Here is a 288,358-nt window from a genome sequence, read left to right on the forward strand (position 1 = left end):
GAAATCTTTTACCTGAAGTTTTGTGTGGGGGAGAGTGTGTGGGGTTGTTTTAGGAATGATGTGCTCTTTGCTACATTACACAGATCATTTTTTGTCATTGTTTCTTTTGATAAATAAGAATAGAAAGTTATTTTATGAGCATTCTGGTACAACATTAAAAGTCAGGTTATAATCTGGCTTTAGATTCCACTGTTCCAAGTGAATGAGCATGGAGAGTCATCTGAATAGAATGCTAAAGGTCTCATGCTAGACAATAGACTGAAGATTTAAGTCAACTTTGATGCTCTATTCAGTGACCCGCATTGGCCTGTTCCTGTCTTTCTACACAGGCAGAGAAAGTATATGACCATCTCAGAACATTTCCCATTTCTGAATAGATTGTTTACATGAACCTCCAAGGTGTGGTTTATGGATATTTTCTGTTAATCCTGGGGACAATATAGAAGATAAGATGTTGGGAGTAGAGGGAAGAGTTGTCTTACCAGGGTTAGTTGTAGAACTCAATAAAGAATTGGATATTTAGAATTGATCATCAAGGTATTTTAAACCAAGAACAAAGAGCTAGGGACAGAGATTACAAAGCCCATCCTGGGTTTTTTTTTTTTACTATAGTGTCCAAGAAGAATTTTGCTTTAAAGTCTGGATCAGAGAGCTTAATTTAATTGGCATTGTATCCATTGGAAAAGATCCTAGAAATAGTAAGTGTGCTGCAAGTTTTTATCTGTGTCTTTACCCTAACCTGAGGATAGCTCCAACCCAGTTAATTACCTGCCAGTTCAATTGTTGGTGCTATACTTAAAACTTTATGTTTGATATCAATAGATTTGAGAACTTTTTCAATGAATGTGGACAACACTACATAGAGTTTGGATCTGTGACTTAGTATCTGGCACATCAAATTACATTTTTCAGCTTCATTATATATTCATAAAAATAAGACTTTTGATGACTGTATTTCACACTAAATAGACATAGCACATCAGTTTACCAATGTCCAAACTCTTTTGTTATAATATACTCTGTAAATATATATAATATATATATATTATATATATTATAATATATATAAATATATATAAATATAAATATATATAAAATATATATATAAATATATATATATATATATTCCATACATTTCTGATTATTTTTAAGATAAAAAATTAGACTTGAGCCAGTGTGTAGAATTTTGTTTCAATAATTTGTATGTTAATTTATTTTTCAAAATTGATATTGGAATGTACAGACAGATTTCCACCCAGGTTTTTCAGTTAGCAAACATGGGCATTATTTCATGTCATTAAATATTCATTGAAAACATGATGAGTTTCTTAGTGGCCACATGATAACTTACCTTTTGAATATGCTATCATTTAACCCTTCCCTATCTTAGTCATTCTCCTATTGTTAAAGAATCAAGTAGTTTCTCCTTTTTGTTGTTAGAAATAATGTCACACATATGTGAACATCCTCATGCATATATTCAATTAACAAAACAGAATGAGATAATGAACTCCCACACATCCATCATTTATCCCCAACATGGTCAATCTTATTTTGCTTATAACCCCCAATCTTAGCTCCCTAGTAGATTACTGTGAAGCAAAGAGCCTAGGCCCAAGAGGAAAATGGTCATTTAAGGCAGGTAACATAGACTTTTTATGTGGGACCTGCCTGACATTCCTTATTCAATTATTTATTAGAAAAAATGTTATAGGCGAGGTGCTGGTGGCTCATACCTATAATCCTAACTACTCAGGAGGTTGACATCTGAGGATCATGGTTCAAAACCAGCAGGAAAATCTGTGAGACTCTTATCTTCAATTAACCACCAGAAAATCAAAAGTGGTGCTGTGGCTCAAGTGGTATAGTGCTAGCCTTGAGCTGAAGAGCTCTGAGACAGCACCCAGGCCCAGAGGTCAAGCCCCACAACCAAAAACAACAACAAAAAAGTTATAGAATTCACAAGAAGTAAATAACATTGTTAAAAGTGTGTTTTTTATACAGATACAATATAATTAATTTCATGCCTGATTGTCAGAGAGGAAAAATATCATCACTAGATATTCTGGCCACCTTTTTGAAATGGAAGATCTGCCTTTTCTAGATAAATTCCCATTATCCTCTGAATCCTCATAAGTAGTAAAAAAAAAAAACCCAGTGTCAAAAATAAAGGATTTAATACTGTATACACTATATAAAAATTTCTAAACCTCATTTTATGCTTTTAGTGCTGGCAGAAGAGAGTGAGGGATGGATCTCAAGAAGAGAGAAATTGTTCAATGTGAGCCTCTAGCAATGTAGTAACAGGCTATTCTGGGTGTGGGAATACGTACCCACTTTGAGCTGTCTGAAGGAGACAGACACTATAAACGCATCCCTAAGATATTTAGATTAGACACTCCCCTTTCATATAATCCAGCTGAATTACCTCTTCACAGAAAGATGCCAGTTCTTCCTTCAGCCACACACTCTAGCTTCTTTATAGAAATCCTTTCCATCACTTTTGTTAGTCAGAAAGTATATGCTGATTCCTGAGGGTGGATCCACTAAGATATTAACCAATTGGTTCTTGAAGCCTTCCATTCACCATAATATGACAACAAAATTACTTTTTCCAAACATAGGACAAACATTTCCTTAGTTTTACTTTTTGCTTTATTTTTCTTGCTGAGAATTGAACCCAGGGTCCTCTTGTGTATGTGGAGCGAGTGCTTCACTACTGAGCTACTTCCTCCACAAAATCCTAGCCTTATTCTAGAATCCATCCACAGGCTTCCTCTTGTTAGCTTAAGCTCTTTGGCCTCTTTAGGAAAGACTTCTTTTCGTGTGTGTGTGTGTGTGTGTGTGTGTGTGTGTGTGTGTTTAGTACCTTGAAAGTTTTTTTCTTATTTAATTCTCTTATTATTCTTGTTTTTTTGGTCAGTCGTGGGGCTTGAACTCTGGGCTTGGGTGCTATCCCTGCGCTCTTCAGCTCAAGGTGAGTGCTCTATCACTTGAGCTGCAACCACTTCAGGTTTTCTAGTGGTTTATTGGAGATAAGAATCTCACGGACTTTCCTGTCCAGGCTGGCTTTGAACCACGATCCTCAGATCTCAGCCTCCTGAGTAGCTAGGATTACAGGCATGTGTCACTGGTGCCTGGCTACATTCTTGTTTTTCAACAATTTTATTTTCTTGACTTTGCCACATCTTTAGTCTGTTGCCTAAGATTTTATTTGATTACATCTTATTTATTAATGTCTCTCCTATATCTTCATAAAAAAACAAAAAATACTTCCAAGGTTGCATATTCACCCCTAAGATGATTGCCTTGCTTTTATGTCAGTGGAATGCCAGCCCAACTAGATAAACACTGTGTTATATCTCCTTTCAAAAAAAAATCACAATCTCTAATTAGGGAAGCTAACTTTTGATAAACTGTACTTTGATGCCCCAGCCTACTGTAGAAGCAGATTACATGCAAGATCATGGTTTTGGATTAATTGCTAGAAGATGGGATAGAGTGAGAGATTTGTAAAAGACAGAGATGAAGAGATGGCAGTCAGAGAACTGTCCTGAATTTACAGAGTAATCAGGCTGTTATCGCAGCTTGTATTTTTCTCTCAATTTCTATTAATATTTCCAGGGAGGGATAAAAAGAGAATGTGAATGAGACCTAAAAGAAGAGAGCTAGAATGTATGTGAAACAACTTACACTAAGTACATCAGAAACATAAGCAATTATAGGAATATTTCTTAATGAGAAATAACCTAAGGTATGTCAAGGTGAGAACGGTTTAGCAACTTGAAATTTGGTTTCCAGGAAGATAAAGGAAAAGTTCATTCTGTTTAAACTCAGGATAAAGAAAGGATTGCATTAAGAAGTGCTTAATAACAAGTATTACAAAAAAGGAGGACATAAATATACCAAATATCTGATGTTTTGTTGTTACATTTAATTATATGACCTCTTTAAACAAAGCATTATTAGTGTTTGTGTTTGCCTATTTTAACAAAGAGTTTACTTTCACATAAAAACAAACATAATTATAGAGCCAGGTGCTGGTGACTCACACCTATAATCCTAGCTAGCTACTCAGGAGGCTGAGATCTGAGGATCCAAGTTCAAACCAGCATAGGCAGGAAAGTCCATGAGACTCTAATCTCCAATTAACTAGCAGAAAACCAGAAGTGGAGCTGTGGCTCAAAGTGGTAGAGTGCTACTCTTGAGCAAAGATGTTAAGGCCAGAGCTCAGGCCCTGAGTTCAAGCCTCATGACCACCAAAGAGGGAAAAAAGCATACTTATAGACAAAATAAATAAATATTTCTTATTTAATAATGCTTGTGGAAAATCATTTGGGAGCACAGCAAAGCCATAACTTTCAATACCAACAACACTATGACAGCTAATACCATTTATAATTTACATGCTTATAGGATAAGCTCTGGTAATATTTATAGGCTAAGCTCTAATCCTCTCATGACTAACCCACAAAACACAAATTTATCAGATTATTGTAAATGTCTGGTCTCCTAGGACATATCTTTTTTCTAACAATCATCAACAAATATTTTAAGTGATATGATTCAATCCTTATAATGTGCTTAAGTAATAAATACATAATGCCTTTGATATGTTATTAAATGGTTTTTATTTTGCTGTGGTTCATGAAAAGTCTTTCTTGTTGCATTTTCTCCTTCAGTGTAGCAATAGCATTTATTGGTCAGTAAGTAAAAACAGTGTAGAATAATGCAATGTTCAGATTCAAGGAAGTTTGTGAAGTCCAGAACTGAGAAAATAGAATAGCCTGAAAGCCAAAAATTCTCTGAGAATAGGTTTGGGGAATATGCCTGAAAATATGGGCTTGTGAATCAAGTGCAATCTTTTGACTTTATATGTTTAGAGAATTTCTAACATGAAATGTAACAAAGACCCTTGTTCAATATGGTTCCTGCTGGTAGAGTAGCAATGGCTAAGGGAGATGACCATGGTTCATAGGATTCTGCTCACTTTTGATGTAAGGTAAAGTAAAAAACAAAAATAAGAGCAAGGTGATTAGTTGACATGAGGGGGGAAAAAACCCAAAGTGATCAGAAATTGTGGGCCAAGATAGGATCTTGGATGTTCGCAGGGGATATAGTGACAACAAAGATCAACACTCAAGGACAAGAGGGACAAGCAACACCTGAGCAGAATCCAGTGGGTTTATGGGATGCTGGAGAGAGCATTCCATGTGAGAACCACATATCAGCATCCTGGAATCCAGAACATTTCCATAGAAGGGAAGGCAGAGTAGAATGAATAGACGAATTTAAGCATAAAAAGAAGAAGAATGTGCTTTAATCTTTATTAGCATACATTAATCACAAAAAGGGCTTTCATGGTGTTATTTCAATACATGAATATAATGTGCTTTGATCAAACTCATTCCCATATTAAACCTTCTTATCCCTCTCCTTTATTAAAAATACTTGAAATATGTTTCATTATGCTATTTTCATTCAAGCATATAATGTACCCTGATTGTATTCACCCTCCAATCACCCTCTCCTTTCATGCTCTCCCCATTACTAATGGTTTCCCTCACATAGTCCCCTTTTTACATCATTCATGCCTTTTTTTTTAGGTCTAGATTCTGCATATGAGAGGAAACATGATATTTGTTTGTGTTTTGAGTTTGGATTATTTCACTCATAAAGATTATCTCCAGTTTCATAGGTTTTTCTTTAAATACCATAATTTATTTCTTTCTTTTTTTGTACCGGTCCTGAGGCTTGAACTTTATTCAAGACTTGTGCTCTACCACTTGAGACCCAACTTCACTTCTGGCGTTTTTGGTTTTTAATTGCAGATAAGAGTCTCATGGGCTTTCCCACTGGGGCTGGCTTTAAACTGTGATTCTCAGATCTCAGCCTCCTAAGCACCTAGGATTGTAGGTATGAGTCACCTGCATCCAGGTAGTTTCATTCTTTTTTTAATCTGAGTCTGAATAATACTCTGATGTGAATAATACTCCATTGCATATAAAACACCTCTTTTTATTGATCCATTAATAGGTTCCTAGACTGTATGACTTAAGAAAACATTTTGTTCTTTTTTAAAAATCCAGTACACCAAACTATGTCTTTTTATTGAAGAATTGAGACAACTAAATTCAGGGTTATTATTAAAATGTATGTAGTCATTTTATTATTTTTGTACTGTTTGATTCTTTTCTAATCCTCATTTGCCTTCTAATCCTCATAAATTGTGAGAGTTATTCTTTCTCATATTTTTATGGTTATCTTCTTGTGAAGGATTCCATTAAGCATATTCAACATTGCTGACTTAGTGTTCATGAATTCCTTTACTTTATTTATGTTTATTATGCTTTATTTCTCCTTCAGTTATTAAGGATATCTTTGTTGGGTATGGTAATCTAGATTGGCAGTTATTTTCTTTCAGGGCTTGAAGTGTACCATTCCATGCCCTCTTTGCTTTTAGTTTCTGTTGAGAAATCTGCTGTTAGGATGATGAGTTTACTTTTATATGTGATTTGTTACTTATCTCTTGAAGCTTTCAATATTCTTTCTTCTGTATACTCATTGCTTTGGATGTCCTAAAAGTCTCCTATGCCTATTTGTCTATCTCTTTTTCATGACTTGGGAATTTTTCAGCTATTAGTCTTTTGAATATATTTTCTAGGCCTTCAGTGTTCACCTCTTTTTCTTCTATCACCATGATTCATAGGTTTGGTCTATTAATGCTGTCTCAGAGGTCTTGTATGTTCCTTTTGTATTTTTTCATAAATCTGTTTTTATTTTTGCTTCATATTTTGAGTATACTAGGCAAGTGCTCTACCATTGAGCCACATATTCAGGTTCATATTTTCTTATTCTTTTTTCCTTATCATTTTCCAAATGGTGAAATTCATGTATAAACCATGTGCAAACCCGTGATTTTATATCTTTAATGTGATCCAGTCTATTGGCAAAGCTTTCACTTGAAGATTTTTTTTTTTAATTTGACTTATTAAGCCTTACAGTTCCAGAATTGCATTTTGATTTTTTTGATTCCCATAACTTTCATGAATTTTTCTTTTGCATCCTGAATTATTTTTCTCATTAGTTGCTTATTTGATATTCTTAGCATTCATTCAGAAGTTTATTTGCGTACTCTTTAACTCTCTTTAATTTTTTTTATTATTGCCATTATTTGAATTCTTTGCTATCATTGAAGTTCATTATTATGAAACTGATAGATTTTGGAAGAGCCATGTTGCCTTTTATCACATTTTTTTTTTGTCTCTGTGTTGAGATTTGTGCATCTGAGGTTAAGTCATTATTTGGAAACTTAAGTCATCTATATTCTTTAAGTTGAAGTAATTTTTATGTTAAGAAAGAGTTGATTATTACTAGCATTGATATACAGTTTCTTCCTAGTAGACTGGATTATTCTCAATAGCCAAACAGGTTCAGGTCACTGAGCCTGATTACACAATGCCACTTAGAGAGAAGAAAACTAGCTAGATTGTCTTGCAGTTCTTAATGCACAAAGTTGATGATGTCTTTGGGCTGAGGGTTGGGTTTATCTGGTGTTGGTTATCCACTCCAGGGCTGTTTTCATTTTAGCATCTTTCTGTGTCATTGTGTCTTGCATTTCCAAGGGTATGTTTTAAAATGCAGGAACCAAATTACATGCATGATCACAAGATTTGATCTATTATTAGAAACAGGGATCAGATAATTGATCTGATTTAATAATAGTTTTACCTTTGCATATATGAGTTTTGTAACTGAGAAATTCAAATTTTCAATGTAAATAATCCGTGATCACAAATAACATATAACCAGTGACAATATACTTCCTACAAGTATTTCAAAATATAATATCAAAGCTGCAATAAAAGGATTCCAGAAACATGTCTGTAAGCATTATGCCCACCTTTAGTCCTCAACTCCACACAAATCTGGCCCCCTCCCATTCCTGGAGTTCCTGCGATACAGTTGGCCCCTCCTTTTCTCTGACCAAACCCACGTGAACTTCCATCTACCTCACTTCCTATCTCCCAGACTCTGCTGCTACCTAGATAGCGGAGGCTGCCATGCGCTCTCTCTCTGGGGCAAATATGGCTCCTCTAACAAACCTTCTAATATTCTTTCTCCTGTGCCTGTCTGCCTTTGCATGGTCCCCTGGCATGGATGTGGTGGATCTTTTCATTGATCCTTTCAGGGTCTAAGTGAAAGTCACACTTTTTACACCTGACTTTATTTTGCCTCCATAACATTTGGTGTAGCTGCTTCCTCTCAGATCCTTGAAACAATTATTTACCTTGACTGCATCAGTCAGAGATTTTAGTTTTCTTCTTTTTTTTTCTTCTGATGTTACCTATATGTTTACCTTGCAAGTTTGTGTATCTTCTGGTTCTTACACAGGCTCTCTGCCTTACCCACTCTAGTCCTTGGAAATTTCACACATGCTCACAATTCTCACTATCATGTAGGTACTGCTGACCACAAATTTAACTCTCCAGCTCATTTTCCTCCAGAGTTCTAGACACACAAATGCAACTGTCTCTAAGATAATTCTGCATCAGTATCCCATAAACTATTAAAATTAGTATTTTCATAAGCATTTTGCTATGACACAGTATTTGGCACAAATATCATACTCAAATACCTGCTTTAGATATCATAGTGTATTATAATTAACCATTTTTAATCTATCTTTAGCAGACTCTAAATATCCTGCAAGATAGGTCATATGGTTTGAATATTGCTTGTCCCCATCAAAACTCATGTTGAGGCGTGTTCTCCTCTAAGATGGCAGTACTGAGAGGTGAGGTCTAGTGGAACTCCCTGTATTTGGAAATCTAAAGGTATTTGTGTCATGGAGATACAGTTCCATGGATGACTAGTGCTTTTTTGTAAGAACAGTAAGTTATACATTCAGGGGTTAGGCTCCCTTTTATCTTTATAGGTTCCTGCTTGCCTTTCTAGTGTTTGCCATGAATTGACATAGTGCAAGGCCATCCATCACCAAGGGTGGCTTTTTAGCTTCTAGAACTCTGAGCCAAAAATCAGCTTCTTTCTTTTGTAAGTTATCCAGTTTCCAGTATGTTGTTATGTCAATGGATAACAGATTTAAGAAACAGGGTTATTGATATACCTAAAACCCCTTGTTTACCCAGCATCCAGGAGGGTTTCTGTCACTTAGTGTATACTTCAGTAAGTGTCTTTTGAATGAATGAGAATATTGCTTTGGAACTAGAATGAATGAGAATAAGTGTTTGGAATTTAGAGAAGTGAGAGATGATCTTGAATTGGGAGGAATAGATTGTTTATTTGCTTGTGATTTGAGAGTCAGGAATTCAGGAAGGACTTTGATGGCGTGATCATGAGATGCTGACTGGGGCTTTCATCATCTCAAAGCTTGATAATCTCAAGGTGTCTCCTTTTTTGACTGGCAATTATGCAGGAGATCATCTGTGTTGCCCACTATCTATCCGTCTTTGATCTTCTCAGCATGGTAGTCAGGGTATTTAGACTTTTTGCATGGTGCCTAGCCACCCCCTGAGCAAGCGTTCCAAAAAAAAAAAAAAAAATGCAGATGGAAGCTACATAGCCATTTTTGGCAGAACCCTCGAATTCACACAGCAAACCTTCTGCTGCATTCTACTAGTTAAAAGAAAATCCCCAAGGTCCATTCAGATTTAAGAAGATGGGACTTATAGCTCACCTCTCAGTGGAAGGGGATGGCAATTGTAAAACATGTTTTAAAACTGCTGTGCAGAGGACTGGATTTTGGTTACATTCTGTCTATCAGATGTATAAACTTTGAGTAGCATCAGATTTTAATGGGTGGAGATATGGGCTAAACAAGATTTTAGTTGCATAAACACATATGGGAGAGAAGGCTGGAACAGAGTCCAAGTCACAAACAATGAATAATCCAGTTTGGCAAGAATGTTAAGGTTTGTAGTGGGATGCCTGTGAAATGGTCCTGGACAGATGATTCTTAGCCTAATACGTGTTGGCCTAAGAATTTGTGTCTTTCTTATTAGCAATGATTAGCTCTTAACATGTAGGAGAACAACATGATTAAAGCCATATTTCTAGTTGTTGCTATTTGTTTTGTTTTTGAGATGCGGACTCACTATGCAGCCCAGGCTAGACCCAAACTCACTATCCTTCTGTTTCAGCCTTCTAAGTACTGAGATTACAGGTATGAATCAGCACACTCAACTTTCAAAAAAAGTGTTTCTGATAGGTTAAACTTGCTCAGAGTTTCAGGAGAAAGTAGAAGGACTAGACTACAAGCAATATACTCATTTAAAGGGTGTTTTTGGTAATCATAGAGGTTATAGGTCCTTGCCTAACTCAGGGAAGTAGAACTGGACATGGGAAAAGAAGGGATGATTCAAGGGAGTTATGTAAAGGGAAAAAAATTCCTTTCTCTTGGGCAATAGAATTTGGTTCAGATGCTGTGCTGGTGGCATTCTGAAGAATTCTATAGCTCCCAGGGAGCTAGCTCCTGCTTCTTCCTGAGAATATGTAACTCATTGTCATCCAAGCAACTAATATGTAAGATTATGGCTTGAAATTGAGAACTACAATAGTTGGAAGAAGACATCAAGGGGAAACTGCTTTCAAAATTCCTCCCTTGCCCCTTCTCCTGCCACTTAATAAATACCATGTTTTGAATTTATCTATTTGATACCACCATAATTACAAATTTATTTATATTTTTCTATATAAAAACCACCAAAGAAGAAAAAGGTTAACAGTAAAAAAAAAAAACAACATATAGTTGCAGTTGGTACTCTTGGCATTTACCCTACTCAAGGTATTTTCTTCTCTTCCCCTCTTGACAATCCATATTTCCATTGGTAAGAACAGGGCAAGCTATGGAAATCATTCACTGTTTTTATTTATGATCCATTCCATGGCTTTGAAAATTAAGTTGACATCTAGTGTTAGTAGATATTCATTACCTTTCTAAAATGCCATTTAGAAAACTGATTGCTTGGGGACTAGATGGCAAAGAAGGGGACATTTCACACTCAGATGGTTGACCCTGTTCATAAAATGCTACACTTAGAAGTTCTCCTCCACAGACATTTATGATGTATACTATTTCTACCAATGGGCCACGCTGACTCTCCTGGGCTTCTTTGCATCATTCTATTTTAAAGCAATCTTTATCTTCTATCTAGAGTAAAGCTTTTGTGTAAAATATTATGCATGTTGACAGCCAGACATAAATAATAAACCATCTAAAGCAACATTTCAGCTAGCTAACAGAATCTGAAAGGTTTATTTATACTGGAACTAAAAAAAAAATGAAAAGAAGGGAACAAACAACCCAGTAGAAACAGAAAAACAAGAAACTAACTCGCTTTATTCATAAAGAATATTCCATGTATGGGTGCCTGTGAGGCCCAGAAATCACTCAGTCCTAGAAGTTGTGAGCCAAGTCTCCTCTGAGGTGTTTTTCTTTCCCCCAAAGAAGTCATAACAGGAATATATATAGATCTATAATGCCTTTCTGTTGGGGAAATGAAAGTACTTTCAAAACAATCTCATAACATTGTGATGGAGGAAATGATGGCAGATTTTATATTACCCCCATCATACAGGTGATGGAGGCCCTGATAAATGGAGTTGGTGGCAAAGTCACAAATAGATGCTAGGCCCTCTGATGTACAGCTAGGACTTCTGAAGTGAAATGAAAAATATGTTCCCGGTTAGCTCAGCCTTTTCTCATCTTTCACAGAAAACCTTTCTTATCAAGTTTAACCCTTGCTCATTCTCGCACACACATGGGCCTTATATCCCCTGCCCCTAAATGAGAAAGGATTCGACTCAAATTTTTAATTTAAATTTTATAGTACTCCAAATGACATCACAATGAATGCTACCATCAAAAATAAAAAAGATTCAGTTGGATACTCAAACTCACAGATGCAAAAAAATGAAATGCTGGTTTCTATGGGCTTCAGGGAGAGAGAAATGGTGAGGGGATTGCAGTACAATGTACTTAAAGTTTAAGCTATGTAAGATAAACTGGTTCTAGAGAATTGTTATACAGCACTGTGCCTATCATTCATAATGTACTATTCACTGAATGTTTTGTTAAGACAGTGGATCTCATGTTATATGGTTGCTTTTTTACCACACACACACACACACACACACACACACACACACACACACACACACACACACACACACACTGATCTTACTTGGAATGTATCTATACCCAACAACAGATTTATGATTATGAACTGACCTACTACAACTTCGGAGAGTTCAGTGGTTTATTACTGTTTTGGGTGGGGGGATGTACCTCTTTTGAAATCGATGAAAGCTATAGATGATCTTCTAGAAAGATGTATGTCAACATTTACAGGGTGCCTGCATCTTGGAATGAGTCCATGAATGTTAAAATACCCAATATATTAGGAAGAGCATAAACACCAGCCATCTACCTTGCCCTACCTTACCATGTGACTTCCAGAAAAATAACTTAATTTTTCAGTCCCAATTTCCTTATCTACAAAATGAAATTTTTCCTCTGTGAATTGGGGCTATTGAGGAAATTAAATACAAAATGCATACAAAGTGGATCATTCTTCCGCTCTGGGAGATGTTTCATGGAGCAATGACTGCTGTTTGGAGCAGCCATTCTGAAACTGATGTTCAAGTCCACATCAGCCTGATGGCAAAAAACATTATGCCAGAGGGCAAATAGGCACAATTAATGAAGGGATGGAACTTTTTGAAGTCTATCATTCTGGCTAATCCAAATCTTTTGACACTCCTTCTGTATTATGATAGCTCCCCATGGTGTGAATCCCTTCTTCCCAAGATAGAACAAGAATCCCTAGCATTTCTGTTTCCCCTGCCCCCAGGGTGCCATCAGAAGACTTAGTTCTGCTAATCAGATGCACATAGAGATGTAGAGACAGGACTGATTTATGTAAGGAAGCAGCTGGGGTACAGGGCATCCATTCTACAGGCACAGATGGTGGGGAGGCAGCCTGCTTCTGGAATGATCAAGAGAAGCAATTCTTTTCATGCCAGTTCTGCATTGAGGTTCTGAGGATTGTTTCTGCAGGCTCATTCCAGAACCTGTCTCTTCAGTTCTTCCAGACTAAGTGAGAAATCTAATAAGTTTAATAAATTATTTTCTATCTAAGCCCAATAGAATAGATTTCCTAGCTTGGCAACAAGGAGCCTTGACTTTCACAATATTGAAGTATCCCATCATTTCATTTCATCTTCCTGCCCACCATAAGGTTGATGCATTAAATTTTCAACATGGTCAAGTGTAACGAAGAACTCTACTACTCTTATACAGATGGGATTTAAATAAGAATGGCCTTTTTATATGGCCTTTTTATAAATACAGGCACAGATTCTTCTCACCCTGTCTAGAGTCTTGAGTGATATCTTTGGTGTCATGCAGGGAGGTTCTTGTAGCTTTAGTCCAAAGATCACATGTATAACTTCTGCCCTATTCACATCACATGCAAGCCATTCTTATAAGGCTTGTGAAATAGTGGGAGGGAACTTTCATGAGTACAGGAGAATAATCATGGTTTGAATTGGAAGATTTTATTATTTTTTTAAAATGACAGACTTCAAGAATACCTTCAGGGTATCTTACTGCATAAACACATCTTCCCTCCTAAAATATTTTGAGTTCTCTTTATCAACCTAAACAATTTGATCAGGTCCTTCACTAAGGTAACAGTTTTGCAATAACCATAGGCTTTCAGTAAAGCTGTGAAAGTCAATAACAATAGCTTTACCAGTTCATTCAGTGAGTGTTTATCATGACTCTGGAGGACAGGCCTTGTGCTAGGGATTGACACATCAGGAGATGCTCATATGTTGGACTCACTATGTTCTGGTAAGAATGCCATAGTCTTGTTGGAAGACCAACAGAAAATTCCAACATAGTTCCAAGATAATTTAATGCTAGAATCTATTTCTGCCATGATTGGAATATTTTTCTGCTAGTGCACTATTTTTTTAAAATAAGTATTTTAAAATTCAGTCAGAAGAATGTCCTCTTATCCTGAAACATTGTCTCCTAAGGTTTGACAGAATCAGTACCTTGACTGAGGTCAAGAATACATCTTGAAGTTGAGGAGCTTCTGAATTGCATTCAGGTATCTTATTCTCAACTACACTGGTGGCCACTGGAGTCAGGTCAGTGCACATGAATTTCTTAGGGATTCTTGCTAATAAGCTACATTTGTCTGTAGCTAACGCAATCAAAAAGGTTTTATTGGTAGTCGAGCAAATCAAAGGAAAAACTGGAGAAAAAAAGTCTTACAAAAATACCAGAATCGCTGGGCGCTGGTGGCACATGCCTGTAATCCTAGCTACTCAAGAGGCTGAGATCTGAGGATCATAATTCAAAGCCAGCTCAGGCAGGAAAGTCCATGAGACTCTTATCTCCAATTACCCAACAGAAAACTGGAAATGGTGCTGTGGCTCAAAGTGGTAGAGCGCTAGCCTTGAGCAAAAGAGCTCTGGAACAGTGTCCAGGCCCTAAGTTCAAGACCCAGGATTGCACTCCCCCACCTCTCCGCACACAAATACTAGCATCATAGCAGCTCTACATATAGGCAATAAGAGTGAATTGCTAGTCTTGTTCAGACAAGGCTGTCTTATGTTACTCTTCCCCAAACTTGAAGTGTGAAGGTAGTCTACCTTCTAGATTGACAAGGCTATGACTGCCTTTACAAGAAATAGGTTAACTCTTGAAAAATAAATTGGGAATTCTTTGATCAAATGAAGGCAGAATGGCTATAGAATAGCTACTTAATTCCCAAAACATCCACTATTATGTTGATGCTACCATTCCCCTGCACTTACCTTGGGTATTTTCCAGTCTATACCTTGAATAGTAACACTTAACAGTGCTACTTATAGTATTATTCCTGCCCAAGGTAGGCCATTTGATGAATTCAAGATAAGAAACTGTTATTTCCTTGGATAAAGAGAACTGAGAAAGGCAGGAGATGTACTGTTGGGGGCTGGAATGACAGCTTGTCAATGTCAGCTTTCATTAGAAGCATCTAAGGCCTTTTAATTATGTAACTAACGGTAAAGTAACAGATAAGTCATGAAAAGTATTAAAAATTTTCTCAGCATCTCTAAGTATGCTTCCCCTCATATTAACAACCACATTTTCAAGAACACACAATTAACATTGGTTCAATATTCTTAAGGAAACTATAGATTTTATTCAATTGTCTTCCCTGTGTATCTTCTATTATTAGTAGTAGTAGTATTTTGGTTTTTGTTGCTTCTTAGTTTTTATAGTTATTTCTGATACTATCCTCACCTTCTCTGGTCTTTTGAAGAGTAGTGCTTAATAATTCTGTTAGCTTTTCTCACTTTGATCTCATGATTAAGTGAAGTGATGCATTTTTATTATGAACACCACAAAAATGAACACACCTAACATGAGGCTCAGGGTGTTGTCATGTCTTATTCTTAGTAATGATATTTAATGGTTAAGTTTCTGTCTGCTTAGTTCCTCCACTTTAAAGTTGCTCTTTCACTCTGTATTGCTAAGTATCTTAGGGAAATTCTTTGAGTCTATGCAAATCCTTTTCTTCTCAAACTTTTGCCTGATCACTTTAATACTATTGTTGCCATGAAGTTTCTGTAATGGAAATTCTCTATTGCTCTTTCCCTACCTCTATTTATTGTAATTCTATTATGGTAAAGAGGTATTACTGTGTCTTGGGTTATTTTTATTTCATTATTTATTAATGCGTTTGGACTCAGGTATTTATCTTACAATTGTAAAACCAAAGCTGGGTGCTGGTAGCTCATTGTCAATATACCTAACTACTTAGGAAACTAAGACCTAGAGGTTCAAGGCTCAAAGCCAGCTTGGGAAAAATAGTCTGTGAGACTACCTCTATTTAATCAGCAAAATGCTAGACTAAAGGCATGGTTAAAATAGTAGACAATAAGAAAGCCAAAGGAGAGCATAAGGCCCTGAGTTCAAGTCCTGGAACAGACATCAAAAAAACAAAGTTTGTTACTTAAATGATTCTAGCACTTGCCACAAGGGCTCCTGTAGTCTGACAGTTGTTTTCTTGTTAACAAGATCCTACCTGTCTTTAAGCATTTCTTGAACTTAGGTCACCAGGAGTTGTTCTAGTCTTATGTTTTCCCTGCTTCAGCCCTAAAATCAACTACTTCCTGTCCAGCCCACACCAATCAAATCAGAACTAGAGAGTAGGGTCCAGGTAGGATTTTGTAAAGCTTCCAGTTAATTCCAATGTGCAGCTGAGGCTGTGACTCAGAACCATAGGGCAGCATTTCCTACAACTTTCTTGTGCATAAAAAGCCCCTGGGAGTCTTGTTAAGGTTCTGGTTGACTGAGTCTGGGGGCAGGGGCTGAGATTCTGCATACTAACGAGCTTCCATGTCAGCCCTTTGGCGGACCATGAACTCTGGGAGGAAAAGGACTGGAACACCCTATTTCCTGAACTATAAAAGTCATAAAAATTACTCCTAGAATTGCAAGCAGCTTGTGACTGTGAAATGGGCCACTGTTTGCTTCGTTACTACTCAGCATCATTTTATTTTTTTTAATTATTTGGGTTACTGTTGGAAGAACCCATTTTCCATGCATTAGGGACAAAGTTGAAGAGATTACTGAAAATGGAGATGGAAGTATTTGACTCTGAAAGCAAACTTCTACAATGAATGAAATCAGGTGAATGTGTTTGCATGGCTTCTATTTCCTCAACAGGCAAAAAGTACTAAATAAATCTTTTTGAAAAATGAACAGCGATAATAAAATGAAGAGTGATAATAGAAGAACATTTTATGCTGAAAGCATAGGAACAATAACAAAAAAGATCCCAGATGTGAATATCCATCTCCGAAAGACTAATGCAGAAGTTTGGATTCATCTGTGGGAAATAGGTCACAATTTTGAAATGTGTTTGAACCCAATTCTCCAGGGACCATTGTTCTCAGTTTTTCCAGCTGTGTGTAAAAATATGCATCTTCCTGTCCGTCTGCTAAGCTGCCTTTGACTCCTCAATGTAGTTGGTCTCCAGAAGGAACAGGAGGAGCTCCAAAGAGACTCAGACTGAAGCCATCATTTTCATTCTAAACACTTTCTCTGCTCATGCACAATGCCTTTTAAAAATTGCTCTGATTTCCACATTAGGATCAACTTCAGTAATCTTTAGGCTTCGGAATACCTTGATGTTCCGTTTGCATGGTCCTTAAAATTTTTTTGTTTTCAGACCTTTGGGTGGGGCTGTAAGCCTGCATGCTTCTCTCTCCTGGTGACCTGCATTGAGAAACATTGATCCAAGAGATTTCAGTCAGTAATGTCCCTTTTGCTCCCTCAAATGTTTAATTTATTAACTAAGCCATTTCCCAATCTTCTCAACTTTGAGGTCAAATAATCCAACAGCTGTAATTTGCATTATTCTTCTTCTCCCCCCCCCCCCCCCACACACACACATTATCCTTCCAATGCTGTCTTTTCTACTATCATTTAAAAGTTCTACTTATCTTTTGGAACTCTACACTACAAGCTTCCATGAATCTCAGACACCAATAAAAACTTGAGAGCATATGAAGACTTTTCTCCTAGCTAGCTGGTCAGAAACTGCTTTGGTTGGTGTCATATTACAGTCTCAGGTATAAATCAGAAAATCCAATCTAGACCACCTCAACAGCCACCTTTGGTAAACGTTTACTCTGTTTCAAAATTGTATTTCCTCATCACAAAGGAGTAGGCAAATCCATCGTTAAATAAAAAAAATAAAAACTCACCAAGGGAGAATGATATCATTTTTAGAATCCAAAAATATTAACTTTTTTTCAATGCATCAAGTAGTTAGGAACATATTAACTTGTGATTCGGCAAAATGGTTCATTCTGAGTTTATGATGTTCTCGTTTCATATAAGAAAAGAGAATCGATTCCAGTTTTATTATGTCTTAAACCTAATGCTTGGGAGAAAGGTCATGACATTAGGAATAGATGAAGAGGATGATGGCTTGTGCTGGAATACCCTCCCTCTGATGGTCAGAGCTGACATTCACATAGCAGACTGGAAGAGACCATTTGGATCCCATCTTTTAGGAGAGCAGCACAGAGGAAGTGTTTAAGCGCAAAATATAATGAACACTTACAGAGTGCATAGGATGCTTGTACCTGAACCAAATGCAAGAACGCGGAATTAGGCTGACCTGACCCCTCCTGGTTAGTAGTAGGAGCTATGACTATATCTTTCTTTTTCTGGCTTCTGACTACATTGACAACATGCGGTGGGGTGCAGTGGGGGTGAGGTTGGGGGGAGAAACTCATGCTTTCACACTGACCTTCGGTTGGTTCCAAAGTCTCCAACACTGGGGACACTTAGAGAAGGTGTCTTGAATGGGACACTTGTCTGGACATTGAGGAAGGCATGTGTAACTTAATTAATAATACAGAAAAGTTGAGCTGCAGGATTTAGATAAATCCATATTGATCTTAGACTGGTGGCTTGGCTATTCTCTGGGATGTGTCCATTGGTCTAATTGGGACAATTTTAGGGAACCACCCTAACTTTTTGATTATCTGCTATTTACAGTCATCCTGTGAAGGTGATCAGTTCTGTTCCAGGCAGTTTTTCCTCATGGGCAGATGTGGACTTCATCAAGTACAGTTTGATAAGGCAATGAACAGCTTGAACAGCAGGGTGAAATCTGTAGTTTATTCTCAATATAAAAATCTCAGAACACATTGTTTACAAGAAAGGTAAGTATTCTTTCATGAAATGTTACTTGTATTTGCATGCATGTATGAATGTGCATTGAAATATAAATATTATCCTTATTTTGGGTTAATATTTCAAAAAGTCAAGAATTCCTGTATACTACTTGACTTTGACATGTAAAGTTAGAGTGTGAATGCTGTTCAAGTTTAAATTCTTGTTGTAACAGCTGCTAGCTGTGTGACAAATTTCTTCTTCTTCTTCTTCTTCTTCTCCTCCTCCTCCTCCTCCTCTTCCTTCTCCTCCTCCTCCTTCTTCTTCTCCTTCTCCTCCTCCTTCTTCTTCTCCTTCTCCTCCTCCTTCTTCTTCTCCTCCTCCTCCTTCTCCTCCTTCTCCTCCTCCTCCTCCTCTTCCTCCTCCTCCTTCTCCTCTTTCTCCTCCCCCTCCTCTTTCTCCTCCTCCTCCTCCTTCTCCTCCTGCTCCTGCTTCTCCTCCTCCTCCTCCTCCTCCTCCTCTTCTTCTGCTTCTGCTTTTGGTGGGTCATAGGGCTAGGTCTGAGCACTGTCCCTCAACTCTTCAGCTCAAGGCTAGCACTCTACCACTTGAGCCATAGCACCACTTCCAGTTTTCTGGTGGTTAACTGGAGATGAGTCTCATGAACTTTCCTGTCTGGAATGGCTTTGAATCACAATACTCAGATCTCAGCCTCCTGAGTAGCTAGGACTACAGGCATGAGCCACCAGCCCCTGGCAACAAAATTACTTCTTTATGCCATAGTTTTTGTGTGTTTCATAAACATGGCATAAGAATAATAAGAGTAGTTACCTTGTCAAGGTCATATGAGTATTAAGTAGATTAGCATTCATAATGTACTTAAAATCTTGCCTGACATAAAATATAAGGTCATATAGATGTTTGTGAGAAAAATACTATGTTCCAAATATATTTTTTACAAATTGAATCAAGACATCATTCTTTGTTTATGAATATTTGTAATCTAATATGTACATATGTGCATACTTGATTTTGAAATTTTCTGAGTGTTGTTATACTGGAATGCTTTCCAAAGAGCCCCTTGGATCTTGCTTACTAGGTTCAAGCCACTGCTCAACCACCCACTTGCTCTGTGACCTTTGACAAGTTACTTGACTTTTTGGCTTCTCAGTTTCTCCATCTATAAACTGGAACTGACTATGTAGCCCATAGCTTTGTTGCTAGGAATAAGTGAGACCATCTACAGAAGATGCTTTGGGCTTACTCAGTAATAACTATTATCATTCTTACTGCTAGTAATTCAGGCCATGTCCTTCCAGCATCCTTCCTGGTGTATTAAAAGGTAATCCCTTCTCTTCTTTTATGTGAATAGCTTGCTTAAATCACCATTTCAGTTCTCTGTGCAGAATCAACCACATAGGGACTCAGATAAAGACCTATACTACTGATGTGAAAGTCATTGTGAGACCCAGGGGTGGATCCAGACGGCTCCACTGTGCTTTCTCTTCAGCTGAACCCCCAGAGCAACAGCTTAGGCACTTCCAATTGTCCTGCCTCTGCAGGTCTTCCCGTTCCCAGGGATCCTTCTGAAGTGTCACAATGCAAAGCCTGACAGCCAGAGCCCTTGCTTTGCAGTACAACTGGTTATGGCAAGAGGTCACATCATATCACCTGCCCCTTCATCTGCTGGGAGGAAACTGATGAGGACAAAGCTTATTGCCCAATATGATGAAGGGTTTATTGATGTATCACTTGTAAATACTGCAGTAACATAAAGGGCTCATTAACTGAAGGGCTTTCAATGTGAACCATTCAGTTCTTAAGGACCTTTGGCAAAGCTATTTTGACAAAGAGAAATCTTAAGATTCTTCAGCTTGAAAACCTGCCATAGTTTTCCCGTAATTCTCCTGCCTTTTCCTATGGTGCATTGTCTCCAGTAACACTTATCACAGTTTTAAAAAATGAATAATGCTGCTATATTATGGAGTATCAATCTTCTGCTTGACCAGAAGCTCCTGAAGGGCAGGAAATCTCCCTTATTCGTCTTTGTATGCCCTGCAAGCTCCTGACACACATCTCAGTCAATGTCTGTGGAATGGAAACTGGGTGAACTTATACCTCAGGTCACAGTGCTGGAGCTCAGAATGGGAAAGAGCTGAAGGCAAGCGCAGAGAATCATTTATTTCCCGCGGAGTTCTAGCTTTCAACCATATTCAAGTGGCCCCAAAGGTTGCATTCTGCAGCCCCGGGGAGAGTCTTAAGGTGACCCTACTGTGCCTTTGACAAAAAGGTTTCTTTTCCTAGTTCTTCCAGGTGAGGAAAAGGAAACACCAAATCCAGGACCTTGTTGGTTTGCAATCCAGGGTTGGGAGACAGAAACTGTGAAAAGTGAACTCCCATTAGCTCGGGTGCTGGCACACAAGGATTAGAGCTGTTCTAATTTAGCTTGTTCCTAATTAAATAATGTCTTTTTCTCACTCCCTTTCAAAAGGTGCAAACGATTGATTTAGCTTTTTAGTTTAAAACAGAAAGAGACACAAAACAGTCCTTGGGAAAACTCTCCACGTACTCCAAGCCAAGCTCTCTACCCACTCACACGTTACCTATGTTTGCTCTGGTCCTGCCCCTGGCATGACAAATCAATGCCTTCGCTTACCCTAGAGGCAACTAATGAATTAAAACAGAAAAGAGGGGACTGGCGATTGGCTCCGTGTGAATCCACTAACTTTCACCCTTCCCCTCAGCACCGATGGGTGCGTGTGGGTGCGGAGCGAGCGGGTTTCCCCCTTTTCTCTCGAAAACGCTCCAGCTTCTTTGGGTCAGAAACCTCGATTCCACTTTTTCCGGACCAAGTCCAGTTTTCCTCCAAGGTCTCACCGCCCCTGCAATCGTCTCCTTCCAGAGACCCAAAGCCGGCCAGCCACTCCCCGCCTAAGTTCAGAGTCCCACCCTGGACTCGGATGATCCGCCGAGCTCCCAGCCTGGCCTCCTGGATCGTCGCTTGGTCTGGATCCCCGCGCCACTGAGCGCTCCCGCGGGGGCCCAGGGTCCGCGCCCCCGCCCCGCCTCCCCTACCTGACGCCCGCGCGGCCAGGGGCGTCGCAGCCTCCGCCCACCCGCGCCGCCTGCCCTGCCATTGGCTCCCTGGGCTGCCCGTCTCCTCCGCGCCGTCCCGGAGGCAGGTTTTGCCAGAGAAGCTGCAGTCCCGGCGGCTCGGGCGCAGCGCGGGAGCATCGTGGAGCGCGGAGCCCGGACCGGAGTGGGCATGTCCCCGCGCGCGGGAGTCCTCACCAGCCGCCCGGCCCGGGCGGCAGCTAACTTGGCGGAGGGCTGCAGCACCCCTGCTGCGGACATGTAGTCGCCGGAGGGGCTCCCCGCAGCCCGGGAGCGGCGGTACGGTCGAGCCGGAGCCGAGTAGCCCGCGGCTTTCCCGCGGAGGCACGGAGTGTGCATCGCGCCCCGCCGCCCCTCGGGCAGCACTTTGGGCTGGAGAGGAAAATGGGGGAGAAAGTTTCCGCGGCGCCGGAGCCGGTGCCCCGCGGCGGCAGTGGGCATGGCGTGCGGACCCTCGCCCCGGCGGCGGCCGCCGCCGCGTCCTCGCTGGGCGCTTCCTCGGCGGAGTCCTCCTCGGGTTCAGAAACTCTGTCTGAGGAAGGGGAGCCCGGCGGATTCTCCGGCCGACCACAGCCACCGCCGCCGCCGGGCGGCGCCCTCGGGGCCCGGCTGCCCGCCGCCTGGGCTCCTGCGCGCGCGGTGCCGGAGCGCGGAGTCCCTACCCTGCCGCTGCCGCCCCCCGCAGGAGCAGCGCCCGTCGCGCCCCGGGGCGGTGGCAGCGCGTCCCAGGAGGAGCAGGACGAGGAGGTGGGCCCCGCCTTCTTCCTTCGCGCCCCCTCGGGGGTCACCCGGGTTCCCCATCCTGTGCGCGCGCGGTGGGCTTGGAGACGGGCGGGGACCTCCGGCGTGCTGCCCGGAGTGGAGGGTGGCGGGGCATGGACTTCCCCCGTCAGGCGTGTGCACCCGTGCGGCCGTGAAGACGTGCTTTTACCGTGTCAGAGCCGCGAACTCCCCAGTGTCGGTCCGCTTGGGTCGGTCGGCGAACCCGGTGAGATCTGGACACTGGACTGGTCCAGCCCGGGCTTCTGAAGTGGGCGTGGCTAACCTGCCCTTAGCCACGGGTGGAGCGGGAGCGCTGGGGGCGCGGGCTGGGGGACGCAGGTGGGTGTGGAGGCCTGGGAGTTGCAGGATGGAGGTCTCCCAGGCTGCCGCCTTCTTGGGGTTACCAAGCCCGTCGTTTTGGCGGGTGGTTGCGTGGCCCCAACCTCCAAAAGACGACTTCCGCGCGCCCGGGGGCGTGTGTAGCGTCCATCCGCCCCTCCTGACCGCTCTCAGCGGTGACGAGTAGGGAGGGTCCCCCGCCTTGTTCCGATTACTTTGCCAGCCCTACTTTCGGTCGCTTCTTGACTCGCTGAACTTTCATGTCTCCCCTGGCTGCTGCTGCTTTTTCTTTTTGCTTCGGAGGACAGTGAAGGAAACAGGATTGTTTCCTCCGTGTTTTTAAGATTGTTTGCTTTGGATGTTGGGAAGTCATCTTGATGAGGCAGGGCCATAAATAAAACATGACCCTAACACAGCCTCCTTGTGAAATTAATCCCTCAGTGCCAGAGTAGTGTTTTCCTCCTCTCGGATGGGGCTGGCTTTGGTAAGTAATTGCCTTTGTCCCTACAAGAAACAAGCAAAGGCCAGTGCCCCCTACGTCTGGCAGCGTGATACAAGCCCAATAGAGGCAAATTCTAGCCTGGCAGGGAGCCGAGGAACCTTAGATAGGGTTGGCCAAGCCTCTGGCTTTAACCACGGCCCAGTCCTGAATGTCCCTAAAGACCTGCATGGAACCTAGACAGGTTTCTGGAGACCTGCTTTGTGGAATTGTCTGTCGTGAGTTGTGAGGCTTGGAGTGTATGCTTCATTCTCTGTGGTTCAGTTCTGTAAACTAACGTGAAGAATTTCAAAGTAACATTTATTTCCACATTAAAATGACTTTCAGATCAGGAATTTTGGATCCACAGATCATTCCTAGTAGCAGGAGTTTGAGCGCCATGCCCAGCACAAAACCTTGCCCTGGCAAAGAGATGATCCAACCCCCCGTGGTAGCAGCATCCTCAACAGCTTCCTCTCCCTTCAAAGTTACACACAGGGTGTTCGCCTTGTGACATACATCTCAACTTTCAAAGATGAGAGAGCAGGATTACTAAGAACCTGGGAGTATTCCCAGTTCTTTCAAGATTTATCATTAGGTTCTAACAATAATTGTCGCTGTCACTGGTAGAGAAAGCAGTTCAGTTGTTTTCTGTTCAGCTCCCGAGGGTGCACTGAGTGGTGACTGGGTCCTGCAGATGTGGGGGAGGATAGTTGCTAAGTCCTCACTTTTGATCCTGATTTTGTAGCTGATTTATTGCCTCACCTCAGGGTGACAGTGCTTCACTTTCTCAGAAGTGGATATAATGGTAGCTTATTTCCCAGGCTGATGCAGTGAGGATTGGCTGATTGAAACACATTTTATGTTAGAAAGTGGAATGTCTAAGTAACATGGGTTGAAATCTCAGAACTAGATGTAAACAGATACAGTATTGCAGTGTATTGTGCAACTTAACCTGTGGCAGAGGATGCTGGAAATGATCCAGGAGTGAAATCTTGACTTGCCCTGAGAATTTGGATGCAAAAATAAGGCCATGACTTTTTAAAAAGCTTCCTCGTGGTAGAGAAGTTAATCTTGGTGAGGAGAGTGGAAGACCAATTGTGTTTTCTGGTTTTAACCCTGGTGATAGCATGGTCCAATGGCATCGTGGAAATACTTGAGAAGTTAATGAAAGCTCTCTTGTCTTTCTTAGAAGGAACACACATTTTCCTTGCTCACTCATGGACACACCCTTGATTAGAAAGAAGTCTTTGATTTCTGACTAGGTTTGTACTCATGAACCATTCATCTGCTCTACGCCTCAGTTTTCTCCCCTCTTAAGTGGGTATAATAAGAATTGAATCATTAAGATATTTTATACATGCTCTCTAACTTAATCCTAATATAGTAGCTATTGTATAGTATTGATGTTAGCAATGATTAATTTTCAAGTTTATTTCTGATAAAATTGTGTGAAATTGAGGTTCCACCTTGGGCTACCCTATTATTAGTACATTAATTTATATACTATCTGCTTTCAGGAATTTCAGGTTGTATCTGTCCAGTTTATTTCTTTTTATTTTGCATGGCATGGGAAATGGTTTATATTTGTCTCAGGTTGCATTATGGCAAAGTACTGTATGAAGGCACTGAGTAGAAACCACTAAAAGGCTTAAGTACAGTCCATAAAGTGAAAAGAAGTTTATTTCTGTTTAAAATTGTTGGGAGATTCATTATATCCAGCAACTTAGGGCATTGATTTCATAAGCAGCAAAACCCAAGTTTCAAGTGTATTTAATACAATGCTGATTTTGACAACCTTGTTAAAGGTGTTTTGATTGTATCTAGTAATGTCACTGTTTGATCTACTTCTTATTTTATCTTACTGTCAATATTTGTATAAACTTACAAAGTCTAATACACTTAAGTCAGCTCCATAGGCCTTTGGTGTCTGAAGAAGTGTAGTATAACATGACAGTGATGGTAGTTTTAAAATTTTTTAATTCAATTTTTTTCTTTTGCTTTGTGGGGTTTGCCAGGGAATTTGTACTTTACCACTGAATTACTCCTGAATCCCCATATTTTTGGTACTTAATATTAAACACATGTTACAGATGATTGATAGGTGATTTTTTTGTGTGTGTGTTTTGTAAATACTTTATCTGATTTGCCCATCCCCTGATTGCCCCCAAGTTTCTGCGTGTGGGGTCTGTGTGTGCTTGGGAAAGCACACTGCATTTCTGACAGTTAAGGTGATCTAGGTTAGCAGATGTTCCCTGATTCTTGTGAGATTTGCCATGAGGCATTCTGCCCTGTCCCTTCCTGAAGCACCTGTGATGTCCAGTAACATACTCAAGTGCTGTTTGGTGACCACTGCTGGATACTCTCACTGAGAGAAATAACTTTGTCTCTGTATACTTAGTACTTACCTTTAGTAAGCTAGCAGGAGCTTAGTACATGTATGTGGAATGAATTAGAAAAGGCACATCTGAAAATTGTTGCCTTTATGGTTGGAGAATATCTCTGGGTATTTTATTATATTTGTCTGCTGTGAATTATGATGCTCCAATTTCTGGATTTCTCTCTTGTCAAGAAGCAGCTTGTGGCTCACAGCTGAAATGTTAACAGTTTTTTTTTCTTGGTAAATTTAAACAAACTACGATTAGTGAGAATCCACTCAGAATGCCTTTGAAAGGACTGCTATATTACCTGTTATTAAGTCTGCTATGAAGTCTGTCATTAAGAGAATTTGGAACTTTATTGATTCTTAGAATGGCAGAAAAGGGTTCAGGAGTGAGGCTTTCCAATTCCATGAATATGACCCATTTACCTCCCGTGACACTAAGGGACTTTCTCTACTGGCATAAGCTGGGAACACTTTCTCATATTAACAAGAGGCAAAATCAAGGGATGTGTTTACACATGGCACATGAGTAGGAGGAATGCCTCTACCATCATGGCTTGTATTGGGGGCTCCCCATGTGGTATCTGCAGTGGATGAGTTTCTGGTTTTCAGTGTTTAAGAGAATAAATAGTAAAATGCAATCATGAGCCCAGTCAAGCTTTTCATGAGTTAATAATTTTGTTAATCATAGAAGCTGCTTAATTTGAAAAGAGAAGTGCATGAATTTGTTATTTAGTCTGCTTTTCGGACTCACTATATCAGTAAGAGCCAGGAAGTGACAATATCAGCCAGTTCCCTCGTACTGTGTAGTCCAACTCTGAGGCGTCTTACAGGCACAGAGATGAGTTTGAGCTCAGAAGCTTCTCCTCCATGGTAGGCTGTAGACACTAAACACAGTTGTTGAGTAAGTGGTATCAATGGTGGCAACTGGGGGAGCAGGCTGAGAGGGAGTGGGTGACAGCTCTGCTTAACTCTCAGCGTGGGGCCAAGGCCTACCTGGTGGGGGGAGGAATGCTTGAGCTGAGACCTAAAGGAAGGGAAAAGATAAGAGTAAGGCAGCTCCTAGGAGGCCCTGAAGCCAGAGAGTGTTAGGTCTGTGGCCCTGAGAGAAAACCTTTTCTTGAAATGGAGGAGAGGAGAGCAAGCACCCCATGATGTTCAGTAGACAAGCTGAGGTTGGGAGCTCTTTGGGGTTTTACTCTGAAGACCTTGGAAACCATCGAAGAATCTGAAGCAAAGAAGTGCACTCATTAAAGTTGTGTCTTGGGGAGGCAGGCAGCATGAAGCCCGCTTGCAGCAACCCACTGGGATTGCCTGTTGAAATGTTCTAGAGTTGGCATTTATAGCTGCAGATGATAACATCTTGATAAATGGAGTGAGCACAGCTGGGACTTCAAGTACTGAAGGAAAAATCCTTAGGAAATGGAATAGGGAAAATAGATCTATTCCAGAGAACACTTTAGCGTGACTGGGAATACTGCTTTTCCTCTGCTATCATTGTAAGCCTGGAATTTTCTTGAAGGAAAAACTTTTATTAACCTGAACAGAAGGTGAGAAAGCTATGTGGCAAAGGCCCCTTTCCATAGTAAGTTGCAGGACATAGTGACCCTCTGTGAGCTGTGGGGGGTATGGGATGTAATTGTGCCCCCTGTGGACAGGAAGTGGGTGTTTGTGCTCTCAGAACCTGCCAGAGAGGCTCTGCATCTGCCCTTTCCACCTCTGCTCTGAGGTAGTCAAGGAAATGTCAGATATTACCCCTCCTCCCCCCTGTGTTTTACAGCCACTGACAAAGGTTACCCATTCACATACGCTCAGTGGATATACTGTTTGAGTCCATTGTAGGTTTTTGTTTTATTTTGTGCTGGTATGAGGGCTTGAACTCAAGAGCCTCACACCCTCTCACTTGGCTTTTTGATCAAGGATGATATTGTACCACTTCAGCCATGCCTCCACTTCTCCACTTTTTGTTGGCTAACTGAGATAAGAGGCTCATAAACTTTCCTGCCTGGGCTAAGTTTGTGTGATTCTCACATGTTAGCCTCCTGAATACCTAGGTTACAGGAGTGAGTCACCAGTACTGGGCAAGTGTATTGGTCTTGACTCTGTGAGGAAGAGCATAGAAATGAGGTGCAAAGATGACACACAGGAGAACTAATCTTTGTAGGACTTGTATCACAACTAGACGAGTCCATATATGTGTGATGAAGTCACAAACCTAGCTTGGAAGAGCTGATTGTTTGTAAATGAAGATACCCTCTGTCTTCTAGTCATGGTTATATGTTCTATGATTTTATTCAGAAAGGGCTTGTGTTCCCTTTCTTTATCTCTTTAGAGCAAGTGGCCAGTGTTTCACAGATCTGAGGTCAGTGGCTAACCTGTATGCCTGCAAGGGTTTGATCTTGACTCAGCCATTTAGGGGCTGTTATGATTTTGGCTAGGTTATTAACTCTGAGACTGTTCGCTCATCTGTAAAATGGGTATATCAATTTATTGCAGAAGCCATTGTGAAGATTAATGTAATGTTTTATGTACAGTTCCCCCACACAATACCTGGCATAGAGTAAGCATCTCACATTGAGGTGTGCTATGATTACTGAGTGTGGAAAAATTGGTTTAGGTATAATGTTGGTTCCATCATTGCATAGCCAAGAAGAAGCAGGGGCCTTCCCTGATGGGTTCTTCCACCTGTATGTTTTGCACCTAAAAGTTTCCTAACAGTCCCTTTCACTCATGAGTTGGTAGATATGTATTATGGTTATCACTTTCAATTTCATGGACACACCATTCTTTTATGAGATACTGATAGCAAACCTTTATGGTATATGATTCATCAGCTATTCTAATAAGACACCATCTCTCTCTTGCTCGTGGAACTTGCTTGTGGCCATCACTTATTAAATAAGACCCCCAAAGACTATAAACATATCAGTTATGAAGAGTTTTGTCAGAAGTCATCGTATCAGCCCTGTTGTGAGGCTGATGAGATGACTGTGTATGTGAGACTCTTATCTCCAATTAACCAGGAAAAGGCTGAAAGTGGAGCTGTAAGTCAAGTGGTAGAGAGCACCAGGCTTGAGTGAAAAAGTTAAGGGACAATGCTCAGGCCCTGAGTTCAAGCTCCAATTTTGGCTCACATATACAAAAAAGAAATCAGGTACTTCTCTGGAAATCTACTTCATGTCAGCACTGGGGTGAGGAGGAAAGGCAGGTGGTCTGGGGGGCCTGACTTCTCAGAAGTGAAATCTGTAGAAATTCAATTGAACTTTTAAAGAAAACGTCAAGAGCTTGTGTATGCATCTGGGACAGCACAAACATTTTGCTATCTAATAATCTGGGAGACCCTTCGCTATAACTCCAGTGTAGTTAAGTGACTGTAGTTGGCTTTTCTTCCTGATAACTGGGGTTCTGCCCTTGCTCTTGCTCAGGTTGACATTCCCCACAGCTTTGCATCATTTAGTTCAAAGGTTCTTGGTCTCTTTTATGTGTGTCATATTTTGTCTCTGGTTTCCTATCTGCTCTCTTGTGTTAGACTAATGCTAACATAAAATAGAAGATTAAGCAAAAGCTTTTGGTCACATGGCTCTGGGCATTGTTTTAATCTCCTCCTCCTTGCATTCTTTCTGAGCAAACTCATCTGAGCTGGACAATAGTTACCTGTGCTTTTGGGCTTTACAGGGGGGGAAATGTCCTAAAAAGCAAAGTGTACATTAGCACTGTGGTCAGCGGTATGTACACATAGAGTGACGTCGCATTGACTATGCAATGATTTGTGTGAAATTTCTGATGGCTTCTTTAATGTCTCTCAATTTGCAAAAAGCATTCCTTGCTTATTAAGTGATCAGAATTCATAACTATACAAACGTATCTGGAAACCGCCTGTAAATTTGTATCCTAAGCCTGTACTCTTTTGCTAGTCCATCAATTCCCCTCTCAGACACAGTCGATATAATTTTGATTATGGCACTTACTTCCACTGAATCTTTCAGCCCAAATGCTTTGTGATGATCTTAGGGGGTGGGGAGGAGGTGAATGTATAAGGAGGGAAGATGGAGGACCTGGCAATTTGAACTGCTTTTCTTAACTAATTTCATAGGCTATCATGTGGAAAATGAAATTTGAATTTTAATGTTCTGGACCTTGCAATTTAGCAGGGTTTTTGGTGGAAGGAGAGCTCTCAAGTATACCGTTTCTTTTGGATTGATGACTGTGTATTACCAAACTCTCATTAGATGTGGAGTAGGTATTTGGCTCTTTCTTGCCTTAGGACTTGGTCAGCTATTTTCCTAATCAGCTGAGAAGCTAAAGGTGCCATTCCCTTTGGGCTGATGATTTGTGCCTTTCTGTGGTTGTCTAGAAAAAATAGTATTGTATCTTGAACTCCTAGGCTTAACATTTGGCTTTTCAGGCATTTTTAAAATGAGAGATAAGACAAATAGATGAGACTTCAGTAATTCAAGAGGGGGAAGGGGACACCCTTCCCCCTCTTTAATAGTAAGGTAAGTTAAATTGGGTTAGAATCAGCATTTTTAATCCTGTGTTGCTCTGCACTGTCATAAAATATATTCACAAAAAGTCTCAGATTTAAAATGTCTCAGATTTAAAATTATGTTTTAGGGCAATCCTAGACAGCTGAACTCCATTAAAGTATTGAAATGGAATGCAATTGTGGTGAAATCTATTCTGTGTGTAAAGTCTAAGCGATTAATTTCACAACTAGGTTCTTTATGGATGGGTTGGTTCCATAGAAACATGTCTGGCTCCATACACATCCAACACAAGCTCATGAAATTTGCCTTTCCAATCACATAGTTTTAGCTGGAGTGGCTTACTTGAAATAATCTGTACCCTCAGCTGGGCTTTTTGTTTTAACAATGAAGCTCTGAGGATTTCCAGTCATATGCAGCCAGAAGAGGAAAGGAGACTTGCTCCAGCAGAAAGGTTAACTCCAGAAGCTGGAGTCTTGAGAAAGAATCACAGAAAAGTGTTTTAGAAGGAGAACTTCACACACTTCTAATACAGACCAGAAGGTCCCAAGGAGATGTTAGCCTTACCGTCCTGGTGGCCCTTATCAGACTAGAAAGTCAAAGCACCTTGATAAGTCAGAGCAACCCTGGCTTAGAAAAAACTGAGTCTGAGCAGGGGAGAGCTAATGAAAAGGAAAGCAAAATTACTGGACATGTAAGAGAAGGAAGACTAGCTTTTCTTTGCCCCACATTACAGTACCTTGAATTGTTTATCTACTGTTTGAAAAATTGCCTTGGTAAACTTGAATGTACCATTTTATTTCCTTGGAAATTCTTGCTTATTTACCCAGCAGGCATTGACCAACTTTGCCTAATAAGATACCTGCTTTCTTTGTAGATAGGGGAGGGGGTAGCTCCAGAAATGACTGTACACTCTCTTTAACTAACTCAAGGCTAACTTTAACTCAAGGTGATGGGGTAGGGCCTAACCATAATGTTTGGAGGACAAGAGAGATAAGTGGATATGGTAACTTTTTGAATACTCTTGATTTTCTTTATAAAATGCCTTTTTGTTTGTCAAAATCTTATTTTAGAAATTGAAAACATTTCTATCTGGAAAAACTTGGTGTGTGTGTGTGTGTGTGTGTGTGTGTGTGTGTGTGTGTGTGTATGTGTATGTGTGTGTGTGCACATGCATGTGTGTTCATGTATGCATGTGGGCAGCCTGAAGGCAAGGGTTACAATTGAAATAAGTCTGGTCAGGAAGAGGTACACCTGTGGGATAACAACATGGCAATTTTGTAACCTGCTAAAGTCATACTGTTTTATATTCACTTAAAATATTTCTGAATCATCACTTTCTGTGTATTAGATTACCTGTCACTCCTCATTCTAACTCTTCCTGGTTTCTTTTTTGCTTTCCCTTCCTATCCAGAGCTTAGTCATCAGAATTTTAAAAGAACATGAGAAAAACAAACAAACATGACAAAGTAGAAGATTGTTGTAAAACCTTTGTTACATAAAATATTTGGGAAGAGCTGTCTTTGGTTACTGAATTTTATGAGGCATTAAAAACTAATTTGGAGGTTCTTTTTTTTCTTACCTTGTTGGTTGTCCTTTTTCTCTAATGCTATGACATATTTTTCTGCCTTATTATTCTCTGCTGAACAAGCTTCTCTCTCTCTCTCTCTCTCTCTGTACTTCCCTTCCTTCCTCCCCCCCTCCCCCCGCCAGTCTCTCTTCCTCCCCTTTCTCAGTGATTGGACATCTTGTAGTGCTTTGGAGCTCTCACTCTGGGCATCAATTATCTTCAAGAACTATTGAAGATGTGAAAGTATATAAGCAGAGGTAGAAAGTGGGGCTAAAATCACATGTGCTGTTAATAAAAGTAGGCATGTTGAGCTCCCCTTTCTCACTTTTGTAGATAGCAAAATTAGTTCTGGTTTCTGGGGGTTATCCTGTGTTATCTCTGTTCCTATGTTATGCCGGGTATTATATTTATTAATGATATTTATAGAGTGTTTACAGTTTGTGTAGTCCTTTCTCCTACTATTTCATTTGTTTTCTTGTTTCCCCTTTGCACACATTTCTTTTTGTTATGTGGATAAGAGCTTTGTCTCATCCTCCACCACACTGTGAACCCCTGCAATGGAGGCATGTGTGGTCCAGACACCATTCTGAGTATTTTTCATACATTTCTTCATTTAAATGTCTCAAGTCTTGTTGACATTCAGTTGATAATTCATTGCTACCATGCTGTAGCAAAGGGACTGTCACAAGATGGAGGAGAATGAGGGAAGAGACTGTCAGAGAAGCAGGTTAGACCACTGATGAAAACTGTATTTAGAGGCTGAGGTCCTAACCTCTGGATTGTCTCTGCATCCCAGAGCTGTTGTGATGTGGCACATAATCAATCATTGCTGAATGAATGAAGGCTTGGACTTTGAAACAGCACTTGGAGCATGGGCTCCTATGCACTTGGCACCAGAGTTTGGATTATGTGTCTGTCTAGAGAACTTTTGTGAAGGTTGGTGATAGGATTTAAAGCTGTCTTCCTTAAGTTACAGGTCACTCATTAGTGAGATGAATCTCTCAAGGTGACTATAGATCAATTGCCGTTTTTTTTTGTTGGCTTTGGGTAACTGTGTTCCACTAAGATAATTTTTGGCTATTCATTAAAAGCACATAGCAGCAAAGCATAGTCAGCCAGTGTTTAAAGCTATCATTTTAATTTCTGATGAAATATTGACACTAGTTTTGAGATGTTAGCCATGATCCTGGGTTGCCTCCATGCTTCTCAGGATAATGTGGCTCTAAGTAGAAACAGCTGCAAGAATCCTGCCTGTCCTGGGTGCTCCATGTTTGCAAGGAGCTGGGAAGACTGAGCTCTTACCTTAGTTCTTTGCTTAGCGGGTGATTAGCCTCTCTGACCCTCATCTGTGATGGAATCAGAGTCCTTTTTTAGCTTCAGCTCCTCTATTTCTTTGTTTACTTCTTATTATAAGCACATTAACTTAAATATTTAAAGTTTCCATCAGTGTATGGTTTGTTATAGAACTGTTCATTGACTTCCTTCTTTTGACAGGTCGACAATTAGTTATGGTGTTTTTCTGGTTTGTGAATAGACACATATTATCTCCCCTCAACTCTATTAAGTTATAATTGGCAAAACACATGATGTTCTGAAATACATACACACACATAGAGACAGACATAAATTTAGAAGATCTGGGGATTGACTTCAGGGCCTCATATTTGTCAGGTAAACATTCTACCATTTAGCCTGCCTTAGGTCCTTTTTGCTTTGATTTTTTTTTTTTTAGGTAGGGAGCTTTTGCCTTTGGTCTATGTCTTACCACAATCCTCCTACCTTTGCTTCCTGATTAGCTGGAATTAAGGTGTTTGCTACCATACCAAGCTCTGTGATTATATCAAGCTAACTAATTACTCATCACCTCATAAGTTTATTATTATTATCATCATTATTATTGTTGTCAGGAGAAAATTTCAGATATATTTATATATTCTTGACTGGACTTTTTACCAAGACTGGAAGTTTACCATCGATTCTCTCTCTCTCTCTCTGGTTTTGTTGTTTTAAGCATAGAGAGAAAAACATGATTTACCTATATATATTTTACTTTCATTCATTATTTAAAATTATTTGGCATGTTTCTGCAAGTCATTCCGAATAATCAAGAGGGTTCCATTATTCATCTCCCAACCCCTGCAAAGGAGTTTAACTGTAGATACCAAGCTTAGTCCTTGTTTCTTCTGTTGATGGGCCTCCCAGGATTCCATTGGAATCCTCAAACTTCTGCACATTTTTTGAAATATTGAGATTGACACTTTCTCTTTGAGAGTGAAACTTCGGTTTCAGAATAAGTCTTCTTAAAGAAACTGGTTTGGGCAGGGAAAGGGCGGGAAAACATAAGCCCTCTTCTCAATGCAAGATAGCTTTGCAGCCTATGTATTGGGGTCAGATTGTCCTTAGACAGTGCTGTGGCTGTCTGTTGAGTTGCCTTTATTATCAAGTGAAACATCTTGACACAAAAAGTTACTGTTCATGGTGGAATTTCTAGGGTGGCTTTTGGTGCTAGTTCTTGGAGGCTCTTAAAGCAGAATTGGATCTTTTCTCTCCCAGATTTTCCCTGCAGATCATTGGATCAGCGGCAGAATCTGCAAGCTCCTAGCAGAATTTAATTCTTGCTTGGGGTTTATTCCTTTTGGGCTGTATGTCACAAGTCTGTCACCTTTATGTCCTACACAAGCAACTTGTGATTTGTAGAAATCATTCTTCTATTTCGAAGACTAGTGCGATCTCTTGTGTCCTATATTGTTCTAGAACTTTGCTTCCTGGCACTTGAAGTGGTGGGGTTTGTTTGTAAAGTCAAATCAGAATATTTATTTGGCTTGGACTTTGCCTTTTGCTTATGTGGTTACTTTTTTTATTCTTTGACTCAGAGGCTGGCAGCTCTGCCCAAGCCTAAGCCATCAATGGGTTATTTCATAGTTTGTTTGAAAGTTAGTTATGTGGAATTTGGGAATGTACAGTGCCAAAGAGACATAGTTTACATGTGGCCTGATTTCCTGATCTGCCTGCATAGAAGCCTAATTACTCCCCAGAATGTGATGATCAAGTCCTAGAAATGGGGCCACTATGCTAGAAATGGTAAATACAGTAGAATTGAAATATGAACAATCAGAGACTGCTTTTACCCTGGTTTTCCCAGAGAGGTTAAGTGAATTACCACTGGGACAGAGTGGGAACTGGAGTCCAGACCCCTGACTGCCAGGTGCTACTGCCCTGTGGCATGGCTATGATGCCATTGTTTCTAGCAGAGTTCCCTGGGAGATGAGGGTGTTTCTGGCTGCTCTGTAAGGTTGGGCCTGGTGAACAGCTTCTGTGGATCACTAGGTACAAACCGCTCTCAACACCACACACCTGCTCTCACAGGTATTCTGAGATAGGTCACAGGGAACTCATACTTAGTCTCCCACTCCCAGCCATGAGAGAGAGAGAAAAAAAAAGAGAGAGAGAGAGAGAGAGAGAGACAGACAGACAGACAGACAGACAGAGACAGAGAGACAGACACAGAGAGAGACACAGAGAGACACAGAGACAGAGAGACAGAGAGAGAACACTCATTGACCTTGTTTGGCCTTTGGGACACTTTCATAGATGTTCCATATATTGAGAACAAATCATTTTAATCCAATAATTTTTAATAAAACAACTGCTATTACTAGAAATAATTAAAAGTAAAAGGCTTTACGCTGGGCACTAGTGGCTCATGCCTATAATCGTAGCTACTTAGGAGACTGTGGTCTGAGGCAGAAAAGTTTGTGAGACTGTGTCTCTCTAATTAGCCACCAAAAAGCTGTAAGTAGAGCTGTGGTTCAAAGGTAGAGCACTAGCCTTGAGCAAAAAAGCTCAAGGGACAGCCAAGGGACAGCACCCAGGTTTTGAGTGTAAGCCCCAATAGCAGTGCATACATGCACATGTGCGTGCACACACACACACACACGTTTTTATGTATATAATATCTGTCCTAATTTGTGTACTCTCCCTCCCACTCACCAGAAGACATTAAATTTTCTTATGCTTTTTCTTCTAGTTTAACTCAGTGTGATAGGTATCCTGTGTTGCTGAGGCCTTCAATAGTTGTTATATATTCTCATTTCAGATGGACCTATTACTTAAATGTATTTTCAGGGGGCTCTATGTTTGAAACCTAAAGCCACAGTTCACCAAGGATGGTGGCTTCTCTCCAGCACAAGGAAGGATATTTATACTTGTTCTGCCGTGAGCTGCTGTTTTCTTCTCTTCCTTCTCCCTCATCTCTATCCTGTTCTTGTGAGAAAGTGCAACTGAGCTTTGGGATTAATGTAATTTGTCCATCAGAATAGTTTCTAGTCATGTTCCAGGAATGAGCATGTTCCAGCAGTCTCTCTTGTGTCCCTTAGAGATCTGAGGTGATTTAGAGGATGCGGAGACACTTGATAGCTATCAAGTGACTCTACCAAGCAAGCCCAGCTAAGAAACATTGGGGGGGGGTGGCACTTGCTTTGTATTCCCCCCAAATCTGTAACCTGATGGGCACTGTTGTGAGTGGGTTAAGATAGTAGTCTTCAGAATGTTCTTTTGACCCTTACGCACATCTAAGGATGTAACTTGAATTAACTGCTGTGGCTTATTTTTGAGGTTGTGGATGAAAAGGGGAAGATTAGATAAAAAAAATTCTCTGTCTTTGTCTCTAGCTCTGTTTCTGTCTCTCTGTATTTGTGTATTGGTACTGGAGCTTGAACTCAAGGCATCATATTTTCACCTGGCTCTTTGCTCAAGGCTGGCTCTGTACCACTCAAGCTAGAGCTCCATATCCAGCTTTTTGCTAATTAATTGGATATTAAGAGTCTCTTGGGTTTGCTTGCCTGGGCAGGCTTCATATGGTGATCCTCAGATCTCAGCCTCCTGAGTAGCTGTTGAAGAGTTCTCTATAGGTGAGATGTGACACTTCTCAGGCAGCCCCACTCCTGTAAACCCTTGCTGTGGGGTTGGAGCTTGTGTGAAAGCTCAGCTTGTTTTTCAATTCAGGTGGTACTTACTGAATCTTCTATAATGTTTGTAAGGCATCATAGAAGTTAGTGAGTGAGAAAGAGCGAGAGCGAGAGCGAGAGAGAGAGAGAGAGAATGACTTTGGAGACAGCACACAGATGACTTGATTTCATTGTGCACTATCAGCACGTGAGCTGTGTGATTCATACCACAGAAAGAAGCTGGGTGCTCATGCTCATAATCCTAGCTACTCAGGAGGTTGAGATGAGATTCAAAGCCAGCGCAGGCAGGAAGGTTTCTGAAACTCTTATCTGTACTGAACCAGAAAAACTGGAAAAGTGGAGCTATGATTCAGTGGTAGTGAGCTACCTTTTAGTTTAAAAAAAAAAAGCCAAGAAATAATGGCCAGCCCCTTAACTTTAAGCCCTAGTACTGTCACCAAAACAAAACCAGAAAAAATAGGGGGGGGGGTGAGTTTGGAGAGGGAATTATCAGCCTGACAGGACTGATTTGGAAGTAAGCTGTGATGGAGCCTTGAAGATTTTAAGTATTGGGAAGAAGAAGAGGAGATTGTGCCAGATTAAATTATTAGTTTATCAGATTGTTTGCTAGAAGAACTCCATCAAAATAGTTCATAGACAAATTCTAATAATCAGGATGAATACCACAGAAACCTCTTCCAGTGGCTTAGATATTTAGGAAAGTCTATACATTGGATACCTTGGAGAAGTATATGTATATGTATATATATGTATATTAATGAAGGTAATAATACTTAGAAGAAATAGTAATGGACAGGTTGTTTTTTCATGTTTTCTTTGTGTCTGTATATTAGAAAATTAGCCACCAGTTTATTTATGGCTTCATAACTTTCTAATCAAGGGTATTGTGTGTGTGTGTGTGTTTTAGAGATTTATATTTCTCTAGGTAATTAAGTAGTGTTTACAACTAATACTTTTTAAAAATCATTATCATAAGAAACGTTGTTTTTACTTGTTGTGCGTCTAAGATTTAGGGAGAAAGTTTATGGATCAGAATTTGCCAAGGGGTCTACTTTTGAAATATGTATTTGGTCTCACATTCTTCCCATGCTTTGTAAAGACATTTTGGTTCCTCAGTGCTTGAAGTTTGCTCAGATTTTAGTAGTGATGTTTTTGGCTTAGTCAGAATTTCAAACACCACCTTGGTGATTTATTTTACTCTCCATCCTGGCCCCTGATCCTCAACATACACTTGGAAAGGAGAGATTGTCACTCTGTGCGTCATGACAGGAAACAGGCCTGCATCAGAGTGGGCCCCCAGCTGGGTGAGTCCCTGTCTACATACATGGTAGCCCATGGTTGGGGAGATTTCTGAGACATTTAAGCCTTGCCTGAAGTTCCCAGAAGCCATATCTCTCCTGTGATTTTGGCAGCTACTCCAGGCCTCAAGTCTCTAGCTGGTTCCCTAGGCAAGGAGGAAACCTTTTGAGTTCTTCTTTAGCATTCTACAGGAACTGGGGAACATTTCATCTTAAAAGAGTGAGCAAATGTCATGATTTACTAAATAGGAAGCCACATGTGGCATTGTGGCTGCTTCCCAAAGCTACACACAAATACTTTCAGAGCAAGGTGGCCAAGAGGCCTTGTGACTCCATAATGTGAGGGGAATGTAGAGGGAGGGAGATGCTGCCTTTCTCAAGGATCGAGGCCCAAGTAGGGTGATTAGGGCAGTTCTGCTTTGAGAATTGCACTTACTTTTTATGCTACTGGCTCTTTTTTCCTGGCTAGGCACATTTTATTCTTTACCTTTCCCTCAGGGAAAATAATTTAGAAAGCCATGTGAAAGGTCTGCCACTTCTTCAGAGATTCTCTGTCCCAGTTATTTTTTATTGCAACTACAGTGTGTACTCTGGGTGTTTGAAATCTGCCACTACAAGTATGCTGTTAATCTTAACTCAGAGAATAAATATTCACCTTCTCCACCAGACAACCCAGCTTTAAGATGTGGAATGATAGAAACTTTCCTTGCAAGAGTTTATGCTTCTGGAATGCGAGCTCAGCTTGTTGATCCTTGTTAAAATCTTATTGGGGGACTCTAGCATTCTTTCAATCTTGATGAGAGCATTAGGATTCCCAATTTGAGATTAAGTTTTGAAAAAAAAATGTTTTTTTGTTAGTTGTAGAGTTTAAATTCTAGGCTGTGTGTCCGCTAGGCGGTTTGAACCATGCCTTTGGCTCTGAGAAAAGTGACTGAAAGCTTCCTATGTTGCAAAATAGAAGTCCACATGAGGAACTTTGCCCTTCCAATGTTCTCATTTGTTGGACAGTAAGTATTCTCTGTTATTTTAACTGTCAACTTTTTTTTTTTTAACCTATAAGACTTGGTACTTCCTGTGCCCCTAGTAGGAAAAGGCTGATAGACAAGTTTAGGGACTTTAAGATACATACAAGAACCCCTTGTGCTGGGAGATGGTATGGCACTGCTTCTACTAGAGATGTGTTTATTTGCTGTCAACAAAGAAATACACTTTCTAGTGTTTTGATTTGGAGGTACATATGGCAGAATAGTCTTTTCTGAGCTATTAAATCTGTGCCTTTCCTTCTGCGTTTTCTCTTCGCTGGTATTTCAAGCAGGAAATGGGACCTTTGCAATCCCTTGCCTTGGGGATATTTGCCTGGCAGAAAACTGAAACAGTTTAAAGTTGAAGCTCTTCTTGGCTTCTTTGAAAAGTCTGAAGTCTGCAGAGAGGGAATGCTGGGTGTGCTAGAGATTTCCTCTCAACCCGAGTTTGGGGAGGGGGTGGGTTAAGGCAGGTCCTGGTGTATGGGGATTGGGACCCCATGAACCTCTTAGTGGCAACAGGAAGGGAGACAGCACTGGGCTACTGAGTAGGTCACTTTGGATACTTGGGTGTCTTGGTGTGCTAGAGATTCTCATGCTCGTGTGGAATATGGAAGCATAGAAACAGGCTGAATGTATTTCAGGAGCTTTTGGTTGTCTGTGAGGATTTCAATACCAGGCATTATAAATAAAGCCTGGAAGCCAGTCCCTCGGTGTGACTTCCTACCACCGGTGTTAGAATTAATCTGATCAGTAGAAAAGAGTGGTCTTCTTGTACACTTGACTTTGTACCTGCTATACCTATGATCAAAACTCCTAAGATGTCTTGGATGAGATTCTGTAGTCCCACAGACTTAAGATCTTGGTTCACTCCTCTATAATTTTAATTAAAAGTGAGTGTTGAAATGTAAACAAATTGAAGAAGCTCTGAGGGCTCAGCTGCTTCTAATCTCAAAGGCCCTTTCTTCCCTCCATCTTTCTTCAGTGCCTCTCCAGTCTTCTTATACCAGGTGCGCATAACCCACAGATTGAGCGCATTTTCCTAGCAAGCATGAGGCCCTGAGTTCAATATACAGTACTAGGGGTGGGGGAAAGCTGACTTATTAGCTTGAAAGCAGGGGAGATTGGATGAATGTCTTCTAAGGATGCTTTCTAGGGCCTCTTGACAGTGCTGGTGAGAGGAGGAAGTCCATACAGGGTCCCCGTTAAGCTGAAGGGCTTCTATTCTGGATCTTCAAGGCCTGTAGGAAGCTAAGGTTTTTACCTTTTCAAGCTGAGTATGAGCAGCCGGCAGGACCTCTGTCACAGGAGAGAGCATGGGTTCTGCACACTCCATCCTCTCAATAGACACACATTTAAGCATGTTTGCAGAAGCAAATTCTGGACAGGAAGACTGAGACTTCCTTGTGTAAATAGTTGCTAAGTACTGCCCCTTTCTTTCCTTTGCTAATTAATTTCCTTGACAGCATTGCTTGCTGGCAGCTCTTCTCTACAATTGGTTGCTGAATTGCAGTGCTCAATTATCTGTGTAATAACATGCTATAAAAACATATAAAGCCAGGAAAAAATGTGGCTGAGCCTTGAAAATAGACACATTGAACATTCACATCTGGAGTGAAAGGGAAGAACTAAGTCTGTCATTAATGATTTAATTGATTAGATTTCTTCCAGGAAAAGTAGAGGAAAACATTAGAATTGAGTATGAGACATTCTTATTACCTTCAAATATACCAAAAGTAATATCTTATTGAAATATGTAGGTCTTTGGGTGCTGTTAATTGGAAGTAGTTCTGTGTGGCTGTAAAATGTGAAAATGTGAAATGTTTGTGGAAATGTTGGTAATGCATCTATTGAAGTCCTATTATGTACTAGGCACCACACACATTATTTTTGTCCCTTCTAGCAATTAGTTCTCCTCTGACAAGCAGGATGGGATATCTTATCATTTCCCAATTAGGAAAAGTGAAACTCATAGACTCTGTATAATTTGCTCATGGTTTCTATGATTTCAAAATGAGGTCTTTTTTGGTACATTTTTGTTTTTAGTGGCTGGCATAAAGTTATGACCTGGGCACTGTCCCTGAGTTTTCTACCACAACTCCTCTTCTGGCTTTTTGCTGGCTAATTGGAGATAATCATCTTACAGAGTTTCCTGGCTGGGCTGGCTTTGACCCAATCCTCAGATCAGAGCCTTCTGAATAGCTATGGGTGGAAGCTATGCTACTACTGAGGCTACACACAAACCTTTAAAAAGAGAAGAGCTAATTTTTCTTACTTAAAGTTTTCATGGTGGCTTTGCTCATTTATTAATGGTTACTTAAAAATAACATATTGAAATTTGGTAGAACATAATTGCTAAGCACTGAATTCCTCTCTTCAAATATGGGATAGCTTTAAGCCTCTCATCTTTGGGGGCATCTGACATATGCCCTAGATAACTACTGCACACAGCCTTGGCTCTTCCTGGGAGTACGAGCTGACCCTCTTGCCTCAATGCACCCAAACCCACAGAACTGCTGAACGGGAGCTTAACTAAAACACACATGTGGAAAGGCCAATGTTCATTAAGGAAATGAAACTCCTAAGTAAACTCATAAAGACAGTAAGATGATGGTAGGAAAACAGGATTTCAATAAGCCAAATAATTCTCTATGTGCTTGGCAGTGGAGTTGGAGAGGGAGCTCAGTGCTGGCAGTTTCTGGTGTCATCTTTGACTATATTTGCATCACCTATGGCCTTTGGACATCAGGAGTTGGCTAAATGATTCTTCAGTAAAGCCTGCCAAATGGTTCTTCAAGGCGCCAGCATTGTAAGCCCTGGCCTCTCTCTCCTTGGCTGGTAGAGGAAGATCATGTGGCCTGAGCAGTACCTTCCATTAAGCAGAGCTGTGCTAGATGTACTCAGGCATCTTTCCTTCTATCCTCTCCGAGGGGAGTAGGTGGAGGGAAACAGAGCTTTCAGAGAACTCAAGTTCATGACACTGCATCTCTCTGTGACGGACAGGACTTGAACTTGGCAGTTGGCCTTTTACGTTTCTACCTTTATTACATTCAAGATTCCCCTTGAAGCCAGGCGCTGGTGGCTCACTCCTGTAATCCTAGCTACTCAGGAGGCTGAGATCTGAGGATCGCGGTTCAAAGCCAGCCCGGGCAGGAGAGACCGTGGGTGCTGGTAGCTTACTGTAATCTTAAGTACTCAGGAGGCTGAGATTTGAAGATCATGGTTTAAAGCCAGCCTGGGCAGGAAAGTCTGAGACTCTTTATCTCCAAATAACCACCCAAAGGCTGGAAGTGAGGCTGTAGCATAAGCAGTAGAGTGCTAGCCTTAAATGAAAGACTAAGACCTTGAGTTCAAGGCACAGTACTGGCACAAAACAAAAGATTCCATTGACTTTCAAAAAGGACCTCCTCCCAGAGTGTCATACAGAATTTTGGACACTCTGCCTTATTTGTGTTGTTCATGAATATTTCTGTGACTTTCAGAAGTTTCTGTGTGTATATGCGTGTTTCAAAGCATACCTCCTCATAAGTTTAAGTCTCCACTCAAATCAACCTTGGGAGAAAGATTACTGTCTCATTACACAACTCAGCACTTTTTCTGTCTGTGAGGAGTGACAGTCAAGCTGGTTTAAAAAGGCTTCAGATTAACAAGATGCAACTTTTGATGTTTATCCCGATCATTTTGAGAGGATCCTCAAATAGCGAGGGAGCAGACAGCATTAACTTCATTAGGAACAGTACATTTTTCATTTCCTTTAGCAGTCTGACTTGTTAGTGTCCATTAAAAAAAAAGAGATTCTTATCCTTTTTGGCTTAATTTTGCTTGACTGATGGCTATTTAGCAATGTGAGGAGAGAGGAAAGAGAGAAACAAGCCAACCTCATTCTCTTTCAGGGTATTAATGTCTTCTTGTGGTATTCAGGCTGGTAAAATTACCATGTGAAAGAAAGTACAATACTTCTGTGTGTGTGTGTGTGTGTGTGTGTGTGATCATTCCTGGGGCTTGAACTAACTCAGGGCCTGGGAGATGTGCCTACACTTTTCTTTGCAGCTCCACCTTCTGGCTTTTTGCTGGTTAGAGTCTCCTGGACTTTCCTACATAGACTAGCTTTGAACCTCCATCCTCAAACCCCAGCCTTCTGATTGGCTAGGATTACAGGAATGAGTCATTGGTACCCAGTTCAATACTCCTTTTTCATAGCAACATTTAAATGCTGGCCTGTTTTCCAAAGGCAGGGCTTATACCTCTTTTAGAGGATGATAGGGATAGGAAAAGCATGGCAAGGAATTAGCAGGTAGAGCAGAGAACAGCACCTGTCTAGTGTGTTTTGGTTGTCAATTGCTAGTGTGTTGATATAGAAGTACAGGCATGTGAGACTGACTTTTCCAAGTGTATGGGCATCTGGGACTTAGTAAGCTTTCTCCTCCTGAGCCACCCAGTCCTAAAGACAGCAGGGGCTTGCGAGGTGCTGAACTATGCCCATGTCACCCTCAAGTTGGGGAACTGGCCAGTGGGAGCCCCAGGGTGTGTATACCCCACTACACGTCTTATCAGCTTTTCTTTAGGCAGGTTTTTTTGTTTTGTTTTTGCTCCTTGAAACTTCATAAAAATTCATGTTGTAATATCAGTGCCTACAGGATCCTGTAGAATTTTGTTGAGCTGCTTATACCTTTTTTCTCCTAATCAATACATCGTTTTCCTCAGGTACTTGGAGACAGATGTGCACTTGTGAATCTATGGATGTTCATGTATATGCCAAAGTAGGTTTGCTGAGGGGAATGGAATAAACTAATTCCCCCCACCCCCACCAATGGTTCACTATGGCTGTGATATTTCTGGACATTTGCTCAGAAGATTCCATTCTGGAGAATAGTTTAAATTTCATGTACCTAGTGTATGTTTTACCATATAATTATTCAGCATACCTGTTTGTCTTATAACAACAGTGTTTTGCTTACTTGCATATCTGGAAAGAAAAAAAAATTGTTGATCTAATTTTTTTAAACAATACATTCTTTTTAAAACCAAAGCCACATTTTGTTTTGTTAGAAGCACATAGTGTATTTTCTTGAGCCCTTAAAGAAAATAAGAAGGAATATGAGGTTAGCCTGTTATGATATACCAAGAGTTTTAGTATTTTAAGTTGAGTAAAACATTTAACTTCTTTTTTATAGCAGCGCCTTTTTTTAAATTATAAAGGTGATGTACAGATGTGTTACAATTACATAAGTAAAGTAATGAATACCTTTCTTTTTGAATAGTATTAACAGTATTAACCCCTCTCATTTTCTTCCACTCCTCCCCCCCAGTTTTAAAGTTCATTTCCAACATAGTGTCTAGTGAGTATCGCTGTTGCATTGGTTCACCCTTTGTCCCACCATAACTTTTCTCACTTCCTATAGACTGAGCAGAGGGTCAATGTTTAGAAAGTAATTGTTGCCCAACAATTATAGGGTCCCATTGTCAAAATATTCTGTAAACAAATCTTACCTAGTTTGTATATGATGAAACCGAAAGCTTAATGTAATAGCAGGCGGACAGTTGATTATCATTCTAATATTTTTATGAGAAAGCGATTTTACCATATTATGCAGATGTATTTGTGAACGGGAAGAATATATGGACCTCTGCATGTTAAAACCATGAGGAGGGGCTGGGAATGTGGCTTGTGGTAGAGTGCTTGCCTAGCATTCATGAGGCCCTGAGTTCGATTCCTCAGTACCATGTAAACGAGAAAATAATTTTCTTAAAAAAGAGGAACCATGTGGAATTATGCCTGGAAGTTGATATTATAAAAGCTCAGCTTAATGCTGAATTCTAAACACAATTATGCAGCCCTTACCTTTTATTACTGTGAATGAAGAGGTTACGATGGGCTGAAATTAGTCCAGGCACACCATCTGTGATGCTCACAGGTGTGGCAAACAGAAAGTCTTTGGAAAAAAACAGCAGCAACAACAAAACATGACCTTTGATAAAAACAAACCAGTGTTGAACATTTCTGATAGTTGGAAAGAATTTACTGTATGAGCACTAGTCTCACCGAGTGTTAATTATCTGTGACTTGTAACATCATTTCTATACACATCCAAAGAAACTATGCGCTAGTGCTTGTTTCTTACATCACTATTTCTATTCCTTATCTGTCCCTTTTTTCTCTGGTCTCATATCAGGGTAATTCTACTTTTTTCCTATAGTTTTCATCAGAAGTGATAACTGAGTTTGTTAGAATGTTAGTGATCTCAAAAGTGTAGGATGATGACTTCAGTTGGTGCTTAATCAGCCTGAGCAGGTGCATTCTAAGTAAGAGAGATACTGTTTTAATACAGACGTCTCCCCTCATTCAGAGGAATGGAGACATGTATAAGAAATGACACAGCAGTTAAGTCAGAATTGTTTCTAAATAGATTGTTTTTTTTTTTCCCTCTGAGTTCTCTGGGTACCAGCAGCAGAGTTAATAAATTGAAGAGAAATAGAAAGGAGGGTTTGAGGGCAACTGTCTTAATTTTTTTTGTTCTGAGGGTTCAGAAATGTTTAAGAAAAATGAACTCTGGGATTTATATATAGCTTCAGTAGTATTCATTTTGGGAAATGGGATCTGATTCTGGGGACTTCTAATAGGAGGAGATGGTTATATGAATGTGCACAAACCTGAGCTGTTAGGCAGGCTTCACTTAGTGTTTTAACACTGGCTTTATAGTAAGGTTCCAGAGTTTTCCCTGGTCTGCCTTTGTCTTGTGCTGTTGTATGACAAGAAGCAAGAAAATGGCCCAGTGATACGTCTAAACTCAGGGCCTGCAGAGAATGCCGGTGTTCTTCTTGAATGAGTGAAATCTTTCTGCCAGACATATTTCTTACTTTGCATTTTAGTTAATTTGTCTGTGAGAGCAAAGCACAAAATGTTCACAGGAAAGACATTGGTCATATCTACTTATTTTACTTGTGTGGTGGTTACTGTTTGATAATCATTTATTTCCTGGATTTTTATGTTTTCAACATTTTCTCATATATCCCCAACAAAGTTACTGGTGTGTCTGAGACCTGCCAGTTCAACCACACCCTAATGTATTATTTGTCCATTTTCTACTCATAGTACATCTGTACTGAGTACCTACTAAGGTGCCAGGTACTGGGAATACAGATATTAATAAAGTAGGTAAAAGTATCTGATTTTATGGGGAGATAAGGAAGGTATTCTATTAGATGATGGATTAGAGCAGGAGTTAATGAAGTTGTTTTGAAAAAGGGCCAGATAGTAACTATTCTATATTTGTGGGCTAGAGTCTCTACTCTAAAACCTCTGCCATCATGGGGTAAACACAGCCTTGGGGACTACATATGTGAATGAGTATAACTCTGTGTTCCTTGCCTGTGTGACTATTTGCACAGTTGGGTGGTGGGCCAGATTTGGCCACAGTCTGCAGTTTTCAGACCTCTGTGTTGGTGAGCAGAGTAGGAGAAAAGAAAGGGAATATAGAATATGGAGGTCTGTGGGCAGGGAGTGATGCAGTTCTTGACAGCGTAGTCAGGGAAGACTTGCTGAGAAGGGTGATGTATAAATTTTGAAACAAGATGATGTGTTCAGTTTCTCTCTCTCTCTCTCTCTCTCCCTCCCTCCCTCTGTGTGTGTGTGTGTGTGTGTGTGTGTGTGTGTAGAGAAGAATAGTTTAGAGAGTGCAAGAGGCCCTGAGGTGGAAAGTGGCTTGGGAATTTAAGGAATAGTAAGGTGAGGATGGTCAGAGCAGAGTAAGTATGGGGGAGTGGCTGTGATTAGATCAGAGACATAGGTTAGAGATAAGAAGTAAGTTGTCATCTTCTCAAAATCTTTAAAAACACACAGGTAGGAGCACACATGATTTCCCTTTATGAAGTAGGTCAGCATCTGTTACCCAAAACCAGACAAAGAACACCAGAAAACTACAGATCAAAACTCTCAGTGAATGTAGATACGGAGTCTTACAGTATAATATTGACCCACTGAATTCAAGAGCAGATTTTAAGGGTCATGTACTGTATTCAAACAGATTTATTATCCCTGAGATGAAAGAGTGGTTTAACATAACATAGTTTAATCAATATGATATGCTACATGAATGGAATAAAAACAGACCTATAGAATTATCTCAATAGATGAGGAAAATGTATTTGAGATATTTTGACATTACTCCCAGCAAGACAGGTACAGAAGGAACTTTAAGTCAAGAATGGTCATTTGTGAAAACGTCACATATCAGACCTACTGTGATTAAGGTAGAAAAGATTTTCTTCTTAATTTTTGATCAAGGCGTAGATGTCTTTTTCTAGCAGTTCTATTGAGCATATTGGGGCAGAGCTCTCAGGCAAGGAGAAGGCATTCATACTGGAAGGGGAGAGTAAAATTTTCTTTTATCTGCAAATGTCATCATTATATATGTGGAAATTCTGAAGACTGCATACAAAACCTATTGCAACCACAGTGAATCCATTTATTCTAAGATAAGTCACTGGTTTTGTATATTGATTTTGGCATTTATAAATCAACAATGAACTGCTTGCAAGGGAAATTCAGAGAATCCCATTTATGTTAGTAACAAAAACAATGAATACTTAGGAATTGACTTATTAAAGAGGTGAAAGATTTGTACACTAAACAAAACATTGATGAAGGAACTTTACAATGTAAGTAAATGGAAAGATATCTCATACTCATGGATTGGAGGAATTAATTGATGTTATTAAAATGTCCATGCTACCCATAGCAACCCACAATTCAATTCAATTCCTGTCAAAAATATTAATGGCACTTTTTGCAGAAGTAGAAAAGACAATCCTAAAATTCAAATAGGATGTCAAACGACTTAAATAGACAAAGCAGTTTTGAACAAGAAGCAAAAAGTTAGGAATCATACTTTCTGGCTTCAAGTTATAATGCAGTAGCATAATCATGGTACTAACATAAAAATATTCACACAGATCAATAGGTCAGAACAGAGAATCCAGAAATGAATCCACACATTGTGGTCATCTTCAGTTAAAGGGAGCTAATAAATTTTTCACACCAAAAATAGGCAACAAAAGTGAAAATAGACAAATGGGATTATCTCAAACTATAACTTTCTTTACAATGAAGGAAACAACTAAGAAAAACAAAAAGTATAATTAGGAGGCTTGTTATCTAACAAGCAAAGCACATAGAAAGCATTACATAAATCTCTGGTTTCCTCTCCTAACTCTGGCCTTCCAGAGACCACTGTCTCTGGGAGTTTATGGTAGTTTATGGGTTTATAGTAGCTTCTCTTCATTATGTATGTATGCCTGTCTTTCTCAGCACAATAGAATATTGAAATAAGAAATTTAGATTGATACACATTATATTATATCCAGTCTATAAGATGAAGAAGAAAGGGCCCTTTTCCTCATTCTGAAAGTATGTCTTTCTTTAGCTAAGTCAGCAACAGGATGTTTTCCAACAAAATACCATGTATAAATACAATATTCTTCTTTGTGGTACTGTAGCTTAAAATCAGGGGCTCAGAATTAGTAGCTTGGTGTTCAACCCATTGAGCTATGCTTGCAGCCCTGTTTTTTTTGCTCATTAGTTTCAAATTAGGGTCTTCTTGTGAACTTTTTCGTTCAGGCTGTCCTCAACCCATGATTTTTTCATTTTCAGCTTGCTGAATAGTGAGGATTACAAGTGTGAGCCACTGGTGTCTGGCCAATAATACAATATTCTTTTTATGGCAAAACTAGAAATGAGGCAGGGCTATATAACCCTGAAAAAACCCCCAGAATATAGTGAAAATACAAAGTGGGTATTTGATAAGAAGCTTGGAATACATAAGACACTAATAAAACGCAAGACCAAAAATTCAAATAACCCCAAATAACACATTTCAAAAGAAGAAATTAAAATGGCTAACAGGCTTAACCTGTCAATCTTGAAATTTGCTAATTTGGATCTTCAGTCACTTATCAATGAAGTGTAGTAATAATTAGCTAGATTGTGATTATCATTTTGCCACGTGTACATATATTGAAAGCATCGAGTTCTATACCTTAAATACATATATCAACAACATCTAAATAAAGATAATTTTTTAAAAAAAATCACTGGTCCCAAGCATGGATGTTTATCACTGTATTGTTAGGAGAAGATATAGTATTATCTTTTCCTATTATTACCATATTACCATGTGTATAAGAAACCTGTAAAATTGGTGCCAGTAAGCAATTTTGGAGAGTCATGTTTGCTTATAGTGTTCGTTAATGGTCTACCAAAACACCTGAAGATTGTTTCCTTAATGTATTACTATGTTTATGATAATGTACAATAATGGATCTATATGACACATACATTTTTTGTTTCTAAGAGGACAGATGCTTTGTAGGTTAGTACTGAAGATGCCATGCTGTATTATCAAGGGTTGGGCTTGAGGTTTCTACTAGCTATCTAAGTGGAGATGTGAAGAGGAAGTTGGATAAATGAGTTGGGAAGTCAGTGAGGGCTCCTACGACATTGGTTTGGCTGAGAATTTCCCAAAGGTCCATGTGTTATGGACATTTGGTCCCAAGAAGGGGTTATTCATAGGCGGTAGAACCATTAGGAAGTGCAGCCTAGACAAAGAAAGGTCCTTTGGTAATTTGGGGGTATACCCTTGAAAGACACTAGCCTATATCCTTCCCTCATCCCATACCTGGCTCATGGGATAAGCAGTGGACTCCACCTCAGGGTCCTACCATGATGTGCTATCCTGACTAGACTATCTGAGCCACTTGATCTTGGACTGGAAACTCACAAACTGGAAGACAAAATAAGTTAATTTGACTCAGAGTTTTTCTTATAATAACCTGAAGCTGCCTAATACATTAAGGCTAGTCTTCACTGGTAGGTAAAGCTGTGGGACCAACAGAACACCAGAATAGCTTAACTATTACAAGAGAACCAAAAAATAAATACAGAGGACCAAAGTTTGGGACAATTTGGAGTTTATGGGTAAGGGAGATAGGAAGCAACTGACAAGAGATGTGGTTGAATGGCCAAAGACAAAAGAGTGAGAAAAATTGTTTTTGTTCCAAAAGCCCAAGAAAAGATGATGTTTTTGAGGAAAATGATGTGCTGTCCAGCCAAGTCCAGAGTACTTGAGGGTGAAAATAAGAATCCAGTCTTTACTAGCATAGATGTCATCATTGACCTGGGTCAGAATAGCCTACCAGAGATGTGTTCATGAGAAAGAATTTTTAGATCAGTAACTGCAAATAATTAAGCTCAGCAAATACAGCTTGACATCTGTGAGTAGTATTAATGACTGCCAACTTTTTTCTATCCTAACCATTTATCATCATTATTATTGCTTAATATTAAAGAAAAAGACCATTTTCTATAGTAAAATTCAGAGCTTAACCCATTAAAGAAGTTGAAATAAGCTTGGTGTTGGTGGTTCACTCCTGTAATACTGCCTCTGCAAGAGGCCAAGATCTGAGGATGGAAGTCTGAAGTTAGGTGGGGCAGACATATCTGAGAGACTCTTATCTCCAATTGACAGGCAAGAACAAAACAAAACCCCCCAAAACAAAACTGGAAGTGGACTTGTGAATCAAAGCCAACAGAGCTCAAACCCTAGCACAGGCACTTAAAAAAGCAAGTGGAAATAGGAGTATGTATGCTTCCTCTACAGAATTTCCACTGGTCTTTTCCATTTAACTGTATGACTTAGGGTCATGCTGTTGTCAACATGCCAGTTCACACCATGTTCTTTCAGTTTTGCTGGAAGTTTGGACAGATTGATAAACTCTCTTTTCATTTCTTGGGCACAATGCCATTTGTATTTGACCTTCTTACAAAAAGTGGCTTCAGAGCTGTGAAATGAGGGTCCTTGTCAATAGATCAGATACAGAGGAGGAAATCACTGTCCATTTAGCCTAAAACATTAATTGATTACGTACAGTTCTTTCATCTAACATGCTCAGATTTAATTATATCCTGGGGTTTCTAGAGGGAACATTTCTTTACCCTCAGATAAAATGAACAGATCAAGGAATTGGAGCAAAGGGACAATTATAGGTAGAGGAGAAAATAAAAAAAAAATAAGGTGAGGTTAGGGTATAGCAATGTCGGAGGGCGGTTCTATGTAGCTGTTGGAAGAGGGTCAGAACTTCATTCTAAATTTCACACCCATCTAGGAGCCTAGTTTATAGTCAGTTTTTGTTTTTGCCCCTGTGACAGAATTGCCATTTAAGTTGTGTGACTTGGGGTCTTGCTTATTGTCAAAACAAAGTCAGTGGGTTCAGACCATGTTCTTTTAGATTTACTGACAGTTGGTATGGATTTATTAAACAGGTTAACAACTTGAAGGAAGAAGGATTTATTTTGGCTCACGGTTTCAGAGGTTTCAGAGGTTTCAGTTCCTGATCCCTTGGCTCTATTGCTTCTGAGCCCATGGTGAGGCCAAACAAGCTGGTGGGAAGCATGTGGCAGAGCAAAGCCTCCTGGAGGACTGAAGGCAAAGAGAAACAGAAAGCTAGCACTATCAAACTTCTTCCTTTACCTGCCTCTATTCCATCTGGTCAGGCCCCAGCTGTCTACATTGAGGGCAGGTCTTTCTTGGTAGTTTGCTAGTTAATCCTGTTTGGAAACCTCTCCCAGACACATCCAGCGGTCTGCTTAACTAATCTCCCAGGCACTTCTCAGTCCAATCAAGTTGACAGACAAAGTACCATAACCAGGCCCAGAAGAAAACAGGATTATTATGGAATTCATGTTGTTAAGGTAGAAGGAAGCCAGCCACTCAGGAGAGGTAGAGCTACCTTTGTTACTGAGGATGGAAAAAATTTCCCATACCACTGGAAATGTTAGTGATGAACATAAAATGTTCTCAATGATGTCCTTATATTTTTTTCAAATTGCACATGACATTGAGAGGTCATGCTCAAAGTGTGATTACAACTCAAACAATGCTACTATTATGTTTTTCGTTTTGTTTTTCTGGTCTTGGGACTTGAACTCAAGGTCTGAGTGCTATCCTTGAGCTTCTTTTGCTCAAGGCTATCACTCTACCATTTGAGCCATAGCACCACTTTGGTCTTTTTCAGAGTAGTTTATTGGAGATAGAGTCTCATGGATTTTCCTGCCCAGGCTGGCTTCGAACTGTGATCCTCAGATCTGAACCTTCTGATTAGGTAGGATTACACGTGAGCCACTAGTGCCTGGCTTACTATTATTTTTTTGAGAGAAAAATCTGTATAGCAGTTTTGACAGCTGGGTGAGAGTGTGTAGACTGAAGCTTTTTGTAAATGTAGAATTGTGATGGGATTGTCTACCTGTGTGGATGATCATTAACACGTGGGCTGCTTTCTTACTGGAATCCTTTCAGACAGAGGGATTTGTCTGTTGTCAATTTGGGCTTTGACGCTGATGACTTTGTGCTGAAAAGAGCAAAGATAAAGGGTGAAGTTAGCTCTGGGCTGACATGGGAGGGTTTCTGCTTACCCACCAACCTGTGGATTGGCCTTTGTAAGACTCTTCTACAATCCCAGCTGTCTGTGTTCATTTTCGCAAATTACTTAGAGCATTTCATATTTAACATTATGAGCCATTTCCACCTGAGCCCATACATATCTTCCTGAAAGAATTTCAAATAAAGCTCTAGGGTGTTTTACAGTCCATGCAACAGCTGCTGTCTCTGTCTCCCATTTTTGTTTGAGATGTTTTCAGGACAAAAAGACTTGTGTGCTCACACTGCCTTTGGCTGCAGGGCACTGGTGGAAAAAAAAGGAGTAGGAAAGTATAGATTTATATTAAAACAACTTATTGAAAAGCTAGTGTTTATAACTTAATCAGCTGTAAACATTGCCTACCAATAGTTGCTATTCACATTTGAATAGGAATGTATCTTTATTTTATTTCATTTTTTGTCAGTCCTGGGTTTTTTGTCAGTCTGGACCTGGGTTCTGTCCCTGAGCTATTTTATTCAAGGCTAGTGCTCTACCACTTGAGCTACAACTCTGCTTCTGGTTTTTAGATGGTTAATTGGAGATAAGAGTCTCATGGACTTCCTTGCCTGGGCTGACTTCCAGCCACAGTTCTCAGATCATAGCATCCTGGGTAGTTTGGAGTACAGGCATGAGCCACCAGCATGCCTTGTATCTTTTGTTTTTTAACTTGGAAATAGTTGAATTAATTACTTGCAAATAACAAGGAATACTTTGTAAATGGAATAAAGGGTTTAGCTCCTGGTTTAAACTCATTAGTTCTGACTTTTATTGATGAGGAAGGACCTCATGAAGACAGATATTCAACTCTGGTTCTACATTAAAATCACGCTGTAGTCTTGGGGAAAATTCCATAACTTCTCTTTACATTTGCCTTCTGGGATGGAGTTTGAATCATGTCCTAAGTTCCTGACTGGTTCTGATGTGCAGAACTAAGAAAGAGGGCCACTGCTCCAGGATGATGAAAACGCTTGGCTGTCACGATGCAGGATGTCAGACTATTACTCTTAGGTTGTAAAGCATTGATCAAAAGCCTCTAAAATTGCACCCACCACTTTTGCTCACCATCATTATGCTAAGTCTCCATTCTCACACCTGTTTGAGATCAGAGCAGTGACTTACAAATGCAGTAAGGGTAGCCATGAGGTAGGGTTTGGTATTAGCTCAAGTAAGATCTAGACTGAAGTTTATCCCTATTCTCATTTTCAAAGGAGACTTTGTTGGCTACAGTGTGGTATATTCAGAGGAGGATTCCAATGGATGTAACTAATTTGAACATCTGATTGGTAGTTTAACCAAATGAATATCAGGAAGCTGGGACATATACTTGTTTGGAATGGGGAGCATCGAAGGGGCGGGGGAAGATGAATGGAGAGAGGGATAATAAATGAGTGCATTCATTATAATACTCAACATATATATGTGAGAATGGAACTAGGTAAGTTGAGGAGATGGGTGGAGTTGGGAGAAAGGAGGGAGAAAGATGCATCGTACTCACAAACTAACATATTGAAGCTCCTTTATACAACAACTTAAAAATAATAATTTTTTTAAAAGAGATTTTGTTATAGCATAAGCAGCATAAACATAGTTGTGAGGGGAGTTTAACATAGGTGGTAAAACACTTTAGAGTGCATGTTGAAATTGAAACTATTCATGTATTAATTATATGTCATTTTCTCCAGGGTTCTTTTAAGAATGACTCACTAAATAAGTTCTCATCACAATTTGTATAAATTTATACTGTCTGGGATTGTTTGAGAAAAGATTTAATTCACTATCTCAATTTTCTATAGAGCTAAATTTACTTGTAGAAAATATTAGAACTTAAAAATAAATTGGTTTCATAAAGCAATCTCTGAGTCTATACTGGTTTATAGATTTCTATACAATTAAGTCATGTCACCCTAGTGCAGGGATGGCATTATAGATGTTGGTGCCAGACCTTAAAGATGTTCATTCAGGAGCAAGCATTGGGCCAGGCTGACTCTCCTTTTCCTGAGTGCCCTCAAATTGCTGTGTTTTAGATTGTCTTATTTTTATGATGTTTCTAGAGTAGCTCCCATTCTTTCCTCTTTGGATTTCTTGCTTATAGTCTGCTTTGGAACTGGAAAGTAGATAATCAAATTGGTTAGAATTATGGGTCAAATAAAATCAAAATAGGTCATCAGTAAGGACCTAAAGATCTTGTCCATGAAAGGGTATCATATCTAAAATATACTTAGAACTCAAAAAACTAAATCCCCCTACATCAAATCCTCAAAGAAACATCTGCCCGATAAATAAGCGGACTAAAGACTTAAAGAGAAACTTCTGTGAAGAGGAAATAAGAATGGCCAATAGACACATAAAGAAATGCTCAACTTCTCTAGCCATAAAAGAAATGGAAATCAAAACAACTTTGAGATTCCACCTCACTCCAGTTAGAATGGCTATAATCAAGAAATCTAATAACAACAGATGCTGGAGGGCATGTGGCCAAAAGGGAACCCTACTGCATTGTTGGTGGGAGTATAAACTTGTTCAACTACTTTGGAAAGCAGTATGAAGGTTCCTCAAAAGACCCCACATAGAGCTTTCCTGTGACCCAGCAATCCCACTTTTGGGCATTTATACAAATGATCACAAACAAGGCTATACTAAGGCTACCAGCACAACTATGTTTATCACAGCATTGTTTACCATAGCTAAGATATGGAACCAACCCAGATGCCCCTCAGTAGATGAATGGATCAAGAAAATGTGATATATATGTATGTATATATATATATATATATATATATATATATATATATATATGAATTCTATGCCTCCATCAGAAAGAATGTCATCGCTCCATTTGTTAGGAAATGGAAAGACTTGGAAAAAATTATATTAAGTGAAGTAAGCCTGGCCCAAAGAAACATAGGTCCCATGGTTTCCCTTATTTGCAATAACTAGTATATGTCTAGGACAAGCAGAAAAGGACAAAAGCTACGTACATATGACCATATAAGATGATATTAAGTGAAATGAACCCCAAGATAGGGACATAATTGTTTTTTTCTTTCTTGCTGTTGTTTTTAACGTACCTGAAATAGACTATGTGATTTTTTTGTTTCTCTTGTATGTTCCTCCCCCACGGTATAACCCCTATTTTCACTGTATTTGATGTTGGTGCCCTGCATCTTGTATATACATTTTTCTAATTTGGGAAGGGGAAGAGAAATAACAAAATGCTGAAACAAGGATAAAGGTTGACCTGTTGTAACAATGACATATACAAGACACTATGTTGAAAGGAACTTTAAAGCTTGGGGGGGTGGTGAGTTCGGGAGGTGGGGAGGAAAGGGATGCTAAGGGAAAAACAAAGGAGAAGGTAACAATGCTCAATAGGAAATGTACTCATTACCTTACTCATGTAACTGTAACCCCTCTGTATACTATTTTTACAATAAGAACATTTAAAAAAAGATCTTGTCCATGGGTATCATATATGCATTGCAATAAATGGACTTCTTGATTTACTTTCTGGTCTTTAGCTATGATCTAGAAAGGTGAGCTTGATGATAGTTACTAGATCTAAGTGAGAGGAGTTGCTATGTGTAAAGCAGTAACATGAGGCCTTAAATGAGAAGCATTCTTAGAGTTTCTACTTTTTATTTTATTTATTTATTTTTGTTGGTTATGGAGCTTGAACTCAGCCCCTGGGTGCTGTCCCTGGGCATTTTCACTTAAGCAGTGCTTTATTTCTGATAGACTTTTTTCCTGCCTGGACTGGCTTCAAACCATGATCCTCAGATCTCAGCCTCCTGAGTATTTAGGAATACAGGTGTGAGCCAGTAGCACTGGCTGAGTTTCCGTGTTTTTATATATACTTTTATCTCTAAATCTGAATTGATATTTCAATACTCAGTTTTTCTGAAAATGTGACTAAGACATGTCCCAGTAGGTTCAAATGTCATAGGGAACTGTAGGATAGTGAAGAGGAAGGATTTATTTAGTGCCTCTCTCTTATGTGATAAGTATTGTTTTAACACTTTGGATGGCCATTAATCTCTTTATTAGATGCTCCCAGATAATGTAAATTTGGAAATAAAGGTATTGGTAATTGTTGATATTATGGAGCCAGGCTAATTGCAAATGTTTGTCCTATATACAATTTTACAATAACAAGATTTTGTTCTTACTTGATTTGATATTTTGGACTATTCCTATAGTGTTATGATGAGATATTATTTTGCATTGAATTCTTTAAAAAATAATCTTTCTGTTTTAGTATCCTTTTTCTGGAAAATATTCCTAAACAGGATTTAGGCATCATGGCTTGGTTTCTAACTTCCTAAAATGTGTATGTTGAAGTCCTAACCCCCAGTACCTCAGGGTGTAACTTATTTGGAGATAGAGTCAGTGCTGATGTAATTAGTAAAAGTGAGATCATGCTGATGCCAGATGGAACTCTAATCTGATGTGGCTGGAGTCCTCAAATAAAGGGGAAACTTGGATGCTGATATGCACACAGAGAGAATACCGTGTGAAGACTGGAGTTGTTGCCACAAGCCAAATAACTACCTGAAGCTAGGAGACAGCCTGCCATAGATCCTTCCCTAGAGCCTTCAGAGGGAAAAGCCTCGCCAACATCTTCCAGAATGTGAGACAGTAAATTCTTTGAAGCTGCTTCTTTCTAGTACTTTGTTGTGTCAGCCCTCAGATGCTAATGGATTCCTGGAAATAGTTCTCATAAGCAGAATTCCAGGTCAAAGTGTAATCCCAACTCACTGTTATCCAATATCAACCAGAAACGGAGAGATTACAGCAGAGATGTCTATTATCTCTTCCTAGCTTGTACCCCCTTTACTAGCTAGCTTCCTTTTCAAGAAAAGGAAGTTTTCTTGCAAGGAATAGGAAGCTGCATTTAGTGGCCCCACAACCACTTGGATCAAGCTGGGCACCTGGCCTTGGGAAAGCAATCACAGTGGCTCCTTGGGGGCATAGATAAAGCAATTCTGTGGAGTGTCATGACTTAGTATACAGTCCACTCCAGTATTATGATTGAGGGAATGACTGGAGCTATGGCTTCTACTGTTTTCTAGTATTATGTGTATGTAAGAGAGAGAAGGAGAGTATCATGTGTAGGTAAGAAAGAGCCAGAGAGAGAGAGAGAGAGAGAGAGAGAGAGAGAGAGAGAGAGAAGGAGGGGGATAGAGACAGTCATATCATGTATCTCTAGCCTAGGGGAAAATCCCAAGTTCAAAATCCAAGTACAGCTTCTGTTGGATGTGAGTTGCTTTTGTGTTTCCTAAGGTTGACAGATCACATGTCAGGCCATCATCTAGGACTGTGTATTTAGGATTAAGATACAGAGAATTGTTAGATGAGTCGAAGTGTCATAAGAACTTGGAATTAGGGCCACTACCTGTGGACAGTCTCAGAGGAGTCACTTCCAAGCAGGTGAATGCACAGAAAAGCTAGACTTAGCAGCAGAAGCCTACAAGGGACAAAGAGAGACCAGCCTCTCATGCACAAGGGACCTGTAGAGTGGATGGTTTGAGTCTCCACAGTATACAGTTTGTGGTTTGACTTGTTCTTAACTGTGTTTGCACTTGGGAAGCTGTCTCAATTCACTTGTACTAAATTTCTACCAAAGAGTTTAAATTCTGACAACCAAATGTTGCCTGACTAAAACAGAGAAGTGACATGTGGATCCTTATTGAAGGACCAGTAGTATGCGTGTTCCTCTAGCTTGAAAGACTGTATATATCTGATTTAAGTGCAACTTCTAGAAAGCTGTATGCCAGGGCTGCAATGTACCTGTCTTCCTAGCGCTGTATCCATGGCTAATCCTGTGTTAGGATGCCTTCAGCATTCTTATAGCACTGGAATGTATGGCTGAACTGACTTTTTGAGAGGGACATCAACCCATTCTTCAAATTTTGAGCACTGCTATTTCCTTTCAACTCATCAACAATGTATAATGCAATTAAAAATGGTTGATAATTTTAGGTGTGGCATGAAGTATATTTTTAAATATATAGTTCTTTTAGTAAAGCAGGGTTTTTCCCTGTTTGCTGATCAGTTATTTATATTAGTTTTGTTTGTAACCTACTAACCATTTATCTTAAAATTGCTTGGTATTTATCTTGCAAAATTGTGGGTTTGACCTAAGAGATCCACAGAACTCTTTCTTACCCCAAAGGCAGTAATTACCATTTCTGTGCAGAAGGTACACGTAAGTTGTGATTATCTTATGTGATGAATTACTTGTTTTAATAACCTGTGTCTCTGTTATCACAAGTGTAGAGCTGAGACTTGACAGGGGCAGAGCATGATGCAGATCAAGGAGGAGAAGTAGGGAATGTTTACCTAACTTGAGGTTTTCTAAAAGCTTAGCCAGGACAGCAGCCTGGTGGCTTTGACTCTCCCAGTGGGTGACTCATTTTGGAAGAAGTATTGTATACCTGGAAAGAAAGAATTTTCAAAACAAACACCCTCTGTACCTCTCCTGCTCCACTCTCTGTCTTGAGAAAACCACTCTGGGTGGGATGGCATGGTGGATGTGGTTTCTATCAGTTTTATCCCTTCTGGAGAAGCTTTTGTGGTTTGTCTGATTGAATGTATCTTACCTTTGTGTTTTCTCACAAACAACCTACACAGACAGAGTCACAGTGACAGCAGGTGCATTGCCTGCCTCCACCCTGGGGAGACTTTCTGCTCTGTTCCCTCTGGGGTTCTCTTACTGTATCTCTGGTTGTGTCTCTATTTTTAAGTGGTAAGCTTGGGCTAGGTTCATGTTAAGGGGCGGGCAGGTTTGAGGCCTGAAGAAAGCTACTGAAAAAGGTAAGGTAGAATTATCTCCTTAGTGTTTTCCATTATTCTTTTGTTAAGTAGCTCAGCTAGGATGGTAGAAATCTAGGGAGTGCTTTTTAAAATACCAATCCTAATTAGGCCATTAATGTTATGAGTACGAATAATGGTGATATTGCTGGGGGACCACACAGTGGTTGAGCAGGGGCTTTGGAGCAAACTGCCCTGGGCCAAAATTCCCTGCTGTGAAATGGAGTTGGTGGTGTCTGTCTCACATGGTGTTCAGCAGATGGAGGTCATTAGCCATTTCAACCCCCACATTTGTCTGACTTGTACCTAACACCTCTGGGCACGCTGTCTGCAACCTAAATTCTCCATACAGTCTGTCCAGGTAGTTCATTAAAAAGTTCTGTTGTTTAACTTATTAGGATAAAGTGGGCTTTATGTGGAGGATCTATGTTAGAGACAGGTGCTGGTTATACTCAGTGTAAAAAAGACTTTCCATGCCAAAATTTATACACGGAACAATTTCTTATATAATTCTGGTATCACTGGAGATATCTATGTATACATACATATACACAGACACACGTGCATTTCCTTTGTAGTACAAATGAGTTCCTTCCTTCCTTCCTTCTCCCTTCCTTTTCCCTTCCTCCCTACCCCTCCCCTTTTTTCTTTTTCTTCATTTATATTTTGGGGTATGTAGGGGGGAATATACTGTATATATCCTCAGGCTTTGAATTTTTTCTTTCAAAAGTTAAACACTACTTTATACTAATTTGTTTTGAAGCCTATTCAGATATTTTGCATTCAAATGACTATATAACTCTGTAAAAGGGATAACTTTTTTTGGGGGGTCTAGTCATGGGGCCTCAACTCTGGGCTTGGGCGCTGTCCCTCAGCTCTTCAGCTCAAGGATAGCACTCTACCACTTAAGCCACAGCGCCACTTCCGGCCTTTTTTTTCCTGCTTATGTGGTGTCGAGGAATCGAACCCAGGGCCTCATGCATGCAAGGCAAGCGCTCTACCACTGAGCCACCTTCCCAGTCCCTAAAAGGGGTAACTTGATAAAGATGTGCCATCTTTGTTGCCTACATGTACATGCTACTAACCACATCCCCACTGGGGAACAAATATCTGGGTATAAGAAGCCTGATTGTAGGGTCTTAGTTGCCCAGTTGCTCTTGTATTAAGAAAACATACCCTCAAAGTTAGGAACAATAGCTTATGCCTGTATTCTGTTATATGAGAGACGCAGACTGGTAGAATCAGAATTCATAGCCAGCCCAGGGAAAAAGTTAGTGAGACTCCATCTCAACCAAAGATCTGGGTCATGGTGAAGCACACTTATGAATCCAGCTGTGTGGGAAGTATAAGGAGAAGGCTTATGGTCCAGGCCAGCCTGGGCCAAAATTAGAGAATGACTACTTGAAAAATAAAAGCAAAAAGGGCCAGGGGAATGGCTCATGTGGTAGAGCACTGAACAATATACAGTCAATCAGTATTTTTTTAAATTAAACTATTTTATTATCACTATGTCTCATTTGCATATTGTTTGGCTTAGTTTATCAGCAGATGTTTCCAAAGATTTCTCTGGTGCACTGCTAGATTCGGTTGCTCAGAACCACCTTAGATTTCTAGTCGTTAAACACTTAAATATAGTTTCATAAAATATAAGTACTTTGCTAAACTGTTTATCAGGGTCTATATTGGTTGGTTGGCTTCCCAAATAGTTGCCTTTCACTTAAAATTTTTTTGTGGGTACATGCCCTTTAATTCTTTTCGATATTCTGGGATTCATTGTGGCCTACCTGGTATCAGATGGCTGGCACCTGGTCACATTTGGCTCTTCTGAATGGTGCTGTGGTTCAAGGGGAGGCCAGCAGCCTCCATAGAGACACATGGCTGAGAAGAACCTGGGGACCCTCACTCACATGAGACTCATTTCCACAGAGCCTCTGCCTGCAGTCAGTGCTCAGAGCTCTGTGTTGTTCTGGAGTTAACCTGTTAGTTTCTCAGGAACCTTACTTCCCATGAAACTGATCCTGCTTCTCCCTCAGAGCTCCGTCTGAGGCTTAGCTTTAGTGCCTGGTCCACAAACCATGTGCTTTTTTGTTGTTGTTGAGTTATTGCTGTTGTTTTATTTTCATTTATTTAAGAAATAAATCCAATCTTGGCCTTCTAATTAAAAACAAAACAATTATTAACTGAAATCTGCATTCAGGGCCTTGTAATTGCTTATACACCCCAACATATTTAAAATTGAAAAAAAAATCTTATCTTTTCTTCCTTGATTTCTTCCATCATGGAAAAATGTGCACATTTTGGGGGTAACTACCCTTGAAGGAAAAAAAATGATGTCCACAGACACTCATACTTGCCTGTGGAAAAAAGCACAGTGTGTTTTTTTTCCACAGTAGACAATGGGAGTTGCTGTTGTTACAGCCCCTATCCGCAGGGTCCTGCCCATGCCTTTGGAAGGCACGAGTGATGAGTAGTCCTGGTGGAGGTGATTGTGACAGTACGATATGAAGGCTAGTCAACTTGGTGATCCCTACAACTGACCATTTTCCAGAAGAGGACATTTCATTCTTCTTTAGAGTAGGATAATATGATGTATATGTACATTGTATTTTCTTTAATCACTTATCTTTGGCTTATCATGTTAAGTACAATAAACCAGACTCAGATAAGTAGTCCATATTTTTTCTCCTATGGCATATCTCATGTGGGATAGAGAAAAGAACCATGAAAGTAGAAGGTGGATTATTAGGGACGAATAAGGGGAGCAGGAGAAGGGTGACAATAAGAAAGGGCAAGAGGGGAGATGAATGTGATCAGAAGGTCACATTTATATACCAATAATGTTAATATACACTAATAAAATGTCACTAATATACATGAATACATTTTTTGTGTCTGTCCTGGAACTTGAAGTGAGGACCTGGGTGCTATTCCTGGGCTCTTTTGTACTCAAGGCTAGCATTCTACCACTTGAGCTTCAGCTCTCCTGGATTTTTGGTGGTTAATTAAGAGTCTCATAGACTTGCTTTCCCTGGCTGGCTTCAAACTATAATCCTCAGCTCTTAGCCTCCTAAGTTGTTAGGCTTACAGGCATGAGCCACTAATGCCCAGATTAAAAAAAACACACACCAAAAAACCATACCCTGTGGTACATACCTGTAATCCTAGCTACTTAGAAGTTGAGGATTATAGGATGATGAGTTCAAATCTAGCCTGAGCAATGTTAGTGTGAGTCTAGTTCTGAAATGTAAAATACAAATCAAAAGGGTTAGGGATGTGGTTTAAGTGGTAAAGCTCATCTAGCATGTGTGAGGCTCTGTGTTCCATCCCCAATACAAACACACACACACACACACACACACACACACACACACACACACACACACACACACACACACACACACACACACACACACACACACACACACACACACACACACACACACACACACACACACACACACACACACACACACACACACACACCCTCCTCTACTAATGCTTAATCTAGATTCAGGTTAAAGAAGAAAAAGTGGATCTCATACCCTGAAGGCATAGATTCTTTGGTGCCCAAGCATGGCTTTTGTTAAGTCTTGTTCATGACATTGTTATAACACCAAATTGAGCTTCTTGTGGTGTGTATTTAGTATGGAACACATTGCCAGGATCTGCATTAAAGAGAAGTCATGCCAACTCTACTCATAGCCAAGCTGAAGGGTACCTGGGTAGGTGCTAAGATTGTCCGTAGATTCCCTTGCTTAAGAAAATGGCTAGCTTCTACTTTTCCCATGTCCTGGGATATTTTACACATGAAAATTATGTTTTTAATAATGTGAATAATTTACTATTAAAGTAATAAGTTGTTACCTCTATACTCGTGGTGTAGAAGTAACACTGCTATGGGCACATAGGTGGCCTTCTAGCCTGCATACGTGGCTGTACTTTTTATAAACACAAGATCATAGATAAAAGACATGATTTAGTAATCTATTTTTTCTCACTTCATATTTCATCGTTATTCTCCTAGGAAAACTACGCTTTTTGAAAGTGAATATGAGCTATGCTAAAATTTAATTTCCTGTCAGAACAGAATTATTTCCATTGATTTTAAAAGCACACTTTGATTATACTTCTGCACAAATCTTTATATACTTGTTTGGTCTTCTTTCTAGGTTAAATTCCTGGAAGTTGAAGAGAGTGGATTTTTAAAAATATTTTTAGTAACCGTAAGGAGTTGTACAAAGGAATTGTCATTCACTGAAGCCGTTTATGAGTACAGTGTCTCATGATCAGTGTCACCCCTTTGCAATGTTCTTACTCCCCGACCACAGTCCCTCCTCCCTTACGAGAGAGTGGATGTATTTTTAAGATATTGTATGCACATTGATGTATTGTTTGCTTTTTAGGAAAGCAGTGCAATATATTCATATTTTGATTCAAGCTTTTATTAAATGATGTTATCTTGTCTTAAAACCTGTTAATCTGATAGATTATTGTATGACTGAATTACAAAATATTTTACCATTTAACTATGAATGAAATATCCTCTTCAATTTGTAGCTCTTGGATTACAAGTGAAATTGAAAGTCCTCATGTTTGTGGTCAGTTTGTTTTCCTTCACTTGCTTGTGTTTTTGCACATTTTCTCATTGGTCATTCCGTCTTTTTCTTACCGATTTGTAAGAGCTCTGTGTATTTTTACTGATCTCCTACCAGCAAAGTTGGTAATAGGTTATGGGGGGAAATTTTTTTATTTTATTGCAGCTTCAAAGTTTTTATTTATTTCTCCTATTTTAAAACGTATTTATGCCAGGCATTGGTGGCTCATTTCTATACTCCTAGCTTCTCAGGAGGCTGAGATCTGAGGATCACAGTTTGAAACCAGCCAGGACAGAAAAGTCTGTGAGATTCTTTTTTTTTTTTTTTCCAGGGCTGAGAACCGAACCCAGTGCCTTGCGCGTGCGGGGTGGGCGCCCTTCCGCTGGTCTAAATCCCCAGCCCCAGTCTGTGAGATTCTTATCTCCAATAAACTACTTGGGAAAGGCTGGAAGTGACCCTGTGGCTCAAGTGGTAGAGTGCTAGCCTTGAGCACAAAAAGGCCTAGGGACAGTGCCCAGGCCCTGAGTTCAAGCCCCAGGACTGGCAAAACAAAACTACTTATTTAAACCTTGTATTTTTTCCATTGATATGTCATCTTACTTATAAATTATCCTCCTGCTTTCTGGGTTTTGTTTTGCTGTGGGAGTCTTCAGGTGCTCCTGCTCTTTCATTCTGTGGAGGCTCCCTTCCCGGGTCCTATATGTTGGGGTGGTCCAGGGAAGTCTACTCAGCTGTGTTCCCAGAAAGGAGTTGTGGGAGGGATCTCTGTAGGTTAAAGGCAATATGGAGATGCTTGGCTCAGATACAAGATCAGGCCATTATTGAACTGGTAAACAGTGGGCTTTCTTTTCAGCATTTCCATGAGCTGCTGATTCTGAGCAAGTCCATGCTAGAATTCTTCTCCCTGCCATGACTCCCACCTCTCACCCCTCACTTTACCACTTATACTTTGGCCTATGTAGAACTTGAAATGTAAGAAACAGAACACAAGGATTACCAAAGAAATCAATTAGGGCTTGGGATCTGGCTCGGCTTGTCTAGCATATACAGGCTCTGAGCTGAATCTCCAGCATGGCAAAGAACAAACTAAAACCAACAAAACAAAGGAAACTAAATATATTGAAATACAACTATCTAAGTGATGGCTTCACAGCTAAAATCTATCAGACATTTAAAGACCTCATAACCACCCTTCTAATGCTTCCAAAAAATTAACAGAAAGGGAATATTTTCAAACTCATTTTGTGAAATAGTTATAACAATATTAAAAATTGTATATAGAAAAATTACTATTCTTATTAAATCACTGCCTGACAGGCCTTAGCAGAAAGCTTAATGATTATTGTCAATTCTGAGTAGTAATGAGAATAAATGATACTTCAAGATAACTAAGTTATGTGACAGGAACACATCAGAAGGTTTTTGTTTGCTGACCCAGCCATGGGTATTTTATTTGCACCCTATATGTTTGAGAGTGGTTGATGAAAGTTGAGGATGTCTCTTGATCTGAGTTCATGATTTCCTGGATTCTGTATTTGGATACTTGGAGAAGCTGGGATTAATTTCTCCCTGTGCCCATTGAGTAGTATGCTGTGTGCAGTGCATCTTGCTGGTCAGTGTGGGAAATAGGACAGAGGGTCTCTCTAAAGAGAAGTTGGTATGATTGATGATACATAAGTACATGGAATGGAAGGAATAGAGGTGGATTGGGTAATGTAGGGTCTTCAGGCGAGCTTTTTGGAGGACCTGATATTGAAGCGAAGGGCTCAGGATAAAGATGAGTCAGCATGGAAAGGGAGAAGGTAGTACGGTGAAGGGGTCCTTGTGTGCTCAGGGTGTGAAAGAGGAGAGTTTGGCCATGTGAGGACTAAGAGGTAGGTCTGACATTGATGTCATTCAGTGTCAGGCACTGGATATGGAAATAAGAAAAGCCAGAGAGGGAGCAGGACAGATTACCAAGGAGTTTTGTGAGTGACTTTTTGGCATTTATTTAGTGTACAAACAAAAGGCACTAATAGACTTTGAGAATGGAAGATTCCACTTAGTTCTTGAATGGATCACTTTTCCCCCCCTGTGCCAGTCCTGGGGCTTGAACTGGATACCTGGTTGCTGTCCCTGAGCTTCTTTTGATCAAATCTGGTGCTCTACCACTTTAGGCTTTTTTGATAGTTTATTTTGTGGTAAGAGTCTCATGGTCTTTCCTGCCTGAACTGGCTTTGATCTTGATCCTCAGATCTCAGCCTCCTGAGGAGCTCAGATTGAGTGGAGAGGCACGTGGAGGGAGCCTTGTGAGGAAGCTGTGGAGGTTGCCTGGGTGTTGTAGGTGGCACAACAGATGGAGATGAGGGGCTTGAAGTAGAAAAACCAGTGCTTTCTGGTGATAGGATTATAAAATCTTAGCAGAGGTAGAAACCAAGGATGATATTTGGGCTTTAGGTTGAGTAACTTGGTGCCATTTACTGAGTTGGGCAGTGGACAAAGAGGGCCATTTGGGGGAGTACAGAAGTGGTTAATGTTCTGGTTTGTCCATGTCATGTTTTGGATGCCTGTTAGAGCACCAGGTACTAAGATTTTATGGACCATTGGTTACTTTGGTCAAGAGCTTGGAGGAGAGCTTTGAGCTAACAGTATAAATTTAGCAGACACTGAAGCAGACACCTAATATGTAGGCACCTAATATGATGTGTTTAGGGAGGTGGTATAGAGAAAAGAGAAAAGATTCGGTTTAAAGCCTAAGAGCTTCAATAGTTGGAGCTTTGGGAAGAATTAGGAGAGTCAGAAGGAATGCTCTAAGAGCTGAGGAAAACCTGGAGGGCATGATATTAAGACCAAAGAAGGAAATAACTTCAAGAAAGCACTTTCAAGAAAATATGACCCAAGTGTCCATTGCTAGAGGCAGATTATGTTAAAAATGAAAACAAGACCAAAAAAAAAACCCTGAAAACCAAAACCCTTTATCTTAGAGACAAGCATATCTACCCCTCTTCCTTTTCTTCAGGTAATAACACAGGTTGGCTTTTCTATGAACCTCCAATGACAGAGACAAAATAGCTTTGGTATTTTTGTGGAGGGAGTGAGGGGATGGTAATGGGATTTGAACACTTGCTAGGCAGGTAGTCTATCACTTGAACCATGCCTCCATCCCTTCTTTGCTGTAGTTACTAATTTGAATAAGCTCTTACTCTTTCCTTGTGACATCCTGCACTGTTATCCTCCTGTTTACACTTCTTGCATAGCCAAGAAGTGTGCCACTATGTCCAGATCTCTTTATTGAATGAGAAGGGTCCTTGCAAACTTTTGACTTCTCTCTCTCTCTCTCCATGTATATACACACATTATCATATATATGTGTATATTGTATGCATATGTGTGTGTGTATGTTCATGTGAATGTTGTGAATGAAACTGCAGTGAACAGGAGTACAGATATCTCTAGGGGTATTGATTTTACTTTCTTTGGATATGTGCCTAGTAGTGGTATTGCTTAATCATGTGTTAGTCATAGCCTTAGCTTTTGGAAGAGCTTTCATACTGTTTTCCATAATGGTTTCACTAATTTGCATCCCTGCTGAAAATGTACCAAGTTCCCTTTGCTTCAGAGCCCCACTAACACTTACTCTTGTTTAGCTAATAGCCATCCTATCAGGTATAAGATGGTATGTCCTTGTGGTTTTGAGTTACATTTACCTAATGATTAGAGGCAGTGATTACCTTTGAGAAGTGTCTCCTTTGGCTATGTTTTAATCATGTTATTCCTTTTGTTGGTATTGAGTTATCTGAGTTCCTTCTATATTTAGTGTATTAACCACCTATCAGATGCAAGATTTGCTTGTGATCTGTTTTTAAAATGAGCTTGCTTCTTCCCCTAGTAATTGTGTCTAGAAACAGGGATGGATCCAGTGATAATGATATCCCTCATACCTAGGAGTGTTTTCTAAGTACCACTTCCCGCAAAGAAGACCTGGGGTTCCTAGAAGATATGGCTGATTCCAGATCTGGAGTGGAAAATAGAAATCATGAATTAGAAACAACCTGTCATGCCAGAACCAAGAGAAATTATTATCTCACTGCTACAGATGTTCTAGTTTGTGGCTAAATAAGAATAATAACCACAGTGAGTTGAAATATATCAGATATATTTAAATCCTTGATTTCGTAATCATACAAAAATAACTTTTGTTAGTCACCTTTGAAGTATGCTACTCTGTTACCTTGATTGATAGATTTAAAATGTCATCATTTTGTAAGCCCAATGAAATAATAGATCATTAATAAATACGTCATGCAGAGACGACTAGGCATTATGTACGTCTTACTAGAAGAAGTAGATGACAGGATGCATTGTAGCAAGAAGAGAAACACCACCACCAAAAATGCTGATTCTGTTTTCCATCCCTAACAGTCAGTGTGACCATGGGATATTATAGCTATATATAAAGTATATGTTGTTATCTTTTATAGATTATACAGAGGCTTATTGATATAATGAAGTAAGGAAACGGATAGGAACAGGAAACAAGAATGGCCACAAATTTGTATTAGAGGCTAGATAACTGTTTTCTCTACTTCGATATATATATATTTTTTTCTTTAGTTGAACAAAGGAGTTGCCATTCAACAAGGCAGTTTATGAATACAATACATTTTCATCAATGTCACTCCTTTCAACATCCTCACCCATCCCTCCCAATCCACTCCTTCCCTTACTTTCCTTAATTTTCCCTTACTTTTCTTAATTTTGTAGGATACATATTGAATTTTTGACAGCATTTTCCCCCTCCTCCCCTTCATTTGTCCCTTCCCCTTGATCTCACCACACCCCTTTCAAGAGTCTGTTTCCTGGTGTTGATTTTATTGAACTATGATTTAGCGTTTCTAAGGAAGTACACTCTTTTGAGTTTTCCCCTGAATTAGATGTGAAATTCTCTGTTTTTTTTTTTTTAAGTCTTACCCTATAAAGAATTGTAAGATATAAATATGTTATTAATACCCATAATTATCCATCTTGAGAATTCGCAATTCTGGGAATATTCACACAGAATCAATGGCTGAGCACCTTGTCAAATACAGATTCAGAATTGGATTACATTGTTTCTACTAACACCTAATGCTTTTCTTCTGGGAGTTTGGTATAGGCATGGCATGAATAATAACCTGGAGTGTAGTTTACTATGGTTTCTCTATTGTTATTGCTCAGGTGGCTGGGAAACTGGGGAAGGAGAGACACCATGCCTTTACACTAAATAAGTTTTGAATGTAATGTGTCATGGAAATGTGAATTTCAAAACATGTGCCATCTAGTTGCTCTTTTACTGGGCTGAATGGCTGTTTACACACACACATAAATGTAAATACATGTGTGTGTGTGTGTGTGTGTGTATGTGTGTGTGTGATGTGTACCACAGGACAGAAATGACTTTGATTGGTTTAGTCATCTGAACCAGTAGAGTCAATGATAAAAGGTACTTGAAGAATAGATGTAGGTGCTTTCTTAGAAGGGACTAGTTGGACTTGCAGGAGTCCTACTTCAGTAAGCCTGTGTGGAATTTCCCTTATGGTGAGACATTGTTGAAGCCTGTGCTGCCCCTGTGATCTGTGACACTGTGTGTTAGATTATGATGGCATATATATCTTCTCTTTAAAAAAATGTCTTCAACACAATAGTGACAGTAAAGTTCAAGGTACCAAGGGAATTAAAATTACTGAAAATTCTGGCTAGAGGCCAGTGGCCTATACTTGTAATCTTATTCAAAGCTAGCCCAGGCAGAAAATTCCTGTGGCAGAAAATTCAGTGAAACTCCATCTCCAATTAATTAGGAAGAAGCCAGCCTGGGGACATGGCTCAAGTGGTAGAGTGCTAGCTAAACAAACTTGAGCCCTTGAGTTCAAACCCTGATACTAGAGGGGGGGAAAGGAAGTAAAAATTTTAAAATTAAACACAATGTATAGTTGAGAGGTTTTGATAAGAAGCAATCTTTAGTAATTTACTTATTGCTGTACAGAGTACAGTAAGTCACCTTCCAACCAAGCCTTGAGCTGTACTTGTAAATTCCTTTTCTGGCTTCAACTGTTTCTTCCATGCCAGGTTTTCTTCCCTTTTGACATGTGTTGCTTTGCTAATCAAAATAAGTTTGTTTATTTGTTTTAAACAGCATGATTCCTTTGGGCTCAATCTCTCTCCAAAAAATTAAGTTGTATTCCTTCTGTTTAAGCCATGATTAAGTTTAAATGCAAATGGAAAATTCATTTGCATTTCTAAATTGTTGCTGGTGCTTCTGATTTATTTAGAAGGAAAAAAGAACAGGCTTGATTTTTTTTTAATACATTGAATTGATCTAAATAGCTTGCAGAAGTAGAAAATAACTTTTGTTCCCTGGAATTGGAGATTGAACTAAGAGTCTTGAGCTTACTCAAGGCTGGTGCTCTACCACTTGAGCCATGACTCCAGTTCTTGCTTTTTGTTGGTTTAATGGATCTGTTTTCCGGGGCTTACTCCAAAAGGTGATATTAGGTCTTAGTCTCTTGGATACTGGGATTATGGGCATGAGCCCTGGTGCCTGACAAAAATGTTAGAGAGTTATTGTATTTATTATTGGTACTGTGAATTACTGTGTCCTGTATTCTAGGGTACCTCATATATATGTGTTCAGCTACAAGTTTTTTCTTTAAGTATTCCCTTTGAGTTTTATTCTTTATAGTATTCTAGCAGTTGTGGTAAAGATCAACTTTGACTTAGGGTTTTTTTTTTTTTTTTTTACTATTTTTTTCAAAGTTAAAAGGAAAATTAAGATGCAGTTTATTAGATGGAGGACAGGCGTGATAGCTCACATAATCCCAATTACTCAGGCAATGGAGATCAGGAAGATTACTGGTCAAAGCCAACCTGGGTGTAAAGTAAGATCTCAACAAAATAAGCCAGGCATGGTAGCATTTCCTAGTGATCCCAGTTAGGTCAGAGGTATAGTTAGGCAGAAAAGAACAAAAATAGGATGGCTGACCTCAGAGTGTGGTTGAAGCGGTAGAATGTCTGGCAAGCATAAGAGCCTTAGTTTAGACCCCAATACTGACAACAACAACAAAAAGATACTTATCTGTCATAGGGGCCTAAGCCTGTGATCTAGCAAATTGAAGCCAGCCTGGGCATAAAAGAGCATGACACTCTAGCTCATTCAATGGCTAGGTACAGCACTATGCACTTATTATCCCAGTTGGAAAGGAGCATAATAGCTAGGTGCAGTGGTGTTTTGTCATCTCCAACAACTTGAGGAAGCACAGGCAGGGGGATCACAGTCCACATATGCTGTACATAAAATAAGACACTACCCAAGGTTAACCTACTTTGCAAGCAGAAGGCTCAGAGTTCAATCCCCAGGAACACCAAGAAGGAAAAAAAAAGATTTTGTTAGAATGATGTATTGTGAACAATATCAGTTTGTGAAGTCTTAAATTCTTAGAATAATAGCAAGTAGTTTAATGTAATAGTAATGACTGATTTACCCTTCATTTTATTTTGGAGATTATATTTGAGCTATATGTAGATTACTGACCTTTGTTCCAGTCTGCATTTAGACAGAGGAAAGAATAGAACTACTTTTTATCAAAAAACATTGTGCCTTGCCAAGTGTTGGTGGCTCACGCCTGTAATCCTAGCTAATCAGGAGACTAAGATCTGAGGATCATAGTTTCAAGCCAGCCCAGGTGGGAAAGTCCCCGTGAGACTCTTTTCTCCAATTACCACTCACAAACTGTATTTGGCGCTGTGACACAAGTGGTAGAGTGGTAGCCTTGAGTACAGAGAGGCTCAGGGACAGCATTCAGGCCCTGAGTTCAAGCCCCACACTTGGGGGAAAAAGAAAAAACCAAAGCATGTGTGCCAATCAAAAGATACATGCTAGGTAATCTTTACTCATATAATTGTACCATCTTACTCTAGTTGCTTTGTTTCTTAATTCAAATTATTGAGAGAGAAATGTCATTTGTTCACCTGAACTCATATGTGGAAACTCCTACAGAGAAGTACCCATTTCTTCTCTATTTCACCATGGAGAATTCCATGTGGTAGGGATACCTTCCAAGCGCTGCAGGTAGGAATGGTAAGCAGAAGAAAACTAGAATCTTAACCAACACAATACCATCCACCAAATGAGCATTTGGAAGTGATGACCATGAGGGCACATTTCTAATGAATTATGAGCCTCAGTTTCAGAGAGCTTTCACAGAAGAAGTTGATTTTACAAAATTGAAACTGGAAAAAAATAGGAAATAAAAGAAATTGGATGTCATGTTTAGGTTAATCCTCAGTGTTCTGAAATTCACTTGTCCATTATCATAGCCACGCCCTGATGATGGTGGGTATGTCCCAGTATTGTAATTTGGGGAAATAATTTTTGGAGGGATAGTAAAGACAGTATGAGAGTATTAGAATTAGAAAATCTTGGAAATCTTTAGTTGCAGAATTAAATGTGGGGTACATGGAGGAGCTTCAGGGAGCAGTTCGGTGGTCTGACTCCTCAGAGTTATGTAGAAAATCTTGAATTTATTGGGGAAGGGGGTGACTGGTTGAGAGGAAATCATAAGGCTTTCACTCAAATGTCCCAGATCTCTGTGAACAAGAAAAATTGAGACTCCTATCAACCTCTTACATTTTATAGATAATGAAACTAAGGTCCAGAAAGATGAAGAGCTGCACTTCAAGTCAGTTCTCTGAGTCATAAAAAAAATCTGGAGTTGGATCAGGAAAATTAAGCTTTAGGTTTTTTTCTTTTGTTTGTGTCATTACTGGCTTATCATTTTAAAGGTGCACTGGTTTTACAGCTATCTGAAATAAGGCATCCTGAATTTAATCTTTCAGATTGAAGTAGATGAGGAAAAAGCTATTCCAGTTAAAATTTCAGAATGATAAAGGACTGTGTCCAGGACAATATTATTTTAATAATATGATCAGGAGTGAGGCTAAAGGGAGATGGAAGTGATGTTGAAAAATTCACTATTCCAGTGTCATGTGTTGACCATTTCCAAGCAGTGGAGGGTAATAAGAGTTCTTCCTAGGCATTAATTAACTTAGTACATGAGTGATTTTTAACACAATTTTGTTTTTCTCCCAGTTATACACATCATTCATAGTATTTATTTAACTCTCCCTTTATTATTTGAAAAAGTAAAGATAAATTAGGTCTAAAATTATATGTCATTATAGTTAATAATTTTGAACTACTTAGAGTTATATTGCAAGTTTTACTTGCAATTTTACTCTGAATTTTCACTTTTCAAATGCTGAAAGTTTATATTTTGTTTTCCTCTTACTGATAGGACCTCCTTTGCAGATTTGATGTTTCTTTTTTCTTAAAACATTTTGGAAAGCAGCCTTTTATTTATTCACATGAGACAAAATAGTTGAATCTTTTGCCATGTGCTTCATGTTCTGACTTGCCTGTAACAGGGTGAAAATGTTCTAGAATGGAGATTGATAGTATAGGAAATTATAGGGCATTTGATGACAGTTAAGACAATGTATCTTTCCTTGCATACTCACCCTCCCTTCTCTTACTTCACGATGGTTCTTTCTATAGAGTGTGCTTGGCAAATCCTTTTTTGTTGCATGGAGGTGAGAACTTTTTGATCATTAATCATTATTAAAGGCTATACTTTAAAGAGTGTTTATGACAAGTCATTTTGGTTGGGTTTAGAGAAGGGATGCCACTGGTTATAGGCAGTCATCAGAAATTGAATTGTGACAGCGGCATGTATTTTAAATACCAATTATAGACTCTGATTTAAACTTCTTGTGGAAGCTTAGTGCTTCTCTAAGTGCTAAAAATTCCCCTCAATTGCTAGCTTTGAGAAAGTGACATTCTGTCACTCCTTAATGTCTTTTAAATTTATGAAGGAATAACAAAAACATTGGAATAACGTATAAATCTAACTTAAATTTTCCAGAAAGCTAGCATTATTTTATTTTAAGGAAGAATATAACACTTGTTATCTGTGTTCATAGAGATATTATTAATTTTTTTATTAATCTATTTTAACACCAAGTGTTAGAAAATCCTCATACCCTTTATTTTCCATTTAACTCTGGTTCATGTTTTACTTATTTCTCAGCTTGGGTAGATGATATCAGATATGTCACAAACACTTTATGAAACCATTTGTCATGACTGTTGGAGTAGGCTTAATAACTCATGAGAGCTAGAGTTCCAAAAAACTACCTTGGCCATAGACACACATGTCTGATTCAAGACTGATGTCATGTTTTCTTGTAAGGCCTGGCTCAAAGAATATAACGTCAGAAAGCTTATTGTTATCACTGTGATTAAGAATTCAAATGACTTTTAAAGTCACCTTTAAGTAACCTGTGCTATTCAGCTGTTTGTCTATGTCATTTCTGTTCATTTCTAATCTACAGACTTGTTCTCTACTTCTAAATGTAATGGAACATTGATTGGGTTTCTCAGTACATTTACCTGCCAAGGAAGACTGTGATTTAAGGCTAGGAATGTCAGTTCTTCACCATGTCAATTCTAATGACTACCATTTACTGAATCCCTGCCTCTTCATAACCAGTGTCACCATTCTCTTCTAAAAAAATTGGCACATTTTCAGAGTTTGGTTCCAGGATCAGTGATTGGGACATCAGTAAATATTTGGTGCTTCATTCACAAATCTTCAAATGTTTAAAGAAATGATAAGTTAGAAGAACTCTCTCTGAAACTAGTTACCACAAATTCTGATTCCCCTCTTCCTCTACTTTTCAGTAGCTGCCCAGGTTTTTGAGCACAAGGAAATTAAAATATTCTCTCTTAAATTTCCAAAGTTGTGTTTAACCAAATGATATTTGATATTAAGTAAAAGAAATCACTAGGAGCAAAAGGTATTTGCTGTAGATTAGAAGGTTGAAAGTTTTATATTGTGCTGGTCCTGGGGTATGAACTCAGAGCCATGGCACTCTCCCTTAGCTTTGTTTACTCAAGGCTGGTGCTTTATCACTTGATCTACACCTCCACTTCTGGCTTTTGGGTGATTAATCGCAGATAAAAGCCTTAAGATTTTTCTGGCTGGGCTGGCTTTGAGCCATTAGCCTCAGATCTCAGCCTTCTGTGTAGCTGGGGTTATAGGTATGAGCCACCAGCATTTGGTTTGCCATATGTTTTATCTAAATCAATTCCAATCTATGTATTTATGTATCTATAGATATATGTATCTATCTGTAATGAGTTATTTTATTTCAAATAATGAAAAAATGAGGTTATAATATTATAATTAGATCTAACTGAAGCCCAAGCGATTGGTAGTTTAAAGCCCTCCTGTGTGTATAACCAAGCAAAGTTCCTATGTCCAGTGAGCCATCAGGCTTCCTAGCACTCTGAATATGACACTGAAAGTAAAGGCCCAGTTACCAACTCAACTATTGGCTGGCTGCTGCCTCATTTTGCCCCTCTCAGGCTATAATTGTTTCTTTTTCTTTTCTTTTTTCTTTCTTTTTTTTTTGGTCGGTCGTGGAGCTTGAACTCTGGGTCTGGGCACCGTTCCTGCACTCTTCAGCTCAAGGCTAGAGCTCTACCACTTGAGCACAGTGCCCACTTCAGGCTTTTTCTGTGTGTGTGGTGCTGAGGAGGCAAGCACTCTACCACTGAGCCACCTTCCCAGCCCTAGAATTGTTTCTTGAGAATTCACTGCACCATTCCATCTAGTTTTCATGCTTCTAACTTTGCTGACTTCAACCTGCAGGATAGTTCGTTTCTTTTTTCCAGTTGAACTATAGAATGGAATGGGCAAGGTGGAAATTAGACAACTCCAATAATCTGCACCTTAATTACATCTGATAACTCATTTACATTATTGATATTTTACCACTTGAGGGAAGTTACTGATTTCATTGGTGTGGTTAAAGTAGTCCCATGTGTGTGTGTGTGTGTGTGTGTGTGTGTGTGTGCGCGCGCGCGTGTGTGTGTGTTTGTGTGTGTGTGCGTGCGTGTGTGTGCATGTGTATGTGTGTGTGTGTGTGCGTGTGTGTGTCTGTGTGTGTGTGCGTGTGTATTACCTTAGTATTTAGGCTTTGTGACAATGTGATGACTTTGGCCACAATATGTAAAAACAATCCTTAATTCTGAAACTTCTTTTTTTTTTCTGTAGACACCAGTCATTTTAGGGAAGCTTTACTCAGTTATTTTTAGTGGAGTTCACTGTGCTATGATTAGAACAAGAAGCTTTGGGAAAGTTTAACTTGGCAGGACAGAGAGGCTGCTGAGCAGAAAAATATTTGGTGGAAAAAGAATAAAACATACAGGATGCTCAGGATTGAAGTCCAATAGAAGCAGGGAAGAAGAAAACCAGGACATTCATATTATATCTCTTTCATATTTTATATTTTGAGTTTTATACCAGAAATGCTGTAAGTGTGTATTTAATGATGGGAAAGAAAGACAGTAATGGCCTGGTAATTTAACTTACTTTTCTTTTTCTTAAATTAAACTATTCTGTCTTGTCTGTGGCATCTACTGAAGTTTTTTTCCCCCATGTCTCCCTAGAAAATGGCCTTATTAATTTTAATATTTCATTGCAGGCTAACAATCTCAGAAGAATAGATTGGTGCTTGATTGAACTGAATCCTGAGATGTTTCTAAATGAAAGCCTTGTCAAATATTCTATTTTCCTTCTGTGTTTCAATATTTGACTTGTCATGTAGTAGAATGGCTTTACTATGCTTGATTTACCAGTAGGGTTGAAATGAAGTTGGGATTTTACATTATTTGCAGGGTACTGATACTTGGAGAATTAATTCTTAAGGCAAAAACCTTACAGAAAGACTTGCTGCTTTGTGATTATGACCATCCAATGTAAATTGGGGCTGTTTAAATTAGAAAAGCTAAATTTAAAAGGCATCTTCAAGTTGCATCTTTTTTATTTCTACATAAACTTTCCTGTTTTAGCTGGGTGGTTTGGATATAACTTTCATAAGGGTAAATAATAGGTGTATGCTTTGGAACTTAAAAGTATCTGTATAAAATAAAGGATGTGGTATTTTCCACATCCTCTCTCCTGTGGTTGGGAGCACAGGACATTTCTGCTTTTGTGATACAGTCATTCCTGGAAGCCATAGCTCAAGTGCTGAGCCAGTTATGGTAGGTGTCTCACCACTTACGGTGTTCAAATATAAATGCTCATATGACTTGATAACCGAATTTGAACTGTGGGAATTTTGTTGCTGGGACATATTCATAGCTGTTTGGCAAGTAAATCAATAAAACATCAAATGCTTGGGAGAACAGTTGTGGTAATCAATGCCTGAGCAGATGTGTTATGCTGGGCTCCATATGTGTCTCTGGGCACTGTGTGCATCCTGGAAGTTACAGAGATGAGGAAAGTTTTCTCTTTGGGTAGCCCTCACTGAATGTAGAAAGAGCAGAAATGACAATCCTCTCACCTTCTTGGTGGTCCAGACCCATTTATGATGCATTTTGATCTAGTCACTTGTCAAATCTTAACCTTTTCCTCCACAGAATCTCTTCTTTTTTTTTTTTTTCATTCCCATGGCTCTCTGCACTTTTTAGCCATCAGTAATCCTGGATAAAATATTGGAGTATTCTGAACACTTTCACTGGAAAGACTTTTCACTGGGCCAGGTTCTCTCCTGAGTACTTCCATGCCAGCCTGTATTTGTCCTTTGATCTGCCTCTTTGTACCTCTTTATTCCTTGGGTTATAATTGCTTCAGCACTTACCTGTTCTGTGTTGTATGCAAAATTCATCTTTCTCTTTCACTCTGTATCTGAAGAGCCTGGTATTGTGTCTAGAACATGGTAAGGCTGAATAAATCCTACTGCATTTCATTCATAAGTATCCTTCATTAACATTTCAGTTATTACTTAATCCAATTTATCTGTTCTACTATAGGTTTAACATTCCATCCAAAGCACTCTGCTGGGGTTGGGAGGTAGCTTAGTGGCAGAGCAATTTTTAGCATGCATGGGACCTTGAATTCTAATCTCAAAATGACAAATGTGTAGAAAACACACAAAACAGAAAAATAAAAACCATTAACAAAAAAGAAAACACACAGAGCAGAAAAAATATTCTTTGAAGCTTGGCATTTTAACTAGCTTTTTGCTGTCAGGCCTATTTTAGTTCACCTTTTGTTTTATTTTCTTGAATGGCAGACTTTACATCTACACTATGACATTTAGACAATTCAATTGACTATACTCTAATTTGTCATGAGTTCCATATTTGCCATATTTTTGGCTGTTTTTTTGCTTTTTTTCCTTAATTTTAAAAGATTTTACAGTGCAGAGGATTGGACCCAGAGTCTTGCTCAAGTTAGACCAGTCAGTGCTCTGCCAGCTCCAAGATGATGCTGAATAACAAACAAACTCCCCTAACTCAATTTTTTCAACAAGTTTTTATTCTCAGACTCATAGTTCTGCTGGCTGAGTTTGGATTGGCTGATCTAGGCTGGGCATGGCTGGTAGTTCTGTTTCAGCTGTGGTCTGTATGAATTTGTCTGTTAGATTAGATTCAACTTTTCTCTACATGTGATTCTTATGGGACCCCAGATGAAAGAATAAAGATGATGGAGAAGCATTGTTCATGCTGAGAGAAGCCAGTTGCCTCTATAGAAGGAAGGAAAAGCACTAAGTTGAGATATTTGCCTATTTCTGTGGTGTTGCTGCTCCCAGTAGGGCCATTTTTAAGATACCAGTATAATATTGCTGGGAAAAGTGGCATAGAAACACACAATTACGTAGTATTTTCCGTCATACAGCTAGACAACCTCAAAGGCATAAGTATAGCAGTAAAACGTAGTGAAAGAATTAGCAAGTTAGAAATTTTGAATACCTATAGTTTTACTGTAATTTATTTGACTTTAAGTTTACATGATTTAAATTTCATTGGTCTGCATGTTTAACAATTGGCCTGTAAGTTCCTGAAAGCTTAATAGTAAGATTTTATAAGGTAGTACAGCTGATTCCAGTACATCACTGGGTTATCACAAATATATGTTGTACAATCAAATCCAGGCTCAGAAGTTCAATATTGGTGCTTCTGTTAATATCCCTATGGTCAAAGCAAGTCTTCTGCCATAGTGCAAATAAGTAGATGGACATACCCATTCTTCCTGTAAGTAAGGAATTTCATAGTCACATGACAAAGAATATGGCCTCCTAGAGGCCAAAAATGTGGGTCCAGTAACAGTGTGTCACACCTGGGTGGACTTGCTTAATTACATATTGGGCCAGTACCAGGTTTATGTAAACCACATTTAACCCTATCTCTGAATGCTCAAGTCAAACTTCTTATGACAGTACCCATGGTTGTAAGTTCTGTTAGCATAGTTAGCTACAGTCTTTTTTTATTAAAAGGATAGTTTGTCTCATAGAGTAGCTGTTATTTAGGAAAGATTTATATGACAGGTGACAGTTTTTGGTACTTACACATACAGGATTGTGACTTCCTCATGGTTTGCTCCTTCACTATATTTTTTTTTTATGCTTCATTTATTTCTTCTTCTAAAGACTTTTCTTTCCAATCTTAGCACTCAGTTTTTTACTCCCATTATGCTGTTAGTTCTGTATGTCTTATGTAGTATTAGATCCTTCATAAAATTTGTCAAAATTCTTTTATTGTGGTTGATGATTCATTTCTAATAGTGACTGCTACCATTGATGAGTTAATTTTAGATGTGCTAGAAGACAGACAATAGATTAATTTTTCTGAAGACAAGGAAAATCTTAAAAGGACTGTTCTTAATCATCTCTTGATTGTTGTTCCAGATAATTTTTAAAGACCTTGGATAATGTATGATAGCTTATAAAATACAGTTACGTTACTGTGTCAGTTATCTGTTGCAGTGTAACAAATCTCTCCAAAAAAAAGCAGCCACTTAAGATGAAACTAATGTCCAGTAGTGTCTGGCATTATGAAATGTGAATGTACTTAATTGGTTTCTGCAGATCCTCTGTTTGCCAAGCCAGGCTGCAGGCTGATCTGAAGTTCATCTGGGAGCAGACCCACCGGCTGGCTCACTCACCCACCACAGCTGGCTTTAAGTGACTGCAGCTATTGTCCTACGGGCCTCCACTTCTTGCTGAGTGTTACCCAGAGAATTCCCTCTGCTCTGTATTCCTTGGAACTCACCATAGGGAGAGCAAAATGAAAGTTACAGTTTCCTTGTAACCTAATCATAGAAACAATACAGCATAACTTTAGCCATGCCCTGGTTAAAAGAAGCGAATCACCTCTTTTAAGGAGAGGGATCGATGGTAAGAGTATGAATGCAAAGAGGAGGCAGTTCTTGGGGCTATTTTAGTGGTTGCTTGCTACGTTTATACTGTTATCTACTGGTACCTTATAAAATTATTCTCCTTTTACAGATTAGAAAATGAGAGAGTAGAGATGAAGGAATTTAATTTAATTTATTTGTCTCAAGGCCAGGGTGTTAGCATACAATATAACTGGTTCTTCAACTTTGAGTCTTCTCCATCCCAAGAACATAATTTGAAACGTTGAGGCCAAAGCAAGCACCAGGGTTCAAACTGTATAATGAGGCGTACATCATAACTGTGCCCCCTTGCCTAGTGCCTGGAATATGTAAGTACAGTCAGCCTGCATCAGCAGGTTCCACATCAGCAGATGTGACCAGTTGCGGGTTGAAAATGTTAAAACTGAAAATTGTATCTGTGTTGAACATGTGCAGACATTTTTTGGGTCATTCTTTTCCTAAACAGCGCACTGTGATGTCTATATAGCATTTATACTTATTGGGTATTATAAGTAATTTAGAGATGAGTTTAACAGAAGGGAGATCACTGGCAGAACACTTGTTTAGCATGTATAAGGTTGTATGGTGCTGGTGACTAAATCCAAGAATGAATGAATAAATGGGTGAGTGAATGAACAAGTAAACTAGACAGAGGGTGTATGTTTGTATGCTGTCTTTCTATATAATGGATCTGAGCATCTGTAGATTGTGGTGTGGAAGGGAGGTCCTGGAGCCAGTCACCTGTAGATCTATCCCACAGCGATAATTGCATTCCACAAATACTTGCAGTGAATGATTAAATGTCAATGTTACTATGACTTTCTTAGTTATTCCCATTCCTTTAGTTCTCTTTCCTTGACAACAAAGATATACTACAACATGACAAACAAATTTAAATAGTTTTCAAGCTTGAAAAGCAGTCCATCATCTTGGATTATTTCTATTTCTCCAACCTGTTCAAAAAATGATTGCTCTATATTCCTGAACCTTACCACTAAAGTATTATAGCTTGTCAGCAACTGTATAATTAGAATCTTGTCATTGTTTCAGGAAAGAGTATATAAAATAATATGAGCATATCCATTTATCTACCTAAATATCCATGTTGCCTAAGAAATAGAATTCAATCTTCATTTCAAGCTGAGAGATAATAACATAGTTTATTTACCTGTTTTTGTTGTTGTTTTAACAATTACTTCTTATGGTTATCCAGTTGCCTAAGTGTTTTGGTTTTTTTAATAATATGCCTGCTTTGGGAATTTCTCTTTGGAATTTCTCTTAGGCATGAGCTAATATTATCTTTTTGTTTAGGTTCTCTTTTCTATTTAATGAAAATACTTGTTTTCACTTGATGCAAATACTTTTTATTGCTTCTGTCTGCTAACACTCAGCCTTGAACACTTAAATTGGTGTAATTTTCAGCTTGGCCTTACTAATGTGAAACCTGATGGCTTTGAGAGGCCACATGGTTTGTTTTATTGCACACCTGTATGGAACAGTTCATATCTAGCTTATGATGTCTGTACTTCTTCAAAGGGGCAAAGCTGTGCTAGATTCTTCGTAGATTTTAAGTCGTTCATTATTGTGATCAGCCTCATTTATTTAGCTATTCTGAAGTGTTACTTGTGTAAGCATTTGTCATCGACAGCACTATGCTATTCTTAGTTCCCACTGATCTGAGGCAAAGTGTGTACTCATTCTTATTCCCAAATTCTTATACCCAAATTCTGTCATTTGTCCCTTTTTTAATTTCCTCCTCCTTCTCCTCCTTCTCTTTTTCCTCGTTGCCCTCCTTTCTATAATAATGAGGTGGAAGTTGTAGGAATTTTTAGTTTTTAGTTTTTGTTCCTTGTCTGTTCCCACTCTTGTGTCTCTGGTGATTACCACATCTTTCTGAGTCCCTTTACTTCCATATTTTTGTTACCTGGTTAATCCTAGAAGAGTGGGCCAGTTATCTCCAGTGCCAACATGATCCTCTCTGCCAAGCCTGTGGAGGTTTTCTTTTGACTTTAGTGTCAAAAGAAAAAAAAATAATTCAGCCTTGTTCTCAAGGCTCTTCCTGATCTGGCTTCCAGAATCTGTCTTCAGGCTGCTTAGCCAGCTTTCATTTCAGTGGCATGTGTCATTTATCCAGGGCCAGGGTTACTTGTGTCCCCATCCTTGGCATAAACTCTGCAAGCTTCCATTCACTATAAAAGGCCTTCTGGATTGCCCTCCGACCCCAGTGTAATCTCATCCACCACGACTCAGTATAAATGTTGCTTCTTCCCCATGTTCTCAGATAGCTGCTTCATTCCTTCACCTCTTTCTCTCTGGGTGTTTGGAATGTATATCATAACCTTTGACACTTTTGTGTTTTTTTCCCCTCATTTGTGTGTCTTATTTTTTTTTTTTTAGTAAGATTGTGAGTTCTGTAAGGGAAGATTGTATCTATTATTGTTCCTCCCATAGAACCTAGCCCAGTGTTGAACAACATAAGCATCCCAGAGTACAATTTATTTAACAGGTATAATGAATATTTGCCTTGTGTTTTTGAGACACTGTACTAGACACCAGGCTTTGATTGTTGAAGCAATCTAAGTCCCTTTCCTCATGAGTCTTATAAACTAAATCAGAGAGGCTAGTGTCACATAACTATATGCTGTGATGTCATAATAGAAACAATGTGCTAAGATTAAAAAAATGAATTGGGAATTAGATGGGATGAATGGGAAGATTCCTCTAAGGGGTAATATTTATAGAAACCCTGATGTTGGAGGTTTGTGTCTGAAAAATAGTAGTACTAGATGATTCTCAATCTGGTACCCAGAAAAGAGAGTGGTACCATTCAAAAGTGTCACTTACCCTTTCTTTTTTGGCAGTCGTGAGGCTTGAACTGTGGGCCTGAGGACTGTCCCTGAGCTCTTCAGCTCAAGGCAAGCACTCTACCAGTTGAGCCACAGCGCCACTTCTGGTCTTCTGGTGGTTAATTGGAGATAAGAGTCTCATGGACTTTCCTGCCTGGGCTGGCTTTGCACAGCGATCCTCAGATCTCAGCCTCCTGAGTAGCTAGGATTAGGGGTGAGCCACCCGCACCTGGCTTGTCACTTACCCTTGATCATTCCTTATTAGGCAACTACAGTTGATGTGGGTCTGAAGCGCTGTGTTTGCTGTAAAGTACAAACCTCACCAGCAGCTTCATGAAAAGACTGGGACCCCAATGTGGTGATCGGGTGGTCAGAGATGATAGTAAAGAGCTACAAGACGACAGAGCAGCAGGAATTGGCCACCTTAAGATGCCTGATTCAGAGGAGAGAAGAGGAGCTGGGGACAAGGTTCAGATGGGCACAGTAGACGGGAGAAAATGGAAAATTTAAATGTTACTGAGTGTTTTTGTTGTGACAAAGGTGGAAATGAGACTTGGAGGAAAGAAAAAAGGAATTTAACTGCTACATGGATAATAAACTACTATTTGAAGGATAAACAAAATTCTACGTTGTTAGTAAGTGCTTCATATAGAATCATGTTCAGATTATTTGAAGGAGAGAAAGATTCAGTTTAAAGGTAGAAAAATATGCAAAATTAAATACAGACATTCTATATTAGAGCGACATTGGTTTGGTTAGTGACCAGAAAAGGAATCCATGATTTCTTTTTTAAAGAATATCTTTTTGTTTTTAATTGGTATACAGTAATTGTACAATTTATAAGGTACAACATGACATTTTAATATGTGTGTACAATGTGTAATGATCAGATCAAGTTAATTGACATATTCATCACCAGAGACACCATTTCTTTGGGAACATTCATAATTCTAGCAATTTTGAAATATACAATTATTGCCACCTATGGTTATCTTCCTGTGCCATAGAACATAAGAAATTTCTCCTGTAAGGATTTCTTTTTTATAGGCAATTTCTGAATAGACTCAGTTCTATCAATTTATATTGGGATTGTAGATTTGGGCAAAAAAAAATCTATAGAACGAGATCTAATTACATATTTTGATATTGATATAGCTAATATTTACTGAGTCCTTACTCAGTGTCAGGCACTGAATTAAATGTTTTATGTTCATTATTTGATTATTATTATAAATAGTAGTTGTGAGTTACATCCTTATTTTAACCTATTTAATCAGCACTATCTTGTTATATTGACATTGGAGTTTTAACTTATACATTATTTGAATTTTTTGTGGTACTGGGGGGGTCAGTGCTTGCTAGACAGGTGCTGTAGCACTTGAGCCATACCCGTGGACCTGATATTAGTGATTTAGTGCTTCCTCACTTAGTGTGAGGGCCTGATACTTGTTCAAAGGTTGCTGCACATTATAAAAAATGAAAATTTAGATTCATGGGATTTTTCACAGAATAGGCATAATTATTTTGTAGCTGTAGGAACCAAAGAACAGAGAATTAAATATATGCATTGGTGATGTCAGAGCAAGAGCTAGAACCGAGATATTTAGGTCACTGTCAACAGTAAAAGAAGGCAAAGACCTAACTGCAGAAACTGGTAGTTATAAGAAAGAGTAGAAGTTTGGACACTAAGTGAGCCCAATTCTGAGAGTAAATTTGCCAAACCCATTGGTTTTGATCCAAGGCAACTTTTTGTCTATGGTTTCTTTTTCAGAAAACCAGTCTCTGGGTCAAGCCAGCCTACCCTGTAGCAAATACTCAAACCTAGGTTGTGTGTGTTCTGATGTGTGAGTATGAAGACTGTCGTCTACAGCTAGGAGCTATCACAGTAACTTCTCTCTCAAGAAGTTTGCAGTCCAATTTGGGAAACAAGATGCATCACTCTGTAATTATTCTGCACTTATTCATGCAGTGTGAGGTGTGTATGTATGCTCACATTCAGACTGTGGGATCTGGCTCATTAATAAACAGCCCAATCTAGTCCAAGAGTGGTAGGTAGTGCCTATTCTGAGAGCAGAGAATGGCATGATGCAGAACTTTTAATGTGTTAAAGTGAAAATAAACCCTACAATTCATTAGCCTCTCTCCTGTCCCCCCTTTTTTAACTTAGAAAATAAGTATTAAAGATTTAAGCCTTTAAAATCATATATATATATATATATATATAGGTATATGTATATGTATAAATATATGTATATACATATATATACATATATATGTATATACATACATATATACCGTACAGAGGGGTTACAATTACATGGGCAAGATAAGAAATTACATTTCTTATCAAGCATTGATTGTTGCCTCCTCCTTTGTTTCCCCTTCCCATCCCTTCCCATCTCCCCCCAGCCCCCCCTCCCCCCTCCCCGCCATGTCGCCCCTCCACCCTCTCCCCCTCCCCCGACAAAGTTGTAAAGTTCATTTTTTGACAAAACATCTTATACATCTCATTGTTGCAGTGGGTCCACCTGTATCCCTATTTAAACAATTTGTTTTTTCCCTCCCCCTCTACGAAGTCAGCCAACATCAAATACAGTGAAAAAGGGATTATACCATGGGAGAGGGACATACAAAGCAACAAAGAAATATCTTATAAATATGTTAAAAAAAATAGCAAGAAAGAAAAAACATTTGAGTCCTTAGCTTGGAGGGGATGTGGACAGAAGGGAACCATACTGCGTTGTTGGTGAGAGTGTAAACTTGCTCAACCACTTTGGAAAGTAGTATGGAGGTTCCTCAAAAGACTCCATATAGAGCTCCCCTATGACCCAGCAATCCCACTTTGGGCATTTACCTGAATGATCACAAACAAGACCATACTAAAGTTAAGCCTTTAAAATCTTAATGGTAAGGCAGGTGCCGGTGGTTCACGCCTGTAATCCTAGCTACTCAGGAGGCTGAGATCTGAGGATCGAGATTCAAAGCCAGCCCAGATAGGAAACTCCGAGAGACTCTTTTCCTCCAATAAACCACTCAGAAAACTGGAAGTGGTGTAGTGGCTCAAGTGGTAGAGTGCTAGCCTTTAGCTGAAGAGCTGAGGGACAGCGTTGGGGCCCAGAGTTTAAGCCCCATGACCGACAAAAAAAAAATCTTAATGGCTTTGGAGCTGGGTATGGTGATACATTCTCTAATCCTAGTACTTGGAAGACTGAAGCAAGGGGAGTAGCTTGGGTGATTGAGGCTAGCCTAGAAAGACTGAATAGCAAAACAAAAGCAAAAAAACAAAAACAAAAACAAGCTTTGAAAACTCTATAGTGGTGTGTAAAAGTTGGAGCTAGGGATGACAATTTGAAGGACCAGGTAATGAAGAAAGTGGTCAGCTGACTTCTTTTAGCAGGAAAGAAAAGCAGTGGAATGTGGATCAAAGGCACCCAGGTGAAGATATCACAAAGAGACTGTGTAAGGCAAACAATCACTGGCTTTGTACTTGTCTCCATGATGGCCAGACCACTGTATATCAAGTATTTGTGCTTTAAGTAACTCTGAGGAAATGTGAATGCTTGTCTCTGTATGATTTGTCTTCCCTAGCATATTTTCTTCAGAAATCACCTGTTTTCCTGTTGATGAGGATGGGAATATTGTTCAATCCCATCCCATTAAATTCTACATTTAAACCTTTTCCATTTATTCAGTAATTGAAATAGCTTCCATGGGTATGTTAACTCTGCTTACCAGTGGAAAATAAGCTCCTGTGTATCACCCATCAGTCACAGGGTTATCTGGTCTTTTGTAATTGGGTAAGAAGAAGCATTAAGAATATTGATCAGAAGACAATGTGGGTGGGACTCTAGATTCGATTAAAGAAACTCTGATAACCTCACTTGATTAGGTTCACTGGTTTTCCATGCAATTGAGAGCCGATTTTAAGGTGGCTTGCTTTATTGGCTGGAAGAATGCCTTTTGCATGGCAAATGCACCTTCTTTCTGATGTGACTTGATTTTAGGTGCAGGAAGAGGGGTTGGGGGGAGAACCTCACAGTTTAAAAGTATTTTCAAGTATTTGTCTCACATATATTTTATTAATAACTAAAGGAGATATTTTCCTAGTGCCTTGGGAAGGAAAAAAATGCCTTTGTTTATACCTATGAGACAGAATTCTTGGGTATATAATACATGTAAGTTCAAATATTGGGTATATTGGTTTCATTTTTCCCAAGCAAAATTGTGTTTTGAGAGCCCATATGTCTTCCTTTGCCCAGTGGTATCAAATCTCTCTCTCTTTCATCTGTTTATTTTTGCTGTTATAGAGCAAATATTATTCACCCAATTTCTGAGAAGATTCAATAAAAGTAAGAAACATAAAAGAAAAATGTTTGTTCCAGAGGTTTTTTTTTTTTATATATAAATGACTTCTGGTTCATAGACTGATTGCTGATCAGATGAATACAGAATCTGTCTTTGTCTTCTATTAATGATGAAATCTATTCTCCATTCATTGTTATTTGGATATTTGGATGTCCAGTCTAAATCAATAGCCCATCTAGTTGACTGGGTGACAAGCAGAGATAAAAATTATTATTGTTTTAACAGAAAATACTGTCTTATCTCGTTTCTCAAGTAGTTTAGCAGTCTTCAGACTGATCACAATTGGACAAAGCCCAGAGAGCCTTTAACATTCTAATTGTACTCTCATAGAATAAACATGCTACCCAATATCACTTGGAGATGAAATTGCATATTCTGTATGAATGTGCTGCTATCCCATTTCCTCCTGATTCAAGAGCAATATTTTTCTTCAGCGTTTTACAACTGAAAGTGAAATCGGTATTTGTAGCATAATTCCCCATATACATTTCCAGTTAATCGGATTTTGCCTTAGTAAATGTATGGTTCTGAATGAAAGATGCATGTGTGAGTACTGTCACTAAAGGAAGTTTGATTTCCATTCAGCTGGAGTTCTGCTTGTTTTTCTATGCTCTTTTCTTTCTACTTTGCTACCTGTCATTTTCCTTAACAGTGAAGATGGTTTGGAAGTGTGCTTTGGTTACTGATGGTTGTATACAATTTCTAGCTCTAATTCAATATGACAAAACATATAAATAACTTAAAAAAAAAACCAAACCTGGAACCCACCCACTCAGGAAGGAGATGAAAAAGTAGAAAATGAAGGAAGAAAGTAAAATGTTGGAACATCCTTGAAATCCTCCATGATGCTCTTCTAAGGGGTTTTATATGTTAATGTTAAACTCCACAATGAATAATTATGTAGAAAGTTGGTGTCCCTATGTCTCCACTTATTTGGAGCATACTGATGAACTCTGGGTTGTCAGTTTGCATTTATTGTTCAGTGCAAGGTGACTTCTTTGGTAATCACCCGTCTGGGGAAAAAGAATCACCTCTGGGGGAAAAAGCATTAGTTGGAACATTCACAGGGTAGAAAGTACTGATGAATAAGAATAGATGCAGATGGGAATTGGGCATTGGTGGCTCATACATGTAATACTAGCTACTTAGAGGACAGATCTGAAGATCACAGTTCAAAGCCAGCCCTGGAAGGAAAGTCTGTGAGATTTTTATCTCCATTTTACCAGAAAAAAATAAGAAGTGGAGGTGTGAATCAAATGGTAGATCATTAGCCTTGAGCTGAAATAAGCCAGGTAAGAATGCAAGACCCTGATTTTAGCCCCAGTACCATACACACAAAAGATGCATATGGTCTCCAGTACTCTTTTTAAAAACACTTATCATAAAACTACAAAAGTTACATGTTACATTTGTTTTTAGGTACAATTGTGAACATACCTCAGTTCTCTAGCTAAACATTTGAGCTTAGCCAGTCTGGACAAAAATGGAATGTAGTATGACTTAGGCAAAACCAAACCAAAATAAAAAAACCTAGTGTCATACAAAAAAACTGACCTGTTTTCAACCAAATTTTATGTAAGCTGAACTCTTAATTGTAGAACTGTTACTGGTCACCTCCTCCCTCCCCCATCTTCTCCTTTTAAATCAATATTAAATTAAAGCTAAGCAAGTGTAATTGTCAAAGCAACTATTGGTATATAGTCTTTCAAGGAAAGCACAATACTGAGAAGAGAATAAGAAACTTGTATTGTTGAACTAAACTGGTAGGAAAGAGGAATTTTGTAAGAAAAGGATTATAAGCTTCCAGGATGGGCAAAAAAAACATGGTCTTTTAAGTCCAAACACTATCTCTTCCATTGAGTGATAGTTGTATGTACCTTTGCCAGGTGCCCAGATCTGTGTCCTGGTTCAGGATGCAAGAACAAATAAGAAATTTAGTTGCCAAATAACCTGTGGAGTGGATTGGAAAGCAGTTACAGGTTGATAGTTGAGAAGTTAGCAGTAATAGGACTTGAAATTGGGTTATCCTTTCCAATGTATTGTCACTGATTGACCACAGTAGTCAAACAGTGGCCATCTCATCTGGATGCTATATCTGAAGAGATAGTATCTGTAAAGATATACTTAAGTGCTTTCATGTGTAAGGTGGCCTTGATGTCCAGAATTAAAAGATTCTAGGGGCTGGGAAAGTGGCTCAGTGGTAGAGTGCTTACCTTGCATGCATGAGGCCCTGGGTTTGATTCCTTAGCACCACATAAGCAGAAAAAGCCTAAAGTGGCGGTATGGCTCAAGTGGTAGAGCGCTAGCCTTAAGCTGAAGAGCTGAGGGACAGCGGCCAGGCCCAGAGTTCAGGCCTCATGACTGACCAAAAAAAAGAAACAAAAAACCCACAAAGATTTCTAGACCAAATGGTGAGCGAAGCAATTCTTCACTTTCTTTTTGTTTAATGACACCCTACCTTTATGTATATTCTGTAAGTCTACAACTTAAGTTCTGATGCATTTTCCTAGGATGCTGGCTGTAGGGAATCCTTAAATCATATATCTAGGCATTTGACAAACATTGGTTGGTAGTTTTCTTGTCATGGAACCTAGAGATGCAAAGATGAAGAAAACCTAGTTTCCACTGGGAGTTTATAGCTAAACAAGAGAATGGCAGCTGGATGCACAAGGGGTTATAATGCTGGCTTTAGAGGAGACGCCACAAGACCAAAGGGAAGACAAAAAAGACAAAGCATTTGTGCTGGGTCTTCTAGAATCAATGGGAGCTCAGGGCCGGAAAGTAGTGGAAAAACGTCCTTGGCACATGGAGAAGAGTGCATGAATATTGTAAGGTTCAACATCATATATTTCTCACAGACTGGAAGCACTAAGAGACTATAGTATCTGTAATCTCCTAAACCAAAAGATGAGAGCCTGGAAGATTAAACTTCATGTTGTCTGTGGCCCAACCACACCAGGACTTTGTGCAGTGCTCTAGGGTTTATGATAAATCCAGTAAAGCTGGTATGAATTTCCTGCTCATTGTTAGGAAACATTGTCTTGGAGAGAAGTAAAAAATTTTTGCGAGCTTTGGGAGGATTGTTTCTTTGTTTATTGTTGTGTATGCATGCTGGTATAGGGGCCTTGAACTCAGGGCCTAGGTATTATTTAACTTTTTCTACTCGATACTGGCATTCTACCACATGAACCATAACTCCACTTTTGGGTTTTTTTGCTGGTTAATTGGAGATAAGAGTTGCATGGGATGGTTTCCCTTATTTGCAATATCTAGTATATGTCTGAGTCAAGCAGAAAAGGTCAGATAAGGTGATGTTAGGGAAATGAACCCTAAGATATGTATTCAAATGTTTTTTTTCTTTCATGTGATTGTTTCTAACACATTTATAAGATTATTTCTTTGTTGCTATGTATGTCCCTCCCCCACAGTATAACCCCTGCTTTCACTGTATTTGATGTCAGTATAATTTGTGGAGGGGACGGGGAAAAACAAATCGTTTAAATAGGGATACAGGTGGACCCATTGCAGCAATGAGATGTACAAGTCGTTATGTCGAAAAAGAAAACAAATCGTTTAAATGGAGATACAGGTGGACCCATTGCAGCAATGAGATGTACAAGTCGTTATGTCGAAAAAGAACTTTACAACTTTGGTGGGGGGGGGGGGGGCGGTGGATGGGAAGGGGAAACAAAGGAGGAGGCTACAATGCTTGATAAGAAATTTGATAAGAAATGTACTCATTATCTTGCACATGTAATTGTAACCCCCCTGTACAGTATTTTCACAATAAAAATTTTAAAAAAATAATAAAAAATAAAGAATTGCATGGGAGGCTGGGAAGGTAGCTCAGTGGTAGAGTGCTTGCTTTGCATGCATGAAGCCCTGAGTTGGGTTCCTCAGCACCACATAAGCAGAAAAAGCTGGAAGTGGCACTGTGGCTCAAGTGGTAGAGTGCTAGGCTTGAGCTGAAGAGCTGAGGGACAGTGCCCAGGCCCAGAGTTCAGGCCCACGACTGATTAAAAAAAAAAAGAAAAAAGAAAAAAGTGTTACATGGCTTTTCTGCCTGGGTTGGCTTTGAATCTTGATCCTCAGATTTCAGTCTCTTGAGTTGCTAGTATCATAGGTCTGAGCCACCAGCACCAGGCTTGGGCTTTTAATTTTTGTTTTGTTTTGTTTTATTTTGTGCCAGTGTTAGGACTTCAGCTTGGGGCCTGTGTGCTATCCCTGGGATTCTTTTTTCAAGGCTAGCACTCTACCACTTGAACCACAGAGCCACTTTCAGCTTTGTGTGAGTAGTTCATTGGAGAGAAGAATGTCATGGATTTTGCTGTCTGGACTGGCTTTGAACTGAAATCCTTAGATCTCAGCCTCCTGAATAGCTAAGATTACTGGTGTAAGCTGCCAGCACCCAGCATGGGCTTTTAATTTTGGAGATTAAAGTTTTTTGGTTTTTTTTTTCCGATGGTAGCAAATAGTTTAGAAACATTATTTTTGTGCAAACAATTATCTTGCTAATTACCAAAAGAAAAATAATCAAATTTTGTAATTCACAGTTTTCATTAATGGTGATTAGATTTTCCAACTTCTGTATGATTTTCTTTTTAGTTTATTTCATTAAGAATGTGTCTTTTTTAGAGCTTGATTTGTCTTAGCACTGATTGACTATAGTCAAACTCTCAGTACTATGGACTTGCTAAGACTATGAAAACTCCTAAATTGGAATGCAAATGTATTTTTATTTTTATAAATACACTGTATTAATAAAGGGAGAGTACTAACATAGGCTGCCGTTTTCTCTGATCCTTTTCTTATCTCTAATACCTGTGAGGGAGGATTAGAGTCAGTGGCAAACTGAATAGTGATTTAATCTAGTAGAGCCTTGGCTTTTTCTCACTGAGAGAAATAGGAGTCAAGCAGTCCACAACTGGACTGGGTTCCCTTGGGAAACTTGGCCCCCTTCCCTCCTAACGTTTAATCATCCTAGTATGCATGTTTCCCTAATGATTTTGTTGAAAAATTTGAACTCAAGACCTTGTACTTGCTAGGCTAATGTTGGACCACTTGAATCACACACAGCCCCTATTGTTTTAGTTATTTTTTGAGGGGTAAGATCTTGCACTTTTGCTGTGATTCGTCTCTTTATGTCCCTTACCATGCAATGAGGCTTAAAGATGCATATCATGGCCAGCTTGTTGGTTGAGATGGGATATTGCTAACTTTTTATCTTGAGTTGGCTTTAGAAACTGAGATTATCTCAATCTCTGCCTTTGGAGTAGCCTGGATTACAGATGTGAACTACTGTATCCAACCTATTCCCCATTGTCTTAAAATGACTATCAAACTTCTGGTATTGCATATGTTTTCCAGATAGGATGAAGGGAGATGGTAAAGGACATACTTGTAACCCTTGCTTGAAACCCACTTTTAAATTCACATCACTGGCTAGGATTATTCTGTGGCCATTCAGTGTAGCTAATGGATCTAGGGCATAGAATGTTTTTACTTTTATTTCTTGCCTGGGCACATGGCTATTCTAAAACCCATCTAGATTTGGCTGGTGAGATAAGAAGGAAAGGCATTTGGTGACTGAGTACAGTGTCTGCTGTCATGCTTTATGTGAAAATTTACAAATATTCCCATGCAGAACCTAGATCTTTCATGCTTTCTCCACATGATCTGGGGATGGAATTAATATTTCCTCTAGCAAGAGGATGACCAGAGGAGAAATTTTAAATAAAGCCAAGGCACTTGAATTTACTCTTAATACAATGGGAATTAAATAGGCTACAAAAAAGATTTAATGTTAACTGATGAGTATATGCTCAGGTATTTAGCAATGATTGAGTCCCAAGAGGTGAGGTTCATTTCTAAGTTTTTATTTTTTGAAAGAAACAAGAAGATATAACAATATTCACTGTTTAACTTGCTTAAATTTTTCCCTAAAATATATTCTAATATATCCTGTCTGATAATAACTGGTCCAAAAGGAAGCTATGCTGTAGAGGTGATTTTATTATCATTTTTTTTAAATGGCAATGTTAGTTAAAATAAGCAGGTTTGCCCTATACTATACCTAGTACTAAGTTAACACCCTAGTACTTTTTTAGAGAGTTGAACAAAGTCTTATTATATAGCTTATGCTAGCCTAGCACTCTAAATTCTTTCTGCTTTACCTTCTGAGTGCTTGGATTACAGGTGTATACCACTGCACTCACATGACATGCTTTATGATGAGCATCTAAGGTGGATGAGGCACAACACCATTCTAGGCTGTGGATATAAAGTATGGAAGAAAACAGAACTTTTCCCTCATAGTATGTGTGAGCTAAAATAAGCTGGTAACTTGATTATTTATATAAAAAACACTGGACTATTCTTACTGCTCTTCTAGTTTGCTTTTCTATCTTTGAGAGTTTTGTTGGCTGTATATGAGACATAATTGTTACATTCTTCAGTTTTGAAGGCAAAACATGAGCAATCAAACATTGTGAATAGAAATTCGCCCTTTATTTTTTGTCTTCTTTTTAAACTCTGTTAAATCATTTTAAGCTCTTCATTTCACATTTCCATCATGTAAAGTACCTTAATTACATAATCCTTTTCCTTTCCTAATTAAATATTGTAATGCAGTCAAGGGTTTTAGGTTTTTTAAGGCACTTGTTAATATACTGAAGAGCACTTAATATTCTGAACTTTGGGCATGTAAACAGTTTATTTTAAAGTTAAAGGGACAGTGGCATTTTAAGAGAGCTATTGCTTAGTAATTAGAACGCTGAGCATGCTGGGTGCCTTTTATTACTTCCATCTGTTTAAAGATAATGAAAAAAAAGGAAATGGAAACAAAACTAGAGAACTGTAGATTGTTAGCTAGAGAGTATGTTTTCTCTTTAAATTAATGAGTCTGCCTTAAAGATATCTATTTGGTTATAGAGTCTCTGATAATTTTGATCTCTTATTGCTGGATCATTTTTGTTATGTGATTGTGCTTTTGTAGTATGTGGTCTGTTTATGTGTCCATTTTATTATCTTAAAAATAAATAATAATTTTCATGTTTGGAAACAGTCCTGTGTTTTTCAAGTATTTATTTTTTTTAGGAGTGGTCTCCTATTCACATAAGTTGGACACTATTGATCAATCATTTTACTGGGTTCTTTATTAATCATTCCTTCAGTGTTTATTTCAGTACTTGCCACATGCTTCACTGATTTCTCAACTCCTGTCTTCATAGCGCTTGAGGTCTAGAAGGGGAGACAGTTAATAAAGCATATGATTAATGCTAAGAGAAAGAACAAGCATGTTAAAGGAGATTGGAAGTGATGGGAGGAATTTTATTTTTGATTTGTCTGTTATAAGAAGGTGACATTTGAATATCACTTTTCAGAAGGTGACATTTGAATAAAGACCTGAAGGAAGCATGGAGCCCAGTAACATGGCTGTCAGGGGGAAAAAAATGAGATGGAAGGAGCAAAAAATACAAAGCCCTAAGAGAGAGCATGCGTGATATTTGACTTGCTCAAGCAACAGCTGGGAGGCTACTGGCTGGAGAAGCATGAGCAGTGGGTACAGAGCACTAGATGTGTGCCTAGAGATGATGGGGAAGATCATGCAGGACCCCCTGGGCCAGCTTAGGAACTCTGCTCCATATACAGGGTGAGAAGAAAGGACAGTGGAAGGTTTTGATAAACAATGAAAGGTTTTTCTTAACCCTTGCTCTGGATCTGAGTGGAGAACAGATAGTGAGAGGCTGATATGGAAGTGGAAGGAGAACCCCAGGGAAGTGACTGTAGAAGGAATTGAACAAAGATAGAGCACAGACTGAAAGCCATGAGCATAAGGAAGGTGCTTAAACACATTAGCGTGGATGAGATCATCAGGTCTGAGATTACATACAAGAGAAAGGAACAGGAGAAGATAAGGCTTGTTCAAAAATCAAAAACCCGACTGAGGGAATTCATGACATGGACACAACTTTAAAATAACCATTAGCATGTTCAAAGAATTAAAAGGTAAGCTTGAGGATTTCATTGGAAAACTGGAAACTGTAAAAACAAATGGAAATGTTATCAAGAGAAAATGAAATTATCAAAATGAAATACTTAGGAGATGGGTTTAATGGAAGATTAGACTCATGTGAAAGGAGAATTAGTTAGCTGGAAGGTACATCAGAGGAGACTCTTCAGACTGAAGCTTTGAAAGGAGCTGAAGTGGATGTGTGTGATATTGTAGAAAGGTCTGAAATTCGTATCACTTGAGTCCATAGCAAGAGAAGAGTTAGAATAAAGCAAAATTTGAAGAGAGAGTGCTGGGAATTTTTAAAAACATATAAAATTGGAATCATTGAAGAATTTGATGTACTATAAATAAAATACTCCCCCTCCCCCCCCCCCACGTCCATGGAGTTTGAACTCTGGGCTTGGGCACTTTCCCTGAGCTCTTCAGCTCAAGGCCAGCGCTCTACCACTTGAGCCACAATGCCACTTCCAGTTTTCTTGTTGTTTATTGGAGACAAGCGTCTGTGGACTTTCCTGCCCAAGCTGGCTTTGAACCATGACCCTCAGATCTCAGCTTCCTGAGTAGCTAGGATTACAGGCATGAGACACCGGTTCCCGGCTTCATAGAATTCTTTTGAGGAGTGAAAATTTTTGTGTCAAGAAAAACAAAGAAATGAGGTGGTAGCTAGTGATACCTGGGAACAAGCAAGATTGTTGCTGGTTTTCTGGTGGTTAATTGGAGATAAAAGTCTCACGGAGTTTCCTTGGTTAGGCTGGCTTTGAACCATGATCCTCAGATCTCAGCCTCTTGAGTAGCTCATAGGTTTGAGCCACCAGCGCCTGGCTATTAGTAGCATTTTTAAGCAGTATCTCTCTCTCATTGCCTCCTATCAGTGATCCTGTCAAACCCCACCCCAAGAGACCTATTGGATATAGAGACAACATTCTTGGAACCCCTGGAGATGTCTTTAGTGGCAGTATTTGAACCATAGAGTTGTTGTTAAGCCAGCCAACTTAGGAGATGTATTGTTAAGGTTCAAATCTTATTTTCTTCACTGTTAGATGTGGAATTTTGGCAAGTTATTTAACCTTGGTGAGATACTACATACTTAGTCATCAAATGTAGTGGGGAGATATATTAGTAGCTACTTTATGGGGTTATTGGTATGTTAGTAGTTTTTCCATTGCTGTGACAAAATGCCAGAAAAAACAAACAATGAAAGATCTGTATTACATGAACACTCAGTGGTATAAAGGGGCTCACCTGATGAAGAGGGAGGAATGATGGAGAAGGACAGGAGGAAGAGTCTGTGAAAAAATACACTATTTAAAGACACATATTCCCAGTGATATACTTTCTCCAATGATGCCTATTTTCTAATTACCCTCTCAACCAAGAACTCATCCGTGGATTAATCCATTGAAGAAATCAGAGCCCTGTAATGCAATTACCTCTCAGCTGAGGACCAAGCCTTCCACACGTGAGTCTTTTGGAAAAATGCTTCATATCTGAGCCATTGCACTGATGACATTCAATGAATTAATATCTATAGGTTCCTAAGTCAGTGCCTCTCACAAGGAAAAGCCTCAATAAATATTTCTTGCTACTTTCTCTGGTTCTGGAAAAACTTACTAGAAGCAGGAGAATGATGTTCACATTGGCTAAGGATTAGAGCCCTATTGGGGCTTTGAAAAATTGCTGGTGTCTGGGCTCTACCTCATAATATTGTCATTTAATTGTCCTAGGGTCAGGATCTAGACTATTAATACTTCAGTGTAAACACAAACACATCCTCTAGTTTGTAGCCAAGGTGTAGCAATCCAAGAAGGTGATTAGTTTAGTCATTCACTACATCCTTGTCCTCACAAATTTTTATGCCAACCTTTCATTTGTCCAAACTGTGCTTACAAATCTACTTTTCATTGAGCAGTTCAAACTTGGTCCTAGTTTTATTCTTGATGACTTTGAAATGCATGTAATGATGTTTATTTTTCAGACCCCTCAACAGCTGGAGAAAGTATATCATTCCCTTTTTCCCCCAGTGTCACATTTGATAATCTGTGTTCTGCTATGTGATTTTTCTGTTATGGAACCTCTGGTCTGGCACACCACAAATGAATTGTGTGGTCTGCCAGAAACAAAATGGAATATTCATTTGTACACATTTGCTTTTTATGTGACTTAAAATGTATAGCCTTTGGGATGGTTGTTATCACGTAGGCTCCACTATGGCAAGCAAAGCTAATTTAGTAGAGAAATTGGCTAGAGTGTCCCATCTAATAGATATAAACACAAAGCCACTTTAGTGTCTCTTCTTTTCAAGGACTGTTCTTTCCCCCATAAAATTTACAAGCCCACAGATTGATGCAGAAGTCCCTATAACTCATGTGCCTTTGACTTTATAATTTTGAATAATATTTCCCCATAAATTAATACCATTGAGAAATGGGGAGATGGTTTTAAAATCATGGCATGCCAATGAAATTTTGGAATAAACTATTGGCAAAGCTAGTAAAGGGGCCAGATGAGTAAATAGAAATTTGTAATGAAGTGCAGCAAAAGCCGAGGTTAAGAGTAAGTGTTAGGGTGTGTGAAAGCTCATGGCAGAGCAGCTCTCAGGGGCTTGTGGCAAAGAAGCAACATGTTTAAAGGGAGCTGCAGGATGAGTGGGAGTGTCCAGATATATGTGTTAGGGCCTGGAGGAGACAGGAGAGCCTATGGGCATGAGGGTCAAATTCTGAGGGGTGTAATGAAACAGGGCCAGGGAGCTATGACCATATCTGTTTATGGCTGTCTTATAAATGATTAACAGAACCCACTTTGCTCACAAAAGTGAAGTGTACTATAATTGCCAGAATGTTGTTCCTCTGGAGCAAACAATCCTTGTTTTGTTCTTAATTCTTTTTCATGAAGTCCAGTTCCATTGTAGGATACATAATGACCTTTGCTGCTTATCACATTTCTTTCTCTTATCTTCTTACGTGATCTGTACAAGATCCCTAAATGCTGCCCAGAACCTTAACTAAAGCAACCTCGGAGTTACAATATATTTTCAGTTATTATCTAGTTATTTTCAAATTAGCAGCCCCAGAGTCATAGTATGTTTTTAGTTAGTATCTAGTTAACTTTTCGTCCTTTGTGTGTGTGTGTGTGTGTGTGTGTGTGTGTGTATTCCAGTACTGGGCTTGAACTCAAGACCTGGGCACTGTCCTTCAGCTCTTTCACTCTCTACAACTTGAACCACACCTTTGTTTTAGACAATTGAAGATAAAAGTCTCTAAGACTTTCCTACCTGAGTTGGCTTTGAACTGTGATGCTCAGATCTCAGCCTGCCTCAATAGCTAGGATTATAGGTATGAGCCACTGGTGCTCAGTTTCTTAGTCTGACTGATGCTGAGTTTCTACTCTACCCTTGCTCATTGCCAGTGACTTTTATTCCATTTTCTGTTTTACTGCATACAGACTAACATTGAACATTGATTTTTTTTTGTAGTCCCTTCTGTAGAATGAGACTGCTGCTATAAGATATATGTCTAACAAAACATTGTTCTTTTTTAAACACATGGTGGTAGCTTTTAGTACTTAGATTGTCAAACTGTAGTTTATTTTTAGTAGTCATCATAAATAGGTTAAAGACCAGCTCCACCATTTATCAAACTGTGAGATAAACTTCTAAAAGATTGCATTGTACTGTTTGCTAACAATTGTTAATAACTCATTAGCTTTTCCCTGAGCTTTTCTTGCTCAAGATTAGCACTCTTACCACGGTGCGTCTCAGAGACTTTCCTGCCCAGGCTGGCTTTGAATAGTGATTCTCAAATCTCAGCCTTCAGTGTAGAGAATTACAGGTATGAGCCATTGGTGCCTGATGGAGTTAATTGAATTTTATGTTACTTAATATATTGGATCCTTTCCTGCTCCCTCCAGGTTAAAGAAAATCTGCTGGAGCTCCAAGGAGGAAATGACTTCAGTGATTTGGCCTAAGACTTTGTTCAAACACCAGACCACAGAGAGCACCAAATTGTGCCAATTTGGCTGTTTTATCTTATGACAGTAACTCAAGATACAAAGAACAAAAAGGCAGTATTATAATTTTTATCTTTGGCTTTATCTTCTTCAATTAGGGAACAATACCAATAGTCAGGAAGTTTAGTGTAATTAAGTCTAGTTTTGAGTGACTTTTAAACAAACCTTTTAACCTGAGAAATTCTTGCTTACAACCTTGTTTTGAGTGTGAGTTTCCTCTGCTTAATTACTTGCTTAGACATTTTAGTTCCTTTGTTTGAAGCAAGTATGCAAGATATTTTGCAACATAATTTCTTTTTTTTTTTTTTTTTGGTTGGTCATGGGGCTTGAACTCTGGGCTTGGGCGCTGTCCCTCAGCTCTTCGGCTCAAGGCGAACACTCTACCATTCAAGCCACAGAGCCACTTCTGGTTTTCTAATGGTTTATTGGAGACAAGAGTCTCACGGACTTTTCCTGGCTTTGAATTGCAATCCTCAGATCTCAGCCTCCTGAGTAGCTAGGATTACAGGCGTGAGCCACCCGTGCCTGGCATGCAACATCATTTCTAAGCTTATTTTCCTGCCTGTTTAGGAAAGATTTAAAATTTTTAAAAAATCCCAGTGTGGCTTTTCTTCCTTGGGTAGTAATTTGTGCCCATGGAAGAAAGATCTTAGAAGGGTTATGGGGAGATTCTGTCAGAGGGTGTGTTGGAACAAAGAGCTTTGCCACCTATTCTATTTAAATTCTCAACAAAAGCAGGTCTTCTCTGTAAAATAAAGACAGTAACAGTACTAGACCCAAGATGGTTAGATCCAAATTCTAATTCATAGAACGTTCTTAGTGTAGTGCCTTGCATAGAATACATGCTAAAATATTTACCGTTATTGATTTAGTATAATTTTGTTCATGGGAGTCCTCAGGACATCAGACTTCCTATCTCAGGAAAACTGTGAATGCTTATAAGCTTTGATTTGCTTAATAATCAAAGGTTCTAGAAGAAGGAAGTTGAAGAGGGAAGGAAACTTAACCTTGGCTGAATTGGATGGACACCTGCTGGCTCCTCAGAGACTAGGAATAGTAAAATTGAGTAGTTCTGGCACAGAGCCGAAGAATCCAGTGGGAGAAATCTGAATGGTGCTCCAGCCATGTTGAGGATTAAAAAAGAACTCAGGAAGTATCTAAAGCTCTAAGAATGAGGAACTGGGGAGAACACGGCATGTACAATATGTGTTCCTTGTTCTAAATCTGAGTCTAGTGCTCTGGTAAGAATTCAGATAGAGGCAGAATGTTGACCCAGTCAAAAATGCCTTTTACATCTAGCATCTGTGATGTCTCAGCCTTCGTTTCCAGGGAAGCGAATCTTAGAGACAGAAGGATAGTCTGTTCAAATAATGTTCAGCAAGGTGTGCTTATGAGGTGGGATACTACTTGAAGACTTATAAGCTAGAGATGTTATTTTCCAGAATGGGTGCTACTGGTGGTAGAGACGGTGTACTAAGTCTTACTAGGGATTTAAAATGAAGTCACTTGGTATAGTGAAAGGTAGCAGTTTCATACAGCAGCTTTTCCTTGTAAGACCCTATAATGGAACTTTTTTTTCTTTTTTCTGTCTTTTTTTGGTGCCAGTCCTGGGTCTTGAACTCAGGGCCTGGTTGCTGCTCCTGAGTTTTGTACTGAAGGTTAGCACTGAAGCCAGAGCTCTACTTTCAGCTTTTTGGTTGTTAATTGGAGATGAGAGTCTCATGGACTGTCTGGGCACCTGGCTTGAGTTGCTTGAACTTTAAGAAGGGGGCCCGTGCGAGAGATCTTTATATACTGGGGAATTATGGAAGCAGGGCTCTTTCCTTTTCGTCTCTTTTGCTTCCCCCTGGTCACAGTGTGTGTTTCTTCTGCTACATGTTCCTGCCATGAATTCTGCCTCACCATAAGCCCACCACAACAAGGCCAACCCATTATGGTCTGGCATATCTAAAACAGAGGCAAAATTAACCTTTACTCTTTGATAAGTACATGCATTTTGCTATCGTGGTGGAAAGCTGACCAAGCCAGGCTGCATGGCTGAATTATGTCTGGGGCTGGGGCTGTTTGGGGTGAGGTTAGAGTTGGGGAAGGTGGCTATGGGAGGAGCATGGAGAAGACAGCTTACGAAGAATGTGGGGGTGTTGTAAAAGTGGAGACTTTCTCCTGTGGACTCAGCAGCAGGGGTAGTGGGAATCAAAGATAGAGCCTGGGCCAGCTAGAACTGGGCCAGGAAGGTGAGGAAGCCATGGACTTAAAGCTCTCCCTGGAGAGGGTGCTTGAAGTGCTGTTGTATGGTGTCCCCTCTGGAGAACAGAGAATTATTGGGAGCCCGGAGAACTCTGCAGAGTCAAGACAATACAAGAACCAGAAGCACAATGGAAAGCATAGAGACAGAAATTGTGCCTTTGGCCTTGGTCACTAGATGTCTGCATTGGAAAGTGATATTTGATTTGAGCTTTGCATGAAGAATATGAATGTTCCAAAAGAAAAGCAGGGAGGAGCGGGGAACAAAGGTTTGGTATGAGGACAGAGCTGATTTCCCAGGTGTGGACTTCAATGTCTATCAGGCATTTGGGGGAATAGGGAAAGGTGGTAATAAGATGAGCCAGAGAAACCAGTTGCTGAGGGAGGTGTGCAAAGATTCCTAATGCTTTGCTCAAGAGCTGATAGTTTATGCTGCAGAACTGGGGTGAGTCCCAGGGAAGATGTGACAATTAACCTCATGAACTACGTGGTTATAATTTTTGTGAGTCTATTATGGAGAATGACAGTCTCGTGTGTCCTCATCTTATTTAAAAGGAAGTATGGGAACAGATGTTCCAAGGTCAAAAAAGAAATGGCTCTTGAGGTTATTGTTACTTTGGATTAGTCATAACTCTTATAGATCCTTCTCGAGTGGTACCAATCTCTATTCCTTAGTAGTGTGTGGAGTTTTAAGTTTTAAGAGTCTAAGTTGTAAGAAATGCATAATTAAAATGTTTTAATTTTCAGCATAGTCATGGTAATTTGGAATGATTTATCAGGCTCTCATCTTTGGTTTACCTTTCTCTTGGTTTGGTCATTTCCTTCCAGATTTTGTAATAAATCAGGATTTTTAGAATTCATCTACTTATAGCACCTGGTATATACAAAAATACTGCATTTTAGATAAAATATGCTTATTTACAAGGAAGTTTTGGCTGGAGAATTTCTCTGGATAGCTATTTTCAGTTGAAGGCATACAGATAAAAATTAGGCCAGAGGTTTTCTTGATTTGTGTAGGATTTCAGCTGCATATCTCATATGAACTGTTTTTCACTGACTTCCTTATAAGGACAAGTGCAGAATATGTTGAGAAGGTGAACAGCTATGCTTAGGTTGTCAGCTAGAGAAAGCCTGAAAGTTTTTCTCTTTTCTAATTGAAAAGATGAAGTCAAGATATTACTTAAATATTTTAGCAAACAAAATATTACTCATGATAGCGTATCTGGAATAATCTCTGTTCTTAAAGCATGGTTATTGATAATGGTCCCCTTCTTTCCAAAATACCCCATGTGGAAAGATGAATTATTCTATCACTTTATTCTCACATAGGTCTAGTTTCTTGATGCCACTATTTTTACTTTGTGCATTACTATTAAGTTTTTTTATTCGTTTTGATGATAAGCATGATATTCCATCTTTTTCACTTAAAAAGTTTTTAAAGTGTTTTCTGTATTGATAAACAGTTGTTATTGTTTGTTGGTACTGGGGTTTGAAGTACATTGCACTTGCTGGGTAAGCACTCTACCACTTGGGCCATTCCCTCAAACAAGATTTTGTATTTTTTAATTGCTTCTATATTCCTAAGAAGCACATTTAGCAAAACTCCAACTAATACAGACTTCATGAATAAGGTTTGTTGCATTTAGCAAGAAATCTGGAAGCAAGTGGCCTTAGGCTAGTATGGCTGCTAAAGAATACTTAGGGTTGGAGGGGAGACCTGTCCCTCATATCACCGTACTTGGGTCTATTTTTTTTTTAATCTTCCTGCTGTACTTTCAGCCATTGCATACTTAATGAGGGAAAGTGGGAAGGAAGGGTGAAGGGCAAAAGGTGCCTTAGTCAGTCAACTGTCATTTTGTGTGTGTGATAAGCCCATCTAGCAACTTCTCAGAATTGGTAAGAACTGGGTCCTATGTTACTCATCACTGCCAGCATTTTGTGGGAAATTTCAAACAGTGTATTATTGGCTAACCAGGAAAATTCATTTTGTGGATGGATATAGCCCCAGCTATAACCTATTGCCTGTGTGATACAGATCAAGTTTATCTTTCACACTCTTCAAGTTACCCACTGCAATGTCATAAATCCCTCTACCAATCATGACTGATCAGAATTATGAGAGGGTAAGTTGAGATCCTTCCAGCAAATGATCTTACACCACGGCCATGTTTGTTTTTCCATGAATTTACTTTTGAAAATGAAGCTGATTCACCTACTGTTTGAACAGTGTGTTTCATTAACCCAAATTATGTTAACCATGGCCAACTCTACAAGGGACTTGATGTTATTACAAATTTTGGGAAAGAATCGGCCTTTACTTCTAAAAGCTTCTTGTCACATAACCTACATTGGTGAACCAACTTTATCTTTTCTCATTTTTTTCTGAGCTAGAAATGCACCAGAGATGTGCTTGGGTATTTTAATTCTTTGAAATACTTTTCAGGGCCTTAATTTTGTTTAATTTACACACAGTGTATTGTATGTAATACCTGGTTTGTTATGAATCTAAACCAAGTTGAATCACTATTAGGCACAAGATATGAAATGTAATTGGCTTGCACACAAGTATATGCCTTGTGGGCCTTTTCAGATCACGCTGTTTACCTGTGTGCTTTTCCCTTGCTTCTAGAAAGAAATTAAACCAACTATTGAAATTAAGGAAATAGTATCTTCACTTTGTAGGTGAAAAGCTTCTATTAACTGATGCCTCTGTGGGCAGGGCCTTCAATGTGCATCTTTTTTATTTCATGAGTTGCATTAAATCAGTATTGTTTCATTTTCATGTTCTCTGTTTTATATTGCCTGTGTTTATATTAGCACATGACTCTTCAACCTTCTGTTTTTATTAGCATAACAAACTGGTTATTTACTCAGCAATGTGTCTTGAGTTTTTGTGGTTAAACATTTAATAGTGGTAGTATTTATAGCTTAAGGCTCCCAAGGCTACACAAAGTGTGAAAAAGTTATGCAGTGGTAAAGTATATTTACTCAACTTTGATTTTCCAGAAAAAAAAACTATTTAGGTATAGAATATGAGATGAAAACTTGACAAAAATGTGATATTCATTAAATCATAGAACCTGATGTTCTTTTAAAAAGTAAGACTAAATCTACTGCACTGGAATTTGGAATGACCTAGGAGTCAACTCTGTTTTGCAAGAAAGTGTAATGGCTAATTTTGGGAAATGGAGGAGATAGTAGGTCTTGAAAGTATACCTGCCTTCCTTTTCATCTCCTCAGTTCGTTGTGAGAGTCAAGATGCCAGCAGGCAGCAGTGAACATCCAGCAGGTGGGAGGCATCAGCTTTCACTAGCAATATTCGCTCAGCATTCACTGGCCCATTCTCAATTGTCTGGTCTCTCCTGCCATTTTCAAAGACTGGCTCTCCAGTGCCCTGTGGGCTAAGAACACTTACTGATTCCAAAGAATATCTGGGGACAAAAGGCTACTTCTTGGGATATCTAGATGAGTTATAGTGAAGGAAAAACACTCAGCTTCTGGTTTGCTTTTGGCTTCTTGCTAAAGAGAATAATAAGCTGACTGGGAAGGATGAAGACCTTGGAAAGAGGCATTAGAAGCCTAGGACCAGTAAACCAGTTTGAGAAAAAGATCTTTCAGTCTCAATCAGTTTAGATTCTCTGTTCTGGATGAATTGTGTCTCAGTGTCATGAGAAGGACTGTAATAGGATTGCTGGATTGATACCCAACCCACCTTTTGAACTCCCAGGCAGTAAGAAGTATCTTGTGTAGTTCTGAAGGATTGAGAGATGGATTCTGCTGTGCCGTGTTAATGAAGACTCTAGGCAGAAAAACTGACTCACCAATATATTGTGGGACTGTCATCAGCCAGATTCCTTGGTTATAAGCAACAGAAAGCACCTCTGTACAACTAAAAAGCAGTTGAATATTATTAGAAGGCTCTTGTATATTTTGATGGGAAAACCAGAGAGCCAGTCTTTGAACATGGCAGGAGAGACCAGACGACTGAGAATGGGCAAGTCCATACTGAGGGGAAGCTGAGGCCTCCCTCCTGCTGGATGTTCACTACTTCCTGCTGGCATCTTGACTCTGCCTTTTGGATGTATTTTGAACTGCCATGCACGCCATACCCAGGAACCTTGAAAGACGCAGCTGTTTGCTGAGCTTATCCATGCTTGAGCTACCTGTTCCAGTGACCTGGAATATATTGGTCTCACCCACTCCCTCCCCTCATTTTTTTTCAACCTTCCTTAGTAGAAGATGATTTCCTGTCCCCATCAGGTGTCTATGGCTGGTAAGACCCTCAAACCTAGCAAGGGTGTTCAGAAATTGGGCAGCCAAAAGGAATGATATGTGTTCCCTGCAGTAGTCCTAGGAAAGGAAAGAGACTGCCCCTGAGAATTAGTGTGGGCCTTTCATACTAGATACAATTCATCCTTTCTGATGGGATTCTTCAGTTTGAAATGGTGCAAAAACGATTATTCTGAATCTTAAGAAAGACTTTTGCTAAACTCGCCCACACGCCTCATGTACAAGTCAGAAGTGATTGAACATCTGAGCCCAAAGGGTGTTGGGTAATGTGTGTGATGCCTTTAGGCATCTCAAGGGAAGGAGTTTGGCTCCTTAATGAATTGGCTGGGAACATCAGGAGGGAGGTTCATCAAATCTGCTTTTGAAGTTAAGCTGGAAGGGAGAGTGAGTGTACTGACGGAGAGAATTAGGATCCAAGAAGAATCCCGTGAGCTGGAACAAAGAGCTGAATTTAACAGGATGAAATTTAATAGGGAATAAATATTACATCTTGTTCTGATGTTCACAAAACCAGCTGTATCTATGTGACGAATAAAGAAGTAACCGCTTAGCGGCATTGAAAATGCCTTTAACATTTTAGTTGAATGGAAGCATTGTGTGAGACTTGGTGGCTAAACTCCTATGGTGATCTTATTGTGTCTTGGGGGAATAAAGTGTTCATCACAAGGGAGAGATTTGCCCTTCTCTGCTCTCGTGGCTCAGACAACATCTGAAATATTCATTGATTTTGGACACATTCAAGAATGTTGTTTTGGGCAGAGAGACCAGAATGCATGTGGATATAAAAGCTTGGCATGGGAGGGCAGTTAAAAAAATGGATTTTTACTCTGAGTAGCAGGCATTGTGGTAGCAATCTATAAGCACCACCAAATGTTTGGAATAAGGAATAGGTAGTGTGATTGTGCATGAAGAGGGATGAAAGTTATGAGGAAGGAAGTGTCCAATACCAAGAGCTGGCCATTCCTTGCAGGGAAGTAGGAAGCTGCCATCCCTGTGACCAGTGTGACCAGTTAGGATGTTGTGGAAACTGAAACATTACGTGAGTGTGTGTGTGTGTGTGTGTGTGTGTGTGTGTGTGTGTGTGTGTGTGTGTGTGTGTGTGTGTGTGTGTGTGTGCCAATACTGGGGATTGAACTCAGGGTCTGGGCACTTTCCTAGACCTTGAGCTTTTTACTCAAGGTTAGCATTCCACCACTTGAATCTCAGCTCTACCTCTAGCTTTTTGGTAGGTAATTGGAGATAAGGGTCTCATGGACTTTCCTGTCCAGGCTGGCTTTGAACCATTAGATCTCAGTCTCTTGAGTAGCTAGGATTACAGGTGTGAGCCACTGATGCCCATCTGTCCATATTAATTTCATAGGTCTTCAGACTCTGTGAATGGATGAGGCTCCCCAAGGCTCTTTTTCTCAACAGGCTGTTGAAAAATTTTAATATCTGCATTAAGTTAGTGAAAGACTCAGAATAGCTTTCAGACCTGGGAATACTAATTCATCATAAAGCTATAAGGGAAGGTCTTGATAAAGAGCAACATGAGACGATAAATATTTGATTTGAAGAGATGGGATCATAAACCAATCAGCAGAGCACTTGCTGCAAAAGAAGTTTTTTCCTAATTGGCACTGGGCTTCCACACACAAGTGGCTGCTCTTGAGGAAGCTTGTCGTTTTCACATTAAAGGCATTTTATTTTAGTCTTATTTTTTTCTCCTTAAGATGTTAGAATTGCCTGCCTGATCAAGTAAATTATAAAGGTAATTGTTAGGGGAGTTTAAGTTTCTAGAGACCTAGAAAAAGTCTCTTTCATATTTAAAAATATATAAACAGGTTATGAAATAGTGCTTCTATCAAGAAAATCACAAATGATTCACTCAGAATTGGGATTTGGGCTAAAGTGGTTGTTCATAAAACATATCCTTTTTTAAGGTCACTTACTGGAGGGCTAGCCTTTGGGGCTTTGTATGCTTGGAGCTCCTGTCAATCACCAGCATCCTCAAAGAACACTTAGGCTCCTTACAACCATTATTCTAACCAAAGAGTGCTCTAACACAAATACCCAGAATAGAAATTAAAAGTTTTAAAAGTGATGTTTTCGACATTTTTGGCCTTTACGATGCAAACAAGTGCGTGTGTCTTTTCCAGCAATAGTATTTATTGAGAGAGATTAGCATAAAAGTAGTTAGCTTGTGGCAGGATTTGAAAATTACAGCCTTGTAAAGGATCCCTAAGTTACAACAGCTGGAAACGTGCAATCACCAGATACTGCCGTTGTAAAAGTCTGCACTGGTCTCTAGACTAATTTCATTCCTTTGGCATTTCTTCTCCCCACTCTAACTAACCTCTCTTTGAGTTTATTGTTCTGGGATAATGAAAGACAGTCTGAGGGGAAACAATGCTAGCCGGCCATTTTGGATTTGCTCAAAGTTTACGCATCTGCTCATTTATTCAAAATGTGCTCACTAATGTTTACTGTGTGCCTACTATGTGGTGCCTTCTGGGTGTCAAGACAGCAGTGGTAATTAAAGAGCAACACCCTTGCAGCTCTGGGGATGGGTTGAGAGATAGAAACGAAATCTAATGTGTTGCTTTTGCTTTGCCTTTTTTTTTTTTTTCCGGTAGTGGGGCTTGAACACTGGGCCTGGGCACTGGCCCTGAGCTCTATTAGCTCAAGGAGAGTGCTCTAACACTTGAGCCACAGCACCACTTCTGATTTTCTGGTGGTTAATTGGAGATAAGAATCTCATGGACTTTCCTAGCTTTCCTAGTTCGGGATGGCTGTGAATACCATTAGCTACTGTAATCCTAGCTAATCAGCTTCCTAGCTACTCAGCCTTCTGAGTAGCTGAGTAGCTAGGATTACAGGTGTGAGCTACTGATGCCCCACTGTGCTTTGAAAAGAGAGTTTTGGATGCCCAGAGCAAGAGTATATGTCTGGGGAAATGTTCCCAAGGTATCGCTATTTGAGACTAGTCTGAACAGATAGGAAATAGCCAGACACATTTAAGCCAGGGAAATTCCTTAGTGAGAACAGAGTGTCATACAGAGGAGTGGGAAGGGAGAGGGGTAGAGGAGGAGGGGGAGGAAGAGGATCAAACAAGCCTTCAGTGTTTGACTTTCAGGTTGAACTTATTACATATAATATAGTTTTATCAGAATCACGGGAAGAAGGTGTTGAGACTGTAGATTTCTGTAACAAACCTACTTTCCATTCCATCCTTATGATAAGGTTCTATGGTGATAGTCTATTAGCCAACTTTCCATTCCTCTAAAAAGAAAATATCCAGAGCAGATTGTTTTATAAAGGAAAGAGGCTTCTTATGGCTCATGGTTCAGTAGATATAAAGTCCAAACGACATGGTACAGGTTCTGGGAGGGCCCTTATGCCTTACATCACGTCATGGCAGAAGCACATATGTCTATGCGTGTGTCTTTTGTCTCTCTCTTTTTTCCGGTCATGGGCTTGAACTCTGGGCCTGGGTACTGTCCCTCAGTGTCTTTTCTCTTTTGTTTTATAAAAGCATTAGGATTCAACCATGAGTGCTGTGCTCTAGTGACCTAATCTAGTTATTTCCAACCTCTGAATGCCATGGTTGGGATAAATTATGGTGCAAACAAATACATGTGTCTATTCTTTTATCTTGTGAATACTATTAACATAAGACTTCCAAGGGTTGTAAAAATCCTGCATGAATCTGAGACAATAAACAGTATTCAAACCATAGCTAGATGAGACCAGATCTTCAATCTGATTTAGGAGTAGAGCAGAATTTGGGAACCCTCTTCTGTGGGGATTGGGAAAATTGAAAAATCTGAAGCCATGACCAGATGAGATTTTTAGAGAGGATATTCTAGTCTGATTTGTGATAACCTAGATAAATCTAGAGGTCCTTATGCTGCTTGGAGTCAGCTGGGCATAGAAAGACAAGTACTACACAATCTCTATCCTATGTGGAATATAAAAACATTAAACTCCCAGAAGCAGAGTGTGGAATGGTGGTTGTTGGGATCTGGGAAGATGTAAGTGAATGGGTACAAAATTATGAATAAGCATTATGCCCTATTGTACAGCAATACCATTAGTAATAACATATGTGAAAATTTCTAAGTGGATCCTTAGTGTTTCTCTCACACACACATACATACACACAAACACACACACATATCCCCTACACACTCAAGTATTTGAGCTGATAGTTATGCTTTAGTAGCTTGATTTAATCCTTTCACAATGTGAAATAGTTATCAAAATACCATACTTTCCACTGTAAATGTATACAGTTTTTTTTTAAAAATTATACCTTAATAGAGCTTGGACAAAATAAAAGACTACTCTGACAGGACATTCAGATGAAAACGATGTGGGACTAGAGATAGGGGATATGATGATCATTGTGTGGGGAATGTGAGGGCAGGGATTAGAGCTGTACAGGAGATCGATGAAGAGGGGGCTGATTTCAGTCATATCCAGATATGATAGAATTGACTGGACATTGTGATCAATTGGATGTGGCTGAGTGGGGACATTTCTGGTAGCAAGCAAGGGCACCTTGTGTTCATAGAGATGCTTTAAGAGTAATGCTGTTTTAGAAACTGGCTTAGAGTGAGTCATGGGCTGTAAGTGGCTACTATGAGTGTTTTGTAGATGGCCATTGAATACAGACTTCATGTTAAAGCCTCATGGAAATTTTCTGATTGCTGTAGCTCCTTATCCATCTTCCTTTTCCTTTGCTACTACTTAAGTTGGATAAATTTTGCAGTCCTGATGTGGTACTGCTGCCTGGGAAATGTGATATTCAGAAAGGGAAGAAGCAAAGTGCAAGGTGCTGGGTACAGGCTCTCCGGTGGGAGAGCAGCCATCAGCTCTTTGCTTCTGAGCATACCCACTTCCTGTGCATCCTGTGCAGCAGCCACGTTGTGTGCAGGGTGTCCTCTGTGTCTAACCTTGACAGATGCCGTTGGCTTGATGGGATTCATCATCCCCCAGAGTCCATGTTCCGAATCACAAAGCTCAGTGTAGAGCTCACTCTTTATGTTACAGTGAATATTAATGCGATTTCACATATTATTTTTCTATTACAAATAAATTTACAAACTCTCTGAATAGAAATTAGCCCCTTACCTCTCCATTGAGTTAAAGATTGTTGGATCATGTGCACCTTAAGGAAGAAAGGAGACCATATGTCCTTAATAGAGAACCCAATTGTAATTGGACCAGGCGTCTGGCATAAATCTGAAATGGTGCACCTAAGTCAAGGGTAAGCTGGGGAAAGACGGAGACTATACTCCTTGTGAACCTGGGTCCTTTGTAGCTTATTAGTTCCTGGCTTGTCTTATGCTAGAAGGATGCACTAAATTGAGGCAGAATTCTGTTGCTTTTCTTATATATATAGGATTCACTGGTTTGTAATCTAATTTATTTGGTTGTCTTAGAAGAAAATAAGGAAAGAGGCTCACAGCAGTTGCTAAACCGGTATCTGTGCTGTCATTCATTGTCTGTCTCCGACTCCCTTTGTCCTCTAGGGTGCCTCCTAACCTCATTGGCAGTCCCCTCCACACCTGCCACCCGCAACCCCCTCCTCCAGTAATTAAAGAGAGAATGAGAATGTCAATTCCACATCTCACTGAGAGTTGGTGCTAACCACAGATCTTATTTTAGGGCAAGGCCTTTCCCCTCCAGCTTCTTTAAATCCCCTATTAATTCAGATGCTTTATTTACTGAACAAATAAGTCCCCCCCACCCCCCACCCCCCACCCCCCGCGCCCCCAATCTCACAGAGAACAGTGAAGAAGTTCTGCACTGCTGGGGGCAAGGAAAAAAGCTTCGTGCTGTTCTGCTTATACTGAAGCTTGAGAGAGCTTTTGTTTGTTTTCAATAATGTCACCCCCCTTCTCCCCAAAAGGCATTCCTGAAGTGAAAAAGGTCAAGACTGCTGGTTTTTGTTGTTTGTTTGCTTTTCTGTGCCCCTACTGGAGTTTGAACTCAGACCTGGGTGCTCAGCTGGGTGTTCAGCTTCTTTTTTTACTCCAGGCTGGTGCTCTAACAGTTGAGCCACACCTTCAGTTCTGGCTTTTTTTTTTTTTTTACTTGTTGATTGGAGATAAGAGTCTCATGTACTTTCCTACCAGGTTGGTTTCCAACTGTGACACTGGGATCATAGTGCCGTGAGTAGCTAGAATTACAGGCAGGAGCCACTGACACCTGGTTTGGTCATTTTCATTTAAACAATCTGTCAAGATCTTTCTCTAGAGAAGTCACCTTGACTTGCAGCAAGGACTCCTGAAGGCAGGTCATTTGGTGGGTAGAGCCCAAGGGCATGGGCTTCCTGCCATCTAGGTCAGTTGTTAACATCCTTACAGGCAGCAGTCTAGCTCTGACCTCCTAATCATGGCGACATATGCTTTTGGCTGTAAAGCAACTAGGGTGAGAAAGTACTTGAGTCTACAAGATATTAGCAAGGTGGTATTAGCCCCCCAACCCTATTTTACTTCAGCCCTCGTCTCTCAAGCCTGGTCTGTGTACAAGCATATCAGTGTGCTCCCTTTGTGAGTTTATGAAGCATAAGCATATTTCTGTGAGGTTTACCATCAAAAGCAATTTACACCAGACAGTATTTCCCAGCTAGAGGGGACTCTTACTATTATTTCCACATTCCTCTTTTGGTAGGACCAAAAGGAATGTAGAGTCGCTTACCCAGATGTGTAATCCAGGAGTGACTTGGGTCAGTGTTTGACATAGTCAGGACTGGACCACCTTCATCAGATCACCTGAGTTCTACTCCATAGCAATGGAGTCAGCAGCCTGGGCATGTGTGTGTGTGTGTGTGTGTGTGTGTGTGGAGGGATCAGTGACCTGCATTTTGAAACAGACTTCCCAGGTGCCTGTCACCAGGCTGATGTTAGAAAACTGCGGGCGGAAATCCTCAGGATTAACTTGTGTTCTGCCCTTGTTCAGCTGCAGGCTTCATCCTGAATGCACTTCCTTGGCCCTAATTGCTTTCTGTTTGTGCTTCTCATACTAAAATGCATAGCATGGCTAACAGGAGGAAGTGCTAAAGGATCTGGGTGTTTGAGAGATGAACTGTGATGGTGACAGTGCACTGAGTTTGTGTGAACCCACGCACCTCTGTCATCTGCCTTGCTTCCCAAACTGTCTCTTTATGAAACAACAACAAACTTATTTGTAGTTGTTCTTGCTGTCCCAAACAGTTCTCCTCTCACTGGCATCCACTCCCTCCCCAGATTGTATTACCATCATCAACTCAATTTGGGGTCATTTAAGGAATGGAATAGTGTCTGTGAAGATTAAGTTAACAGTGATCAGTTCACAGAAATGGAAAGGAAGGCTGGACAGGTAGACACTCTGTGTGTGTGTGTGTGTGTGTGTGTGTGTGTGTGTGTGTGTGTGTATGTATGCACGCCGTTCATGTCTACAGATGTCTAGGCCTTAGGTTATAAATGTACTTGTTCCTGACCTGTATGAAGGGGAAGGTCTCCATGGACAAAGTAAATCTCATGGACAAAGTAAATCTCATGGACAAATGTTATAAAGTTTCCACTTAGGTCAGGACTAAAAGCAGTTGTGGATCTCCTATATCCCAGAAATGGGCTAGTGTGTGCCAAGAATACCTGGTATTGAGTGCTTGTTGCACTCACTGTGGGGCACTGGGTATGATTTGGGATTCAGTGTTTTGCTGTCCCACATGCAATCGGAGTAAATCCTTGATTGTGCATTCCTGAAGCACAATGTGAGGAATCACAGAGACATTACATGTTTTCACACATGAAAGATGCGATGGCGGTGCTGATTGCAGTTCACTGCATCAAAGATAAGCTAAAAATACAGATGGATTCAGTTGAGTTAGACTCACTTTGAATTTTAGACCTTCTGTTTGATTAACATTGATAACTGGGGAAGGGAGGATAAGGTAAGAGCCCTGTTACAGAATTGCTGAATCGATAATGCATAGAAGCTCTTAGGTATATAGTGCTTGACCATCAAGAGGGAGGGAATGTGTGCTGTGTAGTATTATTCCCTGGAAGATGATGCTGTGGGCAGCCATCTGCTTCCCTGAAGAGGTAATGTAGAATAGGAAGGGGTGGAGAGTGAGTGTGTAAGGAGACATCTGTCTTCTAACTTTTGAACGTTGGTAGTTGGGAGCCTGCTGGGATAGAGGATGGAGGAGGATATAGTTAAGACCTTGGAGGAAAGAAGGACCTAGTAGAGGAGATCGGACCTTTAGGGCTTACTTACCTTGACCAGTAAACCAGTTTTTCATCATTATCAATGGATGTTCACTTCCACCTGACTCATGAGCGGTCATGTTAGTGTCTCCAAGTGCATGATCTTATTTATAATTCGCTACTATGCTCAGTTCTCTAACATGGCTCCTTCCCATTGTCCTTCCCTGTGATCATTGTTAATCAAACAGAAGGTCTCAAATTCAAAGCAAGTCTAACTCAACTGAACCCATCTGTATTTTTAGCTTATCTTTGATACTTCTTTTTTATGGTCAGGTCCTTATCAGCATCATTTTGTCTGGCATTTAAAAACTAAATATGGAGTGGAAGTTAGCCCCCTGACATTGATTAGGTCAAGGTAGAGGAGAACTCACATTTGAAGTCCTCTTATAGAGGGCAAAATTGTTCCTTTGACTTATTCTGGTCCTTTGGCCTGCTAGAAGCTTTCTGCTACCTTACGATTACTTTCATGCCAAAGGCGTATGTCACAGCATTCCTCAAGTTAACCCAGTTTCTAGTGCTTGGCTGGACACAACAAGCACCTGTCTGTAAACTTCCAGCTTTATTGTGTGCTATCCTTACTCTGTCAGTTGAACAGCCTTTAAGGAGTTTAGCTGGGACTCATAAGAGATGAGTGTCTGAGAGGTAACTTATTTGGCACACTAGAACACCTGGAGCAGATTTCCCTGTGCACCTGTGCATAACTAAAAACCACATGCCACACGGTTTCTGTTGTGCCTCTTAGACTAAAAGGCACAGTGTGGCTGACAGGAGGAAATGCTAAGGATTTGGGTAGAGGTGACCACCTTGAGATCATTGAAGGTTATACATCTGGAATGATTGTTTGCTACTGGGATTTGGTTTTCTCTAGGATAAGCTAGACCTTACAGAGCTTTCCTTCCAGATCTGTGTTCCAACCCTGAGATCACCAAAGCTAAATTTGAGTGTTCCTTAGAACAGTGAGGTGGGTTGTGATCAACTGAGGAAACTGGTCTTGATGCTGACCTGCCCCCTCAAGCATGTTCTTTGAGATGGAAGAGGAAATAAATGGAGGGTTGGAAGGTAGACACTGTACCTCAGGAATCACAGTACTAGAGCATCTCTGTCTTGTAGATGTTTGTCTTAGATTGTTTTCTGTTGCTTTAACAAAAATATCCAAGACTGGGTAATTTATCAAAGTTGGAAGTTTCTTGGCTCATAATTTTTAGAAGTGGGAGGTCCAGTAACATGGCAGAGCAACTGATTGACATCTGTTCAGGGCTTTCTTCTGTGTCATAATTTGGCATCAAATGGTGACACAGAACAGGTATGCTGCCTTGTATATTTCTGTCTTTACAGAAGGCACTAATGCCATAGGGGCCCCACCCTCATGATCTCATCTAATCCTAGGTGTTTCCCAAAGGCAGACAGTTATCCTTGTTAAAAACTTGAGGACTAGCTTTCCAACTATGAACTTTTCAAGGATTTTTTTTTCATTCAAACCATCCATGTTGGAGAAGAGGCTTTGTAGCTTTCACTTTGCAGCTTTAGTTTTGTAATGTAGCAGGTCCAGTCCTTTCTTTTTCTACTTTAGGTGCTAATGTGGCAACCTATTTTAAGACTTAGGATGAGAGCCTGCTTAAGGAAGGTCTTTGGGCTTGATCTGTACTGCTGGGGAAAGCTGAGGTCAGTACTTGTTGGACAGAGCCTATTTCAACATCTTTCTGCCTGCAGAAGGAATAGATATAAGTGGTCTCTTCCTGAATGGTCAAAGAGGCTGCCTTCCACAGCACGTAGGGGCTGACAATGTGACTTTAAGGAGAGGAAAGGAGTCATTGTACATTCCTGGGTGGGTGGAAATGTAGTCACTTCTTATTTTCCAGCTACACCAGCAGCTTTTCTGTCTTTTAAAAACCGTTCTATTCTCAAAGAGCACTAGTTAATAATTCACATGCAGTAACCAATTAAGTAGAAATTTCATTTGAAGCCACAGTAGGTTCAATTAAATGTGTTTAGAAATTGAGTGCATAAATTGCTCTGGTAGGAGTTTGAACATTTACATACATATATATGCATTGTGAATGTGATTGTAGGTGCATATGTGTTTTATACATACACATTTGCCTAAAAAATCAGGGTTGAAAAATTGCCTAAAGAGCTTCTTTGCAGTCACATGTCTAATTAGTCATGCATATAAAATGTAACAATTGCTTTGTCATTTGTAAGCATAGGTTCATTTCCCTTCCAGTGTTCTTGGAAAGAGAAAGGCTAGTAGTTTTTGAGAGTTTACAGTGCAAGAATGGGAGGAAGCATATAGGGGAGTAACTTTTGGTTTAGAAATACAGAAGTTGACTGGCCACTTGTTTCATTCCTGTCTCAGCTATTTGGGAGGCCCAAGTGGGAGCCCCAGGTGTTGGAGGCCAGCTGGAGATATATAATGAAACTCTGTCCTCTTAGCATCCAATTCCTCACTCTCTCATTCCCCCAAAAAGAGCTGCTGCAGAGAGCTAGCTGTTGATAGGGTTTAGTCAGCATCTGCCTCTTAGACATCTTAAGCTCTTGCAGGTGGTTAAAAGGGCATGATGTTGGCTTCTAGCAATACAGTAAGCTCTAGAGTAAAAAACAATAGGCACAAGGTTGGAGATGATTCCTAATAAAAGAATGCCTTCATATAAAGTCAGAGGTGTTCTACAAAGATATCTATTTACAAAGATAAATTCTAAAGGGTCAGAAAATATAATACAGGGCTGGAGGAAGGCCCTAAGTATTAATAAATAAACATTTGCATAGTTTTTTCTTTAATGAAGACAAATAGAGTGAGCCACATTGCACTCCTTTTTTGTAGAGAATTTTCCTAGAAGAAATCACTAAAAAAAGAAAGAGCAGGTGGTGGCAGGGGTGACATAGGTGTTTCACAGAAACATGGATTTATCATAATTCTGGCCTTGAATTCATCTGGGAGACTACGTTTAAGAGAAGGCTCTATTACCATGCCTTCTGGTGAAGAAAGAGGTATGCTTTCCACTGAAGTTTGCTTAAGAAGAGACATCCTTGATTTCATCACATGACCAAAAGGTTAAAATGTGTATTCTAGGATCTGACAGCCTAGGGTAAGATCTCATCTTTGACTTTGTAGCTTTGAGACCTTAGTACTGTTCACCTCTCTGAACTTCAGTTTCCTTATTAGTAAAATAAGCATAATAGCATTACTTAACTCCTAGACGGGTTCTAAAGTAACTGAATCATTATATCAAAATATTTACACCAGTACACAGCATAGAAATCTATGTTCAACCATCGTTGGCCAGAAGTAGATACTGCTGTCCTTGTTGAGGTATAGCTAACTCTGTATACATTTGAAAGCATATGGAATATTCATTCATAGAGGACCTTCTCTGAGTAACATTGTCAGTCATAACAAATGTATTAATTTGGAGATTTAAATGTTTAAAATTGCTGGAGAACTAAAGCTAGCTTGATGAGACTGGAAGGCAGGGCACTTGTTTATATTTCTCAACTATCCCCTGAGGGAGAATGGGATTTTTTTTTTCTGTTATCTCTGCTGCTCTAAGAGCTGCACATTTTGCAGTTGTCAAAATTCCAATCAGATGCTTGATATAGGATTACTTCCTACATCAACTCTTTCCCGGAGCTTTTTCCCTAACCCCAACTCAGTGTCTCTTCTAACTTCAAGTCTGTTCTACTGACTTCACCCTCTCCCAGCTTTGTAAAGATTGGCCAGCTTTAAGGGCAGGCATAGTACTTATACATGTTTGTATTCACCAAGTACCTGGTGTCCTGCAAGCATTAAACATTTATACAAAATTAGCTGGGAAGGTGGCTTAGTGGTAGAGCGCTTGCCTTGCATGCCTGAGGCCCTGGGTTCGATTCCTCAGCACCACATAAGCAAAAAGAAAAAAGCCAGAAGTGGCGCTGTGGTTCAAGTGGTAGAGCACTAGCCTTGAGCTGAAGAGCTGAGGGACAGCGCCCAGGCCCAGAGTTCAGGCCCCACGACTGGACCCCTCCACCCCCTCCCCCCATAAAAAACTAGAAGCTACTAAACATTTATACAAAATTAAAAATGTAAAAGTAGAGCCATTCTATTTGGAACTTAGTCTGTTAATTTTCTTCCTAGGGTTTAAAAAAAAATTATTTGTTATTTGTAATAGTAAATGTGAAGTGTTCAAAGAATGATCACTTAAAACCTTTTTATTGTTGGATGGAGATCCTAATTTCATTTAGCTGTTTGCTTTCATAACTGTTAATAACAATGGTCTTAAATGTTTTACTTCTTTAAATAATTGTACAAAAGGTTTTAGTCCAACATATCACTTTATAAAAGTACCGTGTATCTCCTCAACTTCACGCCTTCCATTGTTCCCCCATATCTCCCCATCCCACCTGTAGATATGGTCTCTTTTCACTTACATACATTGAGTATTATGACTGTGTTTACTCACCTTTCCTCTTTTCATTCACCTGCCTCCCTGTTTTTGACCTTCCCCCCATCCCTTGACAAAACACTTCAGCCTCTTGGTATTCATTTTATAATTGTCCTTTTTAAAATAAAAGATACAATAGACTTAATGACAAGCATGGATCCTAAGTTCAACGGATGCTTTATTTAAAGACGATGAGACAGTTTTTCCAGTGGTAAGTGTGGCACAGATCATCAGCTATGGTTTAATAGTCACCCAACTATTTGGAGTGTTTCTATGTTCAAATCTTACATCCATGAAAACTACAGAGTGAACCATTGCCATGGATTTGGCCATGATGTGGCCTGATACATTGCCCATCTCAATTCATTGAAGGCTTTGAGATGTTGCTTCTTAACTCACCTCCCAGTAGGTTTAAGTGTCTCTGTCTTGCCGTATGTCTGTGTCAAGTCGATCAGTGAGGACACTATTTTCCAAAACTGGTCTGTGACATTGGTGACACTACAGTGACTTGAGATGTCCACTTAAAAGTATACAGAAACCAAGGAATGTTCTAGCAGCCATACCTCCCTTACTCCTGTCTGGTTTCAATCCTGTTCATGGTTTCAAACTAACTTTGGATAGTTGAACCTTAGCACTGGTCAGGTTAATTTCCATAACTTGCAACATGGAAGGCTGAATTCTGTCAAGCTTGAATTGAATGGCTGAGACCCTGAGCTATGAGAAGAGGATCCGAACAGGAGTTGCTGTGTCTAGATACCTCTTATTTTATTTTCTCACACAACAAAAGAGCCAGTCTCCCCAGAGGCTCTCTTAGATGGCTGCTGAGTATTCTTTTCCAGTACTTCTATAATAGGACAAACAGGAACATATGCTTTCTGTGTTGAACAGGATTCATTTATAGGAAGTGATTGCCATTCTAAGGATAGTGGGTTCGGGGCTGACAGGTAGACTTTGTGGAATTGTACCTAGATTACAGGGCAAGGGGAAAAGGGCTTCATGTTAACCTCAAAGACCAACATCACAGATCCAGGGAGAACTGTCCCTTGGTAAACTACATAGTGTTTTTTTTTTTAAATTGTCCTTGTAAAGGTGATATATAAAGGGGTTACAGTTCTATAAGTCAGATAAAGAGTACATTTCTTTTTGAACAATTTCCCCCCTTCCCTCTCTCTCCTGGTTATTCTCTCCCAGCCCCACCCACAATTGTATACTTCATTTTCAACATAATTTCTAGTGAATATCACTGCTTCATTTGTTCATCCTTTGTCCTACCTTTCTGTGCCCCCTCTTACCTTCCCAAAGACAGATAAATGAACGAACAAGACAAAAGGAAATGAAAACAAAAATGTCAACAAAACCCTCCCAACAAAACCTCTGGTTTCTCCCTCCTGAAGTTCATTTTGATAAATATTATTTTATAGGGTCAGATGCGCATAGCTACTGTCACATAGTACTTTTGAACATGGGACACAGTTAATTCAAAGAGGAATTTTCAGCAGTGAAACCACTAGACACTATGTTAAAAATGAACTATAGTACCTGTGGGGAGGGAGGTCAGGAGGGGAAAAATGGGGAGAAAATGAGGGAGGGGTGTGACACTGTTCAAAAGGAAATGTACTCTTTACCTGACTCATGTAACTATAATCCTTCTGTACATAACCTTTCCAATAAATTTAAAATAAATTCATATCCTAACTTCTTTTTATCACAATAGAACCATAAAACCATGTTTACAAACATCCTTGGGAGAAAGCTTAACACAGAGATCTAAAAATCTCCTAATAACTGTGTCCTAAGAGTCAGGACCTGCTTTGCATGCATGGTTCCTCCTTTTGAAATTGAAGCTTTAATGACAATGAAAGGTTAGTTTCTTTGATCTTTATTTAAAATATAACTTAATTCTGTTTTCTTCATGCTTTCTGGTATCATGTCCCTTTATCTTGTTCACTTAGTTTTCTGAAACATCTTGTGGATTCTTAGAAGTGGTTTCCAGATCAGGCTTATCTGAACTGGACCCTAACCTGGGTTTCCTTCATTTCCAAGAGAGAGCAAGATTGGAGTCCCTGGTGTCCTTACTAAATAGAGTCTGATAGAGGATCCTATACTTTTGTCTATTCTTGTCACTCTGGGATACTGTATATTCACTGCTCTCCTTATGTGCACTTTTTCCTTCCTAGATGCTGAACTTTCTTTGACTTTGCCTTCCTTCCTGCACTGACCACTGCTCTATCTTCCCTGTTAATCTTCAGCCTAGTACTTTATTGACTATTTGACTCGCTCTGATTTTCAAAGTCAATGAATTGGAAGTCATTTGGAATATTCAGCCTGCTTTTGCACAGAGTAGCCTAGGTACCTTCAGTTTCTCCCCTGAAGTTGATGAATAACAATTCCAGTGACTATATAACTTGAGTTCTGGATTTCTGGTCTGTTTGCTTTTAAGAGGCATTAAAATGTAGAGCACCAAAAGCATAAGTATTGTAAAGGGGCAATGGAGGTCAGATTGGATTTTTCTAAGGCCTCTGAATAGTGACATATGTCTTTTGGGTTTTGTTTGATCATATGATTTGGAAAGGGCTTTCAGAATTGGCCTCAGTTTGGAGAATTTGAATCCTTTTCATTGAATTAATCACCATTAGTTATATTTAATCTGTGCAAAGTCATGGAAATGCTGTGATAGCAACTCTGTTTCTAGTTCTTCTCACAGGCATGCGACCTTGGACAAGTCATTTTGCTATTTTATGTTCTCTTGCCTGGTCTTCCTTATAGAATTGCTAATTTGGACATCAGATAGTGATAGTTTTGAATAACTTCGTAAAATTTTGTGTTGCTATTTATTAAATATTAATTTTTGCAGTTATAAGAAATCTGAAAAGAGTATTCTTTTCTTTTTCTTCTTTTTGGTTAGTTGTGGGGCTTGAACTCTGGGCCTGGGCGCTGCCCCTCAGCTCTTCAGCTCAAGGCAAGTGCTCTACCACTTGAGCCACAGTACCCCTTCTGGTTTTCTGGCTGGTTTATTGGAGATAAGAGTCTCATGGCCTTTCCTGCCTGGGCTAGCTTTGAACTGTGATTCTCAGATCTCAGCCTCCTGAGTAGCTAGGATTACAGGTGTGAGCCACTGGCATCCGACAACGATTCAATTTTTATGTTTTTCTTATTGTAGAAACCCCACAACCCTTATTGAGGAATTGAATGTTTCTACTTTTTAAGAAAATATTTCCTGTATTTTCTTCTACTTACTGATTTCTATTCCTGAACTACAATTCTTCCTTCTATTTTTCTTCCTTTTCTTTCTTTTGAAACAGAGGCTTGCTATTTGCCCATGCTTGCTTCAAACTTATGATCCTACTGTCGCAAGCCTCTCAATGGCTAGAATTACAGGCGTGCCACACCATGCTTAGCTGAGCTACAACTGAATAAATAAACCATTGCCTACTAATTTTTGGAAGAGTTTCAGCTCTCTCTTCTTTCCTTCAAATATTAGAATGTTCTGAATTTTACTTTTCTTTCCTTAATTATGAACATTTTATCCAAGTTATTGACCCTTTATGGGCTTTATGTACTTGTTTGATATCCTGAAAGAAAAGAACATGATTATTTAAGGACTTTCTTATCTAGCACTTTTGAAAGTCTTGGGGCTTTTAAGAGAACCAGAACAGTAGTACTGTTGGTGAGGGCCTTGTCTGTGCTTCAAAAACCTTACTCAACCTTATTCATCATAATGAAATTTTTGGGAAAACAAACATTGAGTACATTGCTCTTGGCAATAACTCTCAGTTACTTTTGGTAATAATTATGCACGACCCCGATGGAGGGTTCACTGATAACGTACAATGAACAGTGCCCACTAGGAGAATAAAAGTGTGTGTGTGTGTGTGTGTGTGTGTGTGTGTGTGTATGACATCAGTTAAGAACTCAATCCTGTGGTTAGAGAAACATTGCAAGAATTATTAGAATATTTAACCTTAGTTCTCATTTACTTGTAATTAGACCTGAGAGTTGGGCATACCTGTCTCATGATTTTCTCTTTTTGTTTTATTTTAGAGTTATCATGAGTCATGTGAGCTAGATCTAGTTTGCAGGGGAGCCCCTGTCCAGCTCTTACCCTTGGTTGAGTTTTTCTATGTATTAGAGGCAGTATGGGCTGACCACACACCCACCTAGATTGACTGCACTTCAATTGACTGCTTCCAGGGAGTGGATTCATTAAATCATTTTGTATTGGTTCTAATATATAAAACAGTCAGTCTGTTTGCATTTCATTGATCGCCTTTTGATTCTCCCACCATTCCAGTGAGTATTCTAATGTGCTTTGAAGTAGATTAGTGGCAGCTGTTGGCCAGGTAAGAAGAAAAGAGAAAGAGGGTAGTTAGACAGTCCTGTATATAAATTGAATAATGACGGTCTATCATCCACATGAATGCAAAATTTAGTATTGGTTTTTGGTCCATTCAGAAGCTCCAAGATGAACTATAGCAATGAATGACCACTGGATAGCAATGAATGACCACTGCTTCATTTTTACATGGTCTTAGAATTGAAAGTTTAAAAGTTCTCTGTTATGACTTTAGCAGCTACTCATTCATTTCACCCCTGCTAAGACATTTTTTCCTAATATTTGTTGTCATGTGCTTTGTTTTCCTTTGAATAAATGACTAGAAATAGGTTGTAGTTCTATGAAATCAAATGTTTTACAATTTTGACTGCGTATCATTTTGTAATTGTAAGACCATCATCACCCAAAGTCAAAATATTTTTAAATGCATGACAGTTTTATGTAAAAGTTTTATATGTAAAGACCTTATTTTGTATTCTTTTTGTAAGTTTAAACCCTTTCAGGAATGCCTTTATTTGGAAGGAAATTATTGAATGAACAAATGTGCTTTAGTTCATTATACTATGAAAGAAACATTTGCCATAGTCACTATTGAGTTGGGCAACCTGTGATCTTAGGAAGATTTATTAGATGCTTAAATTTCTAAAGTCCAGTGTTAGAGACTGTCAACTCTCCTAAGTATGGGTTCTGTAGCTTTCAATCCAGATGACACCATAGACAATTAGAGAAAATGCCAAGATGCCAAGGTGTAGCTGTGTACAGAATAAGTTAGGAAGATCTTTGGAGGGGGAGATCCTTACCAAATATTTCATTGATCACTTATTCTCCCTGGACCCCACAAATATTAACCAAAGGGAGGGATTTTCCCCATTCATGAAGTATGAATAGGCTTAGAAGGGTTAGGGTAAATTATTTTAGGTAAGGGGAATTGTGTATGCACATATACGAAGGGGAAAGTCAAGGTAAGTTGGTTGGAGTGGAAACATTATGGAAAGACCAAATTTAAACTGACAGTAGCTTGAGATGTTGGCATTTCTACCACTTGCTGGTGGTTTTCCACATGAACTATGCTATAAAGTCATCCAGGAGTGCACTGAGAGAATACGATGCCTAGGATCTACTTAGACATCTTGATTTTTAACTTCTTGGCATGGAGCCCTGAGCTAGGGTGCTTTTGAGAAGAAGTGTGCTCTCTCTGAATCAGGAAGCAGGACTGGGAAGCAAATGAAGGTATGGTAAGGGCCCTTCCTTCTTAAGTCTTTGCCGTTAACAGTACACCTCTTTCTTCCCTACTGTGTGTCAGCGCTTGTTAGTCTTTCTCTGATGTTGGTACTTCCCACACCTTGTGCTCTGCTACTTTTCCAAGTTAAAAGTTGTCAGGTCTTTGAAGTACATGTCATTGGGCTATAGTGCCCCTGATAGGCATTAGCATCTACCACCTGCACCACTCATTTACGGGTCTTATCATTTTGCTTTGTCTCCCTTTTTTCTAATGTGCCACATGAGAATCCACATGAGAATCAAGTCAACACTCTAGCTTCTCAGGTTCTTTGTTTCCCCAGTCTAACTATGTTTTCTTTTCCTGATTTCAGCTATATACTCACAGATTCCATCTCATACCTTAGACTTAGTACATCAGTTCTCAAAAGGTCATCCGTATGTCCCTTCAGATCTATTAACTGCTTCAGGAGTCTTTTACTTTGACTCTCACTAGGAGAAGAGAAGAAAGTGTGTATGTGTAATATTACACAAATTAAATTAAAATGTAATATATTAAAATTAAATATAATAAAATTAAAATATAATATAAAATAAAACACATGCATTTTATATTTACATAGTATATTATATATAATATACAATATAATATGCATTATGTTAATAGTATATATAAATCATAATATGTAATGCACCAATTATATATAGTTAATAGAATGTATAATATATTAATATATATAATACATAAGTATATATAACATGTGTAATATATACAATAATATATACATTATGTAATGTATATAGCATATAACATATATTGTATAGCATATATTATATAATATATAACATAATATAATGTATAATTTATGATTATAATATACACATTATATAATATATACACAGTATTATATTATATAATATATACATATAATATAGGTATAGTATACATAAAATTGTCATATTGTTATCTTTTTGTTTGTTTTGGTGCTAGGAATTGAACCCAGGTACTCAAACTTCAAACTTATACCACTTGAGCCCTTAACTTTTTTTTTTTTCAGAGAGAGAGAGAGAGAGACTTACTATTTTTGCTTGGGATGGCTTCAAATTTATAATCTTCTGACCTCCACCCTTCAAGTAGGTGAGATTACAGGCATGGGGCACTGCACCTAGGTTGCAATAATTTTCATAATAATATGAAGACTTTATATATTTTTCATTGCATCGATATTTGCAGTGATGCAGCATTGGTGAGTGAAACTGTCAGTTATTTGGCACCAAGTAGTGCTCTGTTCTAGTATATTCTTTACTGCTGCTTACTTGCAGTAAATAGTGCCAGTTTCACTTAAAAACATCGTTGATTGAAGTAGTTTTAAAAAAGTGTTAGTTTTATTATATCTGAACCCTGGAGAGCACTTCTTTTTAATATTCTGTGTGGTAAAATGAGAAGTGTATGAATGCATTTCTCTGTAGTGAATAATGATGGCTGTCTTAAGGAAAAGCATTTGTGTGATTGTGTGAATTGTGAGCTAGCCATTTTTTTGTCTGTGGAACACCACTGTTACTTGAAAGAATGACTGGCAATGACCATGATTATCAGACTTAAGCATTTGGAAGGTATTTATTAGATATATATTTTTATTATCTTTTAAGTTGTTGTACAAAGCAGGTAATGTTCAAAAAGCAGTTTATGATTAATGCCAACCAACCCCTTTCATCATTCTCATCTGTCCCTCCCAACCTCCTCAACAGTTTCTTGAAAGGAGTAGGCATTTTACTTCAAGGAAAAAAAGCTACTGATTGCCGGTGATATATTTAAGACTTCAAGGGAAAATTTTTTTTAAAAAGGGGAAACTTACATTTCCTATTCTGAGCTTGAGAGAATAGAGATTCTCAAAGCTTATTTCTTTCTGATGTGTCAGTTTTTGGAAGATATGTGTAAAGTCAGGAAAGCAATATTTTCCAAATGACCAATGTATGATATTAGCCATGTGGGTAAAAGGTCCATTTAAAATGCAAGATAGCTGGGCGCCGGTGTCTCACGCCTAATCCTAGCTACTCAGGAGGCTGATATCTGAGGATCCCTGTTCAAAACCAGCCCAGGCAGGAAAATCCGTGAAACTCTTTTATCTCCAATAAACCACCAGAAAACCAGAAGTGGTGCTGGCTCAAGTGGTAGAGCGTTAGCCTGAGCTGAAGAGCTGAGGAACTGCGCTCAGGCCCAAAGTTCAAGCCCCATGACTGACAAAAACAAACAAACAAACAAATAAATAAATAAAATAAGATACAAGGTAAAGAATTTAAGCTACAGAGTACAGAAAGTTCATTGATTTGATTTCAGATTCCAAATACAGCTAAGCTTTGAGAAACTAGCACTTGTTGAGTTTTCATTTAAAATTGAAGAAAAATAACTATACTTACCTGAAAGGCTATTACAGTGTCCCTCTCCTTACAACTCTTATACTCATGTGACTAAATTGTTTTCATATACTTTAACCAAACCACATATTCCAATACATTAAATCAGAAGCATATCTGAGATTGTAGCTGCTGTTTTTTAGGTTGGACATTGAAAAGATTTACAAAAGTACAGCAATGCTTTTTGTTCAGTTTTTCAAAAAATAATGCTAATTTTGTTCCTATGCATATTAACTTCACAGGTAATTGATTAATCTTTTCTTTATCTGGTGCTGGGGGTTAAATCTAGGGTCTTGTGTATGCTAGGTGAGTGCTCGATGATTAAGTTATACCTCCAGCTCCTGTCATAGATCTATTATTGTTGTTTTTAAATGAGCTAGTATTTTTTTAAATGTCTGATTTACTTCTTTGTGTGGCAAATGTCAACAGATACAATCAGAAAAGATATAATAACGTTTACAAATTATTTAGCAGTTACATTTACAAGTACAAAAGGAGTATTAGACCAAAATGTTTGGGATCTGCTGTTTGAAATCAACACCAATACCTTCACTTCCTCCAAAACCACCATTTCAAACTTGCCATTATCTCAATATTGTTTTGTATGTGGCCCCCCACCCCCTCCCTGCAGCTTTGCTATCCATTGCCTTTCTTATGACCTGCCTTTTCTCCTGACTCAGGGTATGTAGTCTAAAGCTCCCACAAATCTAGTGTCCCTCTCCTAAAGGGACGGACTTAACACAGCCTTAGCTTTTCTCTCCCCCATTCCTGTTTCACTACTCTGTAATGACTATTTTACCTCCTTTCCCCTGTCTTCTTGACCTACTCAATACGGCCTTGTTTATCTTCTGCCTAATTTTTCCGACTACTGTCCCCTGTCTTTTTTCTAAGTACCTCTTCCTTTGCCCAGTCAATCTATAACGGTTGAGGAGAGCAAGCTTTTGTCCTTGGCTCCCTTTTTATCTAGATATTTTACCTTAAGCAATCTGGCTATCTAATCCTTGACTACAAACATTATTTGTATGGTGGTAATTTCCGGTATCTTTCACTCCAGCCTTGATCTGTCTGTGAGCTCAGGTTCAAGGTCAACTGTTTTGTCTGTCATCTCCATGTGGATAGCTATTACATACTAAAACATCCACAGAAGAGTTTAGATATCGCATTGATATCATTATGCACCTCCAGGACCCTGAATTGTTAGTTATTGTTCAGTTTTGTTGTGTTTCTCACATCCAAATTCTTCAGATCCACCCCCAAGACCTGTAGAATAGAACCATCTCCTGTTCTCAGTCTTTGAATTTATTGTAACATCTTCCTTAAACGTTTTCTGCCACATATCTTGTATTAGGCCTCTTCATCATTTAATTCTTCGTCACATGTTGACTTGCTCAATATTTTCCCCACTCCCCTGGCTAAACAGCATGTCTCTACCTCCCCAAGCCCTAGCTTTCTTTAGTACATTACACTGCTTTACTGTCTTCAGAGCCCTTTGTGCCCTCTAAGAAGTGAGTTTTTTTTTAATCCATATTTATCTTTCTCCATCCAATAGTTGCACTCCATCCATGGTGGCATTGTTTCATATCAGGAGTGCAGGAAAATTGTGTTTTGTATGAGTGACTCCGGTGGTCATCCATGCAGCTGTGATTATGCAACTACAACTCTGATGGAAGCCCCACAGTTGCTCTTGTAGCAACTGGTTGATGAGAGCTTGGCTTTCTGTCTTGTAACCTTGTGACTTTTTCTTCCCTTTCCTTCCTCATAGTATAGATTTGAAGGCCAAAATGGAAACAGATAAATGTGCTTTCTCTATTTGCATTTAACGGAATGGTTAATAGAATTAAGGTATCTTTGCTTTCCTCAGCATCTATTTTGTTTAAATATGTCTTATTTCATGATGGGATATTCTCTTAGTTTATCTCTCTCCCTTTTGCAATCCTTTACAAATTATTTGTTCTCTTTTGTTTTTATTCAGGTTATCTTTAGTCTTGATAAAAATCTTCTAAGATTCAGGTTTTGATATTATGTGCATAAACAAGTTGAATTTTGTGTGAACCTCTCAGAACCAGTTCAATTTGTACAGCTAGTCAGAATTTTATAAATTAGAAAATCATACAGAAGCAGAGATGGCTTTATTAAACATTTTCTTTTCAAACTTCTTACACAGTGGGATTATTCAGTAGGTTAAAGCTTTTAAAAGTTTGCCTTTCTAGCCAGATTGTCTTAAAGATTCTCCAGCATGCAAGTATGTCTTCTATAAGGCATTATGTGCTGAGCATCACCTGTGGTGATGGGAAGTGAAGCTGACTGAGCAACTGCTTTCTCTGTGTGGAAAAGAGGTCGTGGGATTAAAATATATATGTGCATACCACTATAATCAAATTTCTGGATAACATGTTCAAGTATTCTTTTACTGGTATAACTTGAATTGCTTAACTTATGGTACTATACTGAGAAGTAGAACTACTCAAAAACAAGTAGAGCTTATGATTTAAGAGTCTAAGATGAACAAATACATTTTTATATTTTGTGTTACATCATAAATACGGTTTATAGTTGTTGATACAATAAAATACATCTGTTGTTTTGGTCACTAATAAAATCATTAATAAGGTGAAGTAATGACTAAGATAGTTATTAATTATCATTGCCAATGACTAATACTATTGTGTTAAGCTACCACGGGGGCATATTGTGGACATAGTTCAGTAAATGAAGAGTAACTTAAATTATAAATTTTTGTAACTGACCAACAATTTGACTCTTATCTGTCAAAGTTGAATATAAATGCAATTGTTCATGACCTTGGAGATAAATGATGTGACTTGCTTTTCTATAACTCTATCTTAAATAGAGGTTGGGGCATGATGTACAGTGCCTGGCTGTATTTTCTTGGTGGTGTCCTGCCACTGTCTGCTCCTTTGTGATGAGTGTGGTACATCCCTGTATCCCTCACTTGTAGGCAGGTCTGTGTTTGGTGTTTCTGGTTTGTTTTCTGGTCTTGCTGATCTCTAAGCCCTGGGAGAGAGGCCTGTGTGGGTTCATCTCGTTAGTGTCTACTGTGTGTTAGGCCTGGATGTTGTGATCACCATCAAGAATTCCAAGTGACCACTGTTAGAATTTAGATGTTTCTTCAGTTAGGTCTTCATTTCAGAGGCTATTTTCTTTTATCTTTATTTCTTTTTTTTGAAAATTGTCTCTATAATCACAACATAAATAATGGAAAAAGTCATGTATTTCAAAAGAAGGAATAAGGTCAAATCTTGATGCCAGAATTTCATGACCTTGAGTGAGTCACTTAACCTTTTTCAGCCTCTGTCCGTTTTCCAAATGATGATTGCACCAATTTTATAGGGTTATTGTTTTTGAAGATAGGAAAATGCCCTGCAACTATTAATGTTCACCTTTTGGAGAACTCTGCTTAAAACATGGAAATTTTAAGTTAAAACTTTTAAAGATGAAAATTCACTTACAGTTTAAACCCATTAAACACATATTCACTTTTTTTTTTTCCTTTCGGTCAGTCATGGGGCTTGAGCTCAAGGCCTAGGAGCTGTCCTTGAGCTATTTTGCTCAAGGCTAGCATTCTACCACTTTGAGCCACAGCTTCACTTCTGATTTCCTTGTGGTTATTTGGAGACCAGAGTCTCATGGTCTTTCCTGCCCAAGCTGGCTTTGAACCTCAGTTTTCAGATCTCAGCCTCCTAAGTAGCTAGCACTACTGGTGTGAGCCAGTGCGCAACTTTATATGCACTTTTGTCTTTGTTACTGGGAAAACATTTAGGGGATGTTCCAGAGAATGCATGCTTTTGTAGAAAATCATGGGTGTTGGATGTGTATGGCTCCCAGGAGCAGACACCAACTCTTATGGCATTGTGTCTGCTTTTCCTTTGCTGCCTCACCCCATAAACAGATGGGAGCTAGGCTGTTTTGTCAGGCCGAAATGGTTAGCTCTTGTGCATCACATAGCATCCTTATCCCAGTGTTCCCTTGTTTCTTATAGAAGCTTCTCTTGTTTCTATTCATTTAAACCTCAAATGTTTATCAAGAACCTTCTATGAGCTACTTTCGCACCCAGACTGTGGAGTCAGTCTTCTGGAGTTGACATCGAGGTATAGGGAACATCCAGACAGACAACATACAAAAGCTTTCTGGGGATGTGCTAAGATAAAACAAGATAGAGGGGTTAAGGGACATTGTATTATGTATCTCTTTTGTTTTTATTCAGGTTATCTTTAGTCTTGATAAAAATCTTTTAAGACTTAGGTTTTGATATTATGTGCATAAACAAGTTGACTTTTTTGTTAACCTCTCAGAACTAGTTCAATTTGTCCAGCTGATCAGAATTTTATAAGTTAGAAATTTTAGATAAATTGCTCTGGTAGAGCCTCTCAGGTAACATTTGGGTAGAGGCCAAAGCTCCTAGCTTTTGGCTCAGAGCTTTGCAGGTAGAGGAGGAGCAAGAGAAAAGCCTCTGAAGTGTGGTTGATGGGCTTGAAGAAAAACAACTTACCATGGCTGGAGTAGCTGAGCAAGAAAGGAGGGGAAGGTTGATAGCAGAAATCAAAAAGATACAAGGCCCTTGTGAGGTTGTCAGCTCTTGTACTCTGTTGTTACTGATGCAAAACCACAAGAGGGTTTGGCCAAAGGAGTGATGGAATTTGACTTTTTTTTTTTTTTTTGGTCGTGGGGCTTGAACTCTGGGCCTAAGCACTGTCCCTCAGCTCTTCAGCTCACGGCTAGTGCTCTACCACTTGAGCCACAGTGCCACTTCAGGTTTTCTGGTGGCTTTATTGGAGATAAGAGTTTCACAGACTTTCCTGCCTGGGCTGGCTTTGAACGGGGTCCTCAGATCTCAGCCTCCTGAGTAGCTAGGATTATAGGCGTGAGCCACCGGTACCCAGCTTTGACTTATGTTTATCAGGACATTTCTTGCTTCTGTGTTGAGAGTAGACTTAATAAACCCAAGAGATTAAAGAAGATACTATTTGGAAGATTTAGAAGACAAACAACCATGGCTTTGGACAGAAAGTGGTGAGATGTTATAAAAATCCAGATGTAAGCTGGGTATTGGCTCATGCCTATAAATCCTAGCTGCCCAAGAAGCTGAGATCTGAGAATTGAGGTTCAAAGCCAGCTCAGGCAGGAAAATCCATGAGACTCTTTTCTCTACTTCACTACTAAAAAGCTGAAATGGATCTGTAGCTCAAGTGGTAGAGCACTAGCCTTAAGCAAAAAGGCTCAGAAATAGCATACAGGCCCTGAGTTCAAGCCCCAGGACTGGCCCATACACACAAAAATCTATATGCATATGTACATGTATGTATGTATTTACTTTTCATTCTGGTACTAGAGTTTGACCTCAAGGCCTTGCTCTCATTTGGCTATTTTGCTCAAGGTAGGCACTCTGCCACTTGAGCCAAACCTCCACTTCTGGATTTTTGTGGGTTTTTTGCTGGCTCATTGAAGATATGAGTCTCATGAACTTTTCTGCCTGAAATGGCTTTGAACCATGACCCTCTGACCTCAGTCTCTTGAGTAGCTAATTATAGGTATGAACCACCTGAGTGCCCATCAGATCTCAGTATTCTAGGTCACAAACTTTTACAGGAATCTGAAGCATGCAAATATGCAAATGCCATCAGCTGGTCTATATTTTTCTGCAAACAGCAAAGGTATTGCTTAGATTGAGACTGAGTCAGTGTGTTGCTGATGATTGCCAGGGAGGAGGAAGGCCAAACAGATCAATTTTCACCAATATCCAATTTTGTTCCTGGGTTAGTATGTTTCATAGTTTTTTGATGAGTATACAGACTCTTTTAATACTTAAATCTTTTTTCCTGTAATCCTCTGTATCTCATTTTATTAGGACATGTCTGTTGGGAGTGCCAAAACTATTCTTTAAAAGTATGTACGTATGGGTTGAATCATTTTTTTATCAGAAAAAAATGGCCAAACTTATTTATACATTACCAAGTATTTAACCTTAGTTTTCACATCTGTGAAATGGGTTTCCTAATAATTAGTTCATGGTGAGTATGTTAAGCTCTCAGTTGTGGCAGTAAAGAAATAATTATTCAGCAATTAGTGGCATTTATTTCACTTAACTGCTTGTCCTGTCTACAGTATTGTGCCTCAGGTTTGAGCTATAGGTTAGACTCAGTTGGCCCTAAAGCTGTTATTCTATTCTTTATGTCTCTTGAGAACTCTTCTATACCTGCTCTCTGCGGTCTACTTCTTTCTCTTAAAAGCTACTGCTGAAATTTCTTGTTCTACTCATCCTTTTCTCTTATCTTTGTGTTTTCTCATGTAGAAAGTCTGCAGCTCACTATCTTTTGTGGAAATAGAGGAAATTTGCACATTCTAGGGTGCTGGGTATCCAGCATAAGGCCAGCTTTCTGGCTTGGGCCAAGCTGGAAATGTTGTCTATAAAGGCACAGAAATCCCTGCTTCATCTGGTGGCCCAGTTATTGGCTAGGGATTCATTCTAGAAAGTTCTAGAAACCATCGCTGGAGAGTCGACATTAGAGGGTCAGGCTTCCTGCTTTTTATTTACATACAGTCGTTTGGAATTCTGCTTGCACATATTCACTGGAGATCATCTAAAGATTAAACTTACTGTGTGCTGTCTTCATTTCCCTGTAGCTTCCTTTTTTTCCCCCTCCTGTTTTTAATAGGTATAGCATGAACATGTTCAGAATGATAATGCCAGAAATCTCTCCATAATTAAATACATGTGCTACTTCAGTTCTACAAAAGTCCCAGGTGTGCTTCTAATCTCTCCTTTAGTACTACATCAGGAATTTTTTTAAGATGAAAGCAAAAGATACAAATGATTAAAAAAAAACAAAAACAAAACTCTGAGCCAAAGACATAATTATATAGACGAATGCCATGGTGTAAGAGTAGGCAGCCCAGTCTGATCATGTTTCACAGGAGTGGTCTGGGCTTCCCCTGAGTCTGCCATGACACCGCCAGTTAAGATGTGCTGAGCTCAAAACCCTGGATGGCTGCAGAACTGCATTTGCTGTGTTCTCGTAGCCACTGCTGGCATCTTCTATTAAATAGTAGGTAGCAACTGATAACTCAAGAGCTTATTGATTCTACCCTAGGAGAGAGACATGCTTCCTGGCTTCCCTTTACAGTATATCCATTCTTTATGACAAAGGGTTAATTACTCAGTCAAAAGTAACAAGCCCTAAATCCTTTTGTACATCCTGAGTATGCAGCATTTGTTGAATACTTACTCTGTGTTAGGCAGTGTGATGGAAGGCTTTATGCCAATAGTTTTCTCATCTTTCTATACCTCTTAGAGAAAAGTACTACTGCTGTTCCTAATATACAGGCAGAGAATCAGATCTCATAAGAGATGACTTTTCTCTGGTCATACATGCGTGCCAGATTCTAAAGCCTCCTGATCTTAGAAGATACTCCTCTGCCTTGAGTCTTAATGTATACTCAAAACAAGGATCAGTTGAGGAATTTGATTCATCACAAAGTTGTTGGGATATAGCTGAACATGTTAGGAAATCTTGATAAAGCCTAGGAATGTGCATTTAAGGAAACAGCAGTGAAGATAGTGAAGTTGATCCAAGGATGTATCTTTGAGAAACACTGAAGTATGAATCCTAAGTCAGTACAGGGGACTCTAGAGACTTGAGATGAGGTAATCCATACATGTGGTGATGCCTGTAATCCATGCCTGGGGCAGAGAGGACTCAGTGATTCTTGTAAGGTGAGTTAGAGGCCAGAGACAATCCCAAGACCACCCATGATTCATAGGGCCACATGAAAAGGCAGGCTAACTCATAATTTGGCACTTATTTTTTTCACCCTCCTGCAATATTGGGGATTGAACTCAGGGCTTCAGGCTAGCTAGGTGGGAGTTCTACTATTTGAGCCCTACCCCAAACCCTTGGTAATTAAATTTGTGGAAAAAGGAAGCAACAATTGAGCTTCTTTTAAGAAACACATATTAGTTGTTATAATGTTGCACAGAATTTCCTTTCTCTGAATGCTATTCCAGGAAATCCAACACACACCCTAAATGGTATTCTATGTAAGTGCCACTTCGACTACTTCTAGTTTTCTGGAGATAAAAGTCTCATCCACTTTCCTGTCCAGGTTGGCTTTGAATCGTGATCCTTATACATCAGCCTCCTGAGTAGTTAGAATTACAGGTCTAGGAGCTACCAGCACCTGGCCTAAGGACTTTCTGAGTGCACACAGCTATTAAGATTCAAACCTGGGTCTGTAGAGCTTGCCTCTGCTTACTGCATTATATGGCTCCCACATCTCACCTACTGCAACTATTGAAAGATGAAGTTAATGTCTGGGCTTACGGAGGACAAAAATAGACTACCTTTCTGCAATTTAACACTGAAGTTGAGTTTCTTGGTCAGTGAAGTGGAATTGGTGTTCATATCTCTAGTAGTAGAGAGTGGGAGGAGTGTGAATGGGTCTCTCAAAGTCCCACCAAGCTTTTCATCATGTTAAACATTGTTGTTAAAAGTGACATCGCATAATTACGAGAGGAGCCAGTGCTAGAATCCATCATGCCTAACTGACTTTAGATGAGCCAGTGAAGCTCACAGTTCTCATTTCTGTGAGGAGAGCAGTATCACTTCGCTTGCAGCCAGTGTAGACTATTCCAACCTTTGCCCACATCAGAGTTTGTGGTTGGAGCTCTGCTTTGCCTAAACTTGACCTCTCCCTTTCTGTTATTAGAGTGTGGGACGTTCATTTCCTATCCGTCATGGTGGTTCATACCTGTAATCACAGTCACTCAGGAGGTGGAGGCAGGAGGATCCCAGATTGCCAGCCCAGCCCAGCCCAGCCCAGCCCAGCCCAGCCCAGCCCAGCCCAGCCCAGCCCAGGCCAGAGAAGGGCAGAGAACCTGTCCTAAGTACATAAAAATAAAGAGAACAAAAAGGCTGGGTAATGGCTCACAGGAGGCCTGGAGTTCAATATCCAGTACCAATAAATAAATAAATAACAAATAGGTAGATAAATAAAGCCAATTAAACTTTCCCTTTGGTAATAGTGAGCAGCATATATGGTCATTATTAAGGTTCTAGATGGATTGTCTATTGCAAATCCCTTTGGTAGCCACTAACCATTTAAAACATGCAGATAAATTAAGTTTTCACTTTCCACATACTACCTTTTGCTGTAAGTAAATTTATTTCCTAGGGTAATTTCAGTGTGCCCAAAATTGGGGGCTGGGAAGGAAACAAGTTCAAAGTATTAGAACTCAAAACAATGAGAAAATAATATCAATATTAAGAAGAATATCCAATGAGTGAACATTAAGGGCTTTTAAGCATCAGGTATATAGTTTCCTTTACTAAGAGGTCAGCTGTTTTGTCATAGGGTTCTCTTTCTTTCATGGCATTACTTCTTCATTCCAGTGGTATAGAACAGGTGCCTGCTTCCATGTGTTTCCTCTGACATTTTGTAATTGCTTCCTTTTCTGCTAAAAATCTTTGAGACTCTACCTTACAGGCATCAAGAAGATACATTTCAGGCTTGAGAATGATAGGGACACTGAAGCATCAAAACGAATTTTTAAGGCCAAATTGACATTTGGGCTAGTTATCTCTCTGCCTTTCTTTTTTTAAGTTTATTTTATTGTAAAGATGCTATACAGAGGGGTTAGTTACATGAGTAAGATAATGAGTGTATTTCTTGTCTAGCATTGTTATTTCTCTTTTGTTGTTTTCCCACTATCCCTTCCCTCCCCTGCCTTTGTTTGTAAGTACCATGAAACTTATTTTTTATGCAGTTATATACATTTGATTACTTTCGGTCACATCTAATATTCATTTTCCATCTGCATTTTGTGTTTGAGTGTGAGATGAAGCCTGGACCCAAATACATCATTGGTACTGCTGCTGGACTCACTTGCTGTGTGACTCCAGATCGCTGCATTTTCTCTGACACCTCCAGGTGTTTTAGGAAGGAGATTTTTAAGCTCTAGAAAATGAAGTATTCTATCAAAATTGGTGTCCTATCCGCAAGTGACTTGAGCTGTTTTAATATTAAGACAGACCCCTATAGAAGCCAGTATTTTCAAGTTGTCCACCTGTAGTGCAATACCCTGGACTCTCCCGATGATAGCCCTGCTGCCTGCTTCACTTTCCTGAAGTCTCAGGACTTTCCCGTTCTGAGGTTGGCATCCCTTGTGTCTGCTTTATTGCCCTGTTAGTGACTCACATCGAGCTACCTCCAGTTTTCTTTAACAGTTAGTAATTTGTAGTTATAGAAAGAAACATTCTGCCCACCAGTATTGGAATTGTTAAGAAAACAAACCACCATAAATGCTGTTGAGAATGTGAGAGGCAAAAGGAACCCCCAGACACTGTTGGTGGGAATGTAAATGAGTGCAGCCACTATGGAAATCAGTATGGAGGTTTCTCAAAAAATTTAAAACAGACTTACGATAGGGCCTTGCTATATCACTCTTGGGTACATGTCCAAAAGAGAGTAAGATACCTGATACCTGAATACTCATGTTTATTGCAGCTTTGCTCAGAATTGCCAATCTGTGGAATCAGTCAAAGTGCCCAACAACCAATGTTGTTAAAGAATGTTTATTGCAGCTTTGCTCAGAATTGCCAATCTGTGGAATCAGTCAAAGTGCCCAACAACCAATGTTGTTAAAGAAAATGTGGTATGTATATACATGTATATATGTATATGTGAATATATGCATTCATACCATGGAATGTGTCATGATGAGGACAATGAGACATAAATGTAAAAGGGGGACGCTTTAGGGGACAAGTTAGCCTGAGGTGGATAGGAAAGGAAAATGAAGAAGAAAGGGATTCAAAATATGTGAGATATATTTACTTCTATATATCTATGTCTATATACGTTACGATGTCTTCATATATATGTATATATGTGTATACATAGTAAAACTACTCTTTATCCGTGTAATTATAAACTATACACACACACACACACACACACACACACACACACACATGTGAGTGAGGACACATAATAAACCCACTAAATACTACTTTTTTAAAAAGGAGAAAGAAGGAGAAGGGGAATGCGTAGATAATGAAGGGGTAAACTTGCTCAAAGTATACTGTACACATGTACAGAATTATCACAATGAAACCCTTCATACTATTAGTGAATGCTAATCTAAATCTAAAATTAAAACTCATAATTGTTATGTGATTTACTACAAAAGCAAAGCTTTTGAATGAGAATTAGTAGGTTTTAAATTCCACTCACATAGCTTATATATATAATTTTATATATAGTATATATAATATGCACAAAATATATAATATGTGATGCATGATATATGATCACATCCCATATATGTATATATAGTATGATATATACTTATATATAATGTCAAGTTGAAAGTACACTCTCTTATTGAGAAGAAGACTAAAGAAAAGCACACAGTACTAACAGCTTGATGTTGGTAGTTAGGGATTTCTCTCACTTAAAGTTTTCTTTCTCCTTCATCTCTTTTTCTTAGATACTGTCCTTAAATATATATGCATCTCCCTTAGCTCTGTGGGTATACTGGATTTTCTCTACTACATTCCTACATTGATTTTATTAGTACCAAACAATAGATTGAAGTTTGGGAAAAAGTGAATTCAAGGTTATGAAATATTTTTGCTTGCAGAAATTTATCATTTTCCATTAAGAACCTTGATTTGTTCATTTTTGCTTGCCAGAGACCAAATTCTTCCTCTTTACTTTTGGATTAGCTGTGTGGGTAGTCAGTGATCTTCTTATCTTTGTTTCTTTCCCTCATTGGGTGAGAATATCAAGGCTTAGGATCACTCCCAGACATTAATTTCCCAAGAGAAACTTATTTCATGAGTCATTTGGATCTAATGATTAAAAAATAGAAAAAAATTTAAAAACTACTCATTATTAATCTGTTTATCATCTATCTAAATTTACACATCATGATTAATTTTCTTATTATAAACGGATCCATGTTAGGACAGAAACGTTTATTTCAGAGGTTTCTAACCTCCTCAAATCAGTGTATCTACCCAGAGGTAACCATTGTACCTGTGGATGCAGTACCACTGTAATGCTTGGGTTCTTGCCTCAGGAATTCAGTGAATGAAATTCATAAACAAGAATGAACACAAGGAACTTTATTCAGAAGAGAAGTAATTTGGATGAAGGCATTTGCTGTTCTCTCTTTTTATTTTTGCCCTTAAAAAATTGTTTTTATAAAGTGATGGACAACCGAGCGCTGGTGGCTCAAGCTTATAATCTTAGCTACTTAAGAAGCTGAGATCTGAGGATCATGGTTCAAAGCCAGCCTGGGCAGAAAAATCTGTGAGACTCTTATCTTCAATAAACCCCACCAGAAAACCAGAAGTGGCACTGTGACTTTAGTGGTAGAGCACTAACCTTGAGCTGAAGAGCTGAGGGACAGTGCTCGGGCCCAGAGTTCAAGTCCCATGACAGACCCTCCCCCCCCCCCCCAAAAAAAAAGGTGATGGACAGGGCGGTTTTAGGTATATAAGTCAGGTAAAGAGTACATTTCTGCTTGGGCTATGTCACCCCTTGCCTCGTTCTCTCCCAGTTTTTCCCTCCCATACCCATACACATTTGTATAGTTCATTTTCAACACACTGTTCTCTCTTACGAGTTAAGTCTAGGGATTTTTATGCCTTGGAATGTGCTCTGATTGGTTGTCTTTATTATAATTGGGTTGAAAGAGGTGACATTTTATTGATGGAGTCCTGTGACTTACTGTTAATTGCCAATCAGGACCCTTCTACAAAAAAGAGAGGGAGAGAGAGAGAGAGAGTGTGTGTGTGTGTGTGTGTGTGTGTGTGTGTGTGTATGCACGCGTGTGCGCATGTACAAAAAAAAGAATGTGTGTGTACAAAAAAAGTGTGTGTGTGTGTGTGTGTGTGTGTCCTGAGAGGTACTACAGGAGAAAACATGCCTTTTATCAAATGAATTAGGGGCATCATGGGTTCTACTTGGAGACTCACACTGCATATGACTATGCTGGTGACTCATGACTATAATCCTAGCTACTCAGGAGGCTGAGATCTGAGGATCATGATTTAAAGCCTGTGAAAGTCCATGAAAATCTTATATCCAGTTTACCACCAAAAAAGAGTAAGAAGTGGTCCTGTGGCTTGAATGGAGTGGTAGAGCACGAGTCTTGAGCATAAAAGCTCAAGAGACAGTGGCCAGGCCCCGAGTTCAAGCTCCAGGACTGGCACTGACAACAAAACGAAACCAAAAACTATTTTCATTATCTTTGCCTGAAGCCTCCCAAGTGACTGATTCAATTTCCCTCCCTTGAAGTGTCAGAAGAATTCCAGGAAACAATCTTTGAAAATGTTAGACTAAAGCATAAATCAGGATGATCTTCGCTGTGTAAGTATGAGAACTTATTGTGATTTCCTTTTAAAAGGGAAAAAAAAACCACCCTTGGTATGTATTTGAGTAGGTTTTCCATAATGTAGATTCTCAAGAGAAGTAAAAGCGATCAGAAAATGAGTTCATTTTGCTTCTATTTAATTTTCCTTGAGGGAGGACTCTTAATTGGGGGAAAATTGATTTGCCTTGTTGTGAACTTAAATTTCGTATCAAGGAAGCCAATATAAAAAAATAATTCCTACTAACTGGCAACAGTGTTGATGGCATTCATCACAGTGTGTCCCCCTCTGGTATGCTTTTTCCTTGCAGGTCTTGCTATGTATTCCCTACAGTCGCCTTTTCTGGCTTCTCTACTGCAACCTGCAACACAGGGAATATTCTATTTCTTATTCTTTCTTTTGGTCGATTGCTTTAAAGAACATTATTCTTGTCTTGTTTGGGTCACTGGTTCCTTTCCATTATACTACAGTAAAGGCCATGATTCCTGCTCTGGGGAAAATAGCCCTCACCACTGAGCATGCTCCTGCCTTGAACACTCTGAACCTTGTGTAGTTACATGTTAAGAATCTGGTGGAGTTGCTCTGGGGAAAGGCTGGTGTCGATGGGCCATAGAATGTGAAGAGGAGAAGCATTGCTAGTGGCTAAATTTTAGTTAAAACTGCCAGTGTATGTATACCCGTGAGCATTCTCTCCATAATTACTTCATCCTCCTGCCTTGAGATTGAGTATTAATGTAGACATGACGCAGAATACATTTCTCAGATCACATTTTTACCATTAAGTTTGGGGTTAATTGCTTACCCTTCCATTTCCTTTGTATTTCTTCTTCAATTGGATGGGGACCCTTGCTAGAACTTTTAAAATATGTTTTAGCTTTTGTATTACTTGTTGCAAACTTCCCACAGTCATAGAAGGAATGGCCCTCAGGGGGTTATGCTGTAATGCTTTTATTAGTGAAGTCATTGTCAGTATTTATCACTGCCTGCAGTTGTTTTGAGGCCAGTGGAGAATTACAACAGAGGGTCTGATCTGAGTTTGGTGATCTCAGTTTGGGATCTGAGATTTAGTGTTGGAGCCTGGACTAGATGACCTCTTAAGCTACTCCTTTCCTGATGGTCTAGTTCTCTCTTAGTGATGATGACAGTCATGGTATCCAGAACGTACTTCAATGTGTCCATGCCTAATATTTATAGTAGACTGACTCTCTGACTCCCCTGCTCACTTATCCAGATTATTTCTTACTGTTCCTACCCTTCCTTTCCCCCTCTTCCCTCTCTCCCTTTCTCTATCTCCCTCCCTCTCTCCTCTTACTTCCTTTTCCTCCTTTTTCCTTCCTCCCTTCCTTCTTCCCTTTTACTTTTTCTTTCTTTCTTGAGACATTGTGACAGGGCCTTACCATGTAGCCCATGTTGGCCCGTGTTTATTGAACACATGATCTGTTTGCCTCAGCTTCCCTAATTGCTGGGACTACAGGTGTGCTCCACCACACCTGACTGATCTCTTTTATTCAGCTACTCCATGTTAAAGGAATAAACCTGAATAATTAAAAAATGTGCAAATCAGGCCCATTGTGGTCTTACATATAGACTTGTGTCTGGTGTCCTGGGAGACTATGAGCCACCAGTCCCAGTTGTTGGCTGGATGACTGAAATTATCCAGTAGATTTAGGGTCTTATACTTAGAAAACACAAGAGTGGAGTTTTAGGGATTAAGAATCCAGAAAAGGAGAAGAGTGGTCCACTCATGTAAAACAATAGCACTAAGCTTGGCTCTCTGGAAGTGTTACTGGCTGGGTCATGCCTGGAGTTAACCTGCATCACATCCATTAGAGTCACCGTCTTCTCTTCCTTGTTCTGCATCTTGCCTTGATCCTGGGCTTATCCTTGGCAGGTGGTATATCTGTTCCTTTTTGCTGGCAAATCCTATTTCCTCACTGGAAGTGAATTCTGTGTTTTCTTAGTCTTACTATCTAAAGATAATACCCTAAACTTCCTGCCATTGTTCTGTTGTTAATTTTTATCATCTTCTTCCTTTTCACTTTTTAGGTGGTGCATTCTTGCTTTGCCACACATACTGAGCTAGAGCCCCTGGTCCTGTCCTGTCGACCTTGCTTATACTAGTGGATGGGGTCCTACCTCAGTCTGCTGGGCTTGTTTTATTGCCCCCATCCACTACAGAATTGCCTTCCGTACACTTTCTTCCTACCTGCTGTTTTGCATGTGTTTCTTCTATCCAAGGGCAGGCCTCTGGTACACTGGTCCCTGAAGTCTGACTTCAAACATAAGTACATATTACTCAAAGGATTCACAGTGGTAAATGGAAGAGACATTTATAAGAGGTCCACAGAGTTATATACAATCAATTTTAGATTTGCAGCTTCTTTGTATGTCCTTTCCTAGAATGGATCATCCCTGGAACACCCCTGTTTTTCCTGGTTTACCTCGCCTAAATCTTATGGCACCAGACTCAGGGAAATCAGAATATCAGTGTGTTATTGAAATAGAGAATGAATTTAATGATTCCAAAAATATTCTCTTTGCAAACAAATGACTTTTTAAAAATAAAGTTGAAGATGACCTTATTTTTTTTTTCAAGGAATAGTGAGTGATTTCTATGTAAGATTTTTGCTTAATCAACTATGATTTTTTGCACCATAAATCTCAAATTTCAAAAAATTTAATATCATTGCTATGATACTTCTTCCATTTTCATCAACTTATTTACATGATCAAGATTTTTTACTTCATATTTTTATTACCACCCAAGTGGAAAAGAATTGTTATGGGAACACTTTTTGTTTCAGAAATATAAAATAATCATTCCTAGTTTTGAACCTGTTAGAAATATAAACCAATTACATTTCTAATAAAGTTGTTTTACTGATTTAAGTTTTAATTGCAAACTTATACATTTATTTTATTAAGTTAAGTTCTACTAATAGTCACAGTGATAACTGAAAAAAATTGATAAAACTATTTGGCCACAGAAAGTAAATAATGAATTAATAAATAATAATAAATAATGGATTGAAATTTTATCATTGTTTTTGTTGTAGAGAATCATGATAATGTGATCAATAAAACACCTGAAAAGCATAGTTACTATGTGAGGATAAAATTCTGTAGTCAAAATTGAATGGAAATACAAGTTTAAGAAAAGTATGAAAATATGCGAGTAAGAGAAAAGTTTACACATGTATTTTTAAAATATGGATTATGGGTATTAAATCACTTTGATATTTAAATAACAATGGGTTTGTCTGAAAGCTTGAGTAAAAGCAGTTTCATTTTAAAATATTAATATTTACAAAATACCCCAAGTTGTATTCCATACCAGTATTAAACCCATGGTGTGCAATTTTAGATGTTAACCTTAAATTTTGTTAAGGAATATATAATAGTTCATAATTCTCTGGATTAGTTCAAAGATAAATGTTCATAGATCACTTTTCCTGAGCACCTAATCTGGACAAGTAAGGCTCATATATTTCTGGTTCAGTTTTATTGGCTATAACCTTGACTATACTAACCAATGCTGTGGATTCCCACGTCCAATACTGATTCACCTTTATTGTTTGTATCTCCCTCTTTGTTTAGACTCAATTCCCTGTTAGTCAACATCATTTCAACACATGTAGCACCTGGTGTGGTAAGCATAGGTCTCACAGGTGAGATTAGTTTATAGGGCACTGTTATTTTGGTCCTAGGTGATAAGCACTAAGCCAGAGGTCCACAAAAGTTTCCAGGACACATTGGATCCTAGAAGAGGAGGACACTTTTGGAAGAGCTTAGACTTTGGCTGAGTCTTGGAGGAAACTAACTTAGGGCTAGCCAAGACTATTTCTTAGCCAGAGGAGGGAGAGGCTGTTCTGTGCTATGGGTGTGAAGGCTGGAGAGGAAAGACTTACCTCTGAGTGTTGTTACTCAGACAGGAAGAGAGCTGCCATTGCTCCACTTCAGGGATGAGGGGAGGAATGCCTACTTTTGTAGTACTTTAAGTGATTTTCTAATCTACGCCAAGGACAAAGTAAATATTTTAATATTATATAGGAGCAGCTTCTGCTCATATCTATAAAGCAAAGCCTTCTTTGATACTTTTAGTCTTGACTATTTTCTAGCAAATGGTGGGTGAATAGCATATCCCATGTATTAATTTTGACACATGGTTCCACCCATTGCAGCCTTAGCCAAGCTGTCTCTTGGGATTACAGAGGCATAGAGTTAAATTTCCCAAGTTGGAAAGAACCTTTCAGAAATGAATTTCTCTCTCCACTCTGAGTGACTCTGCTACGATTTCCCTGGGGAGGTTGCTAGGCATTTAATAGATCTCCATGTTAGGAAAATAAATTCTTCCTAGCGTTTCCGTCTACGGTGTTCTTTCCTCCCTCCTCCCTCCCTGCCACTGTCTGCCTTGGACTCCGTGTGTTGCTCTGTGGAGGCTGAATCTCATCTCATTTGTGTTCATATTTATGAAGTGTTTTTTGACGATTGTCTCTTCCTGTTAGTGTTTGGTAACAGGTTATTTGTTGACCTAATGATTTCCAGTGAATCAGGGTTCGTTCTGTGAGAAGGAAGGAGGCCATGTGCTAGTGGCCCAGGCTACTTCCCTCCATCTCCCCTCACTGTTAGCCTTCTCTTTCTCTGAGCTCTTGGTGGGACAGAAGGGACTGCATTTCAGCTGTGACAATGTTTTGTTGCTCTTGGCCATTGTACAGCAGCTCACATCCTGTGTGCTTTTTTAAAATGTCTGTCTTTCAAAGACTCTTTTCAGCCTCTCTGGGTTTATGTGGTGTGAGAGACATACAGAAACAAACTATATATATTAAAAACTAGGATTTTGTTAGCTTTGCTAAGAAAATAAGGCTCTATAAAAAATTTTTTTAGAGGCCACATTTGGAAATTTTAGTTTTTTGAAAATCCTTTTTATAGCTAACTTTTATGTTCACATTATTAATTTGTGTGTGTATGTGTGTGTGTGTGTGTGTGTGTTGGTACTGGGGCTTGAAGTTGGGGCCTTGCATTCTTGGTTGGTCTTTTTGTTCAAGGGTTGTACTCTACTACTTGAGGCATAGCCTCAGTTCTGACTTTTTGCTGGTTACTTGAAGGTAAGTGTCTCATGGATTTGTCTGCCCGGACTGGCTCTGAACTGCTATTGTCAGAGCTCATCCTCCTGAGTAGGACTACAGGTGTGAGCTACGAGTGCTTGGCTTCACATTATGAATTTATAACATATTCAGTCATTAATTCAGGCACATTCCTCCTCTCTGAACTGGAATTTTATTAGTTTAGTAAATCTCCCTCCCTTACACCCCATTTTGAGACAGAATCTCACTGCATTGCCTGCCCAGTCTGGCTTCAAGAGGTATGTACCAACATACCTGCCGAGTAGGCACCATTTTAATTGAAGCTTTTTTAGTATTTACTAGTTCTGAGGGCCCCATCAATGCCTGGTTCCCAGCAGAAGCTGATAAGAGAACACATGTAATTGGTCTAATATGGAAGAGCTAACTACTTTATGGCAACTCAAACTGGCAATGTTATGTGGTACAAACACTGTGACACTGACTCTCAGTGAGCCTATTCCAAGTACGGGCCCTAAGGACTTAAGACACAACTTCAAAAATACCTAGTGCAAGGTTGATGAAAATAATAACACTGAACTGTTTCAAGAAATATGACTGAACTTTTCCCCGTGACTCCAGATCTCTCCAAGTTAATCAACGAGATCATCACAGTGATGCTGAGGTCTTGTTCCCTCTCGGTTTCTTGTCATGCCAGGGAATTTCTCTCCTCTGCTTCTTGTTTGACTTCCAGTCCCATTGTTCAGTGCAGCTTTGCCTTTTGAAAGAGTGATCTGGGATTGTTTTCAGTAATGTCTTTATATATTCAAGATCACAGTTACCTAGATACCAGCTCTCCCCTTCATTTGGACTTTACCATCATGCTAGTCTATACTAAGAAATAGCTGATTTCCAGAACTCTCTAAGGGAGAAGTCTTTCACTGGGTTCCGGAAATGAGCTGCATGTGTTTGGGATTAATTTCCTTCAGGAAATGATAGGTGTGAGTTTGCCTCGTACAGGCAAACCATCCACTTCAGAGTTCCATGGTCAGTGTTGCCTTTTGCTTGGCAACTGCAAAAGCTTTCCTAAATGTAAACATTTCCTAAATGTAAAAACGTTGTGATGGCTACATCTTGATTGTTGGTTTGATTGGACTGGAAATGCCTAGCTATTATAGTGCTCCATGTGTCTTTGAGAGTGTTTCCAGAAAGAGTTAACTAAGGAGGGAAGACCTTCCTTGAATGTTGGAGGCACCATCTTGGACACCATATAGGAGATAAAAGGAATAAATGCAGGGAGAAGAAGAAAGCTGCTCTTGGCACATTCTTTCTCTCTGTCCTGTGGCTACCATGATGTGAGCTTCTCTTGTTCCCTCATTCCCTTCCTTGCATACTAGACTGAAATCCCTATAGTGGTGAAGCCAGATAAACATTTAAGATATCTTGTAACATTGATTAAAAACAAAAAATACACAATAAACCCATACACTTGGCTTCTCCCCTCACCCAGAAAAACAAACCAGAATGACTAGACAATGCAACTCATTCTTTTTGGAAGACCAAGTAATTTCATTGCTAATGAGCCCTCTTTCCATGAAAAAAAAATGCAATTTTCATTCATTTTCTAAGCTGAAGAATTTCTCATTTGTAAACTATCAGCCGAGTAAACAGTAAGACCAAACATTTAATAGACTATGTGTGTATTATCCTAAATTGTTTATAAAATGAGACAAAATATTCTTAATTTACTGTTCAGTTTTACATACTAGATTTGCTTTTCTTGATGTATTGGAATATTGACAAACAACAATATTTACTACAATGCATTTTCTATTAAACATCTGGGCTGGTGTTTCAGAAAAGTATTTCAGAAATACTTTTAATCAACTTGTGTGAATTTATATGGAAGAATTTTCAATTACTTGTCACCATACTTGTGTCATCTGCCTTGCAAATATTGACTAGTTACTTTTACAGAGAATTAAATATCAGTGGTATGTTCAGATAGTCTTGTTTTAATGTAATCATGATAATAATAATGTAGCAGCTAACATTTATTTAGCACTTTATGTGGTTTTGGAGATTACTGGGAAAGTCTTTCATTGTAAAATGTTAAGCTTATTAAAATTTTTTTCAATAGTGGTTTATAATATTTTCACAAATGTAATTTTGGCATCTAAAAGTGTGATCTAATTATGTTATATATGATTTTATAAATGTTTTAGGATTTTTTATGATCATTATAAATCATAATGATCATAATGATTCATGATGATCATGAATTTTTATTTCTTGTACTCCCAAGTTTTAATATCAAGGTTGTGGCACCTTTTCTAAAATGCCACACTTTTCCTTTTATACCTCTTACAGCATAGAAATTCTGTGCTTTTTAAAGGTTTTGTAATATCCCTTATAAAACCATTATCAATATTGCTGATTTTCAAGTAATTATTTGATTGTTCAAGGTCTACTTGAATCAGTTTTGATAAGTTATATTTTCTTAGGAATTGTGTTATGATCAAATGTTACATATTTTCAGCATAGCAGTATGTATAATTCCTTTATAGTCATACTAAATCTCCTTTGTTCCTTTGGCTATATCCAGTTACCTATTTCTAGTGCTGTGTAATGAATGGGGTTTTCGCTCTTTCTTGATGAGCTTTGCAAGAGATGTGTATATTTTTTTTTTATCTTTTCCAAAAAGCAGCTGTTCAACTATTTATATCTTAGTCCTTTAATTTCTGCTTTTTCTTTTGAATGATTATTTCTTTTGCCTCCTTTAGGTTTGTTTGGTTATGTTTTCTTTTTTGTTTTTGTTCTAGCATGTTGTATGGAATAATTAATTTTCTAATTTAATAAATTTTTTTTGTCAATAATGGGTTTGGATGAGAGGCCTTGCAGATGCTATCAGGTACTCTACCATTTGAGCTCTTCTCCCAGACCTTGAATAGAATCTTACATTTGTATTGGGTTGGGCCTGGAACATGTTTCTCCTATCTACACTTCTGGGCATGCCATTATGTTCATAGTTTTATTGGTTGAGATATCTTGTTAACATATCACCTGAGCTGGTCTTGAATGCTTTTGATCTTTATTTCCTGAGTAGGTGTGAGTCACCTCATCCAGCTTATTTAGTAATATTTAAGGATCCTCTATAAAAACTTTTTGCCTCTTTTTTTTTCTGTGCTGGGGATTAGACTCAGGGTTTTATGTATGCAGTGCAAGTACTGTACCAACTTAGCTAAACCCCTTATCCCCTTGATTTTGTCTTTTTAAAGGTGGCTTTTACTTTTTTTTTCTTCTTTCCTCAAACTGGAAACCTTTTTCCTTTTGTCTTCCCTCTTAGCTGATGAATTAGATTCTTCCCATGACAGGAAACATGAGATAGAATAGAGTTTCCCTATCTCATCTGCTCATGGCTCCATCTCGATTCCCATCCTTACTGCTATAGGTAACCACTCACGTTCCTTTCTGCCTAGAAGACAATCCCTTCCTAGGTCCTATCCTGTCACTGCTTGCCTGGTGGAAAGAAACCACACAAGTGATTCTATCCTTACTTGTGTCATCAGTCTTTCCTTCTTTCCTGATGATGCATGCTCACACCCAAACTTACTTCCAATGCCCTTACTTGCCTACTGGGGGCCCACAATTTAACTGAGGTCAGATTTCCTCTGAAGAAGAGTTATTGCTACTCACCATTCTACAGCAATTCCCTCTAGACGCTTTCAAACCTCAAACTCCATCTCTTCACTTCACTTCCATTTGAGGTGATCATAATCCACCACCAGTGGCCAATGCATCACAAAAGTCAGTTCTCAGATTCCATCTTTCAATGACACAATTATTGCTTACTTGTTTCTCCTCTGTGGCCATATTCTGCTCCAGGAAAGCACAAACTTTTGGTGTCTTATGTCTCACTTTTTTTTTTAATAGTGTTCTCCCTTTCTTCTTGACCTCTTATTTTCCCAGAGTATTGTCTTAGATTGCCTCTCTTAAGTATTTTGATCTTATCTTTGTGATACCCCTTTACAGGATGATTACCACCTAGCTTTGACCTCTCCCCAAACTCCAGACAAGTAAATCCAAACTCAGTATGTATACTTGAATGCCAGTAGGCATCTCCAACTTTGTGTGTCATGAACTGGACTTTCTCATTTGTCCAGTTCACTAGTCTTTTACATCCTAGTAAGTAACTACTTCATCTGTGCATAGGCAATGTTCAAATCATTGTTGGCTCTTTATTCTCCTATATTTCATATGTACCCATTTGATAATTCTTTCCTTTACCCCTTTATCTCAGGTGATATATCTGAAATCAGGTGATTTAGTACATTCTGAATTGCTTCAACCTTGATCTATTTCACAGCCATCTCTGATAACAAGTATAGAGTATCTCTTATCAGAAATGTTTAGCTCCAGAGGTGATATATCTATGCCTATATCTGTATCATCTATATCATTTATAGCTAATCTATATCTCTACCTAGATGTCTAATCTATATCATATATCATGTATGTCTGTGTCTCTATGACTATAGATATGTCTATAGATATATAATACTACAGATATATCTAAAGTTATCTATATCGATATATTAATGTATTTTATAGGTTACATTTTATATATAATATAAATTTAAATATATACATATGTAGAGAGAGATAGAGGTTCCTTTGTACTTTATGTACATAGTCTGAGTTATTTTAAACAATATTGTGGGTGTTCTTGAGTTTGTTAGTTACCCATCACGTGAGGTCTTTTCCAGAGTGTGGACTTTTCTACTGTGTTGTGATGCCAGTGCTCAAAAAGCTATGGAATTTGGAACATTTTGGATTTTCATATTAGGGATGCACAACCTGTACTGCTGAAACTTTCTGTGGTCTCCCATTGCCACACCTTCTCCTCCCTCTTGCTCCATACACCACATAATCTGTGCTCAGTAGAGCAACCAGAGGATGCTTTCAACATGGCTATCAGCTCACTCTTCTCCTCAAAACTCTGCACGTGCTCTACCTTGAACTAGGAGTAAAAAGCCAAAGTGTTCAGTTACTCCTCCACCCTCACCCACTCCTCCATTTCCTTCCTCAGAGCACTCCAGCAAGACACTTCCTTGCAATTCTTTGGATGTGCCAGATATCCTGATTCCTCATGGCTGTTCCAAGCCTCTGCTAGAGACTTTCCCCTAGATAGCCAAGAGACTCTAAGTCATCCCCAGATGTCTTCTCATGGCTCTTATTACATCAATCAGGTATTAACTGCTGCCTTGTCCTCAGCTCCCAACCCCATTCCCCTGGTTCTATGTGGATTTGTTTTTGTTGCTGTTTGTATGAGTTTATTTACAAAGTGTTTTTAATTGTTTGATTGCTTGATTTATTATATTTGTTTATTGCCTGCCTTCTTCATTAGATTATAAATTCCTGGAGGACAGAGATCTTGTTTCTGTTTCTTGGCAAATATGTCTCAAGCCTGTTGACAGTTCCTGGGGAGGGAGCTCAATGAATATTTGTCATATGAGTGAAATAAAGCTATAATTTTGCTGTGAGAAATAATAGCTGCAGCTCGTAAAATTTGATGTTCAGCATCCTTGTTGTACTTAGATTTTAAATAGTTGTCTGGGATTGGTAGTCCCTGAGTGGAGAGAATGACTGTGGAGGGGAACAGTCATCATTGCTCAATGAGGGAGGCCTGTGCGGGGAGCAGTGCCCTCTAATGTCTCAGATCAATGTCTGAGGCAGAGATGGGGATAGCTGCCAGATACTTAGTGGGAAACGGTTGTGCCTCAGTCAAGGAAGTGGTAGAATTATAAAGCAACGTCTACCACTTTAAATAAAATATATTAGTGAGTGGATGGAGGGTGTTAAGAGTAGAAGTCTAAATACTTTTCTTCCTTTTTTGTCACCATGGGCACTTTCCAGATTTGGGTAGTAACTGTGTTTTCAGAAGACCTGGGTTTTGGATAATATGAATTTGAAAAAGTAGCACAGGAATATAGGTGAATACCATTTAAAAAAATCAGAGATCTACTAGTTCTCGATGTGAATCTGAGGAAGTCTAGATTGTTAAGTGACCATTTCTCTGTCCTAAAAGGTTCTTTATTTGTTATTCCAATGATTCTTTTTATACACTATCAGGTTTAGTTTAGATTCTTAACGTTAGCCCTCTAGTGAGGCTTATTTATTAATGTCTTGAGTAATAGCCCAAAACCAAGTTCATTTCACTAATATAGAAATGGAAGTACGCAGACTGGGAATGCTGGAGTAAGGGAACTGATGACTTGGAGGTTTCTTAGGGTTTCCTTCTGTTCTTGCTCCTCTTCTTCCTCTTCTTCCTGCTCTTCCTCTTCCTTCTCCTTCTCTTCCTCTTTCTCTCTCTTTTTTGCCTAGAATATGAACCTCAGGGCCTCACATTTGCTAGGCAAGTACTCTACCACTTGAGCCATGGCTCTTCTAGTACTTTTGCTTTTAGTTGTTTTTATCAGATATAGTCTTAAGTTAGCTTCGTAGAGGCTAGCATTAGGCCAGCTGATCTTCCTACCTTTCCTAAGTAGATAGGGTTATAGTTTTGAGTTACAAAGCCTGGCTAGAATTCTTTAATAATAGCCTCAATCTTACCAATCATACACTAATTGTACTTTATTTTGTTATTGCATGTAAAGAACTTAATATAAATAGGAAAATACTTGTTCTCTCATGGAAGGATTCCCTCATGAGTTTTCATTTTGAGTTTGTGACTTCAGGAAGTCAGAATCTTTGAAGATGCTTAAAGAGATTATTTATTTTCCCTGAAATGATCTCAGATTGATTCTTTGTTACGTGTGTGTGTATGTGTGTGTGTGTGTGTGTGTGTGTGTGTGTGTGTGTGTGTGTGTATGTGTGTGTGTTGGTACTGGGGCTTGAACTCTGGGCCTCAAGCTTTTATTTGGCTTTTCCAGTCTCTACTTCTAGCTTTTTGTAGATTTGTGTGCCCCAGCTACCTTTGATCTTCAGCCTAGTGTCCTAAGTAGCTAGGATCACAGGTATGAGCTTACCAGTGCTTGGCTTCTTGTTATTTAATATGAGAGCTACATAATATTTTTTTTTATCACTTATCTAGTTGTCATTTAAGAAGAAAGAATGGTCTGGGAAGGTGGCTCAGTGGAAGAGTGCTTGCCTTGGCATGCATGAGGCCCTAGGTTCAATTCCTCAGTACCACATAAGCAGAAAAAGCAAGAATTGGTGCTGTGGCTCAAGTGGTAGAGCACTAGCCTTGAGCTGAAGAGCTGAGGGACAGTGCCCAGGCCCAGAGTTCAGGCCCCATGACCGACAAAAACAAAAACAAAAAAAGAAGAAAGAACAAGTAAAAACAAGTAAGTTTTATTCCAATATTATGCTTTATGAAACTGACTTCTTTATATGCCCCTATTTTGTTATTTATTTTTCTTTTAACAGGAACATTTTAGCGAGAGCATTTGGTGATGATGAAACTTAGCACAAGGAAATTTTCCTCTAATCCATTACTTCCCTCCTCCCTATCTCTCTTGCCAAATTCATGGCTGGGATATTTTCAGGCATGTGTACTGAAGGGAAGCAAAACAGGTATTTTGAAAGTTATAATTACAATGATATTTGATTCTTGATATTTTGGTTGTAAATTGTTGATTTTTAAAATATAGCTGTAAGATGCAGTCCATAGAGAAATACAAGGGAAAGTTTTGTGTATTGACCTGCCAACCAGGTTAACCAAAATATCACATTTGGTTCAAGTTTTATACTCCAAAAAACCCAGTAAATTATCCAGGTAAATCACTGGCTGCTTGTGGTGAGTTAGGGATCTGGTTTGGGTTGTTCTTGCTCTAACCTGGTAATAGGAGGGTATATTTATATATTAGGAAATGCAGAAACCTTTGAAATAGTGTTTTAAACAGCATATGAAGTCATTTACTTGTGAGTCTTTTCAAGAATTTTTGCTTGAAGAATCTTATTAGTTATTGTCTTTGAATATGAGGTTCTGTAAACTATCACTGACCCATTTGCTTCTATTTAGATATTCCAGTCTTTCTTTTTTTCTTTTTTTTTTTTTGGGTCCAGTCGTGGGGCCTGAACTCTGGGCCTGGGTGCTGTCCCTCAAGGCTTCAGCTCAAGGCTAGCACTCTACCACTTGAGCCACAGTGCCACTTTTGGCTTTTTTTTTCTTTTTGCTTATGTGGTGCTGGGGAATCGAACCCAGGGCCTCATGCATGCAAGGCAAGCGCTCTACCACTGAGCCACCTTCCCAGCCCTCCAGTCTTTCTTTTTAAGAACTCAAAAATGGCTGTTTTCTTTTTATTTTCAGCTAAGCCTGACTTGCTCCTAATGAAATATTATGTCAGTTTGAAGAGAAACCACTATTTTTTTCTGATCACATGACTTTTCTGGCTTTGTATTTTCCAATTTCTGTGAGTTTACGCCTTAAAAAGAACATATTGTTTGTATTACCATTACTGTATTAATCTTTTATTTGGTCAGGAAGAAACTTAAAATTTTCTTCCAAATTCTTTTGCAGTTTCAAGTATTTCACAAATGTGGGTTTTAACAGAAATTACTTAAGTACATGTGTGAGGTTTAGTTTTAAACTTCAAGAACCTATGCATATTTTATCATTCTCCTTACATTCTTAATTTGATTTTTAAAATGGTCATAAATATTGAATGTGTACATGACTTATTATTAAGTAAAAGCTTTCCTTTGCAAGAATACAATGCCTGTTGGTTCATTTGCTTCATCTGCTGCTAGAACATGACTAGTTCTAATATCTACAAATACTAAGGCTGAAAATAAAGATATTATAAAGCCTTTGACTTTATACCTGCAGGTTAAATACACATGTAATTTTAAAATAATATTACTCCCAAAAGATAATAAATACCTAAAAATAATTAGATGATGTTTTCATATCATAGGTAGGTAATAATTTAAGATTTTTTCCCTCCCTCCCTCCCTCCCTTCCTTCCTTCCTTCCTTCCTCTAGTTCAGTCTAACTTTTAGAGATGAAGTCTCACAGACTTTTCTGCCTGGTCTAGTTTTAATCTTCAGTCTTCTGGATCTCAGCCTCCCTAGTAGCTAGGATGCCAGGCATGAGCCACAGTACTTGGCTACATCTGCTTTCTTCGTGGTTAGCTTACTGGACTTTTTAGCTCTGTATCTTTTCATCCTATAGCTACTAAAAGAATAAAAGATGAGACAAAAATAGAATTCATAATGCATTAGATTCCATCTTTTTAAAGGTTCCATCTTTAAAAAATGCAAACATTCATTGTGTACCAACTGTGCGGTAGACAATGCTGTAGGCTTAAAGTTGAATTAGTGGACATTTCTGATTTTAATGATATTTGCTCATTTAGCAAATTTTATTTAATTGTGCAAGACACTAGGGTATAGGGTAATAATAAAACCGAGAAAACCATAAATGACATTCCTATTGTCAAGATAGCCAGTAGACAGTAAGTTAATATAAACATATACACATACATACATACATGTGTGTATTCAGATACATACTAGCATTGTGCATGTGTGTGTATATGTGTATGTGTATGCTAGATAGAAAATGAACCAATCATGGGATCTGGAAGTAGGGAATAAAGACAATGACAGAAAATTAAGATAAGGTAGTCAGAGAATACTGGGAAGTCTCAGTCAGGCCATACTTGAATAAAGACCTGGAGGAAGGAAGAATATCTTCTTCCCTAGTAGAGAGACAACTCACAGGCATCTCCTTTATATGGGGTAAGAGTAAATAGAAGGTGTGCTAGGAACTTGTAGTAGATTCACTGAACCACATTCCAAAACTCCAGGAGGATTCTTTGGAGGAAAAGCCTCCTTTGCAGGGAGACAGAAGAAGAAGATGAGCAGAATCATGCAGGTGATAACTGTTTGGTTACTGCTGTTGGGTGGTGACTGAAACCGGAAAACTGGGGTAGGAGATGAATTGTGAAGGAGCCAGGGGCTGTTTTGTAAAGCACCTGCTCTGTCAAGCTAAGAGAGCTTTGATTGGATGCAATGGACTTTGAGTCAAATGTGCATTTGGAATAACCATACTGGGGTGCAGGATGATAAGGGGGATATGCAATATAATAACAGCTTCTGCTGCCATTTGATGGTTCTGGTGGGAGGAAGTAGAGAGACCTAGGCAGATTTTGTATGCAAACAGCAGGACCTGGCTGTATTAGAGGCTTGAGAATGAGATGTGTGAAGTAACTTTTTACACCTATAGTAAGAAACACATTTAACGTCACAATCTGGTTCACATGTTAACTAGTTTTAGAATACATTGCTGAATATATATGTGTATGTCTACACGCACACACACACACACACACACACACACACACACACACACACACACACACATTGCTAAAGCAGAGTTTGATAAAACATAGTTTTTGCCTTGCTATGTGTTGCATACATTAATGTTTTTTATTCTGTTCTATTTCATTTTCTTTAAAATGCTGGAAGTGATACACTAGGTTGCTTCCACTAGAAGAATCATGACCCACAGTGTGGAAATGTCCTGGCATCCTTCTTTCTGACTGTGTTCTGACTGATAGGATGTATCCTTATCCTGGAGTTTCTTCCTGGTCCCATGTCATTAGATATTTTTCACCCATTGGTGGAGAAGAGAGAGACTGACAGACAGAGACAGAGAGACAGAGTAGAACACAGTAGTGCTCCCAAATTTGGTGTACAATAGAAACGTTTACTCAAGGAAACATTGTGCTGACCATTGAGTGAGCTGATTGATATCCAGTTAGTATAGTTAAGGGATGCACACAGAAGGTGTCTCAGCCAATTGCCTAGATTACATATCTCTGTCAAGGGGGTGGGTAGTTGTGCTGGGAACATGTTCTTGTGGGGTTTGAATAGAGGACAAGAAGAGGGATTTTTTTTTGTTACTTTCTTTGCTGCTAAAATACCTGTCCTCACGAGAGTATAGAATGGTTGTCATTTGAGTTTTGGGTGCTAGAAGGGCCTTGGATGTCCTAAGTCCATAGTACCTTTGTCTGTCATTCCTTGAGAGGCCATAGACCAGTGTTAAATTCTTGTTATTCACTTGGGTGATGCTTTATAGAGTTGGCTGTAGGAAGCTTCATGACAAATAACTGACCACAGCTTTGGGGTTTGTCTGTGTGACACTGGGTTTTCCCAACCAGATGACGTTAGTGTCTCAACTCTAAAATGGGATAATACCAGCTCCTTGGGCTGGCTAGTTCATGAGATTTAATGAGACAATATGTGGAGACAATGTATAGAAGCATAGGTATCTTTACAATAAATAATTTAAATAAATTATTAAATTATAATTGATGTTGGACTACTGTGTTCATTTTATTTAACAGTAGGAGAGATGCAAAAATTTTTCTGAGTATCATATATAGAGTGAGCTAAAATTAAAATTTCTCTCTTGGTGAGTGCTGAAATTTTTAACCGAGAAATTTCCATGGGGGAAGAAACATGCATTTGATTTCAGGAAGAAAAATGTTACAGCACATCCAAATTCTGTAGGTGGTTTCTGCAGGACAGGATCTCTGGAATAACATGCCCTGCATTTGCTTAGGAGGAACTAAGCTGTTAAGCAATGCTGGCTTTATGTCCCTTAAATGATATATGTATGTGTGTATACATATATATGTATATATATGTGTATGTATATAATCTTAACTATTTTAGCTTATCTTTGCTATAGTTGTTCATGTGTTAGATTTCCAGAGCATTTCAGATAACTAGGCTTAAATTTTTGCACACGAGATTTCTTTGAATTTTGGGAAAATTATATGAGTGCAAGAAACTAAATTGTGAAAGTTAGAACTTATCTCAAATAAGTTATTAGTAGAAGTCCTGGAAGCAAGTCACAAGAGATACCTCTGTTAGAAGAGTTTTCCTGGTACTAATTTTCACATTTCCTTTTGAGTAAAATGTAGAAAACAAGATGAATAGCATTATTTTCTCTTGGGAGAGCATGGTGAATGCTCCTTAATAAAAGTCATGATAAGTCTTTTTTTATATCAGTAGGTGGTAAATACAACTGTCTACAGAAATAACACCCAAAGGTCAGTTCCTTCTATTAGGGTCCAGTGGCTGAAACCCAGGGTTAAACTAACTAAGCAAGGAGGAACAGGATTGTTTAATGCTGTTTGGTTCCTGGGTTCCTTAAGTACAATCAGGGTTTTTAATCTTTATTTTTTTGTGGGTTTTTTTTATAGAATTTTCTTCATTTTATAAATTGCTACTATATTTTCAGGGAGCTTAATAGCAAAAACTCATAATATTTAGCTCATAACCTTGCATTTTGGAAAGAGGAAAGAAGCATAGCAGTACTTAATTGATGCATTGGAGAGGAAGGATAGGATAAGTGTATTTTTTAGTTGAGTGAGTGCTGCGAGTATGTAATTAGGGTTATGTGGATATGGATTCAGTGCTGCAATTTAAGTAAGAATAGCTTTCTTTGAGTAGGAATGGCTTTTTTTTGATGTTGGGCTTTTGAAGCAGGGCTGTTGGGGTATGTGAGAAAGCAGACGTTTTGGGGTTTGGGCACATGTGTTAATGTGGACATTGACATTACAAATGAAATAGTTGAAGAAGTTTTGCTAAATGATATTTTAACAGTGATGATGTTAACTCTATGTCTTGAAATTCTATATATTTAAACATTTTGGACCATGGTTTCCTTCTGCTATGTTTCATATCTATGCATTTGGTCTGACTGCAGCATTCTTTTTTCATAATGAAATGTATATTAACTATGCAGCCCTTTCAAAGAGCAGTGTTTTAATCATTCTCTATTGATTTATACATCACTTCAATGCTGCATATTGAAGGCCTTATTCTAAGTCTGCTTTACCCAGATTCACATTCTGTCTACCTGACTTGCATAATGTTCTGGGACTCTCTTAATTTTCCCCTCCCCTCCCCCCTCTGTGGGAAGCAGTCATGATTAGGAAGCCACAAAAGGTCAAACAGATTGTTGCTTTCTCTCTGCTTTCTGGAGCTACATAGAGGAGAAATGGGTTTGGAGAAATATTGTCATTGTCCGTAACTGATGATGGGTATCACAACTTAGTTAAAATTAATAAATGCTGAGCTTTGGCATGAATCTGAATGATTTATTGCAAGCCTGGATGCCAAGAAAATGAATGTTTTGCATTTACTGAAGGAGTGTGATAATGATGACAGAACTCCATTGGTTGATGCGTGAATTTTCTGCAAGGGGCAGGATTCCAGGCAGGACCAAGTAACCTCATGAACAGTGATTGTTCTTTGAACCTAAGGTAGTTGCTACAAGCTGACCAACACAGATGAGAATCTGACACTTTTTTTCTTTTGCCTTAATGTTCATATGAGAGGAAGTATAGATCTGGTTGAGGTGAGAAATTTGAGTGAGAGGAAGTATAGATCTGATGGAAAAAGGCTGGCTACATGGACTTGAATAAATAAATGAAACCCCCTGCCCCTGAGAATCTCTTTTGGATTGAAAGACTAGAGCTATATTTTACATATGAAGAAAACTGCTTACTTCATTATTATTCATGGTCAAATCCCCAAATCTCCTCCCTGAAGAGATGTATTCTTCCTGGCAAATTAAAACATCTTTTTTTTTAGAGACCAAATGATGATGGTGTCAACCATTGATGAAGATGAATAGGTAATTCTTTTCTCAATTTATACGTTTTTCTCCCCCTACCTCTACTGTTCAGGGTAGAGTTCGCTATTTAAACCAAGATCCAATATTTCATTTACTCTCCCCTCTGTAGTTTATAGGCATTGTGTAAATCTTCTGGTTAGGTAATGGGGAAAAATGTTTGAAAATGTGATGGCTCATTATAAGGGTATTTGACATAAGCATATTTGCTGATGACGGATTGCCGATCGGTGGTAATTTAAAAGGATTCTGAGCAGTACTTAAGGTAGAACATTTTCCTCACATTAATCAGATCAGATCACGATAGCCTACATTACAAATGACTTTCAAAGTCTATGGAAAATGTAGATTTTAGAAGCTGGTCATCATATGAACATACAATGCATCTTATTCTTGCTCATTTTTTAGCCATTAATTGAATTATCATGAAAGGAAAAAAATCCCATTTTACTTTATAAACACATGTACTCCCACTAAAAAAGGAAAGAGTGTTATTTTTTTAAAAAATTGTAGATAATGGGGGGCGGAATGGGAACACATCAGGATTGTTGGCTTTCAAAGTTTTTAGTTAGTTATTGGCAATAGAAACACATCAAATTCTAATGTAAATCATTAATTGGAATTTAATCAAATATGTTAATAGTTTGACCTATTCATAATCACACATACTATTTAATATAAATAGCAGGCCACCTCTGAAAGTTATTAAGAGTTTTCATTTATGGAAAATATCGTGGTTAGGTCACAGATGAGTAATTGCTGTTTAGATACATTTTGGAGCCCCAAAGAGATGCACAATTGCTTACTAACACTTCAGTCTCCTTATGACATGCTTTATAATAAAATGACACTGGGTACAGCTTAGCAATATCCAAAGATCAGAACAGCTGTTATCTGCCAAGTCACTGGGGCATAGCTGTCAGACATGTGCATAGAGAACAAGGTATTTCAGTTCATGTGTCATGATAGTTTAATTACATCACCTTTCCTGGGACTTTGCTTGATTCCTGTTCAAGAGCATCAAGTGAGATGGCAAGCTATCAACTTTTCTTTCTTTAACAGGCTTCCCTTTTGTTATTGCTTGCATAGGTTAGGTCTGCTCATTGATAGAACATAAATATAGAGAAAATTAAGTATACCTCTCATTCTGCTCAGGTATGGTGTTTAACTCTGTTCTTTAAAGCCACACTATCTTCACTTCCATCTGCCCTTACCAAGAAAAATCAGTCTTTTCCTCTGGTTGATAATATTCTATTCATGCTCACAAAACAAAACAAAACATTGGTAGCCTCTGTTTCTTTTGCTGTCCTTTCAGGTCTGCATTTCCATGTCTGTATTTCTCGAATGGATTGCTTGTGCTTGTTCTGTTTTCTCTCCTCCTCCTGCCAGCTCAGTGTTTACCTACTATCTTGGCTAATCCTTTAAGGTATTCCAGAGGAACCACAATTTTTCTGGTTTAAGAATAATTTTCTCATATTTCCTCCCCAAGTCATTTTCCCCCTTATATCCCAAGTAAGAAATGGTGGAGAAGTCACATTGTTGGGCCACAGGTGATGAGTCACCTTTAGGGATCATGACTTCTCTCTGCTCTGGGTTGACCTCTATCAGTCAGCCAGGGACTGATCTGTTGACTTCCCAAATACCTATTGCAGAGTGTTCCTGTAGCTACTAACCTCCTTTACTGGTTTCTCTTTGCTCTCTGGTTTGTTTCCTAGACCATGGCTTTTATGGTCTATTTTAAAAAATATGCCTACCTTTCTAATCTTGTCTGTCTAAACTCTGTGCCTAACTTGTTCTGTTTCTTGGTTTTATAATGCCTCTTTTTCTTCTTGCCTTCAAAATACAGATTGATTTTTTTTTCAACACTGCTGGGAAGATCCTTACAAACTGGCTTCAGTCTCCCTGAAGGTCTTTTTTAGTGTGGTTTTGATGAACTTAGTTGAATAGGTAACTAACATCTTAGAGTACCAGAAGTTAGTTTTCAGTTTTCTGTGAAGATTTACCTCCTTCATGAACCCTTTTGTGCAAGGTATTGAGTGACACATAACCTTGTCATCCAGGCATTGCTCTATCACTTTAATACCAAAGTTTTTAACAATTATTTTGCTTGTCTGTTTTTTATAATATGTCACCTTTACATATTTTATACACACTTCTTACCCTGTTACCTTGTATTTAGACACATTTACTGTGTGATTCTTGTAGTTCCTAGGAATCATTTTTTTGTACATTTTTTTAATTGTAAAAATATTGTAGAGAGATGATACAGTTACATGAGCAAGGTAATGAGTACATTTCCTATCTGAGCATTGTTGCCTCCTCCTTTGTTTTCCCCACCATCCCTTCCCTCTTACCTCCACAACTACCCCTCCCCCACCAAAGTTGTAAAGTTCTTTTTCAACATAGTGTCTTGTACATCTCATTGTTACAAGGGGTCAACCTGTTTCCCTGTTTAAGCATTTTGTTTCTTCCCTTCCTCTCCCCAAATTAGAGAAGTATATATACAAGATGCAGGGAACTGACATCAAATACAGTGAAAACAGGGGTTATATTGTGGGGGAGGAACATACAAAGAAACAAAAAAATCACATGGTACATTATAGATATGTTAGAAACAATAGCAAGAAAGAAAAAAAATTGTGTCCCTATCTTCATTTTGCTTATTAACATCATCCTATATGGTCATATGTACATAGCTTTTGACCTTTTCTACTTGTCCTATGCATGTACTAGTTATTGCAAATAAGGGAAACCATGGGATCTATGTTTCTTTGGGTTTGGCTTACTTCACTTAATATAATTTTACCAAGTCTTTGCATTTCCTAACAAATGGGGTGATGCCATTCTTTTTGATGGAGGCATAGAATTCCATTATATATATATATATATATATCACATTTTCTTGATCCATTCATCTATTGAGGTGCATCTGGGTTGGTTCCATATATTAGCTATGGTAAATAATGCTGCGATAAACATAGTTGTGCTGGTAGCCTTAGTAGCCACACAATGGACAAGGGTCTCATATCTAAAATATACCCCCCACAACAAATCCTCAAAGAAACAGCTGCCCGATAAATAAGTGAGCTAAAGACTTAAAGAGAAACTTCTCTGACGAGGAAATAAGAATGGCCAATAGACACATGAAGAAATGCTCAATTTCTCTAGCCATAAAAAACTGGAAATCAAAACAACATTGAGATTCCACCTCACCCCAGTTAGAATGGCTATAATCAAGAAATCTAATAACAACAGATGCTGGAGGGGATGTGGTTAAAAGGGAACCCTACTGCATTGTTGGTGGGAGTATAAACTTGTTCAACCACTTTGGAAAGCAATATTTGGAGGTTCCACAAAAGACTCCACATAGAGCTTCTTTATGACCCAGCAATCCCACTTTTGAGCATTTACCCAAATGATCCTGGGAGTCATTTTAAACTCTTGAGCTTTTAGAATCCTGAGCACAGGCTTGAATCACATTCTGTAGAGAGCCCAAAGAAGAAATACACTGGTTTGTCCAGTTTCTTAATTCTTTAGGTGAAAAAAAGTGAAGCTCTTCAGAAAGGTCCTGTTTTCAAATAGACCTAGTCATGAGCCAAAAGGAATTAGGAGGCATGTAATAAAGTCAGTCTGTGGAAAAGATCGTATTTGAATGAAAATCAAAATTATATCTCATAGCAATATTGTTAATGCATTTCCCTCAGGAACTTGAAATTAAATGCAGCATGACTTTGATATGTGACTATGGGGGAAAGGTGGGCCACAAACACAAGTAAATGTTATATCTCTCCTCCCTCCTTCCCTCAGTCTCTCTGTCCCTCCCTCTATTCCTTCATTTTCCTTCTCCCCTGAATTCCTGAAGGCTAAAACATGTCTTCTTACTTTACAGCAGTTTTCTCTGTCAGGTATATATAGATATTAAAAAGTTAGTCAGTGTTTTATTGGCTGGCATGAAAGAATAATCCACGAATGCCACACTGGTTTAGTAGCTCCTGAGCCATTTGAGTCTTAGATAGGGTCCAGGGTTTCATGCACTGCACTGTGTCATATGGATCATGTCTCCATTGTGCTCAAATTCTTTTTTGTGTGTGTCAATTTATCTTCCTTTATAACTAGGACAACTTAGCTGAAAACTATCTCTGCACATAGAATTCTGAAAACCAGATTCTCACTGTTTTCTGGGTTCTCATTCTCTGAAATTATGCCATCAGTAGCACTTCCTGAGATGATGGAAACATCTGATGTTGTGCCATGTCCAGTGTAGCAGCTATTGGCCACATGCAACTTTTTGTGTGTAGTATGTATGTGTGTGTATGTGTGCATATGTGTGCCTTTGTGGTGTGTGTGTGTGTGTGTGTGTGTGTGTGTGTGTGTGTGTGTGTGTGCCAGTTTGAATTCAGGGCCTGAATTCTGTCCCTAAACTTTTTGCATAAAGCTAGTGCTCCACCACTTGAGCCACAGCTCCATTTACCCTTTTTGGAGATTAACTGGAGGTAAGAATCTCAAGGACGTTTCCTGCCTCTACTGGCTTTAAGCTGCAATCCTCAGATCTCAGCCTCCTGAATAAACAGGATTACAAGTGTGAACCACTGGCATCTGGCTCACATGCAACTTTTGAGCTATTGAAATGAAACTAGTGCAACTGAGAACTGAATATTTCATTTAACATTTAAATCAGCATATGTGGTTCATGGCTACTATACTGGATAGACAATCTTGGAAACCTGATTTCTGTATGTGTGCTGATGCTCCCCATTGCTTTGAGTGCTAGTCATTCTCCCATTGTTCTGGCTCTTGATTCTCATTCCTTCTGTTTGACATCTGTTAGTGTTCCTGGCCTCATCCTTATGAAAAGTCTCTACGCTGCGTGAGAGCCTGTCTCCCAGAAGTTATTGCTGAACTCCAAGAGAGGATTTTTGTTTTTTTAATCCCTGGTGGCCAATTTGCTTGTCATTCATGTTTTCTTTTTGACAGCATAAATACAGTTTATGTAGAGAAAGTGAGCCTTTTTAATAATGAAAAAATTGAAGTTATTTTTTTCTACTGATATGATAGCCCCAAATTATTTCAATCCATTGAAACTACTGAGAAGGCCCCCAGCTTGCTGTCTTGAAACTACAGTGTTTATATTCCAGATTCATCAGACAGAATATACTTAGTATAAGGATGACATTAAAATAAAGATTTCACAGGTAGAGGTGTCACAAAAATTTCATTTTAGTTCAGTGATTGTAACCTCTAAGGAGTAACATCAGAAATGTTAGTAAATGTAGCTTTTTTTTTTTTTCCGCTGTACTGGGGTTTGAAGTCAGGGCCTCATGCTTGCTAAGCAAGCACTCTCCTGAGCCATGCCTCCTGCCCTTCTTTTTTGCTGGTTATTTTAAAGAAAGGATCTGACTTCCTGCCTACTTTAGGCTTCATGTCATTGCTGGGATGACAGGTGGGCCCACCATATCCACTCCCTGTTGGTTGAGATGGACCTTTCTGCCTGACTGGCCTAGAACTGTAATCCTCCCATTTTCAGCTTCTAATAGCTAGGATTACAGTATGGGCCATCAGCACTTGCCGGGCTAGTAAATGTTAACTTTTACATAGATGTTACTCTTGTATGAATCTGTGTAATTTTATCTTCTATGGTTTTTAGTATTTGATAAAACTGAAAAGAAGATAGTCATCTGTATGGCAGAGAGTCTAGACTAAAATCGAATGTTATAAATTATATAATACATTTATTAAATAAGGCTCTCCATATTGTTCTTCACAGAACATGGAGGTATATTTATTCTAGAATCATGACACCCTAACCTCTTTTAGATAAACTTATCTAATGTTAGTGAAGTTTTATTCGTTTGGGAAGAGGAACAATACCATGTACAGGTCTTACAGAATGATCTGAGATTCACGGCATTGAAAACTTAACTTACCAGATAAAGACATTGATGATCAAGAAGGTTACATTTGCTTATCAATCCTTTGTATAATAATTGTATTAGATATAAATTAAGTCTTTGATAATAAATAACATTAATAGATAATAATATTAGTAGATACTGGAGTAAGTTCCTTGATAGAGTAAGTCTCTTTGGGAATGGAGTTGGAAAGTGTTTCTTTGATAAATGACACTTACCTAATTTTTTTGTCTAGACAAAAGAAATCTATGATGACTTTTTTGTTTGTATAAGCTTATGAGGTTAGGTTTATGTTATTATTTCAAGATTAGGTGACACAGGACATTTCATGTTAGATCAACTTGGTATGGGATTCAGGGAGTCAGGAGAAGTTAGCCTTTCCCATTTCCTTTGCTTGTTTTCAGATATACTGTTTTCTATAGAGGTGGAGTACCCCTGCGGACTTTAGTACCATCTTGATTTAGCTTACCTTGTCTTCATGTCATTGTCCTTTCCTTTGCTGTCTTCTCTGGGATGGGTTAAACCTTGGGCCAACTACTGATAATCTCCCTTCTATCATGTATACTCCAGTGGGGAAAGAGCAGAAGATGTGCAATGCCAAAAGATAGAGAATGCTTTGGCAACCACATAGTGTGTATTTTAGTGTTGCTGTTTTACTTTGGGTTAGATGTGCCTCTCATTATGCTGACACAAAAGTGAAGCTGTATTTTAACTTTAGATCAGTTGACGAAACACTGTATAACAAAATAGCAAATTGGCCAGAGAAATCAAATAAATACATGTTTGAGGAGTGGTGGAAAGATAATAATGACCACTTTAGCTGCTGCAGAGGTCAGTAGGTCATTTTGAGAAACTAATTCCCATGAAGACCATTCTACTAAGTTCTTTAAATCCTTTTGTAAAATAGGAATAAATAAGTTCATTCTCTAGTCTCATATCCAGGTACTAATAGCTCAGTCTATTAACACCCCACCTTTTTTTTCTTTGCTGTTGTTTAGTTCTTAAAGAGTTTTTAAGTTGCAAGGAAGGGAAGGCCCATCACAGATAGTACTATATAAAGAAAATATACTGTTTTATACATGTTGTACACAGGAGACTTTTTTCAATAGATTGAGATAGAGATGATGAGTCACCTATCTGCCCCTCCTTTTCTGGTCAGTCCTGAGGTTTGAACTCAGCACCTGACTGCTGTGGCTGAACTCTTTTGCTTAAGGCTAGTGCTCTACTACCTGAGCCACAGCTTCACTTTTGGAATTTTTTGTGCTTATTTGGAAATAAGAATCACATGGACTTTCCTGCCCTAGCTGGCTTTGAACCGTGATCCTCAGATCTCAGCCTCTTGTGTAGCTGGGAATACAAGTGTGAGCCATTGGCATCCAGCATTTCCCTTACATACAATATGTGAAAAACCTAGGCCAGGGCATGCTTTTCTTGGTTGAACTTGCTGGCAGCCTCTCAGTTACATCCGAGTTACCTCAATGTGGGGTTACCATGCACCTGCCACTTGTAATATGAGAATACCCAGGTCAAAAGACATTTGATCCCTTAGTTACCTTTTGATTAGCAGAAATCATTCCCCAAATTTAGCAACTTAAAAAAAAAACAAAACCAGGCTTACATTGGTTTCTTTTCAAGATGGAATTATGACATGCCCCAGACTGTTCAAGAAATAAAGGGTATGGGTATATTTTAATATTACTTGTGAACTGTTAATCTTATTTCAAAATCACATTATGTAAATACATCTTTACCCTATTCAAAATAGCCAAGCAGTTTGTGAACCTGAGCTCAGCCAATCTGAGCAGAGGGGCGGGGCCTTCTGCTTTAGGAATAAATACCTGAGCAGACTGCCTGCTCTGGGAGCTTGTTTGCCAGATTTTTGGCTGATGGCACACCGTTCTGCACAGAAGCAAATTTTGCCTTTCCGAGGAAGCAAAACAAAAATCAGGTCAACGAAATTATCCCGAAGATTTTTAGATTGGTAACTTTGGAGCAGATTAGTTGGGTAGTTCTGCCTTCAGTTTGTTCATGTGATTGCAGCCAGGGCAGCAGTTGGGCTGATTGCTTGACCGGAGTTGGAGGATTTATTTTGTTGACTGCCTCATGTTCCTGCCATATTGGTGCTGAAGGAAGTTTCAATTCTTCAGTTGAAGGGATTTATCTTCAGAATCCCTTAGGACTGCTTGAGTGTCCTCATGGCACGCCAACAACATCTCCCAAGTGAAGTAGAAAACAGACAGCAAATATGAGGAAGTGTGAGCAAGCATGAGCCCACACACAAGAGCCACTATGAGCAAGGAAGAGGCCACATGGCAAGGTCTCTGAAGCCACACCTCATCATAGATGCCATGTTCTGCTCATTAGAGGCAAAAGACTAAATACAGCCTGCACTCAAGAAGAAGGTTGTTGAGACCACTCCCTCTTGGAGGGTGCCACAGAGTTGGTTGACTTAACACCACTTCTAAGCAGAGTCCCTTTCCAGCCTAGTAACCATGCCTCTGTCTCTACTTCTAGGTTCTTTCCATGTTAGGGTCCTCCTTGAGGGAGCTAGTTGATCCTCGAGATTCTGTGCTTTGCTGGAAGGACTTTGAAGTGCCTTTCGCATTTCTGAAGGCAACATCTCCAAGACCAGCTTGTCTCTGATGATACTGCATACTTCTCACAGCATAGCTTCTAAGATATTCTCTTGACTTTGATCAATCAAAGAGCTCTTAGGAAGACTTGAGAAAGATGTAGAAAGAAAGAAATGAGACAATAAAACTTCTGCCTTATCATTTGCATTTCCAAACAATTTAGTTGTAGTCTTAGCACTAAAAAAGGAATGGGTATCTTATAAGTAAGCAGGTCCCTCCAGGACTCAGAGGTATAAGCTGCTTTAGGGAAGTAGATATAGTCCATCACAAATTTTATTGTATGCCCACTGTACTTATTAGTGGGAATGATAATTACCCTTGGCTTTTAGTAGCTTAGCCTGTATATGCTTTTTTTTTCCCTTGGCTCATGTTTCATGGCAATTTGGGATTGGCTCAGTATCTATTTGGTGGTGTTTTCTGACAGAACAGCCCCCCAATCCAGAGCAAGCAGTTGATAAAGCATTTAGAAAGAGTGCCCTAAAGGGTTTCATGTTCAATAAAATATTCTAGCCTGGGCAAGACACATCATTTTTTTTTCTCACATTTACTTGTCAAATGTTGTCACATGACCTTGTCCAGTTACAACATAGCTATAACATACTCTTATCACTGTGTGCCCTGTAGGTGGAACACCCCAATTGCCTGTTCATTGCTGTCTCCCATGTCTACTATGTGCTAGGTACTCTTCTGGCCTTTTTGTTGTTGTTGGTGGTGGTGGTGGTCATGGGGCTTGAATTCGGGGCCTGAGCACTGTTCCTCAGCTCTTCAGCTCAAGGCTAGTGCTCTACGACTTGAGCCACAGTAACACTTCCAGTTTTCTGAGTAGTTTATTGGAGATAAGAGTCTCACGGACTTTCTTGCCTGGACTGGCTTTGAACTGGGATACTCAGATCTCAGCCTCCTGAATAGTTAGTATTACAGGTGTGAGCCACCGGTGCCCAGCCTCTTCTGGCCTTTACTAGGGAATAGCAAAAACTCAAGTTTCTACCTTTGTGAAGCTTATATTGAACTAGAGGAAGTAGACAGTAAGCAAATGAGTAAACTCCTCTATGTGTGTTAGATGATAGGAGCCTGTGAAGGGTGTGTGATGGTGGGCGGAGGGGGCTACTGCAGACATTTTCTGGGAGGCCAGAATGTCCTCTTCCACTCTGAAAAAGCTTACACGTTTATCTCCTATGTTTTTGATTGTGATGAATACTTTGTTTACATATCCGTTCCTTTCATCTAACTTCTTTGATCTTTTATTTCTAACTTGATTAGCAACCATTGTTATTGATTAAAGTTGTTATGAGATACTGTGATGACATAAGATTTGGAATTATAAGAATCTCTGAAGGTTTTAAGTAGATTGCTTTTCTAGAGCAGTTAATTGAAGTCTGAAATTATTGGTACTCTTATTGTCATCTTTTTCTGGGCCTCTCTGTTCTCTTTCTCTCTTGTTCTTTCTCTTCTTCTTTCTCCTCTTTCCTTTTTTTCTCTCTCTTTCTCTCTCCTGTGGCTTTAGCTAGCTATAATGATGAAGAGTACTTTAAGTAAAAAATATTGTTTAGTTGTATTTACTTGATTTTTTGTAATAGTAATTTCTAAGTTTTCAGAAGATAATTCTTGAGGTTCACTTTCTTGCTTTTTCCTATATTCTTATTCATTGGGGAAATGGTACATATTTACATATCGCAAGTTTACTTCACATTTTAGTGAAATGTCATTTATGTAACACAAAATGTAAAATTATCTTGTACCTCTAGATAGATAATCCTGTTATTCCCACAACCTCCTCAGAGTACATTCAATGTGTAGCCCTCATCCTTGGTTGTGGGGGCAGCAGTCATTTTTGCTTCTTTTTCTGGATCTCTGAGACAGGAGTTTTTTTGGGGGAAAAAAGAAATTGAGCAACACTCGTTTGACTCAGTCACAAAGGACTAGGGACAGGTGTAGAGGACGACTGAGCTTCTTAAGAAATTTTTTCACTAGCCAGTCCTCGTATTTCACTTTGGATCAAGGTTTTGTAACTTCATGTTATTCTTTTTTCCATTGTGTCTCCATGGAAAACTTATCTAATAATATCATCAGGTATAAATGAATGCTTATTCATGTGATGCATGCAACAAATGTTGGCTGAGTCTACCGTTTTGGTAAGTGTGTTAGGAGCAACAGATCAGAGCGAGTTTCAGAAAGGGATAGAAACCTGATCAAGAAAGATGCTAACACAGAGTAATCAGCAGAGCTTTATTTTCTTTCTTTTTATTTTATTTTTTGTTGGTCATGGGGCTTGAACTCTGGGCCTGAATTTTATCCCTCAGCTCAAGGCGAGCACTCTATTACTTGAGCTACAGCGCCACTTCCTTTTTTTTTGGAAAGTCCTGGGGCTTGAACTTGGGGCCTAGGCTCTCTCCCTGAGATTTTATGCTCAAGGCTAGCACTCTATCACTTGAGCCTTAGCTCTACTTCTGGCATTTTTCTGTGCCTAATTAGAGATGAGAGTCATACAGACTTCCTGTCCTTGCTCTTGTTGAACCATGATCCTCAGATCTCAGCCTTCTGAGTAGCTAGGATTACAGGCATGAGACACTGGTGCTTGCCTGCATTTTATTTTTCCCCTGAGCAGGGTAAGTTGCTTTCCATCATTCTTGCCATTCTGTCTGCTGCCTTTTGCAAGTAGCATATTTGGAGTTGTGTTCCCTGCCCAGTAGTACCTGCTGCTGTGCAGCTTTGTTATGGATGACATTTAGGTTTCTTAGTGTTATGTATGATGTCTTGGGAAATGGATCCATATACTTCTGTAAATGGTGAGAAAACATCAAAAGTCTTCATTGACCCAGAGCTGCAGGTCCTCTGCAGGAACTAAGTGTCTATAGGTCAGATCACTTGGAACACTTGGAAACAAAGTGTTAGAGGTTGATGCAAATCCTTAGATGGGACAGGAGGGATGAAGGAGTCGAAAGCCTGGGAGAACAGCTTCTAAAGTAGGGACGATGAGGAAGTCTCAGTGGTTTTGACTCATCATGTTCGCCAGTGATTGATCTTGAGGAACAGAAGGTAGGAGGATAGACTCACCTCCACTGAAGTCTAGCCTGTTGTGGGGACCGCACCAAACAGTTCTTGAATTGTGGAATGCATCCTTCCTGAACATCATTTCCCAGAAGTAAAGTCCACAGAGTGCTTCTGTCAGTGTTTGGCTCTCAGAACGCCTGCTGCCAGTATGCATTCCTTTTTTTCATTCCTTCCTTACAAGCAATTTCCTTGCATCAAGGCATCTCCTGCAGCAAGTGTTTGTTTTGGAGGTATTCTTGGGAGGCTTATGTAATGTTAGGGTGCTGCCAATAGAGAAGTTCAACCGGAGTCTAGTTGAAAAAGTGGAAAGGAAAAGGAAAAGGAAGCAAGCAGAATGGCATCTCTTGCACCTATCTATGTGGCTTGTGATAACCTGGATTGCTCATGACCGTAACTGAGGGCTGTTGGTCTGTGGCCTGTGCTGGTGCTGCTGTATAAACATGGAATGGAAACAGCATAGGAAGAGCTTGAGGCTGGCATCTGGCCAGGGCTCAGGGATCAGGCCTCACTAGTTATAGCTCTGAGGCATTGGTCAAGTCACGCAAGCACCTTAAAACCCAATTTCCTCATCCATGAAATGAGGATGAGAGTAATGCCATGTCAGAGGTTCTTTATTAAATGAGATGATGTATTAAAATGTATCCTGGCTTCATTTGAGGAGGGCTAGGACTTCCCTGGAGAAAGGGGCATTTCCCAGCTATTGTTTTTCTCAAACAGTCATTCTTACTTCAGGGTCCCAATGCTTGTCATTCCCCAGATCTAGAAGCCTCTTCCTCCTGTGTGGCTAACTCCTTTCCTTTCCTTGGGTCTCTGTTCAGATGTCCCCCTCTGAAAATGACCATCTCTAACCACCACCATTAAAAAGCAGTCCTCAGTCACTGAGCCATATTTTCCTTTATTCTTTATAGTTCTTCTTACCTACTGAAGAAAAAGGTTTTGCTTTTGTCACTGCTGTCTCTATGGTACCCAAACCACATTGGGCATGTAGTAGATGCTTAGTGAATTTATGGAAGGATTCAGGCATACACAAACTTGTTCCATAAAGGGCCAGACAGTAAATAGTTTACGCTTTGTGGTTTTACTATCTCTGTGGCAACTGTTCAACTCCCCTATTGTAAGCAGAATGTAGACAGAACATAACAAATGAACATGGCTGTGGTCCAACAAATTTTATTTGTTGCATGGGCTGGAGTTTGCTGATCTCTGGAATAGCAATGAACAGTGAAGGTCACTAGTGGAAGCTGGTGGTTGTGGTAGTTTGACCTTGGTGGGAATGAGGCCTCTGGGCAGTAGGTAGGGTGACCCTAACCTTGAGAGAAATACAGAAATGGAGACCAAAGGAATGCGTAGCTCTGGTGAGGAAGTAGCCTGGCCCCTACTCAGCCTCAGGATACAGAAGGATAGGGATAGGTGCTTCCTCAGACAGTCCAGGCAAATGGGCATGGCCTTATCAGTCAGAGCTGGCCTTTCAGTGCCATGAACTGGTTTTTGCTAATCTTCAATAAACACATGGCAGAGGAATCCATTGCTTACAATCTTCACATAGGAAGAAGAAATCTAATGGATCCACTACAAACTCAGGCTCTTAAATTTTTAAAAACAATTTTATGGATGTATATAATATTTCAATACCTGTCTGCAGTGTGACAATTTGATCAGTGTAAATGGCATACTCATTGCCTCAAACTTTCATCATTTCTCTGTGTGAAGAATGTTTCAGATCTTTTCTTTTAAGTATTTGGAAATGTACAATTAAGTTCTCTGGCACAGTAGGAGAGCTACTGTATTACCGAATACTAGAAGTTTCATTCTTTCTATCCAGCTGCATTCCTACACCCATGAACCCTCTTTTCTCCATCCTCCCAACCCCCTTCCTGCCTTTCTGAGACTCTTAAATTAAGATTTTTATATAGCACAACCCTAGATTTATTCAAAGGAAAACTATCTTTACCTGAAGATGGCAGTTCTATTCTCTGAGGCAGGTTTGAAGTTCAGACTTGCAACTTTCCCTGTAGTGTGTCACTTGATCCTAGCCTTTAGATCCATACGAGTTCAGCACCGAGTCCTTCTACCAGTGGGATGTAGGAATGGGAAAGTACAGAACTTGGGCCTGGGAGATGGAGTGGGGTCAGGAGCTGTGTAAAGTGGGTCGTGGTTCATCTGCTGGAGTCTGTTTCTAGACTATCATACTTCCATAGTAGAGACAGGTTGGCATGAGAGCTGGTCAATGTTCCCTCCCCCATCCCTTATAGTTCTCATATGTTGGTGATTTTCTATTTTTGTGCTGTAGGGAAAGGGAAATAGAAGCTTGTTGGCCAGAATTAGGTGTAATTTTACTCATAGTTTTAGAATTATTTTTTATATACATGGTTAAAAAAATAGAGAAGAGATGATCAAAATTTCCAAGCTCTTCAGCTCTGGTGCTATATTGGTCTTGTTTATACAAACTCTACTCTATCCCAGGAGGGATTGTTAACAGTAAATTATTTTCTGTCTGCTTTTTCTTAATTATTTTTTAACCACTATGGCTATGGCGAATACTTCCTTTTTTATTTATTTTTTATTTTTTGGGGTCTGGTCGTGGGGCCTGAACTCTGGGCCTGCGCACTGTCCCTGAGCTCTTCAGCCCAAGGCTAGCGCTCTACCATTTGAGCCACAGTGCCACTTCTGGCTTTTTTCTTTTTGCTTATGTGGTGCTGAGGAATCGAACCCAGAGCCTCATGCATGCAAGGCAAGCGCTCTACCACTGAGCCACCTTCCCAGCCCCCTTATTTTTTTTTAATTAAGTTTTTTATTGTGAAAATACTGTACAAGGGGATTACAGTTATATGGGTAAGATAATGAGTACATTTCTTTTCCGGCATTGTTGCTTCCTCCTTTGAGCCTGTGCCCAAAGTCAAAGTCTTGTTTTGATGGTGTGTTGGGGACATCTCTATGTGTTGTGCTTTTCAAACGGAAAGAAGAGTTGTCTTCTAGGCAGACAGTCTTGTTCAGAGCCAGGCCTTCTGTGGGAAATAAATATAGATTAAGACGTTTGTGTCATGATTGGTCAGAGAGTTAGGATTTCTGAGGACAATGTAATCAGATCTCCTGAGTGCTCATAACCAAGTGAGTGGTAGAATATTAAGATTCTTCTTCTGCAAAATCTATGTAGCAATTAGTTGCTCTCCTTTCTCCTTTTACTTCAATTTCCTTCTTCTTCTTCCTCTTTTTCTTCTTTGTCTCTTCTTTCTTCTCCTCTTCCTCCTTCTTCCTTGTCTGTTTCTTCTTCTTCCTGATTCCCTAGTTCATATTCCATTGGGGGATTCTGCAGGTTAGACTTGGCCGGACTCGTAGGGATTGCAAGGTGTAGGTGGTAGAGTGACTTGGAATTCAGCCCTTGCATGGTGTGAACTGCACAAAGATAAGCTGGGGTATCAGATAATCACCCAAATTCTATTTCCCAGGTCCAAGTTGTACCCCTTGCAGAGGTAAGGCACACACTAGGTTGCACATTTAGGGGGTCAGCAGCCCTAAGTCCAGGCACTATGTTGTAGTCAGGTCAAGCCCCTGGCATGTTGTGCTTCAGAAGCAAAAGAAGTTAGTGAGGGATCTCAGGCACACGACAGAATGATGGGAGGGGTGACAGTGATCAAGATGCATTGTACTCACAAACTGCCACATTGAATTGAAACCCCTCTTTAAAGATAATTTAAAATATAAATTAAAAATTTCAGAAGACCATAGGGACACAGTGAATATGCCCAGTAGTCTCATGCCTGTGATCTCAGCTCTTTGGAAGTGGAGGCTGAAGGATCTTGAGTTTCAAACCAGCATGGGCTATAATGAGAGAATCTTGTGCTCTTACCCCTACCAATAAATAGACCTTGGTCTCAAAGCAGCTCCCCGATGTTGAGTTCTGAGGACATAGTGCAGGGAGACTAGTAATTGGATTGTGGTTAGTTGACTAGGGAAATGAGGTAGACCACAGGATGATGGGAACCTGGTTAGACAGAAATCAAGGGTGAGACAGACCTGGAACAGTCAAGAGACTGTTTACTCAAGGTCTTGGAGTTGCTCATTTTATTATTATAAAATATGTTTGTGATTATTTATATCATAATACATGTTTCATACTATTTATTAAAATGTTATGTATTATTTTTGCTAAGAGAGATGTTTTGGCTTCAGCTCTATGAGAGAAGCCTTGAAAGTCAAAGGGCCAGGTAAGATATAGGTCTGGGGTTTGGAAACCTGAGAGCAAGAAGGGCATTTGTTATATTTTCTTGTCATCTCTCTTTGATCACTTTCTCCTCCTACTCCATTCTTCATCACTTGGTTTGCCCGGTCTTTTCTTTCTCTTTCTTCTCCATTTCCTTGATAATTTTTTTGTTATTTCCCCCACCTCCTTGAAGGAGAAATAAATCTGATAAAAGCAGTTCTAATAGTCCATCTCTAACCACAGAATCTTTTCACCCTCTTTTTAAAAAAAAAATGCCAGTTTCTCAGTGATTATCTTTCTATACTTTTCTGTTATTTCCTTTTTAACTGGGTCCCTAAGTGGCTGACAACTTGTGACTCATAATTCTGAAGAACATTCCTTTTTCTAAGTCAGAGTTCAGTGTGTGACAGCTGTCCACTGCTGACTTGCTCAGTGAACCCATTTTCCTCTTAATGTGGAGTCACAAAAATAAGAGGAGCTTGTTTTGAAGTTATAAAGTTATTTTTAGCCCTGATGGACATTATGGAATAACATTTCCAAGGACTGATTATTTGCTTTATGGTTCTGACAAAAGAAACTAGGAGCTTGGCACCTATGGTTTACACCTGTAATCCTAGCTACTCAGGAAACAGATCTGAGGGTCTCAGTTCAAAGCTAGCCAGGTCAGGAATTCCATGAGATTCTTATCTCCAATTACAGAAAAAGCTGAAAGTGGAGCTGTGGCTCAAGTGGTAGAGTACTAGTCTGGAGCTAAAGGAGCTCAGGGACAGTGTCCAGACCCAGAATTCAAGCCGCAGGACTGACAAAAAAGGAACCAGGAAGATAGGAAAAGACCTAAAAGGTTTGAGACATGGCTTAATGGGTAGAACACTAGAAAATGAATGAAAGCATCAGGCATGGTGTTCAAGTCCCAGTCTTGGACAAAAAAGTAAAAAGGAAAACCACACAGCATTTGGTGACTTTCAGGTATCAGAAAGGAAGATTAATATTGAGCCACCAGAATATTCTATGAGGAAGATATGATTATCTTCATTTTATAGATGAAATTAAAAATTGTTTCCTTTTCTATGGCTGATGAGGGATTGAAATGCAGTCCTGGCAGGATGCTTCCCTCAGACCCCTGCTTTTCTCCTGGCTATTTTCTGGTCCCTTCAGAAAATGAGATATGACAAGGTCCCAGCCCCTTGAGTGTCTGGCCTTTAGTGGGTGAAGCAATTGGTATCTAAAGAAAGAGAGATATTTAGAATCTTAAAAGCTCCTGAGATGATTTGTGGTGCTGAGGGATTGGGAAAGATGCTGATCTGTTTTTCTCCCCTTGAATTTAGTAGATGAGTTTGAAAAGCACCAAGGCAAAAAAGGAAAATTTGCATGTGTTTAGATATTATCCCATAGTCTTCCTGGACTGGCTTCCAGGTAGCTCAAGAGACCACAACCCTGCCAGTAAACTGAAGTCAAGACATTGAATAATACTAGCATTGTTCAGCCAATAGAGTAAAAAAAAAAGAAATTAACTTGATCCTGGACCACCGTTCTGCTTAAAGCCTTATAATTCTTGGTACCTAACTCCATCCTGACATTTGTCATGTTGCTTTATGGTTGTGATTTTGTGTCTGTGGACTCAGAAATGCCCTGAGGCAGATGACTGTATCCTTTCTGCCTGTTCTATGTCTTTAGCCTTTAGCATATTGACTAACTCCAAAATACATTTGTTTAAGAAATTATTTAGCTAAAACTCTGGATTGATAAAAAGCCATCAAGATTCATCCAAGTCACTTTTAGTACTGAAAGAAGTACTTCTGGGCTATAGATGCAAAACAGTGCTGTAGGTTTAGATATTTAGGATCTGGTATGGATTTGTGTAACCAATATTTTCCAAACCTGACCAGTTGACTTGTCTGGGCCTCGGTGTTCAAATAAAATCAAGAAATTAGACTGTAAACGAATTTCAGTTTGTTTTTTTGTGTCGGACAACGTTGTGATTTTGTGATTCAAAAGGGATTGCCACTTATTGTGATCAGTTGGACTATTTGGATTGATTGGCACCAGAACCTAAGAATTCAGTCTTTCCAGCATGTATGTAAGTGGAAAATAAGTTAGTGTTCTGGTTTTAGAGGCTTCACCTGGGAGACATTTGGAACAATGGAGGGAATATGGTCTCTTGGACTCCCAGTTTCCAGGTTTGATCCTTGTGGTACTTCCTGTTGAAATGGACCTTTGCTATCTCAGCACCTGTTTCACCATTAGCCAAATAGAAATACAACCTAACTAGGGGAAGTGGGTGCATAATGTTAATTTTTTGTGAGTATTTGGTGTTCTCTTGGAGTTTTCCATTCTGATTTTAAATGAAAGAAAGATAACTGGAGTGAAGGGTATTCTCTTCCTGCTTGTTAACCACAGGCAGAATCTTTAGTTATATTGCTGATGGGGACAGACTGGTATCAGGGGAATTTAATGACTTCAGATAAGTAAACAACTTCAGGCATAGATTAGATCCCTAAGTAAAGGTCAGGGAAACATTTGGAATATTAAAGTGACAAGAAAACAGGTGATACATATGCAAAGTTAAATGAGTGTTTTCCCCAATGTCATTATTCCTAAACCAAAATTTGAGAAATGATTCTAAAAAGCTGAATGCATAAATATCGTGTTCTTAAAATTTGTATGATAATTTTAGCTCCACTTTTTTACATCTGTCCATTGTTGAATTTGTTGCTTATTGTATATATTGCTTATTGTATATACATTGTATATATTGTACTATGCTATATTGTACTATATTATTGTATATTGTATATATTGTACTGTAGTCAGGTGCAATTAAATGTCTGACACACAATGCTCTGTCCTTGGGCTATGATGATATTCTGTTGCTGGTGGTTGACTCTGTGTGTGTGTGTGTGTGTGTGTGTGTGTCTGTGTCTGTGTCTGTGTCTGTGTCTGTGTGTGTATGTTCTTGAGCGAAGGAATTGACTTCCTTGAAGTTGAGTTGACAGACAAAAGTGAGATAGTGTTATCAAAGTGCTAATCTACATATTTCTCTGGGAAGGAGAGAATCAATTCTCTTAAGCAATAAATCTGGCAATACAGCGCTGTTTAGGTGCATGCCATTATGTTTAGATCTAACAATGCATTTTAGGATGTTTCTGAAATATTCCATATTGCTAATTCAAGTTTGTGATTTTAAGAATTATGAAATCGAAGATGGAAGCTGAATGTACATTCCAGGTGTGGAGGCAGGAGGATCAGAGTTCTAGCTTAACCTGGACTTCATAGGGAAAAGGAGAAAGAAGAGGGGATGATGTTTACACAAGGACATCTCCTAGTTTAAATATATTCTGTTGATACATTGTTTCTCAAAACATGGAGATTCATGGAAAAAGTGCATTTTAATAAACTTTAAATTGTCTATACTAATAATGGTCAAGAAATTGTTTGCTTATCAAATCTTAAGAACAATTTTTGATGATTCTTTCTGTGATGTTCTTCTGTTTTCCTTTCTTTTCTCAAAAGTACTAATGATGTAGCATGAAATGAAGGTTTCCAAAGTCAGGACAGATCTACCTTTATGCAATACAGGGCTAAGTCATCTGACTTAGGCAACTAGAGTTTTAATGATGCCAGGAAGGGGTGTTTTGTATTCTTCCTCAGTCCTATGCAGTATTTTTCTTTTCTATTCTATATTCTTTGAATAACAAAGAGCAGAGTTAAGAATGCCAGAGCAGTACTACCGGAAGGGTCAGGTGAATGGAGCTGTGTGCTGTCTCAACCAGCAGGTTATGAGATGAGGGATCTGAGCTGATCTTAGGGGGACAGCAACAGCAAGAACCAGTGCTTTTGGTTATTGAGTGTTCTCCTGTGCCAGCCTATTCTTTGTGCCAATGCTCTGCATCCTCATTACCTCTGAAGTCTGTACTTAAGATTGAAGCACTGCTTGGTGCTGATGGCTCACACCTGTAATCCTAGCTACTCAGGAGGCAGCTGAGATCAGAGGATCATGGTTCAAAGCCAGTCTGTGAGACTCTTATCTCCAGTAAACCACCAGGAAACCAGAAGTGGCACTCTGGCTCAAGTGGTAGAGTGCTAGTCTTGAGCTGAAGAGCTCAGGGACAATACCCAGGCCCAGAGTTCAAGACCCACAACTGACAAAAACAAAACAAACAAACAAAAAAACCCAAAAAACCATTGAAGTACCTTGACCACAGCCTGGCATTGGGTTTCTGTTTCCAGATATTCAAACATGGACAGGGCTCCGCATCTCTGTTTGCTCTTCTTAAGGTGAAAGTGTGGCTGAAGAACCCATAGTGATGTGTGGTCGTGAATTCTTAGGCTCTAGAATCCAAGTGTCTGTACTCTCTAATGCAGGATTTGGCCTAGGATAACTGATCTCACTTAAGCTACAACAGCAACAACAACAACAACAACAACCCCAAACCATGGTAAAATTGCAGTCAGTTCAACTCCCTTGTCAACCATTTGTGGTGAGGTATCTGCAGCAATGTTTACCTAGATAATGAGGAGGTGACTTCATAGATGGTGATATTTAGAGTTACTTCAGTGGTCCCCCATCATGCACTTACCATGGGCCAGGACTTGTGGAACATGCTTACCTGTATGAATTCTAGTCATCCTCAGCTGCTTCAGAGGACAGCTGCTGTTGCCACCAATATTTTGTGAATGAGGAAGAGGCATAGCAAACATTAACTGTCTTACCAGGGATCCTCAGTGTTAGCTCTAGTCTGAGCTACTAACTACTATGGAATTAATATGAATCCAGTAATGACTGTTTTAACTATAGAAGTCTGTTTTGTTAAATCAAATTTCAAGATATTGATGGTAGGCTTTAGTTTGAAAGTAAACAAAATCCAGTTTTGAAATATATTAAAGTCATGTTAGTTTATCAGTTTGAATCTTTATTGGGTAGCAAGAATGGGAGAGAGAAAGTGAACAATCTGTATTACAAATGTGTACATTTTGTAATTCAGATATTTTCATGTCTTTGGTTTCTAAGTGTATGTAATGTCAAAAAACAGAATAATTGAACAGTGTAGCCTTTCCATCTCTCTTTTCCTCTTTCTCTCTCTCTCTATTTTTTTTTAGGCAAAAACAGACTTTATGAGGGGGACCCTGTTATGTATGCAGGTGACATTGGCAATCCCTTTGAACTAATGAACTTTGGCCTTAGGGCAATCCTTTTTGATGGGTCTTTTAAATGCATGTGCCACATCTTCTGAATGAATTGGAATTATAGAAGAGAGAAGCAGTTGGATTGAGAGACACAAGCAAATATGCCAGTAGGGATACAATTAAAAGGTCGAATAATTCATTATTTAGGAATCACCTTCAGAGGTAGCCCTGTGCAAAAATTAGCATATTGGTTTGGTATATATAAAAGACTCTTTGAAAAGATGCCATTTATTATAACCCAAGGGTCTTTTCCTTGTGTGAAGTGTTCGATTTTGTCAAAGTACTTAGAGGCTCATTTTAATATTTCATCTTGAGTAACATTTACTATTTATTTGTTGGCAATGAAAGCTCTTTATGGCATGTGTAGTATTATCATGCTTGAAGTAAATACTGGGGATATGCAGTTCATTTGTTCTTTCCTCCAAAGTTTACAAGGTGACTTTTAGGCTGCAGGATAGGGCAGTGAGACAAATGGACTTTTGTATAATGTCATGTCCCTTACACTTTAATAGAGGAAGTATGGAAAGAAACAAGAACAAAAGATCTCGTGTTGTGTGGTGACAGAGGCTATGAAGACAAACGAGGAAAGGGAATAAAGTGGCAGCCATAATGTTTCCTATAGATAGTAACAAGGGGCCTCCTGTAGAGCTACACTTCCCTAGAGAGCTGGAAGATAAAGGTACCTTAGCTAGTATCAGCAGTGTTTCCCAGAAAGTAGGAGTGATGTACGCAAGATCCCACATGGGAAGATGCCTGGGGACTCTGAGAATTAATAAGAGACAAAAGTGGATTGAGAAACATGGTTAATGGTAGGGATAATGAAGTAGTTGGACCTTATAGCCCACTCTCTTTGTTGGGTTTGTCCTGGGCAAAGAAGAAGCAATGGGACAACTCCAGCAAAAGTAGAGGCACCCAGCTTAGGGTTCAGAAGGGTCACTGACAGCTCTCCTGACACGAAAGTGGAAGCACAATGACCGGCTTGAAAGATCACCATAGTCAGACAAAGGAGAGAAAGAAAAATGATGGACTGATTGGAAGTTGGATGTACTTTGAAGGCTGAGCTGATGGATCTGCTGGTAGGATTCAGAATGAGAAAAAGAAGTTAAGAATAGCTGTAAGATCTATCACCCGAGTAGATAGAAAAGAGTTGGCATTTACTGAAATTGAAAAATAAATCTTTCTACTCACACAATTATTGTTAATATTTAGAAATGGTGAATTCATGTGCCTGGCATGATAGTATTCGAAGATTAGGTTGGGGAAAATAGTGCAGAAGGCTGATAGTTCAATATTCAGGGACAGCTAATGCCTTTTAGAGGCGGATGAGTGGGCTTGCTTGGGGAGGCAGCCATAGGGAAAGAAAGCAGCGCACGCCATGTTTGGAGACAGAGATGGAAGAGGGACCAAAAATCACCAGCAGCCCCAGAAAGCATTTAGACATCTTCCTTAATGACAGAAACCTTATGTAATCATGGGGGCTTCTCTCTTTTTCTCACTAGGTTGCAAAACAGCAAATAATGCGCGAGGATGGGAAGTACAGAAAATTATGGATAGGACACTCTTATGATTACATGAATTGTATGGGATTAGCTTAACAACTTTCCTCTGAAATGACATCAGATTTACATTGATTATGGACCTTTTGTTCCATAAGTACTTTTGTATTTCCTATAATTTTCTAGTTCCTTTTTGCTCACATCAATGGTCTACTACACTCCTACCTTGTGTGACTTCTAAATTCAATAATAGACAAGTATACTTTAGCATTCTCTGGCTCTTCCTGGAACTACCCTTTATAAAAATGAACATCTGAAGCTCACCATTGATCCAGATTTGCTATTGATGAATAAGGGCATATTGTGAGAGAATACGTTTAGATCCCAGCTATCAGTACACTATCAGTGTCACTATCAGTATCAGATCCTATTAGTATACTGATAGGATCTAGCTCTCTAGGGACCTACTCTCTGCTGAAGGATGGACATTAGAAGTGTTTAAAGTATCTGGATTTAGCCCAGGCTGTAATGTCTTTAAGCATCCGTGAAAGTTTCAAGATATTTTGTGCCCTCAATTAAATTCCTTGTAGTATGAAGATTTGGGGAATTTGGAAAAGTTGAAAAAGATTAAAGTGAAATCTGTTAAAGGGCAATTCCTACAGTGATGTGTTTCATGGGTACTGTAAGCCCCGGGGTCAGATGAAGTGTTTTTAAAGGGATCGTACATGTTTGAGTCAGGATAATAAATGGAAAATAAACTGCAGAGCTGCATTGGCCATTTTGAGAAACGTTGACTAATTGTAAAAGGAATACTAGAGCCACTGACAACATAGCAGATTTGGGAAAATGATCTATTTGGAGAGAACTCTATTGGGAGTATGAACTGATATGAAGAAGGAGATGGGATCTTGGAGAATTGCACTCTGGTTGTAGGTATTTCTCCTCATGCAGTATTTGAAACATCTGCAGCCCTTACAGTTCACTGTCTCAATTTTCCTAGATTTAAAGCAATACTTCCCTCTTGGGGTTATGATTCCGATTAACAACCCTGTCTTATGGACTAAATAGCTTATGGCTATCTATCTGTAATGGACAAGATTTGTTTTTCTTTTTCCTACCCCTAAAAAAATTCCTTTTCTTCTTTTACACTTGTTTTATGTTTTTGGTGATCTTGTAAAAACTACATAAAGCAACCATATACTTCCTATTTAGGAACCACCGCTTTTCTTCTACTTATTTTTTTTCACCCTCTGTTAATTTGTGATATAACAATCTTCCCCTGGAGTAATTAATTAAAATTCTGCAAGCTGAGTGAAAAATAAGTTACATAAGCTGATGAACCTTAAACAATAAATATTTGTATTTTATGAACTGCCACTAATAATTAAGAGAAAATAACTAGTAGAATGGGCCCTAAGTTGCTTGATTGCTTTGAGGGTCACTCATCCATTTACTAGCAGACTATTTTGTTGAATGTCTATGGTGCATTGCCACCTTGTGGCTGCAAGTTTTCCTTGTCATGGAAAAGGAAAAATGTACTAGTCTTTATACTTTATCTTGGTTGCAAAGGATTTGAGACGTCTGACAGGAATATATGGACAGTTTCTATGTTTTAACATTTATGAGGATAGTCATGTTCTTAGGAGAGGCATGCTGAAGTGTATATGTGTAATTCCTATAACATATACGAGCAGTTTTCACTGTGTGTGAGTGTGCTTGTCTGTGAGGAGATAGGGTCTCATTGTAGTACTTATTTCACTTTGCCATAGTTGTGAATTTTCTTCTAACAATTTTCAAAGTACAAGAAGAAAGAATGGCATGAAAAATTGGGATGTAGACATTAAGAAGAGAGAACTAAGAAAGAGGGAGAAATAATCTCTATATGTGTAATACTGTAGCTGTGGTTTGACCATGGATTGGGCAGCTGAGGCATAACTATTAAGGTTTCCCTGGCCACAGTTCATTGTCCATGAGGTTTAAGGGCAGGATGGCTAAGGCTAGACAAGAATCCTTTCTTTGAGACTCTCCTAAGTAGCAAGCAGCAACCTCAGCAGATACCTTCTGACAAATACACTTCTTTGTTTTTCTTGCAAGTGTACTCCAAAATCTCCTTCCCTCATGATCTGGCTTAAATTTTTTTTTTTTTTAATTTTATTTTATTTTATTTGAGAACATACTGTACAGAGGGGTTACAATTACATGGGCAGGATAATGCATACATTTCTTACCAAGCATTGCAGCCTCCTCCTTTGTTTACCCTTCACCTCCCTTCCCAGCCTCCCCCCTCCCTCCCACCCAATCATACCCCCCCTCGCCCCCCCACCGACATTGTAAAGCTGGTTTTGACATGACTTTTTGTACTTCTCATTGTTGCAACAGGTCCACCTGAATCCTTAAACGACTTGTTTGTCCCCATCTCCTCCACATGTTATACTGACATCAAATATAGTGAAAGCGGGGGTTACACTGTGGGGGAGGGACATACAAAGCAACAAAGAAATAATCTTATAAATGCGTTAGAAACACATGCATGAAAGAAACAAAAACATTAAAATACATATTTGAGGTTTCGTTTTCCTAACATCACATTATCTGACTTTTTCCGCTTGACTCATACCTATACTAGATATTGCAAATAAGGGAAACCATGGGACTTATGTTTCTTTGGGCCTGGCTTACTTCACTTAATATAATTTTTTCCATTGGCTTAAATTTTTTTTAATTATCTTTAAGTAGCTGTACAAAGGAGGTGCCATATAACAAAGGAATTTATGAGTACAATGCATCTTGCTCAGTGTCACCTCCTTCAACATTTTCACCACCACCCCTTTGAACCACTCCTTCCCTTCTTAATTTTGAGTTATACACAATGAGTTTTTGACTGCATTTTCCAATCCTTCCCTCTTTGTTCATCTGCCCTTTTTCCCCTGGCCCTCCTCCCCCTCTTGGATATATTCATTTCCTTTGGTTGATTTTGTTGGGCTTTGACCTAGTCTTTTTAAGAGGTTATACTATTTGAGTTCCCTATAGAGTCTATTATAGTTTAGTTAATTCATTTGTAACCACTTGCATATGCCCCAACGTGTTTACTTATAGATTTATAGGTACATTCTATCTACCATAAATGAAGGAAACCATGCAACCTGTGTTCCTCTGGGTCTGGCTTACTTCACAATATAATTTTTTTCAAGTCTTTCCATTTCTTAAAGGAAATACAAATCCAAAAAAACATTGAGAGTCCACCTAACCCCAGTTAGGATGGCCATTATCAAGAAAACAAACAACAAATGCTGGTAAGGATGTGGCCAAAAGGGAATGCTACTAAACTGTTGTGCAATCACTCTGAAAAGCATAAACATAGAGCTTCCCTATGACCCAGCAATCCCACTCCTGGGAATTTATCCAATAGAAAACAGACAAGGTTACAGTAAAGCCATCAACACAACCATTTACATTGCAGCACTATTTGCCATAGCTAAGATATGGAATCAGCCCAGATGCTCCTCAGTGTATGTATGGATCAAGAAAATGTGGAATATCTATACACAATGGAATTTTATTTATCTATTATAAAGAATGGTTTCTAGGGAATTAGACTGATCTGGCTTTGATTCTGGAGTGGGTACTCTGGTAGTTCTTTAAAGCCTCTGATTGGTGAGGAAACACGCAAAGCACTGACTGACAGTGTTTGAGGTGGTACTTTCTGAAAAGTATTTGAAACTCATCCAACGTATATCACTAATGATATACTTGAGCTGGGTAAAAGTTGACATTTTATTGTTGCTGAGCTAATAACGGTTCTGTCTCAGCTAACTTCGAGAGGGATATTATAGAGATAGTCGAGTATAGAGACAGACAAATGGCTGACCTAGACCTTGAATTTCTTCTTCCTGTAAATACATGTATGTTAGTCTTACTTCAAAGAAATTCTCATAGATATAATCAAATGACCATGAAACAGAACAAGATTCAATGAAACATTCCTTTACATGTTTGGCTTTCAATAGTGTTACCCAAGTCTTGCCTGCTTTTAAACTTCTTCAAAGTTGGCCCTTTTTTCTGTCATCATTTCAGAATATCTAAATATCCTTTTGTTCCCATCCTCATAGTAATTTGGACATGCACATGAATATTTTTGTCCTAAGTAAATATCTAGACACATATATGTTTTTATACTTACTTGAAGGAGAACACTTATAAAGTATGGCATTCTTCAAATATGAAAGGTGTTCCTATCAAAGTGAAGTAGATCTTAAAATAAGTGTTTTGACACAAGGGATTCTTTTGTAGAAAGCTGTCTCTTGAAGTGACTTTAATTTCTCTGATTCTTGTGACAGGTTTTCTTTTTAAAAGCTATGAAGTGATTTAGAAATATATTGATTTCCTTTAAAGGCTATGGTGCTTTCTGTCCTGTACATATATTTAGAAGCAATAAGTGAATTTTCTTGTGTGACCAACTAAAGTGATCTCCTGCTTCTTTATATGGCAAGATTCTTCAATTGGGGGGCAGAATATATGACCACAGGAAGACATATTTTATATAGGGACCCAGGATATATTCATCTATAACTCAGTCAAAAATTTCATACAAGCTGGTGTTGGTGGCTCCTGCCTGTAATCCTAGTTACTCAGGAGGCTGAGATCTGAGGATCACGGTTCAAAGCCAGCCCGGGCATGAAAGTCTGTGAGACTCTTTATTTCCAATAAACCACTTAGAAAACCAGAAGTGGCGCTGTGACTCAGTTGGTAGAGCGCTTGTCTTGAGCTGAAGAGCTGAGGGATAGAGCCCAGGCTCAAAGTTCAAGCCCCATGATCGATTTATACAACAATTCCTTCCCTTCCTTCATTAGACTCTGATAATTTCTACTTCATTACATTCAAAAATACTGGTCACTGTCTACCAAACCTGATTTCATGAACTACTAAAGTGTTGTGCCCTCATTCAAAACCTTGTTATTGCCGTTTGGCAACCAGTGAGACCATCTTTCAGTTGGAAGACACAATAAAATTCAAATAAAATTCCTAACCCTTTAGGAGAAATCAGGCTTGAGAAAGCAAAGAAAGGAAGCGAGTGGGAGCAGGTTTTCATCCTGGATGTTCTGAATATCCCCAGCCAACGATGCCACTGTCCTTCTCTCTGCAGCTTGACCACATATTATCCCCACCACCCATGCCGTTTCGGAAATGCAGCAACCCAGATGCGACTTCGGGCCTCGGAAGGTCACTGAAGTGTAAGAGACAGCTGAATGATGACGGAAAGCAGCTGCGAAGAGGGAGCCTGGGAGGAGCCTTGACAGGTGAGTGGTGATTCCAGGAGGCTTGGATGGGGAAAGAAATGAACGTCCCTCTTCCAGGATCCTCAATAGCTTTTGAGTTCTGTGTGTGAACGTCAGCCTGTGGAACATTTGGTAAAAACCTCATGCAATACAGAAAGTAATTCGTTGGAGGATTTTGTTGTAACCTTAATGAAATAGTTACGTGCAAAGGACTGTCCCCACTTTGCATGCTATTTGGAGTAAATTTATACCCAAATGATTGCCATAAGCAAAGTATAAAATCTTCCCTCTGCCCAACTTGGTCAATTCCAACCTCTCTATCTCCACCTTATACTCAATCCTTGGCCACACATCTGCTTGCTGTCAGTGCAGATTAGACAAAGAGTTTTATTTTTAAAGAAACATACAACATGTGATCTTTTGCTCAGTGTAATGTTTTGATGGTATGTTAGTATGTACATCAGTAGTAAGAGTTTAATTGCTATTTCTCAAAAGTGTGCCATATCCTATTCCCACCAATAATAGATGAGCGAGCTAGCGTCGCTGCCTTCTTGCCTGCCTGTGGTTTCATGGTATGTAACCCAGCTTAAAATTACTTTCATGTCAGGCAGAGAAAGACCAACTGTATGTGACATTGGAGAGAGCATTAAAAGCACTTATATGTGAACACTGAAAAAGTTGATTTTCTAGGAGAGAGTAGAATAATGGTTACCTGGAAAGAGGAGGCTATATAAAAATGGCTGATGCAGGTCGGATAGGGGGAATAAGTCTAATTTTCCTTTTGTTTCTTTATTTTGTCTGTGGATATGCTGATACTGGGGCTTGAACTCAGGGTCTGAGAACTGTCCCTTAGCTTTTCCCCTCAATATTGGCATTCTATCACTTGATACACACCTCCATTTCTATTTTTGTTTTTTTCTTTCCTTGTGGGTGGGGGGAGTTATTTAATTGGAATAAAAGTTTTACAGACTTTCCTGCTTCGCCTGGCTTTGAACTGTGATCCTCAAGTTTCAGCCTCCTGAGAAGCTAGCATTATAGGCATGACCACTGGCACCTGGTATAATATTCTGTAGCCCATATACAAGTGGGATTACTAAGGTTAGCAATAATTACGTATTTTCAAATAGCAAGAAGAAGGAGTTTTGAATGTTTCCAATATGCAGAAATTATAGTTATAAATTATGCATGCAGTATACATGTATATAATATACATATGTGTCTATAATTACATGGACACATACATGCATTGAGTTATCACACAGAGCTGAAGATGTAGCTGAGTATAGCTTAGATGCATGTAGCCTTGTGTTTGCCCCCAGTATCACACACATACACACACATAAAAAAAACACTTTGTAGCCCACAAGTTTGTACCATTGTTGTCAGTTCAAAGTGAAAATATACATTTAAAAAAAGAGCTAAACTGGAGATTTTTTTAAAAATCCTTCCCATAAAACTTAAATATTTTCCTAATACAGAAAGCCCACAAAATCATTTTTCCTAGATTGAAAAACAATGACCAAATTGATTGAACTCATAGCATACCTTCAGAAACCCCTCACCATGTACAATTTCATTAAAATTAAAATATTTGTGTTAAACTCAAATTTAGATCCTTGAAGTTTAATTTTATTTCCTCTGAGGGCTTTCCCTTCTACACACAGATATGTTGGAAGAACTTTATTGATTTTTAATCCTGAGACAAAATTTGGTCTACATGTGACAGTCTTCTCTGCCAGCTCATAAATGGTCTGGGAAATAACTTGCATTGCTTACATTGTTTGGAGAATTATGGATTTTTTTATGGCAAATGTTACTGCCACATGGTCCATGGACTTGGAGCATTTGGTACAGTAACACTGGCATGGGGAGAGGGGAAGGCTAGAGGGAAGAGAGTCCTCTGCACTTGCAGTGTGGTGGCTGCACCTGTGATGGCAGGCCCCTGTCATTCCAGCCCTAGGAGGTAGATGAAGGAGGGCCTAGAGTTCAAGGTCAGTCTGCACTGCATTGTGAACCTTTGTCTCAAGACCACCAATGACAACAAAATAGCCCAAGGCTGTCCTGAGTTTAAGGCAAATGTTTAGGTTTGGTTGATGTTCTAATGTGTGCTAGGACATTGCTTTGCTTTCCTTTGGACATGCAGACTGCTTTTCTAAGCTATACAACCTGAAGATCATTTAGTCTCATTCTTAGAGGCAGGGAAATTAAAGCTGAAAGGTTAAAAGATTCACCCTCATGTTTATTCACTTTGATGAGGAAAGTTAAGTTAGAGCCTTAGCAGCTTTAACAACTTTATCCTTATATTGTTCAGATGTACACTTATTTGTAGTGATTATGAGGTGAGAAATTTTTAATGTCTTAGTATTTCATAGAAGAGCTTTTAACAAAGAGCTTTTTGACAAATAGGAAGGACAGTAATTGTTCTCATCATTTTTTGCTAAAGTAATATACTGAAACCTTTAAAATGATGTAGATATATGTCTTGAAACATGAAATTTAACCATTAGCTGTGTGTGTGTGTGTGTGTGTGTGTGTGTCGGTCCTGGGGTTTGAACTCAGGTCCTGAGCACTGTCCCTTAGCTTTTTTGCTCAAGGCTAGTGCTCTACCATTTGAACCATAGCTCCAGTACAGGAGGTTCCATGGTGTAATGGTTAGCACTCTGGACTCTGAACCATAGCTCCATTTTCCTCTTCTTGTCCTTTCCTTCCCCCCCCCCCCCCCCCGATAGTTTATTGGAGTTAAGAGTCTCACAGACTTTCCTGCCCAGGCTGGCTTTGAACCATGATCCTCAGATCTCAGCCTCCTGAGTAGCTAAGATTATAAGTGTGAGCCACGGATGCCCAGCTTACTTGTTTTATTCATTTATTTTTTGGTTGGTTGTGAGGCATGAATTCTGGGCCTAAGCACTTTCCCTGAGTTCTTCAGCTCAAGGCTAACACTCTACCACTTGAACCACAGTGTCACTTCTGGCTTTCTGGTGGTTTATTGGAAAAAAGGAGCCTCATGGACTCTCCTGCCTGGGCTGGCTTTGAACCATAATCCTCAGATCTCAGTCTCCTGAGTAGCTAGGATTATAGGCGTGAGCCACTGGCACCTGGCATTTTTTTAAAAGCTGTACCTGATTCACCCGTCTTCCTCTTCTTCCCTCTCCTCCTTCTCCTTTTGTTTTCCTCCTCCTTTTATGTGGGGGTAATGGGGCTTGTGTACTTCACTGCTTAGATCTGACTTTTCTATCCCTGTAGCCAAGGTCCTTGACCTCATGGAACATGCCTTCTCTGGGACCTCCAATCCTAACCAACAAACATACCAAGCATACTCATGGAGCCATAGTAGTTTTTTAAATAATGTTTCAATTTTTTGCTGGTTCTGTGGAGATAGAATCTCACAGATACTTTTTCCCAGGCTGGCTCTGTACTGTGATCCTCTGGATCTCAGCCTCCTAAGTAGCTAGCATTATAGCTGTGAACCACTGGTGCCTGACATCTCATTCTCATCTTTCAACCTTAGCAGCTTTAACAACTTCATCCTTATATCATTCAGATGTACAATTATTTGTAATAATTATGAAGATTTTTTAGTGTCATAGTATATCATAGAAGGGCTTTTAAAAATCCATTGAACATCAGCCTATTTTTGAAAATTGTGCTTTGAAAACTGAATTTGGAATAGGAGAAAAGAAATTCTTAACTAGTTCTGAAGACAGCTTAGATGAAAATGTAATGAAGTAATATGTTCTAAGCTTTTTATCCAGTCATGGACAGTTAATAGTATTACCTGTATAAATGAATTGGAGTTGACAGAGATCGTCAGCACCAGCCTGGTTCCCTTACTGATAAGATTTCTGCATTGGGCCCTGGGCTGTGTTCAGGTCATGCTGCTGTCAGGAGTTGGAGCACAGAAAAGAGAGCATCATACCTGAGCTTAAAAAAATGGAGTTTTCGGGGCCTTGCATGCATAAGGCCCTGGGTTCAATTCCTCAGTACCACATAAGCAAAAACAAAAAAAGCCAGAAGTGGCACTGTGGCTCAAGTGGTAGAGCGCTATCCTTGAGCTGAAGAGCTGAGGGACAGAGCCCAGGCCCAGAGTTCAGTCCCCATGACCGGACCCTTCCCCCCCCCCCAAAAAAAAAATGGAGTTTTCTCTAGTTGCCAGCAGCTTGTAATCCTAACTACTGATGAGGCTGAGATCAGGAATAGTGTACTTTGAAGCCAGCCCAGGCATAGAAGATCATGACAGTCCATCACCAAAATAACCAACAAAAAGCCAGGTTAGAGGCATGATTCATGTGGTAGAGTGCTAGCTGAGCAAGCAAGCTGGAGTGAGCGTGAGGCCTTGAGTTCAAACCCTGGAACTTCCATTAGTTGTAGAATAAATGATCACATGTGACTTGACTTTGTGTCTTACTCTGTTGTTAAACTTAAGAAAACTGTTTTTTTTTTTCCATTAGAAACCAAGCTTATTTTTCTACTTAAAAAAGTAATCACTTAGCCATTATTTTCTTTTGTTTCAACTCAAGAATCTTTTGTTTGATAGTATTTTTGTTTGATAGTATATTCTTTGTTACAAGGATAAGAAAGAATCTTGAGAAGTGTTAGTTTATAGTTTATGGAGAAAAAAATTACCACCTTTCACAGGTTTAATAAACTTTTAGGTGTGTGTGTGTGTGTGTGTGTGTGTGTGTTGTGTGTGTTGTGTGGGGGTTTTTTAGTGCCAGTCCTGAGGCTTGAACTCAGGGCCTGGGCTCTGTCCCTGAGCTTTTGTGATCAAAGTTAGTGTTCTACCACTTGTGTCACAACTCCACTTCCAGCTTTGGATGATTAATTGGAGATAAGAGTCCCACAGAGTCTTCATAGTACCGCCCTCAGATCTCAGCCTCCTGAGTAGCTAGGATTATAGACATGAACTTTTAGGTTTTTGCTACAATGATCTGTGCTGTGTAGCCCTAACAATGATAGCTAACATTAAAAGCATACTCTGAGGCAAGACTACTTCTAGGGACCATATTTATTGACTTGTTTAACTTATACCAGCTGGGTATGCTGGAGGGAGGGGCGCTTATCCCCATTTTCCAGGTGAGGGCTCTGAGAGGCACAGGTGTGGTGCTTTTAAGTAAGGCAGAAATTGACCACAAATGTGATGGCTCCAGAGTCATGCTTATGATCATTATGTTACTCTCAGCAGAGCAGGTACCCAGTAGGTAGTTTTTAAACAAACTCTAAATTCTAGCAGGATTAAATACAGTGAATCCTAGGTGCAAAAGTCTTTTTTTGGTTGGGATCTGGAGCTGACTTGATCTGTAAGGCTCCTGGTCCCTAAATTAAAACAAGGCAATTACTGCATATTAGAAACCTTAAAATGTTCACATTTATTAACCCAGCAATTCTCTGTCTGAGGAATTCCTCACACAGAAAATAGTCATGAATATGTGCAGAGAATTAACTTCAGTGATATTTAGAGAAGCACCATTTAATCATAATTAAAATTTCATGTCATCTAAATATCTGGCAAAGGGTATTGATTAAATATGTGATAGATACAGTAGTGGAAATTATTTGTAAACATTAAAAATCCTGTTGTAAAACATAGGTTTTCATACTGAAAGAGGCTTGTGACATTTATTTAATATGCAATCCCATTGTTTAGTAGTCTTATAATATGGCATGCTTCAATAAGATTTTTGTATAATTGTAATTGAATGATTATATATTTGACAAAGGGAACGAAAACAAGTACTATCTGCTATGGGGTAATGATTGAATAGGCTCTCTGCATCCACAGACATATGCAGGATGCTGCCACCTTTTTTCTTTCTTTGTTTTCTTTTTGTCAGTCATGGGGCTTGAACTCTGAGCCTGGGTGCTGTCCCTCAGCTTTTCAGCTCAAGGCTAGCACTCTGCCACTTGAGCCACAGTACCACTTCCATTTTATTGTAAATAAGAGTGGTTTATTGGAGATAAGAGTCTCATGGACTTTCCTGCCTGGGCTGGCTTTGAACTGCGATCCTCAGATCTCAGCCTCCTAAGTAGCTAGGATTATAGGTATGAGCCACTGGTGCCCAGCACACTGCCACCTTTTTTATACCCTGCAATTTACTACTTTTATAGCATTTGGTGATGTTTCAGCCAAGGACAGGAATGCAATAGACACAGAAGTGCCTCAGTGGCAGACAATAACTCTTTCTTGCTCACCTAGCTGGAGAACGCCTATGGTGTAAAACCCAGGACTTAGTTCCAGGATGCACTTTGGGGTCAGATCTATTCCATGTGTTCATCTTTCTGAGACTAGCAGCCACCCATGGCAGCATGTTCTGGTAAAAGCAAGAGCTTGAGAGATGAAGCGCATCTGTGGATGTCATGTCTGGTAGCTTGGCATGGCCTTGGCAGGTCAATTTATTCTGTCCACTTTTATAGTTTGGCAAGGATGCAACACTGTCATGCTATTAGAGCAGAGGGAAGAGTTGGGACCAATAATTCAGGCTATTGTAATTAGCTTCTCTCATTTTTAAAGCAAAATTTACAATAAAAATGTTTTTATGTGCCAGTACTAGAGCTTGAACTCAGAGCCTTTGTGTTGTCTTAGCTTTTTCTGCTCAAGGTTTGTGTGCTGTCACTTGAGCCATACCTCCACCTCCTGCTTTTTGGAGTTACCAACTTGGTAAACCCAGTGACATTTTCCTTTATGAGCTTTATGAGCGCCTGCTTTTTGCAGTCACCAACTTTCCTGCCCATCTTGGCTTTGAAGAGCAGTCCTCCAGTTTTAGCCTTCTGAATAGCTAAGAATACAGACATGAGTTACCTGCACCTGGCAAATAAAATGTTTTTTTATTAATCTGTTGATTTAGTTATAAAAGTATGTGTTCAATGTAGATAAATTGAAATATACAGAGCATTATAAGGAGGGGAAAAAGCTCATAATTTTATGATTGAAACTGATGATAACTTGACATTTTCCTCCTTAATAAGAAGTGTGAATCACTAAGAATATTAGGTGAAATGCAGAGAAGGAGGAACCAGCATTGTATTTGTTTCCTTTTATTTGTTTTCAGGGTTGACATTTAAACAATAGATCCGGTACTTGCTATGTCCTTCACTGCCTGAAAAGAGTGTTTTGTTTTGTTTTGAAGAGTAATGGTGTTTTCTTCTCTTCACGGCCTGCTGCTTGTTAAATAGGCACCTAGAAGCATTGTGTAAACATTGGCTGAGCCTTTGAGCCCCCTGATGAGGAAAACCAGCATTATTTTAATCATTATCCAGACCCTTATGTCTAGGCTGAGATGTGCTATAGTGAGCTCACCGTGAGGTAGCTGTAGAATGAGGAGCAGAACCTCTGGATGTTTGGATCTGGGCCTCTTGATATGCAAAGGAATAGCCTGCATCCTTACCCCTGGTCCAGCTGTAGTGTCCTTGGAGCCTAAATAGTCGGAGTACAGCCTCTTTTTCCTTGTCAAGAGAGGTCTGTTTTCCAAAGGGTAATCAGGTTGCAAGAGGAACCTGTATATTCCTGTAGATTATATAGGAATGCAACACACACACAGAGTATGAACAAGCCAACTGTGTGGACAACGGGAAATCAAGTTTCAAAACCGGTTAGAATATTCTATTATGGGAGGAAATGGAGAGGTGACTCTTTCCTGGACCAAGGAAATCTATTTGGAATAACACTGGACACCTAATTATTCCCCCTACCCTTTTTGTCTTTTTATTGCAGTGTAGAGGATCAAACCTAGGGCCTGGAACATGCTAGAAGTAAACTACCACTGAGCCACACTCCAGCTTCACACCTAATATTTTAAATAAGGCCTTTTTACATGAAGTTTACTTGAAAAGGGAAACTATAGCACCAAAGAAAACATTCTCTTTAAAGTTAATCTGCAGGCCACTGTGCTTGGGTACCAGGTTTCTCACAAGGTCCTTTAGCTAGGAAAATGTGACTAAAAATAGTCAGATGGAGGCTAATTTGCATCCAATATGGCAGTTCTATGGTTAGCCATGGTATTTGGTAAGTAGTACACCTAAGTACAACTTCTATCTTCCTATATGCTCTAGTTTGCTTCTTTTGTGTGTGTTTTTGTTTTTTGGTAATACCATCCAAAGAATGCCTGTGTGAAAATGGTATGTGTTAGGATGATTTACACACATACCATGATGAACAATCAAAAAGTGCCTTAACACAATAGTAGTTTATTTCTTCCTCATGTAATAGTTCATGGAAAGTATTTGGGGTTAGGCAACACTTAATGGTGGTTTAGGGGGCCATATTCATATCTTCTTCTTCTTCTTCTTCTTTTTTTTTTTTGGGTCCGGTCATGGGGCCTGAACTCTGGGCCTGGGCGTTGTCACTCAGCTCTTCAGCTCAAGGCTAGTGCTCTACCACTTGAGCCACAGCGCCACTTCCGGCTTTTTTCATTTTGCTTTATGTGGTGTTGAGGAATCAAACCCAGGGCCTCAGGCATGCAAGGCAAGCTCCCTACCACTGAGCCATCTTCCCAGCCCCTCATATCTTCTTTATAGACTTGAATTACTCTGTTCCAAGTAGAGAATGCGGAAGGGAAAAAGAGAGGGAGGGAGGGAAGGAGAGAAGGAGGAAGAATGAGAGGAAAGAAGGGAGGAAGAAAGGGAAGGAGAGGGAGAGGAAGAAGAAGAGGAAGAAGGAGAAAGGAAGAGGAAGAAGAAGAGGAAGAAGAAATGAACTGTACAACTTGTGGAGGAGGTGGGGTCAAGAGGGAAAAACTAAGAAAATGAGGGAGAGGTGACACTTCAAAAACAAATGTATTGATTACTTGACTTATGTGACTATAACTCCTCAGTACATCTTTTTTACAATTAAGAATTAAAAAGGAAAAGAAAAGGAGAAAGAGCTTCAGTCCTTAAGTTCCAGCATTTCTGTTCCATTCACATGCCCTAACGCTACATGAGGTGGTGCTAGGAATTAAAGTTCTACTGTCCTGTTGGTCAGAATTAGGTTCCTGCTGGCCTGTTTCTTGGTTTGGTCACTCAAAGGCAGGGAACATGCCACTCAGGTGACAGAGATTTTAAAAGAGACACAGAATGTGAACATCTTCAAAACTGATGCATGCTAATAAATAGGCCAAATAGACTGTAGGGCCACAGAATCGACTGTCTCATCATCTTCAGAAGAGGGTGGTAGACAATGCTGGCTGACGTTGGGGCAATAATTCAGGGTTAGGAAGATGTCACTGGATTTAGCAATGCTGTTAATGGGGTAACTTTGAGAGGAAAGTAATGGAGTTCAGATAAAAGGTGCGTGAGGTAAGTTAAGAGAAAATGCTAATTCAGGAATGAGAAAGAAGAGAGAGAGAGAAAGAGAGAGAGAGGGAGCGCTTGTGTGTTGATAGGTAAGTGTATAGAGGTGAGCCCTGGTGGCTCACACCATAATCCCACAATCTAAGGATTGTGGCTTAAAGCTAGCCAGGGCAGAAAAGTCCATGAGACTCTTATCTGCAATCAACCACCAGAAACCTGGAAGTGGCGCTGTGGCTCCAGTGATAGAGCACTAGTCTTGAGCAAAAAGAGTTCAGGGACAATGCCCAGGCCCTGAGTTCAAGTCCCATGACTGACCAAAAGAAAAAAAAAGAGTAGAGAGACATAGAGCTCGTTGTTCTTTGAAGAAGTTGTACGGTGTGAGGGAGCAGAATAACAAGGTATGACTTGGGAAGAAATGAGGAGTCGGAGAAAGCCATTGTCCCGTGGGAGCCAGGAGAGCTGTTGTGAGGTGAGGGGGGTCGTGTGGATGAGAGATGAGGAGGATAGGAGTAGGGTATCTAGACCATGGGTACAGGGGTTGGCCTTTCATTGGAGGGACGCCTCCTCCTTGAGAACAGGAGCTAGGAGGATAAAAGGTAGATTAGCAACATCTCTATCATGCAGTACTGCTCAGCAATGAAAAAGGAAGACAAAAACTCCCAGCCTATCAACACATCCAATACCCTGAGGAAATCTCTGGAAAACTATATTGAGTCGGAAAACAGTCCATTCTAACAGGTTTTTGTCGTCTCTGATTTTATTTATATATAAAAAACATTGTTGAGATGATAAAATAATAGAAGTGGAAAGTAAGTGGTGGTTGCCTGGGCTTGGTGTGGGGTGGGGAGAGACAGGAGGTGGACTATGAGGTTTAGCAATATGAGAACTGCGTGGGGTGGCAGGCATGTTCACTGCCTTGACTGTGTCAGTCAACACCCCAGGCCTTGTGCCATGGGATAAGCGGGGTAAAGAGGAGTACCTGGGACCTCTCTGTAGTATTTCTTTTTTGTTTTTTGTTTTCTTGTTAAGTTAACCTTTATTTTGCTTAGGAATGACCCCACAGGGGAAGAGTAATGATACCAAAAGGCACCAGGGTTTAAAAACAGCAGGACAGATCAACTTGTAACCCATGGCAAAGCTCCAGTGTTTATGTGAACACACACACAAGCATGTGTAGCGTTCAGTTCTATTCCTCTGTAGTAATGCTTACTACAACATGGAAATTATAGTATCTCAAGCTTAATTTGTAAAATCCCATTTCCTTATAGCTGACATTCATCGATTTGCATTCTTAAAAAGGGTAGTTTAATAAATTCGGGAGCCAGATGCTGGTGACTCATGCCTGTAATTCTAGCTATTCAAGAGGCTGAGATTTGTGGATTGCGGATGGAGGGTAGCCCTGGCTGGAAAGAAACTCTTTTTTAAAAAATTATTATTGTGAAGGTGATGTTACAGTTACATAAATCTGGTAATGAGTACATTTCTTTTTGAGCAATGTCTCCTCTTCTCTCTTTTTCTCCCAGTTTTTCTCTCCCGACCCCTCTTCCTCCCAGATTATAAAGTTCATTGTCAACACAGTGTCTAGTGAGTGTCACTGCTGTAGTTTTTCACCCTTTGTCCCACCATTTCTGTGCTCCCCTTACCCTCCCCCAAACAGATAAACTTACATACAAGACAAAAGGTACAGAAATAAAAAGCAGTGACAAAGGAGAAAAAAAGCAAAATAACAAAAAATCCTCTTGCTTACATTTCTACAAGTTCCTTTTCATAAACATAATTTTATATGATCCTATGTACATAGCTATTGAGTCTTTGTGATCCTCTCCTAAGAATATCTCCTTTGGTCTCACTGTGTGGATGTCTAGAGTCCTATATAATTTATCTGGTCCAAATGGGTTTTTTTTTGTCTTTTACCACCTAGTATGTTTACTTGTAGATTTATAGGCACATTCTAGTTACCTCAAATGAGGGAAACCATGCAGCCTATATTTCTTTGGGTCTGGGTTATTTCACTTAATATATTTTTTCCAAATCAAGAAAGAGACTCTTATCTCCAGTGAACCACCAAAAGAGTCAGAAGTGGAGATGTAGCTCAAATGGCAGAGTGCTAGCCTTGGGCAAAAAAATGAACTCATAATGCCAGGCCCTGAGTGCAAGTCCCAAGACACACACACACACACACACACAGAGGAAAGTAGATTAGTTTTACTTCTCTCAGTGCATTGTGAGAGAGGAGGCAAGGAAAGGGATAGGAGAAGAGTGATGAAAGCCAGATCTCCAAAAATTTCATGTTTTAAAAACATTTTGCTGCCAGGTGCTGGTAACTCATGCCTGTCATCCTAGCTACTCAGGAGGCTGAGATCTGAGGATCGTGGTTCAAAGCCAGCCTGGGCAGGAAAGGCCATGAGACTCTTACCTACAATTAGCCATCACAAAACTGGAAGTGGTGCTGTGGATCAAGTGGTAGAGCACTAGCCATGAGCAAAAGAGCACAGGGACAACGCTCAGGTCCCACATTCAAGCCCCCGTGTCTAAAAAACAACAAAACAACAACAAACAAAGCAAACAACACAAATAAGAGCATTTTGATTAAAGACTTAAAAACATCTTGCTTCTGTTTGTTTTACTATTTCTTTATATTTGTAAACTCTCATCATGTAACGAAGGGCAAGGATTCTTTGAAGTCGGTCAATATTTAGTTTTAGAACTTGTAAAATTGTGTAGTTCTGCATGGACCTGAAGGACATCTTTGCTCTTTTTTTTTTTTTTTTTGACTCACTAGACCATTAATAAAGAGGCATCCAGTCTTCCTCCTGGGAGAGTATGGCTTAAGTCTTTAGAATGATTCACTGTCTTCACAGTACCCAGGTCAGTTTCTAATGTGGGGATTTTGTTTGCTGTCCAGGTGTTCCACCTCTCAGGTGAATACTTTGGTGCTGTTTTATAAGTGTGGCACTTTTTCCTTGTCAGAGTAGGAAGCTCTCCTGGGACCCAGACTTAATGGGACACACAGCTGTCAAGGTGGTTCTTTTGGCCGATGCTGCCTCCCAGTGGCTCACTCTCAGGCTATCTCAGGCAGATGGCCTACCATGAGCCATTGTCTACCAGCTTCTGGGTCACTTACTGCCAGGAACTGCCCAGTGGCCATCACTTTGTCCATAAGTAGTTGACAGAGCCTTCATAGAAACCCACGTCTCTCCTTGAAGACTTACAAGTCCATGAAGACTGCTAGGAGGTGATGAGTCAGGCATGATGGGAGAATCATTAAGGCCAAAGCCCAAATAAGGATTTGAAGCATCAAATGCATTTCCCTTATACCACAAGTCACAGGAAAGAAATGACTGGATTGTTGGTTTTATATGTGAGAGCAAATCAGGCTCCTCAGATTTAATAATTCAGTTTAGTAATTTGTGCTTGACAAGGTTTCCAAGACTTAAAACGTAGTCCTGAGGGCTGATACAGATGTTGTTTTGCATAGAAGTCTTGATTTCTCTGAGATTTCTTGAAGTGCCTTTTTGTTCAGCAAAAGATCGGTTGAGCCTTAAGTCACTGCTATGTAGGATTTCAAGAGTATTAGAGCAGGAAAATGCTCAGTCACCACCAAACTATTTTTGTGTGTTGTATTCTATTATTACATTATTTTTATGTATTTTGCCATCTTGGTTTTTGATTGGGTATTACAGATGTGGCAAATCAAATCTACTAACTGCAGTTTTTCAAAGTCCACCAAAGAAGAGAAATGTCTCATGGTTACTCAAAGTTTTTAATGACATATTATATCTATATTTTATAATGGGTCTGTTTTTACCTGTTAAGCTAATGAAAAGACTTGAGCAAAAAGAAAACAAGAAATATACAGAACATTAAATCTACTGAGCACAAGGCTCCCCCAACTCCCATGCCTCACTCATTTCTTAAATATTAGTATAATTCTACAAATAATGTACAAATAACTGTTGGATTCTTCTTGAAGAAGAAAATAGTTTGGTGAGCCTATACATAAAAAATTTAGGCTTATTGTTCTGAAATTTTCGATAAGAATAAGACATTTACAGGACACCAGTGGCTCATGCCTGTGATCCTGTCTACTCAGGAGGCTGAGATCTGAGGATCACAGTTCAAAGCCAGCCAGGGCAGGAAAGTCCATGAGACTCTTATCTTCAATAAACCACTAGAAAAACCGGAAATGGTGCTGTGACTCAAGTGGTAGAGAGCTTGCCTTGAGCTGAAGAGTGTAGGGACAGAACCCTAGTCCAGAGTTCAAGCCCCATGACTGACAAAAAACAAAAAGACTTTTTCAAAACATTCTACTTTCATTTTCTTTCTCCAAGAGATTGTCTCAAAAAGCTCATGCTGGCTTCCAACTTGAGATCTTTCTGCCTCAGACACTTAAATTACTGGGATTATAGGCATGTACCACCATATCGGGCTTAAGGTATTGACATTTTTTACTTGAAGAAGCAAATGCTTGTTGTTGTTTTTGGTACTTCTTTGAACTTACCTTTGATATATTACTTAGGACTGGACAAACCTGGGCCTGTTTCTCAATCCTTGATACATTTGCAGACTTTCTGGTTCTGAAAAGCATGTTTGGAAAGCTTATGTCCTTAGAAGATGTGTAGCCTATAGGAGGAGAAGTGGTTTTTATAAGTGGTTAATATGCATGAAGAAACAAGCAAAGTTGACTTGATTATTATTACAGCTAAGGACTTGAAATGTTCATTGAAAGAATAGAAAGTACTAGTAATGTTTAGATTTCACATTCATGGTCCTTCAGATATTTGGGAGAAGGAGATAAAAGCCAAGGAAGGTAAGAACTTGGTGGGTGCTGCCAGTGCCTGCCACACTGGAACCCATTCTGGTGACATGTTCTTATTGTGCCTAATCAAATTGCCGTGGCGCCACCGTGTGGCGAGCATGAGAGATGCTGACTGCTTAGTGCTAAAATCAATCAGAGAGAATGGGATGCATGAACCTGAGCTTGAGCAGTCATTTTCGCTTCTAGCCTGGTAGAGAATGGTCTTGCTTCATCTCTCCTTACCTGCCAGACCTCGCCTGGACCCTCCCTTCATCTCCTTCATACTAGTACTTACCTTCTCCCTGGTGTGCCAGGCGGCCACCTTCTCCCCTGGCAGAACACACCAGGGTCCTGTCCCTGTCTCTGACTCTGAGTATACCAGGCCGTTCATCATTTACTTAGCCCCATTTTCAGTGGCCGGTCAAAGCCACTAGGGATGTAGGAGTTTGTTTTGTTTTTTCACTCCCCAGATGAGAACTGGAGGTGATGCTGACTTAGTGTCAGCTCCCCAGGAAGAAGAGGCAGCTGAGAAATGCAAATGCTACCAACTGGGGAGTTTAAAGATGTATAAAAATTAGTGTTTCTGATATATTAATGACTCTGGTGGTGGTTGCCAACATTTGTCATTGTCACGTTCCATTGTCATTTCAAGTGCTTCATCAGTGCATATTGTCAAGTCTAAATTAATGTTCTTATGTCTGCCTAGCCAGATAATTTCTCTGCTCTCTGGCAGTCCTGTCTTAGCCACCGCATCAGACCTGGGCCTGAAGGGAGGCTGGAGGGGAAGTAGCTTCCTTGCTTTTAACTCCTGGCTGACTTGCTCAGTGGTGGGGTGGGGGGTGGGGGTAGAGAACTTGCTAGAGAGAGAATAGTATAGTTTGGATGTATTCCTTCCTTTCTCAATGAGAACACAGGTGGAGTCATGCTGTGGCTTTGAATGTGCCCATTGCAGAATTCCCATGTTGCCACTGTGACAGTAGTAACAGGCCAGGCCTCTCCTGGTTATTATGGCAAAAGGGCTGCTCCCTCACAAGTGGATTAGAGGCTCAGACAGCGTTAGCCTTCTTGCCCTCCTGCCTTCCTCCATGTGAATGCCCAGCAAGTAGGCCCTCACCAGGCCAAAGCTGGCTCTTTGATCTTAGACTTCCCAGCTTCCAAAATTATAAAGACTGAATCTTTATTCTTTATAAATTATTCAGCCTTGGGTACTTTGTTATAGCTGTTCACACTGCCTAAGAAACAGTAACCATTGTAAGAAATTAATGCTGTGCCAAATTCAACTCCAAGGATGTTGCTTATGGTGATGGGAGATCCCAGCTCACCAGTGCCCTTAGACCAGAGGCACATATTTATGTTAGGTAACATGCATGACCATTTACATGTTTACATGTATGTGTGCATCGCCCTACATGTTTGTGTTTTTTTAAGGATTCTTTCATGTATGAAGTACCTCAATTACTCTGAGGAACAATAAGAATGATGGATGTCATTGCTTTTTTATGACAGTCTCTGAAGCAGATCCTAGATACTGAAACAAGGAAAAGGTTTAGGTTGAACTGATAAATTTGAATTCTCTTTTTTTGTTAAATGTGAGAGCTGAGTCACCCAAGTTTCTGGTTTTGCTCTGGTTAACAGGAATCTTGGTGCATGCACACAGTTATGTTTTTTTTCTCTTATGCTAATTTTGACTACAGGGTTATATGTTCATAGCAAGAAAGAAATCAAAGCTGAGACCAGTGGCTCATACCTATAATCCTAGCTACTCACTCCAGAGGCCGAGATCTGAACACCATGGTTTAAAGCCAGCCCAGGCAGACAAATCCAAAAGACTTTTATCTCCAATTAAACAGCTAAACAAAACAAAACAAAAAAAACAAGTGGAGTTGTAGCTCAAGTGTAGAGCACCTGCCTTGAGTGGAAAGAATCAAGTAAGAGCACAGAGTTCTGAGTTCAAGCCTTATACCCAGCACAAAAGGAAAGAAAAAAGAAAAGGAATACATTGTACAGACACCTATGCAGTGAGTGTTGGCAGCTCTGTACTCAGGCATGTAAAGGGGAAGTGAGGCAGTGACCTCTTTTCTGTTCTGAGGGTTGAGCTCAGGGCATCAGATATTCTAGGTAAGTGCTTTACCACTTAAGGCACACTCCTAGCTCTTTGGTTTGTATTTTATTTTTGCGACAGGGTGGGTCTAACTTTGCTAGAACTGGCTTTGAACTCCAGATCCTCCAAAAGAAGTGCTAAAGGCTGTTTCTTCATTCACATTCTATGATTCGAGGGTGGAGGTGTCCCAACATGGGCAGTGCTTGCCCAGAGTGTGTGAGGCCTTGGTTTTAATTCCGAGCACTGCAAAGCAAAACAATCCTGTTCCAAATACTTTTATGCTAATTTTGCTGACTCTTCTTCTTCCTTCTCTCTCCTGATAACTGTCTTTCAATAGCTTCTTTTCCTTTTTCCTTTTCTTTCTTTGATAGCTTTAGGGGTTGAACTTTAATTCAGATAAAGAATCAATGTGTTGGCTTGTGTGTGTATGTGTATGTATGTGTTTGTGTTCAATGTAATAGTTGGGACCTACAAATGCAAATATATTTAAATTCACATTTATATAGGCATCCTTTATTGTTATTTACCAAAACTGACTCTCCTATTAGTAAATATTGGGCTAGCTCAATGTCAGATGAAGTCACTACACGGCATGAAACACAAAGATCTCAGGACCTATCACACTGACAGTAGAGCCATATCTTTTTCCGAATTTATTAGTAACAATGGAATCAGGGCTGTCTTTGAGGATGACAGGAAACACCTGATGCCTGCTCTACTCTGGGGTGTGAGTCTGTGTGCATATTCCCTATTATGGTGCCTTCACCTGTCATGGCACTCTGTCTGGATTCAGATAATAGGAGATTAAATGCGTTGAAGGGATTGGCTAGGAGAAAATGAACAAGACTTCAAGCTTGAGAGATGACCATTTGGAGAGTGATTGCATGGGCCAATGGCGACCTTCCTTCATCTCACTCCACTGATTTCCCCATAAACATGGTTGAGTTCTCTAAAAATGAATGTTAAGGAGCCGAGTGAAACTGCTACTATAAAGTATGAGGCACTGACCTTGGAGTTTGTGTCTACTTCATGTCATCTGAGCTTTCAGATGTAGTTGGTGGCTAAGTAACAGACCAGAAATGGAAAAGCTGTGTTCCCAGCCTTCCACTTGATGTTCACTTTCAGGCAATCACAATAGTGATCATGGCTTTGATTTTTCTCTCCTTACATATAGGACATTGGTATGATGTATTTGTAAAGTACTTGAGATATTTGTTAGGATTTAATTCAGGTTATGAGATTTTTAGCTTGGATAACAATGTTCCCTTGATCCTGTTGCTTTTCAACAGATGGAGTGGGTACCAACTTGCTTTCCTAGGAAAGGATGGAGGAGAGGAGGTCATGCAGTGCCCAACAGAGTCCTCTACCCAGACATAGGGACTTGCTCTTTAGAAACACTGGAGGAAGAAGAGGAGCTGTGGCTCAAGTGGTAGAGCGCCAACCTTGAGGGGAAAAAGCCAAGCAAGAATGTGAGGCCCCAAGTTAAAGCTCCAGTATTGGCATGAGTGTATAGAAGCAATGGATAAGATCTACCTGGTGGTATTTCTGAAGGAGTATTTTATGGTTACATTTTAGACGTTTTTGCTTATTAATTAATCAGTATTAAGTATTTCTTAAGAAAAAATTATAGTCTTTAGGGATCATACATAATCATACATACACATTGTTGTGGAGGAGTAATCATTTGAAATGTATTTGGAATAGACACAACATGGAACTGGAAAATACAGTTCCTCAAAAATGTACATCCAAGCCAGGTATAGTGGCTCATGCCTATATTCCTAGCTACTCAGGAGGCTGAGATCTGAGGATCATGGTTCAAAGCCAGAGTAGGCTTATCTCCCAAACTACCAAAAAGCTGGAAATGGAGCTCTGGCTTTAAGTGGTAGAGCAGTTGCCTTGAGCACAAAAGCTCAGGGACAGAGCCCAGGCCGAGTTCAAGAAAGGGTTTACAAATCCATGAATTTATGAACTACACTAGAAATTTCCTTGCTTAAGTAGAGAACTTGTTAGGGACTTGGACTTATCTGGAAATTCTTGGTTAGATGGTGATGTGAGGTTTCCACCCAGCTGTACTTGTTCTTTCTCATTTCCCATAAAACTTTCTCATTCCCAATTCCTCTTGTGTTGTACTTACTTAGATGTAAGGCAGTTGTCAGATGTTTAGCATCACAGAGCCATAGGTGACATCTGGATGCATCTATCGAAGCGTCAGGGTCTGCACATGAATGTTACTCAGAAGGTTTCAGAACCTCTCCAAAAAGTAAGTCTCAGTTTTCCTCCAGTGGATCAAAGTCAGCTCACTTTACAACCCTGCATTACACTGTGGAGATGGTGGGCCCTTTGAGAGATGGTTTTTTCGAAGAGAAAATCAAAGTTGGGAGAAATGATATCTTCTCCGTATCAAGTTTTGGCCTCCGAGTCTTTTTCATTTTTCGTCATTTTTCTGAGACAAATAGGAAATAAATTTCAATATTCTAGATAATACGGAACTGATAGTGGGAAGCTATGATTCCTAGGAGGTGGAATGAAGAAATTAATACATGATTGTACAAAAAGTCTGGTGAGTCCTAGCTGTGACCTGGGCTACAGGGACGGATGAGATTGTCCTAGTGGACAGAGAGTTTACAACATAGCAGAGCATAAGAAATGCGCATTGCTGCGCACATGTATATCACATGTGGAAGGCAGACAGTGTTCTGGGGGAAGCAGCACCCCTGGCTGTGGCTTCTTTGCCAGTGACAACCAAATAGATAAGATGTCCAAGAGCGGGAACTGGAGCACCACTGAGCACAAATGGTGTGTTCAGCACTGTGCTGAGCCTTGTCTATGTGTTATCTAATTTCATGGTAACTAGAAAGCAGGTGAGGAGTAGGAAGCACAGAAAAGCAAATTTTTCTTTGCCCAGGGCTCCCTAGCTAATGAATGGGGAACCTGCATGCAAACCTGAGTCTGGTTGCTTTCTCTCCCTGTGTTCCTGAAGACACTTGGTGAATGGAGAAGAACCAATGCTTCTCAGCAGGCCTGCTGCTGGACAGAACTTCATCCAGTCAGGGTGTGACACAAAGATGATCACTGGCAGGCAAAGATGAGGGGAGAATAAATCAGTGTTTCTCTTCTGTTTGCCCCAGGGTATGATAAGCTCTTTATTTACATATTCAGTTAGTTCTTAGAATCACCTCCTGCCATTTCCATCATCAGCATTTTACAGACTACTTATAGGAAGGGAAGGCATAGGAGATTAAGGATCCCTGCAGAGTTCACACAGCTACTGCCCCGCCAGGGATTGAAATTAGAATTTGAACCTTGGATGAAGTGTCAAATAGTGTTGGACTGGAAATCAATGGTTTACTTTTCTGAGGTTTGAAATTGTGCCAGTGGGGCGGGAAGGGATAGGAGGGGAAAAACAAAGGAGGGGGTAACAATGCTCAATAGGAAATGTACTCTTTAACTTACTCATGTAACTGTAACCCCTCTGTACAGTATCTTTACAATAAAAAAGGTTATACTCACTGAAGAAGGAAAATAAAACCTTACAATCTTATCCATTTCAAGTATGTTATCTCAATGACAGAAAAAAGTCACTATTTAAAAAGGAACTGTTTTTTAAAATAAGATATTTTAATAAAAATATAGCTGTTACTGATGAAAGAACTACTATAAATCATTTTTAAACAGCCAGTATAAGCTAGAAAGTAAGTAACGATCCAGCATAAAGATGTGAGTCATAAATAGTGTTTATGCAAAAATTGCCAACATTTTAACAAGCAAAATAAAACACATACACAAGAAAAAATAAAAAAAAAAATAAACCAGTCCATGTGTTTTGGAGAACAATGATTGAAGGACAGTGATATGACATACATTTTTAGGAAAAATACATAAGTTGTTTTGTGGATTTGGGAATAAACCTATTTTGAACATACTAAAAAAAAAAAGAGAAAAAGAAATCGTGCCAGTTTCCAGGATCAGGAGGTGGCTTTGAACACATGTAGACAGAGTGACATGTCAGCAACAAAGGCAGTAAATGGGGCTGAGAGGTCTTAATGTGACTCAGAGGGGAGGGAGTGACTCCTGATGGTCATTTTGAAGAGGATGAAGCATTGGTCCTCTGGGAGGTCTCCGAGAGGTGTCAGGAAGTGAGTATGGAGAGGAGGAGGGAGGAAGGAGGGGGAGGGGTAACAGCCTTAACAGCTGCTCCACATGGTCACAAAATGCCTCCGAGAAAAAATGGTTCCATTTATTTGCCTTTTCCTTCCATATATCTTGCCAGCAGCATTCATCAATATCTGTCATTTCCCAGGGGGCTTAGACACATCTAGCAATTCATTCTACTGAATTATATTTCAATACACGAATGGGGGGAGGCCGGATTGCAGATGTTAACTCTGACCTCTCTGCCCATCATCAGTTAGACACTGCCACCAACACCCTGCTCTTGGTGCCCGCATTCAGACACACACATTTATTCCCCGCAACACCACTTGCTGGCAGTCTGGTTACCATGTTCTCATTACAGCAGACTCTATTGAACACCACTTTTTAAAGTTGTCACATTTGCCTTTGCTGAGGGCCAACTGTCATTTATTTCTTTGTTTTAAAATAATAACTTTAAATCCATACTAATGCCCCCTGGGGGAAGACTGTCTTGGTGGGCTGGGTGCAGTGGGGACTTACTGGCGGTCAGGCTGGCTTGTCATTGCAGAATGGGAGAATATGCTGGATGCTGGTCCAAACTGCAGTTCTGTACTTACAATAATAGAAATATTACAGCAGCCTCAGTCACATACATCAACTAATTGATCCCAGTGTATGCCCCTATTATAACTGGACTGAGAAATGTCTGAGAAATGTAAAGCAGGAGGAAAGCCAAATATATTTCTCTGTTACTATGACCTTGAATTGTTTTTGTTAAAAAAGAAAGAAAGAAACACTGAGTGGTGGCAAGTTTGCCCTTTTATCACAAAATGGCAAGAATCACAGCATTTCTGTGTGGGATCATAGTGTAAAACCATGGCAGTGGTGAACCGCATTGCCAGGATATCAGAAGTTATTTTTGATTTAAAACTAAAGCCATGATTGATAGCGGCCATGGCAGCTTGAGATTCTGCTTCCTAGCCTCATAGTTTGTCCAGAGGCTTTGATTTTTACCTGGGATACATGAATGTTCTGTTACTGCCCCAAACTTCCCAGCTCCCTCAGTGAGGAATTGGGTTTTGTTGTTGTTGTTGTTGTGTGAAAGAGAGAGATTCCTTAAAACATTTTTCATGTACCTCACCTGTCTGGCCTGGCCCCAAAGAAATTGCTCATTTCCAATGTCTGTTTCCCTTACAACTTTCTACTCAAAAGTTTTCCTTTTTCTTTCTTTTCTTTTTTGTTGTACTTTTTTATTATAAAAATACTGTACAGAGAGGTTACAGTTACATGAGTAAGGTCATGAGTACATTTCCTATCGAGCATTGTTACCTCCTCCTTTGTTTTTCCCCTACCATCCTTTCCCTCCCACCTCCACAACTACTCCCCGCCCCACCCCTCACACAGCGAAGTTGTAAAGTTCGTTTTCAACATAGTGTCTTGTACATCTCATTGTTACAGTGGGTCAACCTGTATTCCTATTTAAGCATTTCTTTCTTTTCTTTTCCAACTTCTTTTCCTCGTTCCTGGTGCTCCTGAGGATGAATCTCAGGGCCACATACTTCACCTATTCAAGCCTGGAACTACCACTGAAACTATGCCCCCATTCCTCTTCAGCACAGGCTCCTGTAGTTAGTAATGTCTTGATGAAGACTTTGGTGCCCCTCTGATCCTGCCCTTCTGTATTATGCTTGTGTGATACAACACGTGCACTCTTGTTTCCTGCTTTGGGTTGGTGGGCAGCTGAAGATTCGCTGGCCAGTAGGCAGTGATGTCTTTAAGGACTCAGGGTTAAGGCTCCGCTTTGAACTTTTCCTTGTGCTCATAAACACATTACATTTTTTTAAAAAAGGTTAGAACAACAGCTTCATAGAGCATTTAGTGAACTTCAGCACTCCAGTCATGGGTATGCTGGATTCTCAGATTCTACTTATGCATAAATAAGTAGAAGAATTGAGAATACTTTAGTAGTATTGCAGATGCTGTCTAGCTAGATGTAGTCTTTCTTCTGCAGTGAGACAAGAAATTGGAAGGCAGGTACTCATGTGAATGGGAAGATGAGCCAGAAGGATCTTCTTAGTTTTTCCTCTATGAAATGCAGAAGGTTTGGTTGAGCAAAGAATGATCTTCATTCTCTTTTTGTACCAGTACTAGACCAAGGGCCTTGAGCTCTTGTTTGCTTTTTTTACTCAACATTAGTGCTTTGCCACTTGAGCCACACTTCCACTTCTGGGTTTTTTCTGGTTAGTTGGAGATAAAAGTATCTCAGTAAGACCACACTAAAGCTACCAGCACAATTATGTTTATTGCAGCATTATTTACCATAGCTAAGATATGGAACCAACCCAGATGCCCCTCAGTAGATGAATGGATCAAGAAAATGTGGTAAATATATACAATGGAATTCTATGCCTCCATCAGAAAGAATGACATTGCCCCATTGGTTAGGATATGGAAAGGCTTGGAAAAAATTATATTAAGTGAAGTAAGCCAGGCCCAAAGAAACATAGGTCCCATGGTTTCCCTTATTTGCAATATCTAGTATATGTATGAGTCAAGCAGAAAAGGTCAGATAATGTGATGTTAGGAAAATGAACCCTTAGATATGTATTTAAATGTTTTTTTTCTTTCATGCATTTGTTTCTAAAGCATTTATAAGATTATTTCTTTGTTGCTTTGTATGTCCCTTCCCCACAGTATAACCCCTGCTTTCACTATATTTGATGTCGGTATAATTTGTGGAGGAGAAGGGGAAAAACAAGTCGTTTAAGGATACAGGTGGACCCATTGCAACAATGAGAAGTACAAGTTGTCATGTCCAAAACGAGCTTTACAACTTTGGTGGGGGGGGGGGGGGGTTGGGTGTGGGGACGGGTGAGGCTGGGAAGGGATGTGAAGGGTAAACAAAGGAGGAGGCTGCAATGCTTGATAAGAAATGTACTCATTATCTTGCCCATGTAATTGTAACCCCTCTGTACAGTATGTTCACAATAAAAAAAAAAAAGTATCTCAGTTTTTACTGCCTAGGCTGGCTTAGTACCTTGATCCTTAGATCTTAGTTTCCTGGGTTGCTAGGATTACAAGCATGAGCTGTAGGTGCTCCAGCACTGGTAAAAATCAATGCACAGTTTAGTGGCAATAGTTCCATGCACATCATTGTGCCACCATCGCCATACCCACCTCATTTTACTATATTACAGGGCAATTTGGTACATACTAAACAAGTACTCCTCGTGTCCCTTCTCTGCAGCCCCAGAAATCACTGTTATACTTTCTCTCAATAAATAAGATTATTTCAGGATTATCTGCCCCTTTTGTGACTGGCTTATTTCATGTAGCATAAAAATCTTCAAGGGTCATCCAGGTTCTAGCAGGTGTCAGAATTTTATCTTGTTTAAAGGTGAATACTAGTCCCTTGTATGTACATACCACATTTTGCTATCTATTTATCTGCTGGTGGACCCTTTTATCATTTTTGCCTTTGGCTATTGTTAGTAGTGCTGCTTTGAACACGGGTGGGCACCTATCTATTTGAAGCCTGTCTTTTCCCACCTTTGAATATATCAAGAGAGATAATACCAGGCAATGTGGAATGTAGTGGGACACTTTTTCCTTCCAGGAAGGATAGTGTGGGTGTGGGAGATTCAGTGGATGCTGAGGTAAGCAGCAACCTAGTAGCCCAAACCTATAAACTTAAAGAGTTGGAGGCTGAGAAGATGGGATATCCCAACAAAACAGGTATCTTAACAGAATATACAGCCCAATCCCTGCTCATGACACTGGGGTACCAACCTTCCTGAAGCCCTTATCCACTGTAGCTTCCCTTAATTTCTGGTTGGTGCCTGAGGGGGATAGAAACACTTTTTCATAGTAGGATGTATAACTGAGACAAAAAGTTAAATTGGAACTGTGCTTTCGTTCTTTCTTTTTTGGCAGTTGTGGGGCTTGAACTCTGGGTCTGGGTGCTGTCCCTCAGCTCTTTAGCTAAGACAAACACGCTACCACTTGAGCCACAGCAACACTTCTGGTTTTCTGGTGGTTAATTCGAGATAAGAATCTCATGGTCTTTCCTGCCCAGACTGGCTTTGAACCGAGATCCTTAAATCTCAGCTTCCTGAGTAGCTAGAATTATAGGTGTGAGCCACCAGTGCCTGGCTGCTTTATTTTTTAAAATGTCTTATTTTCCCTTTGATGTCCTGCTTGTGGCTCAAGACGGCTCCAAATGTAAGAATATAAAATATATACAGTATTTCAGGTGATACAGAAATTTTTTTCAATGGAAGCTTTCAAATCTGGTCAGGTACCATAATTCCTTGTAATCAAATAGATCTCAAAAGGCTATATTTAGTTCTATATATGGTCACCCTGTTTAAATTACTGCAGACTTGGTGTTTTCTTATTTCAGAAGGATATTTCTACCTTTGGAGTGACTTTGAAAGCATATGTCTTATGTCTGGAAGTACTTATTTATGAAATTCTTGCTTGTTTCTCGGAATTCAGGATAGAAACAGAGGGAAACACACTCCAGGAAAGATCATAGATAGCCTTGATAGAGCCCAAGCATAAATTGCATCTAAGCTCTGTAATCTATTTTTAACACATCACCAAAGAACACTCACTCTCTTAACTAGAGTCTCCATGGTCACCACAGTCACAATAACTTGTGTAAAAACTCTAAATGAGCTTGGTGTTTGTGGCTCACACCTATAATCCTAGTTACTTAGGAGGCTGGGATCTGAGGATCATGGTTCAAAGCCATCCCCAGACAGGAAAGTCTATGAGACTCTTATCCCCAACAGAATACTCAGCAAAAGCCAGAAGTTGTGGTAGAGTACAAAGAAGCTTAAACAGCACCCAGCCCTGAATTCAAGCCTCTAGGATCTGTGCGCGCACACACACACACACACACACACACACTCTCTCTCTCTCTCTCTCTCTCTCTCTCTCTCTCTCTCTCTCTCTCTCTCTCTCTCTCTCTGAACAACTCATACCTCTCGGGTAGAAACCCGACAGGGTCTTGTATCAGTCTGGCCAGCTGATTCCAGCATTAAAACTCGTTTCAATTTATTGCCTCCAAATTTCTAGTAATATCAGTAAAAAGTATTTAATAAATGTCTTAATGATCACAATAGGGTTTTAGAAACATGTATCCAAGAGCACAGAGCTGATCAAAGTTCCAGTTATAGCAAGCAGCTCAATTCAGTGTTAAAGTAGAACAACCAGATTGTGGGGCAAGCTCACCTCTCCTACGACAACCTGGAAATGTATTATCCATTAATTTCCACCCTGTGCAGCTGAAAAATGTTGTTGACAGATGCTAATTTTCTTAAATTGTAGGCAGCAAATGATGCATGAATATAACAGCAACCCGCCTTCTAGAGGCTCTTGGTAGTCATCAGAAAGCGAATTTATATGAAGTTTGTTGTACTCATGACCGGCTATAACACTGTGTGAGTACCTTCTAATGACTGCTTTAAATCCATCTGTTGTCCTCGTCTCCCATTAACACTAATGGGGATCTAGGCAGAAATAAAATATCCCAGGTGTTGTATTAACAGGCTCTCCAATTTGTAACATTCCCATGATTCCTTAAGGCCTTTACAAGAATAACAACATCAAAGATCTAACCATAGGACCGTAAACTGTACTTATACATTATATGTATATTTTTTTCCAGTGGTTTAACAAAATTTGATTTTCTTGCTCACTTTAGAAGTTAATGTGCTTTTTAAAGCTTACTTGATTATTAATTCAATAGCATATTTTCTAGTTTATATTTTGCCACAACCCTGTTACCTTTCCTCTGCTTTATAGGTTAAGGAGCTCAGGCCTAGAAAAGTTTGTGATGGAAGTGGTGAAATCTGTTTTGGGGTTGCAGAACTGGAACTCAGATGCCTGACCCTAAAATCAATCAGCTAGAGTAGTTAAAGTTAGGCTGGAAGAGTGTGAAACAAGTATATGGACTAAGGTTGGAGCAGTTACTAGAGTCATTGTTTCTGCTTGCTTGCTTGCTTGCTTGCTTGCTTGCTGCTTGCTTGCTTGTTTTCTTTCTTTCTTTCTTTCTTTTTTCCTTCCTTCCTTCCCTCCTTCCCTCCTTCCTTCCTTCCTTCCTTCCTTCCTTCCTTCCTTCCTTCCTTCCTTTCTTCTTTCTTTCATTGGTTGTGGGACTTGAACTACTGAGCCTGGGTGCTGTCCCTGAGCTCTTAAACTCAAGGCTAATGCTTGAAGTGAAGTGAGCTAAGTAAGCCAGACCCAGAGAAACATAGGTTGTATAGTTTCCCTCATTTGTGGTAGAATATTCTTATAAATCTACAAGGAAACAGTAAGGGATTACACATGAATCGACTGAATTGTAATAGATTCTATGGAGAGTGCAAATAGTGTATTTTTTTTTGTCAGTCGTGGAGCTTGAACTCTGGGCTTGGGTGCTGTCTCTCAGCTCTTCAGCTCAAGGCTAGTGCTCTAACACTTGAGCCACAGTGCCACTATGGTTTTCTGGTAGTTTATAGGTGATAAGAGTCTCAGGGGCTTGCCTGCCTGGGTTGGCTTTGAACCACAATCCTCAGACTTCACTCCTGAGTAGCTAGGATTTCAGGCACCCAGATAGACTCATTGTTTTTTGGGGGTCTGGGCTCTGCTGAGGGAACAGAGGAATTAAAGACATATATTTGTGTGTGTGTGTGTGTGTGTGTGTGTGTGTGCGCGCACGCTTAATGAATCCTAATTGGAGTATTTGAGTATTTGCACTGCCCATTAGTAGATGGCACAATTAGGGTTAGGGTTTGGCATAAGTTTCAGCTTAGGGTTAGGGTTAGTGTTGGGAGAAAGATAAGGTCTATGGTCAAACTGCATCTGATTTTACAACTTAACAGGTGAGTTAAAGTCAAGATGAATGTACATTGGAGCATCTGTTTAACTATTCGATTTCAGGTATAATTAGAGTTAAGGTTAGGGTTAGGTTTTGAAAAAAAATAATGTTTTAGGTCAAACCGCAAGTGTTTTTGAAAAATAAAAAATATATTAATTACTATTTACTTTATTGTTTTTTATAAAGGTGATGTAGAGAGGGATGACTATTACATGAGTCAGGTAATGAGTACATTTCCTTTGGTACAGTGTCTTCCTTTCCCTCACTCTTTTCAGTCCCTCCCTCCCATCTCTACCCATGAGTTGTATAGTCACTTTCATCAAAATGAGCTCCACTGCTGCACTTTTCCACCCTTTTCCCCTCGAGTTCTGCATCCTTCCCCCTCACCCTCCCGAAGATATACACACAAATACACCATACATAAAGAAAAGAGACAGAATCTTCAAAAAATAAATATTGAAAAAATTAGAGATCTCTTGTTTCCATATCTTAGAGTTCATTTTGACATAAATAAACATATATGTTATATATATATAATTTTATATAATATATATCTCCTTTTTTTGGGGGGGAGTACAGTCGTGGAGCCTGAACTCTGGGCCTGGGCGCTGTCCCTCAGTTCTTCAGCTCAAGGCTAGCGCTCTACCACTTGAGCCACAGCGCCACTTCTGGCTTTTTCTTTTTGCTTATGTGGTGCTGAGGAATTGAACGCAGGGCCTCAGGCATGCAAGGCAAGCGCTCTACCACTGAGCCACCTTCCCAGCCCCTAATATATATCTTTGATCTTATAATAAGGATTGGATCTACACATGACATGGTAACAGATAAGATGTTGTGTTAAACTTGATATTGATTTCGGACAAAATGTTGTGCAAGTGGCCTCTACTTAATTCAGAAAGCCTCTGATCTTTAACAAGATGGAAGTTTTCAAAGTGGAGGTCAGCACATGGTGAAGAGAAGGAGCCTGGCTCTTTGTGTTTCTTGCACTGTTCTGGGTTCAGCCCAGAGTCTGACTTCCCACTAAACCAGGCCTGGCCCAGTGAGTTAGCATTCTTGAAGATGAGGAAAGGAGGATTCCAGGAGCCATTGCTCATGATGAGGAGGCTCTTCAAAGTTCTTTGTTCTGAATCTTTGTTGACTGTTTCCCTGGCTCCTTAAGTCCTCACCCCAGACCCTTTGAATGTCTCTGTTATCAGTTGGGCCTTAGGAATTGTTATCTTAAGGGGTGGAAAGAGTGTATTCTGGCTAGTACCTTAGATAAGAACTATTAAAAGCAATGTTATAATCATGTACAGAAATTAATTTTTTTAAAGAATGCAGTGTAGCCCCATATGCCTATCATTTGGTTTTATCGAACTTTAACATTTGCTACCACATTTTCAGGTATATGTAAAAGGTTTTATATTTAGTTTAAAGGCACAAGTCAAAACTTTAATTAGCTTCATTTAATCTTTTGAGGGGAACTAATAAATTTTATTATTCCTTACAAATACTTTAAAAAATAAAAATATATGGGTCATGGTGTGACTGATGAAATATTTTCCTACCATGCATGAGGTCCTAGATTTGGTCTCTGATACTGTAATAATAATAATGAAATTATTAAAAGGTATATTTAATATATAATATATAATGCAATAACTATATATGTACATAATACATAATTATATAATATTATTATTATTATATAGATCTAGCACAGTCCTTGCTGGTTCCACCCCCCCACTCCCATTTTTTTTCTTTTAGGGATAATTTGGATTTTGCTATTCCTTTTATTTAATTTTTTAAAATGTGACCTGATGCAAGACTCTGACTGCCAAGATTTTTTTTTTCACAGTGAAGAATAATGTGAAACTCATTGACTGAGTTTGTCTTCTAGGGCAAGAGAAATTATGCATTATATCTCCTTCAATCTTATCTATCATCTCCCTCTTTTGGGGAGGGGAATACTGAGGTATAGAAGTTCATTTGCTTTTTAAAAAAAATGACTACTGTGTATGCATGTTCATTGCTGCACTATTCACAATAGCTGAGTTATAGAAACAGCTCAGATGCTCTACAATAGATCAGTGTATCAAAAAAAAAGAGGGGAGGTACTTATCCACAATGGAATTTTACACAGCCATTAGAAAGAACAGTATTATGTCATTTGCAGGAAAGTGGATGGACCTAAAACAAATCATGTTAAGTGAGGTAAGCCAAGTGTAGACAAACTGCACATGTTTTCTTTCATATGTGGAAACTAGATCTAAAATACTGGGACATGATAAATTATTCAGGGTTCTAAGCATTCACATTCAGTGAGACCAAAGGATCCTCTTAGGGGAAGAACACAACGGTGCAATGCCTTTATGTCTCTGATCATATAAAATAATATTTATCAAAATGAATTCCAAGAAATGGAAACAAGAAGATTTTTTTATTTTTGTTTTTTCTTTTTGTCTTGTTTATCTGTGTTTGGTGGGGTCAAGGGGGACATAGAAATGGAGGGGAAAAGGGTGAACAAATACAGCAGTGGTACTCAGTAGACACTATGTTGAAAATGAACTATTCAACTGTGGAGTGGGATGGGAGGGAAAAAATGAAGGAAGACGTGACATTGTCCAAAAAGAAATGTACTTATTACCTGACCTATGAAACAGCAGCCACTCTGTACATCATCTTTATAATAGCAATAAAAATACTGAATGAAGAAAAAAACTACTGTGCAAATTGTCTATTGCAAATGACTAGAGAGAACTGTTTCAGATCCATGTTGGTCTGATTCCAAGCCCATGGTTTCAGTTATTTTGTTCTTTCCAGCTGGAATCATCCTATCTTAACTTATATTTGTATTTTCGCCTAAGTATATGTGATAGATATTTTCGTGTGTTAGTATTTTGGCTTTGGCATCATAGTACTGATTTCGTCCACTGTCAGCCCTTGACTGGTTAAGGAACCTGTCCGTGCACTGTGGATGAACAATACCTGCTCTGTGGCTGGCCTGGGATGTTGCAGGGCCTGGCAGTAAAAGATGATCATGGTGAATTTTAGCTATTATGCTACACTTGCAAATGAAATTTGAGAAAATAACCTATTTGCTAGTACTTTTTCTTGTTCAAGTGTAATCAGATATCATTAAAATAGTACAGTTTAACGGCGTTTCAGTTGATAAACATTTATTAAATGTTTAGTAAATACAAGATCCTTTTGCTAGGCATTGGAGATGTAGAAACAAATAGACCTATTTCTTTACATCAGGGGAAATTTAGTTACACAGCCTAATTATTATTTTCTAATAAAAACCCAAGCCCCATAGAAATAAAAAGCAAACAACACCAAAAACTAATTTGTAGAATTTTTAGTGAACTAAAATGTTTGGCCTTTAGATTTAAATTCTCCAGGTGATTTTACATCTATCTTCAGTTTTCTTAAAAAACAAAACAAACAAAAAAACAACAAACAAAAAAACCATCGGGGCAGAACAGAGATGAGGCCAGCAAAGTTTCAAAGAAAATCCTTGGCACCTCATAGCTTTGGCATGCCTTGCCTTTTCCCAAACAAAGGAATGAGGCATAAAAGACACAGGTAGGATTCACCTATCCTACCACACAAATAGATGCATTCAGATTACTGAGTGGTCTTCTATATTGTTACCAAATGCTGCTCTTCAGGTAGAGTTGTTTCTGTGTTAAACCATTCACTCATGTAATACCAATGCTGCTTTCCTAAATAGTCTGCAGTTTTCCTGCCTTGCCTCACTAATGTCCTGTTTCTGGGCCTAAGGAGACAAGATTCCCCAAAGCCCCTCTTAGTCCAGCTTGTAGTTAACATTACAAAATGAGACAAGGAAACAAATTACAATCTTAGACTTAAAGTGTAACATTCCTTGCCCAAGTTTATGTCCAGATGTTTTCAAGATGGTGCTCAGAACCACAGAGGGGAATCAATTATATTTGAGCTTTCAATGACAGTGTTCGCATCCTAATTAATTGACAGTTGCTATATATATTTGCTTGAAAGAAGTTACAATCTAATATGGGGTGTTGGGGACCAGGTGACAAGAGTATGGTCCCATTTTTACAAGAAAATACAGGTTATAGAGAGAAAACCTGCAGGAAAATCATGAGCTGTCCACAATGATTTTCTCTGGTGTCATAATATGTGAATTCTTTCTTTGTGTATGTGTTTGTGTCTGTATGTATATATATGCGTATATATATATATATATATATATATATATATATATATATATATATATATATATACTTGTTTTCTATGTTTGAACGAAAAGAAAACCAACTAAAATATCCTTTTAATTTTTTAACCATTGATATGGCTAAATAGCTAAAATTTCCTAGTACTTTACAATAACAATCCTACATAGTGATTCTTTCGTCTTCATTTTAGAGCTGGAACAAACAAGACCAAGAGACACTGACTATCTCTCTCGTTGTCCTCAGCCATAGGACAAGATTTCCAAAGCACATCTAGTTTTATTCCAGAGCCTGTACTTTCACAGTATGAGAATGAAAGATCAGTTTAAACAAAATGGAAAGCCCCTTTTCCCTCTGCAGTTAAAATATAGCATTTAGAAAGCACTTGTATTAAATAACCATTAGATTGCTTAGCTCTCTTAACCTAGACAATTGATGAGAGATGTCCCCAACTCCCATGCTTTGGGAATGCCGAAAGTTAGCCTGAATAATGATGAATAGGCTACAGTAGTTACTAACTTGTCAGATATACTTTGGAGAAAAGCAAGGATGTTGTCTGCTGCTGGCCTCCAGCCATGCATGCTTCAGTCACACAGGATTCTGAGATATAAGATGGGAGTCCCCATACATGTGACTCTCAAATGGGATTCTTGTTATTGTAACTGTGGTTTCTTGGAAGGACATGCCCACTCATCCATTCATCATTTAATAAATGATAGTCAGTCACTGTGCTACTATTGGAGCAAAGCAGATAAAAATCAGGCAAAGTCTCTTCTTCCATATAAACATGACATAGATGCTTAAAAGCTATTCTTGCTGAGAAGCAATGGCTCCTTACTTGGATCTACAAGTTAACTGAAGACAGGAGATAAGATAAGCAAGACACCCCAGCCTCTACTTTGTTTCTGTGTATTCTCTCTTGCCACCACCTTGGAATCCAGGAAGGACAGAAATGATTGCTAATTATGCATACCTATCCCCCATGCTGGGGAACCCAAGGTGAACACTCTTTTTTTTCAATGAACCCAGGTAATAATCTATCTCCATTTTCTCTAACCATTGGGAAGGAGTAAGTCCCTATCAACTAAGACTATGGATTTGGGGATATGGTGCCAGTAAATGAGTAAACTAGGGGATCAGACCTAATCTAGACATGCATTTTGTCATATACCTAGAAACTAAATTCCTGAGCTCCACTAAATATTAGACGTTTTCAGAGTAGGATCTTGGCTTTGAGGCAATATCCTGTGCTATTCTCATTTTACCTATCAAAATTAATAAACCTTTTCTTTAAAAACCCCACTCTCATTATTTGTGCATTGGCATCTAGTTTGGGGAACCAAATTTTTGGTAACAAATATTCTTGGCCACCCTAATTTTCTGTGAAGTTAAAACAAAATGATACTGATGTAGTCCCTATACCTAGAAAGTAGCAGTGTGAATCAGTTTTGCCGTTTGACTTTAAAAAGCATATGTGTATATATCTTGAGTTCAAGGTTGATGGAAATTGTGCAGTGAACCTGGACTGACATTGATGTCCTGATTTATGCAAATAGCTCCCATTATGTATGCGGTGGGCATGGTTGGATGGCTACCTGCATTTCAGAGAGAGAAGCTAGGGAAAGGGACACCAGCCCCATTTCACCTTGAGAGAATTTACCATTTCCTTTTGTTGGTCATGATCTCTACTTTGTAGGCTCTTCTTCATTCCTAGATCATTTTCCATAGTAGATTTTTTTCAAAGAACGTTTATAAATGCACACATTTATTTCTGTGACACAGTGATTTGGATATTTTGCATGTCTCCTCCATGCATTCCAGTGCAATAGGCAGATGGAAAAACAACCTCATTCTACCCCCACGAAGAGCCATTCACAGGAGATGAAGAGGTTTTCCCTGGGTGTCTGTCGAGGGTTAAAACCCACCAGTGGATCTCTTAATTTAAATTACCTCCTCCCCTATTGCTATTAATTCATGTAATTACTGAATAATAACATAGAAGATAGGTGCTAGTAAGAGACCCAACATTACCACCTGCATACTGTTGTTTGCATGCCACTTATATTGTCTTGTCTTTCACCCCAACAGGGAGGTACCTTCTTCCAAATTCAGTGGCAGGACACGCATGGCCAGCCTCTGCAGAGACGTCCAACCTCGTGCGCATGCGTAGCCAGGCCCTGGGTCAGTCGGCGCCCTCACTCACTGCGAGCCTGGTGAGTACTTGACGTGTGGGTCTGCGCTCACCGTCTCCCTGGAGACATTTTATTAAGTGTAACTAGATTTAAACCTACCCACACATAGCATTAAGTGCAGATTGGCAACATGAAATTCCTTGCTCTCAGTGTGCTAATTTCTACTCTTACCTGACAAGTTAGGAATATTTCTATTTGGCTTTTTCCCTGCCCTTTCCCTCAAAGAAATGAAAACGTTTCTAATATTTTTTTTTCTTTAAAGAAGAACTTCTTTATTTTTGTCTACATTCAATTAAATAAGTCCACCTTGTTATCTGTGTGTACAGACATGCATGTATATGCATATATGTCTGTGTGTGTGTGTGTATATATATATGTATATATATATATATATATATACATACATACACACATCATTTTTTCAGTTATTTGATAGTAGAGTATGCTGTATATCTATCATAGTTCTTCATTGTCACCTTTATCAACTTGAATAAATACGGGATTCGATCCTATTATCTACTCTGCCATCGGTATTTCTATTTTATCAATGGACTCAGTCATCTTTTATGTATATACAAGACATAGCCTATGGCTGTGTTGTGCATCTATTATCCATTTCTTTAATCTCCTTTAGTTTGTGATGTTGCTATCACCTTTCCTTGTCTTTTGAGACATCAAAAGTTTTGCAGGTGATATATATATATATATATGTATGTATTTTTTAACAGTATTTCTCATATTACGTTTACCTGCTGAGGCCCAGGGTTTTGCATTCTAGATCAGACTCAGGCTTTGGTGATACATCCTCAGGGCCTGGTGTTTGAAGGCTCCTGATGTCCATCTGCCCTTTACTATCGTGCTTATTTTGATTATCTAGTTAAGATGTCACTCAGTTTTTCCACTATAGTTACAACTTTTTCTCTTGTGGTCTATAATCAATCTTGATGGGAAGGAGGGTATGCTTAACAGGTTAAAGCATCAAACATTTCCCTGAAATTTAGCAACTGTTGGTGATACTTGCTAGGGTCATTCTTTTTCCTGATGATTAAAAATGGTGAGGGTTAGGAGTTAGCTCACTGGCGGATTGCTCCCTAGTGTGTGGATCCTGACATTCCGAGCTCAGGAGTTGATCCCCCTGCACAACCAAAAATTTTAAAAAAAGAATAAAAATGGAAGTACAAAGTAAATATTTCCCAAATAGCAATCTTCGTGTTTTCTAGTTGGCACATAACACAAGCATTTGTATACTTGTTAGCAACATGGATTACTTTCACATCTCTCTCCACCCACCCATCCTGTCCCTCATACCCAGTGAAAGTACTTTCTTTTTAACTATGATGTTTGCTGACCTTATGTTTCCACTTTAACCTTTGACTCAACTTAAAAGTCTGTACAAGTTACTTTTGCATTGGTGGTAGAGTTATATGACATGGAAATAGGTTTCTAAACATCTTTTATTGATGAAGATATAAATAATGTATGTCTCTGTGTTATGGTGTCTTATAATTTTATTCGCTGGTAATAAATTAAGTTGGCTATTTGGGAATTGTAGAATAATGTTCAGAGATTTGATTTAGGGTGGGCTCTAGTCCTACTTTTGCCAACTGTATAAACTTGGGCAAGTCATTTAATTGCTCACATTTTATCACCTCATCTGCAACTTTAAGAGGGAACCAACTGGGATGTTAAACAAGGTCTGAGGTCCACTTCCAACTCTGGAACATTTTAGAAACGTTGGTTGTAGTGTATTTTGTGACTTCATAACTATTTTCCTTCAACAAAAAGGATATCTTTTTCCTCTTAAAAATATTGTGACTTCTTTTTAATAATATAGTAAAAATGATAATAGCATTTTCTTCCATTTTATTTCCTAGTTCAAAATGACTTGATTCTCCTTGGCTAATTTTGTTAAGAGCTGTTTTACTGTAAATATTTACTTTGAAAGAGGAAAGAACTTCACAGTTCATGATTTTTCCCCCTTAAGTGTTTTTCAGCTCCTGCAATACTATTCTTAACATTTACCTAGTAATAGTGTATGTTTGCAGACAAGTAAATCATTCTTATTAAAACAAGCCAGTCACACAAGTTCTGTATTTTATTACCTAGGACTGGTGGCCACAAATCCAGATGTAAAACTGACTCATTCATGCATGTTAAGCATCCTCAGATTTGGGAATCGGACCAATAGTAAGAAGAGCTATCAATAATAAAATTAGAGGAGTGTCCCCTAAAAGCCATCAAAGAACATTCTAGGCCGAGAATCTCTTAAATTTTTAGCTGGTATAGCTACAAGTTTTATGGAATCTTAAATTTGGACGCAGAAGCTAAAATGAGATGAGGTGTACTGTTAGACTGTCAAGCACAGCCTTTCTTCTTTTTCTCCTTGGCATGTCCAGACTGCTGTGCCCTGTGGCTTATTTTGATATTTCACTCTGGTATGTTAACTAATTTTATCGCTATTAGTACCTGTGGGACCACAAAGCTAAAGGGCATTAAAGTTTAATCTGTTTCACATTTCTGTTATGTTTGGATTGGATTATATCTAAATTGTTTCTGCTGATTACATCAAACAGATTAAATAGAAATGATGCTGAAGGGGTAGAAATAAACATTTTGGTGTTTGCGTTAATGCCTACTGTCTCTCATCTAGACTTCAGGCTCTTTGAGGACAGAATTCTTACCTGATTTAGTTTTCTCCTCCCACTTCTCATAGCAAAAATGCCATTCAAGAAACAATGGTGAAGGAATAAATAATTATTCATGGAAAAGTAACAGTCCTTTAGCTGCACTGTGAGAATAATGGCGAGCCTCTGCCTGCTGTCATGGTGGTCTAAGGAGAGTGAGTGTCCATCTAAATCTCCCTGGGTTTGCTCAATATGCATGTTACAATTGGCATTGTGCTTAGAGTCAGTGGAATAGGCCCACTCCCATTAGTCCCACTCAGTCACTCAAAACCTACAGTGTCAAAATTATGAAGAGGTATCATTGTCTACATTAAAGACATTTTCATTCATCTGTCTCATTTTTTTTTTTTTTTTGGGTGGTTGTGAGGCTTCAACTCTGGGCCTGGGCACTGTCCCTCAGCTCTTCAGCTCAAAGCTAGTGCTCTACCACTTGAGCCACAGTGCCCCTTCTGGTTTTCTGGTGGGTTTATTGGAGATAAGAATCTCATGGGCTTTCCTGCCAGAGCTGGCTTTGAACCATGATCCTCAGATCTCAGCCTCCTGAGTAGCTACAATTACAGGAGTGAGCCACTGGCGCCCGGCCATTCATCTGCTTTTAAGCAGTCACATAGTCATATTGCTTTAAATATTTTGTTGATTAACTACATTGGTGCAATATATTTGTGTAAGTGTGGAGGAGGTAGAAAAATAAGGAATCAGAGTGGCTTAGGTATCATCCTAGGCATCACAGAATTCTGTATTCTAGCTCAACAACATGTAGAGGTAGAGAAACTATCTCCACCTAAGAGGTATCAATATGTTAGTAAGGTACAAATGAAGGTCTTGTGATTTGGTAGGTGCGGGTTTTAGTAAATATATGACCTGTAGTGATTTAAATGCCACAGGCAAACATGAAGGTACTGCTTACTACCTTCTCAAGGAGGAGATTAATTCCTAGCCCGAAGTATCTAGTTTTCCCTGGCAATGCTAAATGTAGTTGTGTTCCGTTTCCCAGACACTTTGGGCATTTCAGATAAATGGCAGGTTGCCAATTCATCCTAAGTAGCCTGGTAGCTGGCAGAATACATGCTCAGCCAGTGTCTGCCTGCTGGGACACCAGCCGGGAGTGCTGATGAAGTGTCAGATGTATACTTCGTATACATTAATCTGAAGAGGGGAAAACTCATTTTCCCATTTGCTTCCTCCATCTTTCTGTCCCTCCCTACACGCAGGGGTAGTTTATCAAAGAAGTCATGGTCGTCAGAAGCAGGGGGATTGGTACAGATGCTGCTTTCTGGCAAGAAAGATGGAAATTTCAGGAGGCAAAAGCAAGACCACTTGTAACTGATTTCTTGGTAGGAAAATAAGATGGTATGTCTTGATGGGAGTTTCATAAGAAGTGGTTGCCACTGTGGCATTTTGGCAATTGAGGGATGGCAGAAGCAAAAGTTAGTTGCCAATATTCTTCTCCAGTAGTGTTTTGTATGAATCATTGTCTCATCTGTTTTCTTGTGAAAATCCCTCTCATGTTCATTCTCATTGAAGTCATCCCTGACCATCTGTTGGAAACTGTTTCCTGTATTGTGTCTCTGTATTTCACTTCCTTCATTTTTCTTCATTGCTTTTGCCTTCAAGACACTATCCTTTGTATATTTTATTTGTTGTCATCCTTCAATGTCCAGAGGTGTTGGTTGTAGGACCCCCCTGCCCTCAGAACCCAAAATATGTGCATGCTCAAGTAAGTCCCTTACAGAAAATGATATATTACTTGCATGGCACCTACACATATCCTTGTATATCTTTATCATCTCTAGGTTGCTTGTAATACGGAATGTAATGTAAATGCTGTACTAGTAATCATGACACACTATGTTGTTTGAGGAATAATGACAAGAAAGGGGTTGTATGTGTACAATATGGACATATTTTCTAAATGTCTTTACTTGTGGTTGTTTGAATCCATGGCTGTAGAAAGCTGAAAGCTGACACTGTCTTGTGAGTGTATCTTTTTTCCCCTGACTTTCTAGTTATTTCCTTAATGCCTAGAGTACTATGTGATACAGAGTAGGTGTTGATTGAACTGTTGTATGCATGAACTAATATAGCTCCTTTCTGTACCTTTCTGTACCTTTTCTGTGTCCTAGAACTGAAACCTGTATATTTATTTTTAATCTGTGATAATTTTTGTTTATATTATTGAGGTGGAGAGGCTGTTTTTCAAACCAGAAAGAAACCATGGAAACTGTATTCAGAAATGATTCTGGATTGCTCAGTTGTAAAAATGGGAATGAGATAGAAAACAGAGTGGCTGAGAGCAGAGACTGCCTGAGATCAACTCTGGATTCTGCTGTTTCTTAGCCTCACTTGGGGCTCTGTGAGCTTTAGTTTTTCCATCTATGAGGTGGGACTCAAAGGTTATCCTCTAAGGCTAAGGCTAGTCAAAGGATTCTTGTGAGCCAGGTACCAGTGGCTCATGCTTATAATCTTCACTACTTAGGAGGCTGAGATCTGAGAATTGTGGTTCAAAGCCAGCCTGGACAGAAAAGTCCCTGTGAGATTCTTATCTACAATTACCACCAGAAAACCGGAAATGACACTGTGGCTCAAAGTGGTAGAACCTTGAGAAAAAGTGCTGAGGGAGAGTACCCAGGCCCTGCTGAGTTCAAGCCCCACCACCAATTAAACAAAGAAAAGGCTCTTATGCCAGACTTGTCCTATGCCTGTGGTTGACACCGTCAGTTGTAAGTGTTCCTGGAGTTGATAGGAAGAATGTTTCTCGGGGATTATGAGCTAGTTTTAGCTCACATTATTTTCTGAAGGGAGAAAAACAAGTGCACTTCCCTCAGATGATTTTTTTTGTCCTGCCTTTGCATGATCGTAGACTAGTTTACTGTTTCTTTGCTATTCATCTTTGCTCAAAGTTTGTCAATGGAACACACTGAAGATATCTAGAATACAGCAGTTTTTGAATGGGCAAGACGCTTTCAAATAGTATGTTTCAACTTTTAAATATTAGGTTAAGTGGTATAATTTTCTGTTCCTTCAGTGGTTGTCATTTGACATCATATCCATTTCTTTTAATGGAAAAATTATATTTCATGGTTGTATCATCAATATTAACACAAAACTATTTAAACTGTAATATATTCAAAGAGTCTTGATGAATATTCATCTTTTGCATTTGCAAAAATGCATTATGAAGAGTCAGGGAAAATTTGCTAAACGTATGCAAAAGTGTATTTTTTTTCTCTTTTAATTCATTCAAAATGTGGAGATGTAATGTCAGCATTTACTTGGGGTACAGACTTTATTTGCAGTATTTAATATTATATCAATAGCTCATTAGCCTTATAGCTTAAAAACAAAACCTGATCTGAAGTCTAATTAGTTAACTCCAAGAAGAGTGTCTGTTAAATATTGATGTAGGAACAACATGAATGTCCTTGGGTAAATTGCTTAACAAAAGTTATAGAATACATCTGTGAATTGGCATTGATCTTCAGCCATTATGACTCAATTTAAAGGCTGCATAATATTCCAGTGTGTGGATTTATTATAATTTGTGGCACTGTTTCCTTCTTTATGGTATTGTTGTTTTCCTACTGCAAATAATGGTGGCGAATAGATTTTCAGTAAATCCTTTTCACCTCCAGTTATTTCTTTGGGTAGATTCTTGTAGTGGGATTATTGGGGCAAAAAAAAGGTATGAGAATTGTTGACGGTCCCCATAGCGTTAGCTGTTTCTAGGAATGCTGTTCTATTTATCCTTCTCTTCATGCTTTCACTGTGGCCAGAGTCTATTATCTCCTTAAAAGATGGCTTTTCTCTTTTTAATGAAATATACTCTAAAACTATATTTTAATGAAGTTGATAGTTCTGGTCTCACTGGATTCTGACAATAAAGCCAGAATATACCGCAAATGTAAAATTAGTGTTGTCTGTGCTTCCTCCAGTACCATCTCCCTTCAGTTCTCCATATCAGCTTAGTCTACCAGCTGCTGGTAACCTGTATTGCTCCTGGGATACAGGAACTGCTGAGTGTGATTACAATGTGTGTAGCTGAAGGCATTCTTCTACAGTTGAGATTTTTTTTTTCCATCTCGAAAGTAGTAATCTCAGTGGTGAAATAGTGCCTTCAGCTGTGGACATTATAATCAGAGTCTCAGGAGTGCTTGTGTTCCAAGAGTAATACATCTCATAGTTATTACCCTCTGAGCTAGGTTCTGTTTATAGTGTAGGGATGAATTTTCATAACTCAGTGCTGAAATAGCAATAGGGAGCCCTGAGCAGATTATTATAGGTCAGCCTAATCCACGAAGATAAATCTCATTATGAGCTCACCTGGGCCTATCCACGGAGTAGCTGGTTTAACAGGAGTCTGTAAAGCAAAGATCAGCTTAAACGTGAATCATAATATCCTTACGATAATCCACCCAGTGCCTCAGTGAAGAGGTGCTGTGGTAGAGCATCCTTATGCTAAACATCCTCAGTCACCTGGAGGGTGATTAGCAAGCACAGGGGAAGAGCAGAGGGATTCCTTTAGGAGTGAATAAAGAAGTATATATTTGAGGGAGAGAGTAAATTCTAGAATGGAATTCCACCAGAGTAGTGGCTTAAAACTTCCCATGCAAAAAAAGACAAAAAAAAGAAAAGAAAAGAAAAGAAAACCTCCCATGCATTAGTCTTCTGTTCATTTTCACAAAGGTGAAGAAGTATTAATGACTTGGTGCAAATGCTGGGAAGGCTAGGGGCACTAGGCAGAGCAGCTCCCTGTGTGGGTGTGCCTGAATGTTCAAGGATTTCTGAGACACTTAGTACTCTTTCCTGGAGCCCAGACTAACCGCATGCTCAGGCTAGAAAGTATGGACTGACTTCTGTGTGTGAGATGACTGAGTTAAGGCTGTCAAAGAAGTGGTAGCCACCAGTATGGTGTATCTGTTGGTGCCACTCAGGGGTACTCTTGTGGTGACAGTTTTCCCCTTCTGGTTTCTCTATGGCCTCATAGCAAACTTTTTTTTTCTCCCTGTTTCCTTTATTATTTTATTATATTATATTTAAGTTAATTTTTATTGTATTTAAATACTTGTACAAAGGGGTTTCTGGTAAATGTGTCATTTTATGAGGGCAGGGCATCTTGATTGATGTCTCCCCTTCCACCATGCTTCCCCATCTCAAACCCTCATCCATTCCCCAGGTGACCTGGTTCCATTTTCACATATGTACATTGAATATCATGGCTGAATTCATCTACCCCTTTTTCCATTTTCCTGACTCTCTTCACCTCCCTGTTCCCAACAACACTTGCAGCTTCCTGGTATTTATTTTGTTAAACTGTAAATCGTTCACAGGACTTACACCATTGCAATCCTCCCCTGTGAATATCATACTTTATAGACAATGTGTTTATGTCTATAAGTGCATATGACCCTGTATACGTTTTCATACTGTTTACTGTTTTCATACTGTTTTACTGTTTACCATTTAGATCTGATTTCCACATAAGAGAGAATCCGTGTGCCCCTTGTCTCTCTGAACCTGAATTACTTCACTTAATGTAATTTTTTGAGATCTATCCATTTCTTTATTCCTCAAAAGGACTTGGCAGTGCAGAAGACACCCAGAAGCTCAAAGTAATTAAACAGTGGTATGCAGTGGGATTTCCTGTTTGGGAGAATGACAGTTTGATCCATTTCATAGACTGCTTCGGAACTTCCTGGGTATTTCAGTTCTGGGAAAATAGCATGCTTGCCTATCCTTCTGCCTTCTTTCTCTAGGTGCACTTTTGTGTTCGTGTAATGTAGTGTAGTATGCTTCTTCCTGATTTGTTGGCACCTGAAACATCAATCTGGTGTTAGATTCTGAATCCAACTCCATCATGCTCATTTTTCACTTCATTGACTATTGATGGAGCCCCTGCCGAACAACTTTATAGAAATGATGTAACACTGGTTCTTGCTTTTGAGGAAATACAAACCTTATTGGAAGAAGACATTTGAGAAATCATAGAGCAGGTAGAAGGTAACAACATGGGCTGGAGAGGTTGCAAATACAAGAATTGATGGAAGCAGAAGAGCTTAGGCTGCAGGGTTCTGGAAGAGCTTTGCAACTTGGATTGTGCATGGTTTAGTTACACCAGGTGATTTAAAGTGAACTTGTTGACATAGTGGCATGGGGTGAGTGGTAGAAAAAGATGGGAATTATAGGGAACAATTGTATTGTTTCTTCCATGATGTTTGTAGGATAACTAGGAAGACCAAAAAGCACATGAAAATTCAGAGGGTCCTGGATCATTAGTAGTAGAATGACTTGTGACTTAATTAGAGCCCTACAACACCACCACCATCCATCTCTTATTAACAAAGATGCCCTTATAAAGTAGTAGGTGCCTCTAAGCACCCAGCCAAGTCTTGTTTGTTGTTTTTTTTCTACCAGTCCTGGGGCTTGAACTCAGGGCCTCAAAACCATCTATGAGCTTTTGTGTTCAAGGGTAGCACTGTACCAGTTGAGCCACAGCTCTACTCCTGGCTTTTTGGTAGTTAACTGGAGATAAGAGTCTCACAAACTTTCTTGCCTGGGCTGACTTTGAACCATGATCCTCAGATTTCAGCATCTTGAGTAGCTAGAATTACAGGCAGAGTCACTTGGTGCCAAGCTAAATCTTTTTTTGTATTTAGAGACTCTCCAAGGTGGAAAGCATGGTATCTCTGTGGATTTTAGTCAAGAGAAAAGGCACTCTGTGCTTTTGTTAGACTCAGTGAGTGTATATTAGTAATTAGACCTTTTCTTTGTGGTCTGGTACTGTGTTGATCAGGTTTTATGTGAAGAATGAAGCAGGGTAGCAAAATGTGTTGTAGCTGTTTGTGACATATTAAACCCTTTCTTTTTTGTTCAGGGCAAATCAATTTACATTTTTTTTTGTCAGTCGTGGGGCCTGAACTTTGGGCCTGGGCACTGTCCCTCAGCTCTTCAGCTCAAGGCTAGCGCTCTACCACTTGAGCCACAGAGCCACTTCCAGCCTTTTCTGCTTATGTGGTGCTGAGGAATCAAACCCAGGGCCTCATGCATGCAAGGCAAGCACTCTACCTCTGAGCCACTTTCCTAGCCCCTCAGTCTACATTTTTAAACAGCAACAATAAAGGTTAAACCTTGACTGTTTAGCAGTGCAGTGGTTTAACAAATAATCTGCAAAGATAAAAATCTCTTGATTCATTTTGGCAATTCTGACCTCATAATAGGAATGGTTTTTATTTCAAGCTTTAGTGTATGTTACCTATGTTTTACCTTAGAACTTCAACTTTTGTTCCTACTCACTATATTTTTTTTTTGTTTTCTGTACCATTCTATCAATGATTTACCACTAAAACCTGAATTGTTCTCTGGCTGGTATATATTGTAAACAGGCTAAGAACCAGAGATATTACATTACTACGTGCACTAAATTCTGCATCTACTAAATAATGAATACCCAACCTCTAATATATCATGGATATATATGGAAGTAGGTTTTGTTTTATTATTCTTTTTGCATAATTAGTACATCCTCTAGAACTTGTGTGTTTGTGTGTGTGCAGGTGCACATGCGCTGATTTGGGGACACTGGAGCTGTCCCTGAGCTTTTGTCCCTAGCTCAAGGCTAACTCTTTAACACTTGAGCCACAGCTCTACTTCCAGGTTTTTGGTGCGTAATTGGAGTTATGAGTCTGATGGATTTTCTTACCCATGCTGGCTTTGAACCACAATCCTCAGATCTCAGCCTTCTGTGAAGCTAGGATTACTGGCATGAGCCTCTGGTGCCAAGCTTTAGAATTCATCAACTATGAAATATCTCTTCAGTGCATGAGGTCAACTTATACTCTTGCCCAGCCCTTTGGTTGTGTAGGTGCTCAGCTAGGTCTGTCTCTTTCCTTGCTTACTTATATAAGTGTAAACCAGCCATTTTGTTTTTCTTGGTTTCCAGTCACATTCAGTGGTTTTACTGATAGGTAATGTGAACCAGTGATATTATTTTGTTCTTCCCCTTTATAAATCCCTAGGTTTTTTTTTTTTAAGTCATTCATTAAACTTTAAGAAACTTTTGCTTTTCCTTCATTTTCTGGAAAGCATCCATTCCATTGATAGATTCAGTTTGCAGAAAGTTGAAAGATTCTCACATTTAAATATATCTAAAATTTGAAAAAATAAGTTAGGCTGCCGTTCCCCCAACATATGAGACCCTTCTTCTAATGCCCTTTTTGTTCTGGAAAGAAAACACTCACTGCACAACTTTCTTCTGCTTGCTTGGCCAACATCTGTCTGTCATTTACTTCTCGTATTTACTTGTCTTAATTATTGCCCTCATCCCAGCCTGAGTGAACACCTCCCTTTGAATTGTACATTCTTGAACCATGGTGTTCATCATACAGCTTACATAGCACTGTGAGGGACCTCCTTGCTGGTCTTCTCGTCTCCCCTCACCATTCTCAGTGGGCCTGATTTTCTGGAGTCTAGAAAATGATCTTAGATGATATGTATCCAGTAACTCTTAGAAATGACCCTTGATGGGTGGGGAAGGTGGCTCAGGGGTAGAGTGCTTGCCTTGCGTACATGAAGCTCTGTGTTCAATTCCTCAGCACCACATAAACAGAAAAAGCTGGAAGTGGCACTGTGGTTCAAGTGGTAGAATGCTAACCTGGAGCTGAAGAGCTGAGGGACAGTGCCCAGGCCCAGAGTTCAAGCCCCATGACCCACAAAAAGAAGGAAAGAAAGAAATGATTCTTGATGAAATGTTATGGGCTCATATATTAAGCTGTGTCCACAACATCTCTCTACATCTGACTTTTTGAGAGGCGTGCTTTTGAAAATGAGTCCTCAGTTAGAGAATTTTATGGGCATACTAGAGCTTGAGTCACCTCTCTCCTCTTGCCCAGAGAGATGCTGCATCACACTGGCCCTTATATAAATTGTGATTGGGTTTTAAAGCACTTGATTTTGAATTCAATTATGATAGGCAGTTTAGAGTAATGCTTAAGAGCATCAGCTAATGATCCTGGCTGCCAGGGCTAGACTCTTTGCCCCATGCATGACCTTGACTGAGGAGAACCTTTCTAACCTTTTGAACAATGGGAGTATTAGTAGTATTTATTATATGGCTGTTGCTGGAATCAAGTGAGTCGTAAATGTAAGAATACGTTGGAACACATAAGAGGTATGAAGACTATTATCATCTTGAACCACTTGAGATAACATATTAATTTGTGAAAGAGGGGAATTTAAGTTTTATTAAGTGTATATTTGTGGTTTGTAGTTTAAAGCATTAAATAAGCTGCCCTTGTAAAGATTATTTCCTCATAAGAATTTTCAGATACCTATAGATATTCCATGTTTTCTGTGGGATAAATTTATTTATTTAAACGTTTGTAGGTAATAATAGTACATTTCTTGTCAAACTTGTTACTCTCCTTTCCCCATTTTTCTTTATAAGGCATAAAGTTTTACTGAAATCAGAAGTCATGAAGAAACATGGTATTTTCAACATGAAGTAAACTTTAAGAGATGACACTATCCATCTTTCTCATTCCTATTCTTTCTCCTCTTCTGCTTGTCTTTTTTCTGTTGTTTATTTGTTTATTTTGAGACAGAATCAAGTTTTAGAGCCCAAGATGGCCTAGAACTTGTGATTTTCTTATCTCAGTCTCCTGAGTGCTGGGATTACAGGTGTGCACTCAAACACTTAGCTAACTCCATTCTTCTTTTTTTTCCATATATTTTTTATTGTAAAAATACTGTACAGAGGGGTTACAGTTACCTGAGTAGGGTAATGAGTACATTTCCTATCAATCATTGTTACCCCCTCCTTTGTTTTTCCCCTACCATCCCTTCCCTCCCCACTACCCCAACTCCTCCCCACCCCAAGTTGTAAAGTTCATTTTCAACATAGTGTCTTGTACATGTCCTTGTTACAATGGGTCAACCTGTATCCTTATTTCAGCTTTTTGTTATATCCCTTCCCCTCCCCAAATTAGAAAACTGTATATTCAAGATGCAGGACACAGGAATCAGATACAGGTTAAACAGGGGTTATATCATGGGGAAAGAAAATACACACACAAAAAAAACCAATCACATAGTGTATTATAAGTACGTTAAAAACAATAGCAAGAAAGAAAAAAAACCAGTTGTGTCTCTGTCTTGGGCTTCATTTCACTTAACATCATCTTATCTGGTCATATGTACATAGCTTTTGACCATTTTGGCTTGTCCTAGACATATACTAGTTATTGCAAATAAGGGAAACCATGGGACCTATGTTTCTTTGGGTCTGGCTTACTTCACTTAATATAATTTTTTCGAAATCTTTCCATTTCCTAACAAATGGGGTGATGTCATTCTTTCTAATGGAGGCATAGAATTCCATTGTGTGTGTGTGTGTGTGTGTGTGTGTGTGTGTGTGTGTGTGTGTGTGTGTGTGTGTATGCGCCACATTTTCTTGATCCATTCATCTACTGAGGGGCATCTGGATTGGTTCCATATATTAGCCATGGTGAATAATGTTGCAATAAACATAGTTGTGCTGGTAGCTTTAGTATGACCTTGTTTGTGATTGTTTGGGTAAATGCCCAAAGTGGGATTGCTGGGTCATAGGGGAGCTCTATGTGGAGTCTTTTGAGGAACCTCCATACTCTTTTCCAAAAAGGCTGAACAAGTTTACATTCCCACCAACAATGCAGTAGGGTTCCCTTTTGACCACATCCCCTCCAGCATCTATTGTTACTAGATTTCTGGGGTGAGGTTGGAATCTCAATGTTGTCTTGATTTGCATTTCTTTTATGGCTAGAGAAGGTAAGTATTTCTTCATGTTTCTAATGGCCATTCTTAACTCCATTCTTTTAATTCCTTTTGCTTAATGACAAAAATGAGTTACCAGAATCCTGGTGTTCATGAACCTTCTTTATGTATAAAAAATATGACTTGTGCAGAAGTCTTGCTTCCTTTTGAATTGACATTTTGCATTCCCATAATGCCTATCTAATTAGATCTTTAAAATAATAGTAATACCTTTTATGACTGCAAATATTGCTAGCATTCCCAACTCTTCTTATCCTTGACAAATTTTGCTGTGATTTGTTCAGGTGTCGCACAGTTATGGGGTGCCTCTTGAGTCTTTAACACGTTTGCTGGCTTTCTCTGTGACTGAGCATTTCTGAATATGACTCCTACCCCTAATGTGTGGCTGTATTTTGAAATGTTTTTTTTTTTAATGTACATAATTTTGAATCTCCACTAGAAAACCATCAGAGAGTTTCAGCAGGGACCCAGAGGCCGGATTTTTTCAAGCAATAATCCTTTAGTTCCCATACCATGAAATAGGAGAGGGAGACCTGGGGTGAGTGATGGGGGTGAGAGGTTATACTTGGAAGACTTTTGTTCTCTCTCGATACTTGAATTTGAACTCAGGGCTTGCTAGACAGGACTCTCCTGCGTCCAGCTCTCTTTGTGCTGGTTATTTTTGAGATAAGATCTTGCTTCCTGCTTAGACAGGGTACAATCCTTTTTTTCTGGTCAGTGGTGGGCTTAGGGCCTGGTAGCTAGCTGTCCCAGAGCTCTTTTTGCTCAAGGCTAGTACTCTACCACTTTGAGCCACAGCACCACTACAGGTTTTTGGATCATTAAGTGGAGAAAAGAGTCTCACAGCAACTTTTCTGCCAGGGCTGGCTTTGAACCACCATCCTCAGCTCTCAGTCTCCTGAGTAGCTAGGATTACAGGCATGAGCCACTAGCTCCTGGCCAATCCTCCTAATTTTTAATTCCTATAGTAAGTAACATAAGAGTTACGTGGTGCCTCCAGCTATCCATTGATAAGGGGTCTCTAGAACTTTCTATCCAGCCTGATTCAAAGCATGATCCCTACTTGCAAGGTTTTAAAGACTTGGCTTTTCCTCAGTCTGTGAGGAAATATTTTAGCCATCAGCTCGGCAGCTTGTCGGTTGAGTTTCAGCCTGAATATCAACCTGGGACATGTTCTAAAATCAATATCAACAAAAAAGATTAAAAATTAGAAACTAAATTTATGATCCCCAAAACTTTAGTGAGTATATTGTGGTTCCCCAAACTCCAAATTGATTGTAGACTTTAGCAATAAATGATAAAATGATAAGGTGTGTCTTCTATAGCTACTAGAGCATAACTTTATTAAGAAAGTTCTGAATATTAAATGAAGTTGCCCCTTTTTATTTGAAAAGGTTTTCTTTTATTTTTAAGTGGAAAGAATAGCAGATCTTTGTTACACATGCCATTAGCTGTCACTAAATTTACACAAGTGTGGATAATTATTTTGAGAACTGTCTCAAAGCTAATTATGTTAATTAGAATGTAACACACCAATAATTGCATGTATTCAAACATACCATTGCTTTTTGTGTTTTCTTTTCCAGATGTAAGACATTCATTTGTTGCTTGAAAAGCTGCAGAATTGCAGCTAAGATAACAATTAATTGCCAGCAAATAAAATTGGTTCTTTAGAAATATACTCTAATTGGTTAGCTGTGTAAAAGAAAGTAACAAATGTTAGCATGTGAGGCATATAAATTAGGACCATTGCTTATGAAATCCTTAGTTTTGGGCTTTTCATTTAAATAAGCCTTTCATATTGCAATTAATATTATCCTTTGCTTTATGACCCTCAAAAATATATATTTCCTTTCAGCATTTCTTGGAGTTCTAATTTAGCTTTCTTATACATGTTAGATGATTTGCAATTTAGATTTTAATTTGAGTTCCATTCTTTAAAATGCCATTTTTCCTTGCATTCCATTTTTATTTAAAGCGTGATTCTCTCAGTATTCATGGAAGCTAGCTATAAACAAGCAACTAGGAAAATCAAGCTATTAAGTGAGCTGAGAACATAAAACATGTTAATAGAAATTTCACATAACTAAACTAAGTATTTGAGAGCCTAGCCTCAGAATTGTGGCTCTTTGGGAAGAAACTTTATAGGACATGCTGTTCTTAATTTACCTTCAGTTACAGTTAACTTTTTTCTTTTTTTCTCTCTCTCTCTTTCCTTCCTTCTTTCCTTCTTTTCTTTCATTCTTTCTCTCCCTCTCTCTCTTTCTCCCTTCCTTCCTTCCTCCATTTTTTGCTTTTTTTTGCTGCTTAATTGGAGACAAAAGTCTCATAAACTTTTCTGCCTGTGTTGGCTTAAAATTGAGAGCCTCAGATCTCAGCCTTCTTAGTAGCTAGTATTATAGGCATGAGCCACTAGTACCCAGCTTATTATAGTTCTTAAAAAACAGCACTTCTCTCATTGACTTTAACTCTTCAGCACTTTTTGGATGTCTGAAAGGCTAGATCAAGCTCCATCTGATTATTTGGAGGCTGTATCTGCAAGAAGATGGTGATCTAGTCTCTAGATCTACTTTTGAGGGGTTCTGTTTTTGTTTTTGTTTCTTCTATTGAGAGTATCCGCAAGTTTCTCTTCTTTTGATAAAATTATCGCCAAAGTAATATATAGAGGGGTTACAGTTACATAAGTAAGGTAGTGATTACATTTCTTGTTACCCTTTTCCTCATTTTACATGTTTCTCTTCTAATGTGGTTACATACGGATTTTTTTTTTAAATTTCCACTTGCGACCCTATAAATCAGCCCAATACTTGCAGTAACTTTGATTCTCTAGGATATGCAGTCCACCTTTTTCAACTAGGTGCACTTCAAAGACCAGACATTTCCTCATGACTTCTATACCTTGTTACCTGTAAAGCCATGTGTACAGAAATTTCTGGCACATACCATCGTCTGCTTAGTTTTTTGACACGTTTTTAGTTTAGTGGCTTTGGAGCGGGAGCCAGCCTTAGCATTCAGGCCCTTTAACTGTTTACTTAAAGATATAAATGATATTGAAAAGGACTGGCATGTTTGACATGAGAGACTTAGGACTGAATCTTAGGCATGGTGCTTCTTGGTTCTGTAATTTCTTTACTTTCTGTAATGCTTAACCCATTGGTCCTGGTGTTTTCATTAGTAAATAAGACTGATGAATCCTGACATTGTTGTAACAATTAAAGGCTGCAATTTGTATTGAAATACACTGCCAAAGACAGTGTTCTTTGTGTGTTTCTCCACATACATGATTTGGTTTGTGAGCATTTTATTCTGTAATTGACTCGCCTTCTTAATTACTGTAATCGCATTACAAGTCTTAATAACCAGTCAATAACATTCCCTGTGTCATTGTAGCTCTTGAAGAGTGTTGGTGCTTTTTGACACATTTATCTTCCATATAAATATGCCTGTGGAATTCTGCAAGCTGATTGAGATTTTGATTAAAATTACATTAAATCTGTAGGTCAATTTGGGGAAATTGACATTTTTATGATGTTGAGGTTTACTATTCTAGAACTTGGTATATTGCTCTATTAACTTAGGAGTTTTTAAATGTTTTTCAATAAGGTTTTCCTTTTTTAGCAGAAAGAATTTGTATATTCTTTGCTAGCTTTAGTCTTAGGAACTTTAATTAATATCCTTTAAAACAAACCATCTGGCTGAGTGCCAGTGGCTCACACCTGTAATCCTAACTACTCGGATCTGAGGATTGTGATTCAAAGCCAGCTTAGGCAGGAAAGTCTGTGAGACTCTTAGCTCCACTAAACTACCAAAAAAAAAAAAAAAGAAAAGAAAAGAAAAAAACCCAAAAGTGGAGCTATGGCTCAAGAGATAGAATGTTAGCCTTGAGCAAAAGAAGGTCAGGGTTATTATGTTAAGTGAAGTAAGCCAGGCCCAAAGAAACATAGATCCCATGGTTTCCCTTATTTGCAATAACTAGTATACGTCTGTGACAAGCAGAAAAGGTCAGATAAGTTGATGTTAGGTGAAATGAACCCCAAGATAAGTATTCAAATGTTTTTTTCTTTCTTGAGATTGTTTCTAACATATTTACAAGATAATTTCTTTGTTGCTTTGTATGTCCCTCCCCTACGGTATTACCCCTGCTTTCATTGTATTTGATGTTAGTATAGTTTGTGGAGGGGAAGGGCAAAAACAAACCGTTTAAATAGGGATACAGGTAGACCCATTGCAACAATGAGATGTATAAGACGTTATGTTGCAAAGCGAACTTTACAACTTTGTGGGGGGGAGGGAGGGAGAGATGGGAAGGGGAAACAAAGGAGGAGGCAACAATGTTTGATAAGAAATGTACTCATTACCTTGCCCATGTAATTGTAACCTCTTTGTATGGTATTTTCACAATAAAAAAATTTTTAAAAAAAGAAGGTCAGGGTCCGTGGCTAGGCGCAGAGTTCAAGCCCCAGGACCAGCATAAAATAAAGAAAACAACAACAACAAAACCCTAAGCATCTCTATTTGTTTAAAGATGTAAAGGAGGGATCCAATCAGCCTTTAGATACTGCTTTTTTTAATTAATTAAGGTTGATAATTTTATTGATTTTACCCATAGATTTGGAGAGGGCGTAGATGATGATGATCTGCAAAAAATAACAGATTTTCTTTATACTTCTGCAATCTTTATAGCTTTTATATATTTTTTCTTATCTTTACTAATTAGGACAGATTAAGAACAGGATTAGAGATGGCAGATACATTTCTTTCTCATAAATAGTTTCAACATTTTAAACATCAGAAATTCTATAACTTTAAAATAATTTTTTAAGCTCTGTATCAGGTGAAGAAAATCGCTTTTCTGATTTTCTTTGATTTTTAAAAAATAGAAAATTCTAGTTTTTTTTATTGGGGATAGGGGAGACAGTCCTGGGGCTTGAACTGAGGGTCTGGGTAGTGTTGGTGAGCTTTTTTTTACTAAAGGCTAGCATTCTCCCATTTGAACCAAAGATCCACTTCTTTTGATGAATGATTGGAGATAAGTGTTTCACAGGCTTTCCTTCCTGGGCTGGCTTTGAACCTTGATTCTCAGATAAAAGTGTTCTGAGTAGCTAGAATTATAGGAGTGAGCCACTGGTGCCCTGCTTCAAATGTTTGTTCATAACAATAAAACAAACTAACAGACCAAAAATCACCCATATGTTGATGGTCATTAGTCTTTGTTTTTAATTACAGAGGGGAAACACTGGAGGAGAATGAGGGAAAAGAAATGTACTCATGACTTGGCTTCTGTAACTGTAACCTGTCTGCACATCACTTTTATAATAACAATAAAAAAGTAAAAAGAACTAAAGGAATTACAATATTGTCATGACAAATTAAAAAATATTTTTGCATTGCTAATAACTTTGTTTAGAATTTTTTAATCTCTGTAGTACTAAGTAGTATTAGCTTGTAATTCTTTCTCATACTGTCTTTCTTTGGTTTTTAGTATTAAGGTATTTTGGCTAAATAAAATAAATTAGGAGCCTAGTGCTCATGGCTCATACCTGTAATCTTAGCTACTCAGGAGGCTGATATCTTAGGATCCAGGGTCAAAGGCAGCCCAGGCAGGAAGTCCTTGAGACTCTTTTATTTTTTATTTTATATATATATATAATTTTTAATGTATGTTTTTTGTAAAATTACTGTACAGAGGGGTTACACTTACATGAGTAAGGTAATGACTACATTTCCTATTGAGCATTGTTACCTCCTCCTTTGTTTTTCCCCTACCATCCCTTCCTTCCTCACTACCCCAACTCTTCCCCACCCCAAGTTGTAAAGTTCATTTTCAACACAGTGTCTTGTACATGTCATTGTTACAATGGGTCAGCCTGTATCCTTGTTTCAGCATTTTGTCATTTCCCTTCCCCTCTCCAAATTAGAAGAAATGTAAATACAAGATGCAGGGCACCCACATCAAATACAGTGAAAATAGGGGTTATGCCATGGAGGCAGAACATACAAAAGAAACAAAAGAATCACAAAGTGCATTATAAGTACGTTAAAAAACAATAGCAAGAAAGAAAAAAACTACTTGTATCTCTGTCTTGGCATTCATTTCACTTAACATCATCTTATATGGTCATATGTACATAGCTTTTGACCTTTTTGGCTTGTTCTAGACATGTACTAGTTATTGCAAATAAGGGAAACAATGACACCTATGTTTCTTTGGGTCTGACTTACTTTACTTAGTAAAATTTTTTCCAAGTCTTTCCATTTCCTAACAAATGGTGTGCTGTCGTTCTTTCTGATGGGAGTGCATATATATATATATATATATATATATATAACACATTTTTGAACCATTCATCTACTGAGGGGAATCTGGATTGGTTCCATATCTTAGCTATGGTGAATAATTCTGCAATAAATATAGTTGTGCTGGTAGCTTTAGTATAGCCTTGTTTGTGATTGTTTGCGTAAATGCCCAAAAGTGGGATTGCTGGGTCATAGGGGAGCTCTATGTGGAGTCTCTTGAGGAACCTCCATTCTGCTTTCCAAAGTGGTTGAACAAGTTTACACTCCCACCAACAATGCAGTAGGGTTCCCTTTTGGCCACATCCCCTCCAGCATCTGTTATTACTAGATTTCTTGATTATAGCCATTCATACTGGGGTGAGGTGGAATCTCAATGTTGTCTTAATTTGCATTTCTTTTATGGCCAGAGAAGTTGAGCATTTCTTCATATGTCTATTGACTATATGATGAAAACTTTAAAAACCTGAAAAAGGAAATTAAAGCAAAACTAAGGAAGTGAAAAAAACCTCCAGTGCTCCTGGATTAGGAGGATTAACATCGTTAAAATGGCCATACTGCTAAAGGCTATCTACAAATTCAGTGTCATACTGATCAATATCCCAACCTCAGTCTTCAATTCATATGGAACATTAAAAGACCCCGAATAGCAAAAACAATCCTTAGCAGAAAGAACAGTGCTGGAGGAATATCAATACCAAATTTCAAACTCTACTACAAAGCCTTGAGACTCTTATCTCCAATTAAAATGATGCTGTGTTTCAATGTGATAGAACAATGGCCTTGAGCAAAAAGGAGTTCAGGGACAGCTCCCAGACCCAGAGTTCAAGCTCCATGACCAACAAAAACAGAAAAGATTAGAGTGCATATCAACCAACTATTATGGCAATAATTGCATAAATTATAATTTCTCAGAGACACACCTCAGTACATATTTATTTCTGGATTTTTAGGATGTAAGTTGGCTGGGATGGCTCATTTGGCTCACATACCCACTACAGGTCAATGTCATGTCTATCTATCTCTCTGTCTTACTCTCTCTGTCTTACCCAGGCTGTGTGCAGCACCTGTTTGTAGTGGTTCTTCACAGATGGAGAGAAGAAAAAGACTCAGTCTTAAGGACTAGACTTGAAACTAGCACAATGTCTCTTCTGCCCACTACTGGCCAAAGCTGGTCCTATTATTAAGTCAGTATCACTGAGGTGGGGAAGTTCACCCCTCTTAAGATAGGAAGTAAGAAGGCAGAAGTGCTTATAGGTGATGATTTCATTTACCATGAGGAAGTTCCCCCTTTTCCTCAAGTCTGGAAGAGTTTATTTTTCTTGACTCTGCTGAGCCCTATTTATAAAGCCATTTAGACTTGATATTTTATTTTGGATGGAACATTCGACTAATCCAATACTTTTGTACTAGAAGTAATAAGATTTTAAATTTCTTCTTGAGTCAGTTTGATACTTTGTGATTCTTGTGAAAATTTGATTATTAATCTAGTTTTCAAAGCTAATCTGTCCTGTGCAGGATATTCAGGCTTCAGTCATTTTCCATTCTGAGTGTTGTCTAGTGGCATCTTTTCTCTCTCATTTTTTCCCCTTGATTAGTTTGTGAGAGATTTCCCTATTCATTTTGAATGACTTCTGAATGTAATGTTTAGGTGTTTTTTTTTGCTCTTCCTTGAACAATATTATTTCATATTTTCTTCTGATACCTTTATGGATACTTGTTCATATTTAGATATTTGTCTAGAACAGACCTAGACCTCTGTCTAGGACTGACTTTTATTAAGAAGTAAAAAGGCAAAGCTACCTTTTCTTCTTTCTTTAGGTACCCATCTAGTTATTCCAATGTCAGTATTCAACAGATTCTCTATCTCTCCATAATCTATAATACTTCTGTTAGCTTATATGAAATTCCCAAGTATATTAAAGATCTTTCCCTTGACTCGGTTCTGTTCCCTTGATTTGATTGTCTTCCTATATTTAGATCAAGTAATCTAATTCCTGTAGTTTCCTGTTACATTTGCCATCTAGTAGACCTGGAAGAGGAGGCTCATAACTCTCTTGTAGTTGAATTTATTTTCAGTTACATTTAGAAGACTTTCCTTCATCTTAATATTTTTCCTCTCTCTGGAAATAACATCATCATTTTCTTTGAAAGACAGTAAAGGAAAAACCATCCCATGTGAAAATATTAAACAACAGAAACTTTTATAAAACCAGAATCCTTCTAGGCTGTCAGTGGGTGAGAAACTGCTTCTTCTCTGTCAGAATTAGGCCATGTCCCTAGCAGCATTGGGGTCACACTGTTTAGGTTTTCAGCAAGCTTTGTGACACAGAACCTTAGGGAAGGATGAAAGGGGTGTCACTAATTGCTCCTGTGCCTGGCCTAGGAGACTAGAACAGATGGATGTGGGGTTTCCAAAGGCTGAAGATTCTTTTCAGACTGGGGTTAGGACTGTGAGGCCTGCTCGTCCTCTATGTGGAGAGATTTACCTCTCTGGCTCATCTCAAGGGTCTCTGCTTTGCTCTGATAGACCTGGCTGCCTAGCACTTGTAAATGCCAACAAGTGCTACCTTAGCCCTGGAGATGCTCTCTAATATGGAAAGCTTTTCTTACCGACAGTGTCATACCAGCCAACAATAGGATAAGTGCGAAAGGAATGACTGTATTCCCAGACTGCTTCCTTCCTGACTTAATCAGAACCCTCCTGCCTCCAGCACTGATGAGAAAGATGTGCTCAGAGGGGGTGGGCGCTGACGGGGAACTGGGAGTAATTCCCCTCATCCATCACCTTGACAACCCTCCGATCCCTCCTCCTGCCAGGGCAGGGAGGAGCTTGGGCAGAGCTGAATGGTCCCTACTTGTCTGGCATTTTAAACAAATCTACATTTGATATGAAATTAACTGGATGTAGCTGAAGTTGCTGGTGGCAACAGTGAAGTGGAAAGCATATAACCTGTCTCCCAAGGTTGATGATTGTCACACACTTTCATCTGAAAATTGACCATCGTCTTTGCCTTGTCAGTGCAGGAAGTTTTTCATCGAAAGGAAAGGCTGGGAATCTCCTACCCGAGCAAATAAAATCATGTTTTTGATCAGAATTGCATTTCCTGTTTTAGGACTTTAGATCTAGTTCATCAGGTGGGAAATTCACAATTAGAGAATCCCTGCGTCTTGTGCATGTTGGAAGCTGGGTGGGGAGGTGTTTGCTGGTGCTAGGGCTTATCCTCAGGACCTGAGTGCTATCCTCGAGCTCTTTTTTTTTTTTTTTTTGCTTAGGGCTAGGACTCTACTACTTCAGTCACAGCTTCACTTCTGGCTTTTTGATAGCTTATTGGAGGTAAGAGTCTCATGGACTTTCCTGCCTGAGCTAGCTTAGAACTGCAATCTTCAAGTCTCAGCCTCCTGAAAAGCTAGGAGTACAGGGGTGAGCTACTAGGACCTGGCTCATCTTTTGTATTTTTTTTAAAATAAAAATCTAATTGCTTTCTATCATAAGATGACAAATTCTAGATGAAAGTTGAAAATATTTTCTTCAACAGTAAGGATGAAAATCATGCATAATACACAACCATTTTTTCATGTTTTCTCCGAACATAGATTTCCTTTCTCTTCTTGTATATCTGGTAGGTTATGATAGCAAATGTGCAGTTTGATTACTCCCCTCTCTTATTTTCCCCAAAGATGCCAATCTTAGGCTGAATTTCATATCTCCTCGATTTTCTTGCTTGTGTGATTTTTAATTCCTCTCTGTGGCTTTTTCTCTAACCTCATTTTCCTTTGCTATAGTTCATAACTCTGGGACTCCAGGAGCTTCTAGAGGTGTTAACCTTTTGTCCCTGGTGACTCGTCTCACCATGTTACCCCTTCTCTCTTTGTCTTTTCTTCATTAAAAAAAAATCTTTTATTTATTTGCTCTTTTCCCTCTCAGTCTCCTACTTCCTCTTTCTGCACTCCAATTTCACCTCTCCGGGGGACTTCCATTCTTCCACTCAGGTATTGTGCCTGGCACTCCTTGCCCTCTCCTCACACAAGGTAGAGGCTTGGTTTCTGAAAGAAAGTGACCCTCAGGCTGTCCTGTTCGCTTCCACCCTCACATCAGCCCTTTCCTGTCAGCTGTGTTGTTATCAAAGCCCATATCCCTAGATATCTCTAGATGGCAGCATCCACCTCCCTCTGCCTTGAGGCGACACTAGAAAAGAACAGTTGACTGTCGCCCCAAGGATGGCGTGCAGTGTGTAGCCAGCTCTTTGCCACACAAGTCTGTCTTGCCCTTTCTTCTGTTTCCAGGCAAGTGTAACTCAGCAGACAGTCACCAAGTGGAATAGCCAGTCTATCCTGTCCAGGCTCTCTTGTCATGCTCCTGAATTTGTCAAGCTGGAGATCTCATTATTCAGCCCGCGGGGGTGGGGGGTGGGGGGTGGGGGGTAGGGGTGGGGGGTGGGGGTGGGGGGTGGGGGGTGGAGGGTGGAGGGTGGAGAGTTGGTTGTGAAAGACCTTGCTTTAAAATGCAATCTTAGGTTCTGGCTATTAATTCCATAAAGGACTGGCCATGGATATTTGCTGCTGAAATGTGCAGTAAGCGAACCCATTCTTGTGCCACTATGTTTAGTGCCAGTTGGGCAAGCCCGTGTGTGTGTGTGTGTGTGTGTGTGTGTGTGTGTGTGTGTGTGTGTGTGTAGCTCTCTTTTGGCTTTGGTTTTGGTTTTGATCACTCCACTGAACATTGATACAGAATATGCAGCCCAAATCAAATAGATTATGTTGTTTTCTGGTTCCGAAGTCTTTAATGATAATGTAATTAAAGTTGGAAACAAATGCAGATGTGTTGAGCTTTTGTTTTTTCTTTGTTAGTCTTAGGTCCTGAGTTCTTTTTGTTCAAGATTAGCACTCTACATTTTGAGCCACCGTGTCACTTCCAGTATTGAGCTTTTGAAAGAATCTATTATGCTAGAATGTTTGGCTAGTTGTATGTATGTATGTATGTATGTATATTTTAACACTGAGCATCAAACCCAGGACCTTGAACATGCTAAACAAGATGTTACTACTGAGAGATATCCCAGCCCTGTGACATCTAATCTAATCTATATATCTTTATATCCATCTGTATCTATATCTATATTTTAATCCACATGTTTTCCTGTGAAGCTTCAGACTCCTGAAGCCTGGCAGGGTCGTGACTTTGTATCTTCCATTACTATAAGACCGGGGCTTTGCTTGACAAAGGTGCTTTTGATCTTCACAGTCACAGAGCCCTCCTTGCCCTGCCTTTTTTTTTAACGTCACACTATAGCACAAACATTTATCTCAGAATTTTTAAAGACACACTCTGCCTTCCTTTCTGTGTTCCCCTGGCATTGTGTTCGGTTGAATCACACAGAATCTGGAATAGCATGTGCCTGCCTGATTCCTGGCTGGGCTGCCACGGTCCTGGGTCAGCCTTTTCCCCGCCGCTGGGGAACTGAAACCCAAGCAAAAGAGATGAGCCAGGCTCTGTGTTCCAAGAAGCTCTGTGTGTGTGTGTGTGTGTGTGTGTGTGTGTGTGTGTGTGTGTGTGCGCACGCACGCATGCGTACTTCTGTGCACACGCACACATTATCAGAAACTTCATAGTTTGCAGAGGTATTTCTTTACTGAAGGATATCTTTAAAAATGAGATCCAGCATTTCTCCTAGGATTAGAAGATATCTTTCGTAAATACAGAATCACTAAACTGTGCTTTTGTGCCAGCATATCTATATTCCTGTCACCCCCGGGGGGTTTGTTTTTAGCACCTTTCTCATAGTTTGAAGCAAGGCCCCCAATTTGTCATGTATAGACAATAGCTTTGATCTCAGAGGGAAAGGTGTGTAATTTATCTGGAATAGAATTTACATAGAGCTGACTGCTAATGCATTTCTACAGAGATCACATTCATGAAGACTTTTGCCACATGATCCTTCTCCCCATAAGCAGCAGGGAAGTGGCAGTAGTTGTCCAGGACACTAGTACAAATGCATGATGGTCTGCTTATGATTGACAGCTCATCAGCAGGATGGAGTTGTAGGTACTCACTGTGTCCTATTTGGAGGATAATCTTCCTGGGAGGGGGCAAGAGGTTCAATCATTTTGTTGATAGGATTCTGCTTTCATTGCTGCTGATTTACATTTTAACAATAACAACATTTATAATACAGGGTTGTATGAAAAAGAAACAACAGCATTACTACTCCCGTTGACATTTCTTATAAAATGTAATATAAATGCAGTACTAGAAAATTCTAAGACTACCCAATGGTATAAGATAAAAAGTAATTTACTGCTCCTCTTCATGCCACTTTATAAAGGCTGCCATTGCTATTTGCTGCTTATTTGTTGTTACAGAAACAAATCACTATAAGACGTGTACTCAGTTGTTTTCTTGTGCCAGTCTTGGGGCTTGAACTTAGGGTCTGGGCACTGTCTTTGAGCTTCTTTGCTCAAGGCTAGCACTCTACCACTTGAGTCACAGCTCCACTTCTGGCTTTTCGATGCTTAACTGGAGGTAACAGTCTCCTGGATTTTCCTGCCTGGGCTGTCTTTGAACTGTCATCCTCAGACCTCAGCCTGCTAAATAGTTAGGATTATAGGTGTGTGAACCACTGGTGCCTGGCACCCCTAAAGATTTATTCTCTCTTTGCTTGCTTTTTCAATTTGATCGAAGATCTCTTATAGTAGCCTATATAACTTAGCCGTGTCCTTTCTAATAGTAGCACAGTGTGTCATCACATGGAAATACAATCACATGAATTACCTGACCAATTCCCAGGGATAGATTTTCAAACAGCAGCTGTAAAGCTGTGTGGCCATGACCTGTTGGACATCTAGTGTCAGATTGAGTGGACACCATTATTTTTGGTCAGAGTGATTTGTGGTTGTTGGTGAGGTATGGCTCCTCCCAGGGTTTACTCAGAATGAGCTAACATGCACTGGGTTGTATTAAATCAGTAGAACTGTCATAACACAGACTCTCAGTTGCACAGCATGTAGTATATTTCTCCCTCACCTACCCATGTTTTGGTGGGCCATGCTGTGTTCTACACAACCATTTAAGGACCCACACTGGCTTTTTGTCATGTCTACACTCTCCTGGGTATGTAAACTCAGATGACACACCAGGGACTCTAAAGCAGGAAGCATTGTATGGTTAAGTGTTACTGGGTCAGATCTTGAGCACTGGTATAGATCTGCCCACATTCCATAGTCCAGCCCCACTTTTCTGCAATGGAGGCTAGGAAATGTTCCCTGTTGAGGAATAGAGGACATGGATTTGATGAACAAGTACATGGCCAGTTAACCAGGCCAAAAGCATAAATGGGAGCTCCACGAAGACATCAGTTGTAACTCAGCATGGGCCTCTGGCTGCCTGCCTCCTCATGTGTCTGATATTGATTCTAGAAGGGATGTTCTCTTTCTCTCCGCTCTGCCTACAGTTCCTTCAGCCCTTTTCCTCTCCAACTCTAACATTGTTTGGTAGAGCATCAACCCTACACGAAGAACTTAATCCAGCTGTGTGGCTGAACGTGAGAAGAGCAGGGTTTTGCCGATAGCCCCAGACGTCTGCTGTGCAAGCAGAAGTTGTGATGGCAGTGTTTGCATGGCAAGGAGACCATCGTGCTGTTCCCTTGATTTTCTTGTGTGTAACTATTCGCGGGAAAACCAGCACTGGGGCCTTTCCAGGTGGTGGCTTTCTGGGAGAATGGAGGGCCAAGTATGCATAGGAATTGGGCAAGGGCCCCAGGACTGTGCCAGGCACAGAGGCTCATGTTGGCCTCTGTGTCTGCCACCTGGGCACCCTCACAGTTGGTCTCTGAGTGCTGGAGGGAGAGAGAGAAGAGGGGGAGGGAGAGAGAGAGAGATGTCAGTAACGCTCTGCTGCCCCTGGCTCTGCTGCTAAGGAATCCTTGCCTGGCTGTGACAAAGGACAAATAGTGTACAGCCACATGCAGCATGGTCGTTAGAGAGTTAGTGAAGATTACTCTTTATTGGGTATCAGCCCACCATTGTTTTTTTCCCCAGTGACCCCATAGTAGACGAGGTATGAAAAATAAAAGAAGTATATTTTGGGTACCTGGATGTGTTTTTAACATGATGCAAAAGTACTCAAGAGACCAACTCATCTGAGCATGGGAGAACTTTGAGGAGATGATCCAGAAAATGTTGGAAAATAGATCCTCTGTCCTTCCACTGCCCTCTCCCTTTGCCTCTCTTCTTTGTGTTTACTCAAATAAATAAACTGGATGCCGTTCTGAGCTGGGCAGAGCCAGAGAGTATTTCTGATGACTTGATAGGACATTTAATACATCTGGACAGGTAAGCATCTGTCATCTTTAACACTTTAGTAGTTGGTCATGTCAAGAAACTACAATCTGATGAACATCTTGATTTTGCCATCTGTTCTGTCCTTGTGTAATCATATGTAAAGGGGAAATGGGCTCAGAAAAAGGAATTTAAAAAAAACAAAACCTGTTCCTCTCAAATGATAAAGACACTGCTCACCCTTTAAATAATGGTGCCTGTCACATTTTTGGATGCTTCTTTCAGAAAGGAGGAGGAAAAAAATACTAAAAAGATAGCTACAAATGCAACAGGAACTGACAGAGGACCTGGTGACTTTGAAAAATGGATGCTGCGGTTTTGTACCTTGGCTATCATTTATCAAAACATCTCCGAGTACTGTATGGCAAAGTTCTCCAGTACCCTAATTTTACCAATGAAACAATTGGCGACTGGCTGTAAATGACTTCTTTTCTGTCATCAGAAGTCTATGTTTGAGTCAGAAGGCAGAGAACAGCAAACAGCATAATGAAAGTCTAGTGTGCACTGGTTGGATAATGGTGTGATCTTATGCATTAGAATCATTGATAAGTGTCCTTACTGAAAGGCTGAAACTGTCGGGCTACACCTGGCCAGCAAGTACGCCAGAGAAATAATCAATGGAGGATATATTACTGAGAATGAATATTGTACTCCTAGTACAATATTACTCCTAGTGATTCAAGAAGTTTGAAATTGTTCTGAGATAGCTTTAGGAACAAAAACCTTTGTATTTCTTGAGCAGAACCAAAATGACAGAGGAAATCCCTTCTCTCACACAAAACCTTGAGACAAGGCTTAGGAGACCTAAAACTTGTATCACATTTCCTCTGCCTGTGTTTGCAAAGCCACGGGAAGTATTTGTTGTGGTCAAGTCTTTGCTCTGAGTTTCCTAAACAGCCAGAAGAAACATGAATGGCATAATCTATAAAACAAAAAAAGAAAAAGCAGAAGTGTTTGCAATGTAGGAAGTGAGTCAGACCTTTGAACCAGGGGGCTGTGAGCTGGAGTGGAAAGGGAACTCCTGCAAGGCTGAGATAGAGGGCAGTGTATTGCTCTGAAGAGCAGTTTTGCTGCATTGCCCTTGGAGTGCAAGGGCTGTGTCACTGTGGGGGCATTGTCTGTGGTTAGGGGAGCTGTGTCCTTGACCACGCTTGACTGTCTTCTCTTCCTCCTCCTCCTTCTCCCCTGCCCCTTCCCTCCAGGCCCTGTCTTCCCTTCTCTCCTACAGTGGAGTCCCCACCCTGTGGTGGAGAAATATTCATGGTGGATGCAAAGGTAGTGCTGTTCACCAGCAGCATCTCTGGGGCTCAGGCCACACGTCTGTGAGTAAATGGTTGGAAATGTCTGGCTTCCAGCTCTCAAATAGAAGGATACTAGGGTTTGCCTGAGAAAGACTGTCCTGAGTGAAGCATTTCCTAGAAAATCAATGAGGACTCTTTTTACATCTAAGGATCGTTAAGGAAGTCTAACTCCTAACAAAATATTCTTAGTTTAGCTTGTTCAATATATATTTATGACATCTAATTACCTTCTTGTGGGGAGTTTTTCATGTCAAGACCGCTATTAAATTTGGAGGGAAAACCCCTGATTTTGCCTCGAATATGTTTTCCCAAATAATATAGCAGGAAATATTGTAGATAAATATTAAAAACTGGTGAATATCTGAGTGAAAAGTTATGGTGTTTTTTTTTTACTGTTATATTCTTCTGACCTCTCTGTAGATTTGAAAATTTTACAAGTAAAACATTGGACGTAAAAACAAATATATTTTTTCTTTTTCCTTAAGAGAACTAAGACAAACTAAAGGAGGTTATTGATTAAATATCTTTCCCAAAGGAGTTCAAGACAAGAGCCAGGGAAGGGAGTTCTGTCCTTCAGTTGTCCTTCTTGTCTTTGTAGCCAACATGTCCTCCTTGCAGAAAGAACAGATCAGGAAAAGTTTCTTCCGGGCCCAGTTTCTGAACAAAATGCCTCTGAGCCTTGAGCAGCACCAGGGAATTTCGGCTCATGAATTATCTAAGTAGCAGAAACAAAAGATTGGCACCCAAATGTCAGGTTTATAAAACTGCTCATGGGGGAGTAGGATGTCATTTACTAGTAGAATTTTTGCCTTGTGTACGTAAGGACCTGGGATGCACCCCAGTACTACCAAAAAAGAAAAAAAGAAAGGAAGGAAGAAAGAAGAGAACAAAGAGAAGAGAAAAAGAAGAAAACTCCTTGTTAGTTAAATAGCATTGAGTAGATAGTTTCATCTACCAAGAAAAAATTTCCCTTCTGACAGCTTGAGAGAGGAAACTAGAGTCGGTGGTAAGTAATTCATAGTTGTGGAGTGAAGGCGTGTTAGGTGCAAAGCTGATAATTTGAGGGACAAATGAAATAAGCACTGGATACCACACTTGCATTGCTCCTAGAGTTGAGTGTGTTGTTGGAAGGGCATGGTGAACATGAGACAGTCAGACATGGCCTTCATTTGTCCTCTGTCCATCACCATGGAAAGTGAGGAGGGAGAAAGTGAACAGTCCTGTCTGCCTAGTGGCCCCAGGCCAGTGGGTTTGGAAGAGGGATCTCCAGGGTCAATTTTCCCAGATTCATCGAGATGCTTCCCCACCTCCTTTCCCTATCTCATCTCTTTTTCTTAGAGTCTCTGAGAAGGATGATTCCTAAGAGATTTTTCATAGTTTTATCAAGTTCCTGGCCTGGTAACTAGTTACGAAGTTATAATACCTATTCATAGTTGTTTTAAGCATCACTGCCATGGCGGGGGGGCTGGGGGGGGCGGGGAGAGGGAAAGGGGAGGTTAAGAATTGAATCCTGTGTCTTAGGGCTGATGACCATTTCCATCCTGGCCTTAAGCAGCTTTGTCCTCTTATTGGTATATGAAGGAGACCAGTCTCCTATCAGAATCCTTTGGAATACGACCCTTCAGCTAGCCTTAGATGGGACAGACTCATCAGATTTTCTCAGAGTATTTTCACTGATATTCATCTCTACTAATTTACGTATTCAAGATTTGAATTTAGAAGTTGGGAAAGTGAAGTATACTGATGCAAGTGGTACTTTCGCCACTAGGTGGCTCATGGGTAACTCTCCTTTTCAGTGAATAGAAGTGAAAATGTTGATTTTTTTTTTTAAAACAATGTATCCATAACCCATGTGAGAGCAAGATGTGATCACTGTGCAAGGTGTTTCACTAAGTCAAGGTTACTCTAAAGTCAGCTGGGGAAAAACAACCAGAGTCTATTAAACTAATTTATTTCATAAGAAAACTATCAGGAAGAACTTTAATAGAAGTCTGGAATTAAAATCTTTTATGACATTGTATATAGATTATTTTTCCAGCAATAGTTGCCTTCAGATCACTGCTTTAACTAAAAGAAGGTTATTAATCTTGAAACCATTTTGAGTTTTAGAGAAATAATGTATGGGACAAGTTTTGGCCTCCTAGGCTCATATATTTTGAGTTATGTTCAGAAAATGGTACGTGAGCTGGAAAAATTCCTTCCAGTAATTTAAAAATAATTAATAGAACCATTAGGCATAACTTCTTTTTGAAGGAATAGACTTCGTGTTGCTGGAACAAGTTGTCTATAACTCATTGAATTTGAAATTAAACACCACAGTTAAATGAATAAGGCCATGCTGAGTGTGTATTAGTTATGTTTTTTTACATTAAAAATAGTCAGCGAATCTTCTTTAGATGTGAAAGAAGCAATATTTTAATTTCTTATTGCAAGTATCCTAGTAACACAGTAACATATTTCTTAACACATGTATTTCAGAAAGCACATAAAGATTTTTTTAAATCTTCCTTTCTAGTCAACTATTAGTATTGCATTCTATTTTTTCCCCTACAGAGATTCATTTTTCTTAATATCTTAGGGTAAGGAATCTCTGTATATTGTGTTACACAGTGGAATCAGATTTGATCTATTAGTTGTGTGCTGCAGGTATAAAAGAGTCAGAATACACATATCCTTCTATATCCAGTTTTCTTTGGAGGACAGGTAAAGAATACAATTACCAGCTTCCCACTGAGGTCCCTACCTGCTGTCTCAGAGGAGAGCTGTGACAGCATGTCAGGGTTGTCAGGTGTGTTATGAAATGATCACCAGAATTTGGGTGGCATTGGAGAAACCTGAAGAAGGAAAAGATGAAGGATCGGATCTTGTTTTCTTTTAAAAATTGAGCCATGTGGTATGTTTAGTGAGACCAAGAGAGACAGGAGTGATCCGGTTCAATGACCTTCAGTCACAGAGGAAGAGAGTGCCCTTTCTTCCCATGAAATACAGTCTTTGGCTAAAAGAGATTATAATCACATTCCTTTATGGCCATGGGAGTTCATGCTTCCTTTCCCTTCTGCTTCTCTTCAGCCAGTTCTCTGTCTGTCTCCCTTTTGCTCAAATTTTGTCACTTATATATGGGAAATAATAGAAGGATAGTTGTAAAAGGGCCTATCATGTCTTTAGATATTTAAATGGGTAAAAGTGCAATATGTAAAAGGAAATAACACTGCCAATTTGGGAAGAGGAGAAAGGGAAGAATGGGTTTGTGGTTGGAGAGATTTACCAATTTTAACACACAGACCCAGCGTTCTGTGGCTTGCTGGTATTAAAGGGTACCACTGACAGTGGGTTACAGCTGTACTCTTCCACATGCTTCTCTTGGCCGCCTGAGCCCCATCCCACCTGCCCCACTGAGAATTCCTACTTCCTTAGTGGTTCCATGCACTGGACTCCCCTGGGGAGCTTCAGCCACTCCTGTTTCCTGGGTCCACTCCTAACATTGTGATTCAGTTGGCCTAGTTATGATCTTCCTAGTTTTGGAATTCATGAAGGAACCTCCAGTGAGTCTAATGTGAGAACCACTCTTGTGGACCCAGTTTACCTACTGCTCTAAACGTTCCCTTACTCCCTTACTCTCTGCCCACTTCCACAGCACCAGTGTCTAGTCTGTTGTTTGATTCCTGCGTCCTAAGACTGTGAAACTGAAGCTTATTCATCTTCCTGGTCTCACGCAAGTCATAATGCTTGACTCATAGTAGATGCTTAGAAGTTTGATTTTGACTGAAAGGAATAAAAAAAAAATCATACCATGATTTAAACCAATCGATTTTTGCCTTTTTTGACTCAGGAATTTTCATTGCTCAGGTAGATATTTCCACTTTACTGGAAGAACACAGATTCCCTAATCTCCTGCCTTTTCTTAAAGCAATGATAAGTACATGAAATTAAAGAGGAATCTGTTCTGTTGAGTGGTATTAGCTTGAATCACAAAAGCTAGCTTTAGATAAGGGGACCAAAGAGGTCTTCAATTCAATAAAGCTCAAGGAAGAGGGAGGAAACTGGTCGATTTCTAGCAGTAATTCCCATCACTTTACTTAGAGAATATTAATTTATCTAATTGATGATAATCTGGTCGATTTATTATAGCATTAAAAATGCAAATCAGTTACCATATCAAAATATTCACTGGCATGCCTGAGACTTTCAAATTTTATTTTATTTTATTAGGTGATAATGGGTAGCATAATTGTTAATGTTTGATTCTGGCAAAATACAATTAGTTTCTGTGAAACACATTGTGCATTAATGATATCATTAAGATTAATGAATATAAATGAATGAGCTGGGGATTTTAAACGGAACATAGTGACTTTGTATCAGTGTGTAAAACTTGAGATAAATTTCCTTGATTTTTAAAGATAACATGCTAGAACTCTTATTGAATTGTTCAATAGATTAGCAAAAAAAAATCTAAATGAGTTAAATCAGTTACTGGAAGGATCAAAATATTTTTTAAACATTTGGAAGACCTTTATAAATTGATGTTGGCTAAGAAAATAATTCTTCTGTTCTATTTTCAAAACAATTTTGATAGGAATTTCCAGGCCCAGTATGTGTAAAAGGGCATATAATATTGGTGTATTAAGAAATAAGGATAAGCTGGGTGCCGATGGCTCCCACCTGTAATCCTAGCTACTCAGGAGACTGAGATTTGACTATCTCAGTTCAAAGGCAGCCTGAGCAAGAAAGTCTGTGAAACTCTTATCTCCAATTAACCACCAGAAAACTGGGAGTGGCGCTGTGGTAGAGTGCTTACCTTGAGCTGAAGAGCTGAGGGACAGCGCCCAGGCCCAGAATTCAAGCCCCACAACTGACAAAAAAAAAAAAAAAGAAGGATAATAATAATTCATCTCTCATTGAAATGAAAAATGATTTTGTGGCATCGTTGTACATGTCCCATGTTCTAATATATGTATATATATTACTTTAATGTTTTTTAAATGTTTCTAAGAAAATTAGATAATTATTTACTTTTCTCTAGCTAAGAGATGGAAAAATGCGAAAAAGGGACAGATAATGCTCATTGGAGTCTTGAGAAAGACCTGTTGACTAAATATATAACGTGACCTTCAAATATAGTTGTTGTTGTTTTTTTAAATGTGTACCCATATTGGATGGTGAACTCAGGGCCTGGACTTGGTTGCTTAACTGTTTTCAGTCAGGGCTAGCACTCTACCACTAAAGCCACAGCCTGCTTTTTTAGGTAGTCACTGTCTTTTCTGCTTGGACTAGGTTTGAACCTTGAGCCTCAAATTTCAGCCTACTGAGTAGCTAGGATTCCAGGTTTGAACTCCCTGCACCCAGCTAGTAGTGATTTTTGAGTACTGATGCATGAGTAGGGCGCACCTGTGTGTGTGTGTGTGTGTGTCTGTATGTATGTGTGTCTAGGGCTTGAACCCAAGGCCTGGACACTGTCTCTGAAATTTTCTGCTGAATTCAAGGATGGCACTACAACTTGAGCCACAGCTCCACTTCTGGATTGTTTGGTGTGTAATTAGAGATAAGAATCTTACAGATTTCCTTTCTTTCTTTCTTATTTTATTTTATTTTTTGGTTGGTCCTGGGGCCTGCCTGAATTCAGGACCTGAGTGCTGTCCCTCAGCTCTTCAGCTCAAGGCTCATACTCTATCACTTGAGCCACAGTGCTACTTCCAGCTTTTTCTGCTTATGTGGTGCTGAGGAGTCAAACCCAGGGCCTTCTGCATGTAAGGCGAGCCCTCTACCACTGAGCCACCTTCCCAGCCCCACAGATTTTCTTGTCTGGGCTGGCTTTGAATCCTAATCCTCAGATCTCGGCCTCCTGAGTCGCTAGGATTACAGGTGTGAGCCACCAGCACCTGACTGATGAGTATTTTTTTTTATATATATAGTGTAAAAAGAAGGTTGACCATGAACAATGAAAAACAGAACAGACTTAAGTATTCCATGTGTACTTGTAAATTGAGCATGTGTTTTCTATGTCTTCTTGCTCAGCTAGACAAAAATACTGTGTGTTCAGGTGGTGCTTAATGCGACCTATTCCTAGGTGTCTATCCTTGGTCTGTTCTGTATTTGATATTTGCTTCATCCTCTTCATGCATATGTATGGGAATTTTATTTGTTTGTGGGTTTACCTGAGAGTTTGGCAGGACAGCCGTTGCCCTTGTGTTGCTGTTAGAGTCTTAGTGGATGGAAGTGGAGCTGGCTATGATGGTGTATTTTTGGAGCATGGCTGCTGTCTTCTTACTGTCTTTTTACTGTTTTCATGACCTTTGGTGCTTCTTTTAACCTCTTTGTCTCACTTTCTTATTGGTAAATTGAAGCAGCCTCTCCCCTTTCTCCTTCACTAGAAGCTGATGAGGATTAATGAGGGAGAATCTGGAGCCCATTTTGTGTTTCTCAGAAGAGTACATTTAGGTGATGCTATAAGACAGAGTTAATATCCCAGAGAAGTGGGACACACATTGCTTTCTTGGCTATAAGATAGAGTCTAAGAAGAATTTACTTTTCTCTCAGCCATAAGTTGACAAGTGTAGTCCTATGTCTGAAGTGAGGGCATGTGAATGTGGGTTGATGGAAAGTCAAAGCAAATATGGGAGGGTTGACTAACAAGCTTCAGAGTGATTTCTAAACTTCTGTATTCTTGCCTGAATAAGAAGCTAATTATTATTTTTTAATCCTTTGTGGGTGTGTATGTACCTCTTGTAACTCTGGTTATTCATTATTTGTGTAAGAGTTACCAGAGTATGTGATTGTCTATGCATAATGCAAACAGGATCAGAATGAGGCTCCCAGGCAGAATTTCAGAATTAATTGAATCTGATGTTTCCAGATGGACTCAGGCTGAAGACAGGATCTTAACCAGGGGTTCAGACAGTTGGCTTGCACAAGACTGTACAGATCTGTGGCAATACATGTCCATATAAAAACTTGGATGCAAAGTGAAAAGCTTGATTAATTTGTGCAGGGAATCCCATCCTAATTTTATTTAGTATCTTTGCTGGTGGTCCATTGGATAGTATATTTTGAAGTTATAAGCTTGGGATTTTTCTTCATATAAAAAGTAAGCCAGGCCCAAAGAAATATAGGTCCCATGGTTTCCCTTATTTGCAATAACTAGTATATGTCTGAGACAAGTAGAAAATATCAAAAGCTATGTACATATGACCAGATAAGATGAACATAAGTGAAATAAACCCCAAGATAGGGACACAAGTGGTTTTTTCTTTCTTGCTATTGTTTCTAACCTATTTATAATGTACCATGTGATTTTTTTGTTTTTTTGTATGTTCCTCCCCCATGGTATAACCCCTGTTTTCACTGTATTTGATGTTGGTATAATTTGGGGAGGGGAAGGGAAAAAGCAAAATGTTTAAATAGGGATACAGGTTGACCCATTGTAACAATGAGATGTACAAGACACTACGTTGAAAAACAAACTTTACAAGTTAGGGAGAAGGGGAGGAAGGGAGGTGTAGTTGTAGAGGTGGGAAGGAAGGGATGGAGGAGGCAACAATGCTTGATAAGAAATATACTCAGACCTTCCTCATGTAACTGTACAGTATTTTCACAATAAAAAACTTATAAAAAATGTTTCCCATATAGTTCTTTTCACTTTGTGCTTATGTTTTTCAAGGAGTTTAGCTAGTTAACAGAACCTGTAGCCTAGAATGTATCTTATCTCTCTTAAAATTAAAAAAAGTTTAGCATATGTATATAATGAAAGTACTTTAGTAATCTCTGATTTAGCACTGTCATACGAATATAAGAATTTAGTTCAATAGTTTAAAAATGTTATTTTCCTTTATCTTTTTATCTATCTATCTGTCTGTCTGTCTTATCCCTTTGGCAATAATTTTAGGAATATTTCTGTTTTAGAAGCTCATAAAATAGTTGATTTCAGTATTATACACACACATATCAACATTTGGATTTCTTTAAAGCTTCTGCAATTGATAGGCATTTTGCAATGGCTTCACTTCACTCATCCATTTCCATCTTTATTCATTAATGTGAAATACAGAGTTTTCCTAAATATTATTAGCTCTTGGTCCCAGTGTTAGCTGTGTATCATTTAGAAATGTAAGGACATAATTGAAAAAAAATATTGGTGCTATTTCCAATTGTCAGATCTTCATAAATGCTCTCATATGAAAAAAATGAAGTTGTATTATCTAGTTTTATTAGAAGTGCTATATTTTGTTGAATTCGTGTGTTCGCAAAGTAGAGAATATTTTTCCTGCTGTGATTGATGTTAGGGCATTTATGAGGATAGTCTGCTATATTTCATATGTATATGAGGGTGTCATTGTTAAAATGTTCAAAAGAAAATTATGTATGTGATTTATATTTTATTATTTCCTCCTAGGATGTAATTTTTTCAATACCATGATTCCTGTCATACTGTCAGTAGTGATTTGATGGCTAATATGCCAGAAATAATTAGATAAGAAAAAGTGATACAGACGTCAAGGCAATATAGCTTGCTTGTGAAAAGCCTTAAGCCAAATCATGCATGTTACATAGGAGAAGTCACCCACTGGCTGCGGGAAGGAAGTCTTCTGCGTGCAGTGGGATGGGAAGTGGATCTGAACACAGGAAGCGTAGGCTGCAGCATATTTCATAGACATATGCTTGCTACTGACCCCACCTGCAATTTCTGTAAATGAAACATATTTTGGAAAATGCTACTCTGGATAAATTCAGATTTCGTTGTTCTGTCAGTGGGAAGGTGTTAGGTCCTTGCATGCCTTCTGAGTGGGAAGAATGATGTCTCTCCCTGGAAGGCAGCCTGCCCTGTTTCTGCCTCCTTCCTGGCCAATTCCAAATAGTCTGTTAGCAGAAGATCATACAATGGGTAGCAGCTTTCTTTCTTTCTTTCTTTCTTTCTTTCTTTCTTTCTTTCTTTCTTTCTTTCTTTCTTTCTTTCTTTCTTTCTTTCTCTCTCTCTCTCTCTCTCTCTCTCTCCCTTCCTTCCTTCCTTCCTTCCTTCCTTCCTTCCTTCCTTCCTTCCTTCCTTCCTTCCTTCCTTCCTCTCCCTTCCTTCCTTCCTTTCCTTCCTTTCTTCCTTTTCTTTCTCTTTCTCTTTCTTTCCTTCACTTTCCTTGTTCTTTCTTTCCTTCTTTCCTCTTTCTTTTCTTTCTCTCTCTCTTTTTTCTTTCTGTCCCCTCCTTCCTTCCTTTCTTTTCTTTTCTCTTCTCTTCTTTTCTCTCTTCTTTTTTTTTGTGCCAGTACTGGGACTTGAACTCAGGGCTTAGGCGTTTTCCCTTAGCTTTTTTTGCTCAAGGATGGCACTCTGCCTCTTCAGCTACAGCTTCACCTCCAGCTTTTTCCTGGCTAACTGAAGGTAAGGATTTCATAGACCTTCTTGTCTGTGCTGGTTTTCAACCATGTTCCTCACATCTCAGGCTCCTGAGTAGCTAGGATTACAGATGTGAATCCCTGGTGCCTGGCTTGCTCTTATTTCTTTATTCACTTTAGAGATTAGACCTCTAACATTTCAAATTGCTATTCTTAAATAGAGGAAAGATCTTTTGTAGTTTAAATGTTTGTTTCTAAGTAGACAATCACCTGGTACAATAGCCAGAAACCCATTTCCAGGTATCATTTTTACTTTTGAGCATCAATGATACTGATAATTAATACTAGTTCAGTTGTGTATTCGCTTCAAAAATAGTAAATATTCCTGCAGAGTCAACAGTCATATCGTTACGCAATAATACAGAACTGTTATAATGTTAATATTAGGTAGTAATAAATGTTACTGTCAGCCTTAGCCAAGTGCTTACTTAACCTTCTCTCGTCTTAGAGTTGAAATGTGAGTGTGTTCTAGGCACATAGGCCTCAGCTCCTCAGTGCTTCCCCAGCTCTGCTCTCCCACCAGGGAGAGAAGTGACAAGTGGCTGATGGGACATCTGGGCCGTTCCTTTACCCCTAAGCATGTTTCTGGGCAGGACCAAGAAGTCTGGAAGCCAGGAAAGTGATTGAAATGCCAGTGGAAGTGGATTAGGGAGATGGCATTGGCCTGGAAGAGGAAGAGGAATTGGGAGACATGGCTGTGGGCCATGGGGGAGGACCAGGCCTTAGAGTGAGGGAGAAGTTCCTCTCACCTTGAAGGCAGTGGTGCTGCTTTGCTTATTTTGCATTAGGTAACCTAGTGGTGAAAGGAAAGGAAAGGGGAATAGAGGGAAGGGGAGGGAAGGGACTTGTCCCAGGCTGGCTGGCAGAGCCTGAGCAGGAGCTGGCTGGCTAGGCAGGGTACTTGTAAGTAGACTGGGGAGTTGTAGCTTCCAGAAAATGAAGGGAGAAGTCAGGGCTGGGATTTTCCCCTTTGTGTTTCCCAGCACTACTCAGAACATGGTAAACAGCCTGGCCTTTAGTCATTTTGCCCAAAAGGAATTACCTTGTGTGGTAAATTCCTGAAAAGGTTTCAGTCTGGAAAACGGAGAGCTGCCAACACCCCCACAGGATAACAAGGATGTGTTGTCATGCCTGGCGTGGTAGCTTGAAAGGGCACCCTTCACGTGACCGGATATACGTATGGGCTGTGTTTGAAACTCAGAAGCATGCCAGGAGACTCAGGAGTTGTTCCAACTCTGGATGGAGGCTGAGATCTCACACTCTAAGTTGTCTCTGCTTCTGCTTATGGGCGCCCCTATGAGCTCCTATGAGCTCCTCTTAGCATAGCTGAGAACTTTGCTCCTTTTCTCTTTTAGAACCACTGTCAGCTTTATGATGTGACAGTTTTTCCTTAGGAGCTAAAGAATCACCAGCCTTTCATGTTTCTGTTTCACTTTGAAAGCATTTGTCCTTCTGTTGAAACCCTGGAAGGCAGAAGGGCTGAGTGTTTAGGAATACAGACACTGGCTGGCTGTGTCAGAGTTGAGGGGCTCAGAGTTGTCTGAGTTGTGGAATTGAAGGAAGTCACTTGCCTTCTTTGAAAGTCAATTTCCTCCTCGATAAAATAGGATAAAAATGTTGCCTAATTTGTAGGTTTGAGAGGACTCAAAGTGTTTGGATAGTGTATGATCAGTGAATACCAGCCATTATTATCAATATGTAGAAGTGAAACATGGTAGGCATTAAATACAAACATTAAAAAGGAGGTTCACAAAGTGGTGCATGCCTGTAATCCTAGCTACTCTGGGTGCAGAGACTAATAGGATCATAATCTGAGGTTAGCCGTGGGCAAAATGTTTGAGACCCTATCTGAAAAATAACTAAAGCAGAAATGAATAGTGGCTTAAGTGGCACCGCATTTGCCTAGCAAGCATAAGGCTTTAGTTCAAACCCCAGTACTGCCCTCTCCCACCTAAAAAGAAGAAAAAGAAGCAATTCAAGTGTAATCGCATATATATTTAACAAGCTTACCCCATAACAGTTCTAGTCACTACCATTTAAAGTGTTCTTTGGTATTCACATTGACACAGGAATATGATGTAACCACAGTAATAGATGCTGTGTGCATTCCCCTGAGTGATCTGTTTCTCCTCTGTCTGTTCCTTTTCTTAACCTTTACAATGCATTCATTGCTACTGGTTGCTATGAGTAAGAAAAGTATCAGTGATTGAATGGAAGGATTTATCCACCTTGACTTTACTTGGGAATGAAGAAATCCAAACCTATGAACCCTTCAGGTCACTGACAGGTCATGGTGGTCAGAGCATTTTGTGGTTATTTGTCCTTATCAAAAAACAGCATTCAATGCCATGCTTACACATGAATACATTGATGGAATCCCACCCCATCATGGTGCTGAATGTTCTGGAAATCACCCTGCTAGTATACTGTGAGTTGAGATTGGTAAGCTGGAGGGCCAGGGCAGCAGAGAGGCCCTCGCTCCCGGTCCTGGCTCAGGTGTCAGGTGGAGGAGAAACCCTCCTCTCCACGAGGATACTTGTCTGTTCTCAAGCTTTAGCTCCCTTACTCCTTGATAGAGATACTCAGAAGCAAAGACTGAGTGCCACTGGAAGAGGTAGGTTAGGCCAGACAGGGGACAGGGTGGTGAAGATTAGTTCTGGAATCATAAAACATCCTTGTGTTGTTAAAAAAAAAAAGGGGGGGGGGGGAAGCCAGAAGTAGAGCTATGGCTCAAGTGGTAGAACACCAGCTTTGAGATAAAAGCTTAAGGATAGGGGGCTGGGAAGGTGGCTCAGTGGTAGAGTGCTTGCCTTGCATGCATGAGGCCCTGGGTTCGATTCCTCAGCACCACATAAGCAGAAAAAGCTGGAAGTGGTGCTGTGGCTCAATTGGTAGAGCACTAGCTTTGAGCTGAAGAGCTGAGGGACAATGCCCAGGCCCAGAGTTCAGGCACCATGACTGGCAAAAAAAAAAAGCTTAAGGATAGTGACTAGGCCCAGAGTTTAAGGCCAAGACTTGGACAAAAACAAAGCAAAGCAAAGGAAAACAGACAAAAGCTAACTTTGACCATAGATTTAGAGTGTTTCATGAAGTTACTTATGTCTGTAATACAAGGTTATGTGATGTTTCTATTCAAATTTTTAATAATCAAATACTACCAAGCCCTGGCTTTAGATTACAATTAATGGCAAAGCCTACTAGATTTGATTATTTGAATACACATGTAAAAGCAATACACATTAAAGTTAGTACTTTGTGAATTGACTTTCAATATGGTGAACATATTCTATGAAGGTATAAAATCGTAGGAAAAAAAGAATGAGTTTATTAATGGAAATTAGTCTAGATCCCAATTATTACCTGTGAGGAGTGTCCTCATTTGGAGTTTTTATTGCATTTTAACACATGGCTCATCTTGATGAGAAAATACATAGCAAAGGGTAAATGTAGCAATTTCCCTTTTACTATTTCCTCTGCTAAGCCATTATTACTTGATGTTATTTTTCAGCAGCCTTTCATTTTTTTTGTCCCAAATGTTTTTGCCTCGGGCTGGTTTTATTTCTTTAAAATGTATGTGTATCACTTCTCAAAGTGATACATTTTGACAGGTAATCGATATATATTTTTTTCATACTAGATTTGAGAGTGTGATAGTTTATAATCTTTATGTTAGACTTAGTTAGTGGTGGAATACTAACCCAGATTTTATCTCAAAATATTTCTTTGTTAAGAAACATACTTGCTTCATCCTCTGCCAGGTTTCTTTTTGTCACTCCCACTCACCAGGCAATTCTAGCTTCAAGGTGCCTGCAGATGCAGAGTCCGCTGATTTGAGATGCATATCGGCTTGACTTTCTGACAGTATGTCCTGGAAATGTCTTCTGATAGCAATTCAAACTGGTTGATGACATTGGTCACAGAAAAGATACTCCTGGGCTTTCTGCCCTTTTACTTTTCTTTCTCCCTGTTGATCTTTATTTCAAGGAGAAAAGTGTTTTCCCTTCTTTCTCCAGTGGGAACTGGGTGCCCTCTACCAGACCCTGCTTTTTCTAGAAGGGGCAGCACAATGAATGTGGTAGTCCCCAGAGAGGGGGGGAAATAAATAAATAAGAAAACCACGATTAACTTTTGCTTTTCAAAAATGGAGCTTTTTAGGTCAAGGTTGTTTCTTCTTCTTTTTTCTTTTGCCTTTATGGACAGCAGTAATGGTTCTGAACTTGGTGGATATATACTGACCTGTGCCAATGCTTTGTCTAAGAGGGCTCTTCAAATTCAGGCAACTTTTTGTGATTCTCTCTCAGTGGGTGACTTGAGGCAGAAGGGGCAACTCTTGTCATTCCCTTAGTTCTCATTGAAGAGTAAGCTCTTTGCTTTGCAGGAAAAGATCAAAATGCAGTTAGGCCTAGGAAGGATGGGAGCTGTTTCCCACCAGCTGTGCAGATCCCTGACAGAATGAAAGTCTCAGTCCATCTCTGCTTTGGCCTTTTATTCCTTTCTCCTCCCCTCCCCTTCCCTCCCCTCTTTCCTTCCCTTTCTCTTTCCTCCTCCCTCTCTTATTCTCTCCTCCCCTTCTTCCTTCTTGTGGTTCTTCCATTTAAACAAAAAAATGGAGCTGTGGCTTAAGTGCTACAAAGCTAGATAAGATATAAGGCTTGTACTAGAATTGTGTTGGTGCAGGGATTTGAGTGATGACTAGTTCTGTGTAATTGTTCATTCATTCTTTCTTTTAGAGATGGCATTACTACTCCACAGATAATTTTGAGCTAAACACTCTCTGGAGCTTTCTGCCTTAAGTAGTATTAAAGAGACACGCCTCAGTGGAGATACTCCGACACCCTTCCCCACTGCTGCTGCTGCCTGGGGTGGCAGCTTTTGACAAGACACCCTTTGTATGTCTAGAGATGTATGCAAAGACTGTCCAGGAACATAAAATACAATCAATTTCCTCAGTGGTTAGACTCATAAATCGCTGAGCTACTTTTAATGACATAATCTATTCAATTGATAGCAAGTCTAACGTGTTCACAACTGAGAGAGAGAGAGAGAGAGAGAGAGAGAAAGAGAGAGAGGGGGGGGAGGGGGATGATAATTGACTAGCAGATGAATGGGTAAAGATCCACTAGACATATTTCTACCCCCTCCCATAATAAAAAAATTTAAATATCTTGATTAGATAAAAATATCAGAATTTCTGCTTTAAAAAAATTATACTAGTCTTCCTGAATACCTTCCTTTCAAGAATTTGCCTCTTGTATAGGGAGTGAAAGAGGCGGGACTTTTCAGACAAACTGCAGACAGTTTTTGTATCTATCTCTCAGGACCAAACAATTCTCTCAATTTAAATATCTTAGAACAGATACCGGGGGGAATAATTTATGATAAATTGGCCCTATGGTATATTGTTGCTACTGTGCCTTGCCAGTAATGAAAACTTAATATTCATCTCCTGGTTGCTTTGAATTGAAATAAGATGAGGATGAGCTGAGTAAATAAGCTGAAACAAACTGTGAAATTGCACATGATGCAAAAGATTGCACAATCTTTTTTTTTTAAGCTGAATATAGATTATAAATAGGTTAATTTTCCTATGAATGATAACTCCTCTTTTAGAATACTCCCCCTTTTATTGATTTATTTTTAACATTTTGGTCAGTTGGCCACAGAACTAAGTTACTGTTAGGAAGGGAATTCAAATGTAAGTGATTTCTGGTTTTGGACTGGGAGTTGACTGGCAAGGTATTTATGTAAATGAAGAAGCCTTCATGCTGGGGGGGTGTGTGTGTCAAGGTGCTGCTTGCATCTGGCTGAGGAGCCACTCCCCCCCCCCCCAGTCCGAAGCCCCCCAACTCCTCTGATCCTGAGCTCTTGTGTTTTCAGGTTTGTAGGCAGCCTGTGTGTTTTGCTGCATTTTGTTGTCTTTGATGCTTCAGGAAAGATAAGCAGAAGCCCCCAGTGGTGCGCTGCGGTGGCCAGCTGTGCCATCGTTTCTACCCCTTGTACTCAGGTGTCTGTCAGCTCTGATTGACTTCACTACTTTGACCTTAGAGTTGCTTCGGAAGTGGCTTGAGCCAAAGTCTCTGCCACAAGCCATTGGCCGGCTGGCTGCCTGGAACGCCACAGCTAGCATTTTGGAGACAACCAAGCAGGCATCTCTTGATTTCCCATCTCCTAGCGAGAGCCTCCTCCTTCTCCGCCTGCCTGGATCCATGCATTAGGTGCTGAGCGCACTTGCTGCTTTGCTGTCTAGCTTCAAACTGCAAGCATCCCTGATCTCCGAAGTTACCGGAGTGAATAACTAAGCAGGACCAGCTGACTCCGGGCTCCAATCAGCTCGAGCGTGATGTAAGTGTTTAACAGCTCCGGGGCTCTGAATTAGCTTACCCAAGTCGAGATAGTACAGCATGCTAGACTGTGGAGAGAGGCTCAGAGAAAGCAGAGGGGGAGATGGATGAGTCCAGCATTCTAAGACGGAGAGGGCTCCAGGTAGGCGATCCTTTCCATTCTTGACGTGTGGCATTATCAGTGGCCAGCCATTGAGGATTTCAAAGTTCTCTTGTCATTCCTTTACTGGGCAGGGATTTGTGCACAGTTCTTAGGACCTACTTGGCAGTGAGGTCCTCAGTCTCTGGTCACAGGTATGACAGACACATTAGGGTTCGATGAGGGAGGATCTTTTGTCAGAGACAATAGCTAGGACTTTTAGTTTGACACTTTGGTTGTGGCTTTTTTTCTTCTCCTGCTGGCTGGCTAAGAATAGTGAAATCTTGGCCACGGTGACAGCTGATGAACGGCTGTGGCATTCGGACAAGTGTCCCGAAAGTCTGTGGGGAGTAAAAACTATGTCCAGTCCTGGGGACACAGGATTTAATTTTTTACACTGGGGTCACATCCTTTGCCCGGGTGGCCTCTGTACCACTGCCTGGCAGTTGTTTGCTGCTGTTGGGAGTCTCCACCATCTGTGAAATGAAAGTTTTGGCTGGCAACTCAATCAAAGTTCTCTGAGCTGTATTTAGGTGGAGGTAAGGAGAGAGAGGTAGCTTCCCTGCCTTCCTTTCTTTCTTTTTCTTCTCTTTCTTCCTTCCTTTCCTTCCCTCCCTCCCTCCCTTCCTCCCTCCTTCCCTCCCTTCTTTCTTTTCCTTTTTTCTCTTTCTTTCTTTCTTTTTTCTTTCTCTCTCTCTTTCTCTCTTTCTCTCTGTCTTTCTTTCTTTCTTTCTTTCTTTCTTTCTTTCTTTCTTTCTTTCTTTCTTTCTTTCTTTCTTTCTTTCTTTCTTTCTTTCTTTCTTTCTTTCTTTCTTTCTTTCTTTCTTTCTTTCTTTCTTTCTTTCTTTCTTTTTCTTTCTGTGCCCAAGTTTCTTTAATTAAATTACTTTGACATTAGTGTACAAATGTATTCCAAGCAAAAAAACTTGGCAAATTGGAAAATTTGAAATAAAAACACAAACATCTGCTTGGCAGTTGGTAAGTTTAAGGAAGCCAAAACATAAGTATGTTTAAAATGAGTATGTTTAACTCCTGATGATTTTTTTTTCCTGTGTAAAAAAGTGGTATTTTCCTTGGGAAAAGAATCTAAGCATTAGTTTTCATTGGACTCTGATTCATTATTTTTGAAATTAAGAAAACATTCATGTTTAAGAATGCAGAATATATGAGACATTTAGAAATGTGTCATGAGTCATAGCTGGACTTTGTGCCTAATAGAACTAATAGTATTTATGCTCTAATATCACAATATTATACTTCAACTAAAGGATGATTTGTAGGTGAACAAAAGAGGAGTTCAAGGGGTTGGAGTTAAATGCCATCTATTGTTTCTAAGTAAACATCGTACCTCCTACTCAACTCTCCTGTGGTCATTGTTTTTGAATATACAGTTTGGTTAGTCACTGCCTTATTTCCTTTCCTTTGTTTTGGTCATCTCTATAAAGTTCTGGTAATGCACAGCTGTTTGTGTGCATTCCTGTCCACTCTGGTGTCACTGCTTAAATATGGAAATGCTCTTTGTTAAAAACATGACAAACTCTATTAAACTTCTAACCATTTGTAGTATTAATAAGTTGATAGCAATTCAAGTAAGACTTCTCCCTGTCCTTTAACTCATTTTTGGATAGTTTCTAATTGCATTGTTGAGAAGAAATTCCTTTTTGTAGATTTTCATTTCTATAATCTGTACCCTCTCACAACTTCATAAGAGATGATTGGAAGCTGTGTCCTTTGGAAGGTGGTGGAGTTCATGGACCTTTAATTTTAGAAAGAAAGGGGTTTTTATTAGGTTCTTGCAAATAATAGGGCTATTGTCTATCTAAATGATAGTAAAAAATATAGCTTGTTAACATATTAGAGTGTTAGATCTTTGCTATACTAATGTGTTCTTATATACCTGCCAATAATTTTTCTATTATGAATCAGGAAAAAAAGTCCTCAGGTTGTGAGAAATGAAAATATACAAGTGCCTAAAAGTTCTACCACTTCATAATCTCAGCTATGTTCTGGCTTAAACAAAGCCTATTTTGCTTTTATACCCATTGTACCAAACACTTTAAAGAAAAATGACATCACATTTAAAGAGTAGCTATTTAAAGAAATTCCAGTGTAAGGAAACTACAAAGTAACGAAGGTGCTCATTTGTGTTACAACAGATGTCACCATAGACATAAGAGTGACGCCACCTAGTGAAATTAAGAACACAGTTAATTTGCAAATGGAGCAGTGAGAATTATTTGAACATACCTGTGAGGTTCCTCTGAAGCAGGAAAGCTTGTGACCCCCAAGTGTGTGATCCTGACTCTGACCCTGGGTAGCTAGTTAATTCTGATTCAGCTGCATGTCTCTCTGTGTCTGTTTACTCTTCTTGAAAACACACTCTCTCATGTATGACTTTTGGGTTTATTAAATAAAGAGATGGGTATAACTGAGTTTGCAGTAGATTCTCAGTAAATATTATATCATCAAAAAACAAAGGATGGTTCCTATTCTTTTTAACCTTCTGTATCATTGCTAATGAAATGAAGTCATCTTCTTGTTCTATGTTGTTTGATTTTTGTCTAAGTTAGAACAATTACCAGGAAAGCTAGTAAGCATTATTTACAAGGATCATTATGACAGTCAAATATGTAGGATTTTATATAATAATAAGAGTCCATACAGTGAATAAATGTGCAATGTGTGGAATGAAGCAGCTCTTTAACTTAAAGCCTACTGTCAAAAATCTAAAGCACACAATATTCTAATTTTCTAAAATCTAATTTTACAATAAATGCTGTGTGGTTTATATAAAATCCGGCAGTATGTGTTTGGAACCTATTTTAAAATTTCAGTACCTCCAGCTCTTTCAAACAGGCATATGTATAGTGGTGTCTTTAAAATGTAGACTTTCAAAAATTATTTCAGTCAGAATGTTTAGTTTTTCTTAGAGCATGACTACCTCATAAAAGGGTCGCACAACTGAGTAGTTCATCCTCAGTTATTGCACATTTCCAGGGACTGTATTGATATTTCCTGTAGTGCAGAGAGTCCTTCAATCATAGTCTTTGAAATGAGCCTGGAGGAAGAGGCTCAATGGCTTCCACCATGAGAACCTGGGAAAGTTCTCAGATTGCCTCTCAAAACATGGGAAACGCTGATGGATGGATGGGCTCAGGCAGACCTTGGATTTGGGGCAATTTGAATTTCTAGACAGGTCTAATTCGTCAAAAGATAACTGGCTCCTTTCAGGCTTAATGTCCCTCATATTTGGATCATATTTTTAAACTGTCAGGGAAATTAATTGTTTTAGTGATTTCCATTATATGTTTCCTTTTTATTTGCTTTAATGAAAGTGTCCCTATACCTCAATTGATAGATTCCAGTGCTAGAGAACAGTGGTAGACAGGCATCATTAAGGCAGGGAAGAGTCACTAAAATAGAGCAGGGAGTATAAGATTCCTTTCCTGCCACCCTCTCATGCTCTGCTCTTCCGGCCATCTTCTCCTGACTCAACAACCAATCCCTCTCAGTTATATCGTATCACCCCAGTCCTCTTCCAGAGTGTGGAAACAGTTTCTTCCCTAAATTTATGTTTGTCATTTACACCTTTGGATTTAGAATGATGTTTAAGTTTTGTTTGCTTCTCTTTCTCCTGATCTTACATTCCTAGCCTTATTGAAAACAACAACAGTGAGCTAATATTCTCATCTTTGCCTAGGCTCTAATTTTGTTGGTCTGGAATTTATGCTTAAAAAGCAAAGAAGCCAGCCTGTCGCTGGTGGCTCATGCTTGTAATCTTAGCTACTCAGGAGGTTGAGATCTGAGGATCGAGGTTCAAAGCCAGGAAAGTCCGTGAGAGACTCTTATCTTCAGTTAACCACCAGAAAAATCAGAAGTGGCACTGTGGCTCAAGTGGTAGAATGCTAGCCTTGAGCTGAAGAGCTCAGGGACAGCGCCCAGGCCATGACTGACAAACAAACAAACAAACAAACCAAAATCAAAACCAAAAACAGAAACAAAAAAAACCCTGAAGAAGCCAAGGTGGGCGCTAGTGACTCACACCTGTAATCCAGACTATTCAGGAGGCTGAGACTTGAAGATCATAGATCAAAGCCAGCCAGAGCATGAAAGTCTCTGAGACTCAAATTTCCCATTACTACCAAAAAAAAAAAAAAAAAAGAAAGAAAGAAAGAAAGAAAAAAAAGGCTGGAAGTAGAGTTCTGGATCAAGTGGTAGAGCACTAGCCTAGAGTGAAAAAGCTCAGAGACAGCACCCAGGCCCTAAGAGTAAGCTGCAGGACTGTCAAGGAAAAAAAAATCAAACTAGGTATCAAAATGGTAGGAGTAATTGAAAAGCAGGCAATCAAGAAATAGATAAATTATTAAGCCAAAACCTGCCTGATAATGAAATGGGGTCCAGGGGTCACAAAAGAATGAGGAAGTAAAGTACCTGTTAAGTAAGGACCAAGGAATGGCAAATAAATCTTTGGTGCCCACAGGAAACAGAAAGGAGACATACCCATCAGAAAGTCATTTTCAAGAACTCTAATTCTCTCTACTGTACTCAATGCCAAGCTTTGTAAGGAGGAAGATGGCTGAGGTAGGTGAAGTCCTTCCTTTCCCTTCCCTTCCCTTCCCTTCCCTTCCCTTCCCTTCCCTTCCCTTCTCTTCCCTTCCTTTCCCTCTCCTCCCCTCCCCTCCCCTCTCCTCCTCTCTCCTTTCCCCTTTCCCTCCTCCTCCTCCTCCCCCTCCCCTCCCCCTCCCCCTCCCTCTTCCCCTTCCCTTTCCTTCCCCTTCCTCTCCCATCCTTTCCCTCCTTTCCTTTCCCCTCCTTCTCCCATCCTTTCCCTTCTTTCCTTTCCCCTCTACTCCCTTCCCCTTCCCTCCTTTTTCCTCTCCTCTCTTCCTTTCCTCTTCCTTCTTCCTTCCCCTTCTCCCCCTCTCCTCCCCCTACCTTTTCCTTCTCTTCTGTCCCCTTCCCTCTCCTTCCCTTCCCTTTCCCTTTCCATCCTCTCCCTTCTCCCCTCCTCCCCTTCCTTCCTCTTCTCTCTTTTCCATTTGAAGGGCCAGTCCTGGGATTTGAACTCAGGACATAGGTGCTGGCCCTAAGCTTTTTGCTCAAGGCTAGTGCTTTCCCATTTGAGCCACAGATCCACTTCCCACTTTTTGGTGGTTAATCGGAGATAAGAGTCTTATAGGCTTTCCTGCCTGGGCTAGCTTCAAACCTTGATCTTCAGCCTCCTGAGTAGTTAGTATTACAGGTGTGAGCCAAAGACATCCATATATATCTCTCTCTCTATATGTATATATAGAGAGATATATATGTATAGCTATATATCCCTATATATGTATATATATACATATATAGAGATATATATGTAATTTTTTGCTAATAAACTTTACTTTCACCTTTACCATGTTTGTTTCTTGTGTGATATCTTCTGTTGCTGGATGTAAGAACCTGAGGTCAACTTGACTGCCTTCATTTTCTCGGTAACATATTTGATATATTAGGTGGAAAGTTAAGATGGCCTTTTCTGACTTGGATTCACCAATAAATAACAAAATCACCTCTGTTATGTGCTTGAACATAGATCATTCAAACCATGGGATCCCAATGTTGCTTCTCTGCCAACTTGATATGTATATGGATGTGTTTGCACTTTACCTAAAACTCAATAGTGGGTCATCATGTGAGCACATTGCTGTGCTCCTCTTCATGTGGAGACTCATTAATTTCTTAGGATAATATTAATCTGATTTGTGGTAAGATATTTTCATACTCTATCAATCATGCAAAGAAAACATTGAGTCTTTGTGGAATGGGAAGATCAAGATGGTAGATGGTGTATGAACTTCTGGGAAATATGCTTTTCTAACTTACTGGAAAAAATGGAGGTCTATCTGTAGAGTTATTTTTTATCCATTGGATGAGTTCATTTTCTGCTCTGAGATAGAGATGATATTGTTAGGCTTCCTCATCCATAAGCAGTAAGGAAAGGGTGTCCTGGAATCACATTTTCAGAAGAAAATTTATTTTGTGCCTTAAGTATTATTTATCTTAATAATAGCAAAATCTTAGCAGCATATATATAATAATTATTATTATTAAAGACAGTAGCTTCTTTTTGGCACCATGGAATTGCTGTGTAGCTAGTTGTTAAGATATCACAGTGTTGTCATCTTTGTGGGTTTGTCAGTGCAATAATAGTTCTCCAAGGTGCTCTGCTTTCTGTCTCTGAATTTTTTCATCTCTTGCCCTGTTTCATTCTACCATAAGCATATGTTTTCATTCTACTATAAGCATATGTCTAGAGTCTCTGCCTTCCCTCTTCTGTACCTGGAGTACTGAATTGTCTTATACACTAGCAGTGAGACCTCACCAATCCATTTTGCTTCTCAGCTCAGTTCTATAGCCATCTTCTGCTTTAAAACCCCCATTTGATTCCCCATCACCCACTCTGAGGCAGACTGAAAATGCTCATTGCCTTCTCTAATTTACCCTCAATGCATCTTTACAAATTCTTTGCCTTTGAAAACCCCATCGTACTCTGGGATTTCCCAGTTTCTTGCATCCTTTTCCTATTATTATTTTTTTTTGAGGGGTAGTAGTGGTTTAGACCAGGTTTGCATTCAGAGCCTCACTCTTGCAAGTTAGGTGCTCTACCACTTGAGCCACACCTCTAGCTCTATTTACTTTGTTATTTTCTCAGATAGGGTCTGGTGATCTTTTTAGTCTGGGGCTAGCCTTGAACACAATCTTTCTATTTCTTCCTCCTGTGCAATTAAGATTACAGATACATTTCTAGACACATACCCCCATTTCTGGGGCCTTGCTAACTTTTTGCCTGGGCTGGTCTTGAATAATCTTCCCAATCTTTACCTCCTGAGTTCCTAGGATTACAAATGTGTACTTTCACACTGGGGCTACCTTAATTTTGCTTCTATTCTTCCTGCTTATCAGTGACCAAAGTAAATTTTAATTCTTTTATGGAATTTTAAATAAAATTTTAATGAAATTTTTTACTGCACTCCAATCTGAGATTTATAATAGTCCATTGTGCATTTTATGTGCATATCTAATCCTATACCATCATTCACTAATAAAAGATTGTCTTTATTATGTTTTGTAATTCTTAATCTAGTGTGTATGTGTGTGTGTGTGTGTGTGTGTGTGTGTGTGTGTGTGTGTGTGTGTGTGTACTGGGGCTTGAACTCAGGGTCTGTGTCCTGTTCCTTAGCTTTTTCCGCTCAAGGCTGGTGATCTATTTGAGCACACACCTTCATTTCCAGCATTTTGATGGTTAATTGGAGATAAGAGTCTCACGGACTTTCTTGCCTGTGCTGGCTTTGAACCCTGATCCTCAGATCTCACCTTCCTAAGTAGCTAGAATTACAAGAGTGAGCCACTGTTATTTGTCTATAATTCTTAAATTATTTCATTTACAAGTATCTTAAACTGAAAGTATAAACTAGCAATAATTGATGATACATGTTTAATAATATTTAACATCCTATATAAGCCTGTTATTAGAATAAGGTTTCTTTAAACACTCTGAATCTTTGTCCAGATCTGTAAAAGGGAGATGAATGCTTGATGTGTTCAAAGACTGAAATAGAGTCAATCCTTCAGTATGGCGTCCAATACATAGTACCTCCTTAGTGAACATTTATTCTTTTCTTTTATCATCATGAAGCTTTGAAGGATGTAAATTTAAGGACTTACATTTGGCTGTTCAGTAGGGTTCAAGCCATAAAAAGATGGCCTGCACAACTGGCTAAATTGGAAATTTAATAAGGATGTTTCCAGATATTGGCAAGTTTTAGGGATGATGCAGTATGAAGGGATAGAAGAAACCAGGAGCTCTTACCATCTCTAGGCCTGAAGAGAGGAAGCAGGAGAAGCTAACAGGATCTGGGGCCAGAGAAGACATCCATGCAACTCCTCAGGGAGGTGTCTAGGGGAAGATAGCTCAACCTTTCCTTTCCTTTCCTTTTTGTCAGTTGTGGGGCTTGAACTCAGGGCCTGGGCACTGTCCCTGAGCTTTATCGCTCCAAGCATTACCAGTCTGCCACGTTGAGCCATAGCACTACTTCCAGTTTTCTGGGGGTTAATTGGAGAAAATTGTCTCATAGACTTTCCTGCCAAGGTTGACTTCAAACCACGATCCTGAGATCTCAGCCTCCTGAGTAGCTAGGATTACAGGCGTGAGCCACCAGTGCCCGGCTCAACCTTATTTTCTCTTGTCATTCTGGACTCTTGTCTCATGAGTAGAATCCACCCCAAAGCCAGAGGATGGGGTTGGGGAAGGGGGAGGCATGGACTCCAGGGCCAGGATGGAAGGAGAGTTGGTCTGGATGGGCTCTGGAAGGACATCTAGCATGGTTTATGATCAGAACAGATTGAATTGCCCTTGCTCCCAGCACTTTGCCAACTGAAGGTGATGTTCAAGTTGTAGAGTACACATCACTTGAGTGGAGTGTAAGAATTTGAGAAAATTTGATACTGTTTTTTTTTAATGTAGCCCCCTGCTACTACATACCATTAAATGATTATGACATAATCTCTCTCTCTCTCTCTCTCTCTCTCTCTTCCCCCCCTCTCTCCCTCCCTCCCTCTCTCCCTCCCTCATGGGTCCCTTGATTCTCAAGGGAAAATGTTAATTCCTCCCTTGTCCACTTTAGCATCTGAAGTGCATGGTTCTTGTTTGAACCACTCATGCAGGATGCCTGAGTGGCAGTGCTAGAAGCAGTATCCACTTTGAATTGCTTTGCTCTATAGATCCTGTGCAAACTTGAGGAATAGCCCAGGAGATGTCTCACCATCCATCTCCACATTCCTTGAGTCCGCCCTCCAGCAGGGCTGAGTACCAGAATGCAGCCTGCCAGCTCCGTCCATCATCTCCAGCTCCCCTGGAGACCCCTTTGCAGAATTACAACCTCACATTACGCCCTTGGCTTTTATTGAGAGTTCATAAAAGGAATGACTGAGAAAACATCTGTGTGCTTTGTGTAAAACCTCCCTTGAAGACCCATCCATTAGACCTTGGACGGTCTCTTGTGTGAGGTCCCATGACAGATTAGCTTCAAGTTCAGTTGAAGGCCCCTCCCTCCCTGGGTAAGCCAAGTTGCATCTTTCAATTCTAGGGCGAAAGATGTGTGTCTGGGTTGTCTTCCTTGTAGTACCACTCACAACTGAATTTAGTTTACAGTCCCAACAACTTTCTAGATAAAATTAGCCATCACTTTATCCTTTCCCTTTTAGCTTCTTCCTTTAAGAGTTTCGTGGTTTATTTATTGTACCTTTTCAACGATGCCTTAAAGGAGACAAAACTTAACATATTTGATAATGTTGAGTTTAAGACAATGAAATTGCATAAAAGGATGGCAGAAGACAAAAGGAGACAAATGATCCATGAACTAGATAAGCTATAAACATGGAGAATTACGTGATGCTATAGAGATTGATATGCACTCAGCAACCCGTCACTTTATTGTTGACACCAGAATCTAACAAAATCAAAGCAAGGCAAGGGCTTGACTTTCTGAGAAACCAATAAATTATGGAAAACTCTTGAGCTTCCTGTTTTCAAGTACCTAAGAAATCTTGTACTTTTCTTGGAAGCCACCAACAGCATGAGAATTGGCAGATAACTTATTATATTATATATATTATATACCCATGTGAGAGCATACCACTGCCATTAAAACCATGCTTTGGACAAATGTTTAGTGATAGCTGACAGTAATATTGTCATGTGAACCATAAGAGCAGATCGCTTTGTATAATGCATGGACAGTTCTTTAGGAAGTGGGTTGGGTAGCCTCTTTTAGTTTTCCTCCAATGTTTAAGAAAAGCCTTTCCAGTACTCAGTAACATGAATGACAAGTTCTTTAAAACTTTTTAATGTGAGTATTTTGGAATTGAGAAAGTTGAGTCAGCTCATGTAATACAGATTTCAAAACCTGGGGGTACACTTTTGGACATTTACCCAAACAAGCACTAACAAGGCCATACTAAAGCTACCAGCACAACAATGTTTATTGCAGTATTATTCACCATAGCTAAGATATGGAACCAACTCAGAACCGCCCCCCCCCCCCCAGTAGATGAATGGATCAACAAAATGTGGTGTATATATATGGTGGAATTCTATACCTCCATCAGAAAAAAATGACACTGCCATATTTGTTAGGAAATGGAAAGACTTGGAAAAAAATCATATTAAGTGAAGTAAGCCTAGCCCAAAGAAACACAGGTTCCATGGTTTCTCTTATCTGCAATAATTAGTATATGTCTAGGACAAGCAGAAAAGGTCAAAAGCTATGTACATATGACCATATAAGATGATGTTAAGTGAAATGAACCCCAAGATAGGGACACAAGAGGATTTTTCTTTGTTGCTGTTGTTTTTAAATGTGCTTACAATGTACCATGTGATTTTTTTGTTTCTTTTGTATGTTTTTCCCCCATGGTATAACTACCCTGTTTTCACTGTGTTTGATTCCTGTGCTCTGCATCTTGTATATACATTTTTCTGATTTGGAGAGGAGAAGGGAAATCAAAATGCTGAAATAAGGGTACAGGTTGACTTGAACTTTACAACTTTGAGGGGGGAGGGAGGAGTTGGGGAGGTGGGAAGGGAAGGGATGGTAGGGGAAAACAAAGGAAGGGGTAACAATGCTTAATAGGAAATGTACTCATTACCTTACCTTACTCATGTAACTGTAACCCCTCTATAAAGTATCTTTACAATAAGATATATTTACATGTATTTTATAAATATATAAATTAATATATATATAAGTATATATTTTTTATAAATAAAAACCTGGGGGCAGTGGTTTGGCTGCATTTTGCTACTGCTTCCTCTTCCTCTTTCTCTTCTTTCTCCCTCCTCTTCCTCTCTTCCTTCTCCTTCTTCATTTGAGACAAAGTCTTACTATGTAGCCCAGGCCATCTAGGAGCTCTATGTTCTTTTGCCTCTGCCTTCTGACTGCTGGAATTATAGGTATATGCCACCATGCTCAACCCTGACTGTCCTTTGGATCCACCTAGAGAATTCTCTGTGGTCTAGACAAAGTCCACATGAATTGAGTTAGTTTCTCACAGGAATGTCCAGACAGAGTTGAGACCCCATTATCCCCAGGGGTAAAGGTTGAGGTATCCTAGTAACCTCCAGGTTGGGTGACATAAAACTCTGTATCTCCAAATGTAAGACTCTGGCCTCCTTTCTCCCAGTGCAGTATGAAGATGGTGTTTTTGTTTTTCTTTCTTTCTTTTTTTTTTGGTGGTTGTTATTGTTGTTTAGTGGTGAGGTGGGTAAGTGCTTATTGTATTGTGCATTTTATTTTATTTTTGAGTTCCCAGATGATGTGGGAGCTCAGCCATTTCCTTGGAGGGGTGGTTATCATAGCAATGGCAGCACTAGCTCATGACTCCCACAGGACCATGCCATTGGTGATGTCGGGGGCAATTTCACATGTTTAGAATTGCAGGTCAACATGAGAAGACTACTTCAAGGGCATGATAGTCATTTTTGCCTTGGAAGCATCTTCCTAATGCCAGCGTTAACAAATGCTGTGATTTGGAATGGAGCCCTTCTCATTGATTTCCCTTAAGGAATGTATATATTACAGTATTCAGAACGTTTGTTATTTTACTTAAGTTGTGACTGTGTCTGCTTTTGATTCAAGAAGTCAAAGACACATCTCCTTTTTCTTTTCACAAACGCTTAATAATAATGATAGTAATAATAGCATATATTAAACAGGTTTGTGTCAGAGGATGGTGTAGGATAACGCACACACATATGTTTGTGCTTTCCCCCCATGCTTTAGCAGTATAAAAATATATAGAATATGGTATCACTCTGAGGGACTTAGAGAGTGGAAGGAGAGGCAAACAACAAATTCCAAATAGCATGAGCCTTGGGGATGGCGGCTGGGTTTGGAGGAGATTTAGATCTTGTTGGATGGGAAAGGATGAACAGACGCTGATTAGGTAAGATGGGACTCTCAGGCAGAGGAGATACCTGTGTGCCAGGTATGGAGGGTAGACAGGAAAGATCATTTTCAAGGAGATATCAACGATGCATGTGAGAAGCAGGAATGAGGCAGCATTCCAAGAAGGATGCTCTACGGGGGAGATGCTCAGAGACCCTTAGATTGCCAGAGACAGATGAAGCCTGTCAAAGCTCTGAAGTCATAATCTTTAACAAAAGAAATTTCCCCTTGAACTCAGGGCCTGGGTGTTGTCCCTTAGCTTTTTCACTTCAGGCCAGTGCTCTACCACTTGAGCCACAGCTCTACTTCCAGCTTTATGGACAAATAAGAGTCTTAAGGATTGTCCTGCCTAGCCTAGCTTTCAACCACAAGCTTCAGATCTCAGCCTCATGATGCATTAGTGCCCCAACACATCATCAGCTTTAATAATCAGCCTACACTATAAATAGAAAGATGACACATTTTCTCTCCCAGACTCACAGATGTCTATTAGGTGTCTATAAGAATCACATTGTAATGTGTAGTATAATGCTTATTTTGTAGGAATGGTTAAAATTACATAGTAAACGGAGTAGCTTTATGGCCTTGAAAATATTGTGCCCAGTATCGAAAAAAGTAGATAGATAGATATTTCTTTTCTTCTGTTTCCTTTTTCCCCAAATTGCTTCCAACTTTGACAACTTGCCTATAAGTCTCATTCCAATACAATTTTGAAAAAGCAAAATGAAACCTCTCAAAGTAGAGGATGTAATGGAAAAGCAATTCATTCTTAAATGAAGATGATGAGGTTGACACCATATTGCTAGAAACACTGAATGAATTTAAACACAAGTGAGATTACATCAAATACAAGCCAAGAATTTTCTTCCATTGATGGAATGTCTGCAAGTGAACATGGGGGTTCAACCCAGACACATAATGGTGGGTATAATTTGATCAGTTTTGCAACACAGTTTCTAGTTTCTGTTTCTACATGTGTGTGTGTACCCAAACACATTCAGTCTTTCTTGGTAATAATGACAAAATGGTCTGATTTTTGTTGTTGTCAACCTGAGAATACTAGCTTGCTTTATTTATGTATGCATGCATGCATGCATGCATGTATGTATGTATGTATTATGTATTATGTATGTATGTATTATATATGTATTTATTTATTTATTTTGCTATTCTTGGAGCTTGACAGGGCCCTGGACACTGTCCCTGAGTGTCTTTGTGCTCAAAGCTTGTGCTCTACCACTTGAACCACAGCACCACTTCCAGCTTTTTCTGAGTACTTTACCGGAGACAAAAGTGTAAGGACTTTCCTGCTCAGGCTGGCTTTGAACCACAATCCTCACACCTCAGACTTCTGAGTAGCTAGGATTAGGATTACAGGCATGAGCATCAGCACCCAGCTTGCTAACTTTATTTACTGAAGAGGCTGTCTGTCTTCCATTCTATTGTTTTAGCTCCCTTATCGAAGATTAGATGGCTATAGGTCTGTAGGTTCATTTTATTAGTGGTACAGAATCCTTTCTGAGTGCCTGCCTAGTTTCAGTATGTTCAGAAGATGTACATCTTTAAGAAAGTGGTTGGAAGTCAGAGGTTGACCCTATTATAATTACTGCAAAATGACAATAGAAAACATTAAATATTTTCTTGTTATTTTTTTTCTTTTCTTTTTTTTATAGTTGGTACTAGTGTTTGGATTAAGGACGTCATACTTTTTTTTTTTTGGTCCTGGGGCTTGAACTCTGGGCTTGAGCATTATCCCTCAGCTCTTCAGGTCAAGGCGAGTGCTCTACTGCTTGAGCCACAGTGCCACATCCGGTTTTCTAGTGGTTTATTGGAGATCAGAGCCTCACGGACTTTCCTGCCCAGGTTGGCTTTGAACCGTGATCCTCAGATCTCAGCCTCCTGAGTAGCTACGATTACAGGCATGAGCCCCTGGCACCTGGCTGACTTCATACTTTCTAGACAAGTGCTCTACCATTTGACCCATGCCCCATAGACATTTTCCTTCCTTCCTTCCTTCCTTCCTTCCTTCCTTCCTTCCTTCCTTCCTTCCTTCCTTCCTTCCTTCCTTCCTTCCTTCCTTCCTTCCTTCCTTCTTTCCTTCCTTCCTTCCCTCCCTCCCTCCCTCCTTCCCTCCCTCCCTCCCTCTCTCTCTCTTCCTCTTCTACCACCTCCTCCTCCTTCTCCTCCTCCTCCTCCTCCCCTCCTCTTCCTCCTACTCTTGTTCTTGTTCCTCTTCTTTCTTCTTCTTTTGTTGTTGTTCCAGTATTGGGCTTTGAACTCAGGGCCTGGGTGCTATATCTGAGCTTTTTTTCTTAAGGATAATACTCTACCACAGCTCCACTTTCCACTTTAAAAAAAATAGTTTATTTGTGATAAGAGTCTCATGGATTTTCCTGCCCTGCCTGGCTTTAAACTGTGATTCTCAGCTCTCAGCTTCCTGAGTAGCTGCGATTATAGGTAGAACCACTGGCACCTGGCTCCTGTTTGGTTTTTCTAAAGTTAATTTTCAGATAGGATACCTTTTTTTGTGTGTGGGTTTTTTTGGTATGTGGCTGACCTCAGATCATAATCTGTGTTATTGATGTACATTACCACTCCTAGCATGTTCTTTAAGATAGAGACCTACTTTTGGTCCTGGCTGGTCTCCAATCTTGTGAATTTTTTTTTTTTTTTTTTTGTCAGTCGTGGGGCTTGAACTCTGGTGCAGGGCACTGTTCCTCAGCTCTTCAGCTCAAGGCAAGCACTCTACCACTTGAGCCACAGCTCCACTTCCTGGTCTCAAATCTTGGGGAGACTCATTACAGGGATGAGCCATCATGCTGAACCTAAATATTTTCAATTGGAATTTTTTTTCTGGTGTTATTGGGGTTTGATTTCAGAGCCTTGTGCTTCTTGGGCAGGTTCTTTGATCACTGAGTCATGCCTGCAGCTGTTTTATTGCTGGTTAGTTTTGAGACAGGTACTCACTTCCTGTCTGGGTACACACCTGGGTGTCATCATCTATGTTAAACTTCTTCTCATGGCTAGGATAACAGCCTCATGCCATTATGTCCAGTTCAATCTAAAAACCATTTTGGCCTGAGCTGGCCTCAAAGCAAGATCCTTCCACTCCCAGCCTTCTAAGTAGTTAGGATTAAAGACATGAGCCATATAGCCTCCCAGTTTTGATTTTTAGAAGTAGGTGTATATATATTACATTTTATGTAATTTCTATCATCTTATCCTTAATGATGAGTTAGTAATAGTTTTATATTTTGATGACCTATTCTCTCAATTTTAACATTACAGTGAAAATAAAGGTTGAATAATACTACTGATTTGATTATTTATACTTTTTAATTAAAACTTTATTCACATATAAGTTGAGCATGTGAATCAAGTTTGGTAATGGTGGGATCCATCTTTTCTAGCTTTCAGACAGTCACATCTTGCTTTATGGTGAGATTGCATGCCTTGTATTGAGGGTGTTTGTGAGTACCTCACCCTCACATCTATCTAATCTAATGACTACCCCAAGAATCATCTGTAACAATCCTCACATTGCAGATAAGGACTGCAACATGCAAACTTTAAGGGAGAGTACATACATTCAGATCATAGCACTGACCACAGCCAACTGAGCAAAAGAAGCTTATTATTATCTTCATTATAGGTATTTCTTCATTCACTTTCATCCCCTTAAACTCAGTTCTTTCCCTGGTTCCTGAATGCCTATTATGAGCCAAGAATTGCACCTTGCACTTTGACTTCTCAGTGTGCAACAATCCCTGTTTTTATTAAAAGGAAATAAAGACTACAGAGGGCAGCACAGAAGGAACTTAAGGGCTGCCCTTGAAAAGGCACAATATATTGAATATGTTCACATATGAAATGATTGTATATTGCATGCACTTGCTCCTCTGGGCATTCAAAAGTATATATTTGAAGCAGGGATTCAGAGTGGGCCTGAGCAGTTAGCATGGACCTAGCAAAGGCTTTGTTCCATGGCCACAAAATGTACTTCACAGCCATTCATGGATGCCAGAGCCACAAAATGCTCTTTGCAGTCATTCAGGCTCACAGTGTATGATAACTGAAGTAGGGGATGGGGTCACAGAGGAGCTCATCTGGGCATTGTGTCCACTATACCTACTGGCAATGGCATCTAAAATGTTTTAGATTTAAATGGACAGAAATCACCAAACTTAACCTTTGTATAGGTACAGGAAGAATGTTTTGGTGCATTGGCTCCCAGACTTATGGGGTGTATATGTGTGTGTGTGTGTGTGTGTGTGTGTGTGTGTGTGTGTGTGTATGTGTGTGTGAATTCTTCCCACTTTTATGAATGTTGTATTGCACTATCCTGTTTCATTCCTACATGTGTGTTCTGTGGCCATACCAACTGCTATCAGACTGTACGCTTCTATTTAGAATTTGTTCCATAGCAAACTGTTTCTTTAACATACTGGCTTTGAGATGACTTTGATGTGTATCAGCTAGAATAGGTTTTGAGCTCCTTAGATATTAACTTGGGGAGGCCACTTTCTCTACAAGCTAATTGACTGATTTGGAATGGAGGCAAGATGTGAATCTATACATTTGACCAATTTCACAGAGCTTACCTTGCAACCTATTGAAATGCAAATCCAAGCCATGCTTCCAGACTCCCCAAGAATTCACATATTCAGTTCTTTGTTTTCTTCTGAAAAACAAATAAGCATTCAAAATTCATGCACATTCTATTATTCATGTGCTTTATATTTAGGTTCCGCTTGTGTGTCTAGATAAATCTTATCACCATTATTTAAAATTTCATGAATGAAACTTTACATCTCTAATACCACACTGTCCGAGACAACTTTAACCAATCAAAATAATTTGAAATGTAGCACTTAAATGAGTCCTTTGTGTGTGTTTCAGGATGTACATTTACATATACTCCTATGTCATTGTCTTATCAATGCTGCCTATATTTAATCTCGCTGGAGAATGAGTGAAAATTCAAAACAATTGTATGTTGTTTTGCTTAGGAAACCCTTAGTCCTTCATATGTGATGCTCGAAAAGCTTCCGTGAGAAAGAGAGCATTGATGTCAAAGCACTTTGTCTTTGTGTGATGGCTGTCACATTAACAGTCCTGAAGGGAACTGCTCTTTTCTGTGCTGTCCATTCACCTGTGCCTTAAGGTCATGCATCACTTTTGATTTGTCAAGTATTGTGGAGAGAATATTGGGAGTCAGCAAGACATGTCCTGTCAGTTGATGTGCTCTGTACGTTAGCCCTCTGGGAGCAGTCAGTGCCTTCAAGATCCATGTTCTTCCTAGCTGTGGTGACTTCCCCCCTTAGAAGGGGGAACCATGTTCTTACTTGATCCAGGACTCCTCTCTCCCAGTGTCCCTCCTAGTGTGGGTTGGGATCTGGTTCTAGCCTTTCTCTTTTCTCTTTTTGTGTGATTCCTGGGGCTTGAACTCAGGGCCTAGACCATGCCCCTGAGGCTGCTTTGCTCAAGGCTGGCATTCTGTCACTTTTTGCCACAGCGCCATTTCCGAGTTTTTGGTGTGTAATTGGAGATAAAAATCTCACAGATTTTCCTGCCCTCGTAGGCTTTGAATCTTGATCCTCAGATCTTAGCCTCCTTAGTAGCTAGGATTACCAGCACAAGCCACTGGCACCTGGCTGGTCCTAGCATTTTCTGATAAAGCCTTCACTATGCGCTAAGGCTGACTCTGCCATGTTAAGCTGAGAAGAGTGAACACAGACTAAAGGAAGTTCTTTCTTAAGAACTTGTGTCTCTGTAGGGAATGCTGGTGGTGTCCTGATTAAGTATTCTGTCACATTCTAGAAGTAACATCTAATAGGATTTGTTCAGCTCTTTTTGTACCTTGGAAGCTTCCATCATTGCTAGGAAGGGCCAGTTGTACATGGGAGATTTGATGAAGCAGGGTATGTTAGCACCTGAGCTTCGAGTACAAAGGGGCTGTATAACTCACTGTAGTTTGGAGCCCTTTGCTTACTTTTATGAGTTATCTCAGTTTTCAGTTCCCCTCTTCAGCTGGTTGAAATGGCTATTCTGGGGTGAGTAGCGGCAGCACTGGCTACATCATTTCCTGCCTCCTTATGGTAGGAAAGTGTCTTTCATTGTAATAGTTCTTCCTGTCATTGTCAGATGTTTTCCTTAAGTTGCTCTAAACTGAAGCTGGTGTGAAGTCTGGCATTCATCTCTAACAGCTGGTTCCCGCCAGTCTCGATTCTGTATGTGTTTGTGTGTGTGTGTGTGTGCGCGCGTGTGCATGCACACATGTGTGCAGAGTACACATGCATATGTACATTTTATCAGAGGTTGTGAACTATTGGTTTTGCTTTTCCACAAATCTCCCTCCTCCCCCTTGTTTTCTCACTTATGGATGCTGGCCTTTTAAACTTTCAGCTATAACCACGTTTTTCCATTTACATGAATAACAGCAATTTCTTTGGTTGTTGTAGAATGTTGATTTGATGTGAAGGCACGTCTTTTGGATTTTATGTGTCTGCTGAAAACAGTGATGTTATATTCTTTCTAGCATGTCGTTTTCCTGGTATTACTTTGTAATCTCTAACCAATCTCATGAGAACATTCACTCTGCCAACAAACTATTTGTTGTCCATTTTTTTCTACTTTGTACTACAGTGGGGATTCAAGAGATAATCAAGACTCAATTCCAGGCCATCATTGGTGGCTAATGCCTGTAAGCCTGGCCACTCTGGAGGCTGAGATCTGAGTAAATCTGTTTGAAGTCAGCCTGGGCAGGAAGGTCTGTGAGAGTTCTTACTATTCAGTTAACCACCAAAAAAGCCAGAAGTGGAGATGTGGCTCAAGTGGTACAGTGCCAGCCTTGAACAAAATAGCTAAAGGACAGTGCCCCAGCCCTGAGTTCAATTCCCAGTACTGCCCCTCCCAACAAAAAGGAATCACTTCCTGTTGGTTTCTAGGAGTTTATGACCATAGTGGAAAACAAGGCTAATAACTAGATAACTAAATGCAAATATGTTTTCAGTGACCTTCTTGAAGATCTAATGAAACAAGGGAGACATAGCCAGGCTCCAGTGGGTCACACCTGTCATCCTAGCTATTCAGGAGGCTGAGATCTAAGGATAGTAGTCCAAAGCAGCCCAGGCAGCAACATCAGTGAGACTCTTTTCCACATAACCACTAGAAAACTGGAAAGTGATGCTGTGGCTCAAAGTGGTAGAGGTCTAGCCTTGAGTGAAAAAGCTTAGGGACAGAGCCCAAGCCCTGAGTTCAAGCCCCATGACTAAACAAAAGAGAGAGACACACACACACACAAAGAAAACAGACACAGACAGAGAGACATTACTCATTGGGCAGTGTGTATGTGGTCATTCTCTGAGCTGGGATTTCAAGGATGCACTTGCAAACAGCACCCTATGTAACATCCAAAAACAGAACATTTGTTGAAGCTACTAAGTGTCTGACACGGTTCTAAGTGTGCTCCATGTGTTGGCTCATGTCATTTGTACAGTAGCCCTTAGTGGAAGGTCAGTTACCTGACCTTGTGTCCGCTTGTACAACTAGTAATTGACACTGACTGACTGCAAACCTAAGGTATCTGAATTCAAATTGAGGAGTATTTATTTATGTATTTATTTTGACTTTCTGAGTTAGGCAAGATAGATAGTTCAACTGATGAGTTCATAGACTGTATATTCACAGAAGTTGTACCCATATGTGCTATGGCTTGGTGTGATTTGTCAGACACCCCCCCATACCACACCACACACACATACACATTCACCTCTCCTGGTTTATTGGGTCAGGAGCTTGGTCCCAGTGTGAAGACCACTGAGGAGACTTGGTATGGGAACTGTTGGAACCTTCCAAAGGCCATGTCTACTGGGAGGTTCTTGAGGCTGCTTGAGGTTCTCGATTCCTTCTAGAATCTTGGTTGTTCTTGTGAGAAGATGGTTATCGAAGGCTGATGTGTCTGGCCCCGCCTCATCTTCCCTGCTACTTCTTGCTTGGACAGGTGCTCTTTCTTCCTCCATGTACCCTGCCATCTGGGTTGGTGTCCTCCACCCCATGCCAGCTGATGGTAGTGCCTTGCCTTTGTTTGTTTAGTCAGTAAACAATCACCAAGCGTAACTTCACCAGTGATCAGCCAGGCTAAATGATTATACTTTTTAAAGTAAATGATTTGACAGTGATAAATCGCTGGAATGGCAAGTCAGCAGAAAGTCTTTTATCACTTCTGGTCTGGATAATTGTTCTCATCTGGCAGATAGTAGATGCAGTTGTGGGAGAATTAGGATGCTATCAAGCATTTGTAAAAAAGAAATTCTCCTTTTCCTTCCTTTCTCCCCAGTTTTCCTCTTCTCTCCAGTATATTTACTTTTTGAAATGTTCTCAGAAGTCTGGTCTCTTGGCTCACAACTTCTGATCCATTTCAGTAAATGCTTGGTGCAGGCCTCTTGAGCATGTGTGGCAGAGTGATGCAGCTCGGATAGCTGCTGTGCTTCTGTCAGAACATGGGGTCCAGTGTTTGTAGGAACTCACCCTTTATGCCACACAGCCCAGCTTTCTGTTCTCTGTCAGCCCTCGAGAGCTGAGGTGATGGAATTGTGCTGAGGGTTGGGGTTCCTATGAATTCAGAAACCGGTTGGACTTGCTGAGAAAATTACACTGCCTTAGTTAGGGCCAACTGGTTCTTTGGAGCATCCTGGGATTGTGATGAAGGCATCACAAGATGAACTGAGGGGCTGTGGTCTACAGGTAGACCCTGGCACATTTTTGTTAGAGCTGATGTAAAGGCGAATGAGTCTCTCATTTTGCCCAGCGTGTTCCATGTTGCTTCATACCCTGGTGGGAGGCTGAGAGGGACAGCTGTAACCTGAATCTATGTCATGTCTTGGCCCCAGGAAATACTTTCACTCTTCATGATGGGGGGCAACTGCCTCTCCTTTGGCTGGCTGGTTCACCTCCTTAATTTGACTTTCCTTCTCCTGACAACTTTGACCTTTACCTCTCCTCCCCTCTCCGTTCCCTCCTGTCCTCCCTCCTTTCTTTTTCTTTTCCTTTTCCTCCCTCCCCCTCATTTTCCTCCTCTCCTCTTTCCTCTCCTCCTTTTCCCTTTTCTCTCATCTTTTTTGGTTTCCTCCACCCATCTCATGTCCTATTCTATGTTCTGGTCTGCATCCATTTCCTTCACCTCTCTCTCTTGTTTTTCTGGCATGAATGTGAACTTTTTTTATTTGCACATAGAAGCATCTGGCCACTCTGACCATCCCATGCCAGGGTAAGGCGCTTCTTCTGCAGGTCCTGGCTCTTGACTCGGCTCTCTCCAGACTTTACATAATTATTTGTTTTCTTATCTTTCCATCCCTTATCCTAGTCTGTCCATTTCTTAAGATAACTATCTTTTCCCTCTTTAATGACCACAATACATGCTCAGTTTGGGGGTAAATGATCAGGCAATGCTTGTTATTTTCAAGGGCTAGTGTTACAGAAGACTTTAATTTTCTGTGTTTTTGAAGCATTTTGTAAACATTCTATATTATAGATTACTTTTATGCTCAGTATAGAAAGTTTAGAAAGAAATGTAATTTGGTGAAAGCTATGTGTGGAATGAAGGAGACTCTCAAGGTCTGCTTAGATGTTAATGGGGTCCTTGGCACAGGCACATTACCTCACAGGCATGCGGCAATTATTTATAGTGGTTACATCAGCCAGAGTAAAGATGATAAATTCTAGATTCTTGTCTCGGCACATCCCAACTCTCTGAAGAATTCCAGGTGAAGAATTTGCCTGATTTGTCTTTTATTGCCTCTCTTATTGCCTAGTTTACAGCTTTTCTGTACAGAATAACAACAACAATCTAGTGATACCACCGAAAAGATATTCTTTTTTTCCTTCGCCAGCTACAGTCTGAGGTGCCTTAGGATTAGGGAATTGTAAACTTTTAAGTCCTGGAGAGAAACTTTAATCTAGCTTAATTACTTCATCTTTCTCCTAAGAATACTGGATATCACCAAAGTAAAGTAACAGATATTATCAAAATAAGTCAATGTCAGAATCCAGTTATTTTCATTTCACACATTCTTTCATCTGGTCACTCAGTCTCTCAGGACATAGCCAGTGCTTGAGTTCTTTAAATGATTGCTTTTTAATGAGATTAGCCCCAGCCCAAGAGAACTGATCCCGTATTAGGAAGTTTGTCGTATCCTAAAGTGAGTCTTTTGATTTAACTTGGTAAATTGCAGAAGTCTGTTTGCAACCACTCATTTGCCACCACTCATTTTCTAGAACTTGAATTCATATGTATTTCTAAACGGTTGAATTGTATAGTTTAGAGGAGAGGATAGAAAATGGAAATGTCCACAGCACTAGACACAAAGGATACACGTGTAGTGGAACAACTGGATGGGGTAGGGCCTGTGGCCAAACTGAGAAGCATGTCCCCAAAGATTTTCAAGTCCCACTTTTATTTGGAAAACTCAAGATGTATCTGTCTTTATGTCAGTTATTGCTAAACATGGATATTGTCCCTTTCTCTATCTACAAAGCATATAATTAACCATTGAACCTTGTGTTTGTGATAGCTTTCCAATTCAGCTCTCAAAGAAGGTTTTTTGAAAGGATACTGGGATTGAACCCAGGACCCTGTGTATGTTAAGCATGTATGTACCACTATCCCACAACCTCCCTGATGTTTTCCTCTTCTTTTTATTTTTTTTTCCAGAGACAGCATACTAGATCTTTAAAAAAATTGCAAAGCAGTAGTAAATATTTTCTCCTTGAATGGAAGCAAGTTTCTCAGTGCATGACCGACAGTAATCCCAATCTTTATTACTTAAAATGGGCTTGAGTCATTCTAAAAACAAGTAGCATTTCAGCACAGTATTCTGCCTTATCTGTGTGTGTATGTCTGTGTGTGTGTATGTGTGTGTGTGTGTGTGTGTGTGTGTGTAAAAATCGTCATCGTATTCTGTCATTCATCCATTTATCTGTCTTTCTACATTTCTTTCTTTCTCTTTCTACATACTAATCTATTTTATCTACC

The 288,358-nt window shown here is 39.4% G+C and overlaps 1 protein-coding gene across 1 annotated transcript; it reads left to right on the forward strand.

The window, feature by feature from the left end:
* Window positions 1-22,210: 22,210 nt before the first annotated feature.
* Window positions 22,211-220,092, forward strand: LOC122117320 (microtubule-associated serine/threonine-protein kinase 4-like). Its single transcript, XM_042691054.1, has 3 exons — window positions 22,211-22,573; window positions 186,374-186,527; window positions 219,956-220,092. The coding sequence occupies exons 1-3, from the start codon at window positions 22,211-22,213 to the stop codon at window positions 220,090-220,092; spliced, it is 654 nt and encodes a 217-aa protein (XP_042546988.1).
* Window positions 220,093-288,358: the final 68,266 nt, after the last annotated feature.

The sequence above is a fragment of the Dipodomys spectabilis genome, unplaced genomic scaffold (genome assembly GCF_019054845.1).
Source record: "Dipodomys spectabilis isolate Male_0828 unplaced genomic scaffold, ASM1905484v1 ptg000140l, whole genome shotgun sequence".
NCBI lineage: Eukaryota > Metazoa > Chordata > Mammalia > Rodentia > Heteromyidae > Dipodomys > Dipodomys spectabilis.

Bases quoted from the DNA above. Each gene is read 5' to 3' on its own strand.
- LOC122117320 (XM_042691054.1), top strand. From the start codon at position 22,211: ATGGGGGAGAAAGTTTCCGCGGCGCCGGAGCCGGTGCCCCGCGGCGGC. The intron at 22,574-186,373 runs GTGGGCCCCGCC...TTCTCTCTGCAG, and splicing joins AGGAGGAGCAGGACGAGGAG to CTTGACCACATATTATCCCC. The intron at 186,528-219,955 runs GTGAGTGGTGAT...TCACCCCAACAG, and splicing joins CCTGGGAGGAGCCTTGACAG to GGAGGTACCTTCTTCCAAAT.